Source organism: Cyrtonyx montezumae, unplaced genomic scaffold, assembly GCF_038088225.1.
Source record: "Cyrtonyx montezumae isolate F1298 unplaced genomic scaffold, pur_monq_1.0 scaffold_0, whole genome shotgun sequence".
Taxonomy (NCBI): Eukaryota; Metazoa; Chordata; class Aves; order Galliformes; family Odontophoridae; genus Cyrtonyx; species Cyrtonyx montezumae.
The window spans coordinates 27,436,604-27,724,961 of NW_027071824.1; the positions used below are offsets into that span (position 1 = coordinate 27,436,604).

The 288,358-nt window shown below is 38.5% G+C and overlaps 4 protein-coding genes across 4 annotated transcripts; 1 reads left to right on the forward strand and 3 right to left on the reverse strand.

Annotated features, from left to right (window-relative positions):
* Positions 1-19,673: 19,673 nt before the first annotated feature.
* SMOC2 (SPARC related modular calcium binding 2) lies at positions 19,674-153,214 on the reverse strand. The gene is made up of 13 exons (XM_065730871.1): positions 153,140-153,214; positions 110,489-110,660; positions 97,579-97,685; positions 96,397-96,496; positions 90,611-90,658; positions 86,346-86,429; positions 85,485-85,559; positions 59,194-59,380; positions 54,665-54,747; positions 25,847-25,949; positions 24,637-24,911; positions 23,985-24,028; positions 19,674-21,274 (listed from the first exon to the last, which is right to left on the reverse strand). Exons 1-13 carry the CDS (start codon positions 153,212-153,214, stop codon positions 21,251-21,253), a joined length of 1,377 nt encoding a protein of 458 aa, XP_065586943.1. The 3' UTR covers positions 19,674-21,250.
* Positions 153,215-170,057: 16,843 nt separating this feature from the next.
* LOC136048698 (uncharacterized) lies at positions 170,058-181,962 on the reverse strand. Its single transcript, XM_065736474.1, is given in 4 exon segments — positions 170,058-170,437; positions 178,742-178,898; positions 180,160-180,305; positions 181,761-181,962. Coding segments are annotated over 4 exon segments (615 nt in total). The 3' UTR covers positions 170,058-170,327.
* Positions 181,963-185,463: 3,501 nt separating this feature from the next.
* Positions 185,464-193,583, reverse strand: LOC136045265 (sulfotransferase 6B1-like). Its single transcript, XM_065731099.1, has 7 exons — positions 193,314-193,583; positions 191,798-191,937; positions 191,055-191,144; positions 190,340-190,466; positions 189,063-189,157; positions 187,362-187,518; positions 185,464-185,939 (listed from the first exon to the last, which is right to left on the reverse strand). Exons 1-7 carry the CDS (start codon positions 193,513-193,515, stop codon positions 185,809-185,811), a joined length of 942 nt encoding a protein of 313 aa, XP_065587171.1. The 5' UTR covers positions 193,516-193,583; the 3' UTR covers positions 185,464-185,808.
* A 29,025-nt stretch (positions 193,584-222,608) lies between these two features.
* On the forward strand, positions 222,609-235,753 carry DACT2 (dishevelled binding antagonist of beta catenin 2). The gene is made up of 4 exons (XM_065730883.1): positions 222,609-222,836; positions 227,999-228,131; positions 229,761-230,048; positions 233,143-235,753. The coding sequence occupies exons 1-4, from the start codon at positions 222,609-222,611 to the stop codon at positions 234,933-234,935; spliced, it is 2,442 nt and encodes an 813-aa protein (XP_065586955.1). The 3' UTR covers positions 234,936-235,753.
* Positions 235,754-288,358: the final 52,605 nt, after the last annotated feature.

A 288,358-nucleotide genomic window follows, 5' to 3' on the forward strand; every position in this document is an offset into this window, starting at 1 on the left:
AACATTTGTGTGCTACTTCTTCTAATTTTTATTCTGCCTTCCTACCTTTAAGATCACTCCAATGGGTTCCTCACAGGATGTCATAAATCTTGTTATGCCAGTCATTTTAGTTCCTGAGTAGTTAAATTATTAGTAGTAAAATTTATTTTAATTCATTTTAATAAAAATAAATCCCACTTTGATAAGGTAAAGCCACTAAAGTAAAACCAGACAGGCTGGAATAGGCACCATTATTTCGTTTTTCTCCTTATTCTTCTGTTGCTCAACATAGCCTCCAAGATATGTTGTTCAAGACTCTGGATACTAGACTGTACTTGTTAACATACCACTACTACCAACTGCTCGGTAGTTCACGTGGATGAGGTTTATTCAAGTTGGTATCAGCATATTTTTACTAGGTGGAAATGTTGTTTCCAGTTTTCTTTTACTGGATAAAAAGAAGAATAGAAGACACAATTGAAAAAAATGTAGTCAAAGAGCATTGCAAGTTGCCATCTCAAGACACTAGAAATTAACATATTAGCTTGTGTCTTGACTATGAGGGCGAACCATGTACTGTGCATTTGTGCACATATCATATTTTCACATGAGGACACACATATTACTTTTCAGAAATCTTTTTTTACCCACTGCACAAATACCAGGACAAAGGAGAATTTAATGGGGGAAAATGTATATTATAATCATAATATTTATCTTATTATTAATTTAAATTTTAAAGCACTGATCAAGGACTCAGAGGAATGGGATTCTCTTTCTGGAATTCCCACAAATCTTCTGTTCATCAATTTGTAATAATGCAAGTATTTGAGAATGTCAGAGTAGCAGGTTGCATACCAATCTCAACCACAGTACTTAATGGTTCTTGAAGCCTGTACATAGTACTAGTGTTTGACATATTTTCATTAATTAGAGGGGGAGGGAGTCAAGGGAAGAGGAGAAGACGACATTGAGAGATGGAGTTTTGCCAATACGTGTACAAACTCAAATTCAGGGAGGTAGAAATGAGAAGCCCCACATCCCACTGCAGCTCAGATGGGAATAAAACACATTTCTCTTAGTCATTCTATCCCTTTTTCTGTTTATGAAACAAATCTAAGTCTCACCTCTACCTGAATGCTCTGTCTATTTGAGAATATTAATTACTGTCAAAGTTTATGTTGGCTTAATGTGCTTTGGTTGCTCGTGTTGAAAGGAGTCCTTTTAAATAAGTCTCAGTAATTCTTCTCTTATTCATTCTGTCCTCCTTCAGCCTCTTTCCCAAGGTGATAATATTTGTAATAGAATAGTTGCCATTCTAAGCTATTCATTACTTCCCTTGAGATAGCTGTTAATCAAACAGCCCAAATCTTGTAGCAAGAAACTGCACTGCTATTCTCCAGGATATCCCAATTTAACATGTGGTTCTCATTTGGAAAGATTGAGGAGTAGTTTTCTAATAATAGCTCCAGACAAAAAACATTTACGTGAAACTAAAGAGTGCAGAGAAGAGGTGATGCCCATTTTATTTATTTTTTTTTAAGCCAATTGTGGTACATAAAGATTCATTCATTTACCAGCCTTATAACATTGCCAGTATATGTTGAGAGAACTCTCACCAGGATCTCTGTGAATTCAAGAAACACAAATGAGAGTGGGATCACTTGCATAAGTGCATCATAGGTACCGGTTTGAAGCCATATCTGGATTGAAAAGGAAGTACATTAATGACTAAGAAACATTAAAAGATTATTTAATATTTTCTAATCTGATGTCACATAGAGCAACATTAAAACTATATTCATCTTAATACAACCTTGCATAGTGTCTAAACATGTCTAGAAAATAATAATACGTTTTACCATTTAAATACGACTAGCCATTTCTATTTAAATTTAACTAGTTAGATGTGAAACACCAGGCACAATTCTGAAACTTTTCTAACACAGTAATATTTCTCTAATAGAAATATAAATTCTGTGAAGTATAGCTACTATGGCATATCACTCTTGTAGGGTTTGTGTGTCTAATCCTTTTCTAGAATAGCAATCATGCATGATCTGAGTTAAAGGAATGTTATGGTTTAATCTTGTAGGTGGCTCAGTGCCACACAGTCATTCACTCACTGCCCCCTCCCAGTGGGATGGGGGAGAGAATCAGAAAAGAAAAAAAGAAAGAACTCATGGGTTGAGAGAAATAACTAAGTCAGAAAGGAAAGACAAAGAAGTTAATAGCAATTATACATGTGTATATACATATATATACAAAACAAGTGATGCACAAAGCAATTGTTGGAAAAAAAGATGACAGTACAGATCCAAGACATCCCACATCACTGAGGCTGTCTCATCAACCTCCCAGAATTTAGCATACAGACATCAGACTTGTAGAGATTTACAGGGAGTTAGAGATAGATAATGGAGGCAAGGAAGGTGGTGCTAATTGGAGCATATCTGTAGGTACCCTTCCTATTCTGTACTTGAATTAATATTTGAATTAACTAAGACATACCTCTAAACACTTTGGAACAGCTGTGCAACAGGAAGTACCTTTGAACATGAGCACATCCAGAATCCGACCACTTATTTGAATTCAGTGCAGTTTTTCTTGATCTTTCAGGACATTTTGCTGTTTGGGATTGCTATAAATGGTGACAAGCATGCTTATAAAATGTTTTGGTTTCTTTTTTTCCTCTGTGTTTCAACACAATATGCATTCACAATTTAATTCTGTTCATGTATACATGCAGTTATTCCCATTGCATACAAGAACAAGCACAGAAGGCACCTTCAGACTAATAGGCAGGTACTCAGAGGAAAAATGAAGGCAGAAATAGGAAGAAGTGCACATACACAGTACACAATTACAGTAATGATTAAAAAAATCAACCCTTTGCATAGGGTACAGAGGGAGGTAGACTAGGATGGGATGGGAGTGGCAGCAGGGGTTTCTGCCAGATGTGGAAAGCAGAGAGAGGACAATGCTGGCTCACTACAGGATGCCTGTTTTCCTCCTACCAGTTTTGAATGACTGCCAGGGAAAGTGTATCCTCAAGAATATTTCTCCCTTGAGTGCCTCTGTTCCTGACAGTACTAAACACATGCAGAAGGAGGGCTTGGCTATACCATCAAAATGTGAAGTTGAACTACTCAGAAAGTTTGAGTGTCACCTTTCTTTCTGCTAGCAAGGGCGGGAAGGTGGGGAGGAGGGGGAGGGGGTGGGAAGGGGTTTGTCCAAAAGTTATTGTAAAAAAAAAAAATCCTGTTATTTTATTCTGAGGTTTACAGCAGAAAGACTAAATTTGGTTTCAAGGACTCCAGAAGTAAATCTTTTTTTCCTTTTTGAGGTATTTTTGTACCACCTTTAGCTTTTTTCTTTTTCCCCAGATACAATTCTTCCTTTCTGTTGTTCCAATAGTTAAAACAGCAAAAAGAGATGTAGTTCTAATGACAGTTGGAAAGGCTTTTTACAGTACCCCTACTACTAAAAAACTTCAGATTGGAAAATAATGCTTCATTTTAGTATTTGTAACTTTTCAAGCAGAGAAAAACTTCTTTCTGAGAAGAGATTGTTCTGAATAGAACGAGGAGCCAGGTTATCTTGCTAATATAAAGAGCCCACACAGGTTATTGATGCTGTTGTGCTATTGCCTTGGAAGGCCAAAGAAAGTTACTGCAACCTTTATCTTCTCTCACGTTCCTGTCATCCATAGTGCAAAGTTTAGCATCTTCAAAGAGTAAAGGTTCAGACAGAGGGAACACAAACTTACCTGAAGCAGCTCTTGTAGATTATTAGTTTGTTGACATGACACTGACTTTGGGTTTGTTTACCAATGTCATTCTGCAAAAATAAATTAGACCTTTAATTTAGATGCTTTATGCCTTCAATATGTCCTTTGCATATTTTAATCTAAGACATCCAAGTACCTTTTGGTTTGGGGTTTTTTACTGATCTTATAATCATATACTCATAACAACAATACCACCTGATCGTCTTTCTTTGGTTAGAGGATATTTCTATCACCCTGATTTTTATCATAAAATATGTTGACCATTGCACAAGAAAAGAATAAAGAACTTTAATAGTACAATTGAACTTTATTCCTACTTAGGTATGAAAATAATTATTCAGACACAAGTTTCTGAAATGGGAGTTCAGTGTCATCCCAGTCAGGCTAAAACAGCCGTATCTTTTGAACAGTCTTTGTAAGTTGCTGGCTTTTTCTATTTAGAGAGCAAAAATTGTTTCCCTGCACTCCAAGTCTGGATTCTCCACCCCATAGATTTAGTTTCAGTAATTCTTATATCAAATCTGAGTCTGACTGCGGTGAAAAACGTCAGGTTCTGTGCTACATGCAAATAATAGGGCTTCAAAGTAAGCTGAAACTCTGTTCCCCATGTAAGTGGATTGTATCTCCATAACAACCTAACAATAATAATCTAACAATAATAACCTAATACACTGTGTATGAATCCATTTCTAAACGTGTCCTGGGAGAAAGACCTGGTAGTTAAAAGAAAACACACAACAGGAAAAGATTACCATCAGTGTAATACCAACACAGTTGGCATCCCTTTTTTTGAGAAAATGCTATGCTCTTCACAGGACTGAAATGCAAACAAACTCATCATGAGTTAATGGCTTGTATTACCAAAAATATTTTCTTAGCAAAATCCAAGCAGAACAGGAATACAAGAATTAGAGTAACTGTTTAATAGAATGTATGTCAAGAAAGTATGAAGGTCTTTAAAAGAAGTACTTTGCTCATTTTCCTTCTGTCCCAATAGAAAAAAAAATGTGCTAGTATGAAGATTACTTTGGCCAAGAAAGCATAAATCTACTGTGTTCCCCATAGGTTGATTATGCTTTTAAATTGTATGGAGTACATGTTTGTACTCCACATGAAAATCTATATACAGGAATTAAGCAAATTTCATACAACATCTATTAATCAGAATTTGTCTGAAAATAAAGGCGATGCTTTCTAGCTCCAATCACATAATCACAGAATTGTAGGGGTTGGAAGGGATTTCTAGAGATCATTGAGTCTAACACCCATCAACAAAGTATTTAAATGTAGTAAACATAGAAAGGTGGGGAGGAGGTTAAAGCAAACAAGAGAAAGCCAGGTTTCCATTTGATGGTGCCAGACTTTTGTATAAATTCCATGTCTATCTGTCCCTTACTGCTGTACAGAACTTAGGTATTCTTTCCACTAAATTCTATTGAGGTGTTGCTGCAGGAGTAAATTTGCCTTCCAGTTCTCTGATGGTATTACAGAATGGGAGGTATTAAATTTGCTTTGGAAGTACAAATAAACTCAAGATTACATATGCTCAACTGATTTAAGATAGAGCCAGACTTCAGAGTGAGGTGTAGACTTTGTCATTTAAAACACTGGAAATTAAATGTTAGAGTGGATCCCAGCCCTAGGATGTATGCTCAGCATTGTCAAAGAGCTGACGTTTCTACTTCACAGATACAGAGGATTAACAGTAAATCAAATCTTAGCTTCTGTATTCCAGTGGGTAAAAGATTATTTCAGGTGAAAAAGTTCCTCTTTTCACTAGCTCGGTGTGTTAAATTAAAACTATGTAATAGTTTTAGCTCTTAGAACTGCTTAGAGTGAAGAGTAAATTCTCCTCACTCTAGTTTTACTCACATCTTGTTATCCTTCTGGAAAAAGTAATTGTGTTAGCAATGCTCTGGTAATGCTGTAGTAGTTTATGTTCCCATCGATTTTTCAAGTCTGTGAGATGGTAGGAAAAGAGTAATGTCCACTAGCCTAAGATGTGAAAAGAGACTGTTATCCAGACGTGTTTACAGATTAGCATACCAGAAGTACACATGGAAATTGCCTGTGAGGTGCTGTAGCTGAAGAACAAAAATGCTACACTCAGCCAACTCTCTTTTGAGTTAATTTCATAATTAACACAAGCAGGATGAGAGACTGGGCCTCACTCCCATTGAAACTGTTCATAAATCATTTTCTCTACTGAGCAATACACTTAGTACAAGATGAAGACATTCAGTTCACAAGCTGAAACTCAGTTTTCTACAGGGTGAGGCAGAAGATCTATTTGTAAATCTTCATTAAATCCTTATGGATTATTATGAGATCTAAGTTGTTTATATGACTCCCATCGGTCCTGAAATCCTCATCTCAGACAATCAGTCTGACTCTCCTGGGTGTAACAGCATAACTTTGTATGTGTGAATAGAAGACTTGGCTCCATGGAAGTTAGGAATGTTAATATCATCACATGCTCCTCTTAGATTTCTTTGTAGTATGGCAGTGACAAAATAATGCTGCTGAAATGGCTAACGGTCCTCCAAGGAAGAGTGCTGTGCAATGACTGTATTGCTGCCATGGGGTGGAAATGGGATATTCTATCAAACCTCTGGATATAAGGATGGTCCTTCAAGTGATGTATGTAGGGTGTACACACCTATTATAGACCTTCATTGGAATTTTAGCACAGAAGACACAAATAGTTGTGCCAGTTTCTTTATTTCAAGGGGGGGTGGGGAGGGGGAGAAACATGAAGGCTCCAAAATAATTGCAATGATTTTGCAGATGTTTCTTGAACAAAGTTTACTAAAATAACATTAAAAAAATTGTGTATCAGGTTATGGGAAAGAAAAAGAGAAGAGAAAATGAACTATTCATTTTTTCTTTTTTGGTAGAAAGGTAAGACATTGCATGTTTATATTGGTTAGGAAAATATGTAAACACTTTACATTGTACAAACAGTGTATAGCTTTTCCTAATCAAAGTTTGGTAAGAAAGTGACTTCACTTTTTCTTTAGAACGATACATTTCTTCTGGAAATTCAAAATAATTATAAACACCTTTGCAGTTCTGTTGTTTTAAACTAATATCCTAGACAGCTAGAAGAGAGACAAAATTTGAAGAACTATTATGTTCGTATCCCTCTACAGCACTAAAACCTGCAAGCTAGGACACAGTGCCTGGGCCAGCTCTTGTTTAATAGTCCTGTTTGAGAAATTATACTTAATATTAACAAATGAAACCATAATCTAAAATGCAACAGACTTCTGGTTTCATTTTAGGCAATAAAAGTCCTTTATGAGCTAGTGGTAGTGCATTTTATAGACACTGAGACAGCAGCAGGAGGACAGATGCTTCATCTGGAGGAAAGCTTTGAAAGATGCTATTATCAGCACTCTCTGGATAGCTGAGCTTTGATATTTTGCTATAAAATCAATCAGTGAATGTGTGCTCTGGGACAAGCGATTCATATTTGTGTAACTTGGCACCTCAAGAGGAGACCTGACTTTTTGAAGAATATTAAATCACGTATTTGGGAGAAATGGTTAGAAAACCTGAGTTTCAGAGCATGCCTTTACATAGTTGTTTTAAAACATATAAGTTTGAAAATCTTTGTTTCTTCTTATGGATTGTTAGCCAGGACCCCTAAGCAGGAATGATATGTCATGTATTCCTATAAGTTTTAAGTTCTATAAACAATTTCAGGACCAATGACTGAAGATCTTGAAGGTGCTGTTTCCACAAATCTCTTAAAAACTATGTCTTATTAAATACCAGGAAATTGAATCGCAGATGTGAAGCCATCAGAAATCAGGCCCTAGCCACTTTCCATTATATACTCATTTTTAACTTTACGAGTCTCCTTTCAGTACTTAGGGTTCTATGTCTTGTCTAATTTATATAATTAGCTTCATGAAACTTTTTAGACTTCCCTGTAAATGTCAAGACATTTTGCATTCCTGGGAAATGCATAAATGTTTAATGTGAGAAGTTGGGCAAGATTCCTAGCAGGTCACACACACATGAGTCCAGCTGTAGGACCTCAACTGTTTAATTCTCCAGGACTTGCTCTATGTCTTTCACTTAACAAGCACTTCAGTAAATTTCTGTTTGATTTGCTAAGTTGAAGCCATAGGTAGCCCCTGATGGGTACAGAGAAGCTTTGACTGTTTACATGCAGGAAACAAAGCTTCTTTGTTCAACTCCATCTCTGTACATAGGTCCCAGTCAGTCTCTCAAAGCTTTCACCCCTACACATTTTTGCATCTCTTAGCTCAGGGACAGACAAAATGAGAAAAAGCAATCCAACCTGTGGGGACAAAATGGGTAGTATTTTTTTTTCCCCTCTTCTGACTGTTAACCAGCGAGGAAAATGTGCCTACAAGTAATTCTCACCTCTTACTGAAAGTTATGTTAAAAGTTTATTTTAAACAACTGGTATCAAAGGCACTTCCCCTCTCTTCCTGTGTATCACATGTATATACCTATTTTGAAATTCACACGTGTGAAAACCAGCAAGTCATATAATCCACAATCTGCCCTGCTGCCATGTGAATATACATAGACCCTCATCCAGTTACTACTGCTCCAGGCCCAGGCTGAGTTAGCACATATCTTCAGGGAAACACCAACCTTGATTTAAGAAGTGAAATTCTGTCCCCACAGCAGCATATGGAAAGTTTTTCCACATCTTGCCTTTGTAATTAATGTCTAAACATTTGTTCCTGAGAAGCTTTCAGCAAATATGAAGAAATACAGAGGCAACTAGTGATATTTGTTTCACACAACTCCTTGTCAGGGTTCTTCAGTGATGTTATTTGATGAAGTAGTTGCTCACCAGAGGTCTGAATAACTCTTTAGAGGCTGATTTGAAATGACACATAAACTAGGGAATTGGCAGCACTAGTACCAAAGTACAAAATAGCAAGTTAACCAGGCTGCAGCATCAGATTATTTGCAAACAATGAGAAATCACATTTATCGATAGACCCGGTGTTAGAAACAATTATTTTCTAAAGTTTGAAAACATGTATTAATAGATTAAAATGAGTGAATTGTGGAATAATTAGTAGTATTATATGCACTACCAGTGTTCCTAGTTTACAAGGGTAGTTTCAAACTGAACTGCATCTGCTCATGTTCTGTTGACTATTTTTGAGGAATCCACACCAGGTAGCAAAGAAAGATAATTGTCAGCAGCACTGGAGAAAGCACCTTCTTCAAAATCCAAATGAATGAACTAACAAAATCAGGTTTCCAAATTAAAAAAGGTTAGAAACTGATAATGTAGCAGTATGTTGTTATCTTCCATGCATGATCAAATTAATAGGACAGCCATCTCCTGAAAGACCAGACAAGCTGAGACAAATTGAAGAGAAATAGTTGTAGATTTAAAGAAGTTGTTTTAAAATATATACATAAAAGGGTTATGAAAAAATAGCATCTTCCCTAAGAAATTTATACTTAAATTCCCCACCCCACCCCACTTTTTTTTTTTTTTTTTTATGTGAAGAATGGTACTACTTGAATCTGCATTAACAAGCTGGTGAGTTATTTGGAATTGCTTACTGTAGTCACATAAGTACAACATGCCTTCACACCTGCTGGCACAAGGATGCTAGACTTCAGCCAACCAAAATCCCACATGTAGAGTTCTCAGTGTTGGATATAACTATTCTTTGTCTCCTGCTTAACAGCTCTGTTGACTGTAGTAGGTAGGCTTCATGTTTGGAAATAGAGATCATTGCAGTAAGTAAATGTAATTAAATTAGGACTAAAGATGGCAGTCGGCTGTCCAAAGCAATGGAACTGGCAAATGTAACACTGCAAAGAAAATGCATTTTCACTGCAGTGTATCTTCTTCATTTATATTTTTCATATGTTGTTTACATTCATAATTCTGCTTGGAAAAAGAAATCCTTTTTTTTTTTTTTCACAATATGGAACTATAGAATGACTTGGTTTGGAAAGGAGTAAGTTCCAACATCTGAGTTTTCAGACCAGTTCATGACCTGGGAAGTTACCTATAACTCGCTGCTATACATATTGCATTTTAGTTGCTCAGAGACCACAAGAAGAAAATATAAACAAATATGAATCCCACTTATCAGATTGTCAAGCAGATGAACAAATAACACTTGCTTTTGAGTCAACTGACAAATAAGTTAATGATCCTTTATTTGAATTTTCTGGAAACAATCTTTTATGTTTTGATGGCAAACACTCTTTATTAAACCTGACCAGAACCCATGCATATCTTTTTTTGGGGTGAGTTAACTATTTATCAGAAACTTCACCCCAGCTTTACTCTAGACAAAAAGCTTTTTGGCAAGTCTTCAATCTCTCTACACTTTCTGAGAATTTCAGTATGGAACCTGTTTTCTGAGTAAAAAAGCAAAATGAAAGCTGAAAAACGTTACAAAGCAGCACATTAATATTTTCTTTCTTCAGAATCAGTGCCCAAGGCTTTCTACCACATGTGTAACATGGTTTTGTGATACAATCTGTAGATTTGCCATGCTTGTGGAGACAGATGTGTGTATAGCCTGGACTGTCAACTTTATTCTATTACTGGAAACAGGTTCTCAAAAGAATTGTACAAGGATGGTGCAACTCAGCTGAGATATAAGTGGTGATTATAATTTCTATGACTATTTGTCAGTACAGATTTTATTCACTATTAGAAACAAGTAATCTGTTGATTGACCCTAATATTTTAGGTTATGCAATTTCTTCTGATTCAACTTTCTTAATATCTCTCAATCTGAAACATACGATTTATTGACTTTTCACAATACATGGATCAACATTTTCCCCTTCTGATGATGGCTTACACATTACATCAGTACAGATGTGTGGATTACACATTAGATACTTTGATCCTAGCTTCACCCATGAGAAAAATATCAAATTAAACTTATAAAAATATATCTGGTCCATAAAACTAGCATTGCCTTGTTCTCAAAATCCCTTGGATTCACATATTCCTCATTACTCAGTCTCAGCCAATAAGCACAGCAGATACATTGCTTTGTATTTGAGTTCAACTATACCCAAGTCAAAGGTATTATTATGAGTAAAAGTTGAAGCTATGGTTGTCCTAATTTAGTGCTGGCAAACAACCATTTCTACTCACTGCTTCTGGAAGCCAGTCATTCCACACTTCTGCAATACAGAGCAGATATCATCTGCTTCATCTGTTTGTTCATGACTATATTTATTAAGCCTTAAGGAAGGGCTGCTGTGAGTCTGGCACTGTTTGTGAGGATGGCTCGTGCTGGAGCTTGTCTGGAGACTTGCTCAGCAGCTGAGACCACAAGGCCATGATATAACATGATGGCTCTGGAGTTCTGCTTTGAAATGGACCCAAGCACCACATTAAACCTGGTGTCTAGCCAGATTTGCATTTAGCACATCCAGCAGCACCCTCCTGAAAGGTTTTTAAGGCAAAGAGCATGAGTACTCCATGGTGTATGAAATACGACTGTAACACACTACTTGTACTGTAGGATGAAGTGTAAGAGAAAGTGGTTGCAGCAATTTGCAAATACATTAGATCAAAGATGGGACCCATCACACTGTCAGTCCCTGCCTTCAGGGAACTAGGCATATTTGTATTTCAGAGTACTTTAACTTACTACCTGTGCAACCATCTGAATGTTAACTGTCATAGGAAAACAGCATGATAATGCGATGCTTCCACATTCCCCTTCAGAACTTTCTTACTCCTTAAATACACTAACTGGAGTCCCACTGGAGTCTGATACTGAGCACCATCTAAGTGTTGCCAGGGAGCCAATGCATAGCTGGTCTGCACAGGGTTTAAAGTAAAGGTGGAGTTCTTTAAGTGGTAATAGAAATCCTCCTGTGAAAGCATGTTGTCTGCATAAACATGGGTTTTGCTATTGACGCCTGCACTGAGTGTTTATAGGCAATTCACATAGGATATTAGACAAAGGGCATTATTATTATATGAAGAAACATCTGTACACATCTTCCTGCAGCAAAAGCAGTATAGTTCTATTAAATGTTGCTCTTAAATAAAAAGAAAAATTGAGTTGAAAGTTCACCAGAAGGGAAGCTTAAAAATAGATGGCTTTTACTTGTTATTTTTACAAGCTTACAATTATTTAAATTTACAAAAAATTTGTGCAGGTTTATGAAATTTACAAAAAATTTTACAAGTTTCCACATGTAGCTTTGTCTTGGCACTTGCACCTGCATCCTTCATATTTCACTCCTTGGTATCTCCTAACAAAAGCTGTTAGCCACATCCAGTTATTTCATAGTTTTGTGATAATCTATAACCATTTCAGAGTTAGAATATAGTCAGCTCCCTTATACTTATGACAGGCACTCAAGGGATGGGAAACTCTTTGTGAAATCCTTTAGCATGCCAGAACAGCATAATAGATCAGTATAAGCTGAATTTTGATCCTGGAAATGTGTATAAAAGGTGATGAACATTGACAAAACTTGCAATACAATGGTTTCACTGGCATAATGCCGTTTTCTTTTTCCTAAAATAATGATTTTTTTTGTATTTCATTGTTTCTTATTTTTAAAAAAATGTCAGTTAATAGATTTATGTTGGGAACTAAACATTATCTAAGCATGTGAAGAGCAAAATGTGGAAACACCATCAGCAAATCACTGTCACCAATATATTTATGCTAGATGAGGTGACCTTTTAGGTCCTTCTCATCTGTGTATTTTACTGACTGGAAGTTTAACAACACTGTTCAATAAAGAAAGCAATTTGATCAAGTGATGTATTTAGTGGTATGGAAAACTCTTCAAATCCCACAAGCAAAAAAATAAAATGCAATATCACATTAAAATAAAATACACTAACAATTACAATTACTGACTACTACTCTGTGATGTGGCCTATATTTCCCATTTGTACATTAATACAAACTATGATAAGAATTATACCTAAAAATATTTTCAAATGGAGTCATCTCTGCTATTGCTTCATTTCTATGGCTTGGTTCATAAAGATAATTTTCTTAAGCAAAATCTATCAACTGTGATAATGGAAATTAAAAGAAAAAACAGAAATTGAAGAGAACGTCATGACTGAGTCTCTGCTCTGGCATTCATTTATGTGCTGGCATATTTAAAAAGTGATTTATATTGTCAGAAGACACCCTTTGCAATCCTAATTTTACGATGGGAGAAAAGCAGACCTCTTGGCTCTCAGCAATAGCAATTCTTTCACTTAAAAAAAAAAAAAAAAACATGAGAAAGATATGAAACTTCTGATGTATTATAAATGTTAGCATATTGACTGGCTGCAAAATGCCAAGAGATGTTTTCTCAGTGCTTCTGACTAAACAGCTATGGCATTTGGACCATCCCGTCACAGAGACTGGCTCACGCTATTGCCTTGATCCCTGTTTCTCATTGTGAATAGGACTCTGATCCCTGGGAAGCTGCATGCCATTGATTTCAGGAAATAAATGATCCTTTCTACCTATTTTGAAAATGTGACTTGCAGCAGAGACACTGGAATTTAAGACAGTTTTCCTTTCACACACACACTCACACCTCTGCATGCTCTGCAAGCAACTGGTAAATCTGCACCAGTTGTCATTTTCTTACATTTTATAGTCATACAGCCTGATTTTGTGTGAAAAACTTCAAGGAAGAATTTGTCTTGAAAAATCAATTTGAACAGGCTGTGTTTCTTGCTGCAAGGACATACATTCTGGATAGTCACATCATTGCAATGAACAGTCATTGCATTAAGCAATGAAGTAGACACTGGTTCTAAAACAGATTGGCTGGGTACCCTCATGGTCAGCCTCTTCCACTTCACCAGACCCCTTTTCTCCATCTACCTCTGAGCTGTGTGTTGGCATGTTAGCTGGCCCTCTCCTCTCTCACTACTACCCAAGCAGTGCCTGCTTTCTATTTGCATTAGGAAAGCATATGATGTACTTGTTCCTTTACCTTCTCTGAGGTGCCTCTGAAGATCTGACGTGTGAGGCATTGCTTGTCATAAGGTATTTTCCAAGCCATTTCTGGATGAGCATTCAAGTATAATGAGGTCAAACTGCTTGTCATCAGGTCATCACAACATTTGGTACCTTGAAAATAATTTCAGTTTGAACCTATGATATTTTCCGTAGACTCCAAAGTTCTCTTAAACATATTTCTTGCAGTCTGTTTCTCTGTCTTTTTCTTTCTCACACACGGATACAAACTTTCAGATTAAAGATTAAAGAATTCAGAAGTATTTATATAATTAGTTTTCAGCCACCCCATGAGCGAACATAAAGGCAACCACAAAAAAAGACAATAAGAAGCCAGTACTCCCTTGTAATCCTTTGCCATCAATGTGTTGATTAAAGAAAATGTTGAACTGTAGGACATCAGCCTGTAGAGAATCTAGTGGTACAATGAACAAAATAATAATAACAATAAAAAAATCCAATTACACTTTGCTTGCATCTTCAGCGAATAAGTAATACAAAAGGAAATTTATCTTTGTTGTGGTTCAGATTTCCTCATCCTGCTCAAATCTGCTAAATCTGCTCTTAATTTAGAAAGATGCTGGTTTCTGCTTTCACATTTTTGTTAAATGCTGTTTAGACTTCCTGGATCTAAAGAAAGCCATGGGATTGGTCATGAAAACAAATGTCTCTTGGAACAAAGCACCCGAGTCACTGGGCAAATTCAGACCTTATGTGTGGACAGAGAAGCTATCCAAGAGAAGACTGGACTTCTTTTATTAGCCAGAAGGTGGATGTGCATTGTTTGAGTGAGGTGCTATGTCCAGTAAGAGGAAAGTTGTGTCATTTTGACCCATGTCCCTTCTGTCCTTTGCATCTTCCTCGGTCTCTTTGTGTTTAACACAAAGAAATACACTACAGACTGAGAGAAGTACACCTCTCATCTGCAGAGCAGATGTTCTGGTTCTTGGTTCTATTGATGTTCCAGCCTGAGGTCTCCGAAGACTGAACCCAGGCTATAGGTTCAAGAAAACTACCTAGGGATCTGCATGCTGACAGAGCTCTTGTTGCTCCTCAGGTATTGGTCAAAGTGAGGATATACCAGATTCTGCTGGTATATGCACAAAGTGAGGATATACTAGCCAACAAAGTTAGGTGTAAGGTTGTTTCCATTCAGTCCCACAACAGGCTTATTTAGCAAGATAGAGTGGAGCCCTAAATATTTCTGCAGGTCACTGTTTGGCGCTGCTTCAACAATTGGCTTCACTGCTTTATCTGTGCTGTGTATATTAAACTAGTATAAATGGACTTACATATAATGCAGTTTTCTTCACGTTCTGTGTGCATACAGTGCTAAATCAACCAGTCCAGATAAATAAAAATGTAGCATTTCTTTGACACACACGGGCATAGAAAGATAATGAGAAACTGTAAAATGAGGTAAGCATAACAGACATAAAATAAGATGAAGAATAACAAATAATTGGTCAGAAATCTGACTCCTTCAGGAAGCTCCCTGGTCTAATGCAGACCTCTGATTGTTACCTATTTTTGTTGGTTCAGGTTAACAACAGTGAAGATGTGGAGAGAGCCTGAGGGCTGTCAAAAGGGGCCTTAGGGCACTGGGGTGATAAGAAGAAGCTGGAGCTTAGGTGGATTTTCCTCGATCCCTTCAGTAGCAGAGAAGGAAACAGAAAGGAACAGGAACACCCACCTGATCAAAACAGAGCTAAAAGGTGTCTGCCATTGGTAGATTTATTTTTTTTAATTAGTGGGCAATTGATACAGCATCAGGCCTGCTGACAACAGGTGGGATTCATAGAGAAGGGGAAGAGGGAAGGGGAAGGGGAAGGGTAGAATTCCAGGGTTAGGGATGAGACTGATAATCCAGCCATAGAGCATCCACACTGATGCACACTGCATGGACAACAAACAGGGGGAGATTGGATGACGTGGTATAGAAAGCAAGCTGTGATGTATCTGCTATCAACAAAACATAGTGGGATCATTCTTATTACTGGGGTCCTGTAATGGAGGGCTTTAATCTCTTTAGGAGGGATAGGCAAGGAAGGAGGGGTGGTAGGGTAACTCTGTATTTTAGGGGGTTGTTCTGATTCTATAGAGGTCAATTTTGGTAATTATAAAGTTGAGTCATTATGGGTATGGATTGAGGAAAACCATTGAGACTGACATCCTGGTGGGAGTCTGTTATAAACTGCCCAACCAGGATAAATAGGCAGATGAAGCATTCTACAAGCAACTGGCCCCATTTAATATCTCTGTTGATGATCTGGACAAAGAGATTGAGTGTATTTCCATTAAGTTTACAGATGACATCAAGTTACGAGGAAGAATTGATCTGTCTGGGCACAGGAAGACTTTGCAAAGGAGTCTAGATTGGTTGGATCAATGGGCCGAGGCCAGCTGTGTAATGATCAACAAGACCAAGTTCCAGATCCTGAACTTCAATCAGAACAACTGCATGTAATACTAAAGACTTGGACAATGAATCTGTAGGGGTCTGGAGCACAAGACTTATGAGGAGTGGCTGAATGAACTGGGATTGTCCTCTCTAGAGAAGAGGAAGCTCAGGGGAAACCTTATCACTCTATAGGACTGCCTGAAAGGAGATTGTAGTGAGGTGGGGGTTGGCTTCTTCTCCTGGGAAATTAGTGATAGGACTAGAGGGAATGACCTCAACTTGTGCCAGGGATGATTCAGGCTGGATATTAGGAAAAAATTCTCAGAAAGAGTAGTGAGGCATGGGAACAAGCTGCCCAGGGAGGTGGTTGAGCTTTCATCCCCAGAGTTCTTCCAGAAACATGTAGATGTGGCACTAGAAGACATGTTTTGTGGGCATGGTGAGGATGGGCAGATGGTTGGATTAAATTATTTTAGTGATCTTTTCCAACTTTAATGATTCTATGATTCTTTCAAACAATTTTTTTTAAATCTAAAATTGAGGGAAGAGCATAGCTGTTGCTACGCTATACAATATATAATTTTGAGATAAAATTCCTGTTAAAGTGCCTCTTTTGAAGTCCACGTCTCATGATTTTTAGTTAAATTGATTTTTCAGCATAAAAAGAAGTTTAAATCAAAGAATTCTTTTTAAAGCAAAATGTCATGTAATTCCATTTTCACATGAACTTGATCAGTCATGATTTAATTAAAATAAATTTTCTCAATGTAAACATCATTCAACACCTTTTCCTTTTTTCCCTGACTGACTATTTAGAATAGATATAAGTATCTTCACTGATGTTCACTGATGTTTTCCAGGCACTAAGTGAGCTTTATAAATGCTTACAAGTTGGTATTTCTGGTGTAATACAGTCTCAGCCTTTTGCCTACAATCTCTTGAACTGAACTAATATTTTATGAGTGATTCTTGTTGTTGTGTTTTTTTCTTATGAAGTACCCATTCCACTTGAAATGGATTCTTTTCTAAGTGACATATTTGATAAGAAGTAAGCTGTCCTATGCATTGAATTGATGTCAAGATTAGAGACTTTCTAGGAAAAATGGCTCTGTATTTTATAGAATAGATTGTTCATGTGCAAAGAACTGATTCTCATTTTGCTGTCTTCCCTTCCTACAGGCTTTGTACTCCAGCAGTGACATTAGTCAGAGGATAAAGTATATGACAAAATAAAGAAGGTGAACATAGAAAAGGCAGATTATTGTAAATATTTCTGTTGCTAACCCAGATGAAAAACAGACAGGCTTCTCCTTATGCCACACCTCACATTTGGCATTCTAGAGAAATGTGTTGTTCTGAATGCTTTCCACATAAGCTTTTGTTTAAAGAAAAATATAACAAGCAATATTTATGCTTTTTAAACAAAGAGCATATTTTCACTTATAAAACTTGAACTGAAATAATTAAATGGGACAAAGAGAACAGTTTGTATCAGTAATTTACTATAATTGTTCCAATGTTCCTAATGTTTGTTATTTAATGTCAAAGTAATTACTCTAAATGACATCAATTTGCCATCTCAAAGAAAACAAAAGTAATAAACCTTTCACTTTCTACATTAAAGACTCTTTCACACTGGTTTCTAATGTAAAATGTAGTTATATAATATGCTAGTGTAAATATTTGAAAGGGACAGTTAAAATATATTTACCAGGGAAGATTTCTTAACCCCTATTAATTCATCTTTTATTACCACTGTAAAAGGAAAACATTAAGTAAATCTATCAAACTTTGCACACACTTAAATGTCTTTAATGTGGTCTCTATTTAAATTCCTTCTTCCAGCTTTCTAGGAATGCTTGCTTTCTTCATTGGCTTAATGCATTTATTGTGGGTAAAAACTGTTCCCAATGAGAAAAGTACAAAGTGTAATGTTGGCCTTACTTGCAGAGAATATTTAGTTTGTCTTCTCCTCATGCTCATATGAATTTATGGTTGTTGCACTCTTCTTTTATTATCTCAAATGACATTATCAAGAAACACTGTCATTCCAAACAATCATACAGGGCTCAGTTCTGAAAAATGAATGTTTAAAAGCTAGGCATATTGTTAGACTGGGAGAAGAATGAGAATGATGTGCTCTGGTAAAATTGAAACTGTGAAGCTGGCCTAATTCTAGGGCTGGGAACAGAATGAGAAAGTTATCACAAGTGTTGACAAAATATGGAGTACTTCTCACTGTGTGGCCTGTTGACTAATGGCCATTGCAACAGACTGGACAAATCACTGAACACACAGACATTTTACAAAGTTATTAGTCTTCTACATACAACTAGATAAAAGCTCTAAATAAATGTGTTTAAGAACAATTGGAACTAGAACAAATAATGGTCAATAAGAACCAGAATGTACATTGAGCTTTCAGTAAAAGCAGAACTGAGATTGCATCTCAGTTGTTGCAACTCATCGAGTCGGGTAAATACTAGAACTAATTCATTATTGTGGAACTAAAGAAATACTGATACTCTGGAGTGACCTGGAGGGGAAATCCACATGGATTCCTTTTTGTTATCAAGGCTACGCTTCATTACAAATAGAAGGGCCAAGATTTCTCCAACTTTCACTATCCTGTGCATTTAAAGTAAATACAGGAAACAAAAGTGAATTTCCCAAGCTTTCAAGTGTGCTGTCAGAGATCTGAACTCTACTTAGGCCTATGAGAATTGGGTATTCCTTGTATGGTGGTGTAATGAAAATTAAAAACAATCATACATGTGACAATACAAATCTACGAAGTTAAATACCTTGAGTTTCTGTCATTGTTGAGTCATTTAATGAATCGGTGCTGTAGAAGTTTTTGGATACCCAAGAAAATGCCTATAAGAATTTATTTGCAATTTCATAAGCTCTTAAGCTACTGTTTAAATAATGAGGTGGTTAGTACATCTTTGCTTCTCAACACAAGTTTCCGGTTTAAATAGGCAGTTCCTTCAAATTTGTGGGCATGGCATTCATCTTCCATTCACAGACACACAAAAGACTCGATTACATGAATTTATACAGGAAGGCTCATTATGGAAGTAGATAATTATTACATAAATGTTCTATTAACCATCCTGGGTCCCATGAGTTGCTGAATATTCCTCATGTTTTGCCTCTTTCTCCTCATCACTTCCAGTCAGGTGGAAGTTTGCTCAGCACCCTACAATCTCACCGAGGGGAAAAGATGTAATACATATTCTTCATAAAAAGAACCAGCTGAAGCTATATAAAGGTGGCAATAACAAAGGATGAGGCCTCAAAAATCACTGTTATGAGAAATTAGTGGTGAAAATAAGGTATGAATTTTAGAAGTAAATAGGGTATAAAGCTAAGTATTAAAGGTCAAGGGAAGAGAGAAAGACAGATACAATGTGAGTTCATGAGGTTTCTCATAAACTTTTTGCAACTGTGAAGTAATTGTATGTGTATGCACCTGCTTTCAACACTGACTGTCACAGAAGAAAAACTGCTAAAAGAGTTTGATAGCATATTGAGCTTTAATCTGTAAAGAAGTTAAAATTCCAAGTTTAACATTATAAAAGAATAACAAATACTTTTTAAAACAAAAATACAAGATAACACACAATTGCATCTTTGTTCTTCCTGTTGCCACAGCTTAGAGTACACATTTTCTGGGGTATGCTTCCACAGCATACAATATTTCCTATCACTTCAGCATATATCCATATGTTGAACTAAAATTAAACATTTTTGTTTGTAACAAAGCTTTTTCTGGTACAAGCTCAAGCCAGGGTGCTATTATGATTAGCTAGTCTCATGTCAAATCTCACACATTATTTAAACAAGCCAGAATGAAATCATTGCTTGTTGCAACATTCCTGACTTTTCATGTCAGTTTCTAGATGCCAGCAGTCCATCTACCACCATATTGATCAACCCAGCTGCTTGTAACTTCCAACTGTTCAAGAGCTGAATCTTTATTCACATGAGTGTCCTGCTCTAAATTCACATCACAAGTTCTTATTCTACTCAAACACACATACAATAAATGTTGTGTGGAGGGAAATGACAGAGGTGGTATGAAAACTTACAAGAACTTCTTTCAGACTGCAAGGTGAAATTTCAGGCAGGGGTGATGTGAAAGCCCCTCCTTATAGGAACTGTTCATAATTTGTTCAGCTTTACCTCTGGTAGATCCCCAAGGCAAATCAAAGAGTTAATGGGAATAGCTTGATGTAGGAGAAGAAAAGGCTGACAAATCTGTTTAGCCTTTCCTGTCTCTTCATAGTTAGATTTACAATTATGACCCATACATACTCCTTTCCTGCTTTGTGCTGACTGTGGGATCATGTTTTTAGGCTCAGGTTAAACCAGGCTGGAGACACAGTACAATCCACCTTACTCCTATGGGGAAAACTCCTACCACAACATATAATAGAAGGCACCTCAGGCATGGATAGAAGGATACATTTTTCTAAAAGAATCCTAACCATAGACTAACTTTTGAATCCTTTAGTGGTTGTGTTCTCATTGCATGATCTTTGGAAAGCATAATAATAAAAACAAAATGAAAAAATATTGCCACTGGTGAATAATCTGTTCATTTAAAAATTGCAAGAATAAGCCAACAGTAATTTACATACTTCCATCAATCTTAGAAACCTGAACATCCAACATTTCTTGGACATAATTGAGAATACAGTAGATTTTTTCAGCATAACTCTACTTAAATGGCATTACTGGTAAGTAAAACAAGGCATACTATTGAAACCAAAATACATAGAAACAGGTTTCTTTGCTAATATTTGCCAAAGAGCTATTAAAAAAAAAAAGTTTAAATGCAAACTTTTACATCTCCAACATGTTTTACATATTTCAGACAACAAAAGAATGCACATACATTGTATGTGATAATTTTTCAAAACTAGCTATTCCATTTTCACAGATTATAAAAAGTCTGTTTAAATATTTCATTTCTACAAAGTGAATTTACATTTTTAAGTACAAAGTGCAAATACTACAGTTGTTTTTATTGCCTTTTGGTGAGGAAATCTCCCACATGTCAAAGAGTTCTGCTTTGGATCAGTTAGCTGCTCACCCTTGCTTCTTGGAAACTTGCTGAAAGACAATTGGAAATATTTGCATTATACATGATGTTTTCAAATAATCAAGCATAAACATGCACCTCTTTATATTTCAGCATTGTCCACATGCCACTTCAGGACAAGAGTTCTGAACACGTAAATATATAGGGAGTAGAATAATTCCTGGCCAGTAGTACATCAGGAATCTAAAAACAAGGGTATGAGCAATATCTTTATCATTTCTTACCTGTGGCCTCTTTAAATATATGTCTATCAAACACACAGTTTTTATAACTGCTCTGGCAAGTCCCTGATGCAGTATGCCTTTCTACGGTATGTGATGCATATGGAATGGGCTGCTGGCCAAAGTCTTATGAACTTTCTATAGTTTGCTTGTAAACTTTATGTCAGGCTGCAAAAGACCCTTTGGGTCTCATTGACAGCATGTAAGCATGCATGTGTGCACTGAACAGGATGGAGCTGAAAAAGGTAAATATACTCAGCCACTGTCCTAGTTGGGTCAGATTCATCATTTACTTGACCTCATTTAGAACAGCTACTGCTGATACTCTGTTGGAATCTTAGTGCATGTATCCATATTGGCTTTCTTTCTGTAAGCTTCTGTATATATAAAACTGTGAACATACATTCTAAAAACATATACATGCATAAGTACACATAGCCATATATATAACTTAACTACTACAATACACTAGTTGAAAATGAGCTTTTGAGTGCCCATCTCCTGAGTAGTAACAATCTGATCACTCCTTAGTTGGGTGGTTTCCTATAAGCAGCTACTCAGCCCAGCTCCTTTTTAATAACTTCCTTTCAAGGGAAAACTTTTGTGATGAAAGCCGCCTTCTGCATTTGCAGCCTTGTATTGTTAAGTATGAAACTGCCAACAGATGGTTTGCTGAGCCAGCCTTAATTCAAGGCTATCATTTGTCAGCTACAGCTTTTAAAATAATTGGTGCTGATTCAGCAAAATTATTGGACAAAATAATAAGAAAAAAAATAGAAGCTCTAGGACACTTTTATTACAGATTCAGCAAGTCGAGATCAGATTACGAGAAAGGAGAGAGGGCTTGTCATGCTTCAAGTGTAATGCACGTGTGCCAGTAATTGCCATTATATAATTAAAATAACCCCTTTGAATGTTCTTGAGTTCCGACAGGATAATTGTTTTCAGGCTTCTTTGTTTAAAGCATAAGTGATTTGTAGGAGGGGACTTGAAAAGTTAAGACCACAAACATTTGTTTAAACAAACAGAAACTTATCACATCCCTCTAGCTGTTAGAATATTTTATATTCCATCAAAGGTATATAGGAGGTCTCCAGTAAAGCCCACAACCAATGTTGAGCTTGCCTTAGGATGTGTGAATCTAACATCAAACAAATCAGAGATGAAGCAAATAACAAACTTGAAGGGAGATTTCTTTTGGCTTGTGGGGAGGTTCACTCTGGGTTCATTTTTTAACAAATTAATATAGCTTTCTGTTAGATGGGACATTGACCACACAGTGACAGAAATGAGATATTTTTAGCTAAATTCCTGGGTTTTTTAGATGCAAGGTTACCTTATTTGATGTTATAATACATGAATATCTTTTAAAACAAATCACCAATTACTGATGTTTTTGTAGGCAGTAACCATTTAATTAATTAATATGAAAGTGAGGCAAGACAGTAAGAATTTGATTTCTCTTAGTAGATCATTAAATAACTGACAGATTCACTTCCTTCATACTTTTTCTTCAGACACCTGCAAAAGTATCCAGAAGTTGTGCCCATGTTATCCATAAAAGTGAATACTTTGGATAAAAACAGAAACACATACAGAACAAGCCCTTTTATTAACCTTCCATTTGAATCTCTCCTTTTCAGTGTATTCTTTATTCAAAATTTCTACTTTTGTGCTTTCTTAGCTCTGAATGGCTTGTGTAGACAAAGCTCTATGACTGAGATATGCCAGTGTTACTCAGACAGGTGAGATAAATTCTTTGCAGGAAACTGATGCAAAAACAAATAATAGATTATGTTGTCAGGGTACTTGACATTTTAATTGTTAAAATCATTCTACAGACCAAACCGATCTTAGTTTTAACATACATCATCAGACTGCTGCAAATCCTACATTCTCCAGCATCATTTTGCCCAGCCTGCAAAGGCACTTAAAAGTGACAGCTCTTTTTTCTCTACTAAGATTTTAAAAGGTATCTAAAGCCATCATACAGTAATTCAGTGGCATACACAAAATGTATGGATTTTCATATGGCATGGGAAATTTTTGCACAAGGAGTAATTTCAATCAAAGTAACTTTGTGTCTGTAGTATGACTCACAGGAAAGTTAACAGTTAAAAAAAATAAAAAAGGAAATGAATATAAACCAATGCACATTTAAAAACATGTGGAAGAAGACTTATATGAGACCTCACTTACAGCCATCTAGTCCAAACTAGATATCACATTATACTTTACTAGGAACATCCACAGGCATGCCTAATTCACTTTGTATTTTTTTTTTTCTTTGCACGTTTACTCCACGTTTAGTTAACCAATTCAACTTTCCTTAGACAGAAATTAAGTCAAGATTTGTTAATCCATATGCTGACCTCTTTTCTTTGCAAGTGTGTGGAATGGCAGACTAATGCATTTTGAAGCTGCAATGATAATCCATAAAACCCCAAGAAATCCATGCGGGTAAAACAAGAATGGAAATGGTGCTCTCCTGAGTACTCACCTGCCTGCTGGATGAAGTGCTCTCAGTATTGGTTTTAGGGGCTGCTAAAGGGGGGGGGGGGGGGGGAGGGGGAGGGAAAACAATTATGAACATGGTTTGCAAGTTATATATAGCATCCCAAGAAATTAAACTTTCATTCTGAATTGGCAACTGCACAGCTTTAAAAAAAAATAGGTATTTTATATCTTTCACTGAATCATTTTTTTTATTTCATAAAACTATATGAAAGCTGAAAGACACTTCTTGCCAGTTATGTGGCATTTGCTTAGGACAGATTGTATTTAGTCAGTGTTGAGCATTTTGAAGTTATTAAATCTTTAGTAGTAAATCTAGTCTATTATGTCTGGTGAGAAACAAAGATGGAAAAGAGAATACATTGTATCACCTTTGGTTTCCTGCATGTAGGTTTCCTGCAATGCAAAAACGTATCTCCAAAAAGTAAACATTTACTGGGTTGAGTCAAAGGCACTTCTTGATTCTCTCAGAGCAAAGTAATAATCTGCATATACAGAAGCTGCTTACTTGTCATCTGCCTTAAACCAAAGCTCTATTAGCTACAGGCAAGTGTATTCCTTTATACTTCTGGTATATACAAATATCAGACTTTGCCATCTTTGAAGAATCTAGACAAAAAGATAGGAAAGGTTCTTACTATGGCGTTTCTTTGTTTCTGCTTTACCTTCTTCTTTTGTTACTCCCAGGCATCCCATTAATTCTTGAACTGACAAGGACTTATCATTGTTCACATCACAGTATTCCACAAATTTCTTCACACATTTTTTGGGCTTTGACTTCTTTCTTAGGAACCTTTTAAATGGCTTGATTTCCTTCTTTCCAATGTCACCACTGGAATTTTTATCTAGTTGTTTGAAATACCAGTGGACTACTCTTTCTTCCAGGGTGTGATTTGGATCAGGTTCTGAAACCCTGCAACAGAAAAATAAATAAATAAATAATAAATAAATAAATGATAATAATAATAAAAAAAACGCAACTCCTTTTTCTGATACGTGCACCTTAGTTTATATCTTTACTTCTGAAGGCATAAAGCACTATTAAATGTTTTGTTCCATGAACCTCTCTGGTTTTGGCTACTAGCTTCTTTGTAGTGAATCCTTATCTTTTCACTTTGGTGGTGCTGACTTATGACATATTTTACTTATGTACATTATGCGTTTTCAGGTTTCTGTTATGTCTGTCTTTCTCTCATTTATTTCTCTCTTCAGTTTTCTGTGTTTCAGGAAATGAAAGAGGAAGGCAACATGTTTGGGGTACTGTGCTCACCCCAATGCAATTAACTAAGATGATAGCCCTTTATGTAAAAATTAGGATGTAGTTGATCAAACACCTAGAGTCCAATTACAACCTATGCTGAATGCTCTCCGATATAGAACAAAAACATGTCTTGAATTACAGGGTAAATTATAATAATATTAGCCTCTTCAGTTCAGGTAGTAAACAGCTGACCTTCAGATGCTCAAAATTTGTCAGCATTTCTGTAGTTTTAATTCTGTCTGTATGTATTGATAGCATTGGATTGTTTTAGAATCAGCTAGGAAGACATAAATCAGAAAGTCTGATTCATTCATGAAGTTTGACAAGAAAACTAAGGAAGACTGAGACACAATTGTACCAACAGGTATAGATAAACTTTAAGCTGTGTGGTTGATGAGAATCCAGCCATGGAGTGCACCTCTCCTGAGTGGACATATTCCTCTCAGTAGTAACTTTGAAGTAAACTATCCTTGATAGCTTCTTGTAAATTTTGTGAAGACAGAAGAATTGCTTCTCAAAGACCTCACCAATTCATTCACAATTGCCAGAACGTTTCTAAAGACACATGAAAAAGATCTGAAACCCACCGGCTGGAAGACAATGATGGATCAGAGACTGCATGCACCATATCTGTGGACAATGCATCCAAAACACTCGTCAGGAACTCATTCTTCTTGGCCCCAGGACAACCTAGAAAAACAGTAGACTTTTTCTTGTCTCTTATTTTTATGACATTTAACTTCCAACAGTATTTCAAAGTTAGAGATAGATGTGACTCCTGTACCCTGACTCACATAAATGGTGGACAAACTTAGAACCTAATCCAAAGAAAAGCATCTGTGTTCAGAGGTATATCATAGAGCAGGAAGAGAAGAACATCCTTTTGAACTCAAGTGGGAATGTGGTTTGTATACCTTGGAGACTTGTCTTTCAATCTTTCTTTAAGATGTTGTGGTTGTTCTCCTTCCCCACAGGTGTCACATTTTGCAAAGAGTAGCTTTGAATCCACAGAAGTTTAAACATCACAAAGATAATCTGAAACACAGACTAGAAGCCCAAAACCCGGACACTTCTTCCAGAATTTCACCTCTGCTTCTCTGAACTGTCACTGGTTTTCTAAATGCACATTCTCATTCTTCTGATATGTTAAATGGCAGTCAAATGCTTTCCTCTTTCACTTTTCTCTGGGGATTAACTCCCACAATACAGTACTTAGCAAGATAGGATTCTGTTAGATGGTCCTCTGACTCATACATGTGAAATCCTATGGTGATGCTAGATCACCCTCATAATTACATTCCTTATACCACAAAACTCTTTTCCGAAAGAAACTGACAGCACATTTCATTCACATAATACGTTAGATAAGTATATAATGAAAGATCCACTCTTAGAGCAGTGCAGCTGGAGCAGATAAATTCATCTGATAAGCACATGGTTGTTGACACATGAAGGTTTGCCTATACAACACACCTGCTTCCTCTCTTCTTTCCTAGAGCCCAGAGCCAAACATCAGGTCTTTGCCCAGCCCTGTAATAACTGAGTTAAATTCTATGACAAACCACAGATAGTGACATAAACATTACAAACTTGAAGCTAGAAGCCACCATTCACAGATAATTCTGTGCTGGAAATTCAACTACCCACAATTCCTTTCCTAAGTGAAAGAGGAAAATGCTTATGGAAAAGGAAGACGAGTCCATTGGTAGGAATTTGTTATTTCATTACACTTTTCAGTTGCCTGTAGAGCAGGCAGTTATCTGCATCTGAAAAGCATCATCTAGCCCAGCAAATTATTTTTTAATACATCCCATGTTGATTCAAGGAAATGAACTTGTGTTATATTAGCCTTGAGCTGTGTTGCAGTAGGAATAGCTCAGTTATTACTTATAGCAGCAGCACCCACTACATGTTACTTCGCAATGCATTCATGAACTTATGAGTTCTCTCTTACAGGCTTGCCTTCAGCACCAGACATACTTTATTCCAGCAATTGTGAAAAGCATATAGTGAGTTTGAAGCAAGTTCCACTACACATCTGAAACCAGATGTCACTGAGCAATCCATTGAGTTCAGCACCACATCTTGACAGCATCGTTTTGGCCTGTGGACCTGGTTATCTTGAAGGGATAGGCAGAAATTGCTCTATCCAAAGCTGTCCTTGGAGACATGTCTTGAGCTTTATCGATAACTTACCAGGGTTGTTACTGTCATCAAACAGAAGCCTGAATCCTATTCCAATCATGATTTGTGCATTGATACAAGACTCTTGGAAAATGCAGACAGCAGTAACTCCAGATATAAAAACGCAGCACAATATTGAGACAAGATAATTTGACTTCTTTGTTTCTCTGTTCTCTTTTGGATACATGATAATGTTAACATTCAATTTGATTTAGAAGCTCCATCAGAATTTTTCATGTTAATTATTAGTGCATTTCTGAAACATCTGGAAGAAACAAAGAAGTATGCTTTGGGTAGTTCCTACTGCTGTCAAGGGAGCTGTTGAGTCTACATATACTACAGACGGAGAGATCAAAATCACTAGTTAGATTACTATTTATGAGATACAGCTAGGTGGGGTAAAGAATCAACTTCTAAATTCACAAGAAATCACAGGGAGGGGGTTGAAATCCACAGTTTAAAGTCAGTCTTTAACAGTATTCCCTAAGATTAAGAAAGGTTTCTAAATACACATTGCATGAAGTTGCAATCACAGCTGACAGTAACAGAAATCATAAAAAAGAAATCTTGCTGTTGAAACAAACAATCCGTTGCTGTGAAACATTCTAAATTGTAACTCTGCTACTTAATGTAAAATGACACCCTACAAAATCCTCATCAGTTAAATACAGAGAAAATATTCAGTTTCTTCCAATTTTAATTTTTGCTGATGTGTGAGCAATCACATGGCAATTTACCTCACAGTAAAATCTCTGTTCTTTGCAGGTGTTATTAACTCAGAATAATTCTCTGGAGGTTTCAAGCTGAGCTTTAATTTTCAACAAGCTTGTGGATAAAATGGCAAGACTAGGGGAGCTGTAGCTTGATTGTAATGAATAATTCACTCTTAGTGGACTAAATACAGAAAGAAAAGTGTAGTTTGTTATCGGAGCCTCATGCTTTTCACTATGGTTTATGTGTTTCATTTTTTTTCTTGAGCAGCTGCTTGTCCGGTCTGGATTTGACAGCTTACATAAATAATAATTTGTTGTCAAAGGGCTAAAGTTGAAACCACATGGAGTCACTCTACAGGTTCAGAGATGTAACTTAGAACTGAGTGTTTGTTTTAAGGATAGTTTTACCCAGAGCAAAGCTTAGACCAACAAATAAACACCACAGATGATGGGAATATACAAACACCTCATTTCAGCTACAGCATAAAGGCAATCAAAGAATCTTCACTGTATTACATATAATATTTTTTGGTTTTTTTGTAGTTTATCTGTCGGACAGGTATCTTTCTGAAGTATGCACCCAAGTGTCTTGGAGTTCCCTTCTTGGTTGATAATAGTCTACTGCTGTCAATCTTGGAAGAAAAGCTTTTGGTGCACATCTGAAGTCATGGCAAGAAAATTATTCTGTTCATTTCTACTAAAATGCTCATACATTAGACAAAATTATTCATTTCAAAAGGGATTTTATATTAATCTTCCTGAAAAGGAGAAAACTGTCATGAGTCAGCCGCTCAAGTAACTAAAAGATGCTTGACAACTTCTAATTACAAAATCTGAAGCTCCCTTTTTATTTCCTTTTTTTTTTTATTATTCATATGAAAATCAGGTTTAGAAGTGCACTGAGACACAGCGGCCACTGAAATATCTCTGTTTATCATAAATAAATTTTGATCTGCCCAAAACAGGAATGATCAGGTGGTTGCATTTCTTTTATTTTTTTAAGCTTGGATTTCCCTGTAGAACTGTTAGGAGTATAATAAGGTTTGTCATTGCTATTGGTTATGCTTGGACAGCAGAAAATGCAGGCAGGAAAAATATTTTCTCTTGGACATTTTTACTATACTGTGCGTGTGTGAATTTCATGTCTTCATATATAAATCATAATTTTGTTTTTCTCTACATATGGAACGGGTCCTCCTCATTTAATAGAGACTTTCAGAGCTACTCCTGAGCTCCATATAAGAAGGAAAAATATAAATCACAAAACAAACAAACAAAAACAAACAAACAAACAAGCAAACAAAAAACCTTCAAAAGATGACTTTTGGAACTGAAATTTGTAACTGTTGGAAACTAAAAATCATGTCCTCAACACTGTCAGTGGTTTCATGGCTCATTATAGTTTTTCCATCACTGTTCCTCAGCGTAACCTCTCATAAACAGTAATTATCTCTGTCTTTCTCTATCCTAGAGGGGCCAAAGGCATTTTCATCTCTTTGTTAACAGCCCTCGGTATTATCCTTTTTTTTTTTTCTCATATACTCTTACAAATTAAAAGAATTCAGTTAAATTCAGAGCTGCATTCTCCCATGACTATGCTTACAAAACTTCCAAGGTTCTTTTCTTCCAAATGTATTATTTGGCCTAATATAATGAGATACTACCTGTTCCAATGAATTCAGCTTCTCTTAACCATTCTTTTAATTTCTTCTTAAATAAATAGTTCAGAGCACCAAGCTTAGGCCATGCTTATAACCTTAAGATTGACCAGAGATCTTACTCATGGCAAGAGTTGAGGAAGAATTCAATAGGCCTTTCCCCGTAGCACTGTGGCCAGGGTTTCTGTGACCTGAACGAATCAACAAAGAAATAATAAAGTAGGATAGAGCGGATGTTAGCTGGAGTGGAGCTACAGATTCTACAGATTTGTAACACTGAGCCCTACATCTTTCAGGGAGAACTATTATATCTGGAGAAGAGCAGGAAGCACATTTCAGTTCTCTACTTTTATTTATTAACTTTATTTTTAATACTAGTCTAAAAGGATCTTTCTGTTCTAATTTCAGGGGCAAGGAAACAAAGAGCCAGATGCTCTTTCAGGGCCCTACCCTTCAATCCCAGACATTCATATCATACCAAAGTGCATTGAATGAGATTTGCTGAAAGGAGGTGTCTCATCCATAACAGTTAAAGCTCAGTATAAAGGAACACATTCAGAAGGCAGTCATCCCAACTATCTTAGATTTCTTCTTATAAAAGAACAATATCTCCCTCAAAATGTATCTCTCTCGTCTTTCCACTGCATATCAAGGAATCCCAGACCACTAACCTACTCCCATGTGGTGTAAAGCTGCTTGTGATTAATTCTATACGTGTCTGTTTTCTCAGTTAATTTAACCTCCTACTGCTCTTATTCTTCAGGTAAATGTTGTGGAAAGAAGAGATTATGTTCACAGCAGAAATATGTATGAGCCTATAAACAGTTGTCTACTCAGGCAACTGAATGACAAAGTTAGGCTAGGGAGTTTGTTGATAATGAAAAGCAGTTCATTTCATTTATTTCAGTACTTTTAATGTTATTGTTAAACACAAAATTCGGAACATCACACCACAGCACAGTTAATGTAAAATGACTCACTTTGGATTACACTTGTTAGTTTGATTATTCCTCCATTAGCATTTGAAAGGGTTTTGAGAAACAAATTTCTTGCTTCATAGTAACATCCCTGGATGTCACTATGAAAACAGGAAGATGTGAACTGGCTAGCACACCGTAATTCTCCCTAATGCCATACAAAACAAATCAGAAGAAAAAAAAATAACTTGAGAAGTTCTGTGGACTTTATTTGCCTTTTGAAACATTCATTTGTGGACTCTTACCTTCGATTGAGACCATGAAAAAGATCTGAAAAGTCAGGTGATAGGGAGTTCGTGCTTCCTTTGCTACCAATCTGGACACAAAGCAGCTGATGTTTTTATTAGGTAATCGCTGCCTAGACAGTATCTATGCCAGTTTGGGAGGCCAAAGATATTTCAGTATATTGAGGAGAATCTGAAATTCTGAACATTTATGTTCAGCCTGTGCCAATGTAAACTCCAAACCTTCAAACGCTTGTCACCTTGCCACAAGAACATGATCTGCAATATAGCTGTGTGGATCCAGTCCCAGTGAAAGCAACACAAAGCATTTGGCTGAAGTCAGAACAGTGAAACAAACCAGTAAACCCAGATCGGGACACAGAGAAAAGAGCTTCAGGATAAGAAATGGGACCCAAAAAAGTCCAGAAGCAAAAAGAAACTGGGTGCTATTTTCAAAAGGTAACACTTCTACTTTATGTATATCATACTTCATGATTACCTGTCCCTAACATATACAGCTGGTATTTCTGACTTCAGTAACACTTTCTACAATACATTATTAAATTGAACTGTTTTCAGAATCCAGATTTCTATAGCATGATAGGCATCTCCACATTACCACTGTGTGTCTTAACAAATAGGAATAAGGGAGTTAAAATACAGTCCTTTTTGACATAAACATACTACTTCTTATTCACTTGGATTTTTCGTCATGCTGTTATGCTACCTCTCTGGATATGGGTATAAATAACCACATCTAATTACTTCTCTTCAAATATCTATCAAAAAAAGCAAAAAATATTAAAAAAAACCCACCACCACCACCAACAAAAGTATGTTGTTGCAATTATGGAAGTGACCTCAGAAATAAGATGCATAATTCCTGTCTCTTGCTGGAAAAAATCTGAACTATAGGGACTTGCTTAGTGGGAATGTTTTTCTACATTACTTAATTAATCTAACCAGACTGCTCTGTGGACATGTGCATGAAATCATTCTTTTATATAAAGTGATGCTATTTTTAATATTTCTAGATATCTCTTACTGAGAATTTTCTCATGGGAGGCACCAGCTAAAAAATCCTGAAATCCATCTAAAAGCCACAAGAAAGCTCTCTATTCAGACATTAAGATCCATTGAAGCAAAAAGATTATGAAGATCGAGAGCTGAGTGAGAAATTGAGTTAGCCCAGCAGCACACATTTACTTGAGAGCTATTTCTAAAGAGCTCCTGCCCACAGTGGGGCTTTCTTTTCACAGCTAAAAGGGCAAAAAGCGCACTGTTGCATGGTGTACGATAAGCTGGAAAATAGGGAAAGAAGGAACAGAAAGGAAGCAAAAGATATAGCTAGATTGTAAGCAGTCAGATGAAGTATCAGAATCCTACATACACCTGGTTTTTCTTATACAGATACTTAAAAGTACTGAATTTAAACTAGTAATACATTTATCATTAATTTTATTTGATTGTATTTTCTCCCTCCGTAACTTGCAAATAAAAGGCTTAGAAACTGCAAAACAGAGCAGAGCTGGGAGCAAGGGGAGGCCAAGATGTCTATTTCTTGGAATGTGAATTATACACTAAATTTTAACACATAATGTGTTTTTAAAGCAGTGATTAAAAGAAGTTTTATAAAATGGAAATCCTGGAAGTAACTGGAGTGAAAAAGAGTCACTAAGAATGGCTAAAGTATTACTTGAGCACAATGGAATGAACTAGTCCTTGGAAACCTGGCAGCACAAAAGTCTATCTCTCTTTTTATGTAGTATTTAATTTGGGATTGGCAGTTACGTTACCTTCCTGGATGTTTTCCATTAGTCATGACAGACTTCCTCTGCAATTAACATTTCAACTCTCAATGGCTCATCTTTTACTAAATAAAAGATTGCAAAATTACTAATACAAAACTATAAAAGCATCCTTACAATTGCCCATTATGAAAATTTTTCAAGATATGATATTATGTGAGAATGAAACACACTTAATTCCTGATGAAGGAAGTGGAGATTTTACAACAAACAGCAGGCTCAGGACGTAACAGTGAAGAAGCACTCCTAATTAACCATTTCCCAGCTCACTTCCCCAGGACTGACAGAGGTCTCTATAGCTATAGTAGGACTGCAAATAAACCTTCTTTTCAAATTGGCATCTGTTTAGAATGGATCCCCAAGTCAAAAAACACTGTGCCCCTCATTAAACCACAATAAACAAATATCCATTTACTGATGAACTTGCTTGAACTAAAAGTATGATAATTCAGTTAAAACCAATGCCATCCATGATTTACAATTTACAGCAAACATTGAGGAATTTAACACATAGTGCTTGGTAGCAAAGATCCTTCAATGACAGAAGCACAATAGAGTAAATTAAAGATGGAGATGAATGTAATTATGGCTCTCAAGTGTCTGCCAGCAGGGATGCAATGCAGCTGACTTCACGTAAAAGAGTTTACAGCATGTGGTTTGATTACAAAGTGCCTTGAGTCATCTTACACCATGAAGATCCAATTACACTATAGCACTCCATTATGGATTATGATAACAATTTCCTCACTGGACAACTACACTGCATGCTAGTTTTGTTGTGTACAGCGTGTTCTGTTTTCCTCATGTGCTGCATGTCCTCCATTTGCTTAGGAACCTAGAGAAGAATATTCTGCAGCTATGCCAAGGCCTAGATTTCCTTATATTTTGTGCTGAAGCCCACCCTACAGCCTTTAGCAGACATAGTGGAGTTTAATGCTAAGCGGGTTGCCCTGTGTTAATCATTTGGTATTAACAGGTAATATCTGAGAAGGCTGAAGACAGAGGCTACTGAAAAGTAAAATATTTTTCCAGCAGGCAGACTTGATCTGCATAAAAAGATGACCTTGTTTTATACAGACTGACATGACACAGACTGTTTGGAACTGATTCAACACTGAGCATGGGCACGCAAGAGTAGGAGGGTATCTTATTTCTGGAACAGGCCATGAAATCTCAATTGTTGACAACACAGCAACACACATAGGAGGTTCTCTGGCAACTTGTTAACTGCGGCTGCATAAATGCAAAGAGATGAGAATGAGACAAACCAAATTGCAGGCACACATTTTGTAACAAGTGCTTACTTATGGGTGAATGGAACTGAAATAATGACTCTATGATTCGTGCACCTCACATTTCCATTCTGGCTCTCCTGAGCATACTTCTTTGGTACAAACATATGTACTCTCATGCTGATTTAGTAAGCAGTGGTCATTTATCATCTCAAACGAATGAATGTAAAGTACTCATTCAAAATTAGAGTTCTGTGCTCCATGCTTAGATATATACAACACTGCAAATTCCAGCTGACAAAAATGTTGAGTCTGAACTTTATACAGCCAGAATAGCTGAACCCTAATGCAGATGGCTTTAAAGGGGTTAACATGCTAGATTCTCAAAACTAAAGATGTTCTAAAGCTTGGTTAGAAACAGAAGACAGAAGAGAAGGCAGACAGTAAAGATGCTTTAAACCTTTAAAAATGCCTGGAATTAGATTAAGAAATTCAGTGTGTGTGTGGATTACAAGGACAAGATCAGCAGCTAAAACAAATGAATTTCTGCCAATTCATACAGCCATATTCACAGTGGGATTTGTGCCAGGGTTCTACTACCTTGCCATTACCAAACATGAAGTTTAAGCCAGAATGATTTCTTTGTGTGAGAAATTCAAAAGTTAAGGGAATCATAAGGATAGGAAAGGGTAGTGAAAGGAAAAGATGAGCATGAAAATTAGAGGTAACCAGGTAGAAAGCCAAGGGGAGAAGAAGCGCACAGAAACCAGTGGAGAAAATAGTTTTTTATAGCTTGAAGCAAACTCTCAGAAACATACTGTTCTCTGATACAGACATGCTGAGAGAGGAAAAATACTCCTCACCACATTTCTCCTCCAAACAAAACTGTAGGTCACTGAAACAGTTTTAGCTTCCCACCAGAATGCTTCTGGAGGGTTTTTTTCCCTGTACCTGCCAAAGCTATGTAGATAACATGGCTGAACCTCTCTATCTGCATTTGTAGAGACGGAGAGTTTTTCTATCTTCTATTGCTTCTGACTCCCTCACTATGTGATCATGAAGTATCTATCTCAAGGCCTAACCAAAAAACAGCTATTCCATTATGTGGAAAGTGTAAAGGTTAGGTAACCTAGATTTTATTCTGGTGCAGGATTAATTTTTTTTTTTTCTTTATGAACTAAACACCATCCCATTTTGGCCAAATAGATGAGGACAATGCAGCTGAAATGGGGGAGACTGAGGTTCAGCTCACTGATCCTAACCAGACAAATCAGGGGGTTGAACTTGGCTTGCTGTTATCCTGCAGAAGTATGCTGATCTCTGACACTGAAGACTCAGGTTCAGTTCCCTGCTCTGTCTGGTTTGGATTAGCAAGTTGAACCTGGATCCTCTCCTCAGCTGAGTGCTCTAATCATCAAGCTATTATGTGTCTACAGAAAGCTTCATTTTGCTGTGAGCAAACTCGGAACAAAGACTGTCAGAAACTAACTCTTACCAATACATAAAGACATTTACATCAGAAAAATAACAGTAACTTTAAACTGAACTGCACATTCTGTAAGTTATGGCTTCATCTTGCATGGTATAAAGAAATGCAAAAACATATTCAAATAAATTGGCAAACAGGTTAACAGAGCACTCTCACTAAATCAAATGAATGCATAAGCTAGAAGACAAAAATGTGTTTCAGTAGTTTACTGGATCGTGGCCACTGCACTTTGCACACTAAAGAGTTGAATTCTCAGAAAACTTTTTTTTTTGCCATGCATGTTCTGGACTCAGACTTTCCTCCTTACCAACCAAGAGAGGTGTGGGAACTGATACTTAAGCAGCACTTCAGCATTCTGTCATGCTATAAGGCACTCTTAAAATGTGGGGTTTTTTTCAGCAATGCTCATACACAAGAGAAGCCTGTTCTTTGATATAGGAATTCATTAAGTCTGAAGGATTTTCGTTTCTATCTATAAATCCATTCTATTTAAAACTGAATGCTTGACTTGTCCATTATTTAAGATAAATGTTTCATTTATGAGACATAAACTGGACAGAGAAAATATACAAATGTACCTTTCAGTGGGATAAAGGTGAACTCAGAGTGGAGCAGAAAAAGTAGGGCAGCTGGAGGGAATCAAACATTCAGATATTATGGAAAAGAATTAAAAATAAATTTAAAATTTTTTAAAAAAGAACATTCATATAGCCATAGTATAGCACAGGTTATTTCACTTGCTATATCTCAGTATGATAGGTATGTTTTAATGCAAAACTCAGAGTAGAGGCTTCATTTCATTTGCCTCTCCATTTTCTTGTCATGAAAATGGTTTCATTTTATTTACTGAATTGTAAATGGAGGCAGAACTTGGGGTTCTCACAGAGTACCTTCAATAATGTCACCAAATTTTATACTCAATGGCATGGCTTACTAAAGAACCCAGGATTATCTTGATTATTAAGTATATCTTAGGTTATTTTGATGTCTGGTCTGCCGGAGCAACTCTGAATAGCAATCTATGCAATTCACAGACATACAAGGAAACATTTACCAAGAAAAAAGGAGAAGCTGGGAGCTCCAAATTCAAGTTTTACTACAATTTCTTGTGACCTTTAAATTTTCTGTTTTACTGCATAAAACCAGATTATAGTTCATCTCTCAAATACTTGAGAGATGCCACTAGTGCTGGCGATATGTTCTAAAGAGGTTATCAGGAACCGCTGGACAAGAATATAACTACATAGCTCTCAAAACAGTTTTTAAGAAAAAATTGCTCTTATTTTAGGGCAGGCATTTATCTGTAGGCTCTACTGAGAATATAATGAGTATAGAATGTCCTCGTTTTATCTTTGCTATTTTAAAGTGTTCTGAGCTATCAGTAAGCAGAGTTAAAGCACAAAGAAGGCAACTGAGGGTAACAGGGGTGGGGAATGAATATGTTAATAAAGGAGTTCAAATTTTGGTTAAGTTACAGGCAAAGGCAATTAATTCTTACTTGTCTCCAGATTACAAATGTTACTAAGGGAAAAGAGGGAAAACAAATCTGTGATGGGAAACAACTCAAGTCTATGCACAGGAATATGAATCCTTAGTTAAATAAAAAATACATTTGCGAACAAACACTTCAGTAAATAAATGCATCCACAAATGTATTATGACTGAAAACAGGTCTACTCAAGAGTGTCATCTGAGACGCAAGTGATACAATGTGCCCTTGTCTTTCTGTGCATTTGGACAGCCCAGGTTTGACAGACTCATTTATTTAATAGTTTTATGATAAGAAATACATGTTTCTAATATAAACCGGAGTTTTCTGACCTGCTTCACGGGGTGACTTTCCTTGGACCAACTGCAAAGAATCAGAGCAGTGTGTATCTGCTCACATTCCTCATTCCCTCTCCAGCTTTCCTCACAAGGTGACTATCAAGTGAAGCCTGCCCACAAGATAACCCACAGCCAGAGATGAACGAGAACTAGCAACAATAAAGCATTCAGCGAGATGCTTGACTAGGTCTCCAAGCTTAAAGCATAAGCAGCTCAGGAATTTGACAAAACAAGGTTTCACTGTAGAATAAACCATACCATTTTTACTCTCCCAGAAGATTCCTGCTTTCCCAAATAACCCTAGCTTCACCAAGCCACCTGCCTGTGTCAGGGAAATTAATGAACTTCGAAACTAAAACCAACTCAAGATGAACAGTGAGTCCTGTTTATCCAAGCATCGGAAATGCCAGCACTACAGCAATATGACTTCTTTTTTTCATCAATCCATACAGGGAGCTGTAAATTAAAGCCTGATTTCTGTACCTTACATGTCCAGCCACTGCGCTGCACATTAATCTCTTTCCTTGATTCATTTGCCAAGTTTTCAATAAGGTTGTATGATGCGTGCCTTGAACCACAAGTTTGGCACCAAGAGAACTGTGCACTCTTTTAATACTGGGGTCAAAATATGGATCTCAAGAAACTGATTTTTTACAGGAACTTCAAATGTGTAGGTTTCTTCATAATCCCTACTGAAAAACACATTTAGTGAACAAAATCCTAGATATAAACTTGCACAGCTCATAGATATAATGAACCAGGCTTTTAAACATGTGGGACACAGATGTGGCTCAGTTTGCCTTGATTTTTTAATGATAAAGCAAGAATGGGGGAAAAAGAAGCACGACAGACAAAGGATGAAGTGAGCATTCTGTCAAGGAAAGTGGACCATTGAAACAGAGAACATGAATTTAAACAGTTCACAACAGGTTGGCATTTTTGTGTTTGTGAAGTAAAAAATGTAGTCCAGCTTGCAATAGGAGAACATGGGAATTTCATGAAAAAATAGAGTAAAAAGTAATAATTCTGGAAAAAAAAAAAAGTAATTTATCTTTACCTGAAGGACTAGATTTCTTTGATTCAGTAGGAACCAGACTAAGTTCAAACAGAGAAAAAAAATTTCCTTCAAAATCTGACACTGAGATTGTATATCTAATATAAATTATTTTTATCCATGACTCTGGTTCAGATCGACACAGCATTATCAATGACATTCAGAGCATGAACCCTCTGTAGGTACTGTTTACGTAGTTTAGATAATCTCAGCCTGTAGAGCTCAGCTGGTCTTCTAATTAAACTGCACAAGCATATCAAAAAACTTGGATTCCATTAAATGATTAAGGGGGAAGAGAGATGTTTACCCAAAATTCTTAGTCAGCTAAGTGTTTTGGCTTGTCAAGGGAAAAAAGAAAAAATCATACTGTATACAGAAAGCAGCCTTTTGAAATATATCCAGCACAAGAAGCACCAACTGTATTTTTCCAGAAGCAATCTTCTTGCTTTTCTAAGAGAAATGATGTTGAGTCTGTTAAGAAAATTTCTCTCATGCTAGAATAAACTCGTTTCTTAATAGGTCTGCATGAAAAATCTGAAAGGTAAGTATACAAAGCTGATACAAAAGGCTGAAAATTTGTGTCCCTAACAGCCATTTCGACCAGTAAACGATAAACCAGCACTCAATACCTCTGTGATGATTTGAAATCATTGATAAATGTAGATATTCTCAAGCTATATACTATATATGTAGTGAACGTGGCATCACCTGAAGATGCTGAGCTCACTGAGACAGCATAGTGTGACTGTCCCCACAAGAAGAGGAATGTGTCACACAAGATTTAGGGAAACAGTGTAGGCAAACAATGTGACTACAGGAAAGGTAGGCCGGCCCAAGCAGTTCATTTCTGGTAAGAGAATAGTTTAAAACCCCTATAAGTCTCATTGACAGGAAAAGATACTACAATTTAATTCATCTGATCTTCCCTCTCACCCAGATTCACAACTGAGCAAGCTGACATCTGACATGCTTGGAAGGAGTAGAACAACACATCTCAGCACATGCTGAGGTATTACTAAGTTCTTCAGATTCTGATGTCTGAGCCACTCTGCTACGCAGCAGGGGGAGCAGAAATGGAGGAATGCCCTCCACTTGGACTTCTCTTCAGAAATCATGACAATCATGTTCCAAGTCCCAGAAATACTCTCCAGGAAAAGTTAGCACTCATGCGAGACACATGGATTGTAACACAATTCTGGAAACCTCCTGACAGCCCTTGCCACTGAACCTCATTTATTTCTTCCCTTCTCTAAAGCAGAAGTCTATAAACATTGTAATGAAAATATCAGAGTTCTACACTTCATAACCAAGCCCTTTGTATGGACTTGCAGGTATACTGTCATGGTTAACAGATGTCATTTATACTACTTTAAACCCTGACTAATCAAACTGGCTACAGTGAGATTACTGTCAATTCAAAGCAAGGAATTGGAAGTAGATTCCATACTACGTATTTGTATTATAGATTAAGTAAAATATAAAGTTTCTTTACAGCAAGTAACTGCCAAACATACCAATAAACTCTTATTTACTATGTCAATTACAAACAATTTTCAAGCACCTATCATTATAATCATCTGGACGTTACCAACTAATGCTGGAGGATTTTTAGCACTATATTCATCTACTATTTTTTCTGATTTTTTAGTAAAATTGCACTTAACAAAGCTAAAAAATCCTGATAACAAAAACTACTAATCTCTTAAACTCAAACTGAATGAATCTAAAGAGAATTCTAATTTGTTTATCTGAAGTGTGTCAGAACTGTAAGTAACAGCAGAAGTAGCATGCAGCTTACAGAACCTTAAATTTGATTCAATACACAAGAATACTCTTCATTGAGAAAAGTTAAACCTATGTATATGTAGAGCCATTTCATAGGAGGATGAGTTGAGAGATATAGGAGAACCTGTGTGCATACACATGAAGATATTAGTACACATACAGATTTAAATTGAGTGCCATGTAAACTATCATATAATAGGTTTTAACCTGCATAAGTCAGAATCACATTACTACTGAGTGGTGAAATTACAAGCGCATATCACCCCAAAGAAATGCTGATGGGAATGTTATACCTCAATGTGACTTCACAAATGTTATACAAGCCACATGGGTTTGGTGAGGAAAAAGGAAAAAAAAATCCAGAACTCTCTTGCATAAATCTCTTAGAGAGTTTTATAACATCTTATTAGGAATATTTCTGTATCCTTCCTCTGTTTCTGTGAATTTGCCTATGCAGAGGCCAGAGGGAGAAAAAAAATCACTAATAAAATACCTCTCTAATTAACTTGACTTTCTTCATTCAAATGGATCAAGTACCAGATATTCTGAAAAATTTCCAAGGGTGGAAACGTGCTGAATATCTTAATGGAGTGCCACGAATCTTCTCTTTGCAGTGGTTCAAAGACCTTATTTCATGACTATTTAAAGGTAACCTCTCTGAACTTAAATTTTGGGGATGGGAATCACCACCATACATAGAATAGTAACTCCTTTTAGTCACTGGTGATTCTTTAAGTGCACACACATACACATACATGCATAACTAATGGAGTGTTCCTGTTTAAAATGTTGAAAATAAAGAGACACATAAGAATAATGGCAGAAGGTAAGTGAGATTATAGAAGTAAATATCAAAAGCAATTTGTCACTTAATTTCAAAATGTAGCATATTCTTATCACCACAATTTAGACAACATATATTATGCAGTTAAATGCACAATTGACTGAATCAGACAATAACTATACATAGATGTTACCTTCTTCAGTTAGCTATTTTTTTCAGACTGCAGGTTGTATTTTCTGTGAATAATTCTGCCCAGCTCTAGTAAACATTTTCTGTTATTAACTGTGGATAAGTACAGAACCTACAAACTCTTCTTATCGGTACTTTTCACTGTTTCAAACTTCACAGTATAGGAGGTTCTATAGTGATGAATAAATTGTAAATAAAAACTGATGAATATTCACTCTGATTTTTGAATCAACTTGATTCAATAACCTTTACTTTGCATTTGTTTTGCTGCTTTCAAAAGTTTTCAAGTTGCAACTCTAACCTGCAAATTTGAATTATATACTCAAAATTCTGATTTGTAAGGGTGGATTCTGTGAATCTTCAATTAGGGAATAGGAATGGTATCCAAGGACTGGAAAATGCTATCTTTCCACCAGCTTTAACTGCCTGCATCTCATTTAGCAATCAGAGACTACGGAGAATGCAAAATACCAAGGGTTATGGAACAAACATAAACCTTCTTCCTACAAACTCTTATGCCTAGGCTTAACATTATAACCACATGTAAAGGTTCCTTTGATTTTAACGGGACTAATCACAACAAGAATGTGACTAAGTGTTTGCAGGATCAGGGTTCGGCAGGTCATGAATTGTATTTTAGGAATATTTATAGTAAATTGCTTGTGGACGACTTACAGAGCAAGAGATTTTACGAAAAGGCATTTCTAGATAGCAAACAAATTCTAGAACTTCACAAGCATAAAGGGCAATATTCACGAATACTTCATTTCCCCAAATTATTCATGGATTTCTGCCAAATACCAACATCGGGAATCTATGAACAGTAGCACTCCTGCTGAGCTATAGAGAAGCAAATTTCTGAATCTTGGGAAGCGTTCTGAACCATTTGAAAGAATTCCCAGATGTTTGTATAGAGTAATTTTATTTCCTCCTCGGGGGTTCTGAGTTGCAGGATCCTAAAAGTTGTACTGAACACAAGGAATAACATTATATATTTGAAACCACTGAGAGTCTTGTATACACTTTGTGAACAGGAGTATTTGTTGTGCATCTCTTCACCAAATTCCAAGAAATGTATCTTCTGCTGTTTAAATACCTGATGCAAAAAGGGACTTGATGGAAAGCCAGATGGCTTAAGCTCAGCCAGCGTGAAACAGAGGTGACACATGTTGGCAGACTGAAGCACTTTGAGGAACTTTCTGGCAAGAACTTTCTTCAATTGATGGCATCTGTCCACCCATTGTCCAAGTGACCTTGCAATCAGCTACACTGTAAAATTTCTAAGGATCATCTTGTTGCTCCTTGTTTGTACAGTGCCCAGAACACTGGGAACCTAGACAACACAACAAGTCCCTATAAAATACTGTGATACAGATAAATAACCACTCTAAGCAGGCAGACTTTCCCAGCTCTTGACTGTTCCCAGGTTCAGTATTAGTGACAGGTATGCCTTCTTTTATCTGTGTCTGTGTCATGGCTTGCAGCAACTCCTTACCAAGATATAACATGTAGAGTCAATCATGTCTTTGTTCCTGTAAGACTTGGAGGACATAATTTTTGGACCTCAGCTGGAAACTCTACCTTAAGCCTGGTATTTTACTTTCTAGAATAAAGCCATCCTCAGTGAGAACACACAACACTTACATTATCCCTTGTACTCGTGACCAGTCCCACTTTCAGAAGAGCTTAGGATGTGAATTACCATTTATAAATTCATGTCTTGTCCATGCTAAAGGAACTTAGTGTGCTTTTTCTCAGTGGTCCATTGTGATACTCCTAATAGTTTCAGGGACATCTCCCATGAGGAAGGGGTAACTACAGCAGACTATTTCTGGACCAGTGAGATAGTAAATAATCTTCCATTGCTACCTAGATAGGTATATGGATAATCTCTATCAGACTATGTGCAGCTTACAGAGTTAGACTGTCAATAAACTTTGGAATTTATAGATATTCACATACTGTTTTATACTAAAGCTTGTCACTGGTCTTCACATCTAGAAAACATGAACATTGAAAATACTCTTTGTTACGATCAGCTTTCTCCACAAAAGCAAGTGAACAGAAATATTTGTGCAGCAGGCTAAAATCTAAATATTTTCTTCAGAAAATATACGTACTGATGTGAGATCAGAGTGTGAACAGTTTTTACTTCATCTTGTGCATTTTCCTTGTCACGCAAGCTGAACTCATTGCCTGACACTTTCAGTCAGTACTCAGCAGCCAAATCTGAGGTCATTTCTGTATTATACATTAAATTACACAGAATGTTAGCAATTGGGAAACCTTGCAATGGCTTGATATTTCACAAGCCCTAACCTCATAACTCTGCCTGGATTGCAAAAAGTCATTGTTTGATACAAAACAGAATTAATAGAGTGGTTTATTATCAATATAGGGTACTTGCAAAGTTTCTGGGAACTGAAAATCCCACCATACACACTGGAAACCAAACACTCATTTTGTTTCAAAACTGGAGCACTTTTCCAAGTGACTAAATGTGAGGAATGAATGGCTAATCTTTGCTGACCTTTCATGAAAATATAGCTGCAGTTATACATCCATTCAGAAATGGAAAAAATTATTTCTCCCTGTCTACAGATTAAGCATGAAAGTTATTTCTGCCAGGTAATCAAGGAGGTCTTGTATCCAAATATAAAAACAAAACAAGGCAAGATACTTATTTTTCAAGGAATGTCCTTAGAAATCAATGGCATGTTTTTATTCAATGTATACTCTATCAGATGGAAAAGGAGAAAGCCCATACCATGCTTCTTAAAGGAAACAATGTCTTATGTGACTCCCACTCACTGTGGTGATAAGGCTCAGGTGTTATCCTTCATTATGATTACAGTCTTGGCAGACTAAAAGGCTTTTGCCTTTTCCATTCAGTCCTATGAGGGTTTTTTTCCTGCCATCTCTCAGATTGCAGTATGATAAGAATTACAGGCATTCTGGCGGAAAACATTGAGATTATACTACATCAATCTTTCCCTCTTCTTGTGTTGTTGTTTTTTTTTTCCTACTTTTCACCTCAAAACTGCAATCCAGTTGCCCCTAATTTTAATGAGATATCTCTCCCATCTCTTCACTCTACCAGAAATTATTATTATTATTTCTAAATGTGTTTCTTAAAGCTTAATAGCTTTAGGAAGACAGTGTCAAAGTTTGTTCAGTCGTGGCAAATATTTTAATCCCTTTTAGGTTCCAGTGTGATCAAAGGTTTACTCTGCTTATGTCAGGATTTTACACAGGGCACTAACAATACCTCTGTATCTATGGTCATGTATTTACAAGCAGCTGTTTTAAAAGGGTCTGAGGTGTTTTTATTCTAAATTACAGACTTCTAAAAGACGAGAACTATCTTGACTTGGCTTATATTTTTTTTCTGCATAGCCCTTGTTAAAAGAAATAAAGCTGCTTAACATCACTGTTTTGCACCTCAGATATTAGACTGTAAGTGCTGCCTCAAAACATTTTGCAAAGCTACATACTTTTAACTACCTGATCACTGCGCAACAAACATCTCTTGGAGTATGGAGTATTTATCCATGCAGAGCAGTTTAGAATTTGTCATAAGGAAGCAGGACTGAGGAGTCTACATGCAGTCCTAATTTAAAGAGAACGAAATCCAAGACTTCATTAGAATAAATTAGTTTCAGTAGGACATTAGTCATTGTTCCCCCTCTCACAGCTTCATTAAGTGCAGGAGTCACTATATACCTACCTACAAGTTTACATCTTTGATGGATATAAACAAGCACAGCAGTGTGACTATTAGAGGAATTTTTCAGATGTACACCTGCATTTAGGGAAGGCATTTCTAGGGGAAAGCATTCTCTCAGGTATTATTTAGCCCATAAGACAATAATGACAATCAGAAATTCATGTGGAAAACGCTGATGCAAAGGCAGTGGCTGTACAGCAGCTGGGTGACAGCCTCCCAGGAGAACAGCCAGACGCAGAACACTCTCCCTCTCTGAACACACGGCCCCTGGCAGTGTCCTGCTCCAGGGACCTTCTCAGCTCCCACCAAAAGCAGAACAGAGTGGCACAGAGCAGCACAGAAGGCATGGCCACTGCACTTAACAAGGGATTTGGTTGGAAAGGGAGGATAGCAACAAGTGAGGTGAGAAAAAGAATTTGTATTCCTTGGCATAGCCTCCAGCATTTTTTTTAATGCTGAGAAGCAAATGCAGTCAGTGTTTATTAGTCCTAATGTAGCCCCTTAAAATAAACATTAAATTATAGGCTAATATTAAATACAGCAATGAATGAAATGCTATTGCTGAGCCAGTAGCATCACCTTTGATTAGCCAGCTTTTCTTTTTTGCTAGCTGTGACACAGCTGTGTCTTTCACTGCTGCTGTACTAGTAGCTCAAATGCTTTTGCTGTAATTTTTATGGACAAACATGAACATAACTGGAAACTAGAGCAGCTCTTGAGTTACGTGTTTGAGCCTTTTTTTCTCCCCAATCCTAGTATTTATTAATGTTTTTTAGGTTGAGGGGAAGATATTCTTCTGTTAAGAAATAAATATAAATTTAGGCAAGAATAAAGAAACGTAAAATACTGTGACCAGACCATTAGTAATTAAAGACAAGAGGAGGAGATGGACGAAGGGATTGTGCAGGAAATAAATGTGATTTGTAGAGCCTTGAAAAATAACTTACAGGCTTTCTTTCCACTTGAGGAAAGCCGTCTACTGGGAGACTGTACACTATAATCATGTAGTCCAACAAAAGGGTAATGACAATGAAGCTACTAAAAAGCCCAAGCAGACTGGTTAAAGTGACAGTCCCCTGTGTTCAGCTGCTCTTGTACTGCACTCTGGAAATACAGGGCTTACTTTTGTACACCTCTGTTTTGACAAGGAAGTTTGACCAATACAAGTGCATGGTTTTTAAAAACCCTACCTTAGCCTGACATCCTCCCCAAGCCACCATTGCTCACTACAAAATAGCTCTGTTACAATGTGGGCATCCTTACTAAGCCAGTGCTTGCAGTCTGTGCTTTGTGTACCCACCTCTTCCCATCCACTGGGTGACCTGGTGTTGCATGAAACTTACTGCTGTACAGAAATGCAAATTTCCTCTTTTACATCCTCCACAGCCATTGCCTCAGGCCTCCAGCACAGGATAAGATAGTTTAAAGGACCTGGATATATGGAAAGAGCCCTGCACTTCTCACTAACCTGTATGAAGCCAATGGTACTGGAAAGATATCCAGACATTCAAGATAGCAGATGGAAAGCTGGGCTTCCTCCTGGAGCTCCACGCCTTAGAGAAGAAAGCTGTTTTTGAAGAAGCAGTCATTGCTTTCCTTCCTCAGCATTAAAGAGATGAGGACAAGCAAGCCTGGCCCTACAACACCCATCTGCACCTCAAAGTCAAGCCTCATATCTCCCATCCTCATTGCAGGAATGGCTAAGACGAAGGCAGACTCTGTGCTTCGTCCATGTAACATGGTTACATGGTTCTACCTTTGCCACTGTGGAGATTTGCACCTGCTTTGTGTTAAGTAAAGGTTCCAGCACTTAACTGCATGGGTCTTTTCTCATTACAGAGCCTTTTTGGCAAGAATCTCTTGGTAAATAAAGCCATACAGGGCTCAGGATCGTTCAGTCAAAACTGCCAGCAACTTTAAATGTTTTTATTTTTACTTGTAGACTTCAGAAAAGGCAACTTAGAGCTTTAATACTCAATAACAGAAATGGATACTTTCAATATTAGCTCATCCAGCTAAAAAGCTGGTGACATCATAAAAATATAATCCCATTAAATCACAGCTCAGTGGAGACTGCGACGTGCCAACTGACTTAACATTATGAAACTCATAGAAGGCAGGTGTACATGTACATTCAGTATACATATTCATATACAGTACAGTCTGTATTATGATCAGAAAAACTCAATTATTTAATTGATACTTTTAAAGGCAAGCAATTTTTTAATTATTCATACATTCAAGAATGTGTGATAAGTTATTTTATCCTTGGTGTCAGTGTTGGTGCTATTTCCAAAGAGAAAGGAGAGAGCAGTCTGAAACAACAGTATACAACATAGGTAGGCCAGTGCTGGGAAACAGCCTAAGGTTCTGGTGATGAGAGGTAGAGCAACTGTAACAACTAGAGCAACTGTAAGTATAGTGGAATACAAGCTGTAAAGGAAAAGCAGTCGAACCTCTATTACTTTCTTTCTTTAAAGGCTGCCATTGAAGTAAGTCACTTCATATGATGGCTGTTTTGCAGGTCTTGCATCATCGTGGTTTGAACATTTCCAATTATTTCTCTTTAACTTTGGAAAAAGAAGATGTGGTGCCAACAACCAAAAGCAAACTGTACTTATCCACACACAAATCACCCATTACTTAAATCATGAGGTCTGCTCCACAAAGTATAAACTGTTCAAGTCAGTGCTGAATATCCCATCTGAACAGAAAATGAAGCCATTGCAACAGGAAGGAAGTTAGAATAATTGCCTTTCTCTCAAGTAAAACACAAATGCAAAATAAATGGTAGGAGTTATATCAGGAACTCTCATGAATGACTTTGGGAGAAAATACAAGCTGCTTGAATGCCAAATTTAAACTAAGTTTATGAAGATCTTTAGAAGTGAACAACTGAGAACTGAGCCACTAGAAGGCACTGAAACAAGAAAAACATTCTAAATTCAACAGAAATGTAGAGTTTTAAGGGATTCTTCCTTTTCATAAGTTGACTGATTGTGCAAGAGATGTGCATCAGGAAATCTAAATAAGTAAAATTACCGAGATTCTTAGTATGCCTTAAACTGTAGACCAGCACAGCACAAATACAGTGAGAGTCTCAGCCCCGGATGTAAAGCAGTTTGGGGTTTGGGTTGCAAGGAAGAAGGGCAGTGATCTTCTTTGTTCAGACTGAGACTTTGAAATCTGACTCATAGAGGCTAAGCAAACATGGCCATTTTGCTAATTTGAATCCTTGTGTCACTGAATAAACCCCAACTGCTGAAAATTGAAACCTTATAAACATTTAACTCGGTGTTTTAAAGCCCCCCAAGTAGTCAACTTTTTAGACAAATAATGTAGAATCAAAAAATATAATGAGATTCACCTGAAGTGAGACCTCTTCAAAAGCTTCAGGAATGCCAGGAAAAACAAAGTAAAAACAAATTGCTGATCTTATTTCACAAGCAGAAATCTGCAGATTCTTCAGTACAACTACTACATTTTATTGGATTCTGTCTGAGTTAATCACAGAATCGTAGAATCACTCAGGTTGGAAAAGACCTTGAAGATTGAGTCCAACCATGATCTAACCATACTACCCTAACTCTAACAACCTTCTGCTCAATCATGTCCTAAGCACCACATCTGAACAGTTTTTAAACACATACAGGGATGGTGATTCAATCACCTCCCTGGGGAGCCTATTCCAGTGCTTTAACAACCCTTTCTTGTAAAGAAGTGCTTCCTGATATCCAACCTAAACTTACCCTGTCACAACTTAAGGCCATTTCCCCTCATCCTGTTACTTGTCACCAGTGAGAAGAGACCAACTCCACTCTTGCTGTAAGCACCTTTCAGATATCAGAAAAGAGAAATATGGTCTCCCCTCAGCCTCTTTTTCCCTAGACTAACCAGCTTAACAAAACAGTTAATTGAGAACTGCTTCTTGGGAAAAGAAAATCTTTAGTGCTGAAGAATACTACTATACTACTATGTCCCTTAAAAGGGACACATTCAGGACTTTCAGTATATGGAGTTGCTGAGTCTGTATATTCACCTAAGTCAGTAGATTGTATTACATTTCAATTTTACAGTTTCCCTTCCCAAATTATCCTTTTGTAGGAGAGGAAGTATCACAACCATAGTAACTTTAAAAGACATGCTCTCTAAAAACAAAAACAAAAACAAAACAAAAGAAGAAATTTAAACAAACTGAAATGAAAGATAAATAAAATTAATAGTTTGACATAAAACCACAAAACCATGGAAACCCAATTAAGTCTGAAAAGCCAGCTTGACACTGAGTTCCTCTCTCAAGCTAGCATGTCTTTCACTCGTTTGGATTTCTTTATTTTTGTCTCACAAAAAAGATAATGGTACTTATAATTAAAGAAAGTTGTGCTGGCAAAATCACATTCCCCATAACATTCTTCCAATTCTTGATAACAATTGTACTACAGGGAAAAACTAAAAGTAGAAAACAAAAATTCTCAGGTCGAGTAACAATACAAAAGTCTTGAACTATACATAAGATTACCCAATGTTTCACACACAGTGGAGTTTAAAACAGGTCCCTCTTGAATTTGATGCATATTTTTTCAATAAGAAAAAGAATTGCCCTTGAGGCAAAATAGCTGAGTGGTCTGGCACTGTCCCAGTATGCTATCATGTCATGCTCTCTTACATATACAAGTCCCTTCCTTCCCGGTTGCTGAGAACACTCACCCCAGGGGTGAGTGTAGGAAAAAATAAAATTCTGTACCACTAATAGATAATTTACAAAAAAATTCAAGTGTTGTTTCATCGTTATCTTGTCCTTTTCTAGTTCTCCTTTTTGTCTACATTTTAATAATACATTTAATATACAAGTACAGGAGTACAATCTATAAATATAAATAATCTATACAGGTGATTTAAATGTAAATATACATATATATCTGTATATATATATATAGAATGTGCACACTCAAAAATGTTTTTACTGACATGTGCATATGTTCAACAAAATTTGAAGACCACTGATCTAAGGATCCTCTATGAGGCTTGGAAGATTTGAGAACTGCACTTCTTACAGCCTAGGTGACCTCATGAATCTCTCTTTGGTCTCTGGAACTGCCTTCTGCAAAGAAGTCAAGAGTGCTGCTGATCAGCTATGGAGCCTACGCTATCCTGAGAGACAGCAGTCATCAGCACAGACTCAAAGATTTGAAATTTCCCTGCTGGATACAGAAACATCCATAAGCTTACATGCAGTCTTTGGCATTTAGTGAAGAAAACCCTGAAATATGTTATGTATGCAACATATGCTGTATTATACTTCTGCCTAAATTGTTGTGTGCTTTGCTAATTTGAGACAAACTTTATTTTGGAGTAAGCAGCCTATACTAAGTTATGCGCCCAACAAATTCCAGGACATCGCAAAGTTTGATAGAATGACTAGGAAATGTATTGTTAAGAATTTAGAAATAAATAGCAACATGAAATATAACTTCCAACATACAGAATCCCCTTCTGTTTTCTAGGAGTGACAACCCCCGCACAAGGGGAAGTCTTCTCACAGGCAGTTTTACATGAAATTTGCATCAGGATTTTCCTTATTTTCTGGCAATATTCAATGTCTTCTCTCCAGCAAGTACAATGCATGTTACTGAATTAAGCAGAGAAATTAAATACCAGATGTTCTAAAGTAAATTTTTTAAATATTTTTTTTTTCTGAAAAAAATCATCATCTTCACAGTCACTAAACTGATGCTTCTCTGAGATTATTCTCACCGATTAAAAGTTACGTAATACGTATAATTCTTTCACCCAAGATATCGTTCCAGGAACTAATATTTTCTAACCTGTTACTAATTATTCCTGACCTATGGTTGCTTAATGACTTTGTGACAGACTCAGTGGCACCTATACCTCATTCAATCATTCTACAGGGTTGGCTTTAACTAGCCTTCATGCTATACCCTTTAAAATACTTGCAACTAGCTTGTGAAGAAAACTGAATTTCATTTTAACATACCAGTTATCCAAAGTCTGAAATAAAGCATTCAAGGGACTATGGAAGACTATGTCAGTTCATCACAGGGCTTCCATTTTAACATATAACACAGTAGAGAACAAAAGGTCAAAATAGGAATGTTTGAAAACTCTCCGTGAGAAAAGGAAAAAATATGGTTTCCCTAGTTTGCAAAATTCACTGGACTCCTTTCTGGGTTCATTTTCATTATCTCAGAATAACTAGTTTCTAAGCAGGACCAAAACCACAAGTAACCTCAGAAAAATGCTTTGGACTTTAAAAAAAAAAAAAAAAGAGGACTAGAAATCTTGTGGGAAGAATTATTATTATATAACTTCCAGTCCAATCTAACAGATACAGGTGGCTTGGATCATTCTTAAAAACATTAGATTAGTCTTCAATGTCAGATGCTTTATATTATGTTACCCTCGGGATGTGAGGATATACTCTTAGCTCAGTTTAAATCAGTGGGAATTTTGCCATGGACTATAATGGGCCGTTACTTTCTACAATTTTGCCTTAACAAGATATCAATGTTTGCCAAAAACTGCATTGTCATTTACTGCAAATTATTGCTAAAATATTTGGCTTAACATGTAGTAGGTTTGAGTTTTCAGGTGGTATAAATCAGTGTAGCTGCAGAACTATGCCAATTTAATCCACCTGAGGATGTACCACTGGAGCTTATCCTATTTAAGATCATCCATAGTAATAAAGTAATTGTTTCAAAATCTTCCTAGTGTACATGGCTAACAGTCATAGAAGTTTCACCTATGGCTACTGCATTTCTGTGGGTATAAGCTGCAAATCAAGCATCAAGCAAACTCATCCTTTCAAAAATGTTATTATTTCTGAAAGTCAGGGCACAGATTACCTACTTATTTTTATTCAATCCTGGCACCACTCAGCAATCAGATGTTCTACTTCAGACAACTCAAATGCAAACATGCCTTTACAGTGCTGCTTACACTAGAGGAACTTCAAGTAACAGTGGTTAATTTCTACCAAAAAGTGGAGTTGCATTAACCATGTGTATAACTTACTGTTACTTGCTAAGACTGAATCACATTTGTGTAAGATCCTTTTTCCACTAATATAAACTCAATTCATTTTTACTTAATGTAATGTTTGCATTTTTATGATGCTAAGAAAGATATTTTTCAAGTGAGTAATGATCTCTTGAGTATTTACTTGCCTAGCCAAGAGAACAGAGAAAACCTTAAAAAAGAGAGAGGACAATAAACGCCTCTAACACAGCTGTAAGTGTGAAGCAAAGTTCTCCATCCATTGCTTCTAAAGGTTTGCACTTACTCCATTCTGCTACATAGTAGAAGGAGGTTTTTCTAACTAGCTCATAACCTTTTATGAAATCTCAGGAAATTTTGGTATTTTAAAACAACATAAAGCATTTAAAAGCCAAAGATTATTTGAGGGTAAGCAACATGAAGTTGGGAGAGCAAATCTGTGTCATACATAATGTGATAATACTATGAGCTCACGTTGCTGCAGAGGTTTGCTAGACTAAAACTCATATAGCGCAAAATACCATAAGTGGTAAGAGAAAATCAAAAGACCATAGCCCAACTTAACAAAACTGAAATGATCAGGAAGGAACTTACAGCATGGAAAGTTCTTGGTAATTGTTTCACTGGGAAAATATCCTATCTTGGATAAATCTTTATTACTGCACTACCAGTTTGCATGAGAATTGAAATGTGAAAACTGGACAGTCCTCACCTCCTCATCATGGCTCTTAGAAATGAACCATCAAAAGCTTTTTCAGTTTTTGTTGTTGTTGTTTTGGGTTTTTGTTCTGTTTTGTTCTGTTTTATTTTTCAGGCAGAAGTGACCTACAAGTGATATCTTTTGCAGAACTAAGTGTAAATTTTTTTTTTTTTAATTTTCACTCTAGAGTTATACTCTCTTCTGAGTGTATGTTCTTCTCACTCAGAAAAATGCACAAATGAAATAAAATAATTATAGAAATCTCTAACTATGCAGGTGCTCTTTTGACAGAAAATGTTGGAGGCAAACAGACTTCATGTGGGCATAGGCTTGATCTAATTTCCACAGAAATTTGTGGCCAGCTTTCCAGTGGGTTTCATGGAGTACAGACTATAAAATATATCCCAAATTATCCCTGAACTACCTGCTAACTTCCTTTAAATTAAAGCAGCAGTAAATAACTTCAGTAAGCAAGTACTGACTGATGAAATGATGGATAAACATAATAAATCGGACCGTCAACAGAGGTGTATTTACCATTATATTTTACATACATAGAGATTTATGCAGTGCACATGGCTTTTGCTGAACTCTGTGAAGATCTAAACAGCACAATTGAAGCCAGGCATATTTAGCCCCATTTTTGCGCAGGAAATCAAAAGGAGGCAATTTGCAAAGAGTGGTAAAAGTCATGATCCAAGATCAATTTTTAGTGTAAATCAGTTTTTCATCTCTTAGTGTATATGTTCAGTATCTTATGTGCTAAGAGACAATTCAGAGTGAGTACCTCAGTCACGCCAACCTCTTTCCTACTATCTCTTCCATAAACTGATCACAATCTGCCTGAAACCTAACCACAGTTTCTGCCCCATTACTAGTGCTTTAAAAGACTGTTGTCTTACTGCTCTCACAGTTGGAAAACACAGTTTCCAAGCAAAATGTGTTCAGGGTAGTTTGCTTTTGTGACAAAGCTGTCACTGAGGAAAACAGTTCTGCTTCTCTTCCTTATTGTCTCAGAGGAACAGTATCTCCTCTAGCTCTTTTTTGTCTAAGTGAAGCAAATACTAATTACCTTCTCTTTTCCACAATATATAGTGCTGCATCTAGATAACTCATTTCACCTGTGTGCATCTATTTTCCCTGATGACCAGAATCATATCCATGGTTCTGGAAGAATCCAGAAAAAAATAGCCCATCTAAAATTGCATGAATGTTTCCTTGTCTGTCTTGAATGTGTTGTTCCTGTCTTTATGTCCCATCATACCCAGACAGGTATGTTTTTGGGTCACACTTGTCTTTTCTACTTCCACAGTAATTGTAAATGTTGCAACAATGTTTGCTTCAGAATTATTGTCTAGACAATTATCTTGGTGGTAAACTAAAATATTTCCTATGACATAGAACTACTCAAATCACTTGCTTATTTCTGATTCTTTACAACAGACAACAGCGATTCATAATTTCACCATAGCACGGACATTATCACTACAACAGGCTGTACCCTGTTATTTACATACCTTAAAAGACCAAATCAAAAATGAAACAAATCTGACTTCTATGTAGCTCAGCTACCCATAAATACAACCTCTCACTCATAAAAAGTCAGGGAAAAAATCTGATAAGCGCCAAACTTTGTCCCTACACCCTAGAGGAATAAATATTTTTCTAAGGTAAACTGAAGGTTACTCTTGGAAAACAATAAGTGGATACATTTTTTACACTGACTCGAAGATAAAGACCAATTTACCAAGGATTTTGCTCACTTCTTGGTATGATAAAAGTAAGAAATAATGCCAGTTTCAGTAATTGCATAATAACCACTGGAAAAATGTATCTTCTTTCTCTGACAACACACTACAATCCGTATTTATACACACTGTTCCAAAGCCAAACACTTCATTCAGTTGCAAATCAATGCAGCAATATCTAAGAGATTACTGTTTAGATACAAAGTAATGAATTGCTTTCTAAGTTATTGCAGTGACAAAACAAAGCGCTGAAATGCATGACACCAAGTTTATCTGTTTCACTGACCTTGAAGCTGTCGTCCTTTGTACAAATCCTTTGTTTTGGTTGGGTGAGCTCTGGCACTGTTATCACATTTAGGTTGTTCATACCTAAAGAACAAAAGTGAAGAAAATAAGACAGCCAAGGTTAACTTAATTTACAAGTAAATTTCCAATTTTGTATTCCAAATTAAACTTGTACATTGTTTTGCTCAAGGAATAAAACAGTTTCCCATTTGGAAGAGGGAATGCAAAATTATCTGCTTATTTTCTACTTACTTCAAAGAAGCTGAATAGTTATCTATTCCAGATTTTTTACAGGGAGGAAAACCAAAGAAAGAGAAAACTGTGGAGGGCTGCCATAAGACAATCCATAATGAAAAATATTATCTAAAAAATATTTTAAAAGTGAAGCTCTCCTCAATACCAGATCAAAATGCTATAAACAACATAACAAATTCTGGCATCTGACACAGTCCTCATGTTGTGAAACACTTACAAAAGCAACTTCAAAAATCACAGCAAGGCAGGTACTGTATTTAGTTAATACTGCAGCACTAAATGCATTTACTACTGTAACCTCTCCAAAGCAAATGTTAGTTTATGTACAAAGAGCTAACCATGAACAGCTAGCATTTCAAACAGGAGGGAAGTATTGCTAGAGATTCTGGAAGGATGGGAATTGGGCTGGAATAGCTCAGAATGAGTTGTGGAACAAATTCCATCTCTACCTGCTACATGAAAATTCTGGTTCTTCTTTCTGATAAAAATGTACTTAAAGCCAGATTGCTAGTCCAGTCTGTAACAAGAAGCCCCATGCTATTTGTGCCTTCAAAAAATAGTGACTAGTGCAACACCACTGCAATATCTTTTATGCAAGACTGGAAGCATGGGAACATCTGCTGCTAAACTCACATATTCATATTAATTGAATCTAGGTTATTTCATATTTTATTTTACTGCTCATCTTTGAAATGCTCTATTCTAGGTTCTGAAAAATCAGATTTACTGAACGACATACTAAAATATCTTATCTAAACATACTAAGTCAAATTTTCAGTACAAAATCTTCTTTTTAAAAACATTACATGGTGGCTGTATCTTGAGTTCAGGCTAGACCGCCCCAAGGAACAATACACAAGTAGTTCAGACTTTAGTTACCAGCTAGGATGGAAAAAAATATATATTCCTTTCTTCTTTTGAGCACATAATTTATTTTCACATCATCTGATGAAACTGCCTACTGGCCCATCTAATTTTGTCTGCTTCAAGAATGTACAGTGTTGTTTCACAGACATGGGAGAGGTACAGAAACTTTTTCCCCTAAAGAACAGCAAGAATAGAAGCTGCTTTGATAGCTTGGTTGGGATTTAGATACCTGATGGATGCTCACTTCAATCAGCCAAAAGGAGTGAAAGGGAAATCTCTGAGCAATATTCACTAATGCAGTGTCTGGCAACCAGCCTGGCCCCTACTTAATCTGATACCTGACTATGCATTCCCCTCATCTACTTGTTATTGTTACTGCCTACACTTTCTTCTTTCACCTTTTCTTCTACACCTTCACCTTATATTTTTGTTAAATACAGATGTAGCTCATCACATAGAAGCTAAATCTATTAAATGCCAACAGCTATTAAAATGCTGTAATATGAGAAGTACACTTTTAACTCTTTAAAGCAACTCAAGAAAGATAAAGTGAACTGTGAGAAATTTGCCATGATGACACGCTAGGAACTGATAAGTGAAAAACACTTGCTTCAGTTTTCATTGGGAAAGAGATAGCATGTCAGATTGGAGCACTGTCAGGTTAAAAAAAAATGTAGACAAAAGACCTCAATTTACTCTTCAAGAACTTTAAAAGAGAAAAACAAACAAAACAAAACAAAATAACAACAACAAAAAACACCTTACAATGAGTGTGTATCAAGATTCAGCAACGACTTCATAAAGGTTGCTTTATATCACTGAGCAGTGTGCTTGGAGGTTTAGAGGCATACATAGTTCTGGAGAATAAAGAGTTTTACAGAAATTCTCCACAGCGTGGGCAAACTAATACAGCAGCTGATCCTAGAGAATCTTGTTTGAATGGATTAAAGATTATTTTTCTTATGATCTTATCTGCTCAAAGTCACAGGTGATAACACAGACACAAAGTTCTGCTGAGTAAAAGGGCTGAGGATCATGCTGTATGTCCAGAAAGTGCTGGAAGCAAGCTGGCTGAGGCCATTCTGATTAGAGAGTATTTTCAGGGAGATTGTTCCTTGTACCCTTTACATGTATTATTTCTTTTTAGTCAAATGGATATCCTCTCTAGGCTTCCATACATGCCAGTTTTATATTACATTTTCATCTATTTCTTTTGCATTTTACTGCTTGGCTAACACAGCACCTTTCTTTAGAGTGGAGATGACATGCTCAGTGGATGAGGGGAGAGCAGTATGTATTGTAAATCTTGACTTCAGAGAGGCTTTTGACACTATCTCTGTAATGTTCTCATAGACAAACTGATGAAATGTCGGCTAGATTAATGAATAGGGGGGTGGACTGAAAACTGGATTAACTGCCAGGCTCAAAGCACTATGACCAGATGGATAAAATCCAGCTGGGAGCCAGTCACCAGTGGTGTGCTCCAGGGTTAAGTAACAGAGCCAGTTTTGTTTATCTCTTCAGTAATGACTAGAGTAGACCTTTAGCAAGTTTGCAGATTATACAAAACTGGGCTGGCACACCAGATGTGTTCTGCCATTCAGGGAAACCTCAACAAGCTACAGAAACTGGCTAACAGGAGCAGCATGAAGTTTAACAAAAGGAAATGCAAAACTCCATTACCTGAGAAGGAAAAATTCCATGACATAGCAAAGCCTAGGGGCAAAACACTTGAACTACAGCTCTGCAGAAAGGACCTGGTACTTCTGTTTCACGCTAAACTGAGTAGGCAGCAATGTGCCCTTGCATCAAAAAAGCCCATCAGCCTTCTGGGCTACCTTAGAAAAAGCATCATCAGCAAGCCAAGGGAGGTGACCCTTCCCTCTGCTAACTAATGGATCCAACTCTGGGCCTCACAACATGAGAGACAGAGACATTGGAGTGGGTCCAGAAAAGGGTAATGAAAATAATAGAGGAATGGAGCATTTGACATAATAAGGAGAGACTGAGTAAGCCTGTTCAAGGACTGTTCAGTTAGGAAAAGAGAAGGCTCAGAGACTAAACACTGGTACAGGTGCCCAGACAAGCTGTGGAGTCCATTGGAAATATTAAAAGCCCAATTGAACATGATTCTCAGCAACCTGCTCTAGCTGACCCCACTTTGGGCTTGGACAAGACAATCTCCAGATGTCCCTTCCAATCCCAGCTATTCTGCCATTCTGTAATAAAATGACAGTCACTTGGAGAAGTCTGAAGAAGTCAGAAGAAGTCCTATTGCTTCAGTGGAACAAGATGATTTGGACTTGATTTAGAGAATGAGAACTAAGGCTCCACAAAATGATTTAAGCCATAATTCAGTGAAGGATTATCACTAAATACAAGAAAGAGAAAATAAACCTACGGGTGGAGAACAAAGGAAGAGCAGAAAGAGAACCTTTAAAGGCTCTGTACTGATCCTGGATTTCAGGTCCAAATTTGTAATACTAAGTTTTGACAATCTATGGACCTCAGCTTGCCAGAACTAGATCTCTGGTAAAGTCATGTTCATTCCATCTTTTACTTTAATTTGTACAGACTATGGTATAAACAGCTATCAGTCAATCAGCACTTGGAGACTATGTGAAAACTGCATCACAAGAACACATACTGTAGAAAGGGGCTTATAACATGTTTCATAAATACTAGCTAATGATTAAAAATGGTTTCTGCTTAAGCTTCAGAAGGTTTATGACTGCATCAATATACCCATACTTCCTGCCAGCTTTGCATGGGCTTCTGTAACATTCCTTCAAGGGCCAAACCTCAATAACCAGCCTAAATAACATCCTTTGGAATCTGATATTTGCCTTGCCTACATCTGCTCTATGTGGCTTACAACACTACCATGCATCCGGCTCAGCTGAGATGACTGAACTCCTAAAGCTTCTATTAGTAACACACTAACATGATATTTCCGCTCCATGGGTTCCCAGGCAATTGTTCACCAAAGTAAGTCATATGAAATAGCTGAGGAAATTGCTGGAAAAATAACTGAACATTTCTGAGGTTGGACATAGTTTCTATCATAGACCATTTTACTTGGTGCTTCTATGTTGAGGCTAAGGACTGTGAGGTTTTCTCTGGGCTGCTTCAAGATCTGGCTTAATCACCATAGAATAGAAAGGACGGAAAGCAAAATAAATAAATAAATAAATAGGACTAGGGAAGCATACTGTCTGTAGTGTTGTAGTTAATCAGTCTTAGGCCATCTGGTCTTATGTTTGGTGGATCTTAGAATTATTTCACATCATTTTCCTATTGGAATAAATCTACATGACATAATTCCACTAGTAATAGAAATCTACATGCTAGGACGAGTACAGTAAGGCATCTTCTCACTGAAGGTTTAAGCACTGAACGTTTCCTTACCTTGTTGATGTACCAGGGATAGGACGTCCTGTGTCAACGAGAACACACCAGCAGTAGCCTGTGGAAGGATGGCACTGCACTGGTTTGTAAAGACCACCCTGTGCACATTCTGGAATGAACACGTTATCTTTTTGGGGTTGTTTAGCTTCCTCCAGGGCTGACTGCAGTTCTTGATCACACGATGATGCTTTTGGAAGGAAAAAAAAGATACTGAAGAAGCTTTATAGTAAGGACCTACCAGATTTCTTGAGCAGCTTTTATAATTTTCTTTGATCATATACAAGGATTGAAGAGGTTTGTTACAGTGTAAATATGAGGCATGCTTGTTTATGCTGTATACTGTTAAGACTTTAGTTTCCTTTTTATGCAGGTGCTTCATAATGAAGTCCAATACTACCTCCATACCTCAGCTCCTACACCAGATAAAATCTGCAAACAGTCAAATACTTTCTCTGCCACCTTAAGAATTCTCTCACATTCCACAGTCCCTTAACTACTGATTCTTTTCAGAGGGAAATATTCATCTAAATGTTTATTTTCAGCTTTTTCTTTCAAGTTTTGGAACAACTTCTTTGTACAATGAAAACTATTCCTCCTCCGTTCACGGTGATGTTGTTACTGGTGATAAATAATTTGCTCTGGAGACCAAACATGCAAAAGAAATAGTATATTTTTATCTCTGTCCTAACAGTATGTTTCATATCCTTCTGAACATGGGAAAATCTTACATGTCTACATATACCTAGCCTTTACATAAAACTGAACCAGGGGGCAAAGATCCAAAACTCCACAAGCTATGAGTGTCAGTCATTTCACACCAATAAGTAAAACACCAGTGTTGAAAAATTTTGATCACTGCTAAGCTGGTGTATGTGGCTCTGTAGGAGCTAATGAGATGACAGACTATTTAATCACACTATTTCTTTCTATAGGATTTTTAAAATCAGTCTCCTATCATGTGAAATTTAGTTGGCTAATAAAACAACTTCTGTTTAATACCCAAACTACTTCAGTGATTAAAAATCAATTTGAAAAACTAGAATGTTGACAACAATAGCAACTCTGCAAATACGCACATTAATAATATCTCAAGTTGATGGAATTTCAATCAATGAGAGAATCCCTCCAGTGAAAGAGAAGTTGTTTTAATGTTGCAAGAAAACATATCTGTGGAGAAACTTTGCCTGTCTCTTAAGTCCTTCAAAGACTAGCGACAAACAATTCTTTGAACCTCCATCAAGCTCTGCTTGACTTTTTCACTGTTCAACCCATAGAATAACAAGTTGAATATTGACTGGATTTTCTGGTGTATCTATACTGAGTTTCAGCTGCTGTCTAATCTCTAATCTCTACTCTTATCCATAAGGTTCAAAAAACTCTGTAAATTGTAAGAAAAAGTGTCATAAAATAACTATGTCCAGCTTCTTGTACATGAACAAGGTCAGTAAGATTTCTGGTGCAGCAGAAAAGAAGGCAGAAAGCCAGTCACCTAGCATCTGCACAATAGTGTGACTTCCACAATACTGTATTTTATTTCAATCTATGTAAAAAGTTTAAAAATCAAGCGTGCCACTTGCTAATTTCTTTTCAATACATTTATTTATTTATTTGTTAGTTCACTGATTTTTTAATTATTCACTTGTTTCATATAGTGGGACAGCTGGACAAACTGATAAAATTTGCATGTTTTTTTCTTGGTCTATTCAAGAGCATAATCACAGATTCAACAGTTCTCAAAACACTAGTGTTTCCATAATAAACTAATTAAGAAATCAGTAGAGTGAGGAGAGAAAGCTCCTTTAAAAAAGGCAAATTTTTACTTACTTACATGTTAATACTTTCACAGAAATAGCCATGGTTTCTCAAACTAGAAAACCATCACCAATACCCTCTTACAGCAGCTAAAATAAATCTTTTTGTCAGCAAATCTGGATAATGATTACTGACTTAAAATATGACAACCCTGGAAAGCACATCTCTTTCAGCTTGGTACTTCAATTTTGCATGTTGTATATAATCAAACAAAATGGAGTAAATACGGTAAAACAGCTGCAGTGGGAGGGAGGAAAATATTCATACTCTGTACACTCCAGTAAATTATTTTCTCATTCCTACCAATAAACCTTGGAATCATCCCATTGTCTACTGTGACCTCTTGTTTTACATTCTTGAAACCAGCAACAGAATCTGGCAGATGTACAGGTATTATAATCTCTTGCTAGCCCAGAGGAGCAATACATTTTCATGCTCTCTGTTTTGTTTAGGAAATGCAGAGACTACACAGGCAGGTCATCCAGATAGGCAAAATGTGATAGAAATCAGAAAGAAGTGTGATGGAAAATTCCCAGTTTAGATGCACATACAGACTGTGAGCCTACTCTGCACCATCATTCATGAGCAGTTCCGGATTCTATTGGTTGAAACAATCAGCAAAGGACTGCACTGATAATTCAAAACCACTAGTCATGAGCCACTGGGACAAACTTGCACTGTGTTAACTTAGCAGCAAGTATTAAAGCCCTTACTGACATTCCAAAGCAAAGTTTTCAACAAGGTACTACCCAACAGCCAGTGACAGTAACGAAAAGGAATTTTGAGTTTTAAAAGAAATGTTCTTAATGGCAGAAACCTCTGAAAAATAGACAGAAAGTCAGGATTCATAACAAATGCACCACAGCACCAGCACAGGCATTCAAGTCCATAAAAAGCATAAATAAAAGAAGTTATGATATTTCCAGGAAGCACTTGCCCTCAGAACCCTTCGTTTCTCATCCTTACACTACAGATGGGAAATCATAAAAAGAAGAGGAACTAAGCATTAATCCTAAATTATTTGTCAGATAAAGTGAACCAGATAAAATAGATTATTTTAGACAAACTGGAAACAATATAAATTAGTGTGATGGAAATTATACCTGTCAGTTTTGTATGTGCTAAATGGTAAATGTACTGAATATAAGTTTTTTTTATTTTTTTTATTTTTTTTTTAATTCACCAAAAGCGCATAATAGTTTGTTTTTTCTCTGCCTTACACAAAGGTAAACGATCTTCAGGTCAGCTATCAGGCAATGTTGTTATTGCACAAGAGAGTAATTCACTCAGATTAATTACTTTTGTATGCTATTTACATGACAATATGTGCTATCATTACTATTTTCCTGTTTATTTTCACTTTCAGAGCAATAGTTTTACTTTAAGATGTGTAAAACTGTATTTACCTATAATCCTGGTTGTTTTTTCCAGAAACAGAACCTTAGTACTCCATGTAATTTCCCCTCTAAGGAACCATTCATTCCCTTTCCAACTTTTCTTTAAATTATTTACAACAGGAGTGAAGATTCAGTTATAGCCTTGTGATATCTAAGAGCTCTTATCACAGAGCTACTATACTGCTGCAAATAATTGTCTCAGTGCTGTCAGAAGAATCATGGTCAAAAAACATTAATTTCCCAGGAGAACCAGTGATAAATGTCATTAACTTAGAAAATGCTTGACAGTTTGTCCAAACAATCTGACAACAACTATGATCTGGAATTGTAACAGATGGATGCCAGACATTCATAAAACAGTATGGAAAAAAAGATATATGCTTCAGTACAAAATAAAATAACATAAAATAACATAACATAATAAAATAAAATAAAATAATAATAAAATAATAATAAAATAAAATAAAAACCAAAGCCATTAAAACATATCAACTTTCTATGCAGTATTTTACTACAAAAACCTTCCTCTCAGAAGCAGCACAGCACTGGGATTTTTGTTGCAGGTTGATAAACTTTCCTAGAGTTTAGGCTTCTACCCAAATCTATATTTTATTCCTGGCTCATAAGCATTAGCCATTTAACACACAAATTGTAGTCATGTAAGAAAATAGGAATATTTTTCCTGGTTTTAAAACAAAAGCCTTGTAAAAGTATTTTTTGAAAGACGTGATTAAATTTGTTCACCAAAAAGAATGAGTTTTAAAATGTGCTTTAAATACAGTGTATGTCATACTGATACTTAATTTCTTCACTTTCTCCTTTAAATGTTTGTTACTAAATACACTTTTCCTGTTCTGGTTCAAGATGCCACAATAGTCCACCACAAATAACCAGAAGAAATGAATCATCTTCTATCAACAGGAAAAATACTCCAGCTAATGACAAAAAATATAGAGAAGTTTAATGTTTTGTATAAAATCTTGAGTCATTTCTTGTTGCTTGTGACTAATTCTCCCTGAGAATTAGCATCTTCATTTTAAAGAATCTTGTTAATTTCATGATAGGAAAATACCCCAACAGACATTGGATACAATGATGTGAGTAGTTATTTATGAGAGAATACACCTGCTAATCCCTAATGGGTTACTTAAAGTGTTTATTGTTGGTTACTAAGTTATGTTCTCAAGGGGAAAACAAAGAGTTTTCTGGGAACATCATCTCAAAAAAAAAAAAAAGTATATCTGTGCTATCTGTGCTTTTTGTCTGTAGCATACATGAAACACTGAGTACCATATTATATGAGTTATAATAATCATGTTAGTCTAGTAATGGGAGATGCTATAGCCCCTTGTTTCAGGGATTCTGGCAGTTATTGTGCTGTGTCATATCACAGCTTCTCACAGCATGTAGAATTTTCATGATTATAAATTATATATAAATATATATACATATATATTTGCTTAAACGTGTTTCTGCAGTACGTTCCAAGGAAACAAGCTGCCAAATCTGCAGAAAATTACAAAGGCGTTTGCTTGCTACTTTAACATTTCCTGCCCCTACATAAACATTTCCTTTCAATTTCCTTAACCTCACAATGTGTATATGACAAACAGAATTCATTCCAAATAGTTGTATTTTCATTTGATTCCTTCTCCCTCCTTTTCTCATTAACACAATTGACCATGAAAGGACAATTTAGATGGCCTGGTTTCCAGGTTTAAGGGGTCTTTTATTAGACCTCAAAGCTCAGTATCTTCTACAGAAAACATTCTCTGGAGGAGTACAACATAACATTAGCGACAGTTACTATGGCAGTTCTTCCATGACTATAAGAGGATGTCCAGACAAAATACATTCGTGTTTAAAACCCAGCATACAGAGATTTACCTTCTATGACAATTTCTACCAATCAAAATGTTATCAAAACCATCAGGCTGTCCTACTTAATTTAACCTAATTTAGGTACATTTTTAGAACACTTCAAATATTGCTTTTTACAACTTCTGTGCAAGTTTATTCCAAAATCATAACAGAATACCTGAATAATCCTTCAACTCACACCATGCAACCCCTTCAACCAGTTCACATCCCACGGGAATAAGAATTTGATTTCTTTGCTTAGGATGAACCCTTCCTGAACTACTGAAGTTAACAGGCACAGAGGAAACTGATTACAATGTGTTTTTATATTTCCAAATAGTTTTTATGGTCTTCAAGTTACTCTGAATGGATTTCCACTTAAACTACATCTAATTATACTTTCACATCTGAATAAAACATTCACCTTAAAAAAGGCAGTAGGAAGTGGGATAATTTCTATTCAAGCTACTTTCTCCCTGAAGAAGAATTTACATTGACTGGACACAGATCTGAGGAACAAAACAGTCTATAACAGCACTGGCCTTGTTATTCCTACCTCCAGCAAATATACACCCTCAAGTTAAACTAACAGGTTATTTACCTATAGCCAACCAATTGAGTCACTCATAATCCCTGACATCTGGTTCCACTATGAACACAGCATCCAAGGAAGTATGTTAGCTTACCTACTATAGATGAAGTGTTATAAGGGGGTTTAAGATGTCAGCTTCATACTCTTTATGTATATATTATTTTCTCATCCTTTATGGCCATATTGTGAACATCTCACACTAATCATTCTTAAAAAGCACTGTTGCTATGAGAATTTGTCTGCTTATCCTCTCTTAACTTTCAAGTAAATTCATATCTAACAAAAATTAAGTGTAACACTGTGATAGAAATGAAAGCAGGAACATGCTCTTGCTTCAAGCTTCTCATAGAGATTACTCAGAAAACCTGAATAAAATGGGAAACATTTCTTTGACCTACTAAATTTAGTGGACAATACATGTCTTAACTGAATATGTTCCCACATACGTATGTTTCTAGGTAAGTATTTATTCATAAATCAAGGACTGATTGGAAGTAATAGGTAACATAATATACACTCAGATATAGTCTCAAGACCAAATGGCAACCAAATCGTAAAACTAAAGTATGTGATGCCACATGTTTTGATTTATAGTAGGTTCAGATACTCATCAGCATGAGGGTTCTCGAGGCCTGATAAAAGCTGGTAACATTCCTACTCATGCTTATTCTTGTTTGCAAAAACTTGTGGGAACCAAATATTTCAGGTCCCTTGTGTGCACTTGAAGACTACTCTCAATTTACAACCGATCACTACTTTGCACTTTTGGAGTCTGAATGGATTATTGTGGCCAAAAAAAAAGCTGATGGCTTCAACAAAGCCCTGTATATTAATTTAAGCATTTTACTCCACTGAACAAAGCAAGATAAATCAACAGCAGATGCTCTCCTTTATTTATGTGGCTTCATAAACAAAGACACTGAAATACATAAGGAGGATCATCTGGAAATTCACTGAGCTGATTGAAACAAATAGCCAGAACACAGAAAGCACCAGCTCCCACTTATCTTTACCTAGAAAGAATAAAGTCACAATGACTCCAATCTTTTTGGAAGCACCTTTTACCCTAGGTTTGAGCAGTCAAGTGACATGGTGTCAAATCAAGATTACACAAATTCTGGTTCTAACAGTACACAAAAGTTGGGTGCCCATAAACCAAAGCTCATAGATGAGAACATGAGGACGTTCTCTTTAACTGAAGTTCTAAATAAATAGACCTATTGTGATTCTTAACATAACACCTCCGTTTCACACACACCCCTTCATTCTTTATTTTTCTCAGAATTTGAAATACTGAGAGCACTATGAGAATGGCCATAACTACAATATTGTAAGAGAAAAGGAAATGTTTTGCCACAGAAGTCTGCTGGTTTTGTGTTTAGTTTGCCTGTTTTAAATTTTAGTCCGACTTCTTAGTTAAAGAGAAGTATTTTATAAGTATTCACACTTTTTTTCAAAGAATTATATATTACTGAAATTATTCATTTTAATCATTCTTTTATACTAATTTTTCTCCTACACTCTATTATCCTGCTGCGCTGTATAAATTATATGGGAACAAACTAGCTACTTGTTTTCAAACAAAATTTAACTCTAAATTTTAGCATCCTTATTTACTTTAAATAAATTAGTAGAGTGAGATCTATCCACTGACTTGATGAAAACTTATAGAAAAATCAGTCTTCATCTACAAGTACAACAGAATCTGGCTTTAAATGTTTAAGTGTTAGCATTTAATTCTCCTGTCAATAAATGACAGAGAAACATGAAGTCAGTACATATTAGATTATAAATCTGAGTTCTTTCAGTGATGCATTTTTCATTAGAGTCAAACTGCATATCCTGAATATTCTTTATCAAACATCTATGAAATGTGAAAGCAGGGAACCGAGAGTAGAACCTTGTGGTTAAATCTTTAGCAGCAGAGTGTGAAAAGGATAGCAAACGTTTGCGAAGTGGAACTCTTTAGACAGATTTAAACCACAAATTGTTTATAACTTACACTCCACACTGGATTTTAGAGTGTAATCTTAACACAAATCAAAGAAACCTCTTATGCCAATGATCAATTATGCAACACCAGGTTTCACAAGAAGAATGAAAAATATTTGGTCTTTCTAAGGAGGTAAGTTCCCTGAATCCCTTTTGCTCAGAGAATTGAAGATATTCATTAAACTTCCACCATCTCGACATGTTCCTGCTTGACTTTGATGATTTGGAGAAGACATAAGAGAAGACACTACAAAAAAATGCTCCATTCTGCAAGAATAAAACATAATGAAGAATCTTCCAAATGGAGCGAATCCTGGTTTTCTCCTAAGCTCAGATATAGGAAAGAAACATTACTTCCTACTACTGCTCAGTATGACTGCATCACACTTCTAACGCAGAGCAGCACCAAAGCTTTCGAACTGCAAAATAAAACAAAAAAGCCACCACCCAAAATTACAGCAAATGAAAATTGTTGATGTTTCCCAAACACAGTGGCTAGCTGGCCAGTTTGCTATAGCAATCTGAAGGCTCATTCATTAAACAAAGTTGCGTAAAGCTGCCATTCTTGCTTTATGAGTATATTGACCAGTAAGCATTAGTCATCTGCCAGTGGAAAAAGTCTCTCAATTTTTAAGAAATACTTAAAGTGAAAACAAAGCTGGTTCACTTTTTCCACAGAGCTGTGAAAACAAAAGTCTTTGCCAGGTGAGCTGAGGGTAAGCACTTGTTTGAATAGCTCTATTAAAAATTACAACACAAAATGTGCAAAATAGGGTGCTTAAATTCAGTTTACAGGAAAGTTTATCAGCCAGCCACTTACATTCAGTGAAAAAGGAGTTGTTTCTATTCATCATCTGGGAAACTGAGACACTTACATTAGTGCTTGGATATGACTTTGATTACTAGACCTTAGGCACCTAAGCAATTTTGATTTCAGAGGTTTCCAGTGGCATAACTGGCTGCAGTTTATGTCACTTTCCTGCCATTGGTTTACACTGCTAACTCTGTTGGCATTGAGCAGTGTTTTCCATCCTTATTGCCTAACTCTAGCCTGAGGTGGCTGCACTCCATCTAGCTCTATTTTCTAAGCATCAGCTCATTTCATCACAGAGGCTTACCCTGGACATAGACTTACTCAAAATGTAAACAGGATTAAAATATGAAACAAGCAATCTTTCTAATCCTTTTTTTTTCTTTTTTTTTCCTTTTTGTTCTAATCATGTAGCTGTTCTGTAATTCATGAATTTGTTCCATTGCACCATTTCCTGTAGATGTAGTGTTTGTGAAGTAGGATGCACCATGAGTCCACAGAACAGTTTCCACTCCCAGTGTTCCATGTGGTACAGAAGTTGTCTCCTCCTGCACCTGATTCCTTAGGTGACTCTGGGAAGCCAGTATTGCCATGCTCTGCCAAATTTTCTCCACCTTTCAAAACTATCTGATTAAAAAAACACAAGTATTTTAAAATTGTACTAATGTTGCAAATACATTTGCACCTTTAAAAGCTAGTTAATGACAGATGATCCAAAAACAGGCCACTTGCATCCGGACTTGCTCTTCTTCACTTTGTCAAAGTGGTGCCAGGAAGCAGGTGGAAAATAAGAATGCATATTACTGCTCATGTCTCTAATTAAAGGAACTGTATTGTGCAATGAAAAGACACTGAAGAGAATCAGAAGAAATTTTTGTAAAGTGTTGAATCATCTGTTGAATCATGCTTCTCCTGGAATGCATTATCCCATCCTCCTTTTGAGACCTGACAAATAATGTGTACACAAACCCTACAGAAAAGGTAACTGCATTTCTTCAACCATTCACAAATCCAAAGGCCTATATTAGATTAAATCCTGTACAGGTCTTGCTTTTACATTCCAACAAGTTATATCCAAAACACACTATTTATATAGCACAATGAAAGTTAGAATTTGTAGCAGAAGAGGTACAAGATTCTGATAGAAGAATGTTTACTGATTTTGACCAAGTTTTGTGTGCAATAAAGAGGATGTGCCAAAAAAGAATAAAAGCCAATAAGAATATTTTAATACTATATCTTCTACCTCCAGAAACTTTTTAATATAGTTTTAGGTAGCTTTATTCTTTTTTTTTTTTTCTCATATGGTCATGGTTTAATGGCTCAGCTTGTGTTTTGGTTTCAAGAGCAAAGCCAAATCTTTGGCTTGGCTCTCCCTTCAAACTTTGGAGAAAAATATTCACATTGGGCAATGTGTATTAAAAATAAAAATCCCAACTCCACTCCACTTTCATCTCTGTTTTCAAAAAGAAATAGCCATCTGAAGTCTATATAATGCTAAATACAGCTTGATTGTGAAACACCCCTATGCTTTTGAAGGATAGAAAACCCTTTACCATATTGAAAATCCCACATCACAATGTCTGATCCTGTAAAACTGGAGTCATTCCACTGTACACAGATGGGATCAGCAACAGAAAGCTAGTCTCTACCATACACAGAGCAATTTTAAAGACACATAGTGGCAAAGTCTAAGTTTTTTTAATCACTAAAATTAGAATTTTCAAAGGGTGACTAATGATCCCTAATCCTTTACAAGCAGGGCCTTATGGTTACTAAGAAGGTGCTAAGAAGTTTAGTTTTAAACGCTCAGCCCTACTGCAAAAGTGATCAATGGAAAAAGCCTTCCACAAACACTTCTCAACAATTCACTGCATGTGAGAGTAAAAAAAAAAAAAAAAAAGACTTCAGAAAGAGTTATTTTTTGAAATGTTTTCTTAGCGTGTTTCCCACAAATATTGCCATCCCTTTCAGAGCTATTTCTCCCCCCTCCCATCCTCCCTCCATATACACATGCACAACTACCTCACGCCTTGTTTATTTTGGAGCTCTCCATGACAAACAGAGAAAATCCAAAGGACTGTTTTTGGCAGAACTGTTCAAATAAAACAGATTCTAAATATTTAACTTTTCCAGATAACCAGCATCACAGGAAACTGCAATGTTGGCATTCAGTCACCTAATAAGGAAACGTTTTTATTATAGCTTATGGGAGGATAGTTCTGTTATTCTTTATACATACTATGTATTGTATGCTTTGTTTTCTTTTTACTTTAGGAAGGTTAAAGGTTACTTGATGGCTTGAAAATAATGGCAAATGAAGCACAGTACATGACGCTCACAAGAGGCTGTGAAGCTCCTGCAGCTGGAGTTGTTGCTAATTAAATCTGTCCACTGTTATAAAGTATTCTTATAACACTGTTATAAAGACATTCTGGGACGAAGCAATCAACCATTGATATATATGGCCAATAGTGGTACTATTTTCATCAATCACTGAAAACAACCATAGGCAAACATGGAAGGGACAAGCCTGTGTATCTACAAACCTGTTTTCCTAGAGTAACTGTTGTGAATAATTACAGTACAGTCCCAGAGTAATTGACACATACTAGAAATTTTGGCACATACTTGTAAGCTCATTTACATGAGGATAATACAGGTAAGCTTTTACATGGGATCTCTTTTACTTCAGAGTCATGGGCATGCACTATTTGCTTGTCTGAGTTCTATGTTTATAGCAATGACACAATGGAAAGTGGAGTTTGAAGAAAGATAGGAGGAACTTTAAAAGTTGCTGATCAGATGCAAGGTAAAAAGGTGAAAACCCAGTGACATTTATTTAAATGACAGTATCATAGAAAACAACAGAAAAAAGGCAAGAAATCTAGATACAAAACTGAAACAGAGAGAAAGGGGTAGGTTTTCTGTTTTCTTTTACAGAAATGCTACTACTTCCACTGGTAGTGCAACACATTTTTATTCATTTCCACTTCCTATACTATATAAGTCTATAAAGCTCCTGACTGCATTTGTCTGATCTGCACTAGACATTATCTCAATCATTTCTCTGCTAAAAACTTTGCTTCTGCTGCACTGCTCTGTCCAGGCTGCTGCAGCCCCCTGAGAAACAGCCAGGGTTAGAGTCCCAGAGCTCCTGGCTAGCTGCCTTTAATGTAAGCAATCAAACCACATTGTCTCTCTGTAGTAGCTGACGTCAGATGCTTTCGCATACAATACTTCGTAGGCTGCTCAAGTCTCCACAGTGACATCCTGAGGAAATAAAATTGGCACAGAATATAGGCCAAGAATGCACTGGTCATTCAGACCAACAGTGTTGATGTTATGACACTCGCAGCATGCTTTATTTGAAAAATGGTAGATTCCTCCCACAAAAAACAAACCAACAAATAAAACAACAACATCATTAAAACCTCACAGCCTTAACTCTGGAAACTTAGAAAAGCACTGGATTAAAGCTAAGCACATACTCTACTAGCTTTAGTCTCTCTCCTTGTTTGGTGTCATTCAGGATCCTGCAGTATGGATACCACAACTGAATAAGGTATACCTGATGGAGTGTCTGAAATTTTGCACTGATTAGCAATGACACCTATGCTCATTCCTTCTAGGAGTCAAAGTAGCTCCTCTATCAGTTGAAATGTTCAGGTTGTTGCTGCCAGTTTATTTTTGGAGTTTTGTGTTTTCAGAATACAGATTGCAAATTCACAGTATGATCTACACCCTTTATTCCATGGTGTACAATCTTGTCTTTGGCAGTAACAGTCGAAAAGAGAAGGTGGAAGAATGGAAAGATAATAAATTTATGTTGCAGGAAAAAGCTAAAGCAGCAGCATTTGAGATAAAAGAATGATGCCTGGGCAAATAATGGAGAAACTCACAGTGAAGATCAGCTATTCACAGAAGAAAAAACAGACTCAAAATGAAGGACTGGAAACAGAATAGTGAATTCTGTTTGTGCAACCAACAGTGAGAAAAATTTATTATGCTAGTAAGATAACAAAGACTTTGCAAAATTGCACAACAATCCAATAAAGGCAGATATGAAAACAGATAAGCTTAGAGGCAGCATTCTGACTCAGAGGCATTCTCACTCAATTCTAATGGAAAAAAAAAATGTTCTAAGCAAGGGGGGGAAATTCCTTATAAAAGGCACATAAACTCATTTTGACAACCATATTGAATAAGTAATTGCACTATAACATCTTTGAGGCTAGCACTACTGTTACGTATGTGACATAATATATGCAGCCCTGTTAGCAGATGCAACAAATCATCAATATCACGAACCCTTCATACATGATTGTATGAATACATGTAGCTAATGTTAAGCACCATCCCCTGAGGATCAGAGGCACAGGAGCTATCGTGAGTCACAGTAGTGCACAATTAGGCACCTATATGGCTTCTTATCACAGCACTACCAGATTTGTGAGGTTTTTCTACATATCTCATGTGATGAGTAAATTACATACAACTACAATCATCCATTCTTGTTTGGCTCCTGGGTACCATGTTGAGAATTACTGACTGTTCTGAATCTTATGTCTCTCTAGAAATATGAAACTAGGCAGGCCACCATGAGTCTGATCTAGTTACCTCCACTCATGTTAGTGTTGGCAGCAACGAATCAGTGTTCTTTACCAGATTAAGACTTTTTTTTTTTTTAAAGAAAATCAGAATACCTTTAACAGAGCTTTCTCAAGCATGCATAAAGCTACTCTTGACTTGAACATACCAAAAAAACATCATCTTGAGGGAATAAATTTGTACAGAAAGGTAATAAAGAGAAAATACCAATGTTCACTCTTTCCGTTAGCAACAGAAGCGGACCATCTGAGCCCTTATGCTGACAACACATCCATTAAAGTAGAGAGGAATTCCAGCTACGCAATAGCAACAGGACTGGGGTGGACCATCCTTTTATCACTGATCCAGAAGACTGATATACCATATAATATCTACTTAAAGAAATGAGTAGGCACTACATTTCCAAAACATGGAATAATAGCATCACCAGACCCCTACCATTATGGTTGCAATTTCAAGGAAAAATAAAAGATAACTAAACAAATAAATTTAAAAAAAAAAATCTAGAGCTAATTCCTTTTTCTACCCACTATGCTTCTAGTATAATTGCCTTTCTGACTGCAGTGGAGTCACTCCTATGTGTATTTCTCTGAGTAAAAGGATACTTCATGCCTGCTAAAACTACACTGCCTCCTCCTACTGTAATTTGCTATTATTATATTGAACTATTTAGTTTAAGGGATGAACTACAGGATGTATGACTACATTAGAAGTCATCATTTTATCCTTAGAAAATTGGTAGGGAAAGGGAGAAAACTGACCTTTCAAACCACCAGCATTTATAATGTCATGTTTGGTTTTATGTTTCCCTGTTGAATCACCTTGAAAACACTGAAGATCTTTAAAAAATATATTAAACTGCTTTTTTAAACCTGATTAGAAACTGTATGAATGCTAAGATCGTAAGCCTCTTGATCTTGGAAGGGCTTAACCTGACAAATACGAGAGCAGTGAGAACAAAGATTCTTTCTTTACCTTGTTCAGGCCTGTAAGGGCTATCAAGATCATACTTTATGCACATGGTCAGAGATTTGGGGAACCAAGCGAGGAAATGTCCAGGATCAGAAGCTACTTGCATATCTTCTTGCAAACTAATTGTGTAAGTAAACAAGCAGAAAGGGCCTCCAGCTTATTCTCAGCCAGAATAACTACATATAGTGCTACTGTGAAAGCAAGGTGAACAACATGCTGACAATGTGTGATGGACACGAACCCCTACAACTAAACACACCCTTGCCTCTGTTAGGAGTCTCCATTTCAGTGGATTCTGTGGGTGGATTTACAAAATAACAGAGACATTATCAGACAAGATCAACCCCTGCCCCCTCCTATATCAATAGGAGTTTGCCTCATCACAGACCTGAAGATTTGGCCTAGTGATGGAGAGGGAGTACTGCAGACCCCTGACCTATTACTGAAACTGAACACATCTTGAAACCCTGAACTATTTCCTACTTTCTTGTCAAAACTGTATCTCAGCTTCTGAGGGCACAAGAGGATTTAATTTAACCTTACACTCCTCTGCTCCCAAGTCAAATACCAACCAGTCTTTTACCCTAACTATATGCACTGGGGAACAATTCAATGCCATTACAGGTCACTAGCAGTCTTGTACACACTGGAACACCCTACTGAATAAAATAAAATCATTTATGCACACCTCAGTGGTCTGGAATATTATAAGAGATGTGCGCTAAGAGAAGCTAACTATTTATAGTTATATGGCTGCCTCAGAGAAAATGGGGCCTAGGGCAAAAAACTGAGGAGGGATGAAACAGTTATTTCTTAACTAGGCATACTCAGTACAGTTCATTTCTTGAACTAAACCGCTCAGTGTTATAGCAAATGACCATAGGACAACCTGGTTTGGCTTCAGTGGGCACAAAAGCCTCTTTTCACTCTAAGAACACATAACTAAACCACTGCAGTCAGAGGGGGAATGCCACTGGAAGCTTGATGAAGTGAGTGGAAAGAGTAAGGAAGTCATCAGTTCAGTCACCTTATTTGCTTGCACAATAACAACAACTCTTCCAGAAAAGGCAACAGTCCGTGCAGTAGTGCTAGCAGGGAAAGAAAACCTCTTGGTTTTGTTTCCAAATGAGTGTTGCAATACAGGGCCATGTCCAGATGGACTCGGATAACACTTTGAAACTTAAAGATTAGAGGTACTTATAATGTGTTCTTATCAAACAAAAACACATTTAAGATCAAAACAGAGGACAGAAAAAGTCCTTCCATTTTGATGGAAGGTCTTTAGTAAATGTCAGACAGTAGAAATGATAAGTTTAAGTAACAGTGAGATCTCACTGCAAAACAGTGGAACAACACTGTTTAATCAGTGATAATATAATCTTTTCATAGCTTATTATGACTGTAATGGGGTTGGTTGAAAAATTTCATTGGGACTGCCTAGTGGAAAATGAGGTTTTAAATGAAAAAATGTTTTCCACTAGAAGTGTTTGCTTTTCATAACAAAGCAAAACAAACAAACAAACAAATAATTTTTAACGAGAACAAAAAACCATGACAAAACATTATTTCTTTGTGTGGGACTTCCCAGGGAACCACATGATCCAAAATGCCTATAACTTCTCTGAGATAAGTACATTTTTTTAAAAGGGAGCCCATTATGTTCTGAATGTGTAGCCAGCCTGGGGACACGAGTCCCCACCAAGAAAAAGGAAGTCATGAAATTTCAAAATTACAGCTGTCACAAGGCATTACAATGAACATTTAAAACATTTCAAAGTTTTGAGACAAAATTATTCAGATTCTTGAAGGCATGTTTTTGTTGTTTGAATTTTCACCTTGAAAATACATGGTTTTTTAGCTCAAAATGCAAATCTTTTTTGGAAAAGCTCCCTAAGAACTCACATTCTTTCTGTCTTCAACCAGTCTGATATTTAGCTTAGCCTCTCAGTATTTTCTCTTGTGTTTTGTAATGCACCAAGAGAATTTAAGATCTGAAATCTAATTTACAGCCTTAATCTTATTTAAACACAGTTTTATTTGTGGTTGAATGCAGATACTTGGCCTGCCATACTTAAATTAAAACAGGTATTAAAAATAGCTTTAATGAAAAACAGTGGTCTGTCCCTTGAACCACTGCTTCTCCTCCACTTACACAGAAATCCAGTGCATTATGACAATAATAGTTAATGTTATTTCTCAGCAGTGCAGAGTACAGCGAAAACATACTGCCCAGCATACATCTGGAACAGACTGTTATGAGAAAGGACAGAGCATGATGGACAGAGTGGAATGAAAAGGGAAACAGGCCAGTAGTAATACATACTTAGGGCATATATAGCATCTTACAGATGAAAAGATCTCAAAGTGATTTTGTTTACTTTAATAATGCATTTGGCTGGAATAAGTTACCTCATGCCAAATATGACTCCTGGTGTGGCTGCTCATGGAAAAGAGACTTTAAACTGGTCACAAACAGGAAAAACCAGTGCATTGCATTAAGGACAGGCTAGGGAAAGGAGCAGCGAATGATGACATCAACCAGGGACCTTAACAGTCCATAAGAACAGATGCTCCAGAAGAGGCTTGAATTGATGCAAAGCTGCACTGAAGATGCATGACCAGCACAAAGGTTTTGGGATGAATTCCACTCCTCACAATAATGTCCCTGTAGGAGCTGAATTTCTCTTGCTTTTGTACCGAAGATGCTAGAATTATTGATGATTACTCACAATACTATTTCAAACGTTGTAAAAGGAAAAAGCCTATAATTTATTTTGAAAATAATTAAGCAACTCATTGGGTGTATCATGAGCTATCAGATTTTTCAGGAATTCTGTTCAGAGTTGCTTGGCTCAGCAAAGAAAGTTGGAAGTTATATATGAAATAGTATCTCACCAAAAATCCATCCAAAGTTAAACCACTGTAACCGCTCATAAATTGTTCTACAAGGGAATATCTAGAAATGAATTCAGCCTTTTCAGAAATGTAGATGTAAGGAAACCTGGATTCCAACTAGCAGGGCTGGTTCAAGTTACATGGTGACCAGATCTCCAATTAACAGCAGTTAAGAGTTCTTTTGTATATAGCACGTAACAGAATTCTATATTCACATGAGTAATTAAAAAATGTGTATCTTGTCATGACTGTTTTGGGCATTTTAAAATATTTTTTACTCAATTTAATAGAAGGATGGGCAGTTGGTCATTTCACTGATCCTTGTGAAATAAAGAGAAAATTTCTTACCCCAGAACAATCTAATTTGCCCTTTAAAAGCAGAACAATATTGCCAGAACATTGAATCACTCTGATTAAATTTGAGTGAAACTTAAAATTTTGTTTTTCCAAAAGGTTAACATTTTTCATAATTTTTATCAGCTCACAGACGAAGACATGAGTTTGTAGCCTTGCAAAATGTGGCAGAGTTCCGTGAATATACTTGGAGTGATAACATTCTGTACTATCTCTATTTGAAACAGGATTTTTTATTCCTGTTCAAGAGTGTAACCACAAGTTTACTGACGTTTTGAGATTAGTCTCAAGGCCCTCTGACATTGCATATATCTCTTCCATTTGGTAACACTAATTTGATTTCCAGAGTAGTACTGGATTCTTCATATTTCAGAAGAAACAAGACAATTGTTTGGATGCCTAATTCTATGTGCTCAAACTTGGCCCAGGCCTCTTGCCCAAGTTGCATGGGAAACAAAAGCTTTGACTCCAGCATATTGAGAAAGGTTTCAGAACTGTCTACATTCATTGCTATGGGAAGGCAGCATCTTTATATTCAGCATTGACATTTTCTCTTAATTATCAGATTACTGGGACAGTGATGGAAATCTTGAAGCTTTTACTGTTGACTATTCTGGTCTTTTAGTTGCCTGCAAAGTTTGGAAGCCACTTGAAGGATTACCTTATATATATTTACCAGTTATCATAGCATAGCCAAAGACAAACCCAGACTCTCTAGCCTAAGAGATTTACCCATTTCTAGAAAGATTATATCTTTAGATATGACCTAACACCATGTGTTTCTCTGCATTAATATTATTTACATTATTTAATTTTTTAACCTTTTTTGTTAAAATACCAACTGTTAACCTAAGATCCAATTTTAGATTTATGAAGTTTATTAATGTTTTTTATGATTCTGCAGTTCAATGTTTGGTAAACCGTTGAAAGCTGTGGTTGGATGGGGGAGTGCATGTCTAAAAGGTAAAGGAGAATTTATTTTCTGCAGAAAGTAATATGATATAATTAAAAATAGGAAAGATTAGTATCTCTTGGCATCAAATTTTAACACAAGCAGTAAAATAAAAATTATCTTCCCCCCCCCCCCACAATGGGGGTCCAATAAAACCCTGGAACATCCTGAGCATAATGAACATCAACTGGATATAAAACAGAGCTCTATTTTTAATGTCTTAGGATGGGAGTATCTTCCACTGCAGTGGGAGGAAAAACTGAAAATGCCAGAACTTGATGTTTAAAAGGGTTTGAACTAATACGTAAAATTAAAATAAAGATAAATGAAAATGCTTGTAAAAAGGATTATTAAAGATAAGATAGTACTATTTCAAGTATAATCCAGCAGCTTGGAAATTAAGAATGTATCATTATATATTAAGCACTGTAGGGAGATCTGGAGAGGTTTATCTTTCTGGAACAGGCTGAAAGAGCAGAAACAAAATACTCATTTTCCTTTACCAATTTAGGAGTTAAAAAAAAAAGAAGAAAACAAACCAAAGCAAAGGAGGACCAAAAGAGGATGAAGAGTAATTTTCTTCACAGGTGAAGAGAATGAAGAATACTTTTTTCTCTTTGTGTAATAGTTAAATCAAGATGAGGATTTCATTAAAGGCTGTTTCTCAGAAATAAGTCAGTATTCACCATTAAGAACTATGTCAACCATTTACTGGTTGGCACTAATGGTGTAGACAATCATTAGTTCCCAAGACTAGGTGGGTTTTTTTTTCATTTTCAGGGAAGTATTCTGAGACTGTCTCTAAAAGAATGCTATTCTGAAGTTGGTTTGATTCTTGGCAGACAAAAATAACAAAAAAATGGGAAAAAAAAGAACTACTTCAATTACTTCAGAATATTTAAAAATGAAACAGGTAGAAATAAAATGAGAAGTGACTGTATCTCACTTCTCCATTTCCAACAGTTTCTTAATAATCCTGGTTTTAATGTAAAACATAAATCACAAATTATATTTCCCTGCAAATAATTGTGTTCATTCAGAAACTTTCAAGAGAACACTTAGTGAGTTAACAAAAAAAAAAAACAAAACAGGGAGTCTGAGGCCATAATACTGTTGACCTGAAAGCTTCCAGTACTCCTCGTCTGTATCATGATTTCTTACTCAACTACCTCAAATGGATTTTCTCTTTATCTTCCGTAAACAACTTTCTGAGATAACAGACCAAACAACAAATACTCTACCAGCAGACATCTTCCAACACCTACAGTTTTCAGAAAATGCAAAAGCTAGATGAGTAGCCTTTACAAAATATATAGACCAGTAAAAACTGCTAGTGTCTTTTCTTGTATAGGTAATGAACTTCCAGACAAGACAAAGCTAAAAAGTTCACATTAATATCTGGGTTTGAACTTGTTTAAAGCCTGGCAAAGACTGTCTGCAAAGATTGAGCCCATCTAAAATAGACTGAGCTTCCATTGCCAGAATTCATGGACTTACTAACAAAATGATATGTTTGAAAACTTATTTTAAATCAATGTTTCCTCCTTTTGCTTACCTCTCATGGTTTGAATTCAGGTACACAGGGTTCATTATACCATTCCAAACATAAGTGCCAGAAGAGCACAGACTTCTAGTAGACTGTTTTGCCTCTCATATCTCAGATACTGTAGGGCATATGAAAAGAAACTAGATGCATGTATTTCAGCATCTTATTTCCAGCTCTTCCTTTATCCAGCTACAGCTAATGTCTGTTTTCATAATGCTGCTTGGGAATGCAAATCCCATCTTTGGATGTGGCTGATACCTCACCAACTGTTGAAGGGAAATGCTTAAGTCTGAAATGAGGTGGTAACAGTGAAAAAAATGCTTTGTTTTCACAACGTAATCTGCGGTTTGCCATGAGGGAACCAGTTGTACTCAGGCTATTTTCTTAACACAAAACTACTTTACATATTGATTTAACTCAGTTTTTAAGTGTTCAGTACTAGTATAATGCATTCAGAGTGGGTATGATTATTTGGTCATAACTGTATATTCTGATTGAAAGTCCACACCTCCCCCTCTCTTCTGAACACAAACAAATTTGAGAATAGAATATTAGCCAGGCTTCTGCAGGGCAGCACACAACTTGCTAGGAAACCCAACTGGAAAAAGGGAGTAACCAGCTCTTCTCTCTCTTCCATGCACTCTTTTCTCAGCTTTTTATTATATCAATTTTTATTTTACTCTGCTAAAACTGGCTTCATATCTCAAATCTCTACATTGCAAAATGAATCTAATACAAAATAGTTCTAGAAAACTTCTAATTAATTTGTAATATATTTTTAACTGGGAATGCACAATGATCTTATTCTTTTCTTGCTAGCTCACACATCTTCAAATCCACATAATTCTGTTTGAGTCAATGCTAAGAGCAACATCTGGAAAATGCAACAATAAATGAGAATAAATACAAAGTCATTGAATGGTTACTCATTTTCCTGTCTGTAAGCTACTCATCTTCCTGTGCTTAAAGAGGAATGGCTATGAGAATTTACATGATTGGACAAACACACAAAATCTTATATTAATTTCCACTGCTACGTTTTTTGTTGTTTTTTTTTTTTAAACATATTGTTTAACTTCAGGGCTGAATTTTGGTTGGCTATACACAGCCCAAAGACATTAGCCAGGTTCAGTTTGGAATGAATGTGAGCACTGGAGTGTGGAACCTGGTTTGTCTTGGTCCTCTGTGATAACTTTCAGGGAAAGATCAGTGCACAGGGATCCCACTGGAACAATTGCCTCTGAGAAACAAAACAAAACAAGCTAGCAAAACAGAAACCTCACTGGCAACCAACATAGTTTCCATGTGAGAAAACTCATATGTACAAGTGCTTTAAAGCAGTCCAATGAGGCAGTAATAAAAACTGCATTCAACTGTGAGAATGTCCCTCTGTCACATTTGTCAGCTTCACCGGCAGACTTTGCCAACAGATTCAGACTGTATGGGCAGACGACGCAAGGAAGAGTTTGGTATACACAATGATAAATATTTGAAATTTACATTAAACAAGATCAGGATTTTCCAATTTCCTACTTTGCAATCTTTGCATACACATTATACTAATTGCAGTTATATTTTTGCAGTTAGTCTGTGCTACATTACTATATGTGCATTCTAGTGTTTTCCCAGGTGATGGTTTGAAAATGAAACTCTTGTTAGATAGAGCCCTCTGGGACTAATTGATTAAAACTTCCAGCAGATTTTTTAAGTCTTGAAACTGATGGTCTGTAGCAAAATGTAGTAGAATACTACTTACTCTATTGCTTCAGAAAATTAAACAAAAAGTTGCATGTTCCTTTCATGTGTGCACAGCCAAAGCCGTGAATGAAGACAAAAATTATTCTACGTTACTACAACATTCAGATACAGCAGCTGAAGTTTTGGCACTCCTGAATTCCATAAAGTCACAGTCCAAAGAGGTAATAAATTCTGATATTGAATTCATAGTTCTGGATCACAGATTTTATAATCGCATGAACTAATTTTTGTACAGATGTGTTAATTTTAACAGCATTCTCTCCTTCTGCAGGCTTTATGCAAGAACAGAGAGTTTCCTCTGTGCTGACTCTATTTGATGCTGGTGAATGTATGGCTTGTCCTCCAATACCTGCTTCAAGCATATAAGCATAAAGTTGGCAGAAGGCATACAGTTGGAAAGAACACCACATCATATGATCATGTATCTGTGCCTAATCCAGATTACACATGGACAAATGGGTGAACAAGCAGTATGCAGGTGGAGTCTGAAGTGCTGTGGAACCATGGTCTGTGAGTTCTGCTAGGGGTCCTAAATTACTACCCACTGATTTGATGTGTTTAAAATTCAGTACATGAATCAAAAACAAGTTTGGTGAAGTACAAAGAAATGTGACTGTTTTTTCTATTCTATTTTTCTAATCATGTTCTATTCTACTGGTCATTTCAGATTATCTACAAAACAAAATCCAAATTTATCAATCACTCCTTTTGATGTTCATTAAATAAACAACTAATGTGTTGTTGTGAACATGCAAACCATCAGTTATAATAAAACCATTCTGTTCCATCTTTGAGGAAACAATATATAAAATATTAATAAGGATAATCCAGAATCAAATAGTAAACAGCCAAGACTACACTGCATCTTTCAAGGATACATTATTGATCCTGGCTCTTTTATTTTGAATTATATTATCTGCTTGAGAAGATTCTGGTGATATGTAAGTATATTCCAGATTACGAATGAGCTTTTGTATTCTGTATTTGCAGATTAATGAAATTCTACAGTGTCATTATTTATTCTCATTTGTGTGGGAAACAGATTTGTACTTAGAAATGACCCAGAACTTTAAGATTTTTACACAATAATGTAACTGTCTATTAATCATTGCAGAGATACCACAACAAACTATTAGAAAAACGTCTCTCTTAAATTCAAGATAACAAAATGAACCTTAAGCTAACTGTCCATTTGGGCAAAAATGAATTTACACTTCCTTTGCCTGTATACTCAAAGAATGGCATACATCCTCTGAAAAATGGCAATCAGTTCCCAGAAATCAAACAGTGATTTAAACTATTGATAGGACAGATGTAGCAAGAAACTAAGAGCTACATAAGACAACCTGAGCTCTTGTCAGGCAACTGTATCTTCCTTGCAAGATGATGGAAAAAGTATCTGCACTGATGTGTAGTATTCACCCACATCCTGGCTGCTCCCAGCCCTGATGCTAAGGACATGGTCCAAAATATCCAGTTTCTTCAAGACAAAAGATCTTCTGTCCCTATGTTCTTTATACAACACAAAAGCTCTGAAAGAATACTACCTGAGTTTTCAACTGATATTGGAGTGGGATTCAGTTCATCTAAACTCAGATCTTGACATCACATGTCAAAAGTAAGCTCCACCTTATTTTGCAAAATGTTGCTACAGTTCTTTTTTTGTCATCTGATGTGGCAAAAGCACAAAAATTTTCTCTGAAAAGGGGAAAGAAATGAGGAGTGTAGGAGTAGAAGAAGCCTAAGAAAAAGAACTCTTCAGATACCCAACAAGGCACAGAGGCATACATACAAAACATATTCTCAGTAAACACTGTATTAATTTAGCATTTAGATTCTGGAAAGAAAAGACCAAAATATGCATACATCTTCAAAATGCAAAACTTGCTAAAATGGAGAGTCAGATGTTTCTAGCCAAATCCACCACTCTGAACAGAGCTATTGTTATGTAATCCAACAATTATTTTTTGTTTTTGCCAGGAATAAAGTTGTCAAAGGCTGATAGGTTAAATACCATTTTGCAAATGCCTTTATTGAGAAGCAAAGGCCTGTTTCTCTGAAACAGAAAACAGCATATGCACCAGAAATTATTATACAGTATGTATATATAATTCAGTAATTTCATAACCTGTAAGTCTCCCAAATATCATTTCTCTGTGCTAAATTATCTCAGGCTGATTTAAATCAAACAGAAGCAATGGATAACTAATATAAACTAGAATACTCTCAGGTATTTTTTTTTAATCTTCCAAAAACTAAAAGCTTACACTAGTTTTATTGGCTAATTATAAGTGACAGGTCATTCACATAGTAGCAAAAGCAAACTACTCCAGATGAGTATAATAAATGTGATGTAGTCACATGTAATTCTTAACTCATAAAAACATGCTAGTCAATCAATCTTATTAAATGAGACCTATTTCTCAGGTCTAGATGAATTTCTTCATGTCCATGCCTTATTGATAGCAACATATTAGCACAGTTTTTAGCATTATGATTTTACTTTGCCTACTTTTGCTTACTTCATACGGGCAGGCTGAGTCACTGTGTTATCAGCATCAGAAAAATATCTTGGAAAGCAGTTGGATTATTATGGAAGACAAAAGGAGAATTCAGCCCATTATCAGTAAACTGGGCTTCATCTTATAAGTACAATGCATACATAGAAAATTTGTCCACATTTTACTCAGATGGATACATTTCAAGTTGTATTTGTATGCCCAAGTCTGAATCAGTTTGCTAAGTAAACGGAGGAAAGAAGACATGTATTTTTCCCTTATATTGAAGCCTAGGTGTCCAAATGTAGTTTACAATCCACTGGATTCAGTCATGAGGTCCTTCCTATTCCATACATGAATCAGCCCAGAGTTATTCTCCTGAACATTCCCAAAGCTTTCGCACCACTCTGAGAGGTAATAAGGAGAGACTCTCACCTAGTTTTTTCAAGAGCTTGAAAGGCCTGGTTACTGATTATCAGTGAGGCTCAGCCATCAAAACAACTTATAAAAATATATTTACATGACATGCTGTATTTCCAGCATCCAGAAGAGAGACACTGTTATTAGCACCTACATTCATTTGGATTGATAATGCTGTATTACATAAGTAACAGCAGAAATAGCAGTGCCCTTCTGGCATATCAGGTACTAAAGCAATTCTGGCTGTGTCACATCTGCTGATTTCTGCCAGCCTTGCTGTGTTGCACATGCACATAAACCCTCCTGTGAGCAAGTCCTCTTGTTAGCAAATCCAGTACTGTTGTGCTTCAGATATCAATGCACCACAGGTCAGTAATCACAATACACACTATACTACCAGTCTCTTCTTTTTCAAATAATGTCCTTAGAAAAACTGTAGGAGACAAACTCCCAGTGACAAATACACCTTTACTTTGACATCTCCCTTGTTTTCCATGCATATGTTTAAGCTTTCACTTCCTGCAGCGGCACTGCAAACTCAAGAATTTTTGCTTTAGATGTCACTAGTAAATCTAGCACTGTAAAAATGAAATACACACTTCTGTAAGTGATATATTTCTATACAGATTTAACAGGAGAAACCCTGAAGCATTTCTATTCTTGCTGACATTTGGCTAAGGAAATGACAGATAAATCTTCAGCATGGAAAGCACTTGCTTCTCTTCTCTGTAAACTGCTTATGGTCCTTTCTCCCCGGGTGCCTACTTGTGCATCCAGGAGAGGAAAAAGCATTAATAACTTTTGCCTTGATGTTAAAAACCACTTAATAAAGGAGTCTGTAAAGCCTTTCCTATGATGATTGCTTGTCTTCTTAAATCCCCTTGGGCCTCAATTCAGTAAAATACTTAAGTGCAGTACTTAAGGTAATTCACAGCCTCAACTTCCACTGGATCTTAAATGTGCTTTTGTGTCATTTACTGAATAATGGTCTGTAACATTAATGATCCCTTTCTAACTAAAGTTTTTCTCCAGAGAAAAAGAAAACAAGAGACTCAGTAAGGTTCTCTAAAGATTATCCCACTGAAGGAGGGAATAGTGAGGTCAGCACCAATACTCCAAGCTTACCAAAGCAAAGATTGTGTCTGAATATTTCAGAGGTTTCAGTCTTAAGACATCCACTTCGACATTCCTTGAGCAGGTTTACACAGCTCAATTCCAAAAAGTGGTGGAAAATGTCAAACTAAAATTTGACAATTGTTTTATAAGGCTAAACAATCAATCCACACTAAATTGTCAAGCGCCTTACAAATAACAGATAGCTGATGTAACTAAAAGAAGAACTTTCTAATTTCCTGTTAATTGACAACTAGTTTCTGATGGGAGTTTTCTTCTTTTCAGGCTTGCCTTCTGAGTTTTAGTACCAAATACATGTAAATCCCACTGTTCTTTTCCAAATACCTTCTTCGTGCACATCACCAAAAAAGAAGACAAAATAGAAAAATACAGAAATAGGTGACAAAGAGATAGAGAATTAAAGAAGAAGATAAAAATGTATGCCAGATCCACTCACAAATGCACATTGGTGTGAGCCAGAGACTTAAGCTGAGTACTGGCAGTTCACACCTAGTAATACCCGGCCAAAACTCTTTCCATAAAAATCAACACATGCCATGAGGTAACAAAATCATCAGAATGCAAATCATTAATTCAATATCATATGAAGGTAGAAGCAAAATTATTATTAAAAAAAACTTTCTTAAGAAAGGTTCAATGCATGCCTTCACAGGACCTCTGCAAAATAAGGACACTACAGCTTCTTACCTGAGCTTTTATTGGTTTTGTTTTGTCTACTCTTTACTTGCTCAGTCCATAATGTAGGATAACGAGAAGCTATATCTAAGGGAAAAAAAAAGTTTGTAAATGTTACAGTTTTTTAAAAGTTACTAGCACCTAAATAACATGTTCCACTTTAAAGATATGTCGATGCCAAGAAGGAATGGGCTACACTGGTCTACCTATTAGAATAGGTAAAATCTTTAGGCACACAAAAGCACAAATAGTTTATTTCTTACTGCATCTATACATCAGGTTGAAATAAATATTTCTAGAATAAAATTATATTTAATCAGAAGAAAAATCTCCCAATGAAGATCCAAAATATGTAGTCACTTTAGATCAGGTTCTGTGAGACTTACACTAAGACAGCCACATTACACAACTACCACTGTTTACGGGCCTTGAGCTTTCCACTGACAGAGTAATGAATTTCCCCAGATGCCAATAAGCCTGTCAAAACACCAACCTCCAACCTCAAAATTGCTACAACTGTATGCTGAGGGTAGCATTCACACTTTTTACATCTTTATTTGGCCATTCAGTTTTAATCTGCACTGTGGCTCAAGTTTAAAACCTGTCTGTGCTCTATTGGTAATAAATTTGCTACTGTCAGGAGTTCATAGTTGAAGAGTTACCTCAGAACTTCAAATTCACTGTCTGTATTTTAAGTCTTTTAAGGCTTTACTGTGGTTTCTGAATTTATCCCGAAAATGTAGGTTTTTAATTTCTTGTAAATTCAGGAAGTCTCATCAGCTACTGCAGTTACCCTAGCTCTAAGGTAGTATTTGATGCTGTCCAAATTGCATTAGATAATATCACACTGTTAAAATTCCTACTGACGCTTACCTTCTTCATCACCTTGAGGCTGAGTCTCCAGCGCAGGCGCTGAGGCATCATCTGAATTCAGAATGGAAAAGATTTGCAAGGAGACTACAATTATGAGAGTAAGCTAAATAAGTGTACATACATGACTGATGCTAATGATTTGCACATAGCCCCGGCCGGTAAACAAACAGAAATTTAAGCATTATTAGCATGTACTGCACAGCACAGATATGTTACATCTGCAGACATATTATAAATGGGTGTATTTTAAGGTTATTGCTGATAAACTGATTGCAAGGTCTTTGATGAGGAAGGAAGTGATCAGGTTGCTTTGCAGATAGTAATTCTTCATTTTTAGTGACACACACAGAGTCCTATAAATTATAATTGAACAAATTAGCATTTCTGAGAAAGTAATTGGGTAAATGTATCAAAATGGTAAGCCCTGTGAAAGCAAATGTAGCTTGAGATGAATAAATGGTTGCAGACAAGTTGAAACCTTAAAATGAAGCAATATTACAAGCAAGATTCGTAGATTAAAGAAACAGAACATGGCTTGCATTATTCTTATCCTGAAGTCAGCTATCTCCATTACTCCACAACCAACCATTACTGTAAAACAAGAGGGATGAAAATTTACAGAAATAGTAGGTGTGTGTGGATAATCTTCATCTCAATAAAATACAGTAGAAGCAGGGCTGTAAAATAAAATTTCAGTACGAAAAAGCATAAATTAGCAATGTTTGAGAAAGACCCACCTTTACCATACCATCTTATTGTTATCTAAAATTATTTCAGATATTGAGTAAATATAAGTTAGTAGGCCTTCACAGTACATATTTTCTAGTTGTTGCTGTTCCTCATAAAAAATAGCTTATTTCAAAAGCAACGTAACCCACAGCAAATAGCATATTTCATGCAAGAGTTTTATAAGAATTTTGCACAGTTTCATAACTGGATCTCAGGCCAGCAGAATTTCCAGGTTGTTTTCCTGGAATTTTCAGGAAACCTAGAAATGAAGATAATTGTGGAACTTTCTTTTGATTGAATGTGTTTAGAAGCTCTCTGACCTTCTTGTTTGGTGTCTAGTTTGTAACAAATACAAATTCCAAGTAAATACTAATAATATGCATATAAAACCAAACTTAGAGACAGGAACACTAACCTCAATGCTTCTCACAAAAGCAAAACAGCAGCAATAGAAATTTATCTTCATTGCAAAATGTTTTAACTAAAGCAAAAGGAGACTTTATTAAAGAACATTCATCCTGTCCATGCAATGACAAGATACTTTACTCCAATGATATCACAGACCATAACTTTCCATTAATTTGGCTGGCATTTTTGTGGTGTCTCCTGGGGGGTGGAATAAGATCATTAATTAATTTCAGAGAGGCCATCAAACATTTCAGTGTCTTGAAAATAAAGACATGCATTTAGATCATCAATCAGCATGTGATTCAGAAAATCTCCAGATTTTGGGTGGGTAAATATTACCAAGAGCCCAACCACAAACTCTGCTTTGGGTTTAAGTAATATTTTTCTATTATCATCTTTCTGTATTTAGTTTTGATTTGTGATTCATTTGATCTTAAGGTACTACCTCAAGTTAAGATGTTCTTATAATATAATGCATATACTATAATATAATTATTATGCATATAATTATAATAATAATTATAATGCATATAATATAATATAAAACTTTATGATTTTGATTGGACTGATTATTATTACTCTTAGTAAAAAACTCCATTCATTTAAGCAGTATGTATTAAGCAGCATTTAAGGGAAAATTTATGAATATAAATACATGTTAAAAATCCCAACACTCAGATGTCTAACTGCAGTATTAATAGTCATAAAACTGGCCATAGGTCCTCCCCAAAAAAATGAAAGAACTTTTCTTTTGGTCTCGATCAAATTAAGTGTTTGGTATGGAACACTTGTGTCATCTAAAGAACAATAGCATCCCAAAACTGGAGGAGCTACGGCAGATACTGTAGTACACTTAACGTGAAGGAGAAGTTCATGTTCATTTTCTACTTGTGCTCTGTCAAAGTATCTCCTCTTTCATAAAAATATTTTCTTCTAAGAATGAAGAAACATGTACAGATTCCTTGTTGAAAACAAAATTCAATACACCATCACAATTACAGAGCAGTTCATCTTCATATTAATTAGATGTTTCAAATGTTAAGTTCATGGGATTTCCTGGCCAGCATTCTGCTACATATGTGCATAGATATAGACAAACCATTCTGTTATCAGTTCCCTTAATAAGAACAGGGTCCTGCAGCCAGCTAAGATTCAGAAGAAAAGAGACATGCTCTAACATTTCTAACATGTCCCCCATCTCTAACACATGTGCTTTTCAGATATTCTGAATATTTTCTCCAGCTAAAGGAAATAACTGTGGTGCAGGGGAAATGTACTTTAATCCTTAAAACTTTGTTCCTGTTTGATTAATGTGGAAATCTGCAAACATCCAAGCAGATTTCCTGACCTTTGAAATTTGCAGCTAGAGGTTTTTTTGTTCAGTACTGAAATACTCAAAGAAAGTGAGATACACAACTGCAACAGATATGGCCCTCTAAGAAATGTGCTCAGAGTTTGTGCATGGCATCTTGGAAGATCAGACTGTCTCAGGTTGAGCGTATACTCTTGAGTATAGTCATCAAGACCAAACAAGTTTGGGGCACATCTTCTACATCAGCATGAATGCTGTGGACCTTCCTAAATTTGCTGGGTTTGAATATCAGTTCCTCTACCTGGGAACTTCCAGGTAATCCACAGGAACATGATGAGGCACAATGGGTAGGAAGGGGAGCATTCTGAATTTAATTCCCGGTTGTGCCCTGACAAGCTGAACTATAAAATATTTTTACTACACTGACTGTGAAGCAAACTAAATCTAACTCAGGCAACAAACCCAGTTCATTACTCTGTGACGGTCCTAAAGGAGTTGTGATGTCTCTGACAACACTATTTCATTGAAAGCGTACAACAGTGACATGGTAGAAGGGTAGGGAGAAGAAGCTAGCTGTGTCTGAGAAGAGAAATGGACCACCTTAGAACGAGGACACTGGCCCTTTGTGCAGCAGGCTTGTGCTGGAGAATAAAAACAATGCATGAGTGAAATGCAACTGTGCTATTTTAAACAAGTACATGTGATGCAAAGGGAGGCATCATGAACTAATTTCCTTGTTCTATGACCATTCATTCATGCTTCAAGCAACTCTGCCTTCCAAGTCACAAACAAACAAACAAAAAACAAACACATTTTATAAATGGAATAGTTAATAAAGTTTGAAAGTGAAAATAAAAATACTGATTGGAAACAAATTTTCCCAGAAATTTATCTGGAAATACACAAAGGACCAATTTTTCACTGCCAATTCAAGTACCTCATCATTATTAGTCTTTAAAAAGGCACTGGGTTTCTTAACAGTATAGTAGCTTACTCAAATCTTGAATATGTTACAACGCTGCAAATAAATCCTGTAAACTTACTTCAGGTGTATTTACAGTGGACCTGTAAAATTTACTTCAGTTGTATTTACACTGGAACAAGGTGGATAGTCATTAGCATTAACACTAAGCATGAGAAACTTCTTCAAAATTAATTTATCCCATTCTAACTGGCAGCAATATTTAGAATGTTATTTTCAGCTGTATCTGAAATTAAAGTGTAAAACAATAAAATTAAAAAATAAAGTGTCTGGAGAGTGTGAGCTTTAATCTTGGTTAAAGAAATGATATCTCCTTCATTTAAATCTACCAGCTATGTTGGGGTTGATCAGATTTTGTCCCACCAACTAGATACACAGTGTGATCTGTCTCTAAGAACATCATCTGGCCATGAATGCTTAATCACTGCAACGATCACAGTGTAGAACAATGTGCTGGTCCAAGATGACATGAGTATTGATACAGAGATAAAGCAAGGACTCAATTCTCAAGACCTTGGGACTGCAGAATTCTGGCTTTATCAAACAGACAGAATAATCTGTCCTCCTGGGCAAGAGAACAGCATGAGAAAATAGCTCAGATTCTGGCTATCGGAAGTAAAGTTATTTTCCAAACAGCAGAGAATAGCAAATTCCATAGGGCTAAGACTAGAAAAATATGTCGCAGACACATATGCATGTGTACATATTATGTATGCAAATTATGTTATATTATAGCCAATGATTATTCACAGAAAATTCAAACCTATGGAAAATTAAGGTGGTATATGTCACAGCTATTTCAATCTCTATATAAAGGTAATTTAAGATATTTACCTGCTTTTCCTGCACCTTCTCTTTGTGGCACTTTCTCACTCACCGAGCCTGCAATTGGAGAAAGAAATTAACCAGAAAAAATATTTTATTTACTTTTTTTTTTTCTAAGAAACACAGTCGGCTTCAGCAATTTGTTTATTACAGCAAAAATATCATTAAATTCTTCCTTTGCAAATCAAGTGTTTTAGCTCTGCACTGTGTGTGCTGGAGAGGCTGGAGAAACCTTAAGAGCCTGAGCCTGGGTTGCCTGCAGGAGAGAGGATTCCATGGGGCTGGGGCTCTGGGAAGAGAGGCAGTGGCGGTGCGAAAGAAGTAATGAAGCCTGCAAGAGGTATGTTTTAACAGCTTTTCTACCAACCTGAATGCCAGCCCACCAGTCTTCATTTGAAGTCATCAAGAAATGGAGAATCCATTGGTTTTCTTAGTAGTTTTTACTAGAGCTAGTTGGCTTCAGTGTTGAATAAATAATGTTTTTTTTTTCACTTGTATGTCTCACTACTTCAGTAGTTTGTATGATCCTTACTGCTAAACACTTGTCTTTATATTCATCTCTGACACAATAAAAAAAGTTTAAAATGAAATTTGTGGGGCTTTTTTGTGTTGTTTTTTTTTAAATCACAGAAGGGAAAAATACAGAGATCAAAAGTTAAAATGCATAATATCTGTCAGTTTTTACCACATCAATTCTCCTGACATACACCAAGATTAAAGCAAAGAAATACTTCATAGACACAAGTGTATGAAATAATCTCGTTGCCTTAACTGACAAAAATTCACTCTGGATTACAAAAAGTAAAACCTTTCAGCACAAGGTTATAAAACTGTTATAAAAGAACAATTTAAATGAGTGAGTTTACTAAATCAAAGGCTTTGTTTACCACACTGAATGGAAGGTTACTTCAGCATGAAGTACAGACACAGGAGCCTAAAGAGGAAAGGCAACCACCATCACAGATCTGGCAAGTCAACTGGAAAGCCTCCACAAAAGAATACACAATAGTGCAGCCATGCTGGCATTATATTCTGAAAGATTCAGTTTCTAATACACCTGTTATAAATCCATATCGAAAACAGTCTAATGTGGAGTTGTTTTATTTTTGCATGATAGTGTGTTTTTATTGCATCTCATAGAAATTATTAGAAATTCAATGTACTTAGTAATGCATCAGTATTAATTCACACAAGAAAAAAAACGTGCTAGTATCTTCAAAGACAGTATGTCCAAGAGCATTTGGGATGGCTTGCTAATAAGTAGACTGCAATACTAATCCCTACTGTTCACCCTGAAGAGGAGGAAGATGCTTGCCTTTATGCTAACTGAAGAACTTTTCTGTACTTGGCCTGACTTTGCTGAGATGACAAGCTTGAACTCAGGTAAGATGATTCAGTTCTTGGAAGTACTATGCACAAAATCACAAGTGTTCCTAATTGCACTAAAGACCAGTGATCCAATCTTTCCTCAAATTTCATCCAGATGCAATTACCTTCATAGTTTCTCAATTTAATTTTGAGGTACAGGAGTATAACTATCAATTCTCTTGCAAATACAGAGATTTTAGTTCTCACTCTCATCCACACTAAAGTTATTTACACCAGTTTGTGAGTACAAATAGTCTTTATCAAAGGCATAAGTGTTGAAGCCCCATTGACGGTTCCTTTGTACTACAGCGTGATACATAAAGCCTCAATTTGTGAACAATATTGTCTGCTTCTGTGTACATTCAGCACCAGATTTGACATTCTTCTACACTTTGCTTTTATTCGTCCTAAATTTTGAAGGAAAGTTGATGGATAGATGGTAGAAGGTATTACCATTATTAAAGGCGAACTTTGCCATAGCAAAACTAATCTCACTATGAAAACAGATGAATGCTAGGAAATTTAAGTGGGCAAACATTAACTTTTGTCATTTTAAGAAATGAACAAAAATAATCTCATAACTTCCTAAAAAGGGAAATCAATACCCTTTACACTCTTCCATTCTGAATTTTCAACTATGCATCAGAAAGTTTTTTTTTCCTAAGTTGGAAGTGGAGAGGTAATCAAGATTTTTTTAACATGTTATGAATATATTTGAGCATTGGTAGTTTAAAATGGTGATCAGAAGACAGATTTCCAAATTTCTAGGAAATTGTGTCTTCAAAACTCACAACAAATATTCACATTTTCTCAGTCAGGCATGAAATGGGAATAGCAGCACATAACTTATGTAAAAGGCAATACAACCTGCTTCCCAGTTTTCCATGCATTGTAAGCAACCAAATCACCAGATAGGTATATTTATGGAAAGGGAGAGGGCAAGGAAGCCTATTAGATTCAACAGCATTATTTTATTAAGAACAATTGAGTACTATTTGGGCTTTTCTCCTGTTTTTGCTCATTAATTATTGTGAGGAATTAAGAAAAATAATAATAAATCAGATTACAGAATAATCCATGCTTTAGGTTATTGCAAAACTCACAATTCAGCCCCATATAATTTCCGAGGTACAATAAAACTTCCAGGAGATATAATGGATATTTTGTGGTTTGTGATTTTAGCACATACATTTTCTACATTTCTGATCATTATGTGGGTGTGCTTCAGAAGAGAAAAAGGGGAACTGAGAGCCACATCTCCTGCTAAACAATATTTGATATGTAAACAGTGCAAATATCGAGAAACAGGAAAGAAAATTTCCCATCCTGCTCTATATGTTGTATACACGTATGCATGACTGTGTATGTATAGAGAAAGTACCACATGTGGGGGCAGAAGAACTAGATAAATCAAGGATGGATAATTTTCCCAGCTGAACAAAAAATCAATACAATACAAACCAAAGACTTTGTTGCCTTACCAAATGCATTCATGTCCAGTATATTATCTGCTAACATTATACAGATTGGAAGAGTTTTAAACATTTAAAGATACTTGACTCTGGACTTAAAAAATGGTAGCAGCGTTTTAAATATGAGGTAGCAAAACTACATTGCAGAACAATAAAGCTTGTGGCCATATCTCTGCAATGCCACTGGCAGAAGCCCAGAAGAGTTAATATGACACAAAAACCCGAAAGTCAAACACAGTATTTTCCAATGATAATTTAACACTTGCTTCTCTATTTCTGCCCCATTTCCCAGGACTGCTTATGGAATTTCTGCAGCTCCCTTTAGTACTGATAAGAGATGAGGAGTTATAAAAATGTCTTTTTTATGTCTGGTGTTCTTTAGTGAAAGGACTGGGGAGACATTCATCATTTTTAAGAAGCTTTGCTTCCAATGCTGTCATGGGAATGTGTTTGATTTACTCTCCTTCTCACCACTGCTCCTATCGCAGCAGAGATTATTACCATGGGGTGGAATGGCATTCTGAGATTTATCAGGTGGTTTTTGGCAGTAACAAGTGTTGGGGCTGGAAGAAGTGAGAAGGATGGAAGAGGAGCTTCTTTCAGGTAAAGATTGAACAGACAAAGTGAAGCTTCTACATCAATCAGTTCTGCCTTTTTAATGCACCTTATAACCTGCAAACTTCCACATTTCTTGTCTCTAACTACGAAAACTACAACTTCAATAAGAGCAACCAAAACAGCAGAATGTGTACAAAAATACTCACAAGGCTACTGTAGATACAAAACAAAACAAAAAAACCCCACACATATGCACATGATACTTTCCCGTCCTAAGAGAGAAATTGTATTAAAAGAGTTGGAAGTAATGGCATTCCTGGAACACTAGTTAAGACAGGAGTGTATCTCCCCAACAGCAATATACCCAGTAATATATTGTCCATAATTTTTGTACATGGTAGAACTAAAGAGAATGTATAAGAAGGAATCATTGGTGACCTGGGAAGCTTCACCTTCTGGGAAAAAAAAAAAAAAAAAAAAGCTCTGTTATTCTATGCAGATGGCAATTCTGAACATACTGGGAAATGGGAGAGGGGTGTGCAGCTGTGCTTCAGGGTTTCAGTCTACAATATAATAGCAAAGTTTTGCCTTATTATATCACATAACTTTTTTTGGAAAATCTGTAGCTGCTTTCTCTGCTGAATGAGACAGTTTCTCCAGACTCTTGAAGACTGAACTCTTATTCACCACTACTGCAAAATCTCCTAGTATATCAAATCTATATCTGAGCTCTGCTGTAGCTGGACTTCTTTCCTGAGAGACAAAGGAGAAGCGGTGAGCAGTGAAATTTAAGAGCAGCGATATAAACAAGGTAGAAAATCTGCAGAAAGAGTCCCAAAGGATCTAATAACAACTACAACATTGCCCAAGATCTTCCACAGAGCATAAACAGATACTACATACTCACCTGGACACTGGAGCAGTCTACTTACTTCGGAGCTACTAAATTAAAATGAAATGCTACTATGACCTTCTCCATAACATTTCTGCAAAACTAATTTCCCTTCCCACTGCTCCCAAAATGAGTAAAGCAGTCTCGTAGTTTATCTGCTAGGTACTTGAATACCTTTGAGAGGAACTGGGATTTGGTTTCTCTCCAGATGGGACAGTTCTCACATCAGTCTAATTAACTAAACTGCTAGCCTTAATAATAATAAATACACAGAAAATAACTAACCAAAATTTTGAGTCAAAAGTAAACATCATAGAATCATCATAGAATGGATCGGACCTTAAAAATCTAGTTCCAACTCTTTGCTGTGGGCAGGGTCGCCACCCATCAAATGAGATTGCTCAGGGCCCCACCCAACCTGGCCTTGATGGCGCATCCACAGCTTCTCTGGAAAGCCTGTGCCCGTGCCTCACCCACTCTCTGAGTAAAGAATTTATTCCTATTATCTAACCTAAATATCCCTAACTGTAGCCCCATTAAAGGGTTAGCTTTTTTAAATTTTGTTTTTTCTTCCAATCTGACAGAGAATGGTGCTGTAGCACAAGAAGAAACTAAATACTGACAGTTCAAGCAATTTTAGAACTATTTGTTGAAAGGGTGCAATTATGTCAGATTCAAGCAAGGTGAATACCAGTTCTGGCAACTGCTCATACACTGTGGATTTTTCATATTTATCATCAGTGTCAATGAAATAAAGTCAAAAGCAAATTCCTGAAAAACAGTGAACCTGTTAATTGCCCCAGTGAAAGACAAAGGTCAGTACACACAGAAATTAGTTCAATTTGCTAACTAAATTTCTACAAATGATTTCATTATGGTCTTAGCACTTTTTAATTTTATTTCTCCATCTGGATTTGGCCATTCATACGATTTGCTGTGGGTGTCCTTTTCCTATATCACTACCTATAACTTTTCCTATATCACTACCTATAACTCAAGACATTCACAATCAATATCTTTCATTGAGAGTGTGGATTTTTTTTCATCAAAACACTTAAAATAAAAAGAAAAAAAATGAATCCCTCTAGTTATTTTTTTCTTGTCTTTTTTTTCTTTTTTTGCAATGACTTTACAAGCATGAGTTACAAAGTAAAACATAGTTTCATATACTTACATATAAACATCATACAAATAACCACTGCAGAAAAATCCCTCAGTAGCTAGATTATAAAACAAATGAATTAGATGCACTATAGAATCACAGAAAGATTTAAGCTGTTGTGACCTCAGAAGAACTCGAGCAGAGCTAGCTTAAAATCTAGCCCAATTTTCATGCAGTCGACTTCTGCAAAGACGGAGAGCCCAAACCTTCCACAAGCACTTGTTTCTGTGCTGAACAACTTCTCTGATGAAAAGTTTTCTTATTCAGTCTAATCAGATGGCACAACTAAACTCTATTATTCATAAGACAACTCACGAGACCCAGCCAACTGAACAAATCTTACCTGGGCACCGGGGAGTTTTGTGTGCCACAGCAGTACCACTGATTGGACGACCATTGGGAGTGACACACCAACAGTATCCTGTGTAACTGTGGCACTGAACCTGTCAGCAAAGACACAAATCACATGCAGCCTGTCAGACATGTCTATTATCCTGAAGTATTCACAACACGAGTAGTATGTCCAGCTATGTACATCAGCAAAATGTAGAATGGTAAACCTTAATGCACCATAACAGCCACTGTACGTATAATTCTTTAGCATAAAGAGCTTATTTCAAGAAACGTGAGGTAGGTCCCTCAGAATCTTAAATATTTGGTTGTTTATGCCCTATTTCAGGGAAGTGCAGGTGTTATGAAAACCTCACAACTAAGTTCCTCAAGAGACACATAAACTGTTCCTGATGTAAGCAATCTTGAATATTTTTTTTCCACATAGAGAACATATTGTTCACCACTGAAAGTGCAGGACAGAATGCTTCTGCCAGCATTATTCATATCCCAAGCTATCAGGAAGGAAACTCTTGGAATTCCTCTTAGAAATCAATTGCATTATTTGTCCTGAGGGCCGGTATAATTTCCTCACCATGTTTAAAACAAAAAAGATTGTCTTCTGCACAACTCTGCAATTGCAATGTAGCACAAAGGCAGCAGAAGGCAACCTGGATTGGAATGCATATCACAGTGTAAACAGCTAGGTGTGACCCTTCTGAATTCTATGATCTTACCTAAGTAAGCTTGTGCACAGCCAGTTGCCTGTGCTAAAATTCAGCTGAGGAAAGTGAAGAATCCTGTATGATTCATGCTAGTAGCACTGATATGGGCTCTGATCACATGATTTCTGGTTCAGATCAGAATCAGAAACTCTAACTATTTTACCATCTGAAGAGTATTCACAGGAATACAGGAATGACTCAGCTGTCTCAGCCTACAAGCATAGGAAGTGTATCATATGAATAACAGTACTGTTTGGCTCTTTTGTTGGGCAATGCTGGAAAAAAATCAACAAGACTCAGTTGGCACAAAATGTGAGGTTTCCCTCTATATTTTAACATCTCTGTTAGGGCAAATTGTACTTTATTTTTAAATTACATATCATTTTTACATTTGTTTCTTTTTCACCTTTTGCAGAAACACACATTCTTATTTTTTAGACATGCAAGATACTGAATAAAAAATTTTTAACCTGACTGTATGTGCCATCATCATTGCATTCTGGAATAAACACTTGTTGAAATTCTTTTCGAGCTTGTTCTTGGGTGTACTTCCTCTCAGCCACACATCTGGAAACATCTAGAGAAAGAGAGAAGACATCAATTATATGAAATGTTAAATAAATAAATAAATAAATAAATAACCTGGGGGGTAGGGGTCCAGGAACGAAGTCCCAAAGACCACATAAAGAGAATCAGAATTATAATCAGGGAAAATAAAAGACAATTTGCAATATACTTAGGAAACAAAACCAATGGAAGACAATAAATATGGGGCCATATTGTCCTAAATCACTTTCATGACATTAATGTTTTTTACTGAGGAGCATATGTCAATTGCTAATATAACCATCACTTTCCTCCAACACTTGACTGCTTGTCTAGCTTGTGAGACCTTTGGGTTTGCCCAAGTGTGTTCACACTGCTAAAGAGAATACGCAAAACTAATATTTTACCATCTCAAACACAAGAGGCCACAAAGTAAAGCACAAAGCAGAAGAACAGAACTGAGATATGAGATGAAGAGATACTTGGAGCGACAACTTTGCCATTCCCACTTCCAAAAGGGCAAAAGGCCAAGAACTACAATACTTCAACCAATTTAAGCAACAGCTGCCACTTCATGCCGCACAAGATTCCTCCAGTGCTGGTGGCAGCAGCAAAGAGATCAGTTTTGTAGCTTTTTGGAAAAGACAAATTAGGCAGCTGGAGTATAGCTTCCTTCTGTGAGTTTATACAGTGTTTACTTCTTCCAGGCAGTGAGCTGAATTGTGACTAGAGACATGCCTACCAGGCTATTAAAAAAGAAAGACATACATGCATTTTTCTTTGGATTATATACTATATAACACATGGGCAGGCAGATGGTTCAATAATAATTCTGGACTTAATTCACATCCTACTAAAGTTTAGTGTAACAATTTACAATTTAGAATTGGCACTAGTCAAGCATACCACATGGGCTTCATTCGTCCACTGCAGCATTGTACCTCTCCTTTATTACCTGGTACTGGTTTCCATCCAAGACAAAGTATCAAATTAGTAAGCTTTAACTGAGTAGCTTCTGTTGTCTGAAATATTTCTGAAGTCTAATACAGATACAATATTTCAATTAGGCAGTCAAAAGCTGAGAAAAGACACATAGCAAAAGCTTTAGTACCTTTTTTCTTTTTTTCTTTTCTAAAGCCACTGCAAATTTTAGCATGTTGTTGATACAGAATCAATACTTCAGGATCTGCTTAACTAGGCAATTTCAAGACAAACGAGAATACCAGGCAAGCTTAAGGAACTATTAATGATTTCAAGATGTGACTGTAACATCTGAATTAGAAAGATCTCAAACGTACAAACAGAAACGTGCTGCTTCTGATCTTCACTTTCTTGAAAGTTTAATTGACAGTAACTGGCCAGATCCTTTGTAAAACAGACACTATCCATCCATTATCTATGAGAAAGGGGCAATGTGTTAATTCATGAATGTTTGTACAGTTCTTAGAAAATGCAAGGGCAGATTTTCCAGTTCATCCAAGTTGCACATTGAACAGGATTTGGACAGTGAGGCAACACTTGCCTTACCACATTAGATACCTGAGTATCTGAATGTGGTTTTGTCATCTACCAGTCCACAGCAGTTACAATGTCACACACAGGTAAAAAATTTCCTAGTTCCTTTTCTTGTGGGCACCCTCCCTGTGCTAGCATCATCTAGCCATGCATGCAAATAGCCAACACAGAAGCCTGGTGCAACTGCAAAATTCCCTTGTACAGGGTGAATCCTTCACTAGTCATATCCACCAAGTGTCAAGTAACTCATCTGGCAACTTTAACCAAAAAGTTCCCTTCAGGTCCTAAGCAATCTGGTGTGGAAAGCACAGCATAATGACAATATAAACTAGTCCTCAGAATCTGTGCCCTCTGTACACAAAATTGGAGCCCTCTAATTCTAATCTCTACATTGATTTCCCTTCTGGTCTTGCACTTGCATGCATTACTTCTGTGCATTAGTTCTTTATTTTGTAAAATGAGATTTCATTTCTCTCAGGAGCATTACAAGAGTCAGACAATTCATGTTGGTAATGTGCCCAAAGAAAAGGTTGTTTCATTTTTAAAAATTGAATTTCAGTCTTACAACAATATCAATAGTATTATGCTGTTTCATGACAGAGATTCACAGGGATGTATTATCATCTACAGTGGACAGAAAAGTTCAGCGATACAGAAATTTCAGAAAAATAATAAGGAACTGAATTAATTTGTTCTCTGTTACTCTGACAACTTGTTTTCCCAAGGGAAAAATTATAGTCAATGTGCTGTGCAGCTAAGGTAAAGTCTGTAAAAGTATGCACTCCCAAAGTTTGGGGTTAAAAAAAAGAAATGAAATACTTCAGGCCAGCTTTGGTATCATAAGCCTTATTCTGAGCATGCTTTGGTTATACAGTACTTAATAACATGTGGTTTTAATGTAGCTAGTATTTTAACTGAAAATAAATCACTTCTTTGTTGGACCTCTGTCCTTGTTTTTCTAGAATGACATGTGGTTTAAATGTCTAAAAGGGAAAGTGATATAAATTCCATCACATAAGGTTTCTGCAATAGTACCATCAGGGTTGTAAATTATTTCCAATATATGAATTATCCTAAAAACATGTCAAGGCAAAAGAGAAGTTCTCCAAAACTGTCCACCACTTGTTCCTAAACAGCTTGATTTTCTATAAGCCTCCTATTTGTGGATGATCTAATATGCTTTAAAATCAACAGTGACCAAATTTAGTGAAATATAAAATTCAAGTCTGAAGTCTTGTTTTGTATTATATAACCATGGAAACATTTTAAAGCTGTTGGGCATTACTATGCTTCAGAATACCCATGAGGAAGCTCTCTTATCAAGCTGAGCATTTGAAACTGTGTATAGCCAAAACATTATTCCCAAATCTGCTTTTTTATTTCATTGATGTATTACCATAGGGGAATATATTTCAGACACAGAGATGCAATCCAAACCTTTTGGAAGAAATGCAACAGGGTTGTCAAGATAAAAAGACGACAGAAAATATTCTTCCTCAGAATATTAATGAACATTAGGTTATTAATTCAGAGGTGCTAACTCCCTCCCAAATAAAATATCACTGATGCCAAAAGAAGTAAGTATAGTTTTATTTGTGATATAACTTTGTAAAGATCATAACATCTGATAATCTCATTTTCTGCCCTGGTTGTAGTATCTTCTGAACCTACTGACTTGTTTCGACCAGATTTTCTAAAGGAAAGAACTGAGGACACTTAAGGGTAGAGGAGTTTTTTTGTGGTTTTTTTTTCTTGTTTTTTTTTTTTTTTTTTTCTGTGGCTGGAAGTAAGGATGATACATTAGCTCAAATTAAAATATCAGACAAAACAGATGTAGCTCCTAACAGGACAAAATCAGTGAGGAGTGAGATACTAATAGGAGAAGTAAATTTTCACTCAGCTCAGCCACTGTTCATGCCCATTAAGCAAAGTCAGTTCTGCAACCTACCAAGTAAAATCCTGAGTGCAACAAGCCAATCCTTACTGAAGGGCCCCTCTGTGCACCTGGCATAAGTGTAATGAATATGACTCATAAGCATCTCAAATTAGTAGGATGTGTCTAGGCAGAAGTGGCTTGTCAGACAGCTTATAGGAACACTGACATACATGAGGACCACAATACAGTCTCTCACATACAGCTTCAACTTTCCTCTTTATCTAGAATAGGAATATTTAGGCCAGATCTGTTTTGAAATAAAGACCAAGATGTCTGAAAAAATGTCTGAAATTAGACATTATTTACCTTATATTTAGACAATGGGAAAAACTAATCTTGCATTATATGTGCCCAACTGTAATTTTGAATTATGTTAATGGATGACTCAGAGAGAATATATTTTCTCATCTCCGGGTAAATGTGCTTTTACATCCCATAACAATGTTGGAAAAAAGTACTCCTCCTGGCATAGAAACTGAGCATGAAGATGCATGAGTTTACCTTAAATTACCTCATTTGGTCAGTGTTAGATGTCATACTAACACAGGGCTTGGTGATTTTTAGCACAGTACATTGGCCAATGTGTTAATGGTACCACTATGTCTTAGCATCAAGACTGGAGAGGCAAACAGAGGTTATTCAAAGACTTATACAGCCTGAGGTGTATAACTAAAGACAAGAGTACATGGGAGTGGACAAAATACACAAAACTGGAAATTGCAGTGTTGCAGCTGTTTAGACAGGTCTTTCTGAATTATCCAGAGGAGTCTAATGTCTGGAAGGAAGAGGTAAAATTTAAAGACATCTTAATTCTATGCTAAGCTTCAGTCTGCAACAGCAATAGCTTTCAGCTAGGAGGTAAGCAGCTGTGGCATCCAGAAACAGATTCTTTCAGACATGAGGGGGTAGGAGCAGAAGACTTCCTGGAATAACACTAAGGCTGATACAAAACTGTAGTACTAATGAAATTCTGAAAACAGAATTAGACTTACAAACACCATAACTTGGAACTTACTTAGTTTTATGTCTTACTTTCTACACTACAGAACCTAAAACACTAAGCTAAAAAAAAAATCCATCAACTTTAAATCTTGGTAATCAGAATAATATATCAGAGAGAGCAGTTTATTAATGGAAAGTCACAGTTTGTCTTTAAAATAATCACACAAACTCATCAAGGGTGTAAACACCATCTAGAAAGCAAAGCAACAGAATCTACAACAGAACTGAAGCTCCACAGGGAGATCTACCTCAGATTTTCTCATGGAAAAATAAATAGAATAAGTAGCTTGTCAAAGGGATAGATCATGTCCTTGAAAAGATTTTCATTTAGCTGATCCATTGTTTCTTGGTTTGCTATATTCCATTAAGAATAAAATTACCTTCCCCAATCCCCATACACTGATGCAGACTGCATTTGCTCTCAAAGAGATACTGTGTGTGATACGGACTTGTTATGCATTTATCATAAAATGCACTTCATAGTTTATTTATTTATTTTATTTTAGATGGAATATGCCACTGACCATTTCAGAAATATTTACAACTCAGTTAAAACTACATATAAAGTGGTTAATCACTTAAAGAAAATGTTCTTCTGAGGGCTTTCCACATATACTTAGTTCCTGTGGGACAGAAAAAGCATTTCTAAAGCCATAGATTTGAAAAAGCACATCTAGCATAGACACAGATAATACAAATATCTCTTGCTGTTTAATCACAGATTTCCCTTGCTGTTCCTCCAGTATGCTAGAATACCTATATACAATTACTTGCCCTTAAATTTAGAAATACACAGTCCATGAAGCTGCTTAAGGTTAGCTGTCCAGCTGAACACTTTACTGAATTGCTCTAACAATGAACCCGGTTTATTCCTACATCTGCACTTGTTTTCTAATTCTATAACCTTTTGCTAATCCAGTAACGATCTGGATGAAAGTCTAATGGCCTTCAATTTGTAGTTCATTTAGTATCTAAATGTTTCATTCAGAGCACAATTTGGTTTCCATGACACAAACTACTTGCAACATGAAGATTTTTTAAGAGATTGGGCCTAAGACAGCTCCTATTCAATACAAGAACTGATCGTGTCTGTATCAACAAAGTACATAAATAGCAGTAGCCTTTAGTAGTAGGAAACACCTAACAAGCTATATGTGCTCAACATTTCATTTTCAAAGATGCAGAGATTATTAGTTTTTTGTGTCAGAAAGAATGTCTGCACAGACATTCAGCCTGACATGGCCATTAAAAAAAGAAGACTTGCTTTGTGACAAGGGCTGGCTGACTCTTTCACTATTTATTTTTATTGCTGCATTCAGGATTCAAACAAAACAGCAAGTCTTAGCCTAAACTCCCCCACTAGCATCCAACAGTGGCAGGCAGTGTTGAGTTCTTTTCATTGTCTTCTCTTTTTTCACATTTTGCAACCACCCAGCAATGTAGATAGCTAAGCTTCAAGATAAAATAAGGAATGCTATGCTGGAATCCTTCCTGGCACAATAATATTTCCCCCAATTTGCTAACAGTCACATTTGGAAAGACATAATCTGACTAGAACTGAATCAAATATTTGCAATAAAAACTAAAGCTACAGCACTCTGATATTTCACATTCCAAATGCCAGACTAGGCTTTCTGAACAGAACACTGACTTGATAAATAGTTTGGATAAGCCTAATATGGGCCAATTTAAAATTCTTGCACTGAAAGTCTGAGAAGGCTTGCAATTGTTTCTAGTTTCAAGTCTTCTGTGCAGCATTATTGCTTTAGTACTACTAGTTTCTACTGCATCTACAATTTTCACACTGTATAAAACTTGAAAATAAAATTAAAATTACATGACCAGGAATAGAAAAAAAAATCCACCTCTGCTTTTTTTATTATTATTATTCTAAAAATATACCCTTTTTATGCCTAAGAATGTTCTTTTATGATTTGTTTCAATACAGTCTGGCTTTGGCACATTCCTCATTGAGAAATATGATCAAGAAAAATTGACTATTTTTCAAAGAGATAAATTCCATCTGCAGTAAATTTTGGATAATATTTCAGTGTTGTTTGTGTTGTTTTCCATGTGCCAGTAGACACACACACAAAAAGGATATTCCACACATACTTAACACTTTATCAACTCCAACTAAATACCTACTAGAAAGCAAATTCAGAAGCCAACTCCTCCTGTTTTCTGACACCACATAAATTGTAATTTCTTCATCAAACTGCCGAATATTTTGTCTTAAATTAACACTTTACTACAAGAGCTTGATACACAATGTAACTGAGGTTTCAGAAACAAAATATAAAGAGGCTGTAGTTGAACAAGGTTTGTGTCAGGTCTGCCAGCACTGCAGTCTGGAAACTTGCAGTCATCCTACAGATTAAATGCAGTGCTCACAGTGAGAAAGTGTACGGAAAAGGAGGAGGTGGCTTCTAGCTAGAAGCATTTTGAGATAAAAATCTGCTCTACAATAATAGTCCCAGGAAAAAATATATTTAAAAAAATCTGATACCTCTTCTCAATTACTACATTTTGGTATTTTTCCTAAAATACTTTAAAAATCTTGCACCCATTTTTTCCTCAAAACAAACAAACAACAACAACAACAAAAAAGAATATGTGGGAGTATTGCCACAAGATTAGAAAATGAAAGAGAAAAGAGAAGTAAGGAGGTCAAGTGAAAACTGATGTACCCTCAATCTTAGATCAAGCACGCTTTCTGTATGTATTGAGGTTTATTTTATAGATGGATACCTCAGTCCAAACCCTTTTTCACTCACCGCAGTCCGGAAAAGAACTAAGCTGACTCACTACGGCTTTCTCTCTCCAAACAAAATATCTCAGGAGCATGCTCTGCCTTCCCAATGTAGTTCACAGGCCTGCCTTCCAGGCAGCAGAAGGTCTGCCCTAGCCAAAGTTCCTGCCCATACACTGACCTGAGAGATGTGCTCAGGCACTGCAAGCATGCACTGGGCCCACTGGGCTCAGTCAACCCTGAGCTTAAGGGCACTCAGGAACTATGTCCAGCAGCCATAACCCTTTTCTTTAGGTATGAAGCAACAGCAACATTTCCTCAAAGGATGGCTAAATTCATGAATTATAGGACCAAGATTTATTTAGAAGCCAAAAAACACTGCAGCTCAGTTACATACTTCTTTCTCTTCAAAACAGGAACCACCATACCTGCAGTTTTAGCCAAAGACAGAAATATACCTTAACTCGTAATGAGTCATATCATTCAAACATATCCTCATTCATTCATTCAATCACTAATAATTTAAGTGACAGAAACTTCACACTATTGCTGAAAGCTCAATTTTAATGGAATAGAAATGCTAAGTGCCTCTCCTAAGGAAAGCAAATAGCAAACAGTAAAATACTTCTTTTATGGCAAGGCTGGATAAGGACCTGGGCAGCCTGATCTATCTGTGCATGTCTCTGTTCATTGCAGAGGAGTTGGGCTAGATAACCTTTAAAAATCCTTTCCAACTCTAAGGATTCTATGATTCTATGGGAAATTCCACTCATATTTTGATGCATTCCAGTTCTTTATGTGAATCTCAAGAATGAAGATACTACATTTTGTTATGTCTGTGATAGTCCATAAACGACTTTTTTTTAAACAGCTAGGCACTTTAGAATGCCATAAATGAGTTAAGCTAAATATGAGCTATCTAGAGTTTCCAATGGAGAAAGAGGGTCTCCATAGCTGTAGAATAATAAAAACACTGATCCCAACTCTTCCATTAACCTAGCCAGGACTAAAGCTTGCTGTCATATCAATCAATCATATAAATCAGACAATCAAATCTTTTTAGAAAGCATTTTCATTAAAAAAAAAAAAACTTCAAAGCCACTCAACTCTACCCAGCATCATCATTTCAGATTTAAATTATTTCAAGCATTCTCCTTTTTTGTATCCATAATACAAATTCTTCATTACTTAATAGAAAATATTCATTTCTACAATATGATGCGACTATATTTTACTGAACAGTTCTAAAGTGCTAGATGGAATATACAAGCTGCCCCATGAAACAAAGCAAACAAACAAATCTGTTATATATAAATTTGTCAGATGAAGAAGGAAGTCTTCACTCAGCAAAGCACACACTAAAGAGGTGTGTACTTAGGTTTCAGCACACACAGTAGTTACCAGGACTATATACTTGCTTATAGCCAGGTTTGTACTAGCTACTCGGTGGCTCAAGGACCTTAATTTGCCTGTGACAGTCCCTAAATATCTAATGTGATTAAAAATGTTAGAGTGGTTGATGGTCTGAACCACAAAGACTGCTTGTGCAAAACTTATCAAAGTCAGCATGCTCTAAAATCTCAGAATTTTTACAAGACAGAAAGGATTTTCATCCAAGTTTCTGTAAAGTTTCACAGAGTCATATAATAACTGTGCTTCAGGCTCACAAGAGACATAGCATAGACGAGTTCATGCTATCCACTTCAGAGCTGAGTTCAGGAAGGTCTGAATGCTTACAGACCCCCTATTTCCTGGTCTGGGTATTGCTACTTCTTTCAAAGAGAAAATAAGAATAAAACAAAGCCTGGACTGAATAGGACTCTCAAATTCTAGTTGAAGCACAGTATGTGTCTGAGCACCAGCTGAAAAGCCACAAAGCTTGGAAGACTGCAAGTAGGGCATTACTGCTCAATCTCGGGCCCTCAGGGATCTGCTAGTCCTCAGAAAACCTCAAAATAATATTGAATTAAAAGAATGATGAGGAAGATGAATCCTCCCCAAGCAGCATGAAAACAAGATAAAACTTGAACTTTTGATGCCCTTCAGCATCATAAGTGACTTTAATAGGAGAAACATATAATTCTGCTTTGTCATTATAATAAGGCAAAACACATTTACAGTATCTGTTTGTCATAGGCTTATTTGGTGCTGTACTTTTTCCAGTTTAAAAGACAAATACCAGGAAAAACAGTGTTGGTCGTGCATAGTAATGCAAACCTCAGCCTGGACATTTATGGAGACAAAATAATCTGGACTCCTCCTTTCTCCATCACATCCCATCTCTGGGTAAGTTTTCATGCCATGACAACCTCTCCTATGCATCCTACAGTGATAGGACATAGAGGCAATAACATTTTGTCTCTGGGGCCTCACTGCCTTCCTCCTCAAAGATCCAGTAGTATTTCTGCATGCTTGGCCCTGTTTTCAAGACTAAGAAATTTCGACTTGCACTTTTCACATTCACTGACAGAGAGTATCAAAGGCTTGGTTTTATAAGTTGCCAAGTCTTCCTGTGAGACACTGACAGTGCTCCAGTCCCATCCTCACCAGATGTAGTAGACAGAACACGTCTAACTGCTAAGGAACTCATATCCGAGGTTGTGCTAGCCATAGGAATAGATCTACCCTGATAGGTAAAAACAGCTAGGCTCAGTTCTCCAGCTGAATGGCCTTAAACCTGAACAAGAGGTTGGCTCTGCACACACTACCTACTGAGGACTGCTCCTGGCCCACACTAACTCCCAAGACACAAAGATAAAGTATTTGGGAAAATACTATCTGATCTGTGCTCAAGAGTATATAGGGATCACTCTGCCGACAAACCAGAGCAGTCAGAGTGTCTAGGCACTGTTTAATTTAGTAATTTAGAAATAGCCTCTTGTCTTTCTGACCTGTTTAAATGCAAGCACATTACTCTCATATTTCTTCTGTGTTTTGTCTTTTCAGAAACTCAGGGCAAGATTTACTGTGAAGCATTTGTGTAGTGGATCCTAGTCACAGGTGATACTTTAACAGTGCCCTAAAACAAATAATATTTCTCAACTGTCAACATGCATTTATTTATTAGATTCATAATCTTGTTGTACAGTAAACTTCTCTGTCAAGTAAGCAGTGAACTTCCAGAACTTCAGAGTTTAGATTCTGTTTGGAAAAGTATTCAGAACCATGGAAGTTCATCTACAGTTTGTGCAGATCATTTGAATCCTTTGAAACTGCAAAAGCAGGTTGGAAATTTGATAACATTATAACTTACTATAATTTTCCCAAGTTTAGCAAAAACATCCAGTGCTGTGAGCAAGTGGACTGGAAAAAATATATATATTTACTATAAAAAGAAGGAAGGGAAGGAAGGGAAGGAGAGGAAGGTAGGAAAGGAAAGGAACAAAGGAAGGGAAGGAAGGGAATGTAGGAAAGGAGTTATAACTTCCACATGCAAACACAGATGCTTCTTTCACTAACGTTAACTTCAAAATCTGACTCAAAACCAATATTTTAGAGTGCTATTCTTGTTAGTTTTAGGGAGACATGAACACTTTCAAAAGAATTTGTTTTCATTCCAACACAGAATGAAAACAAATGCTGAAACCTTGAAAGTTGCCCTGAAATTGAACCATCATCTTTGCTTAGTTTAATAAAAGAACTCTTCACTCCTTTGTCAAGCCTTACCTCTTGGTGAATTAAACTATTCAAAAGCAAATGGCCCCAGAGGGGTCTTAATCTGAGGATTTCCTCCACTCTCAGGAGAAAGACTGATGGACTACCAAAGCATAAATACTAACGCTGAAGCACCTGCTAGTGGATCATTTTTTTCCTCCTCTAACACTTGTTTTCACAGCTTGAAATATTTCTGGTGATCACAGCAATGGGTAGGAAAGAAGACAATGACCACTTGAAAATTTAGGACTATTTTGACTGAATTAGATGTATGAAGAAAACGTTAAATGTAAGGAGCACTAATCCCTAGCTGATTTGCTATATTATTGTATAATGTATTTAATATATTGTATGATTTTGGCAATCAAGATCTATTGCCCAACAAAGAAAAAATATTTCAACATTAGGCTGAGGCTTGCACTCATTTAATAAAATATTATAAAGCATCTAATTCACGAAGGCATGATATGCATTTTTTTTCTAGCAATATTTAAGCTGCCCAATGTACCTAATTCTAAGTCCACAATTTTACTGACATGCTGCACATTAATAAATACACACTGAATGAGTACTTCTCCAAATTCTGTCAGAAAAAAACTGCCAGTATTGCAGGATACACTTTGGGTAGGGCAATTAAAGGCACCTCCTATGGGGAAAAAAAAAAAAAAAAAAAAACAACTTACAGTTGGCATTATCAACCTGGTAAGAAAAAGACACTTAAGAAAAACACTTTGAAAAACTAATTTCTAACTAATTTCTTCTGAAGTGTGTAGTGCGCTAAACATATACACATTGAACAAAAACAAAGCTCACAATAATTCTCTCTGTTGTTCATACACACAACAAAAACTGTGGCTCAGATAGCTTCATTATGTTATCCTTGTTCCCATAAGTAAATAGATCCATCAGCTAAGACAATGGCTTATTATGAAAGGGCTGAAAACCGAGCACAGTGTTTCATCTAGGCAGAAGATGAGACTGAATGTCTCTTTGAAACAGCCTTGATGCTTCAGAGGCTTGCTAGAGCTAACGGAGAGAGACGATGGGGAAAATTGCCTCTTACAGGTTGAATCTGTGTGGTCCCTGGGATTTTCTTCTGTCCTCTATCTTTCCTTTGTGGACAGAGAGAAAAGGAAAGTAAAATCTTTATGAGTGCTGCTATTCTTACATTTTAAAAGAAGACCATTGTGTGCACTTCAGTAAGAAACTATTTCATGTATCTCTTAGTATGACAGCTGAGGTCTCTAGCACCAGCATACTCTAAAAGTGAAAAGGTTAACCTGTGAAAAGTGAAGAGCATTGGAACTGGAGCACTAGGATCATGTGTTGCACAGTTTCTCCAAAGAGAAGTCCGAAGAGTAGATATAGCTAGATACAACTTGTGCAGGCTCTAATCACTACACACCATTTAATTAATTTTTCAGAGTTGCAACATTTGAGGGTTCACACAACTTCCTGTTACCTAGGAAAAATCTTTCAATTTCTACTCACTTTCACTGGGGGGATTATATTTTGAAGCAAACCAAAACAACAGCAAACACTTGGACTTCATTTTACTTTTTCCTGGTCAAGCGATAACAGTTAGAAAAATGTACTGCTGAATTCAACTCTAACTCAAAACAGCAAACTGCAGCAGACAAGAAACTTCAGGAGGTAACAATCTTGAGAATTTCTCTGAGCTTGCCAACGAGACGATCCTTCAGGACAAGGACTTAACCATACAGTTTCTCTAATCATTTCTTATAGTGTAAAGAGGTGAGGAAATCATATTTTTGCTGAGAGATGAAGATTAATTTAAGATTTTATAGCACATTATTATTGAGTTAACAAGGCAAATTTCAGTCTACCTGCTTTCAGGCAACTCGAAGTACAGCACTATTAGTTCTCAATATTCATTAAATTTCAAAATCTACTTCAAGTCTACTATTTCACATTATGATCAAAGGAAAATATTGGAAAGTTTTGATTTGCTCACCTTTGCAGTTGCCCCGATAGGCAATTTCCAGCTGAGGATCTTTGCACTTTGCTCGCTGAAATTCACACCGGGACAAAAAAGTTCTTCCATCAGACGCACAAAGCGATTTCTGAGGAGAACCTGCACAGTCCAGGCTGCATTCTCTGTCTTTGTCTTGATCCACCCTCAGAAACTAGAATAAACATATTAATGTTGTAGGAATACTATCCTCATGTGAAAACTGTTCCATGATCCCCTCCCCCAGGGAATGCATGCAAATATTACTCAAAAATGAAATGAAAGCTTCATCTTTTTCACCTATTCAAATAATAGTTTATTTAATGTATGCGGGGTTGTTCAACTTCTGCTACAAGGTGGTAATGATCGCAATATTTCTGTAACATACTATAAAAACACTGTTAAAATTAGGAAACCTATGAATCCTCCTTTAACCATTGAGAAGATGAAAACAGTGTCTTCGAGTCTTTACAGCAAAAAATAAAGTGATGGGAAAAACATTTTTCAACAATAAAAAGTGAGACAGCATCATGTATCACCAGCTTTATTTGCTGTGGATTGACTAGCCTACAATAACAAGCTGAAGATCCTATTCTAAAGATCCAAATAAGATTTTTTCACCCAATTTTCATTTAAAAATAATGCCATAATATGTCCAATTGACTCATTTCTATAGGCCTGAGGAGAATATGAGCAAGGTATGAGAACTATGTGAAATGCAACTAATCACATTCAAAATGTGAAGAATCTTCAACAAATCAAAAATGGGTTGCCCATGGGTTGTAGTCTCTCAGAAGTGCTCCTGCTAAGTTTGGTTAACCCATGGACTACAGTATTATTTTTTTTTTGTACTGGTACAGAGAAGTTCGGTCTCTTCTCACACAGGAGAGCCCTGCAATACCTCTGCTACTCAAATTCTGACCTCTCTGCCCATTATACCACAGGCTTTCCCTTTCTCAGAAATCCAACCTTATTTTCTTTAGAAGACAGTGATTGAGTATGTGCTGATAGAAGTAATTAAAGTTGGCCACATTCCAAATTTCAGCAAACTTCCCCCCCCATATAGTTCTGCCACAAAGCCACACTAAAATCACCTGTATGCTCACTGGATTGGTCCCTGCAATGAAGCATGCTTCAGTTAGGCTAGATGATCTCAGTGATCTTTCCCTACCTTACACAATTCTGTGATTCTAAACCATGGACTCAGCCAACAGAGCTTGGTGCCTCCTGTGAGAAGGAGGAGCTGCTCACCCTGGAACATACTGTCAAAAGCCAAACGAGTTCTAACGCTGCTGCATGCAGTGCAGAAACAAAGACACTACTTTATCTTCTGAAAGGCTGGATGAGGACTGAGGTGAAACCACCAAGTCCTCAGATGTCATTTTGCTGCTTCTGAATAAACACAAAGTTTAGCCAGGTATATGGCTACCAGGAGATAATCATTTTCCCAAACATAATGAAGTACAAAGCAACAGATCTGAGAGAAAAAAAAAAAAAAAACAATTCAATGTGAACACTGGTCTCACCAGTGCTGTTTCACCATCCTAAACCTTAGGTATGGAAATTTTGGAATTTGGATTACAAACAAAGGCTACTAGGAGGAAAGTTCCAAACAGATGAATAAGAAAGATGACAAAAAGTAGTATTTGACAGCAAAGAGTAGTTCAAGCTAGTAAATTCACAAAATTGTTACTACATGTAGCATCTCTGTGTTTTATTACTAAAAAATGTACAAAGAGAGTCATAAATCTCGGTAGGTTTTTTTTTTTTTTTTTTACTTGTGATCTGTTTGCATTTCCTATCACTTTATGTGAGGAAATACAAATGGCTTTCTGAATAGAATACTTGAAAATGGAGAGACAATCTCAATGGTATCACTTTAAAATAATAATAACATTGTGAATTGAAATTTTTATCTTTTAGTGGCACAGTAATACAAAAAAGAAAGTTTCTTTTTCCTAATACTTTTTAGCAGCTCTTCATTTTTAACAATAATAACTTTCAGAAGGGAATTGCTCACAAATTACACAAATCTCAAATCTTTCTTCTTCAAATTTAGCTACAAAACTTCAGAAAGAGATGTTCCTATACCCCCAATTCAAAACTATTCTGCAGATTCATTTTGATGACAGGAATTAATAATTAGCTGAATAGAGTGGAAAGATGACTGAAGTCATCTCTCTTTATGTGCAAAATGAGCAACAGTGAAGGGTGTGTCCCTGCCCAATCTCCAAATGATGCTGCTCTCCATGGCCTGGACAGGTGCCCTGATAAGTTGCAGGGAGGCACAACCTCCAAGCTTCCCTCTCTTGCCTAAGTCAGGCTGTCAGAAGGGACAACCTTGGAGGCATCTGCAGGACTCTGGGGTTAGGCCTAGTCAGGACTACGAAAAGCACTTTTCAAGGAGAACATAAACTGTATGGGGCCTCTGTCTGAGGGACTGGATCCAGTTCACTGCTCTGCCTCAGACATCCCAGGTGGATTTAATCAAGCAATCTCACTTTTCCTATTTTGTGAAGTATAGAATAGAATATAGCCCTTCTCTGTTTCTAAGACTACTCCTTCCATCTCTGTAATGGCTAGGAACTTTACCACTGTTAATTTATCCTCAGCAACATCTCCGCTGGGCAGACAATTATTTTTCAAGAGCATAGGAAGACTTCATGACCCACAAAAAAAATCATGTGGTAAATAAGGGAACTGAACCCAGGCCTCAGGAAAAATAGAAATCATAGAGAGAAACAGTCTCATTTCTGTCCTATTTTCCTCCCAGACCTTCCTCATCTTTTCTGTTCTGAGCTGATGCAGAAGTTTAGATGGGCACGCCTGATGTGGACAAACCACAGTGACACAGTGGACAGAAAATTCCCCTAATTGTCTGAGGAACAAAATCCACTCCCTTGAGAACGTGACAGTTCACAGATAAAGTTATATTTTAAAGGGCGTTTATCCAAAGAGTTTTATTTAAGTATTTTATTATTTCAAAGCCTTAGAGGAGATTAGGGTAAATTATGGGTTCAAGGATATTCAAGCAACCTAGAAAAACAGAGGATGAAGACATACCCAGGAGACAAAACCACTTGAATAGCTTGTTAGTTAGCCAAACCTCACTGGAGAATTTGGATTGTACGTTTAAACTATTTCCACCAAGCTAGTATAACTGATGGATTTAAGAGCAGGAAGGACAAAAAGGCAAGTAACTGCTAGAAAATATAGCATATGAGAGAGCCTAGGAAATGTACTTTAAACAAAAAATTAAGGGAAAAAATATTAAAAAAAAATATATGATTGAATATTGGAAAATACTCCACTTATCTTTACTACAGCAGCATATGTAGCCAAAAGAATAAATACATCTAAGCTAATAGAAACACTGAAATACACAAGGAGATTTTCTATACACTTAGAAAGAAGCAGCCAGTGACATAGACACTGGAATCATGTATATCTTAGAGTTATTACATCGTTCCTTTTCCTTAAAGGAGAGATCAGAAAGAGAAAAAGATGATTTGAAACATGAGCCAATGGACCAGAATGTTGCTCATCCTAAATACTGGCTCTTCTATTATTATCTCTAAGTTCATTTACTAAACAAGTTTGTTACTGTAAGAAGACAAGATTCACAAGAACACTAGCTTAAAGCAGTACTTTTATTACTTGCTTGTAGCGACTAAGATGAAGCTAACAACAGTTGAACAACCTGAGGTGGAACTATTTTGAACACCCAGTAAGAAATAGACAATTATGACTAAACCCTATTAGAACACAAACTATTTTCAACAGAGGCATTCCTGCCCCTAATAGTGCAGAAACCAGCCTAATTAAGTTTCAGAAAATTATTTTCAACAACACATTTTAGCTTATGCTACAGACTACCAAGTGTGATTCCTTAACTGGAGTTGGAACTTACTTCTGCTTTACATTTTAATATCAAATATTTTTACAGTCTCCAATTTATGTAAGCCTATTCAATGCACTATATTCTACAATAACCAGTTTCCAGGCTCCAGCCAGCCTCCAGCTCTTCTATCACACAGATGAATGCCCTCACCTGTGCTCCAGGGCTGACTGGGTCTTTCCTTCAGGTGCTCAATCAGTGATTGAGGCCGTGACTCAGCTGTTCCCACACAGGGGGCTATTCTACAATGGTCACCCATTTAAATTCACACACTATTTCCAAGAAGAAAGGATAATAATGGGAATATATCATAAGATTTCCTGGTTATTAAATTTACCTCAGTTGACAAAACTTAAATTCACAATAAACTAGAAGTATCTACTTAACAGATACAAGCACAGACAAAATATGATAAGTCACATATTTCAGGCACCATGAAATTTCAGTATTCTCCTTCTCTGTCACAAACACCGAAGTAATATTAATGCTGTTAGAAATGAGTTCCCTCTGTAAAAGCAGCAGTCCCACTGAGATTTCATCCTTCGGATACTTCAGTTTGATAACTCTAATCAGATTATGAAGTTGTAGATACCTTAAACATGGCCTTTGTCAAGGAAAATTATTTATACCACTTTGTATTCTGCTTTACTTTACCTTTTAGCTTTGTTCTTGTCATTGGTCTCACAGCTGGGCTATAGACAGTCAGGATAATTTTTTCCTTAACTACAAGCAACATGCTACAGTCCATGAGATAGTTTTTCCAGTACTTCAAGTGTAGGCTAAGTGTAGTGATTGTTTCTTTATTGTGCCATTAAACAGTTTATCAAGATAACACATCCATAAAGTTGTTCACTACCACAGCATAACCTGTATCTTCTCTTTGTCTTGCACTATCCAATTTTATGCAGGGATTTGGTTTCATTCCCTCTGGTATACATTCTGACTCTTCACTGCTTTTATGGCAAAAAAAAAAAGTTCTTCAAATGAAAATGAACCACAGGCTGATTTCACATCTCCCATACCCAGAACTGGGATACCATCACCTACAGTGCAGAGCAGCTCTCTCCACTAAGCACATCACATAGCATGCCATGAGAAAAAAGGCACAAGGGTGGAAAAACAACTACAATAACCTACAGACCAAAAGGTCAGTGCAGGAAAGTAAAAGAATAAAGACCAACATTACCACTTCGGCACAGGATTTCAAGCATCTCTGTCCACCTGAGGAGAAGCTGATAGGAGATGCACATGGGCTGAAATACAAAAACTAATGCTTGGTTTGTAGCCTTTTAAATAGTAATGTGAAACACTGATCTACATATCATGATACAGTGCATAGCTGTGAACTGTCTTTGGTCAGATGGCATTGTCTGATTTTAATCTGAGTGGGACAAGGCAGTATACCCAACTTCTTTTTTCTTTTTAAATCCATTTATTTTTTAATTTGGAATGGTAACTCTAAGAAAGTTTATTCCCATTTTTGCAGTGAAGTCCTTAGCACAAAACAGGATGCATGTATCTACCTAGATCAAAGCAAGCCATGCTGAACCTATTTTTACTTTGCCTTAATGTAAATTTTCCTTCTACAATATTAGACTCAGACACTGCTTCTTTTCTGCTTGTGGAGAGAAACTCCATTCTCTTTTATGAGATTGGCTTGGAGTCTGTAGATTACGAGAAAGAAAGACCTAGAAGTTTATGGATACAGATGGTTGCTCAGCAGTTTTCAGCCTTTCTTCAATTTACAAACCCTTTCAATAGCCAGAGGACAGCTATAACCTCCACTGACAGGAGGTACTCAAACACAATGACAACAGGTTTTTATTGTTACTTTCTGTGGATTCCTTGTAACAGATCTACAAGACCTCCCCTCCAATCAGGTGGAAACTACTGCTTCACAACCTAAGACGAAGTTCAAATCAGCTTATAAAACAGAAGAGTATTTCATGTTGGGGGATTGGGGTTAAAAAACCCTGAAAAACAAGCAGAAGAAGAAAGACGGATACTAGACACTACCATTTTATTTGGAATAGGCTAGTGTTAGACTATTGCAATGAAAGGCAATTTCTTTATCCTGCATCTGCTTACTGTAAGATGTTGAACAGAATGATCTGACTTGCCTGCTGCTGGCACGGGAGGTCTATGAATAAACTATACAGCAGTGTGCTATGAAGTGGGTCTGCACTCAGGGCTTTGTGCTGTTGAAAAATGTGCTGATTTGCAGTGATTTATGTAGCCATGCTGTTTTAGTCTGATAGCTGTCTGAGAGGCAGATGTGGAAACCTCCAAGCTAGGAATATTTTGTTCCCTCTGGGCTCATCTACAGTGGGAAAATGAGTTAGACAATAGTAATAGATGTGTATATGTATATATGCATGTATGTGTACATACACACTTAATTTTGTGTATATATATCCACACATGCAGACTATAATATGTAAAGTGATATTGTTTTTGTTTGAAATGCACATGTGAATATTTAAATATAAACATGCTACAGTCTGCCTTAGAGAGCATTCTACCCAGATAGATTGCTTCAGTTAATCTGCTTTAACAAAGCACAACTCATTTTTCAAGATTATCTCATCACTTTTGTTAAGAATGAAGCAGAGGGTACACTTACAAAACAAGCCTTATTCTCACCTCAACATCATGCAAAAGCATGTCACCCTCATCCTGAAATCCACGGAAAGTCTAAATTCTCATTTTCTTTATTGTTGAAGACTTAAGACTGCGTACCAAACAACACATTCATAATGACAACTGTTTAACTGCTGTAGTCAACCCATCTTTAACAGATTAGCTTAACTCAAACTATCCCAATGACGCAAAACAGTCCTTTGGGACTGTCAGGACAAAGCCAAGAGCTGCCTACTGCAAACTGACCTCCTTCTTTGTCGAAACACCTAGGATATCACCATTAGGACTAAGCTTGCATGGAAGAATTTAAGCAGAAAGGCATCACATATATGACTAATAATATAATGTTCAGTTTGAATGTGCGCTTGTAACAGAGAACCTCATCAAAAATCATCATATGTCTTTTCTCAGTGGTAAAGGTTGGAGGAGGAGGGCTTAGGTTTCAAAAACAGCTTTTAGCATAAGACTCCAGGAGTATCTTGTGCATCTGCAGAGGGCACACAGAACAGACAACTCTCCCTGATGTCCACTGAGACATTGTTTTATTCAAAAGGAGTCTGTTAAACCTCTAAATGCAGATCCCTCAATATAATTCATTACATATTATGAACTTCTTCATGTGTAACTTACCACATCAGACCTCTTGCCATATAAACTGTAGCAAGCATGATTGAAAACAACAGCTAGAGTACGCAATTTCATTGAGTGGGAAGGTGGGGTTGGGTTTTTTTGAAAGGTTTCTTTTTTTTTGTAGTTAGTAGCAGTGGTGATGGTGGCTGTTTTGCAGAGCACTCATGGGTATGTGTCCAAATTCAGCTTCAAATTACCAACCATTTAGGTCAGTGTTTTGCTTTACTCTCAGTGCCTGGAGTGTAGTGGAGCTTTTGAGAGACTCACATCTGCTGAATATGAAAACACAATAAACTACGCTATCATTTTGTTACAAACAGCACAGAAAACTGGTTGTTAAACAGAACTGTGCTTTGATTGACATGCTTGGCTTTACTATATTATCTTTTACATGTTTACTGCTTTAACAAGTACTTTGTTAATACTTTTTGCTCTACTGTGCTGCATTGATGAATGGATGGTGAGTCTGAATGTTAGTATATCAATAAATTATTTTTGTTGTTTAACAAATGATCAAAAGAGGGAAAACATCTTAATTCTATATCCATGTAAAATAAACATGATTGAGCTGGAATTAAATCAGACTGACAGGTTTCTTTAAAGCAGAAAAGAAAGTCAGACATTAATTTATGCAAGCAAAATTTGCATTGCAGGAGACAAACCGCAGTAACACAGTGCAACTGCAATCTCAAAATTCACTTTTACCCTATCACCAGGAAAGCTCCTCCAAACAGCTTAAAGAGATTTTGGGTGATCTTGGTGGCCCTTTGGTTAATATTATTTCTTATCTACTACGAAGGAATAATTTTTGCAAGGTGGAGAAGGGAGTAGACTTTTCTTCTGTTTATCATACTTCTGATTTAAATTTAACTGAACTGCTTTGGTCTCTAGATACTTAGAGGAAGGTACTGAAAAACAGCTTTCTCTGCTGTGTAAGCTTTCTGAGTATAGTGTATCTGGAAACACTACAAGAAAGAGGGTTCAAACTTTTTTTCTCCCCTCCACTTGGTTTTGTTTTGAAAAGAAACTTTAAGATAGCACAATCATGCCCCTATTAAGCTATTCACATGAATAGCTTAATTCTGGGATCTGATTCCATCACTATTAAGGTAAATGCACAGACTTCAATAGGAGCAGGCTTGGGTTCAAGAGTAGCACTCAGTCCTGATGAACTATCCTTTCAGAAGGACCTTTCACCATGTCACTTGAACGCTCCTATAATACTGCCTTTGGAAACACAAAGCACTCCGTTCAAATGAACTGCACCAGAAGCTGCAAAGTCTAAGCAGCAGAACCAATGCTAAAAATAAACTAAGGGTCTTAATTTTCAAGGCATGATAAATATTGACAGTGACACTAAAACACCCATTGTCTGACTGCAGCCATTCACTACCAAGACTAGGAGTCTTTTCTGTTCCACTAAAACACTCACTTTTGCTAAGTGAGCCCAGAGTATTCACCATAGATTAAAATAGCCCATGCATTTAAAACTGATGACACTTCATAGTAAGACAAGGGCACCACAGCAAAGAAATGGACTGTATTATTATTTTTTTTTTCCAAAAACTGGTTTACTTGACTTTTCATAGATTTAAAAAAAAATCCTGTTTTTTTTTTTTTTTTTTTTAAGAATTACTTTTAGCTCCAGTTTAAGGTCAAGAGTTGGTTGCTTTCATACTGCAACATCAAAACAATTGAAAATCTTATGGAAACTTTGGTAGACCAGACACACATTAGCTTACTGTATGCATTACCTGAAAATTGAACTGTAAATTGGTATGGAAAGCATGACTGACTTGAGTATTGTGCTGAAAGCAGCATTAAAATATAGTAAAAAACATTTTTCTTTAAAAAAAATTCTTAGCAGAAAAGTGGCATTCTTTGAATATATATTCAACCTTTAACTGGAGAGATTACAGTCTTTCCATTTCTTCAGTGAATATACAGATTTTGTTTCTTTTTTCCAGTGGCATTGTTACCTTTGGTGTTGAAGTACTTTAAGTAAAAAATAGGGGTTCGACAGAGACACATAATATCTACAGGTAAACAGAACTTCAGCTACCAGAAACAAAACAACCTACCATTAAATTTATACTTAAATACGAACTGAAAGAGTTTCAGCTTTGAAAGTATCCTATTCTGCATATATAGCAAACCACTATTTTTACAATGTGTCATATGCCCTGTGTTCTGCATTTTTCTTAAGTCACTGGTAGGTTTATGTCCTTTATTCTTGTAGTATTGTTACTCAATCTTTTCTTTGTCGGGTTGTTGTCATTTAGTGTTTCTTGTCAGTTGCCAGAAGTCAAACAGGGAGAAAATAAACAGAGAAACAGTGGGATGTATTGTCTATGTATTGAATTACCCTCTAGTTTACTTAAGCTTTTCATGAGTACTGCTCCAACTTCCAGAATACAAGCGGACTAGCACACCATCCAGACAGTCAGTTTACTCACACACAGCTAATCTGCCTGGTTCATGTCTTCAATAACCACAGTTACACTTGGGGAAAAACTGGGACATTTTACTTCTTAACCTTGTTCAAAGACTGTTCATTTGAAAAATATTTTTGTTTCTGAAGTGTTGAAATGCTATTTTAAAATGCATATAAAATCAAAGCCAGATCAGGATTTCTATATTTGAGGATTTTATTTTAGGATTAAAGAATACATACATACACCTCTACAGTCTCTGAGGTAGCTTAAAACAATAAAACTATGAGTCATGATTCACAATTGAAAATGAGAAGCATTCATCTAAACCCCTTTCCTACCATTCAGAAATGCCCTCATCCACTGGTACAGCACACAGGATATGCGAAACCCTGAAAATCAGCTTTCAAGTGGTCTCAGACTGCATTTTCTAAGGTTGCCATTCTCATGCGATTATCCCTCTTATCCAGCTCACTTCTGCAACATTCTCACTACATGCCCAGGAAGACACCAGCTCTCCATACCAGTTCAGCAACAGTTTCAAAGGGGTGAGTGTCAGAAAGAAAAATATCATACAAATTCAGATAATCAGTGTTCAGAAGGGTTGGAAGATGCATACAAATTAGGTCTAATCAGTAGCCTCTCCTACTTAGAGAATTCCCCCCAATTAAAAATAATACACCTTCCTCACTTCAGATGATTTACACTTTTCTTCCTGACAGCAAGAAAGCAGCCTAAACACCCAATAAATAACTCCATTAGCTTTAGAAATGATTTATTAAAGAATTAAGGACATCCCTTCAACAGCTAAAGTGAAGCAGTACTGGAAGTTGTGCTACAGACTGGCAAAGAACAATTTGCCCTTTGTGGGGGGACAGAAAGGCACTGCTAAACAGGGCTTTTCTATATCTGAGTTTCTATGGAACTCTATTTAATGCCTATCATGATCAGCAGGCAACTGGCCACTCTCCATATGGCTGGTTGCCTTCCTTTCCTGGGGAACTAAAGAACACAGAAGGCATCTCAAATGACGAAGACACAGTATGAGACAATATCACAACAGAACATTTCTTTTTATAATTTAAATCAAGTAAGCAACTGATTCACACAGTGCAGAAACTTGGTAAGACATCAAAGGTCTAATCCTCAAGCTACAAAGCTAACTTGTTGACAGTAACTGCAGAGCTCCAATTCTCTTACATTTATCACTGCCACCAGCTTCTTCAGAGCAAAGTACTTTGCAGGCCAGCAGTTGAACCAGAGAGGTAGATCTTTCTTTTGTCAAACTGTTGATCTTAAAATAACGGGTTTCTATATTCAAATACTGTGATCTTCAAAAGGAGAAATCATAATAAAGCAAATAGTTAACTAGTACACATTTGGAATATACCAGAGTTTAACAAGAAAGCCTAATGAGAGAAAACAATTTCTTTAAGGACAGAAGAACCTGGCTGCAGTTTTCTCAAACCACTGGCAGTTCTACTTCCTCCCAACACTGGGGTTTTACAGAACTCTTGAACGTTCATTTATGCACTGGGCAAAAATATTTTTCCCTATAATTCAAAACACTGTTTTGCAAGGCAAGATGTCATTAGGAAGTCATTTATTTCTAATTGTTATGAGAACTTTTCTCATATATGAAAAACAAAATTTTGTGTGCCTCTAGAAGATGGGGGAGGCATCAACAAACCATGATCTGAAACAGGCAATTTGTCAGAATAGAAAAGATTTTTCTTCCAAGTTCTTTGTCACATTGTAAGTAGCCTCTGTTTTCTTGGCAGAAAGCATTTCCCTTGCTGTTCTTGGTCTTTACACATCAGCTGGCCAGTAGCATATAAATCTGCCTTAAAAGATTGCACAGCAATATCAGAGAACGTTAAAAAAATAAGATCAAGTCATCCTGAAGTCATACTGGCAGTTCATCAGTATCTTTCTCTTGCACACTCATATATGTGAGATTTCCTAATAGCAAAAGGAATTGTTACGGATGAGAAACCTGAGCAAGGAGAATTCTGCATTGCCTCCAATTAAGCTCAGTGAGCAAGGATCCACCATGTTACACACTGCAAAATCCCTGAAACTGAAAACAGCATTCACACATACTGTACTGTGGGTGAAGAAACAACAATAGTAGACTACTGCACTCCAGAAGTAAAGTATTGTTTCCAGATGCAGCAAAGGTGAGAAGAAACAGAAGAATACCTGTTAACTGAGTCTCTTTTCGAGACTTCTAGAAATAGGATGCAATGAGAACCAATTCTCACACATTCAAGGAAGCTTAGAGAGTACTTGTGTTTTAAAAAATCTTCCAAATGCTTCAAAAATACAACAGAAAAAAAAAAAAGAAATAGGGCTTTAAAGAACAGCTGTATCATTTTAATTAGGATTTCTCTCACTCTCCAAAATGGAAGAATCAATGGCCAGCAATATCCAACTCTTCCCAAGAACTTATCTAAAAATCATATTTCTCCAACACAAGGATAAAGATATCTAGAGTCTGAAGTCTTTGATGTGCTATGTCTTATTTGCAGCTTCCGGTCATACTGGAAAAAGTCACAGGAGCTTATCCTTTCAGATTATTTTTGTTGGGAGGATATAATTACTCCATGATACAGATATTGCTTCTCTGTCCAACAGATTTAAAAAATGTGCAGGGATGGCACCTATTAAATATTTCACCATTTCACAGTGGAAAATAGCTCCCGGATACTGTCTCATACAGATTATAGCATTCGGAATAATGCTTAACAGATCTCATACCCCTCTAACAGGCATACCGTATATTCTATTCCTCCTTTGTCTAGATGTTGTCAATATTGGAGTCTTGGATCTGGCTCTTGCAAGCTATATTTCGTATTCCGTTGTTGGTGAGATGAAGTATAAGCCACAGGTGTTTCTCCATAGTGTGTAGCGGCCCTGGAAATCCAGAAGCAGTATGGCTAATCTCAATCAAATTTCTTCAGCATGAGAGGGGGAAAAGAAATAGTGAAGCCTCTTTTTGGTTTTGTTTTGCTTTTTTAAAGTGCATTTTACACCACAGCTCCAGCCACAATTTATTTTGAACATTAGTTGACTCTATGACATTTGCCGTAGGTTTGGCAATGGCTTGAATTTTGTCTCCCAAGTAAAGAACTATGTTCAGATGTCAAGCTGTCTGAAAAGAAGGAGGCACCGAAGTACCACAGATAGATTACAAAAATGACTCAAATTACCCTTGCAGAATTTTCCCATTATTGAGAAAATCAGTAGAAAAGGATCACATTGTTAAATACTTCTTTAGTATAGATTTTCAGCCTTCTGAAATGTTTAAGTCCTATGCATCTCCAGTCGATATCTAAATATATGCTACTTTCATCATGAGAGTGTCCAATTTAATTAGTCACTATTCACAACCTAAGAAGAGAAATTCCAGCAGCATCTGTTTACAGACTAGAAACTAAGCCACAGAGATGCAGTGACTTGTTAAACATCACCAAGAAAGTCTGCAGCAACACTAGGAATTAAACTCAAGGCTCTAAAAACCCATTCTTGTTTTTTTTTAATTGCATTCATCATCTTTCCAAACTTTCCTTCCTACAAAAGGATTTAGTTATGCCTGAAAAGGCCTATGCCATTAACAAAGTAAGGGTGCAGCAAGAGAAACTGTATGAATCCTCCAAAACTGGTGAGTATATTTACTTGTTAAAAACACTTGAGGATGCTCTGTAAACAAAATTATAACTCTCTTTGTATTCATTAAAACAAAACACCTCTGTTGAAGGTCATTTTTAATGGATTTGGATGATGTTCCAAGCAAAAAGCATAAACCAAGCTGTTTGGTTTGCATGCCATTGAGTCTCTATGTTTTGAAAACCAGTGTGGCACTTTTTTTTTTTTGAAGCTTTCAAGATTGATCCTGAATTCAAGGTGAATTCAAAGTCTCACACAATTATCTTCTAGGACTTACTTATTGCTAAGCAAGTATGCAATAAGTTACTTGTTTTCTCTTCCTATGATAGCTTAGCACAGTGCTTATATGTGTTACAACTTCAGGAACAACTTTCAGTTGTTACACATGGGGGTAGCTATCACATATAGATGCTATGACAGCATTCTTAACATATCCATCAAAGCATAAAATAGATGTGACACACGAACATTTCCGTAGCAAACTGTTACTCTCAATACAGAGGTCTATTTTATACTGCCTTTCTCAGCAATGCTCCTGTCCTTGCATTTTGCTATTAATTGTAGACAATCTGTACCATACAATTCTCAACAGCAATACTGTAACCAAATTACAAGTTTACCTGACAAAAACAAGTACTCCAGCCAAGGAGAGTATGTTCCTTAGCATGGTTTCCACATCCAAATATTTTAATCCATTCTTCTCCCAGTTGGAAAGGCAGCGAGGATTATGACAGCACAGAGTTGAAATCATGGTTTATCCACTGCATACCACACATTTAGTATCAGCACATCTACCAGATAAACTAAAGAAGTGACAGCAGAAAATCTGAACATAGAATATTTAAAACATGTGCTTTTGTTAGTTGTTTTAATAGGGATGCAGCTGTAAATTAGCTAAACTCTTTGCCATTCATGCACCAAATGCTTTCTTAAGGAAACTAGACCCTGCTTGAAGTTGAGAATGTTTTGTTTCTATAAAATATTGTTGAACCACACAAGGATCCAAACTAACTAAATATGGAGCAAGAAATGTTTTTGTATCCCAGTCCAAAATATTCTGTTACTGATTCATTGGCAGTTTATGACTGGTTTGGATATAGTTTAACCATCATTGGTTTGGGGAGGTGAAATGACATGAGTCAGTTGAAATTAATATGATAAAGAACAGCTCATTCTTACTGCTTAAGTAAGACCAGTTGAAACTCTGGTTCTTGCAGTAGTGTTTCAACCCTAATTTTTGAGAAAAAGCAAATACAGAGTCATAGGAATTCTACAATAAATGAAATTTGCTATCTCCAAGTTCAGATACAGAATAGCCTTGTACAGATGGAAATGAAACATGTTCACATGTACAGAACAGCCAAAGAAATAACAGACCAATTAAGTACTTTTTCACATGGTAGTTTTATCTAATAAACTGCTTCATAAACTGTTACTGCCCATTAATAAACTTCCTTTTTTCCATGCTTTTCTACACCTAAAAATCTTGTCAGTCAAGAGATACTCTATGTTCGTCCACATAACACTGTATAAGAATCAAATTAAAATCTTGTTCTTTGGCCATAGTGCAGTCACAACCAGAAAACATTAAAACTTAAACATCTGGAAGTGACAGAACTATTTAAAAAAGAGAATGGTCCTATAAAAAAATAATCAATGAATTCTAAGAAGAAATACAGAAAAAAATGAGAGCTTTTAAAAGCTGAATTTTGAACTGCAGACAAAAAGGCACGTGATCTGATTCCTCTAGTATAAAGGGAATGGATTCCAGGAGTTATCTGTGCTTATGCATTCATAAAATTCCAGTAGAGAAATTAGAGATAAGAGTTGGGGAAACATGGTTCTCAGCAATGAGTAGCCTTTTCCTTTAAACCTTTAAGTCCTAACTAAGATTGCTTCAGTTATCAGTGTGGGGGAAAATACACCATTATCCAGCCACTGTAGAAGTGACTATCCTTAAAGCTTTAGGGACATAAGTATCCCATGATCACGATCACCCAATAGGTTTCCTTTCACCTTCAAATTTTCCCCAGTTTAGGTCTCATTTTGTTTAAGTTAACTGAACACTTCATTTCAGCTTGTGTTCCAAAAAACACAAACTGATAATCACTTGAATATGACCCATCCCTGATGGACTGTATGTGATGTATAACGAAAGCACTAGAAACAAAGCAGACTTGTTTTTCCTGTATCTTTTTAAGCCTCTTTAATCAACTGTACCTTCAATCTCATAACTGCTAGAAAGCTCACCCATGTTCTTAAAAGGCATTAACCAGTCTTGTATTTTATGGACACAGCAACAAATGTCTGGATTTTCCTTGCAGGATTCACTTCTGGTAAAGTTTAGAAATACTGCCAGTCTCAAGAGGAAACAGACTATGACTATTCATCCTTGCATGTTTCAAATTTACATACTTAATGGCAAATTATGAGGAGTTTATCAATATATGTATATTCCTTAGCTGAAGAAGGGTTTGTAGATCTAATAATATAGGTTTTTTCCACTATTTTATTACTGTGCCAGAGCTATCTGAATTACCAGTTTAATCTACGCTATGAGAGCATACAACATGAAGCTCCACAGGCCTCATTGTTTTCACTCTCTTCCTTGGTGGCTTACACTTCCACGTTAAGTGTTATTGAACACTCGGCAACTGTGCAGATCTTACCCTTGATTCACCCTGTTTTATATTGTTCTTGGCTAGAAGAGGCAAGAATGAACAACCCCTAATGAGAAGTCTGACCATCTTCCTCCAGGGGAATTGCAGCTGTGCAGAGACCACATACTGTCTTTGGAAAAATGAAAATCTGAGAGGCAGTTTCTCCTTGCTGGTATGATATGGTGAGAGTCAGACCACTTCTACTAGAACAGGTAACCAAGCACTCTCCTTTGACAAGAGACAAAAACAGCAATTACTTCTGTCTTTACTTGAATGCAAAGGAATGGTGATTTATTTCCATCCAGTGTGAATCTGAAAACACACAGAGATTAAGTTCAACAAGTCTGGAAAATTACAGAGGAACATTTGATAAAAGACAAGTTTTGCAACAACGCTTCCAGGAGTTCCTGCTTCTGGCCAGGACACAAAATACCACAGGGACAGTTACATTTCAATCCAGAAAGGGATATGGATACAAGAATAATGAAAGCAGGGACAAGGAGGGAAGGGAATAACAAAAACCACAAGACTTTTACAAGCTTTATCCAGCCTAAAGAAAGCTTGAGTTTATTCACAGCTCAAGTTCTGTTGAAACTTTTATATAATTCAATAGGAAAAACTGGATTCAGCTCTCTAACCTGAAACACTTGTCTAACACTGGTTCCTAATTGTTAATAAGTGGCAGTCTTAAAAGAGAAAAAAACAAGATAAACAGGGCAATCAATAAGGTGCACTGGGGCATGGTTATAGAAGTGCAAAGGCAAGGCATTGATAGTATGAGAGCATGGAAGAGACCATCTTGGTCCACAGAAGGTGTGGAAAAGATAGCAAGGAGAATAAAACAACAGCACTGAGACCTACACTTAAAAATATAAAAAATAAAAAAAGTTGTAAATGACTATTTTAGAAAGCTGCCATTCTTACTCCATAATGTTTTTTGTTGTTGGTTTGTTGTTTTTTTTTTACTTGCTAGGATATCTGTAAGATGCCTGTGTGCAAAGACTTGCAGACAAGCATCCCCTAAAGACGATGTAAATAATGCATGCTCCTTTTATACTACTAGCATAGAAAGACATAGTATAGAAAACCTAGATATTTTCTCACACATCTACTGGCATCGGTTGCACTGACTTCAGTTAAGTTACTCCTGAGTTACATCTGTGTAAAAACAAGTCCAACATGTTCATGAAAATACTCTGCACAGCTGGGACAGTTTAGACACATGAAATAGAGGTTAGCAACAGCATGTGATTAAAGAAAAAAACCAAACCACAGAGTTCAGATCTGAATCCAAATCTTCTTCATGCTTGGGGTGTTTTAGATCCAAAATTTTGATTCAGACTCCTGTCTATATAAATTGTAGCAATTCATAATTTGATGTGATTTAAACTAATGTATCATACTGAACAGATCAGTACCTGCTTTGAATTTTACAGACATCGTGGCAACTGGTAAATTAAGTTGTGGAACTTGAACAGCAATGAGTACTGGTCTAGAACAAAAGAGAAACATGGAAAATAAAAACATTAACAGGCAAGTCCCAATTTTATGTTCCATCGAAATAACTTCCATTGTCCATGACTCAGATATGAAGAGTAACTTGCTGTATCAGCAAATATATGATAATCGAAACTTAATCGAAAATTAAGCAGCAGGAACAGCTAAAACAGAAACCAACAATTTCCAGCATGGAAATAATAATGAAAATTATAGCTCCAAAATTGTTTTCTGCTTGAATTTAGAACTCTATTTGTGTATATGAAGATTATCCATCAATCCCTCAACTGCTCCCTTGCTCAAAATGCTTGGGGGAGGGTGTGTTGAATGACACTGAACTCTACTAACATTGATGACATTTCCAACCTCACTTCTTTCTATAGGATAAGTCAAGTTCTGCTTTCTAATGTTTAAGTGATCGTTATCTATTCTAGAAACACTTCAAATGCAAACAAACTTTGCATAAAATATTAAGCAAAAATAACTCTTCCATTCAACACAGCTGCCTTAACATCCAGCAAAGATAAACATTAATAACTTGAAACTAGAAAAACTACAAACCAGAAATTACTCAGCTTTTAAAAACAGAGTTAATCAGAAGGATTTACCCCTTGATGAATCACTGAAGTGTAGGGGTTGGAAGGGACCTTAGAGATCATCAAGTCCAACCACCCTGCCAAACCAGGCTCCCTACACCAGGTTGCACAGGTAGGCATCCAGGTGGATCTTGAATGTCGCCAGAGAAGGAGACTCCACCACCTCTCTGTGCAGCCTTTGCCAGTACTCCATCACCCTCACTGTGAAGAAGTTCCCACACACATTTGTGTGGAACTTCCTATGCATCAGTTTGTGGCCATCTGCCCTTGTCCTATCACCACACACTGCTGAGGTCAAGAGGTACCCATCTATGAATATGGACATATTTAATACTCTAATATCCTAAAACATTCCTGAATTTGAAAGTACCCATTTTTAAATGTGTGCACTGAAACCTGCTCTATAATATTTAACCCAGTAATAAAATTGACTTATCTTCCACTCTTGAGAATCAGTATCTAAACCAAAATATTTCAGCCATGCAGTTAGTTGTGGGAAAGATTTCTTTCCTACAGTCTAGAGTAGGAATCCCACATTTGAGAAAGCATTTTCCAATTAAGTTAAAGGCCCACTGACTCTAGATACAGATAATAAAATTCACAGATGTTTTCTCTCAGAGGTGGTATATGCTGCCAATCCAGTTGACAATTCAGAAATTTCAGGACCATGCAAAATACGCCTCCATTCCCCCTTTCACTGAGTCACGATAATCCAGTCATTCAAAGAGCCTTGATAGCACTGTAGTCATGCAACTTTGGATTCTGTTCTTCAGCAAAGAGTACAGAATAATCTCTGAATAGCTGAGGTTGGAAAAGACCTCTGGAGATCCACCCCTCCTGCTCAGGGCAAGGACATAAAGAGCAGGGTGCACAGGACCACATCCAGGTGGCTTTTGAAGATCTCCAAGGAGGAGACTGCACAGTCACCACGGCTGCCTACACTCACTAGTCACCACGGCTGCCTACACTCACTAGTCACCTTCACATTCAAGAAGTGCTTCCTGATGCTTTGACAACCTCTCATGTTCCAGTCTGTCCCCATAGCCTCTCATCCTGGAACACAGAAGCACTGGAAAGAGCCTGGCTCCAGCACTCTTCCTTTTCTCACAGAAGAGATGCTTTTGTCTCAATCATTTTCCTGGCATTTCATTGGACTCCTTCACTTATGTCCAGTCTCTCCCGTACTGAGAAGCTCAGAAAGCCCAGAACTGGACAGTGAAAGAATGGACATAATGCAAAATTTGAGCTCTATGATCAGAGGTAGCATTTACAAGTTACAAGATGCCAGCTTCTTCATCACACATTTTCAAAATTGCGTTTTTTCCCCAATTTAAGAATATCCTGCCCACCTGCTCCCACTCAACCACTTATACTACTCCCATAGGTCTTCCTCAACTGGCAAAAAAAAGCACTGCATTGAGTACAGCTACACGCCCAAGCAGATCTCCAGTCTATCCGCACATCAGCTGGAAAGACAGCAACATTCACTAGAATGTGAAGTGATTTCAGCAGACTGTGAAGGACAATATCCTGTGACAAAGCACCATATTTTGATCAAGGCCAAGTAGTACCCTGTTTCATATTCTCATCTGCACATTAAACATGAATAAAATGAGGCAAATATGATTTCTTGAGTCCCCACATCATCAATGGCATCATTCATTAGAAGAACTGATACTAGGAAAAATTTGTTAATTTATTCTCCAAAAGAGTGGTCAGGCACTGGAACAGGCTGCTCAGGAAGGTGACTGCATCACCAGCTCTGGTGGCAATTATGGTTCTATGGTTTAGTGGGGAAATGGTGTTGGTAGGTAGGCGGTTGGACTAGATGATCTTGGTGGCATTTTCCAACCTTGGTGACTCTACAATTCTGTGAAACCCACCAAAAATATGCATCCCCAAACATTCAAATCTGTTAGAAAACACCAGTACTTCACTGATCTACACTGCAACACTTGTCACATCCAGATGCTCTTTGCTCTTCCAGCAGTGAATGCAATGCTTTCACAAGCTGAGAAGTCTTTACTTAAATACAGAATTTTCATGCATCAATTTATGTATACCTGAATATCTTTCTACCTCTTCAGAATTACCATGAGCTGAGAAAGTATTTTTATACAACTCATATGCCCTTCTGCAACCTCCTTTAGTAGTTTACAAAAAAAAACTCCGAGACAGAAAGATTTGGTAATTGAATAAGTTTAGTTACAGGGTATCTGATTCAAGGTCAAATTAGCAAGGAAGTTCACAGGAAATTTGTTTTAGTATCTACTCACATGCTGATTCTCATATCAAAAGCAAGAAAAGTACACCATCAGATTTATAGGAAAAAAATAATCAAATTATTCTGGTGCCTCAAGTTTGCTGTTCTTCAGTTCCAGTGTAGAATAGATTTATTATGTGGGCAGGAACTGTAGGTATTGTTTTACCTGGATAATTCTGTTTAATGATTTGATTATTAATACCTTTTTCCAGGTGGTTAGAGTATTTGAAATAACTTTATTTCCATAAAAAGGAGTAGAAAAATTCATCTAGAATCCATTCAAAGCTTCAATTAACACTCAACTTGATTAAAAGCTTCACATCCAGACTGAAATAAATGGAAAAACATCAGCAGTTTACAAAAAGACCATTTAAGCCTTTGCCACCTCAGCTTTATCTTAATGGACAGACTTCTAGAGCTTCCAGAAGTAGTTCATTAGTGGCAGTACTTTTATTTAGCTGTACCAAAAGTAACACTGTCAATCTGAACATTTTACCCTAGTAAGTTGACAACCTTTCCTAACTGTGCTATTATTTCAGTGGAAATAATTACCTAGCAGATACAGGTAGAGAGATTTGTAGCTTGAAGTTTAAATTCATTTGACTCACTAAAGTCAATGAACTGTTAGCTACATTGATCACATGTACTTATGAGACACATTTGCCATGATAAACATCCCTTTTTCAGGGCTGAATAACTCAAAAATATTTCCTTCCAAAAATCAGAACCTTGAAGCATACAGGCAAGATCAGTATCCCAGTTTCTTTCTGACCCAACCAATAGCTGCAGGTTATACTTTACAGGGAAAAGCATTAGCAACACACACTGCACCCACTGAAAACCAGAGGAGAGTACAATGAATTACACATCAGCTCACTTCATGACTGAAGCCTTCTGTGAAATGTAAATTCAACACTCAAACATCTAGTAGGTGAGGATGCCTGTGTCCATATTTTTTGCATGTAAATCATTGTTTTTACGTTGCAGTTTTCTATAGCTACAAGTCAGGCATCACTACAAATTTTCATTTATTTTATGAACTGTAAGCTTACCCAGTGAAGTTGCTAACTATTTATATTATGTCATACCAGTTAGTATGGTTCAGGACACGTTAAAGAAACTGCACTGAAAAATTCAGCTTCAGGAATTTTTCTATCAAAGAGACTATGAAACAATTTACTACTTTATCCTGTGTTTTATCCTTTTTAAAGTCTATTAATAGAAAAGCTCCATGGACACAGTCTTAGTGTTTTTCTGAACTAATGAACTCAGTTCAAGATTCAGTAAAGCGCTGCTAACAATAGTGCCTTTGTTCTCAACCAGGTAGGAGCTTCATACGTTCAGGGGCCAGTTGGATGTGGATATTATCTGTTACTAGCAGACAAGAAACCTTAAGAGGTTGATGAACGTTTCCAAGGCTTTAATAAAGCCTTCAGAAGCATATACTCTTGTAATCCTAAAATAAGCAAGTTAGAAAGTGTTATCTTTCTTGAAGACACCTACCTTTCAGGAGATGTACAATATTCTGAGGAGTCTGAGGATGAAACGTACATTCTTCTTACAGTTAAGATCCCTAATCAATACAAGATTTTCTAGGGTGCTTATAATAGTTCACCTACTGTTGTATGGTGTGGGCACAAAGAATCACTGAGGAAATTCTGCCTGTCATCCCTGAAAAAAGCAGCATCTCACAGAAAGCAAAGTAAACTGAAGTCAAAGCCATCACTGTGAGCCCATCTGTGAATATTATAGGTCAAATTATTTTGAGTTGCATCAGTGCAGCTCCTTCAGTTTGAATGAAGATTCACTGCTATATAAGGGAATGATCTTCCCAGTATTATCTAATGTACATACATAGCAGCTTTTAATTACAAGAGACACAAAACAGGGCAGAAGGAAAAACAAACACAGAATTACTCAGTTTCATTTTGGAAAAAGTGTGCTGTAAATTCATTGATACAGAACACTACAGGATGAACAAGGACTACGTGACTTAAGTACACAGCAGCAGCTATTTCTAGGAACCTCAGGTGAATGCAAGTAAACATACACAGTGGATACAACAGCCCAAGATGTAGCCCCTCCCTTCTTAACTGTTTTCAGGAGCTCGTTTCACTGCCTCATAACTAAATTCTTATCTCACACACATCAGAGCAAAGACCTTGGTGAAGATGTTAGATACGAATAAGGCAGGGCATAAAGGTGATAGCAACAGGACAGAAGAGAGCTTTGCCCAATGGCTCACCCCTCACATCTCATTAAAAGCACAGGTGGGATGGTGGTTTAGTATCCCTACCTCAAAACAAACTTCACTGCAGGTGAGGCCTTCAAACAGAATAAAGGTAGCACCTTCAGAAGACACACAATATACAGTAACAATAAGAGATCACTTCTATCTCAAGAGCAGAAAGATGGGCTCCTTTCCTAGAAGTAATAAAGCCATCAACACTCAGTACAGCAAGCCTCATGCCTTCCTTAAAAGATATACTTTCACAGTCTTCCAGAAAGGCAAAATAAAGCATGCATCAACCTGGTTCACAACAAACAAATAACTAGAGCAATAACATACTTGCAGAACACATACCAGGAGGAAGAGCTACATTTTAGCATTTGCAACACCAAAGCTTCTCCAGCATAGAACAGACATTACAAGCTACCACCAGGAGCCCTAGTGACTTTCGATAGAACCTCGGAAATCAAAGAAGGTATCAGGACACCAAGAGGAGCCACACAAAAAAAAAATGCTTCTCACCTCATGAGCTGACAGCCTGAGCAGCCTCTGCCAGCAGTAACTGAAAATCAAGACTCAACTCCATATTTAAGCAAATGTACACAAAAAAAAAAAAACAGCCTCTCCCCATACATCATCTCTACTATTAGCACTCCTACCTCAATCCCAGCACCACCTGTTATAAAGAAGCCAAGGAGAGGGCTGGCCTGTTGCACAGCTGCAGCAGATCTCCTTCAATTGGAACTGCTGTGAATGGGGACAAGTTTAATTCCCTTCTTCCTTCTGGAAATCCATATTATCACTCCATTCAGTGTGCTACCCAAAAAAAAGTGCTGATAAAAAGACATACCTCTATGTAGACTATGTTAAAAAGCAAGACTGTTGAAATGAGATGAAAAATTCTGTACTCAAGAGAATCTCAGAGAGGAACTGGATGGATCACTTAAGTCTAATCCATTTATTGTGAAGGCAGATAGGACTTACTGATGTGTTTTTTCCTCCCTGTAGATAATTACCCTAGTAGCTCTTGTTTGAAGGTTTTAATCATTTCATGAGCTGATGTCTATCCCAGAGAAATGCATCCATAGAAATCAATTGGATCTTATACATTAAAAAAAAAAAAAATTGGTAGCTAGCTATGACAATTCCTATGACAATTGTGAGATTTTTTCCCATTATTTTAAACTGACTTTAAGTCATACAAAACATGAAGTAGGAATAGAAAATTTTCATTAAATCCTAAAACCGAGACCCTTTGCTTCATATGTAGCTCCAAATCAGACACCATTTTGTCAGACTGCCCCTCTACTGGTGGGAAGGTTTAACCTCCACTGCCATACCACCAACAGCTGCCTCTGATGTTGTGGGCCAACATAATAAAATAGCAGGCATTACTTTCAGAGCAGCCCTCAACATCAGTTATTGCATATAACCAATAAAATTTTTCACATTTTTTATTGAAACACATAAAAAGAAAGAAAAAAGAAAAATGAAAAAAGAAGAAGAAAAAAGAAAAAAGAAAAAAGAAAAAAGAAAGGAAGAAGAAAAAAGGAAAAAGAAAGATCAACAAAACCCTAAAACTAACAGGATATGAGACCTTGTTTTTGTGAAACTAACACATCAGACAGGTTTGATGGAAGTGACTGCAATTCTCAGTGAGTTCTCAATGTATTCATCAGAGATTTTTGATGAAATTTTATTTTTCCTGTGTTTTGTCCTTGAAAAAATTTCTTCACAAATGTATGTACTGACAAAAAGTGGTGACATGAATGGGGTGTGACTGTGAAGTGAGGAATTTCACTCATAAGACAGGTCTTACAGAAGTCTGGTAGAGAGACATGATCACATTTTTGAGTTGAATGTCCAATTGCATCCATACATTCTATGTGAAAATTTGCACGTCGTGTATTTATGCTGCCTGACAATGGAGTTGTAAACATAACAAAAAAATGATTATTTTTTCAGCAATTTTGAAACCTGTTCTCAAGTTCCTTTATCAAACTCGAAAGCACAGCTGCTTCTTTTTCACTGTTCACAGGACTGTGTTTTGCCAGTGTATCAAAATGCATAAAACCATTTGCCATAACTTCAGTCAGCACTGCACTGCTCCATCCCTGTGCTCTGACTTCAGCCCAGATGGAGTTTATCACACACTGATGTCTGGTTGTTGCTGAGTGGTGTGCGCATAGGGCTGAGCCAGGCTGCTTAGCAGAGAGGAGCTGCTTCCACGATAATGTAGGGGCAGGGAGAGGCCTCATGCAGCCAGTGGGCCACAGATTGGACATTCATGGTCTGCAGTCATACCACCACCACCCACCTCTGATGCTGTAAGCCAACATAATACAATAGGAGGCATTACTTTTGGAGCAGCCTTCATCAAAACTGATCTCACTAAGGCATTTCTGGGCTGAACATCAGAAGTTGGGTCATGTCTGCTAGTCACCTGCAATTTGCTTATTCCATTTAGTCTTCTGAAAATTGAAAACATTGAAAAGGCTATCTGATGATTATCAGCATGGTAACCTATGCCATCTCTGCACTGCCCCGTGGGGAACTGTACTGCCACATTATTGATTATGTAGGCAGGTATCTTTACTCAGTGTTGCATGGCTCTGAAAATCATAGCAGATTGGGCACTGAGCCATGGTAGCACACTTATTTGGTTGCCTACCAGGCAGGAGTGTTTGCACAATACTCAGCTCTGCAGTGTGGAAACACTCACAAATCAACCACCCTGCTTCCTTCGTATTCAAACACGTACTCAGGCATGCACACAAACCCTTCTATGCTTTCGCAGGCTTGCACTTCACATGCTTACACTTTACAGTTTATATGGTGTGGAGAGCAGGGAAAGCAACGTGGAAAGCAATTTATTAATTTCCTGTTGTAGCTTACTCCAGCACACACCAGAGGAAAGCGTGGATGAGGAAACTGTGTCTGCATGCTATCATGTCACATACATTAACGTGAGCACTCAATAGTCTAGTAATTGCTGTCTTGAAGTCAATATGATGTGGGAACCTAGTAAGACTAGATCTCTCTAGACATCCTGATGGATTAGTTGTAAAACCGCTGGATACACATTGTTTCCACGGTCTCTCCAAGACAGTCCTCTATGCAGAAGATTGCCTTTTTTTACAGCTTCTTATGCTCACACTGAAGGGATCAATTTCTCCACGTTCTCCCCTCATCCTGGACTCTATTTTCATGACCTGTGAGGTGCTGAGATCCTTAGGACTGTATTTTGCTATCTTATTTGTGATTCTCTTCAACTTTGTTCTTCACTCATGAATAACAAAGCAACTTCAGCACAACATATATAATAAAATCAAAGGTTTACTGTCTCAGTTGCTTGTGTATTTCATAGTGATTTAAAGCTACAAAGCTTGAAATGTACAGTGCTATACAACACCAACTAGAATGCTGAGGTGGTTTATTGGGGTCTTTATGCTGCCACTGACCAACTTCTGCCAGTGCTTAGCTTCTGTCCTGCAAAATTGCAAACAGCTTGGCCTCCACTTGCCCTAATCTGGCTTCTGTCACCTACTCCAGTTCAGAAACCCAGTTGCTGGGATTTTTCATTGAAAGAGCAACTTCAGATATGGCAGTTATTTTTTAGGGCACCTCCTCCATTGCAGCACCTAAGTGCTACATTGGATGTCAGCGAGAGAGCCCTGAGTGCATGCTCCTCATTAAGGCTGGTCTGCTTGGCTTCATAAGACTTCCCATCAGCCCATCCCCAGGGAAGTACTTGTTCCTGCAGCTTGGGTGTCCTGGTACCCCCAGCTCTCTGCTTCTGGACAGTGCAGTGGAAAAGGCTCTGGCTGCCCGTAGGGAGCCCCCATTGCTCCTGCTCTCCGGTCCTCACAATGCTTCACACTTGAAGACTGCTTGCCTTTTAAGTCACATTTTTTTTACCATATTAAGAGATTTTTGGCAGCTGTACTGGTGCAAATAGAAAGGAATTAGTCCTCTGAGAGTGAAGTGTAATGATTTGTTTGTGAAAGGGGAATCATTTTTAATTGAATGATATGAGAAAAAAACCTTGCATGTGTTAATTTTTTGGACTCAAATATGTTTAGACTGGGCTATAGGGATGTTCTGACACTATTTAATTAGGACAGTTAGAAAAGACAGTTGTAAAATTTTACCATTTTGACTCTTAACGATTTTTATATTGGTAAGGTCACTGTGACACTAAGATGGTGCAAGTGCTATAAATTCTAAGTAAACTGTTTTTTAACCAATGAAACAAGTAACCTACAAAATAATTTTCAGTAATTAATAAAATGATTTTCAATAATTTTAAATAATTTTCTACAAAATAATTACAAAATAATATAATACTGAACTGTAAAAATGCATATATGAAATAGCTTGGGATTTTTCAAAGGCAAGTTTGAAGAATGGATATTTGGAGGCATCGCCAAAATCACATCCTTAAACACATACAGATGATCTTATCTGCCATGCAAAGAAGACTGTGAGTATGGAACAGATTAAAAAAGCAAAACAAAGCAACAACAACAACAAAAAACAACTGTGAGCATGATTTTAATCCATAGGGATTGTCTCTGATGATTGTTACACAACAGTAATTTTTTTTCTTCCTTATTGCTGCAGAAGTAAATCTATAGCTCTGTGACTATTTTAATATGCCTGGTTAGAAAAAAAGTTGGTGAAATAAACAACATCTTGATCTATCTGTCCTCAGTCTTGTCATGCTGAACAATACCAAATTCAAGTGTCAGCTTGCCCAAATGTCAGATATGCTTGAGATATCTTCCCACATGGGCCCTTACAACAATATTTTGTCGTACATTAGCTACCATAATTAAGCAATATTTATTATACCTGTAAATGATCATGAAACTTTTAAAACATCATTAACTGTGGTCACTGAGACACCTCAAAACTACACACTTAACTACATTAACCTGTAACCAACCCATGTGAATGCTACACACAACAGTACAACAGCTACCCAATTTTCTTTTGGACTAAAATTGTCTTCTACTTCTAAATGACTATATTTCCTACATTTTTGTCTTCTGGCATCTTCTTCAATACTTCCTTGCATTACTATACATTTCTAGACCACATTACAATGACTGCTTCTGCAACTATTTAAGAATGCCATAAACCCATTATTTTATTAACACCCACAAAGTTTATAGAAAACTTTCAAACAGAAGAGATGTTTGTTAAGAAACATTCTCTTTAGAAATGCAGTGCTTCAAAGGCAAACTGTCTTATAAAAAAACTTTAAAAAATTGCCCAAATTTTTCTGATCAGTCTTTTTCTGTGCTAATATTATTTTTAATCACTTGTAGATTTGCTTATGCAAGTCTTATCGTGAAAGAAAACATTTAGCCATTCAGCTTATCAGATTGGCTAGCAGAGGTTTCACTTGTTTTATTACTGACAACAATTACTTTTAAATCTCAGATGACAAAAAGCCAGCTATTCATAAAAGAAAGAAAACAGTGGGTTCTTGGGTTTTGTTTGTTTTTTGTTGTTGTATTGTGGTTTGTTTGTTTTTTTAAAGAGAGAGATTGTGCATGCATATATATGACATGGGACAGAGAGGAGCATTTTTTCCAGAATGCCTAGAGCTAGACATCCATCTTGTACACAATGTTTACTAAAATGTTCTTCTCCTGTGCTTTATTTTTTTGATCCTTGGAATATTAACGCACCTATATTTGAATGTATGTGACTTTTCCTCCTTTCTCAACCCATCTTATAGCTGATGTCTTTTAGGCCTTTGATGGGCTTCTTACAAATTATACATTGCAAAGATCATAGAATCGCCAAGGTTGGAAAAGACCTCTAAGATCATCCAGTCCAACCATCTACCTATCACCAATATTCTCACTAAACAACCTCTCTTAGTACAACATCTAAATATTTCCTGAACACATTCAGGGATGGTGACTCTACCAGCTCTCTGAGCAGCCTGTGCCAGTGCCTGACCACTCTCTCAGAGAAGAAGTATTTCCTAACTTCAAACCTGAATCTCCCCTGGCACAACTTGAGGCCGCTCCTCAATGGATAATAAATTTTTCAAGATAATTGTAAATGAATAGAAACAAGTGGACAACTCATGTCAGCTTGTTCTTACACTCAGAGATCAAATAGAAATGCACCAGTGACTTATCAGTCACTAAGAAACAGAGCAGAAATATTTGCCTGTATGTTTCAGAACCAAACCTGTCTTCTTCAGTTTTGAGGTACACCGTAAGCACACTGTCACCAATGTATCTATTATCAGACCTTTAGAAGTAGCCTCCAAGATCTAATATACACTTCCTTGTAGAAATAGTCTCCAGAGAAATTCCTAAATGACCTACTATATACTGTGGAACTTCACTGGAAAGATCAAAAATTCACCTCAGGGTAGGGAAGAGACTATAATGAAGCTGATAAATTATCCCCAGGGTAACAAAGTCCTGGATACGTATTTTATTGGGTGATGAGCAGGAGAAAAATAACATCTGGATTCACAGCCCATCAAGCTAAATCTGCCAACTGTTTAATTCAAGTTACCGTGGATATGAACAACACCATAATGGTTAAATGATTCCCATAGCACAGGTCATAATGCAATTTAGAAAATAGCAACAGTGCACTGGTGTTCACCTTTGACACAAGAAGTGTGATGAAGAAAAAAGCCTATTTGGGAGACAGCACACAGACAACAGCTGTTTGAGAAAGCAAAATAGTGAGCAGCAAAGATCTCTGAGCTTGAGAAAGCCTAAAATCTTGATCAATGTACTATAACAGCAGTGCAAGTGACCCGCATACTGAAAGACCATCCCTTCATTTTACAGCACCATTCACAGCTTCAAGTTAATGGACATGGGGGAATATTGGTTGCATTAACTGAAAGAACAGCATTAACCAGCTTCACACATCATACAGTTACTAAGACAGTGTCTGTCCATTTAAAATACAAACTCCTATGTTGCATGCTATCATATACAATCTACAATAGTTGTTTTACCACAATGCACAAACACTTCCGGATAATAAGGCAGATTCTAAGCTAAGGTAGAGTCACCCTTGCTTGAAAGAAGCCTCATTTTTGTACCTTAATCAAGCTCAGATAGGATTTCATGCCATGAGACAGAAGGACTCAGGGCTAAGAGATGTGAAAACAAAGTGCATTGTGAAATCATTACATCCCAAATCTGTTTGCCAGTATAATGTAGTCAGATTTAACAGTAGGTACCTTAGCACTGCAAACTTTCCCTGGTCTTTCATTATTGATTGTGTTGATGAACAATAAACACACATTGCCTCAGCTCTAGTGTAACAGAGTTTCATGAGCAGATAATACATGTGACTCTGAGGTAATAGGAAACCATTAGAGATAACCTTCAATTGTTAGGCAAGAGCTTTATAAACATGAATCCACTTGATTTAGGAACAAGCATCAAGGTCTGAATTTTTTTCTTCCCACACTTCTGGAATGAGTACAGCTTCCCATTCTTCTGACCCCAATTACTATCCCTTCCATGTTCTGCTCACTTATTCCACTTCACCTGAACTGCTGCCAGCACCACCTTCAGGTATTTCCAAACTTTGACCCTGAGAACAGTTTTTGGAGCAGGGATACAGCATGTCATACTAAAATTTAAGAATCATCATGCCTCCAGAAAGATTCTCCCCTTGCTGCCAAGATCAAAAACGTGATTTTCACCAAAAACATTGGACAGGCATTTTAACAACGGTTTTGTTGGATGTGGGATTTAGCTCTGCCTTATCAACTCCTTATCAAGAGATTTGCACTGCAGTGGAAAGTAGACAATACTGTAAGAAGCTGCATTCAAAAATTAGTGTCTTTTTAACTGCTTCAGCATTAAGTTCTACAGTCAAGTGCAGTTGTCAAAATGTAAAAAACATAGTTATTACAACAAAACTGAGCCCAAGGATTAAACGCCAGTAGCTGGATACCAGCAACACAGAGTCAGGAGAGGTGATTTTGTGCCACCTCTCTGTGCAGTTTATGTCCAGTTGTATCCTTCCACTGATCACTTTTCTACCTGTACACAGAAAGCTGAAAACATGTTCCTGTTTTCTTCAAGAGATGTGGGTATGAACAGCCCCACTACCCAGACATGTACTGACACAGATTTTATCACACCTCTGAGGCTTCACATCCAAACATGCTCATTGATAGTATCAGTTTCAGGTATTGCAACCATCTCCACTTTCCTTTGTCCTTGTATGGGAGACCCATAGTCAAGTTTATTCTCTGTCATTCCTTTCAGGAGTTTCCCTTCTTACAGAGTTTTACAAGTCCAACTCTGCCCAGCTCAAACTCCCATTGGACTTGGAAGGATCTACTGGAGAAATCTGGCCATGTCCTCTCTTAGGATCTTGGAATACTTAAATTGTTATCATACAAATTCTCTGTCACTCATGTACAGCTGCACCTGCAGCTCCTCTATCTATGACAACATATGACATGATCAGAGAACTCCTAATTTCTATTAAGAGCATGTCTCAGATACTGCTGCTTTTCAAGTCATGTGAGAGTGTACGAGAGCAAACTGAGACTCCTGAGGGTCAGAACAGAAGCTGCAACTGAGACCCCCTCTTAATTGTGAAGCGATGCAGCATGATGAGGCAGAATCATTTCTGTTCTCTCAAAATGGCATACTAGGGGCAAACAATCTAATTTCCCTTCATCCAAACTTCTCCACTCTTTGAACTGTTTTGCAGACACCTGGCACACATCCCACCACATTTTTAAACAAAGCTTGGTAAAAAGGGTAGGACTCAGACTGTGTGTATGTAACACACATTGTCCTCGGGCTATTTTACATTCACAAAGGACTGATATGAAATTAAGTAATCAGTTGCAATTCTACTTTGCTAACAGCTTCTAAATGGCACTCCCCTAAATTCCAGAATTCTACCAAAACAAGAACTGGTTAAAAATAAAAATAAAAAAAGAAATGCAAAGTTTTAAAAGGTGTTGATGTATATTCCAAAAAAAAAAAAAAAAAAAAAAGATCAGGCATGCAAAACAGAAAGCATCTATTTCTGCCTCTCAGACACACGTGCACACCTGCTTCACTGTTGATGATAGTGGAGAGCTGCAGGGCTTTTCTTGAGAGACATCCTGCATACCACAGAATAGCTGTAGAATATGAACTGTGACCCCCTTCAGCTTTGATTGACTTGTCATTTCTCTCAAGCTTTTCCATCTGTCATACACACTCTTTCTAATGCTTAACTGTCTCATTTATACAAAGCTCCCTTGAGGGAATTTCATTCCATCTCTGACACTGGTTTAATTGCTGTCAGCTGGAAATAATGAGTTTTTACATGCGAATAGTCTTATTTGTAACCACCTAATTTCAGTGAATACTTCTGGGTGCTTCTTACTTGTCTTACTTGTGTGATTTCCTTATACGGTTCTAAAATGAATCTCACTTTGGAGTTTCCTCAGACCCAGATGTGAGGAAAGATTCAGGATGGCATTTTTAAAGAAATTATTTACTTAGGTGTCAAGAAGAAAAACAGTACAGTTTTTTATTGCTCCTGTAATAATTAGAAATTCAAGCAGAAAAAAAAATTCTCTCTGTTCTCACATAATCCAGTATGATAGTCAAGAGAGCTAGTAAAATAAAACCAGTGGTTGTCTGAGGCAAACCCTGAAGTGGACTTGATATAAAATTTGAAGGCAGATGGTGTGCCTTTCAGTTTTCAGATAACTCCACAAATTTATCAGCTGCCAAACACACGTGAACTTCAGTATCTCCAACACGGTTAAAACCTAACAAGTAAGAAGTCTTGTCAAATTAAAGCTAACCCTAGACTTCTAAACATCTTCCCCTTTCTTAGATCAAAACAAACAAAAAAGTTTCAGAAGAAACTGTTCAGATCAAACTAATATACTTCAGGAAAAAAGTCTGAATTTCTGGCTTTTTACCCCACTACAACTTTAGGTCCCTACTGGGGCTTTCCAGTCACCCTTGGAAAACAAAATGAAAAAAAAAACCATTTCATGGGAGTATATGCAGGGCACACCTCCATATACATATATGACTGGCATGGATAGTCTTAAGATAGGAGATCACAATCTAGGGAATTTATTGCAGTGGACGGAAAATGTTTTGAAGCCCCAGGTATCCTACAAAAGAAGATCTGTGCTCCTTGATAATACTTGACACTTCTCTGGGGTTTCCCACCGAGAATTCTTGATTCTCATGCCTATAGAAGAGAACAGTGACTAGTCAGAGTGGCAGCAAGAAGGAGCAATCAGCTCTTCGTTCTGGGTGCACAGAATGGAAGCATTTTGTGCCAGCCCCATCTTCTTTCTCAAGAAAAGGTAGAAAGAGGCAATAAAACCCAACTCCACACTGAGCTAATTGTGCAAATATGAAGAGGAACCCAAATGCTCCCTTTATATTCTTTGCAGGAAAGAATAGGCTGCATTGGTTAGGGCCTTTTTCCCCTTTAGGGGAGGAAGAGCTTTGCACCATGAAAGGAAATACATATCACAGCTTGAGAACCCCAGCTTTAGGGCAATGATAAGGTCGAAACACTAAGCTCTCCCAAGTCAGGAAATACCATGCAGATGATACTTGGCCCTTTGCACACTGCAGATCCCCTTTGGCCATTAACAATTTAACAAACCAGCACTGCTGTCTGCTGTACTTCTGCAGGTTTCTCACCAGCCATCTGGATGCATAAAGCAATCTCTATCAATAACATTAATGACATTTCATCTCAGTGTCAGACCTGACCTGGGCATCTAGTAGGAAATACTCAGATTTGGCTCTCTCATTGCCTTGTAGTTTTCCTGTTTTTGTGTTTAGTGAACATAAAACACGGACATTTCAAAACTGCAGCACTGTATACCCACTTTGCAATGGAGAAAATCACAGCAATAAGTGCATAGAAATAAATATTTGACTCCTTTGATTTTTACCCTCTTCCCTTCACAAATTAATCAATTATCAGTGCATGAATATTGTCCTGTAATTTTATTGCAAACTAATGAAATTCCATTACCAAGCAGTGACAAAACTGATGCTCTGGGAGTTGTTTAGCACCTGGAAAGGGTAAAACCTTAACAGAAGAGCAATTCGCCAAATGACTACCCCTCTCCAAAGTTCTTCCCCTTTCTCTCAGAAACGTAATTTATGAAGCCTTTCAAGGAGGAAACAAGATAGAAAGATAAAAGCTCCTGTACAAAGTTCAGATTTGCAACTAAATCCACTCAGTCTGAAATCTATCAAAAATCTGACATGCTTGAAATCTGCTTTCCCAGGAGGATGGACTCTGAAACTTAACCTTACTAAATACAGTGTGGAAAATAAGTTTTCCACTTTATTTTATCTTGCATATCAGAACTCTAAAAGGTAAACGCTGCAAGAAGAAATCATATAGGTACATGCAATGAAATGAACAGAGTATACATTTTCTGCAGGCTGAAACCTTCCTGGAGTTGAGAACAGCATGTATATTAGGCCACATTTCCCGTTTTGTTCACACCTGCCTATTTTGAGCTCCCACCAATGCTAATGAGTAACTTAACATCAAGGCAAGGCATGACACTAAAGACACTTTCTTTTCATAGATCTGAATTCTATCTTTTAATATCTTTTGTTGAGATTTTTCTCATTTGAGGTCCTGCCTGATGGGTTACAGAGTGACAGGTGCTGACAAAAATGAATGTTATCTAATTGTAAGCCCTTTCCAGACATAGGCAGCTGGCTCGAAAAGTGTTTCTACTTCCATCCCTTCCCAGTGGGGACAGAGGGGCCCATGCTGTTCTTGCACTCCCTCCGGTGGTGGATCTCGAAAGTGACATAGAAAGAGATAGGTGACCTCCCTGCCCTTGACGAATGCTGCAAAAGCAATGCCACTGGGCTGTATTTGCAATGGAATGGACCGGAGAAGAAATTGAGAAAGACGTGTATAAACTCGTTTTCTCCTTTCTGTCTAAAGTCTCTTATATCTTTGATGTCTGCTTCCATCCAACAGACCAGAGACAATTTACTAAATTAATCAACATAAGTGAAATCAGCCTTCTGTTCTTCTTTGCTGGCAGTCTTTTTCTTACTTGTACCCTAACATGGGGATAAAAGCATCTTTACAATCTGTGCTATCCTCAGCTACAAGGTAGCATACTTAGTACCACGTTTAACTTATTTGGTTCAATAGCAGTTGTGACTTTGAAAAATAATGTCACAGCGATTTTTCACTCTAATCATCAGTCTATGTGATAGCTCCCCCTGAGTAGTGCTATACAGCACTACTGGTGTTAAAAAGTGGCCCATAACCACAGCAGTACTTGACAAGTTCAACTCTGCTGAACTAAGTGGCATTTCTGTGGATGCTAAAGGGAATAAGAAATGTTTAAAACACTGTGACTAAATGCATTGAGTAATTCCTCACCTAAGCAGATAGCCATGAAGATGCACACACTAACTGAGACAGCTGATCCAGTCACTGTAGCAGCTGTGTTTTTCATGTCCTTACAATTCCTATCTCTTATGGTTACTCTCTTTTTAAGATCACCAAGTCCACCTCCCAGTTCCAAATACAAATCTAGCATGACGTATGCCTGTACAAAGTTGGGAGAAAGACAAGTGCATGGCAAGCAGCACTTCATGTGTCCAACAGCCTCAATTAAAGGAGATTCTCTCACTTTAATAGTACTACATTTCTGGTGTGCTGCCACCTCCGTATCTTCCCCCAGCATTCTCCAAAAAGGAGTCCCTGAGTATAACCTCTTCCATCAGCAGGAAGACACAGCCAACAGCAATACCTCCTGCCATTGTAAATAGCATCACCCAGCAAAGAGAAAAGTTTGGGAATTAGCTCTCTAGATCACTTGATCTGGAACCCAGGCAGATCACACACTTTCTGCTCTCTAATACTGTACATCACATGGTCTGGTTTAATAGCATTTCTATTCATGCAGTCAAATTATGGTTAAAATATGATTAAATAGCTTGTGTATATACCAGAATGTCACCTTTCCTTCTCCCACTCCTTCAAAAAACTAATGAGACTCAATGGCAGACTCTTTTACTCAGATTAAACTCCACCACTCCTTTGCTTTACTCTGGATAAGAACAGGAGAAAGATAATGAAACTGAGTCACTGCCTTCCCTCCCTGACAACCACACATGCCCACAATCTGTAGGCTTTCTCTGCACCACAGCTTGCTATGTGGATCACAGTGAGTCCATCCTGCTTATCGTTAAAATGATTTTTTATCTGCCATTACTTTCATTTTGAAAAATATACCAACCTCCCCTGACTATTTAATGTGCTTATTCACTGGCAGTATCTTGCTTGAATACTGAACACAAGTCAGAATAATGACAGATGTATGAGAAATGTAGCCCCAACAAAAGACTCTGAACTCTTTATACTAGTAATTGTATCCTAAGAATCTGTAAAATACAGCATGCAGGCTTGACATAAATAAAGAGCATTCCAGAGCAGTGGAATTCTTCTTTGTTTTCACATAAGTACTCTTTAGGTGCTCTAGGATAAAGTTGAAGATTTATGGCATATGTATGACAGATAATTTGTATGCAGTTTGAAAATGAACACCTAAATACAGGCAAGTATATTATTACATCCCCAGAACAAATTTAAGGTAACACAAAAGAATAAAGGATCTTTACTTGGTATCTCAGAAGATGACAGAATAAGCAGTCTGAAATTAAAAAAGGCAAGGATTGGATAGGTTTGAGGTAAACATTCTTGAGCAAGTTTTCTAGAAGCATATTGAGCAAGCCAAGGAGAGAGCTGGAATGGATTGCCTTCAGGAAATGTTTTTTCTCTCTGTCCTGACATGAAGTCTAGGATGTATTCTCTATTAGCCTGAATTTTCAGCAGCTGATGAAATGCTTACTGGTCATCTCTGAAAGCTAGTAAATTAGAAAGGGGAAAAAATATCACTGAAGGGCAGTTACTAACTCATCAAGGCAACTTCTTCTGCCAAGACTGGCTAAAACTTCGGTTTGCAAAACTGACTCCACGTAAACTTATTTCCCTGGGTTCGTGTTAAGGCATGATACTGTGTTAATGTTGCATTTTTGAAGACAATTCATAATTTAATACAGTAATATTAAGAAACCATCTGCTACCAAATGTTACCTCATCAGCTGAAGTCCCAGTCAATATACTCTTCGGTAGCTTTCACCTTCCAATAACCAAATTTCTTGCTTTCTATGCACACCACTGCACTGCACCAATGGCTGTAATTCAGAACAATTCCCTGAATAGATAGGACAACTAGACAAAAATAAAAAAAGTATAGGAAGAACTGTACAATTATTTATGCTACACCGGCTCTTCTCTGCTCGGTCAACCTTCTTTTCCTGAAGGCAATTACCAACATTGCCTACAGCCTATTTTTTTTTCTACATCTTAAATTACCCTTCCTTTTCCTCTAGTATAAATTATTCTGTGTAACATCAGCACACAGTAAACTGCATTTTTTTTCCTGATGCGATTCCTCCTTTTAAGTTTCCAGGGAGAGTTACACTGGAAAGTGTCTTAGCTACCACAGTAGATAAAAGTGAAGGCAGTGTGTATTGATTAATAACCACAATTTGATAGAGAAATGTCAACAGAAGTATGCCCCATGAGAATACATGGGACCACCAAGATGAAAACAACCACTGCCACCTGAATTTGACTGAACATAGAGAGGAAGAAGAGAGGAGAACAGTACTCATACAGTCAAAATTGATTATGATATTCTTTCTGGAGAAAGCTTTCCAGCTTTGCACTGTGACATGACCAGCACTGTCAATCTGGTATCTGAATTTTCTAAAACTCAACCTCGAAACATAAGATTGAATCAACCTGAAGTATTTCCTTCACAGACAATTTAGAAACACTTGGGGTTTGATCCTGAAGTAAACAATAAATATTTGGAAATCTCTGGGTCCTTAGCAAAATCTAACTCCTCTACACAGCTTCCCAAAGATTGTAGGAATTTGTTCAGATAAAAAATACCACTCCTGAACCAAACTCAAACTTTCATTACTCAGTTTTTAATTTTCAGGCGCCTATGCACTTCCTGGTCTCAGGCCCGACAGGAAATGGAAGTACCAAAATACTGTGAAAATGGCTGTGCCTGTGGTAAGTCTGGTCTGGCTGAAGAAGTGGAAATGCTAGCAAAGTCCTGAGCAAGCCAGATCTTGAGAAGTCTTGTAGCCTGGTTTCCAAACCAACTCAGTTCAGATAGGTTTTGGATAACAGCTAAAGCTTCGGAGGCTTCTCAAAGTGAACCAAACCCTGGGATTTACCAACTTTCAAGGAATAGTCACGGCTGTTCTTCAAGGTATTCAGTGGCCCACAGTTGAAGGATGAAAATATCAAGACTAGACATGTGTTATTTACCTTGTTCTGTTTTCTATGTCCTGCTCTTCCTTCCCCATTGATATTCACTTCCACTCCGCGCTTATAGCTTTAAAATCTTACAGGTGTGAGGTTGACATGCCATCTCCATTATATATTTCATATAGAAAGGTATATTTTGTGTTGGCTGCATGCAGAGATGTTACTTTTAACTTCCAATCAAAGGTTTTGCTGACCCTTTCAATAATAAATCCTAACGGATTTTGGTTTTGTTTCTTTAATGATAAGTGTCTTGAGAGAGAATTTATAGCGAGGGGGCATTCTTGAAAGTGTTTTATTTTGAGAGCTGATGTACTCTTGATTGTACCAATGCCTACTTGCAGTAACAATGCTATTAGGATCTGGAGCCACTTACAGTCTCATTTATGGTCTTGGTTTTTGAGTCAAAATTAGAGTAATTTTTCCAAATGTTTGGGTTTACAGGCGCCATCCAAATGGGTCCTAAACTTGGAAAGCTTTGATTGTGTTTAGCTTCCCTTTACTGAACTACCTTAGTGGTCCATCCTGTACTGGTGACTGCTGTGGAAGCTATCCAGGGCATTAAATAGTATTGAATCACAAAGCATGTGCCAAGGGAGAAAAAGAAAACAATTATTCCCTGAAATATTCAGCCTCTGATGAAAGAAACTTTTAACAGGCAGAGGTGTTCATTTCGAGAAGTGATTTCAAGCAAACTTTATTCCTTTGTAATATCTAAGATCAGTATATATAAAGACACATGGTTCAGCAAGGCTTTGAAAGCATAAAATTAAATAGTTTGTGGTATGTTACAAGTCATCAAGATTTTAGAACAAGAAACACTTGTGCCCTATTGTTTGTACAAGCACATGCACACACACAACACTGCAACTGAGATAAAAGCTAAGCCAGTGGTTACAAAAATACAGCAAAACAATGCCAAACTAAGTGCGGAGATCAGCATATTGATCTTCAACTTACTTATTCTAGGAACAGACTGAGCTTTCTTCAAAATAGTGTGTTTCGAAACAAAAGGACCTATAACCTCAAGATATGGCAATTCCCCTGATATAATATGCCAGTAAGGCTCAGCTATCACCAGTTTTCTACACCCAGAAAAAAATAGGTGCATATCATAGAGCAGAATGAAAACACAGCATCAAAAAAGCATTCCAACAATGTGCTACAAGAATTTCAGACTATTACCTGACTTGCCATAAACAAGGTGACACTGAAGATATTTTGTGGAAATTCAGAATGTTTTACATTATTATTTGACACAAGGGGAGGAAGAAACAGAAGCAGCCAAATTGGCTGCAGTCCCTCCAAGCCTCACAGTTTCTTATGAGACAGCTCTCAGACTACCTTCCCAAAATGAAAGCCATTGTTCTGTTGCCAATGTTTGTTTATTTGAAATAATAGTAAGTAGAATACTAAATAATGGTCTCCTCCACCATCCATCCCTGTGGCTCAGTTAGTAATTCAGAACTGGAATATCATGTTTCCCCCCACTGTGCCTATTTCTGCAGTATGCTTCTACATAGTAGACAAGTCCAGGAGCAACTTTAGCAAAGAGTAATTTTTGACCACAAGAGGCCAAGATTGCTAAAAGTTTAAAGTAGCTTTGGGCTATGTCTAAGCCAGTGAACCCACAAAAACTTAAATAAAACTCTCAGACCCTGGTGCATATCTTGGCTTCCCGCTTCTCCTCGGCTCCTGCACACTGATGGGGATTCAAACATATTGTTTGGGTTCACAATTAGGACAGAGAGGAAGAAGTTACAACACTCATTCACTTATTTTACACGTAGCCATGAGGACCTGAGGCACATATTCTAGACTGACTGATGCATCTCAGCTACCTGCTGGCTACTTGGATACATCCATCTACCAAACACCGACCTGATAGCTGTTATCGAAGCTGTAGGAAGCCATATGCTTATCATTCTCTGTGGACCTGCACTCACATGTAACCATTTTTTCTGCATGAGTGAAATCTAATACAAAAACATTATTCCTAATTAAACAAGGATACAGGTCTATAAACAGCTGGAATTATTGTCTGAAAGTAATACTCGCTCCGCTTCTGGAGCTAGAAAGAACATCAAGCTAAAAGAGAGAGATGTTTTGCCAGATTAAAAAGATAAAGACAGGCACTGGTGCCCTCTCCCTGCCCAGCCACTGCCCAGTTCATCTCTCAGGTCCCAGAGCTGTTCAAAATATATGCAACGACAACAAAATCTGATTCATGCAGCCAGCTTCTGACACTGATGCCAGAAGCCTCATTACTTGCTAGAGGAAATATGAACTATACTATCACAAGTTTGCTATGGTTCATCTTATGGCAGATTTACCACTGTGGTTAAGGAGACTGTGCCTCTGCTGTTATTGCCACCACCTAGCAAACCGCATATTCCTGACAGCATGCTATCACTGGGGAAAGGCACAACCTTCCCTATAATCATCTTGCAGTTTTCATGAAACTCTCATCCAGAGGGAGTGGACAAGACACGGGAAGTGTTCTGTCCCTATGGCATCTGGTTATTTTTCTTTGTTATTCTTCTAACCACAAATAAGGGGGAAAATTTCATCTGATGCTCTGAAAAGAACGGTAGTTCTCTGTCATTACATAAGGGCACAGCAGGTGAAAAGGAAGTCATACATTTCCCTGTTGTTCCTACACAGCCTGAGTTTGGCTTTCGTTATAACTGTGCAGATATCACTCATGAATATCTGAAAAACGTGTGGGAAGAGGTTACACAGTCTGTGAGCTATAAGCAAAATGACTGTGGGAGCGAAGAATGATTTAGTGTGATGGCATTTGTTGCTGTTACAGTGTTGTTGGTCTGGTTTTGTTTAAATAGGGAAGTATACACATAGCAGAAAGTAAACCTGCCTCATGCCACCAGAACTCAAAGTTTAGTCTTGCAAGAAGTGCAGTGTGTGTGCATGAGCGTGTGTGTACTGTTTTCTTACCACGGGTGTCTGACAGCTCATTACCCATTTTATGAAAGGATTCGTAACGTAAGCTCCTACTCATATTTGCTGACCATCTCTGTAAGGAGAGCACAGGCAGCGGGAAGATCAGCATGGGCTCACTGTAGCTCAGTAGCATCCAGATACTCCTACCAAACGTTTGGGTTTTGCTCAGAGTGAAAGCTTAAAGCCTCCAGCATCAATGCCTCTTTGGTAGCAGAGGGTGAGGGTTCCACCAGTACTGACTTCTCTGATCACACTACTGTAAGGTGCAGAAATGAACAATGCACGCTCTGGCTGGGTGAGAGAGGGGAACAAAGAGGATGCAGACATCTCTGCATCAGCTGAAGTCAGACACATCCACTCAAGTTTATGCCATTTAATTTTTAAAGGGCTTTCCTAAGTACCCTCATCCAGATTTTTATTCCTTCAGCTTTAGGGAGGCAGGCAGTGACCCACTGAACAACAGTTACATTCAGCAGAGACTTACAGACACACATAGAGAGATTTTGGTGTCATTTGATTCAGGGATCATTTAAAAATGATGTAACAGCCACCATCACTCCTATTTTACATTTAGAAAAGGATCAGCATTTCTAGTTTACTTCTATGCTAACATTCAGAACTTTTAAAATGTATTTTAGAAATAATATATCATGTAGTCTCTTGTAACCTCCTTCTACATATTTGTGAAAGTGAACTTGGACTTAAATTACAGCATTACCCTGTTAACGGGAATACGGTGCCACCTGAGGGCCCATGGGTACTTCAGATCAGGTTCTTTAAAAGAGAAGAAGATCACTGTCCCACACTTGGAAACGCCACACACTATAAAAACCACAGAGCAAACTTGTTCCTTTAAAGTTTTCAACTGTCAGGTTCTAATCTGCAAATCGTTTAAAATACTACTACTATTACTAATAATAATAAAATAATTCAATGCACCGAGAAGGCAAAACTTCTGAAGAATTTCAGGTATGAGCAGCTCAGCCCCCCCACCCCCAACTTCTCCGTGAGCTTTCCCTGTCTGCCCCCTCCCCAGTGAAAAGAAAGATAAAAAGAAAGCAGCTCTCAGTATTTTACGGGTTTTTTTTCCCGAAAGACTGAGACAAAAATAGGGTCTATTTCACATTGCAACTGCCTGTGACTTCAGCATAATGAACTCCAAGGGGCACAGCCCTCACCAAAACACTTAAAAAACAGCTTCCAAGGGATACTCCTTGGCCGTTATGTTTACTCAAGCACTTGTTTAAAAACATTTAAGGAAAATGTTTTTATTTCTACAGATTGCATTAATTATAGCTTTGCAAACACTGTGAGCCCTACAAGAAGGCTGCACTGAGCTATTAGCTGCAAACCTCAGGTCTTGGCTGGAGAAGTGGTTATGGCTTATTTAGCAAGCCTAATGAATTGGCTCACCCATCTCCACGCAAAGTTCCATGTTTAGCATCATGGAGTCTGGAATAGCCAACGAGGGCTGTTTCAAGCCTCTTTATAAGTAAAAATAAAAATGAAATCGGTCAACCAAAGCCGGTCTGCAAGCAGACCTCGCTGCAGCACTCTTCCCCTCTGGGGAAAGAAAAGTGGCACCACGGGCATCAACTTTGGCCCGAAGCTCTGCGGAGACCCACAGGAAACTTCCACGCGGCTCCCACGGGCCGCGCTCCTCCGACAGAAGCGCGGTGCCCGCTGCAAAGTGCGGGGTCGTGCGGAGCGGATGGGTCCCTCCCGGCCGGGGCAGCGGCGGCAGCCGGCTCAGGTGCGCCCCGGGGCCGGAGCGGCGGGCGGCCTTACCGTGAGGGCGGAGAGCTTCTGGGCCGGCACGGCGGGGAGCAGCTCGGGCAACAGCAACAGCAGCGGCACCCACATCCTGGGGCGGCGGTAGGCAGAGGCTCCGGGAAACGGAGGAGGATGAGGAGTGCGCTCTCTGGGATGTCGCACCCCTCGACGGCCGCTCTCCGGATGGGAGGTCCCCGCTCGGGTTCTCTTTTAGCTTGTAACCCTTACCCCTTGAAGCTCGGGGCCAGGAGCGCAGCGCGGAGCCGACAGTTTTTCCCTCTCCCCGCGTCTGCCAGGCAGGGATCGGCGGCTCGGAGATGCTCCCCTGCCTCCTCCTCCCCCGGGGCTCCGCGCCTGCCCCGCCTCGGCCTGACCCGGCCGCTGCCTATAGCCCTGGGGTCGCCCTTTCTCCCCTCCGGCCGCGTCCACCCAGCGGTAGAGGAAGAGGAGGTAAAGTTGGGGTCTGTTAGGGGGGAAGGCTGGACCCTCCCACACCTCCCCACCGCTGTCCGCCGCCCGCGAGGGGAAGGCACTGCCGCTGAGGCAGTGCTGGCGGTGTGCGACCTCGCCGAAACGCTCGTTCCCTTTTCCTCTTATCCTCCCCCTACCCAGCCCGGCCTCCGCTTTCTCCTCCCAGACCTCGCGGGTTAACCCTCCCCGATGCTCCGGGGGGGGGCGCCGGCTTGCACCCCCCCCCCCCCTCTCAGAGGGACTCGTTCTCCCCCGCCTCCTCCGGCAGCACCACGCACAAATCCGGGCAGCGCGGTGCGAGGAGCTGAGCCCCGACCCTTGCACGGGGCACGCGGCAGCTGCTCGCACGGAGCGGAGCACCCCGAGGAGCTGCAGGTTGTTCTGCTTGCAGTCCATACCAGGTGGAAGCTCCCTCCTGGCAGTTTTGCGCTTTTCTCCCTTGTCTTGGGAAGCACGTAGAGAGGTTTTCTTACTTCCCTACTTTGATCAGACAGAGGATCTCCTCTCCCCTGGCTTCCTAAAACAAACCGTTTTTACTGCGTTTTTGTAGATGAAGGAGTCCCCCGTTACTCCCCTGAGACCTGCGGCTCTCCACCAGCCCGCAGCAATCCCAGTGGCTCAGTGGTTCCTTATTCTTAGGGTGCGCTCATCTTTGCAAGGCTGCACGCAGCTCACGAGTGACAAGTCCCCAAAGCGTTCAGACCTGACCTCGCCGTCTTGTCATGCCTCCTGGGGATGGAGCAGCAGCACAGCAAACCAAGGCAGAGATGTGGAAATTAATTGAAGGCAGATTTGGGTGCCCTGCTTGAGGCAGCCCCTGCTGGCACTTCCAGATCCTGTGATATTCAGAGCGTGCATCCAGTAATGCAGTCATTGTCTCAGCAGGCACCTGGAGAAGCAAAAATTCGGAGTTTTCATAAGCTCCGTTTTAAACAACATGATAACATAAAGTCTGTGCGTGCCTATGTGTGATCATAATACCTCCTGGACTTCTTAAATGGATAAAAGGAAAGATAAGGATATGGCATTGCTGGCTTAGGACCCTTCCCTCCACCATGCAGACCCCCATCAGTCACCCTCTAGCAGCACCTCGCAGATGCTAGCAGGGATAGCAGATTGCCATTTGCTGCAGTAAGCAGAGCAGGATCTTTTATACCAGCTGTTTCCTCTGAGCTGGGTGGTAAAACCTTGTGATATTGTTTCCATCAAAGCCAGGAGTCTTTATTCTTGTGACCATGCTTCTAACCATCCGTGTTCATGTCCCCTCCAGCTAGGCCCTGTCCAAGTATTCACAGAATCACACAGAATTAGAGAACCATAGGAGCTGGAAGGGACCTCTGGAGATCATGCAGTCCAACCCCCTGCTAAAGCAGGTTCCCTACAATAGTGCAGGAAAGCGTCCAGGTGGGTTTTGAATACCTCCACAGAAAGAGACTCTACAACTTCTCTGAACCACTTCCTTGTGATACCTCTCTCATATATGTTACCCTTCACGTGAACCTAGCCCCACTCTCCTATAATTAAGCCCGTCATTCCCACTGCCTTGTCATCATCATTGCAGTCCTCTTCTTTCTCTACCAGTCCATCTCAGTCTGTCTCCTTGTCCCATTCCAGGCCTCCTCATCACCATTTAGCCCTGCAGCCCCCTGGCTGCTTTCCCATCTGCCACATTCTTTGTAGCTCGCTAACCTCATGGCCCTTTTGCCATCAGCACAGTGTTCTGAGCACTGGTGCCACTCAGCTGGGCAAATGCGACGCACAGCAGACCGTCCCTCTACTAAATGGCATGGCAGTTTGGGTTTGATATTGCAGGATGAATTCAAGCTCGGAATAGATGAGAAATTAGTATCTAATAAAAACAAGCTGCAGGTTTTTGAGGGTTTATAACTTCATCAAATTTCAGTGAATTTCCAGAGTTGGCAATAGCCAAAAGGCCGAAGTGGGAAGTCTGGAGTCCAGAAACTGGTGGCATTATGGTTTCAAAATAAAAACCCACTGCCAAAATATACATTATTATTTTGTCTACTGTCATTTTCCCAGCTTCTTTCTCAAGAGTGATTTGACTATTCTACCTAAAATTTCTTCTTCCCTTTCTTTGCTTTCCATCCCAGAAGATAGCTCAGCCTAAAGAAAATATTTTTAAATAAAAATGTGAGACCAAGTGATAAAAATACTGGCAAGGACTAAGCAAATGAAAATAGTGTTTTGTACTGTAAAAGGCCAAGAGTTACCAGTCACCACTGTGGTGGTAAGAAAACTACCTACCTCCAAGAATTTACAGCCTGATTAGATAAGGGTATAATAAGGGAAAGAAATGTTATTTGTGTTCATAGGTGGGGGAAGGACTATGAGAGAGTCAGTCGTGTCGCGATTATTCACATGTGTTGATCTCTCAGTTAAGTGGGCAAATTTCCAAAAGGTCCCCTCTGCACAGATGCCTCTTAAGGAAAACTTTGTTTTCTCTTTCTTGCACAAGTTTCTGTGGTGGTTTTATCCAGAGAGAGCACAGCCCTCTCCCACAGCCTAATGTCTTCTGAGTCATGTCAGGGTGAATTTTGACCCAGCCACCTCCTCATCCATGCCAGGACCATGTCCAGACTTGATCTGTGCTGCATTAGGAATTGTATGTAAGCTTTCTGAGGTCCTATGTGGGTTCTTGCACAATGAGACCCACATTATCTCCTTTTCTCCAAGTCTTACCAGAACTGTGTGCTCAGGAAGTTGTAGAAAGCAACTCAAGTTGCTTAAATGAATGGCCTTCACAGAGCATCCCTTTATAGTTTAAAAGCAATGGATCCAAATATACAGGAAATACTTGGTGCAATTTACTGGAGCATGACAACCTCCCTTTCCTATCTTTAATTAGGTCAGAAAATGGAAATTTTATCTTGTCTGTAGAGTTGTTTGGGCAGCTTTAAAATCCCACAGACAGTTGACCATTCTGTATTAAATTCATAAGGATTGTTCCAGTAAGAATGTTGGAAATTCTAACTGAGAAAGGAAGAACTGTCTGGTTCCTAAGTATCAAGACTACAGAAAGTAAATCCTCTTTAAGTATCAGTGCAGCACTGTATGTACAGGGATGGACCACCGGGTCCAAGCAGAGCTGTGTTGCTTGGCTGACGTACATAAGGATTCAGGAGTCTGCTTCTCATTGCAGGATCAGTTGGTTGGCAGAAGATAATACAATTCTTAGGAAGAGATTCTTTTTCTCCTATGGTTTCCTGACACAAAATTTGAAAGAATTACTAGGTAAAGCCTTGGAATATTAATGGAGAAAAATAACAAAATTCAAAGAAGTTGTTACTGTAATACTTAGAGAATATACATGCACCTATTGACATACAAGCAAGCACAGAACAATTATTTGTATGTCATATGCCTAGGATGTAACTTTCTCTCCTAAGTTTCTACATTGTTGAGCATTGCTGAGTGACAGAGACTGACAGGATCAGCGGAAGCAGAAACTAAAAATAAATAAATAAATAATTTTAAAAAGGAGAAAATAATGCTTGAAAAATAATTAAAACATTATCAGCATAGCTTCTTATTAATAAATAATTAAATAAATAAAGAAAAGAAAACTATTAAATCAAAACCAACTTACATCAATAGAAAGTCTTCCATGGCTTTTATATGCATTTGAATGAAAAGCCCAGATGGCAACCCTAGACTCGAGCCCTACTGTACCTCTGGCTCCATTACATTGTATACACAGTGCTATTTACAGTAGTTGACATATGATTGTTCAAAAACAATAGAGACAGGTGTTTTTAATTTAAAGGAATAATAAAATTCTCCGCTGCCTTAGTTATTTGCGTGTAGTATGGAAGATGGCATCCCAGAGATAAGTATGAGGTAGAAAGTCTTCTTAATCAAAAATAAAAATGACTTATTCATTTAATTTCTTTCTTTTTTTTTCTTCTTTTTTTTTTTTTTAAGTAGAAAGTAGTCTTTGAAAACTTCTCAAATGTGCAGTTTGTTATAACACAGCCATGAGCAAACAGCTGATGACCGAGCCACACTCTGTGCCACATGAAATGTAGAGTGGAATTTTTGAAAGTGTTTATAGGAACCAGGAGCTGAGATCCTGTTTTTGAGAGCTACAAAGGTGAGCCAAATCCTAGTCCCAAAACACCAAGGCCCACATATTATTTGATCATTAAAAATAAAGCCATCAAACCAGCCTTTTAGAATGTAGGAATAAAGCAAAAGTCATTACTGCTTAGGAGGGACAGACCCATGTGTTCCTTGGGAAGCACAGATAGCTTCGAAAAATGTCATCCTTGGGTGAGATCTTCCAGTATTAGTATGTTGCATTACAGCTCACAATTTGGAGTTTTATCAAACTTTAGTGAACAGTCAGCATGATGGAAAGGACTTAATCCTTCGGGTCAATTTCAACATCACCTAACACACTGTACTGCATCTTTTACGGTGAGCGCTAGTACATTCCCCATCAGTCAGAGCCACAGTTCTGTTGTAATGCAATGTATTCTGGTTGTTGTAATGCAAGGAGAGGCATTGCTGCTGACTCTCTCACCTTACATAAACCATCTCTCACTGTTTTGTGACCCCTTCCACCCAAACGTAGACCTTGGAACAGTGCAGTTGGGAATCAGGAGCAACCCTGAAAAACCAGCTCACTCCTGCTAGATGAATACCTGGAATGACAAAAAGGATATAAGCACTGACAGAGGGAAGAAGGAAAAAATAGCTTATTGGAAATGTTACTGAGAAACTTAGTCTGCTCTCTGATCATCTGGAAAATAAGACGGGACTCGGTATGATTCTCAGAGCTATGGAAACAAACCTTAGTTTGGAGACAGCCAGTGGGAGGAGCCCAATCTGGGGAAGGATGTATTTATCCCCAACGCTATATTTACTAGATTTACACCAAAACTGAAAATCTTACAGAAAACTGGCTATTACATGATGTGAAATATTGACTGTAGCATGCTTTCCCGAGTGCTTAGCAGAGTAGCTGAAGCAAAAGAGGATGCAGAGAAAATCAGAATATAAAGTAATAGCAGAATGTTTAAGTCATAAAATAGCTCTGAAATCATTGGGCACACAAGTAAATTGTGCTTGCCTCATATTTTCCCCCTTCCTTGACTAGATTTATTCTGCTCTCATTACCTGTTTTTTGTATGGCTCATCCCTTTGCTTAACACTTTGCAGAGGAAGATCTTTCTGTCTGCAGACAGAAAATGAAGGAGTGAGTGGTTTGAATGAGATCTTCCTATCAGGAAGATCCCAAAGAGCTGTCAGAGACATGCTGCCTCACCATCCCAAATGCACTACTTCTCAGAAGAGGAGGAAGAAGTTTCTGGTGGGGTTGGATGAAAATACTTTCATAGGAAAAATGTGGCATTCTAGTAGAAATTTCACATGGCTGCAATTGTGGAATAAAAAGCTAGGTTAAGTGAATGAATATTTATTATTTCCAGTCCCCAGCAATGACAGTTGCATTGTCTACCACCTTGCTATTTCAGATTTGTAAACCCATAGTAATGAATAAATAGTTATGTTCTCATACTTCTCCTTCAGCCCAGCAGAAAGTAAGCTTGTGGTGCCAGGCCAGCCTCCTGTGGGCACAAGGTGTTTGTGAAGGTGTTTGGCTCCCAGGCTCAGTGTTCACCACACCGAGCAGCCTCAGCCCAGCAGCCAAAGCCTAAATGGGCCTGGTGCCCAGATCCACACCATCACCACTAGCAGAGAGCAGCCCAGGACAGGAGGGAGGTGAAGCTGCCTGAGAGCACTGAGAAGCTTCCCTTGGCCTTCCTGCACCCTCCTGTCTGTACATAAATACAGGCTTTAGTCTCCAGGGCTGCTACTGTGGAAACTTGCTCAATGAATAATGCTTTTTAAACAGATAGGAAGTAGGAGGCAAAGAGGCTGAGGCTAGTTGCTCCTCTACCCATCTCCCCCTTTCCTATCCCAGTAGGCCTCAGCCTTCAGGTTGCCTTCGGAGAGCAGGCAGAGAGGCAGGCACTTCTGATGAGAAAATGGCATTATTAGCAAAAGCGGCCATCCTTCACCTCACCAGGCTCTGCTTTGCAGTGGAATAGCAGTGGCTTTTAGTATATTGAGAGCCATCTTTTTCTCTTACCTTCAGAAGGAGGAAAAAACTGACAAGCAATGAGAGAAGCTTAGTTAAACTTTCAAGAAAAATACTACAATTTTACAGATACAATTTTACAGATTTTTTCCCTTTTTTTTTTTTTTTAATGATTTTCATCAGCTGTTTTTTCCCAGCTGGTAAAAACAGGTATATTTCCACAGATTTAGTGGATTAGAGTGGAACACGGCTCCATTTCTGCTTTTAACCAGTTCTTTCCTTGTGGATTTACTCAGTATGCAGAGGCCGTGATTTTCATGGGCTTCCCATTTGCCATACCAAAAGCTACTGGCTGCACCTCCTACCACCAGTTTTGTTACTTTTGCTGACTACTAAACTAATTAACAGTCACACATTTTGGAGAACATGTTGGTAACTGCCAAGGTTGTTTCAAAATCCTTAAAAAATCCTGTAGCGTAATGTCAAGAACTCAGTTGGGCATGTATTGCTTTACCACTTTAGAGAAAGGACAATATTATTTTTTTGTTTTAAAGCAAGGCAAAAAGCAGAACGTTTTATGGGTTTTGGCAGACTGGTCTTTGTTGCTAGCATTTCCCCTTAGGCTGAATTAGTGGTAAGCTGCCGGCTGCCTGTATCTCTGAGGCACATGGAAGTAAAGCATAAAGGAGGTGGCAAAGAGACAAATTTACAGCATGCATTAAGTAGAAAGACATCAGGAACAACTGAATAAGGGCTGTCTGCTTAGACAAACAACCTGCCCTCAGTTTTTCAGTGTGGGGCTGACGTGAGGCAAAAAGTTCATTTCTCAGAGCTGAAGAAACCTTTTCTTTCTCGCTGTGGTTTTAAATCTCTGACAGGCTCCATAAACATTAATCTATAAGGTGTTTAAAATTTTGTGCCTTAGCAAAGATCTGTGCGGGTTCTGTGGTTTGTATTTATTTCTGCAGAGTGACTGTGGAATGAAAAGAAAGATTCTTGCTTTTGAAGTGTAAACACTGACCCACTTGAGAGACAGAGATATGAATTACACTAAATATTTAGTAAATGATTGGTTTCAACTGGGAGAATAAAGTACTTTGCATTGGAAGAGATACAGAAAAAAGCAGGAAAAATATCCCATTTCATAACTGTTTTTCCAAGAAAGAATGTGAAACATTATCTGTAACTGGCACCTTGTAACCTTTAGGTCGTATGGCTTTTCCTGAGCTCATGACAACAGCTGATCAGAAATTCTTGTGTGAAATACAGCTTTGCAAGTGCTCCTGTCAGAAAATAACTAGTATGCAAAAGCTGTGTTCTACATAGAGGCGTATCAGCTGCAACTTCATCTTCCTCAGGAAAGACTTGTTGCACTGAAAAGTGCTTCTGCTGAAAATCAGGTGAAGTTCTGCCTCTGGTGCTAGCAAAAAGGCTGCTTTCTGAGCACAGGACAGCCTGCTTCCAGTTCCTGCTTTGCCTGACTGAAACCCAGCTCTTCCACCTTCCGTCCTAACCACCAGTTTATTGAACTGTCCTGAAGCAGCTTTGATGGATGAGCATAGAGGGACAGAGAGAGCTTTTGCCAGGCAGTGGTGCCAGGACTGGGGAAATGTTTATTCCAGGTGAATGTCCCAAGCAGCAGGCTAATGGGAAGGCTCCACTTGATTTCTGAGGAGAAGCTTTTTTCTGGTATTCTATCTCAACAACAACAACAAAAGCCTTGCAGAAAAACCACTTGTGTTGCCAGAATGTGGTGTTTTATCCTTGGAAACAGTACACTGCTGGGAGTTGCACCACTCCTCTGGGGATTTTTGATATAAAAATTCCAGCACAGACATAAATTCTTCCTCGTATACAGTATGCCTTTGAGAAATTAAATTAAATTAAAATAAAATAAAATAAAATAAAATAAAATAAAATAAAATAAAATAAAATAAAATAAAATAATAAAGAAGTATTTGAGAATTTGTCATTAACAATTTTGTTTTTTTCACATTTTTACAGAAATGGTAAAAATAAGTTGGCTAACTTCTGTGCCTAAGCAAATATTGTAAGGTGCTTTGTTAGAATGGAGCTGACACTAGAATTAGAGAAGAAAAGCAAACAAACAGCAGTGTTACTTTTGTTTGAGATTTGTTGGTGGCCAGCTCTATTAACTCAATAAAAACCCAACCAACCAACCAACCAAACAAACAAAAAAAACAACAAAGAAGTGTTGACCCTAATTCCTTTAAGTTGCACTGAAAAGAATTTGGCCAACAAATATTATCACTGCTCTTTTACTCACAGATTTTTACATATTCCATATGGAGATGTCTAACTAAATATCAGATAGCTGATCAGCTGCCACCATGGCAGTCAGCATAGATCCCAAGGCCAGACTTGTTGCGATTTATTTCAGGACTGAAAATAAGAAAAGATGTGCAGAGCAACAGAAAGTAGGTCTGCCATTCCAGGGGAACATTACAATATGTCTGGACTCTGCAAATGTTCCCTGTGCAGCTTGCCTCCAGTAGAGTGCCTGAAAAAACACGTTTGGCCCATGGTTTGGTACACCAGTGCCTAATCCACAACATTAGGACAGCTCCAGAAAGCAGGTTTCTGAACACAGCCAGGGCAGCGCCTAGGAATATCAGCAGTCCTTGAGTCATCATTTGTGCCCCACTATGAAGCTGTTCCTGTTCCTTTCCTACACAGCTCTGAGTTAGTGCCTTTTCTTTACTGTGCCTTCCACTAGTGGTAAGGCAGGATTTGGCTTTTCTCTCCAAGATGCCTCACTGCTACAGGTGCCATTAAAAATATTTTATTAGTTCAGAAACTCAAAGAGTGAAAGAATTTTAAATACAGCTGAACATTGCTTTACAAATGCCCTGAAAAATATGCCCAGCCTGGAACTGAGCTTAGTCGTCCCAGCCAGCAGGAATGAGGATAGTCCTTTTCTCTCTCAAAGATGAAATTTGTATGTCTGCCAACTCCCTGCAATTACAACCCCCAAAGAGGGTCTACTCCAGTGTAACTAGAGATCTATGGGTTTTGGCATTTCATGTATCAATTACCACTTAGTTCTACATCACCAGGCCAAGATGGGAATTTCCTTTGTGGGGAGACCTCTTTTATTAATAAAAGACAAATCACATTCATTCTCCAACATTGAGCTCAGCTGGCTCATTTCTTTTCTGTCCCCCAATACAGAACTCCAGTTGAATGCTCCTGGGGAGTATCCATTCTCTCTTGCTGGTCTCTTTGCTCTCATTTAATTCTGCCTTCAATACACACAGTCGGATTTTTTTCTCAGTGCAGCTAATTCCCATTCCGAAAAAATAAAGACTGTTTCTGAAGAGCCTGCTAAGGTTGCTGTCGGCTGAGTCAAGCAAAGTTCAGTCTCCTGGGCTTTTCCATGCTTGCCCACAGGCAGCAGAGTCGTGTCATACCCACAGCATGTGGCAGTCAGATTTCAGGCTCCTGATTTCTGACTGGATGTATACTGCCAGTAAATATGAAATAAATATATACATATATATAGATAGCAAAAAATTAGGAAAACCTGCCAACAAACTGTTCAGCACTCATCTGGCTATCCAGAGCTGAATGCTGTCTTGTCCGTGCCATACAGGAGGTGGAAATTAAAATAGCTTTGATCTGGAGTGTCAGTGATATAGATGTGCAAGTTGGGTCTCCAGGTATTACAAGAGAATTTGGCCATTCACTAGCTCTTAAGGAATAGTTCTTTGCTTTGAGGCTCATATAATGCAGATGATTACTTCTCCTCATGCATCCAGCTCTCTTCATTCCTGCCACTGCCAAGTATGGATTCACTGCTGGAAGATAAATCTTTTCCTACCTGTGACTGAAATGTTATCATGGAAGACTAGGAAAGAGGAAAATTATGAAGAGCATTTTCTCAGGATGCTTATGGTCCTCAGGAGGAACCCGACTCTTGTGCTGGAGTTCAGTCTGACAAGAGCTTCACACAATACTGTTGGAGCAGTGAGTGCTAGAGAAATTAGGAGTACATTTAATTTTATACTTAGTGGGTGCAAACTGTGGAATAAAGAATTTCTGAAGGATGAAGGAGGAGATAGATCAGGTATTAGAAAGCAAGCTGGCTTCCCCAATCCCTGTGTACTCAGGGGCCTTTGTTCAGCACTTGTTCTTTAACTTTTCTCTCAGTATGAAGCTTAAAAGTCAGCAAAGTTATAAAATCAGTAAAAGAGAACTGAGTCAGGGTGGAGGTTCTTTCCCCAGACACTGCCACTGGCAAGACACTGAAGCTGTTCATTGAGCAGCAGAACTTGTTTCCTTATGGCCCCAGTTATGTAGCTGAAATACCCAATGGCTGTGAGCTTGAACCACAGCTGTCCCTGCTGTCACCACTGGTCTCACCTCATTACAGTCTCTGGTGTTTGCTGAGGCAGCTGAACTCCTGCCACAGCTCTTTTGTGCCTCCCTTTGAACCTCTCTTGAGTACCTGTCTGGTGACATGGTGTCTTAAAAGGACCACAGTCACTTCAAGCCTCTAGCTTTTGTTCAGTTTGGGCTGGAGTTAGCCAGCAGGGCTCAGAAGAGGTTGAAAGGACTGAGAAATACAGTGGTAGTAGATAAATCTTGTTTCCATACGAACAGACTAAAAAAACTGTATTCACATAAGCCATAAGTATGGAGAAACAGCCTTCATGTGTTTGCCACTTGCCAGTTAGAAACCTCTTCGTACAGTGATTTACAGTTTGTTGCTAACCACACTCTCATCGAGACTCAACATTATTTCACACCAGAAGGTTTTTGCAGATTTTGAAAACATTTGGTTTTGGTCTGATGGGACTTCTGAATCTTTTAGGGGGTTACTTGCTTTGAGTTTTGTTCCTTCAGTTTAGAATTACAAGCTGTATCCCTTCCCTCAACCTCTCTCACCACTTGTTCTCATTATTTATGAAAATATGGATATTATTTTTGATGCTTATAAACTTTTTTCTCTTTGTGTACCATAATCAGAAAGTATTTATCTGGAATTTGAAGAGTCAACCTAGGTGGGGTCTGGGGCTCTGTTTAAACTGGAACCTGAGGTCCACAGCTAATTTTGAACAGTTGAAAATTAGAAGGAAAGTGCAGCTAAAGTTTCAGTTGGTTTATTTTTTGAAGCAATCGTAGATAGGCTCAAAGCCCTGGTATGACAAAGCTTTTTCTTCCCTTGACTCCTCAGAGCACTCAAACTTAGCTTTGTTCACTCATAGCTACAGTGCCTTTCCATGAGGCTACCTTTGTGGATTTGCCCAGGAAAAGAAAATCTATGGAAAGTTTATGTTAACAGCCTAGAATGTTGCAGGATATAGAGCTATGAGCATCTGTATAATTCTGTTTGAATTGTGCATTGCGAATCAAGATAATTTGTACCTTCATGGGGTTTTGTTAGGATATGATTGTATATGAAAATGGTAACATTTGCCTAAATGCAATTATCCTTTGCCTGCTAAGCTCCTGATCACATAACCCCTAAGCCAAAATAATATCACAAGATAATAAATTCTATTACGAAAGCAAGGACATTTTCTAGATGTTAAACACTGAATATAAGAAGGAGGCTTCTTTTCAGGGTCTTTCATCACTGAATTAATCCTTGGATGAAGTACTTTCATGTCACTACTTTAACACAGGGAAGAGTATAATTTTCTTTACTGTGTTTGTTGCCCAGTCCATCACTTGTGATAATCCACAACAAAGCTTCTCCTAGCAAGAGCGGGAAAAAAATAACAATTCTTGTCAGCAGTATAAGCATATATTTTCTATAAAGTATATCTCATATTTAGTGATAAAACTAAAAAATATAAATGTTTTGAAATAACTTTTGTTGCTGCTGTTTCAAACCAAGAATCCCCCAGGAAATTTCAGTGGAGTAGAAAAATTCCCAGCAAAATGTTTGATTTGGTCAAAAAGCCTCATCAAGATTAGATGAAAGTATTTCAAGCAGTTCTACTGGAGACTCCAGATTGTGTCTTTAATCCAATAAAAACTCCATTTAATGAAAGCCATCTGCAAGTCATATCATTGTTACTCCTCACTTCATTCTTATTGCTGCTTGAAGCGTCTTTCTTCTGGCAATTTCTGTCAGTGGCCACTCGTTTGTTCCACACAAATGTGTGTGGGAACTTCTTCCCAGTGCAGTGATGGAGCAGTGGCACAGCTGCACAGAGAGGTGGTGGAGTCTCCTTCTCTGGAGACGTTCAAGACCACCTGGACGCCTACCTGTGCAACCTTGGCTAGGGAGCTGCTTTGGATTAGATGATCTCTAGAGGTCCCTTCCCCTACAGTTCTGTGATGCTGTGATTCTGTTTTCAGCAGAAGCCTGGGAGTTAAAGCACCAGTCCAACAATTAAGATGTTCTGGTTCTCACAGCCTCTTGCATTAGCTCCTGCTGCATGGCTACGCCAGTAGTGATCACTGTGCAGCTCATTTTGCTCATCTGATAATAGGATAGTGTATCTGCCTGCCAGGTGTGTTGTATGAATACAGAGCATAATGTCTGTGAAAAGCTGCTGTGGTACTTTAATAGAAATCCTGCAGAAGGGCAGCATTTCATAATAGAGTTACAGCAGACACTCATATAACCATACTCAGTGTTTACTCAGACTGCAATGAAATTAAATGCTCACTAAACTGGCTTGAGAAATCTCAAAGTGTTTGTTCTCACCCCTGTACTATGTCCCACAGCCTGCTCGCCTGTGCTAGGATCTGTTGATGGGACCACACTGTACTTATCAGTACACTGACCTAAATGAGAAACAATGTTGGTCAGGCAAGACTTCATTTTAGCTAGATAAGTTTCCTGCTCTGGTTTCAGCATCTCCCAGAAAAAATTTTGCAGTGGCATGACTGACAGAGCAGTGCATTGCAGTACAGAGACAGTGACAAGCAGATGGGTTGGGCAGTAGTCCTTAAACTAATGTCACCAAACTAAACTGCATCTCAAACAAGCCTCCTCTCTGTTTTAAGTGGTTCACAGAAGTAGCTCCCTGCATGCTAAGAAAATGCCGGACTGCAAAGAAATGTATGAAAGATGGGAGAAAAGAATCATTGTGATTTCCCTCAGCAGGGCTGGGGACCCAGAGAAACTCAGTGCGAATGACTCACCAGAAGTGGATCAGACAGAAGTTTGAGAGCAGATCTAATTACAAGTGCCTTCTATCTCTAATAGAAAAACCCATTTTTCTTCCTAACCAGCAGTATGCATTTGAGATAGCTTTCCAACTATTTTCACTCTTTCTACATCTAAAACATACCTTTGACACAGTTCTGATTGAAATTTCCTTTGACTGAGGTATCCTAGTGAGGACTGGGAAGCAATCTGTAATTCTTCGAAGATCAGTGGGTTGCATATGGCACAGGAGTTCAGAAACTAAACCAGAACAGTTTGCTTGGAAATTAATTCATTTTTGTATGCACTTAAAGTCCCATGAGGAAAAGAAGGAGCTTTTGAAATAATTATCTCCATATATGCTGCCACTACTATAAAACACTCCTGTTAAAAAAAAAAACTGTGAGAATTGTTTAGAGTAGGCTCCTGGTGAGAATGTTGCTGCACCAGTCTTGTGAAGGAAGCTTCAGATGTGTCTCTGGATGAGTGGGAATCTGGCTGTCATCGTACTTTTTAAAGCTATTCCTCCAAACATGTAGAAAATGTGATTCAGTTGCTGTATAGCTAAACGAATGGACCTTATCTTTCAATTTCTTTCTTTATTTTTCTTTCTGAATAATTTTTATTTTTGAATATATATTTTAAATTTTCTTTAAATTCAGCTAGATGTCCACATTTTTGAAGAAGTGACCCTAGGGTCACTTATGTGTGTTTTTGTGGTTATGAGTGGTTGTCTAACTTTCAGCAGCATTTTCCAAGAATTTTAGAAACAGAGAAGGACTGGCATGATAGCGGCATAAGGCAATTCTTCTCTTTTTCCTTTATCTCATCCTCCAAAGAGAAAAAAAATACAAAGTGGAATTTCAAATTCTTCATCACCACTACAAGACACTGTTGAGCAAAAGACATACCTCTTCTTGGGGAGTGTTTTCTCCCAACGTCAGTATGACATCTCTAGCTTCCCCATGCTTTGTGATTTTCTTTGTGATTTTCTTTGGAAACTTATTTTCACACATGCAGAGCTAGAAATTGGAACAGCTTAAGGGAGAAAGGAAACTTGTCATAGATGTAAGTGGCAGAGCAAGAACAAAAGGTTGTGAGTTTCCTCTCTGCCACCACAGACCTCTGGGTCAACATCTTTTTTTCAGAGCAAACTAGGAAAGAAAAATTCCTGAAAGTGAATTTTTGTCTTATCAAGTGTGATAACATCTGACAAACTGTACAGACTTCCCCATCTCCCTTCCTCTCTCTTTTACAAAGGCTGGGGCTAGGCTAGCGACAGAGTAACAGGTCATTGACCTATTAGCCTCTGTGATCATTTTACCTCAGGACCTGAATGATGTCTGCAGACAAGTCCATTGGGAAAGAGAGGCAGTAAGGTCACCACCTCCCCACTTCCTTTTCTCTGCTATCTCTGCAGCAGCAGCTTCTCCAGGCTTGACTTGAGTAATTGATATGCTTAAGTGCTTTACTGGAGTGGGGCCAGCATGTGCAGCACCTGGAAAAGGTCTAGTCCTGGGCAAAGGAGAGTCCAGAACAAAGCAGATCTCTGTGTCTTCCCACAGGGCTACTAAGGATGCTTCCACAAGCTTGAAAACCCCTGTTCAAGTTGGGCATCTGCCTGCCAGTCAAGCCTATCTTGGGGAGCTGTATGCTACCCATAAGAAACCTGCAGAAATCCAAACCATTTTAGAATATAAAATGATGATATCTGATTTCCATTCTGATTTCCTAAAGAAATGAGACATTTTTAACGATCTGCATATATCTGAATTGTGTCTCACCACTTCTGCCTCTCCCTTCTGAATTCACTGGTAAATTTGATAGAGGAATGGCCATCTCCAAGAAAATTAAGACCCTCCAAATTTCTTTAAAGTAGATAGCTAGGAGGACACGCTAAAAAAGAGAAAGATCCAAAGGATCTTCCTGCAATCTCTGAAGCATCTTTAGTCATGAGACATGTAATTAGACAGCCAGGCAGCCATAGTGTTTCCAAACTGATTTCTAGGTCTTGTATACCTTTAATTTTGGCGTCTCTTATATTGACCTGATTCTAAGAAATGAGACTTGTGGAAAAAAGCTGAAAAAAATGTTACCTTCTCAGTATCATAAGTTTTCAAGAAAAGACCAAGATCTATGAAAGGGATGCAGCAATATGTCTGAGCCCAAGGCTGAGGCTATACATGCTTGTTCCTTTAACATCTCAGAGTGAAAAGACAAATAATGGTATGGCCCAAGACAGCAGGGAGAATAATGGTCTGAGAGGGATGTGCTTTGGGGTTAGTAAGGTTATACATATCCAGTGTCCTACAATTGTTGTATATAGGCCATGTGGAACTACATAGCAAGCAAAGGAAAAAACCCAGAGGAACATTCCAAAAAGCACTCCATACAGCCCCTCATAAAAGGTATCATTATACCTAAAATCATGGCTGTAGAATGGTTAAGCGAGTAATCAAGCCAAAAAACCTAGTCAGAGATTTTTGGAAGGTACTGCTGGCATCAAAGCAAAATCAAAAGAATATAAAGGGTGAAATTCTTTTTGTTGCATCAGCAGCCCACAGAAATACTGAGTAAACTGGGGCAACTCTTTGCATTGTTCTAATTGAACAGATTTTCTCAGTTTGAAATATACATATTTTGTTTAAGAGAAACAAACTAACTGAAAGGCTTATTGAAGTGCCAATTTAAAATATTGAATGTATCCAAAAATATGTTCAAGTGCTCTCCTAGCAAGGTGAAAAACACAAAAAATAATAACAGAAAAATTCAAATTACTTCTGTAGAGTAGACTTGAAAGTAGCATCACTGACTTTTAAATTATAGAAACTAATACACAATACAAACCCCTCCTGTTTCTTGAAGAAAAAAAAATGTACAGTCTAGTACTTAATACCATTCTTTTGTCATTCACTCTTAGGGAGAAGGATAGTTCTGCCCACTTCACAGCTTATATGTAGGATCTCTGTGGAAGTACAACCACCACAAATACTGCAAATGGCAACTGAAGTGTCTCAAAAGAGGAGCTTTAGCAACTTTAAGAGACAGCACAGTGATTTTTATGCCTCTCCTGTCTCACATGGATCAGCATGTTAGAAGCACCCTTCTTGATACAGCAAACAGTAGCATCACAATGTTTAGTTATATTTATCTGGAAGGCCAAGTGCAAAATTTTGGAGACCGTGGAAGATTCCAAGTGTTTCTGAAGATGCCAGTGCAGTCCAGGATTCATTACTGAGCTTCAAAAACATCTGTGCAACATTATCAAACAACTGGGATTCACTCAGACACTTGGTCTGTGAGAAGACTCTTTTCCATTGGCTTTCCAATTTCTATGTTTTATTGAGGACAAAGCATGTTTGAAATAAAATAACCTGTAGTTGATTTTACCTTTAATTGTGGATGCACTGAAATTAGCAGCTATCTCACTTCAAAGTGAGGCAGAAGTGGAAGCAAATGCAATCGTGATTTGGGTTTTTTTTTTTTTAATTTACTTTTAAATTCCTTAACTGTGCATAAGCCAGGTTCAGTCTCTGGTTTCATGGCTAGGAGCCAAGGAAGACAGAGTTCAAAGGTAGATGCAGACTTGATTCAAAGTCCACGGAAGTCAATGGCAGCACTTTCACCATGGAGAATTTGAGATCAGGTTGCATACCTATAAATGTGAAGATTCACTTGACATTTAAGTATAGAAAATCATGTGAAGTTAGTAAATTAAAAAGGAGAAGGTGAAACTAAATCATGTTGTTATTGTTGCAAGAAATATTAACTGGAACTTGTATTAACTAACCTTTTTTTTTCCTTTTTTTTCCTTCTGCACTGTGCTGCTCTGCAGAGCACACATGGCACACACTGCTGTGATTATGTGTCTTAAGCCTCTGGTACCACTCACTGACTGATAAAGAGGTCAGAGGGGGAGTCAGGGTGGTGATAGTAGAGAGAAATGTTCCAGAAGAAGTCTTACAAAGGGCTGTGAACTGTGGAAATTCACTCTCTCACTGTCACCAGCTATTAGCAGGACAATTAATAACACAACGTCCAATGTATAGCGCGTTAGCTGATGTCTTGCTCTAGTAATGGACCATCTACAAGAAGGAGAGCTGGATGACTTTATACTAAAGGATTCTAACTTTCCTCTTTCCTTCAATTTGATTTGCAAGAAAGAGACATCTCCCACACACTTTTCTGAATTAATCATGCATGAGAGATTTTTTTAACTCTTTTATGCAACAGCCTTCCATGCTTATGGCATCTGCTCTACCCAGAGATTTTAACACTTCTGCTTTCAAAGCTAACATACCAAATATATTCTATTTAGGAATTTGTAAATGCTCGTTATTGGGTTGCTTTGGTCCAAAACTGAGTCATCTGATACCACTTTCACTCTCAAGTGGGTGATTTGTCTCCCTGAAGAAATTGTATAGTTTGGTCTCATGCGCATAGAGGACACTTCCCAACATTATGGTGATATTTTACCCTTAGAACTACAAACAGGCTAACTTCAAGCTTCAAAGCAGAGTACCTACTTTAGAAACCTTACAGCTTAAATCTTGTGGACTGACAACACTAGAAGAGTTTAGAATGTAAAACTGCTGTCAAATTTCAGTGAACCTTTAACATATACTTTTATTATCATTGTAATTCTTTCTATAGATGGCCTTGAAAAGGTTGCAATGAGAAGCATGATTCTCTTAAAGCCATTTGAATGGAAAGAAAATGGTCATTTGGCCTATACAATGAAAAGGATATAAGAAAATCGGAGTGATGCAATGATATTAATGCAAAATTGTGGTTAAAATGCAGCAGTATATCTAGTGAACTGTCTTTTTAGAAGTCATGATGTTACTGTTTCTTTCACACAGATTCTAGTGCTCTGACAACCTAAGTTAAATTATGAATCTCAAATGAAATATTTGAGGATAAATTACATTTCTGTGAGCTATTAAAATGAAACCTTGTTCTTTATAGGCATACTTAAATCCACAAATCTAGTTTAATTTCTAGAAGATCAGAATTAGAAAAATAATACTAGAATCTTCTATGACTTCAAGGAAATATATATGCTTATGCTACTGCCTATTATAATTCAATGTTTCAGTCTTTAAATATTGAAGAGATCATATTTCAATGGCATGAATGCCCAGGGAGAAAGAATTAGTACAGTTGGCTGAATATTCTCCCTCAAGCCTATTACAAAAAATACATGTGTGGCAATTATTGCAGGAAATGCTTTCCTGTTTATCAAGCACAGACAGAAGAAATGATAGCATATGATGCCACAAGTCAGTTAAAGACAAGCTCAAATTCTGCAGGAAGGTGATTTATGAAATAAAAAAAAATCTAATTATATTCCGGGGAAAGTATCAGTGTGAAAACTTTGATTTTTTCTTTTGCATGCATGTGTGTGTGGATTAACATAGATTTGATGATGTTCATAGCAATAGATACTTTATATCTTGAATTGTTAGCAAGGATTTTAAAACACTGGCAAAGGAAGCAGTGGATTTTTTTTCTGAGCCCTCCCACCATGCATACATATGCATGTCTGGGGCACATGTGCAAACCTTACTGTCACTGTAGTTTCAATATATTGTGAACACTGGGAATATCAAGTTCAGCCCTGTCAGAGGCTTGGAGTTGCTGTACATTCTTAACCTCTTTCTGCAGCTGTCCTCACAAAGCAAGACAGAAAACAAAATTTGAATGACCAGAAGCAGAGGAAGCCTAATGGCACGTAGAACAAATAAAGCCTTGGTGGCTCTCAGGAAGAACCAGGATTTGATGAAGATGGTGGAGCTAAATGCTTCCTGTCATATTTTTATTAGATGAGCCTTATTTGGTCTTCCTCTATTGACCAGGCTCCTCAGAATAAATCGGCCATGTGTTGCTGAAAATTGTTCCAAATAAGCAATACAAAGATATAGGTCTGGTGACCTAATGGGTAGAGAACAAAGAGTCCGGGATGTGTCTGAAAGGAGACGTCTCCTGTCAGGCTGTTAGTATAGACATGGTACATACGTGTGCAAGAGTTTTATGGCTTTTTTATCTCATTGGGCTCTCAAGTACCTCCCCATTACAGAAAGCCACAGAAAAAAGATGTGTAGAGTTTGCCATTTTAGTGCCCTTGAATGTAGGCTCAAGTGGATGATAATGATGATAGCCTCTTTTATTCTTGGGAAAATTTGCATGACAGGTTCTGCTCATTTCTTCTTTTAGAGGAGAAGCCAGCAGAGAACCTTGTCCATATCATTTCACTTCAGCTATGTCTTTTCCTAGCTGCTGCACTACATGTTGCTGAAAAGGCATTAAGTAAAATACCCTATTGTATACAATGCATAACAGTGCTCAAGTGACTTCTGGCTGAGGGCTAGAAAGTGCTCTTTTAGAAATAACATCTAGATTACTACTTTATGGCCAAAACCAAGCACCAAATTTTGATTTGCCACGTGATTCCTCTACCTAATATAAAAGAGAAAATTCTGTTGAACTCCATGCTCAAGGAAAGAAGGCAAATATTTTCCCTCTTATCCTGGAAGAGATGTAGGCATTGTCTTTCCATATGCTCTCTTTAGCCTTTGCTATCCACCCTTTGGTTACTAAACATACATAAAATCTCAGTTCCTCTTGGGAAATCACTTTTGTATGTCCTCTGTTTGTCTGGACCTTTAACATAATAGACGTCTTTTGACACTGACTTGCAAGCTGGCTGGGTGGAAAGCAAACCACAGCTTCTGCCTTTCTAAAGCTGCTCGCTCAGACTCTCAGGTTTGTATAGCTGCTATTAAATAAATGTTTCTTGTGAAGTTGCTATTCTAGTATCAGCGGGGAAAACCAGGAGAAAATTACAGCAAGTCCTGTGGTTATGGAATTACGTCACATGTTGATGTTTTGCTGGGCATGTTGAGTGATGGTTGTATTTCTCCTTGAGCTCTTTCTTAGGCTGTCATGATGTGCTGCTGTACTATTGGAAATACATTTGTTTGAGACATGATGATGTCAAGGAGAAATTCAGAAAGACTTAGACATTTACAGAGTTGGCACTGGTGAAGGAGAATTTGTGTTTTAGGACAGAAGAAAAATCAAAAAAAAGCCTGTTAAATTTATGGAAAATACATGAATGTGACCAGAAGATAGAGCATAAGCTGAGGAGAGAAGAAGTACAGGACAGAAACCAGAAGAAGAAAGATGATGGGATGATTGCAAGTGTACTAAGAAACAGTAAACCTTGCTATCAGAGGGTCTGACAGAGGAAAGCAGTGTATCCATATTGTATGGTAATGATATCAGGAGAATTCAACAAAATTCTTTCTTTTATATTGATTGTGAAACATTCAGCTTACTCAGGGACCCTGAATGTAGTCCCAACATATAACAGCACAACTGATTTTCCCAAATTTATTTTAAGCTAAGTTTCAGTCCCAAACTATACAATTCACCTCAGCTCACCTTTAAAAACACTTTTTTTTTTCCACAACATCAAGAAAAAGACAACATCTGACATTAACTACTTGTCAAACATCTTTTTATTTGTCACTTATGAATAATTTCCAGTCATCTACCAGCTTCCCTCAGTTATGATCTGGACACCTACAGTGTTGGTAGATTGTCCTGCTGGCAGCCCATGTGACATGTGACTGCCTCTCATCAGGTTTGACTGAGATCTAAATTTCTCAGCCTGCAGCTCTTTAACATGCTAACACCCATTCTTAGTAGAATAACACTGCACTTGAACTAACTGGGTGAAAATGGCAGATGTTTCTAAACTGAGCCAGAGCATATTTAGAAGACCATCATGAGGTCACATTCTTGTCTTAGAGTGCTTTGACCCTACTACAACATTTCTAAACTCACAATTTTCTCTCCTCTGCAAGAGTATAAAGCATAATCACAACTTCTCTGTCTTTTCCCTGTAACATAACCCACGAACCTGGAAGTTAGAAGTGGAAAATGCTTTCTGTATCATAGCATTGCTGTGATGCAAAGAGACCTCTAGATATCTCTAGTCAAGCCCCCTGCTCAAAGCACAGTCAAGAACAGCTTTCTCAAGTCCTAAAATCTGTATCCTTTCCCTGGATCTGCAAAATCTAAAGCCCAGTCCTTTGAGCTTCACCTCTGCAAGTAACCTTTGTGGATGTATATAATCCACGCATTTCTGGGAAAAGTACTCCTGTCAGTGGGTAATTAAACTCAGCTTTGAGCCCACTGCTGGTGGAAGGCATAGTAAAGAGCCAATTATCTCCAGAGCTACTTCTCTCTCTTTGCAGGAAGACAGCAGATATATTCTTTCACTTGTCATTCTTAGCAGCAGTATTTCACCATGAGTGTCAGAAATTCAATGGTAGGAACTCTGTCTACCTGCGGATTTCATTTCCTTGATTGGTTTGCCAGTATCCCAGACTGTTGATTTTTTGGGCAGGATGTGTGGCTCATCTGTTTTCTCAGGCTCTTGCCTGAAGACGTGGTGGTGAACATGTCTAGTTTATCCTGGAGGGGACTCTGCACTTGGTTGACACAGATCAACAAGACCTCTGTTTTATCTGCAAATTTCTAATGGTAGCCAGAGGCTGTCTGGACGTACTTAATAAATAAAAAGTAAATAAAAAGCCACAACATTTCATTGGAACTTAATTGGCATAGGAAGAACTCACAAGGGAGGTATGTAAGTTTTTATGGGAGGTTATTTTGACAGAAGTCATCATTTGTCAAAAGACAGGAAAAAAAAGATTAAAAATAAAAAACAGCACACTGCCAGTATTTTGTTTCTCATTCATACTATTCTTCTATCTTAAAAATCAACAAATGATGAAATCCAGACATGAAGAGACACAAGAACTAACTGGCTCTCAGTATAAATTCCTATTTCTTACTTGACACTTATTTTTCTAATTCTCAACATCTTCAGTTATTTCAGAGATATTCAGATGGAAGAATTAGAAGGTATTTAGGATACAGAGAGAAAAGAATAAGAAAAGCAAATGAACCAGTAAATATGAGATACATGGTTGATTTCTCAGCACATCAGTACGCTGTACACTTACATATCAGTGCACCTTACTCCACTATTCCCCACTGATCTTGAATTGTGTGAGAAGCGCACATCAGATATCTAAAACTGGGGCTAAGTAGGGAAATAGCAGTGAACAGTTTCAGTACAGCAAAACTTTTCAAGATGAGGGTCTTCAGCTTAAACAAGATGGGGCTCTGTTCCTATGTGCTAAAAAGATCATCCTATAATACAATTTGTAGTTTGCATCATTTCCTTTCTAATAAAATATGCTGTCCACATACAATTTCTAGGTTTATGTTTACATTTATACATACACCTATACGTTTATAACATTGTCTTTTCCTTTAAGTTCTCTGAAACCATCAAAAAACTATTTTTTCTCCAATGAAAAAAAGAAAAAAAAACAGAACCAAGTAAAATTGACATTTTCCTGGTAATTCCTGTGGCCCTTGTAATGCCTTTCCCTTGATCTGCACTGACACCTAGTGTTCATATCCTAGACAGATTAGCTTGTGGCTTTGAGGATTTTCTTACTATTACACGATACCAAATCATGATGCCAAGATCATTAATCTAGTTGCATCACAGTATTCATAGTTTTTGGAGTTCCTTTAATGCTAACCTTTGTGTAAAGGTCTCTTTCTGGCAGTCCCGGCCTTGGGGGCAGGGTGGACCATCTAAGGAGCTGGTCTACTCTTGTACCTCTGTAACAGGCAAGCACTGCTGACATTGCAACACGTGCTTCTGCAGTTTCCATTCTGCAGCATCCATGGTGTCACCTCACAATGATGTGCAAGTCCACCAGGAATCTGCTCAGAGCGTATGAAAACTGGCTATGTCTTTTCTTCCAAGCACTGCCACAAACAAGACAACAAAGCTCCTCACAGCTTGACACATTCATGTCCTGGTGTACACAGACATCTGGTATCCTGAAGACAGGTAAGGCTGGAGAACTGTAGCCTGTATGCAAAATCATATGGTCACAGAGATCCTATGGCAAGTTTTTGTTTTGCTGTTTTGTTTTGCTTGAGATGAGCAAGTCACTTTTCAGGGCACTGTCTTTTCCCAATAGGACTGCAAGCATTCACATCACCAAGCTGTGCTCATCCCTCACAATTTCAGTGGAATGTTATCTACAATGTGTAGATGCCATTTCCTCCAATTCTGTTGGGTTTTGAAATGACATCCCATTCAAATTTCTGCAACTCAGAATTCCCCCTAAAGAAATATGTACTGGAGTAACTAATAGCATATTTGATTAATATCTTTCTTTCAATAACAGTATAGTATATAGAAATTAGATAGTGCCCCTTCAAAATTATGAAACTAGAACCTGGATCTGGATTGCAGGATTCCCTGCTATCAAGAATACAAGATGAGGTGGAAAGATAGGGCACAGCCCTGCCAAAAAGGACCTGGGGGTACTGGTAGATGGCAAGCTGGACAGGAGCCCAGCATTGTTCACAGAAAGTGCAGATTCCATCTGCAACACTCCTGCATCACTTGCAGAAGAAAGTTATTATCTGTGCACTCCAGGAACCTCTTGAATCTCTTGCCCAGGAGGCTCTGTTGTCCCTTCAACAGCAGGTGTTTGCTCATGGTAATCACTTTGCTGCACTAGCACTGCAAATATAAAATTTCCATTTGGGGTTGTATTTTCCTCTTCTTTTCAAAGCTTCCTTTAGATACCTGCCACCTTCCTAACTCTGCATCTAACAATATCATTTGTTCCAGCACTCATAACCTAACACAGAGGTTGTCTCAGTGAACTAAAAGGGATGTCACAGTCCTGTAAAACAGTTTTCCTGTAGAAGAGATGTCTGAGAAGGCAGGTAACTCCTTTTGACATGCTGAGCAGCAAGGACAGAGGTGCTGCTGAGCAACAAAGGATTTCAGGCCTACCAGGTATTTCAGTATCAATACAGCTGAAATGCATGAGAGAGCCTATGGGTTTTGAAAGTCAATCTGACAAAGAGCCTGTACCATACGGAGTCACCTCTTTGGCTTCTGCCTGTGGCCATAGCCTTATGGCTTTAGACCATCTTCCTGCCTGCAGCCCCAAACACAGGCACACTTTAAGTGGCATGTGCTTTCTGTTTCAGGCCATGAGAAAGCCACAAGGACACCACCTTGAGTCTTACAATGCCTGCGCTCCAACCTCTGTTCTAGAAGGATGTCAGGTGCTTGCTGAAAGAATGCAAACATCGTATTTGTTTACATCTAGCAAGGCCCCAGTCCCAGAACAAATCTAAGAATCACAGCCCACTTAGAGACACAAGGCCAATATCTGCAGGATTTCTCTTTTCTCACGGGGACTGGCTGTCCTTGGTGAACTATCTCTGGGAAACAACTCGCTCATATCCTCTGCTCATTTTCAGGTCTTGTAGTATACACCATATTTAATCTTCGTTGCCAGAATTGTTCCCTCTGTGCATTCTTCAATTTTTTGGTCCATTGCTTCATTCTGAACTTCAGAGGTCTCTCCAGCTCCCAACAACCCCTGTGTGCAACAAGAAGTAACAAGGACTGAAGATGACTACTCCTGAGAGAGGACAGTGTAGGCAGCAGTGAGGCAGACTCACAGCACACATGAGGTTGGATGAGTCTGATGTATGTCCTTGAGAACCCTGATTGCCAAGGAGAGGCAAAGTAGCAAAGATAAGAAATAAAGGATGCAGCCGGTTCACAGAGAGCATTGGTGCCAGACTGACAGAGGGGATTTCCAAGGTGGTTTCACACAGTGTTTACACTGAAGAAAGAGGAACCTGTTTTTGTCACAAAGGGAGATCTAATTTGCAAACGCCTCCCTCTGAAGGGGCAAGTTATTTGGGGCAGTAGGGTAGATGGTGAAGGAAAGGGGCTAAAGCAAGCCCATGCCCACAGCAGTCAGAAATCAGAGACTCTTGAGCAGTGGGAAGTGGCTAGGCTGCCAGAGCTCCAGCAAAGACTTACCCTCGCTGAAGAGGATGTCCCCAAATTTACCATGGTTTTCCATGAATTTCTCCTTTGTAGGTTGAAAACTGGTCTTCTTGGCAATTCTGGAAAACTGTACCTCTCTCAGCAAGAATCCAAAGAAAGCAGCGACCATCTTCATTCCAAGTACTGGGTTCTAGATAAAGGAACATTGCAAAGAGATGAACTCACAAGACTTTGTCTCCACAACTAGGTTATAAAACCAGCAGAGAAGGACTTCCTCCCACAGCATCACCATGTTCTGAAAGCTCTCACAAAAGGAAAACCCTCTCACAGCGGCCTTAGGTTCAAGGCCTTTTCTTCTCTCCCAGAAGCAGCTGATTGAGATGTGATTACTTCCACATGTAAGCCTTTCATGGGCCTTCTCGGGGGCGTAAGTAGCTCAGAAAACTCTGCTCTTCTACAGGTTAAGACAGGATTGATTCAATAATTTCTTCTTCCCCATAATCCCTACACATTTCAGGAAAGTTGCACAGCATGTGCAGCAAGGAGAGTTGGCTTAGGTGCCACACGTCTTTCAGTTCTTTGTAGCTAATCAACTTCATCCTCTCCTGGTCAGTGTATCAGTTCCATTCCATTAAGTGGTCAAAGCAGGACCCCCAAACCACTGCAGATAAATTAAAAAGAGGCCTATTTGTACAGGACATCTACTAAAACTGAGTCAGCCTAGACAGCTACCTAAGCATGGCACCGGGATGGTGAAATGAGGAGTGGGTAACATCTGTTCTTTCAGTTGAGGTCAGTGTAGCATTCTCCAGCTACGGCCACTAGAGAGCACTGAACCTCCAGCTTTATTGCAAGAACGGAAAGAACAGGCCCAGTCTTTGTCACAATCGTTGCATTCTGAATCAGACACAAAAGAAACTCATATTCTCTGGTGTACTCCTGAGAATGTCTTGGGAAAGTATGTTGGAAGAGGATTCCCAAGCCCAGGGATCTATGTATGCCCCTCAGGTGGAGAGAAATTCCAGAGGATGCAGGGCAAAGTAAATTTGCCATTCGTGAAAGCTGCAAAGTAATCATCTCAGATGACAAAGAAGGATCTCTTCCCTTGGGAAATCCCAGGGATATGCTGATGGTGTCAGCTTCTGCTCTCCTCTGCCAAAGAGCACCATTTCACATGAGACAGGCCTGAAGGTACGACATCTGTGAGAAAGATCTTACTGATTAAACCTACTGGTTCCAAGGTATGATCCCCCCATGTTTTCTCAGCACATGCTGGTCCTCTGAAGCCTATACACTGGGAGACCAGGGGCAATCAGGCATGCTGGTTGTACCAGCCTTAACACTTGTTACTGCTCTAAAGCTGTCCATTGCTTCTAAGATAAGGCCATTGTTTTTCAGCTATTACTACCTGTAGAAAGAATACTGTCACTATTTTTTCAGTAACTGCTCACCTCTAGTACTCCAGGATCTCCAAACTCTAGATGTGGAAACATCTGCAGCTTCTTTTCAGCATTTATTCTGTTTTTCATTTCTTCTTTTGTATATTTTGCATCTTTTGGTTCCATCTCTCTCACCATTTGTTCAAACCAGTTGGTTCCTGAAACAATAAAAACTCCAATATCATATCCATTATGGGCTGCACATCTGCACTTTTTCCTGTCAACTAGGTGGCAGGATATACTGTCAAACTGGTTCACATGTGTGAACCTTATCCTTTCAACTTATGGACAGTAATAATCAGGACATGACAAGATCTAACAGGAACAGAATGACAGCCAAATGCATTGTGCTACCCTGCTCACTTCAGAAACACACCCCATCCCTCAGAGGTAACAGAAGCATACCTCTATTGCTACTTCCAGATCTGACACTCTTTTGTCATCTCAGAATACTCCTAGGAAAATAACAGCAGTGTTACTTCCAGCATAGAGTCAACTGATTCATCCCTTGACTGTTTCTGTTCTCCTTCCACAGCATTGCCTTTGGGAGCACCCTGTTCCCTCCTCCTGACTAGCTTCAGATTTCATTTTCTTCACAGCCAACAAATTTTGGCCTCATTCCCAGTCTCCAGATAGGAGGAGAAGGTAGGAGAAGGATTCATCGACCAAATCAAAAGACCATCAAGGTCTGTCATTGTCTTTGCACTAGGCTCAGCTACCTTGAATTCTACAGTCTGGCACAGGTGGTACATGAAGCAGGCACCATGCTTGAAGATCCAAGTCTCTGTTTTCTTTTAACTTCTGGGATTCATAGCTGGACTTTTTTGCTTGTACACAGCTCTACAAGCTGCACACAAAGAGAATGTTATGAACATCACCAACTCCTCTTTTTGCATTTGACCTGTTAAGATATTCTATGAAGTGATTAAGGACAAACAGAAAGGAATCTAATCCTGTGTGAAAGGCAGAGGAAAAAATTCAAGTATCCTAGTAGCATTTATGCCTTTCCATTCAGTTAGATACATGGGAATCACTGGCATTCTGTAATGCAGTACGTCTATGGAAACAACAGTTCTTCTACCTTCGTTACTAGAAAACAGTCCCTGTTTTGCCTTTGTAGCAAGTATGGTACAACATACTTCCCTATATTAGCAAGACTGTCAAGCAAGATTGTATTAGCAAGTTAGAAAATTAAGAAATGTGATTATTCTGCCTTAATCCAACACTGGTAATTTCACCACTTGCAGACAATGTGCAGTCATGCACTGAAGTATAAGAGTTTTTAACTCTCTGGGGAGGAGCCTGCTTAAAGCTGCTGAAATCACTGGGACCTGAAGTGGATGAAACACATCTCACTACAGTCTTCCTCTACTGGAGGTAATAGCGAATATTGAGCTAACTCATGAATTTGGAGGCTAGGTCTTTCCCCAGCTTTGCACAGGTGGTTAGATTAGATGACCTCCAAAGATGCTTTACAACTTAATCTCATGACCGTATGGAAACTGATGTAACCATAAGCTTTTCTCAGGTATTATTGCTGTGTTAAATGATGGTACACACTCCAGGATTACAGCACTGTGCATTTGACTATTTATCAAGCAAAAAACACTCACCAGTTTTAGGACAGCCTGCTAGAATTGCGTTGTTGCTCCTGGTTTCAAAGGATTTCAAAGCTTCCTAAGTTTCTGGGCTGCTAAGTGCAGCAGGGTACAGAATACCACCATAGAAAAACAGCAAATCTTCTAGGGAAGTCTTTTCATTCTCTGAAAAATGATTTTCTACAACTTCAATGACTCTTTCCCTATTTGTGTTCATGTTTATAACCTTGTGAAACTCAAGCAGAGATACAAGCTGTCTTTTCATGGTGCAGAACTTTATAAGTGCGTTAGGAAATCTGAAAGGGCACTCACTCAGAAAAGATACATGTCACTGATTAACTCAATTTGAACTCCTTTCAAAATTACAGGACAGGAGAGAAATAGTAGTGACATGCCTGAAAATACCAAGAGTAATCTGTTCTCTACAAAGCATTGCTACCAGGGAAGCAACAGCAATATTGGTAGCATACAAAACACAGAATGAAATGAGGGAAAGACCTACAAAGGTTGTAAAATACTGCTTAAAATATTTTTAACGGCTGAGCTATGCAATGTGATTTGCAAACAGGATGACCAGCATATAGCGGTTATAATCTCATTTGCTATTGACTCCACTCATGAGTGCAACTTTCTTACAAATGCTGGCTCTATCTTCAGTCAGTTATTATAACATCATCACTTTCTGTGATACATTCAGAGCTAAGGACAAGTGCCACCTAAGTCATACTTCTCGTGATTAAATAATCACATTTGAGACCTTTTACTTCACCTCTTCTTACAGGAGGATTGTTTTCATATGAAACTCAAATACTTAGGTTCTACATTTACATTAATCAAGTTCACCTGTATGAAATCAAGTCTATTTCTTTCTACACCTGTCCATAATTTAATATTCGTGTGAAATTACTCTTACTTGGCAGGTAGTTATTTGAATTCTAGCTGGTGCCTCTTCAGAATGTAAGAAGTAATAAAATGGAGAAATACGAACCTCCACAGGTTCTTATGAATTGTTCCTCTGGTACTTTAAGTTCTCTGCACTGGTCTCCAGATTCAGAATTGAAACAATTTGAAATCATATATTATACACATACTAATTTGTCCACTAGAAAATAATGGTAAAAATAATGTTGAATGCAAACAGGAATTTCCAATAAAGGATATTTCTTTAATTGTCCTCTCAACTTTGCAGTGATCCAGTACATGTAGCTGGACCTTGAACATACTGTTGCAACTAATTTCATAACAGCCATGTAAACAAGTGGATATACCTGCAAATATTGCTGCTGATACCCTGGTTCTGGATGCTTATTGCTGTTTCTAGGAACCCAAATCTTCTCTCAGTACTTCAATTCTATAACCCCACTTGTAAATTACTATCTGTGATGAATGCACTCAACTTCTGCACTTGATGTAAGTTTTGCTCAGGCTTACGAGCACAGTAGGCCTTGTGGTCATTCCTTGAATGGGACAACTCCTTAATAATAAAGCACCAGGTGGTAGCACAGCCATGACTGCAAACAAAAGGGAGCACAGCACAGTAGGTGACCATTGAAATACCTCAGGGGAGATAAGAAATTACATTAGAGGTCAAGAGAGATTAAATAATAATTCTAACTTTGATTACAAGTTAATCACTTTGTAGCAGTCAGAGAAATCCTAATTTGAACCCTCTTTGCTAAAGCAGCAGGCTGCATGATAGTGACTTCACTTTTGATAGGGTCACCTCTTAAGTACATTCTTTTAGGCCAAGAGATATTTACTGACTACTTGTCCATGAGTTAAACTTAAATTTTTATATGTATCAAATTTGATTCCTCTTTCTCCTCTTTGAAACACAGATATGTCTTCCTTCAGATGTCTGGAACCTTTTACGAATCTTACAGGCAATTTCTAATTGTTCAGAGATGGTTTGTGTCAGGGCTTTCAGATGCTGTGCTTTTGAATCTGTGTTTTATCTGAATATTTTAAAAGTATTATTTCTAGCATTCCTGTGCCTTTGAAAAACTCTGCATTACTACTTGTGTGAGTGGACTTGGCTGTCATTAGAAGACTAAAGCAAAAAGCCATTGAACATTTTATTCACAACTTTGGCAGCTCTAATTTTAACTTCTTCTTAGGTGATGAATCTATAAATTGCTTGGGTTCCCACCCCCCACCCTCCCCCTTTTTTTTTCTTAATTTAAAGTATTCTTAAATAACCTTTTGCTTTTGTTTTCTCTTCACACAACAAGTGGCTGAAGTGCAATTTTACCTTGAACAGATCTGAAATACTTTGTTGACTGTGTGAAATATCAGTGCTGACACAAAGGAAGTGAATATTGTAATATCTTCTACCATCAACGGGAACAGTCCCATATGCGTATTAGAGCCACTTCCAAAGTATTTTGGCATTTTCAGAGAATTTACAGTTATTAAAATTAATCTATTTCAATATATAGGTATTAATTTAAATTAAAGCTTAAATGTAGACCCATTGCTAAATCAAGAACAAACAGCAGTGTACCCTGGTGGCCAAGGCCAATGGGATCCTGGCATGCATTAAGAGGAGCTTGGCCAGCAGGTTGAGGGATGTGATCCTCCCCCTCTGCTCTACCCCTGGTGAGGCCTCATCTGGAGTACTGTGTCCAGTTCTGGACTCCCCAGTCCAAAGAATACCAGGATCTCCTCAAAAGAGTCCAGTGCAGTGGGGGGATACATATATGATAAAGGGTGTGGAACACCTCTCTTATGAGGAAAGGCTGAGAGATCAGCCTTGAAAAAAGAAGACTCAGAGAAGATCTGATCCATGTCTATAGCTACCTAAGGTGCGGGAGGCAAAGGGATGAGGCTGGACTCTTCTCCAGCAGTGTGTGATGATAGGACAAGGGCAAATGGCCACAAACTGAAGCATAGGAAGTTCTGCAAAAATATTTGTGGGAACTTCTTCACAGCGAGGGTGACAGAGCACTGGCACAGGCTGCACAGAGAGGTGGTGGAGTCTCCTTCTCTGGAGATATTCAAGACCCAACTGGACGCCTACCTGTGCAACCTGGAGCTGCTTTGGCAGGGGGTTGGACTCCATGATCTCTAGAGGTTCCTTCCAACCCCTGCAATTCTGTGATTCTGCGATTCTGAAAGAGAATGTCAAGTATAGTTCTGTAGTAAGAGCACTCCACTGGCATTCAAGGCAGGAAACATAATCTTCAGGTCTATATTCTCTACCTATATTCTCTTTTATTGTATTGTCTGTAGCAGGGAAAGCAACAGCAGTTCTTAGAAGAAGCATAAGTGTATAGATTACAGAGTATCTTCAAACAAAAGAAAAAAACATTGGCTCCATGATTTTCCTTTTTACTAACTTTTATGCAGGTAGAAATGTTGTTTTCAGAGGAGCAAGAGAAAATTTATACGATATTAGAAAGAAAATTAATTGGGTATTTTTTGTGTGTTACACAAAGAGAATTATTATTCATCAACATGGTGCTTCCATTGGATCTTGGCTGTTAATACCAATCTGTAACCTGAATTTCAGTTTGAAATTTTACATTTGGAGTTATTAAAGTTCTTAAAAATGTTGGTTTCCATTCCCTTTCATTTTCCTCCTTCTAGCTTTTATCCAGTTTGTTCTGAAGTCACAGGAAAGATATTCTTTGTCATTAATTAAGGCTGTGTCAGATCCATGTTTTGATAATGATCTTAATTGTGGAGATGTCACTTGATCTGAAAAAAAAAAAATCTACACATGCTAAATAACATTATGTAAATTGTCCAGAATGACTGAGTTTACCTGAAAGGAGAAAAGGGCCATTTCCTTCCAGGTTGTAGCTACTGAAACAAGCCTGTCAAATTTACTTGAATATGGTTAGTTACCATCATATTCAGCAAATAAATGTAGACAAAACAAGATCTCACATTTAAGACAAAAGCCAACAATTTTCATTGTCACTGTAAAGGTTCCTGCAGTAGGACTTTTACAATGATTCCAAGATGCTTTGATTGTTTCATCGAGCTTCATACTGTATAGCATCCAGATGGCTGAAGAGCACAGTGGAAAGCTATTGGTCTAACCACATTTTATTACCCTTCAGGCTTTGCAGTACACTTCATACTTTAACTTTGTTCCTAGTTTCGTTCTTGCTATACGTTCTTCAAATACTTTGTCCATTTTCTCATTCTGCTCTTCATTGAAAAGATTCTTCCAGTCACTTACACCACCTTCAAAGAAGCAAATAAACTCTTAGAAAACAAGAAATCGTATTTTTCAGTTATATACATATGCATAAATATATTATCTTATTCATATTTTCAAGATAAAACTTAATTCCTTTCTTCACCAGTGTAATTTTGTGGTCACTGGAGTTACATTTCTGTGAAACTGCTAAAATAGAAAATAACAAGAAGTCTTATTTCCCTGCAGCTCTTTACTCCAATGTCAACTATGACTGACAAGATGGAAGTTCATGAAGTTTCGATTAAGGATCATCTGTCTGGTACCAGAACTGGGTTTCTCCTCTCTTGTCAACTTGTGTTTTTATATGGTGATTTCTTTAATGTAAAATGCAGAAATAGATTTTGACAAGCACATTAGCCCTCTCATATTTGTGTCACCTACACTATACTTCAGATGTAGCACTCTGTTTTTTTCCTTCTTTGTGTATCTGATTCTCAAGTACTTTGCTTTCCTCTAACTCATTAGAGTGAACAAGGGATTGATAGTGGCCCATTCAGAAGACACTACATACCTTAGAAATGTGCTAAAGCCACTTGGGCTGAGTTCAGCCCAGTTTTTCCTGCTCGTAAAAAGCTAACCCTCCTCAGGTAAGCGTCTAATGGCTGAAGACACTATGGTCTTGTCCCAGAGAAGGAGAGTAATTCAAAAACAAGACTATTCCTTCCTGTCAGTCATCTGTAGTTTTCAAATTTTATTTTGTGCTGTTGCTTTCCCTGTGATAACTGCAGCTTGTTGAAAGAGCCTCACTAGGTCTCAAGTTTGCAGATGACACCATGTTGGGAGGAAGTGTCCATCTGCCTGGGGGTAGGATGGCCCTACCAAGGGATCTAGACAGGCTGGATTGATTGGATTAGGCCAATGGGATGAAGTTCAACGAGACCAAGTGCTAAGTGCTGCACTTTTACCACAAAACCCCCCAGCAATACTACAGGCTTGGAACAGAGTGGCTGGAAAGCTGCATGAAGGAAAAGTATCTGGGAGTGTTAGCTGACACTCAGCTAAACTCAAGTTGTGCCAGGTGAAGTTCAGTTTGGGTGTTAGGAAAAATTTCTTCTCAGAAAGAGTGGTCAGATGTTGGAACAGGCTGTCTATGGAAGTGGTGGAGTCACTCCCTGGAGGTGTTTAAGGAAAGTGTAGAAGCTGTAGTGAGGGATATGATTTAGTGGGGAAATACTGGGGATAGGTGAACAGATGGGCTTGATGGTCTTGGTGGTCTTTTCCAAACTTAACGATTCTACGGTTCCTCACCAGTGCTCCTTTACTAGTCTTCTCAAGCAGAGCAGTGATAACATGCTTGATACTAATGTGTAACACTATAAAATATGTGCAAAAAAAAGTCAGTGACGAATGACTTAGGTTCTTGAGAGCATCATGCTTCTGCCTCTGTACCTCCAGAAGCTCCATACCTTTGCGAAAGAGCATGCTGCCCAGAGCCCCATGGGTCTTCTGTGAGTTCTTTTTCATGGCCTGGAAACTGCTCCTCTCTACAACGCCTTGAAGCTCTTCCCCAGTCAGGGAAATCCCAAAGAAGGAGGCAATATTTTTCACTCCCACGGCTTGATTCTGAAAAGAGAAATGTAACATATCACATGACATTTAATCAAATTACACTGGTTTCTTACCAAGGTCCTCAAGGCCCAGCATCTTTCAGTTGGCTGCATATTTTGAGTTTTCAGAGTTCAGCAGGACTGGAGAAGTATGTACTGATTCTCTTTGTTATTGTTCCAAAGAAGACATCACCTGTCCTCCTGCATATCACAGAAAATTGTATATGATTTACAGCTGAGCCAAATTTATGCTGTTGAAAGCTCAAAAAAAAATACTGGGGATTTTGATTTAAAATTACTTGGGCTTATACTGTAGCTGGAGAGATAGCAAGAATCATTTTCACACACAAACACAGACACATACACGCAAAGGCAAGAAGCTGGAATTTCACCTTGCTGTCTTCTAAGCCAAGAATCTGACTCATGCATATGTAATGCAGTTTTAAACGCTATGTGAATATAGCAATTTTTTGGTTTAGAAACAATTGCTCTTTGAAGTGTAAAATGTGGAAGCATAAAATATGGTGAATGGAGTTAAATCTAGCTGGTGATCAGTCACAAGTGATGTTGCCGGGGATCAGTATTAGGGCCCATCCTGTTAGATATTTTTTTTTGATGATGCGGATAAAAGAGTTGAGTGCAACCCCAGTAAGTTTGCAGACGACACCAAGTTGGGAGGAGGGGTCCATCTGCTTGGGGGTAGGATGGCCCTACCAAAGGATCTAGACAGGCTGGATTGATTGGATGAGGCCAATGGGATGAAGTTCAACAAGACCAAGTACCAAGTGCTGCACTTTTACCACAAAAATCCCCAGCAATACTACAGGCTTGGAACAGAGTGGCTGGAAAGCTGCATGAAGGAAAACTATCTGGGAGTGTTAGCTGATACTCAGCTAAACATGAGCCAGCAGTGTGCCCAGGGAGCCAAGAAGGCCAACGGCATCCTGGCTTGTATCACAAATAGCGTTGCAAGAAAGGAGCAAGGAGGTGATCGTCAATCGGTACTCAGCTCTGGGAGGCTGCACTTCTAGTACTGTGTTCAGTTTTGGGTCCCTCACTACAAGAAAGGCATCAAGGCCTTGGAGCATGTCCAGAGAAGGGCAACAAAGCTTTGAAGGGTCTGGAGAACAAGTCTTACGAGGAGTGGCTGAGGGAACTGGGATTGCTCAGTCTGGAGAAGAGGAAGGCTCAGGGGAGACCTTATTATTCTTTACAGTTTCCTGAAAAGAGGTGTGGGTTGGCCTCTTTTCCCGTGTAACTAGTGATAGAGCTAGAGGGAATGGCCTCAAATTGTGCCAGGAGAAGTTCAGTTTGGGTGTTAGGAAAAATTTCTTCTCAGGAAGAGTGGTCAGATGTTGGAACAGGCTGTCCATAGAGGTGGTGGAGTCACTCCCCCTGGTGGTGTTTAAGGAAAGTGTAGAAGTTCTAGTGAGGATTGTGTGGGGAATTCTAGTGAGGATTCTAGTGATGATTTAGTGGGGAAATACTGGTGATAGGTGAACAGATGGACTTGATGTAATTATTCTATGACTCTATATTTCTTACCCTTGGTAACCTTACCTCTTTTAGTTCTTCATAAGTTATTGTCATAACATTTTCATCAGCAGCATACTTGTTCCATTCAGAAAGGTAATTGAAGTAGGATCCCCAGGGCACTAAATAAAATAGAATAATGCTAAGATGAAGAATAAATGAACATAGGAAATGGTCCTTTTTATATTATTCAATTTCTACTCTGGAAGTTGATCCATAAGCAATGGCCGTTATTCATCATGGCTCTGCCAGAGTTTAACCCATTCTGGAGGATTTACGGGGCTTTGCAATACATATAGTCTTGAGCCAGCAGGGTAAGTTCTCTTACCTACTTAATGTGGCTCTGAAGGATCTGCCTGCTACCTCCAATTGTTCTGCAAAAACTATGGGGTCCAATCCCTGTACCACCTGTATTGCAGGACCTTTTTTTAGGCCAGATCAGCTCCCTAGCTGGCCCACTACACACCCTCACAAACAGTTGTGCTTGAACAAGCTGAGGGCAACAGTGGGGCAGAAGCACATTACTGCATCAGAGGCTGGCTATGGCCAGCATCCACAGCTATAAAAATAAAGAAGCCAAGGAAAAGTGAAGAAGCCCACAGAAGCCCAGCCTAGCTGCCTCTGCACAAACACATCTTGGGGACATGATGCAATTTGTATGTCAATATTGTGAAACTAGTCAGTATTTCAAGTTAGATGTGCATCTGCTGAAGTGCTATCAACACTCAATCCATCATAGAAACTCCCTTAATACTATAACCTTAATCCTAAAGCCTTGTTTAACTCTTCCTTCTGTCGGCCATGTGACATGGCAACCTGGAGAATATATGCAACTTTAAATATATGCAACTTTAAACTAGTGAGATTTGTTTTCTGTTGTTTTGTTGTTTTTTGTAATGCACTTAGACACAACCCTAAACTCTTTTCCAGTCCAATTTGGTATGTAGATATTCAAATGTCTGTGTGGGCACAAGATGATGGATAGTGGAGGGGAGGGGTGAAAGGGATCCATGAAGAAGATAAGGAAGAGCTGCTTCTTCCAGTGAAAATATCACTTTGTGCAAATGAAAGCAGCTTATGGAAGAACAGTTCGGATGAACATCTAACTTCAGTCAGTAAGACAAATACTGTAAAATTTACTTCAGCTTTCTATCTTTGTCTTCAATCCCTGCTTTTCTTGTTGTTTTTTTGTTTTGTTTTGTTTTGTTTTGCTGTAAACCAAAAAAATCCTAGTGAATCTGATTTACAAAATCAAAATTTTTAGACAAAGAATAGAATAAGTAACATAGAAGAATATACTGTACTTTTCTCTGTCATGAAAGCTACGAAGAAATCATCCCAGGTCTCATAGGAGGGTATAGCAGACAAGGCATTGGAAAAATGGAAAAATGATGTAGCTACATCTTTCGGGTTGCGAATCAGCAGCAATATCTAAAAAATTGAAATATTTTATTTCTACAGGAGAAAATAACAAACCATAACCTGAAAAAAACATAATAATCTTCAGATATTCAAGTTGAGCAATTTCTAGTATGTCATCTACTACTTGCAGAAGTAACATTTTTTTTCTAAATCCAGAAAGAGAAGTATTTCACTTCAGTACCTTGTGAAGGTGATTTCATATAGTTATTAAAATATAATTTCCAGATTAATCAAATTAATCATGCAGAATACAAACAGTATCATTTAGATGCATACATGCAAATGCAAATTCTTTCTGAAACTTAGCACCAGTGACAACATTGTAGAAACCCACTCGTAGGAAATTTTATAAACATAATGTTTTCCTGCTTGAAGGTTTGTTTTCCACCATGTTTGCCTTGCTGAGACTGACACAAAGATATCAATAACAATGAACTGAGATTTACTGGGATGAATGGCAGTTACTAGTCACTTAAAACAGGAAGCATGATACCTAGGTATAAAAATACTCCTGAAATTTTGCAGAAATGTATTAAATTGGCTTTCTAAGACATCTTTTTGTGTGCTTCCTTACATGAGATTCAAATCAGCACTCACCTTGGCTTTATTTTTGAAGACAGACTTTGGAAGATTGCCAGGAGCAAGATGAGTAAGTATAACTCTTCGAGTGGGTATTTTCTTCATTCGCTACATTAAAAATTGAAAGGAGGAAAATAGACAACGAAATTATTACAAGTATTCTTCTCCATTGGCCTGTGATAAAACATTACTTTGCTAAATTTGTCACCAGTTTTTGGCAGATCAGAAGCACTTATGCTTCATGATTGTTATCCTGGGATTTTAGTGGACTTCTCTGAGCAATAACATTCAAAAGACTATGAGGATGAAAGATTATCCATTTCTCATTCTCTGTAGTGTTAAGGAATTTAATACTTTTTGTTAGACAAGGTATAAAACCTAAAGATAATACACAGAATCTAGCTGGAGACATGATAGAGCTGAATGATCCTAAGAAGAGAGAATTAATAAAGAAGAGCTAGAAGAGACAAAACCCATTATTTCAAGATTAAACTTTTCATGAAATTCTTCTGAAGTACAGAAAATGCTACACTGAATTTCTGTAGTGATTGCATTTCTAATGAGTATGTGCTCCTCTCAAGCCCTCTAGACTGACTATTTATCCTTCAGTATTTGACAATGCAGATGAGATTCAGTCTGGTCAGATGCATCCTACATAGAAATGGGATGGTTCCCATCAAAGAGTAGAGTATTTCACAAGCCATATATTCAGTGCCTGAAGAACCACATTCTCACATCTTTAATAATTATTCTGTGCGTACCTCATATTTCTCAGTATCTCCAATTTCAAGATACGGAAATTCTTCTAGCTCTTCATCATTAAAACTTTTTCCTTCACCAAGCCTTTTTGTTTCAAATGTGGCAACCAGATCATTTAAGATCTGGCCTACCCAGTTTGTACCTGAAAGGGGAGAAAATACAGAATTGCATATAAAGCCTTGAAACAAAACAAAACAAAACAAAACAAAACAAAACAAACAGAAATGAAGTTGCCAGGACAGCCAAGAGGTAGCTGGTACCTTCTCATGAATTGTCTTATCTTCTTTAATGTGCCAGCTGACTATGTGGACAATCACCCTTCAGGGCCCTGCCTTTGCCGTTATGTAACAATACATTTCTTACTCCAACTTAAGTGGCTAAATACATCATGAAGTATATATTGTAAAATAAGTATGAAAGGAGAAGAACTGTTGATTCAAGTAACAAATAGAGGAGCTGGTAGGGGTGTAAACCTGTACCTCAAAACCCAGTCCCTCATACATATGTTTCCTGATGTGCTGTATGGTTTTATCTTGGGCAGAAGGAAGGGTCACAGAACTTCTGCACATGTGCAGTACCAGATCTGAAACTGTGCTGTGTATACTCATCTTCTTTACCAATCCACAGTGTTTTATCCAAAAATAAACTCTCTGCATTATTTCATATATATATATATTGTTCTTATTCATAACATAAAATAGAGAACTTGTATAATTAGTTAACGATTTCCAGTCCTGTGGACACTGGTTTCTACATCTTTGTCATTACAGTCCTAATAAGTGCATTTTGATGTATATCATTTCTTCAAAAAGAAAATATGCTTAAAAAAGTACAAAATCTTTACCAACCTGTAAACTGTGACTATCTGCTGAAAGATATTGTGAATTCTATTGCTGAAGGACAAAAATAACTATATAAAAATGGATGTGTGACACTTCCAAGAACCTGGGTAGGGTATTTTCAGGCAGAAGCAGCAACTCTATCAAAGATCTCTTGATCTCTCAATAAAGATCAGTGTGACCAATTCAAGTGTTTACAAAAATATATATTTTATATAACAATGGATTTCAGAAATTCTTGACATGTATATGAAAATTTAGAAGAATATATATATATATATATGCACCTTAGCATGTGAAGGCACCAGTAAGTCCATTATAAGAAGAAAAAAAAAGCTATTAGCTAAGATATTACATAACTGCAAGAGTAGACCCTGCAATATCAAGATATCTAGTTAGCTCTGGCTTGAGAATTGCATTTTGATTCTTTCTAATTTGTGCATTTACATTCATAACTATAAAAATTAAAGATAACAAAAATATATCATGCTATAGCTAAGAAAAGCAGATAATTTTCTCAGTCATTTGCAAAACTTCTTATATAATGTTCTCATAATTAGCTTTGTTGTATATATTTGAGGAAAAAATTAGTTCTAGAAATTTTTCAGAAAATTGTAAATACAATCTACTTACTTATCATTACATAAATTAATTTATGAAGAAAGCAAATAATATTCACCAGATTTAGGGTATCCTGCCAAAATGACATCATCACTTCTGGCTTCAAAGGACTCCATTGCTTTGAACACTTCAAGACTGCAAAGAGCAGCAGGGTAGAGAATTCCCTTGTAAGAAAAAAGCAGTTCATCACGATCCATTTTATTACCAGCAACTATTGCTTTATCTATCACATCAATAAATTTCTTCCTAGATTTTTCCATTCTCTCTCACACACAGTCTCTGCCACAATGTGAAATGCTACACAGACAGACACTGGTTGCCACATTACAGGGTTTTTTCTTTTCTTTTTATTTTCTTTGTGGAGGGGGCGGAGAGGGGGTGGGACACTGTAAGCAATAATTTACTACTCTTTCTGAAATTGTCAAAAACACACGTAACTCCCCACAAAGACCTTTAGTCATTTGAAATTCTCAGTATTAATAGAAATTGGTCATAATTGAATGAGTAAAACAGGAAAAAATATGCATATAGTTACAGCACAGAGTTTATAAACAAAATGCATCAAAATTCAAGAACATGAGTTACAGACTTCAGTTTCAATGGCACAAGCATATCCTTTATATCTGTTCTGCTCTTTTCAGTATTGACTCTGGGATGTTTTCTTACATCAGTGTTTGTTTTTTTTTTCCCACAGAAATTGGACTAAATGTATTAAGATTTGGAGAGAAAATGTTTGTTATATTAGTGAATGCTTTAGCAGTTGGTCTTATTTTTTTTCTTTCCTTTGTCATGAAATTACCATGAACTAAGGAAATGTGCTTAACCGGGATATTCACTTTCCGGCTAGAGAAGGGCTGGGAGAGTAGGCATTTCCTATGAAAGGAAAAAAAGGGTATAAAAAATATTCATCCACTCAAGCCAATAGCACTGTTGGACTAGGGTTTCCATGATAGAAACGCTGATCAGTCACTCTCCGAAGAATTGCCTGGAGAAATTTTGAAAGAAAGAATGCTTTGGATCTCCAATGTATTTTTGCCAGAGAAAGCAGTTAGGACAATTTTTCCCTGGAGACATGCATTATCCTTAGTAACCAGAAAAACAGTGTTACTGAAGGAAAATTAAATAGAAGAAATAAGTCATGTGGGGGGATTTTGAGCATAATTGAATTTCTTGGCATAAAAAATAAATCAGGCTTAAGATTTAGTAATGTGAGCTTTTGATATAGCCACCAGCCATGACACCGTAGCTGAGAAAGGAGGAATGAACTTTGCACTGTATGTGTTGCATAAGAAAGACTCTCTGATCTTGCCAAATGCTGAATCAGGAGAATGATGGAAAACATCAGTTGCTTTAAAGTTTCAAAGAAGCAGATTTAAAAATATAGAGATTAAAAACAGATTAATGGGTTTGGTAATCTCCAGATTAATGGTGTTTTTTGTTCAAGCTACCAATGTGCCTCTAAAGGTTCCTGACTTCCCATACTTATCAGACCTGGTCTTTCCTGGTTGTGGAGCTTTGAAGAAAGAGGCTGGTGACTTTGCCAACTTTGCCACACGACACTGCCAGCTGTCAATTACCTGATGAGCTGATCTGCTTATGAAGAGCCATTCCCAGTTAAATGAAACAACAAAACAATCCCAAACATGCTCTCAGAATTTAGAGATTGTGCCCTCAGAAGGTATATGAGAAAAGATAGGTTTACATAACTATCTCTGTGATCTGCATATATATCTCATTAAGAATCTGGAAAAAGCTTCAATAAATCAGCTTTCCAAAGTTATCTAATACACATCTTATCCATTCATTATGGTACTCTAAAAATATATGTAACATTGACAGAGAGATAAAAAAAAATCCTCAGTACAGGATCCAGGTTCATATTCTTCACTGTTTTAAAAGTTGTTTGAGCTGGGGCATGATCCTCTGTAAAATTATCTATGATCCTCCTTCATCCTTTGCTTTCTTCCTGAACTGTATTTTTCATGACAGTCACCTCCCCTGACCAGAACAAAGCTGGTACCACCATCACGTTAGATGACCATCGCTAGTCTGTAAATTAATTACCAGCTCTCTCTTTCCTGTGTGCCCCCTCTAAACTTTTACAGCTTTTTTTCAGCCTCAGTTTTGTTGCCTCTGAAGAATTTCCAGTCTCATAATCCCCTCACTGGAACAAGGTAGGAAATAAGTAATTTTCTACATCTGTCACCATCCCTATTGATGCACTGGCTACTTGTCAGAGTACAGATGTAAAATTTAACCTGCCCTCTCCCTCCTGTTAATGCTTCACTAAGTAATGAGAAAGAACATGCCAGCAAATACAGAGAATTGCATGACACACTGTCTAGAGAAACAGTCTTATACTATCTAAGCACATAAGCTGTATGTTAACAGACTTCTCAAATCATCACCAAAAGAGACTTATTTTGTTTGTTTTGTCTGATCTTCTCTACAAACATTGGTGAAATGAACTTAAAAAAAAAATAGGAGAACATTAACTAGAACTTTGTTACCACATGAATGTGTAGAAGTGGGAGTGAAGGTAAATGACCCAATTCGAAGTGTTGATCAAAAAGTAACTTGTTGCATCATAATACATCTGTAAAACCTGACCTTAAAAGTAAAAGAGGAAGGGGAAGAAATGGGCAAAGAAGAATGTTAAAGCCTTTCAAAGCATTTCATGATGTTTGGGAGGATTTTCTGATTTTTGCTAACGTGCTAAATGTCCTGTTTCCTGCAAATGTTTCATTAATCCCACTATAGTCCACACCTCTGGAATAGTCAGCCTTCTGGGGTCTTTCGTATAGAAGTAATTATGTCATACAATGTGTAATGCATCAATACAAATGAGGCTGAATGTATAACACAAATGTGACACATGTTGAGAAAAGCTGATTAAGGATGTATCTTGAAAAAGGATACTCAGATGCACACACAAAAAATAGAACTGCCACATTCTTTGGAAAAAAAAAGAAAAAGAAAAAGAAACTCTGATACACAGATCAGGATATTAAAGCAAACATAACAAGCTTAGTGGAGCATATGAGACTTAAATATATATATCCCTATGGGAGCTGGAAGTATGTAGTTTGGGACTTAAACATGAGGTCAATATTTTATGTATTCACAGAGATAATTCTTCATCTAAATACCATATTTAACTGTTCTGGTGTGTTGTTTTCTTCTTCACTTAACTTATCAAAGACATTTCGTTTTCTTCAAATATTGTAGCATTAGAACTGAAAAGTAAAGCAAAATGAGCTATAGAGCATTTTTCTGTGATTTTTCAGAGATACGTTTCAGAACACATTTCACCATGGATTTTGCTGAGTCCCAGTCATGATTCTGTAAATTAATCCTTCAGACAGTTTTGATACTGTAAGTTATTCTTCAGAAATTTTAAGATGAACTGCAAGTCTGTAAGCTAATCCAGACACTGAATATCTTGCTACCAGGACAACTTGGACATTGCTGATAGTTCATTCTATTTACTCTTGGCCCACACTCTACACTTTCTTTATCCTTTCTTTGCCCTCAAAGGACTGAGCTGACTGTACTCCATGTTGTGTGTTCTGGAGGAGCATGAGGTCTATGGTATAGTACTGGAAGAGAGGTTGGAAAGTGGAGGGTTATTTATATGCAGTCATAGCTTCCTATCCTCATAGAGATAAGGATACAGGCATGAGAAGCTGATGTAAGGGAAACAGTAATTTGAGTATCGCTTCTCTAGAAATACTCTCTTCAAAATTATCTGTATCATTTTAGCCAGACCAATGGTTGAGGAGATTAATGGTAGTTAGTACAGGAATAACAGTTAAAAGCTCAAATACACTGTTTAGTGATAAATACTTTTTTGCTGCTACCAGAGTGATCTTACCAGTAAAACTCTTTTTGGAAGTGTCACACCTAACAAATCCTTAGAAAACATGAGATGTCTACAAGCAGGGCTTCTTCAGATGTTTGTGCTGCATTTCTTAGTACCCAAAGCTCCAGAGTCTAATATTCTGACAGTATAAAGATAACTATGCATTAAAAAAAAATAGAACCTTCTTCTTTCCTGATCAGAAATCAGAGGGAAAAAAAATCTATTGATTTGAATCATATTTGGATGAGAATTATGGCTGACAACATTCCACTAAGAAGTGGTCTGAATTGATACAGTCCTCATAATGGTTTCCAGGTGTCAAATGCCTCTTAGCCTCCTAGAGACATGCAAGAGAATTTGACAATAGCAGAAGAAACAGAATATTTCTTCAACAGGGAATGTAATGAAGCACAGCCATTAGAATCTTCTGTATGTAATTAATTAATATACTGCCCAGAAAAAGAACAGACTGTTTAGTATTATGTTTAGTGTTAAAATCTGCTACACACTGTAAACACTGTTACAACAGGTGTAGTCTGAATATTATTACACTTGTCTGCAATATTGACTTTTCATTGAAGTACCATGGAACAGCAATCCTGATCAGAGTTCAAGAATTGATTGCTTTAATGGCTCTGTTTGTCTTTCAGGCTTTGCAATACACATCATACTGCAAAAGTGGTTGCTGCAAATAGTTCATTAAACATCTGTCAATTTACCATCTATGCTTTTCCTTTAAAAGATTCCTGTAGTCACTAGCACCATGTAAAAGGAGCAGTACTGACACAGGTTTTACTATTCAATATAGATATTTTTGTAGGAAATATTATTTATATCCCTCCACATGACAAGTGAGGTGAGGGGTTTTTGTTTTTTGTTGTCATTTTGCCTTTTTTTTTTACAAGACATGTTTTTTCCTTGTTTTAAATTATTAGTGAATGTAATTTCTTTTCAAGCTAGAGCGATTCTGCCAGACTGCAGGGGGCCTCCTGGTGAGGTGAGTATCATCAGCTTTCTGCTTCACTTACCCAGCAGTTGGTCCCAGGCTTGGGGCACGGATGAGTGAGGAGCCACAGACTAACTACTGGGTTGTCACACAGGAGAAATAAAGTTGACTAGCCTGCTTTTTTGATCACCTTAATACATGAGTTGAATAGTACCTGTATTTCAGGAACTCTAGCTAGTTTTTCCTGCCATGAAGTCTGTATCTCTAGATTTACTTCAGTATAAGATGGCAATGGTACTTTGGAGAAAAAGGTTTGCAGATGTCATAGTACATGGGTACATGCACTAATGCAATGTGCCATTTTTTCTGCATGGAGGAATTCAACGACATACCTTTCTTACATCATCACTTCCATGCCAGACACTTTTTTGTCAGACTGCCCCTCTGCTGCCATCTGTCACAAAGCAACAACAAGTAATGGGATATGGGTGGGAAGGTTCAGCCTCTACTGCCATACCACCAACACCTGCCTTTGACACCATGGGCCTACATAATAAAATAGCAGGCCTTATAAAATGTATAATCTTGTTAAGGTATATAAGTAACAAAACTTATTTTAATATTTAATATTTTTATTTTAAAAAAAATAGAGAGAGAGCAACAAAACCACAGAACTAGAGGGATATGTGACTGTTTCTGTCAAACTACCACATCACTCTGGTTTGCAGTGGCTGCAATTCTTACTGAGTTCTCAACGTGTTCCATCAGAAATTTTTGATGAAATGTTACTCCTCCTGTACTTCTTCCATGAAAATATTTGTTCAAAAATGTATGTTCTGCCAAAAAGCGGTGACATGAATGAGGCAGGACTGTGAAGTGAGGGATATTTCTCTCCGCTAAGGTACAGCTTACGAAAAATAAAGAGAGGTAATCAGAATTTTGAGTTGAATATCTGATTGCAACTCTAAACACTCCACTTGAAAAATCGCTGGTCACATATTTATGTTGACTGAAAATGGATTTGCAAATTTACAAAAATTAAAAAAAGAAGATTTTTTGGCAATCTTGAAACCTGTTTTCAAATTCCTTTATCAAAATGAAAAGCACGGCTGCATATGCTTTGCTGTTCACAGGACTTTGTTTATTCAACAAACCAAAATGAATACAATTATTTGCTATAACTTGACTCAGCACTGCACTATGCTCTCCTCATGTCCTGGTTGCAGCTCAGACAGTGATAATAGCACACAAAAATTTGGCTGCTGCTGTTGTTGCTACAGTAGGATGAGATCCCATTTCCTCTTAGCTGCAGAGGATGAAAGGAATCACTGTCCTATCTCCAACTCTCTGGTTCTCTCTATCTCAGGTTAGCTGAGTGGTGAATCTGATGCACAGTTTCAAAAGAGCAAAGGTGTCCAGAACACTGTGTGCTAAGCCAGCTGCAAGACAGTTGTGAACTAACTCTTAAAGTCAGAAAGTCTATTGGATTTTTCATCATTGTGAATATGCAGCTAATATTTATGAAACAAAAATTAAATTTCTCCTTCCTTGTCTTTGATAGGAATGCTGAGAATAGTGACTTTAAAATGGCTGGAAAATTCACCTTTATGTAAGAGAATACCACCAAATGCTTCATGGTTGCCTCACGCTTCTTCATTGATTAGAAGCTCTGTACAACAGCAAGAAGGTGATTCTTGCAGGTCCTTTCCAACTCAGAATATTCTGTGATTATCCTCAAACATGCTATTACTAAATGTCAGTATTGCTTTCACATTTGAAAACAATGAGTGCATACCCTTAGATAGCCAAAAGCTATGGTGAGTAGTGAGGGATTTCTTACAAAATCCATTTTTCCCAGAAGTACACTTTCACTACCCAGCTGAACTGAAGGAACTGCAAGAGCTCCTCAGAATTGGGATTAGCTCAACTGATCCGAGAGCAACTTCATTTGATGGCAGATAGCCTGGACATACTTTGCAGTGTCACTGATGGTCAGACCAATGGGCTCAGTGTGATGGATGAACCAGATCAATGGGCTCTAGGAAGAGTGTACATCCGTGCTCTTTCAGACATGTTCTTTTCCATGAAAAATAAAATGAGCAAGAACAACTAGTCAGTATTTTATTGCCAGTTAGGGTCACGACAAGGCATGGAAACATACTGGCAGGTTTGACATACAAGGATGGGCTAAGTACATCAGCAGTACTTTGATCCCAAAGGTAAAAGAAAATGTTTACTTTGTGTAAACAATAGTATGTAAATAACTTTTAAAATAGTGAGCTAATAATTCTACTGTTCCAGCTGTTACACCAAGGAAGATGTTCCTTGCTAGAAGCAAGAGTAGATTAATTCCAGCTTCATCTTAGAAGTCTTTCACCTGCTGAAGCAAATCCCTGCTGTATGATGCTGTGGTACTGAAAGCTGAGGAGCTTTCAGGGGGTAGAAACAAGTTTTATGCAAGAGAAATTACCAGGGGACTGTTAAATACAAGTACTTCCAGATTCAAGATGTTGGGGACATGGGAACTCTTTTGAGGAATTATTTTTATACATTGGATATTCCCTCTTGTTCTTTTGTCTGCTTCTGTACCTAACACACAGTTAAATGTACCTTTGATCTGTTCTGGGATGGAACACTGGGATCTCATATTCTTTAAAGTATTAATTTTAACTTGGACTCTTGTCACAGGAGTCTGGCCAGAGTCAATATTTATCATAAAATAGACAAATTCAATATCTGATCTAAAACATGTCTAGAACTTCAGTATATGTTACATTAGGCAATGTTTCTTTAAAGTGCATAGTTAAGCACTTTCTCAGGGTACAGTTTGTAAAACGATTGATTTTCAGCTTTTATTTCATGGTTCTGTTTGCTTAGCTGACAGTTATACTTAAAAATAAAGGATTTTATCCATACATATTGATGAATGTACTTGTAGGGTCTGTGAGTATGGTTTCATATTATTTTATGGAGAATGAACCATGTCAATACTGTCAATCACCTCAAAGACTTCCAGGTTAAGAATGTGACTTGCTGCCAAAGGCTATATTTTTATGAGAATTTATGTGAAAGAAAATCTTGCTGCTTTTGAGTATGGAAAAAATGGTTAGTAAAATAGCTTCCTCCCTGCTTAATATGGCCATTGTGATTAGGTATTCAGTACTGTAGCCATCACTCAAGACTTGCTCTAGTTAGGGCTTTAACAGGTGTAATATAAACCACAGGAGTTGCGTTTTCTTCTTGATACTCAAAAGCATAAGATAATAAAAAAGTTTTTCTCTACAATAAATAGCATTATTTTATTTTATTATATTATTTTACTTGTTGTATAATTATTATTTTACTTGTTGTATAAATGATAAAAAATTACCAGAATTGAAACTGTAGTAGCCTCCAGTCTGCTACTGTTTTACTTGTATATGTAGATGAGATCAAGTACACTAATGGGATGAGGAGTAAAAACTTCATTGTTTACCATTATAAAAGTACAGACCACTACAGAGCATGGAAGCAGACAGGAGCAGAAGAGCTAAGCCCTGCCTACTGATAATTCTGGGCAGAGTTGCAATCCATTCAGAAGTAAAATCTCACATCACAAGCCATTCTTAAATAATGGGCGTGACTTATACAGGAAAAATTTTCATCAGCTGTACTATGAACACCTGAAAGAAAAACAAAAAAGAAAAAAAAAGGCTATGGATCACATATGAGTTCTGAAAGAGCAGATCTATTTGCCCCTGTCTTTCATAGGGAATACTATGAAGCTGGAGAAAGTTTCAGGCACTTTGGCTTTAAAAACTGACCCATCATTAACATTAAAATAAAAATAAAATAAAATAAAATAAAATAAAATAAAATAAAATAAAATAAAATAAAATAAAATAAAATAAAATAAAATAAAATAAAATAAAATAAAATAAAATAAAATAAAATAAAATAAAATAAAATAAAATAAAATCTGTAGAAAGCTTAGCCCTGGCTAACACCACATTTCTGCATCTGCTGCTGCCACTGGTGGAGAACTGTACCTGGTTCTTCTCCCTTTAGACAAGCCTTGCTAAAGCAGGTTCAGATGCAGCACTGTGGTACTCTGGAAGAGCAGGATCTTCAAATGTAAAAAATATTTTTAAAAACAACCACTCAAAATGGAAACAGTAAGACAGATTTCCAGTAACATGTTTGTATGTTCTGTGCTCTTATCTGAGTATTACAGTACAAGCTGCCAATCACTAAGTGTCTCTGAAAGATCTAAGACTGACTTTTACATTTATATTATCTGCCAACTCCTGCCTTTTATATCTCAAAGCTCCCATTAAAGCCTGGAATACAAAGCCTTTTTTTTTTTTTTAATTCAACTTCACCTACAGACACCAGCCAAATCTCTGTGGGCTGTTATTTTGATGTTCAGATGTACATTGTGCTTTAAGAGAACTGCTGTGGGTTTTTTTTCATAATGAGTACACTCAACATTTTCTCTCGACGTGGTAATGGGAAAAACCCTAAAACCACTGTTATTAGTTTCCTCATTTATCATTCATTTTGGAAGACATTTATCAAGCCAAGAGGTCTGAAAACATTAGACCTGAAAACGAGGACTTGATCCTTAGGTACTGAAACTATTAAATGAAGAACCTCAGCAAAGAAGATTTTTGAAAAGACCAAAGTACAGTGGAAAACCTCTGTGAAGTGTGTGTGAAAAACACTTGGATCCCTCATTTTTTGTACTATGTAACAGTCTTCACTTATGCAAATGTCATATAATGAGAGTTAATTTACTATTTTTATTGTTGGACTCTCCTATTCTTCCCTCAACCCCTTTAGGTGCACAAATTCATAATCACAGCATTATACTACTAAAGCTTTTTTTTTCTCTTGTAAGGGCAGGAAGGAGAAAAAAATATATAAAAAAGCATATCTGATTAGCTACACAGATTTCTCTCTGTTTTGTTTTATAATTCTTGGTCTTCCCAGTTTTATGGCAAACTGAATACCTGGCTACTTGATATTAGTTTTTAACAAGGAAGAAGACAATTCGTGTTTGTGCTGTACCTAACAATCTGTGCATGTTAATTTTTAATATTCATTTTAAAGTTGTGTTAATATTCATTCTTAAGTTGCATTACCATTAAATGATAGAATCACACACACACACGTATACATATATATATACAAAAAAGTGATACACAAAGCAATTTTTCACCACCAACAAATGATGCTAAGCCAGAGCCTGAGCAGCATCACCCAGCCTGGCTAACTACCCTTTTTTTTTTCCACATACAGTCATATATTATGAATATCCCTTTGGCCACTTTAGGTCAGTTATCCTAGTTCTGTCCTCTCCTGGATCCTTGTGCCCTCCCCCAGCCCCTTGCAGGCTGCACAGCATGAGAAGCTGAAGAACTGAAATATCCTTGGCTCTCTACAGCACTGCTCAGCAACAGCTAAAACATCAGTGTGTTATCCACATTTTTTTTCTCCTAAAGCCATAACATAGCATCATACCAAACACCATTGTTGGGAAATGGCTGCAGGAGCAAGGAGGCCACGGTGATACGTACGAGCATAGTTTGCACTGCAGCACAAACTATATACTCATGGAAAAGTATTAGATGTTGATAGCAGGTCATGATGTCCCTGGACCTTGACAAACAACTCAAGGTGGACATGAACTGCTTCAGCTGAGCAGCCCAAGTTGCCAAGATGTCTATGGGAAACTTCTGTGATTATGTTGTTCAGCCTGCCTTCAGCAAAGAGGGCCTCACAGGACTGCTGATAATTGTAACTATAGGTATTTTTTAGAGTAAGCTGTCCTTGATAGTCTATTCTGTTTAGCTGGCAGGTGTTCCCTTTGGGCTCTGTGTTATGCACTGGCCACGCTGATACGGTGCTCAAAGGAAACTACACTGTTTGAACCTTGAGAAAAGTAAAAGCAGGAGATGGTCTGTGGCGAGTGGGAGAGGAAAAGTGCATTTTGAAACAGGGGACACTCAGCCAGCACTGCCTTTCACATCCGCCGCCAACGCATTCCTGCTTGATTTTTTTTTTAGGATTAGGATGATCTCAAGAGTTACCTCCCTCAGGATGGTTTCTCACTGCTGTTGATTGTTGGGAATTGCTTAAAGTTGTTTTTCTCTAAGGCTCTCAGCCAATGATTGTGTGCTATTCTCTGTACGCCCCTGTCTTAAACACTACAAGAATAAAGCTGTCCGGGTAATAAATTGAAGCTTGATCACTCATATTGAGTTTCTGTCATGCTTCCGCGCTCGAGAGCAATCAGTCTGGACCCGGGATTCCGCAGTACACCATGAAGAAAATCAGCTCTGTCCCTGCTGAAAACAGGACACCACTGTACTCCAAAGCTGCACAGGAGTCAGCTGAATCATACCTAAAATTATTCAAATATTTTAGTAGACTATGCCTTTACCACAGGAAATCTAGCAGGGGTCAGTGAGTAGGAAAATGCTGGGACATTCTTCAAGTGAAAGTCTTCAGTGCAGATCACAGGGCTGACAAACTTGCATCCATGGAGTTAAAGACTTTAGGTCCACAATTCAAAATTTGATTGTAATGTTCATCCATATGTATGGGAACATAAATCACCCAGTAAATTTCATCATCCTGGCTGCATTTAGTGTCCCCACACCTTTAATTTCCTTACAAACACATTATTTTTCCTAGTGAAGATTCTCTTAGTCTGGAATCAAGCAATGGGTTATTGTGGGTATGGTAAGAAGGAGCATAAAAAACCTGAAGGAATCTGGATAGCAGTATTGTCAGACAGCCTCAGCTTCCAGAAATTTGAGTTTACCTCCAAGTAGGCTAGAAAGGAGTCACCTGAATTTATCAGAAGTTTGTTGAAGCCAACACATCAATAGAAAATATTTCCTTTTAAAAAGTGACTTTCAAACGAAATTTCTTTCATCTAACAATCTCTGATTGCTTCCAACAGTTGCCAAGCTCCTATCCCAATGCACCACAGGCACCTGTTTCTTCAAGTCCATCTCTGTTCCATGCCTGTCCAAAGTCCATTGTATGCAAGGTCCGCAAAACTTGTTTTCTCACGCCCAGCCTGATCCTTATAGACACTCCAGTAGTGACTCTCACTGGCTCTCTGCTTTTAAGTCAGACACCCACCTTTGAAAGGCACCTACAATGTACAAACAATATCCAAGCACATCCAGTCATTCTTACACAACTATTTCCTGCCAAGATCCCATCTTCCCCTGTAGGAAACCTCTCTTTCCAGTTCTTTCAAGCTATATCTTTGTCAGCTCCCATCTTGTCCAATGCTGAGCACTCCATTCTCTGTAGGTGTCTTTTCTGGAAGCACTTCTCTCCATCTCTGAGACACTGTCTGCTCTTGGATCTCTAAATCAAGCAAACCTTTTCTCCTCTGCTGGTCCCATGCACTGAGGTAGAACTTTGTCCCTGATTTCCAACACTCATCATCCCTTTCCCTAACCCTTTTCTGAACCCCAGAAATGCCCTAGACAGAGAACAGTTACCCCCCTTAGCTTTGCTGACAACCTCTTGCTCTGGAGCAGGAGCTGCTGCCAACCTTTCAAACAGAGTAGAGGATGCAAGAGAGCTGGGGCTCTTCAGCCTAGAGAAGAGAAGGCTCCAAGGAGACCTTAAAGCAGCCTCCTAGTACCTGAAGAAGGCCTACAGGAAAGCTGGAGAGGGACTTTTTATAAGGGCAGGAAGCAGCAGGATGAGGGGAAATGGCTTTAAATTGGAAGAGGGCAGATTGAGACTAGATATTAGGAGAAAATTAGTTATTGCAAGGATGGTGAGATAACGAAACAGGTTGCCCAGAGAGGCTGTGGATTTCCCCTCCCTGGAAGCATTCAAGGCCAGGCTGGATGGGGCTTTGAGCAACCTGGTCATAACGGGAAGTTTTCACTGCCTGTAGCAGCGGGTTGAAACTAGATGATATTGGAGGTCCCTTCCAGCCCAAGCCATTATATGATTCTAAGACATTACAAAGCACAAAAAATAAAGTGATAGTATCAGTTTGGAGACAGTATTTTCTCTTACAGCAGAAAAATTCTAACTTTTTTTTACCTCCAGCAGAAAAATAATCTATTAATTGTAATTAATAATCTTTTCACTTGAGCTGTTTTACCCACAGCTCCATGATGATAGTGCCAGGAGCTGGAGTTGAGCTGGAATGCCAACTGCCACATCCCACAAAAGCAGGGCAATACCACTTTGCTCTGAAAACCTGTCAGAAGAGATTTTGTTGCCAAACACTGGATTGACATCAGTTTTCATAAGGAGTCACTTGCTCCAGTAAAATGTTCACACATACTTTTTATTTGGAAAAGTTTTTCAGCCCCAAAATGAATAGAGAGACAGAAAGAGACCAGCCTACCTTGAACAGGATAATGACAAGAACATTCCAGACAGTGGAATAAGGATGGAGGGGAAATTAGAAACAAACGTGCTAAGAATACCCTTTTCTATAGCCCAGGTGTGAGGTAGCACTGCACGGTGATTTACTGATTGTTCTGGAAGGCTCTGATGGCTTTGCTTCATCCCAGAGTAAAGTGGCAAAAGCGCAAACTTGAAGGACACAACAGATAAAAAAAAAAACACTGGAAAAAAACTACAAAGATCTAGTTGGAAATGGACTCTAAGCAAAGCATTTTAGAAGATTGCCTTTGAAGACAACTCACTTCAGTGCCGCTATGTGTGGCACCAGCATAGACTGCACTTCTTTCATTTCTTCCCACACACAATCCTTGGTGGATTTTGAGTTAGCAAATCTGACACACACCTATTAGAATCTTCTGCTCTTGAAATGCTCACCCTAAAATTATTTAATATATCTCTAACCTGAAAGAAAATCCAAGGTGTTTCCTTACACCTTTGCGCCATCTACTGTCTTCTACAGATCTTAGCAGCTTGCTGCTGATGAGATGTTTTTATAGAAATGATCATAATTGCATGGCCTTGTTTCTGAAAGGTAACAGTCTGCTAAGATTCCCAACTCGAACATCTTGCTGTTGTTTTTTTGTTTTTTTTCCTCGTTCAGCTGATAGAAGGGATTGTTACCGCAGTCAGCCTGACCTCCAATAAGTCACAGACTATTCAGAATTATCTTCTGTCCTTTATTGTCACCTCCCATTGGTTTTAAAATGCTCCAATACCTAATTGTCCTGGTTTCAAAAAGTATGCCTTGTTTCTAATGTCTTGTATCCCCAAATAGCATTCTGTTTTTTCTCTGAGATGGAAAGTGCTCTTCAGGAATAAAATACAATGAAAAAAATAACACTTCGTCTTTCCACAAAGAGAGCCTACAAAGTAGGCTTTGTAGAATTCCCAGGCTACTTCCTCTGCATGAAATTATGTATAATTAAACACCTTCCCCAGAGCTGAAGAAAGAACCAGTGTCTAAAACTATAGGCCTCCAGCAGCTGGATACCAAATGCTTTGTGAAAGAAAGGTTCCTTGCCTGAAGGCTGGAGGTGTTCAGCTCAAAGTCCATTCTGGGCACAATGAATACACTGCAAAGGGAAGCCTGAGGCTGCCAAAAACATTATATTTCCAGATTTGACTGTTTAATTATCATCTAAGAGACTGAATGTGAGGTTAAAGTGCTGTGCATGCACACAGAGGTACCTCACTTAACTTTATAACTTAAAACTTGAGCCCTTTTGCACTTAGTTTAAGATTTTTTTTAAAAAAAAGTGCTATTCCAATTTGAATTAATGTACATGATACTTCAACAAAAAGTACCTTTTTGGAGAGAAAAAAAAGCCATTATAACAGCCATATGTTTAGACAGCAACAATGCAACTATCTAAAATGCATTCCTGATCATTACTAACTCTCTCTATATATATACTAACTCTATATACTAAAAAGCATGAAATAATGCAGTCAGAGATCAATGTACTACGACAAGCATGAGAGTATTTCAACCCCCTTCTGAAGTCTTCCAGGCAGAAAGGTAGCTAGAAACTCAACTTCCTAACACTGAAACTCAAAGAAAAGGATAGTCTGAAAATAATATATATGCTTTTTAGTGCCAAGGCAAAAGGCAAAACTTCATTCTTTTATTTTGAATTCACAAGTCTAAAGCAATACATGAGTAACATTACCAGCATGTTGTGATTAAATAGATGCAAAACTCACTAAGACCACCTTCTCTCATATGCTGCTCAGCTTTTTCAAGGATGGAACCAAAGTGAATAGCTATGCAACTATCTTAAGTACTTGTAGGTGAGGCTTTGTTTTATGGATTCATGCCAGAGTTGAAAACTTGCCTTTAAAATGTGTGTCCTCTAATGCCTTTAAGTCATACTTTTAAAGCGTACTATGCACAAACTACTTTGTTTTATATATAAATAGACACACTTATAAGCATAGATCTATCATAGAATTCTTAGAGCTGGAAGAGACCTTTAAGGGTTATCTAGTCCAACTCCCCTGCAGTGAACAGGGACACCTACAGCTAGATCAGGTTGCTCAGAGCCCGCTTCAATCTAACCTTGAACATCTCCAGGGACGGGGCATCCACCAACTCTCTGGGCAACCTGTTCCTGTACCTCACCACTCTCACTGAAAAAAGACTTCCTTATACTCAACCTAAATCTTCCCTCTTAAGTCGGAAACCAGTTCCCCTTGTTTTATTAACCCATTCCCTGCTAAAGCGTCTGTCCCCTTCTTTCCTGTAGCACCCCTTTAAATACTGAGAGGCTGCTATCAGATCATCTGTTGATTTTTATAAAAGTTCATCTATATGAAAGATTTACTCCAAATATTTGAGATTGAATCATTTCTGGAGTATTGCCCTTACTTATTCCTTTCATGTTGTTTAAACTCACTGATAGTTCATTAAGCTAACACATGAAATACATTTTTACAGGCAAATTAATTTTGCCTCTTTCTAACTTTAGACGATGGATTTATTAAGGTAACATATATTGAAATATAGTTTCAAATGGAACATTATATTTTATTTTAATACAAACTAGTTTTTTTAACCCCTCCCTAAATTTATCTCACCCTTGTCACTAAATAAATTATTAGCAACTATTTGTTGTTCTCTTACCTCTCCTCATATGTGCTGCTATCTGTTGCTGTGCCATTAGATGTCACTCTGGACCACACAATAAAAAGGTCAATGCATGAACTAGCTCCATCAGGAAAAATAACACCAGTTTCAGAATAGGATATACACCTTCTAAGGCTGCACCTTACCCATGTACTCTCTCCAGTACATACACCTTCAGCTCCATCTTCATATTCCTCTACAGATACTGGCTGCGTTGAGAGAACAGCATTTACTGGAAAGCCAGTTAGGCCTCACCTAGCACAGGCTTGGTCCTGCGCTCCTTTAGTGTCAAAAATGAGCCACTTCTAATGGCCATAGTTGTCAATCCCATACAGGTAAAGAATTATGAAAAAAAAAAACACAGCTGTGTGGTGCCTCTGAGAGGCAATGCCAAGCACGGTGTCTGAGCAAATAGTCTAGTAAATGGGATGTTTGCTAGATTAGATCTGAAACTCACTGATTAACTGCTCTGATCTTACACTACTTCTCATGAGATCATCTTCCTTTAGTCTTTTTGGTTAGTTTGTTTGCTGTTTTGTCCTGATTGAATTGTTCCCAGCTAAGTGGTTCATCAGTTTGTTGCTAATCCCTCAGGGGAAGCGAGGAGTTGCTATAACTTTGATCTCAGAGGAGAGATAGTGATGGCAAAGTAAAGCACTCCCACGTGTGGGGTAGATTCTGCTGAAGCTGAAATCCAGAGAAACCCACACATGCACACTTTGACTTCTTGTGCCAGAAGGGTCGGAGTCTTACTTCCCTAATGGTATTTATTACCTTCCCAGCTCTCTTGTCTAAGGGCATCATAGCATTTTATGCAGCACATCAAAACAGGACAAATCCAAACACTTCTCAGACTTCCTGCTGACATGACTGTGTTGCACGCAACAGCTGTGATATTTCTGACCCATCCTGGAATTTAAGCCAAAGGGAGAAGATCTGCTTGGGATGGGACTTTTGCCCATTGCCACATACTTCCACTAAAGATAGGCAACTCACAAACACTGAGTACTGCATAGTATAAAAACATATCTTCTTAGGCAGATCACCTCTTCTGTCTAAGCAATACAGGTTGGATTAATTTAAAATGAAGAGAGAATTATAAAAATCAAGAGGCTCTTCTTTCTGATAGCAGAAGCATTGTAACCTCTAAGAAACCACACTACGCACGCAGGTGGCAAGACCAAAGAACATGGGTTTTGGGTATGAGCACTGATGGCTGAGTAAGTAAGCAAGAAGCATAGCACTGTCAAGCTGAGAGCTCACACATCAGAAATTGCAGCCTTCATTTGAGAACTTAGTTCAGAAACCACAGGGAAGTAACCATTCTTATACTTCTTCCAGAGGTCCATACGCAGATCACAAGCTCCTGTGTGTCATATCACATGGTTGTTCTAGGAGGCTTCCAATACATCTTAGAAAGATGAAAGTGTCGAACACTTGACCACACACACCAAGGATACAGCAGAGCTGAGAAGAATACTTAAGTGTTGCAAGGTCCAGTCTGGCATGTATATACTGACCTGAAACCAGCATCACATGAGAAGTGCTCTCTGGAGTTAGGAATAAAACTGTGGGATTTCAAACTGAGGGGGCCTACTTTTCAATGGGATACTGGTACCTTTCAATTTCTGACTATTATCACCACTTTCACCATTACAGGGGGCAAATTGCTGCTCTGCATTCTGGAAGAAGGATGGCTGAAGTTACACCATAACTGTTTTCCAGAAAAACTGCTAAATTATTCAGCTATCGTTCTTGAAAGCTCTGAGAGTTTATTTGAAACATCTGTCATCTCAGCCTGCAAAAAAAGGTTGTCTTTTTGTCCTACCTTTCCTCTCTTCAGCAAGGTTAGAAAGATGAGTATCTCTTTCTCCATTATATCCTCGTTGGTCTCATCTTCTTTCCTCAGTTTCCCACATTTATCCAAAGAACAACCAGAACTTGGTCCCAGTCTCTGTCATAGCACTGCAAAATAACAGCTAATATATCTGCATATCTATTAACATGGTTGAGAGCACAGTCAATGCCATTTGTTTCAACATTACTTTCAGACAAATATAAAGACAAAAACTGTCTGTTGCTACCTTAATTTGATGTCCTGGGAGAGGTGGATTACCATTTCCTAGCCAGGATGGATTTTCAATGGAATATGTTTATTAGCAAATAGAAAATGAACACAAAGCAAATCTAGTCTTCCAAATTTTCTCTGGGTACAGCTTTACAGTATTTGCACAAGAATTTGCTAGCAGGGAAGGAGATTTAAGCATCTAATTTAAAACATCCTGTTCTGCAAAACTGAAATATATCTCTGGGTGCCCACACGTGGGGATGCTTTGTTTTTTTGCAAATGTTTCTGTGTTTGTCCTTAATCTGTGCTGCAGCTGGTAGATCAGTGTTATTTTACACGTATTAAAAACATCCAGCAGGGTAGCTGCCAGCTAAGGTTTCAGACTCCTGATAAGAGATGACAGGTGTTCTTCACTGCAACAATGAGGACAGCAGCTGCCTCAGTTTTGGAAGACCGTAGAAAAAACTTGCTCCTCACAGATTCTTGGACAGAGGGTTTGTCTTAAGGCTTCAAGCTTTTCTAGTAAGGGTTTGATTTTTTAAAAGAGCTCTAGTATTTCTCACTTAAGGTCAGAGGAATAGGGCAAAAGAGAAATCAACCCATGCTGTTAATGTGGGTCTGGGCACTAACCTTTCCACTTTTGCAAGGCAAATTCTGGATAAGAAGATCATTTTCCCCTGCTCTGCCGAGAGTTTTTTAAAAATCATCTTTACAGAAAAGAGAGGAAACTTGTCAGTGCTGCAGGGAAGAGATATCTGAGAAACAGGAATGGAAACAATCAGATGGATAATTTCAGCTCAGGAAATGTGATGAAAAAGAGTCTGTACCTCCTAGTCCTCCTTATCTAAAGTTGCAGCATTCATAGAAGTGAGAAAGCTATAGTGTCTGCGAGACAACCTTGCACAATGAATTCAGGGGATCCCCAAGCCATGGTGTGAGGACACAAGCTATCACCACAATTACAAACAACATGGTTGTGCCAGAATTGTGCTGAGGCACAAAAGAGCTTGGGAACACCACCACAATGGTATTTATACAGTCCTGCCAGAACCAGAGAAAGCATGCCTGCACTTAATGGCATTGAGTGGCACCTCACTCCAGATCTCTAAAATGGAACAATATCTCTCTATGGTCAAACAGACCAGAGGCTCACCCAAGAGAGAAAAGCATCAGATCTGAAAGACAAAGAGGAAACACATACAGATAGAAAGACAAGACATTAAATCCAGACAGGATGCAAATAATTTCTGAGGTTCCATTAATCCCTTAAGTGACTTCTGATTTTCTCTTCTCTCTATGACGGTCAAAGCTCCTGATGGTGTTGTTGAATTTCTTCTGCAATTCTTCTCAAACATCAAGCTGTGGAAATACTTTCAGGTACTGTATCTTCAAACCCTTCCTCAAGTTCAGGTTTAATTAATGTAATGGGGCAAACACTGAGGTAGAGCTTTGACCAAGATCCAGAAATGCTCCCCCCCCCACCCCGCATATTTACCTTGTGGCAGAGTCATTTTTTCTGGCTCTTATGCCAATACTCAGTGCTGTGCATATGCATGGCCAAAAAAAAAAATCACATAAACATAACAAAAGCCCCTGAGTAAGGGGTAGGTGCCCCTCTGAAATTCCTTTGCTATGCCTTTGGCACTGACTTTTTAGAAAACACCAGTATCCACTCACTGAATGGAAGAAGAGCTGTAGGAACTCCATCAATTGTGCTCATCTCTCCCAGTGTCAGTATGTCTGTTGCCCAAAAAAACTGTTATCAGTCAGAGGAAACAATTTGACAGGCAATAGGGCACGTTCAGAGGTACTTAATTACCTGGACACTTCACAAGAAAGATTCAGCTATGCTCACAGTCTACCTGGATAATAGCTTGAATAGACAGGTAGCTCATATGTACGAAGTACTGAGTCCTTACCTTGCAAAATTGTCTAATATTGCTATGACTGGAATGCACTCAAGCATTACTTATGCTTCTCCAGGATTTAGAGAGTGGCATCGTTTGGGAAAATTTCTCTTCCTTCTTAATCTTTATGTAGGTTTAGCCTGGCACCTCTTTCACAAAGGCCCCCATCAGTTTCTGTAAGCTCTTCAGCACCTGTCCACTCGAGCAAGTCCTTCACAACACCTCTTAAACTGACTATAAGAATATCCAGCAGGAGGTAAAACTCAAGGTGCTTGTTTGGAGCTTGACACAGGTAGTTAGAAAGTATCTGGTATCACTGCAGCCAAAATAACAGTAAGAGAAATAAGAGATAACATGTATGCTCACGTTCTCACATCAGAAAGGCACATGGAAAGATCACGAGTCTCCTGTGTTAAAGGGATAGCATGCTAAGTACTGTAGTGTGTATTTTGTATAATACCTAATAATCACAATTAACTGGTACTACGTCATACATCTCTGCAAGCAAATGACTTAATTGAGGATGATTTGAACATGAGTTGTTGATATTCACACATACAAGTGATTTTAACCACCTAGCATTTTATAAAATGTTCTAATTATAATTTCCTGCCTCCTATCTTTCCCAGCTATTCACTCTGCAACGTATGTTGTAGTCAACCAAGTCTAATAAAAATAGAATTTCATAATTATATGATATGAGGAATCTTCTTAGGCACAATAAGTGACAATAGATGTAAATTTGCTGAAAGGAATAAGTTGTTTGACACAGCAAAGTCAAAAGGCATAGATAATGTATGCATGCGTGTGTGTTTGTTCACTGCCTATTCACACAAAAATTTGTGAGCAGCAGTGTTAAACAAAGTGCAAACTCCATGGCCTCAGTAGCAGAGGAACTGGAGATCAGCTATGTGTCTCCCATTCTTCTTCCCCATCCTGGAATGTGCAATATGTGTTTTAGCCCATTCTTTTGCTGAGCACAAAGCTGCTATCTCAGCATACATGTAAGTTTTCAATTTGTTTTTCACAGTTCACTAGTGACTTAAAACTTCCCCTAATCGCCATCCTGCTGCAAATACTGAACTTAGCAGACTCTACATGCAAACAGCAAAGCATGAAAGATACTGCCAGTACTGACACGTCCAAGCAGCTTTACAAACCTGCTTGTGTTGCAGGGCATGCTGAAAAAAATAGTTTTGCACAATACAAACCATTTTCCTGCCAGCACAACTATTCTTTAAATGACAGGAGCTGCAATATGTCTGAGAGCAAAGAACCATTGTCTGTAAAGTAATTCAATTTTATTAGGTAGTTAGGTTTAGTTAACCTTCATAGGAAATTAAAAAAAAAAAAGAGCAATAAATACCATTACTTTAGTTTGCCACTGTTCTTTTTAGAGATGAAAAGTGAAGCAAAGTCTTTCTTTGTTGATGTGGAAGGTTTGCCATTATCATTCCACTGATGTGTTCAGCAATACTGCAGTGGTGTGATGTACACCAGTAACCAATTTACAATGCTGAGGCAATTTCTGCTATGGTTTTACCTACTGGAAAATGGATAAACAGTAGGAGCTCTGTGAGTAACTCTTTCAGCGTAGACTTCACAGGCAAACATGCTCCGCAATGCATCTTTTGCGCCAGGTTGTGCTTCTCATACAGGGAGGTAAGGTAACAGTTGAAACACAGAACTGAGTACACGGGTTTCCATAACAGTTCTATCCTAGTGGAATTAGGTTTTAACACTATTAGAATGAAACAAAGAATTTGATAAGGTCTTTTCTCCCTTCTCAAATGTTGCTGACATTGATGCCCTTGTACAGGCATTTTCTAAGATAAGTCATTTAAGTGAAAACATTACCCAGTCACCACAGTGCTCAGCATGACTTTTAACACACAATCATATAGATCTTATTAGCTCATAAAACTCACAATATTCCCACTATCTATATGTGTCAGTGAAGCAAACTGTATCTGCCCCATTTTATCTCTACTGAAAAAGAGAAAGCATTTCAAAGCATGCCAAATAAAATCTGGGAGTGGTGGTGGGTGACTTTTAGTGAAAGAATCCAAGAGTAACAGTCTTCTTAGTGCACCTTTAGCTTGCTGGACACTATCTGAATACATTCAGTGCCTGTTAGTCAATAAATGTCATCCTCTGCATTGCAGTCTAACCCCCATTACCTGCACAGATCTCCAATGCAAATAGACAGGAATGTCAGCTGAATCAGTATTCTGTAAGACTCTAAAAGAAATTCCTCTTTCTTTCTACGTTCCTCCCGAATATCTTTAAGGTAACAGATCAGTTTTTAACAAAAAGACATTGCATTCTGAATGCTCTTATCAAGAATGTACAGAAGTATTTTGCAGGATTAAAATAAATGGGCCCCAGGCTTCAGTTTAGCAAAATATTAAAGTGTATGCCTGACTTTAAGCACAGGAGTAGCAATACTGAATTCAGCAGGACAACTCACCTATTTTGAAGTAGGCAAGTGTTTAAATATGCTGCTGAATAGGTGCCTTGGGGCTTTCTAACCATGTCTTGAATTTTTCATTTGCTGTCTTTAACTAAGTTTGTTACTCTGTTGCTATGAAAGAACACAGTATTAATTTTCCCACCAAGAATAAAACGTATTTGGCATTATTTTGCAATAACTAAACTTTAAATGTCATCTGTCCTGAAAAAAGTTTGTGCTTTTCCTTTGTAGGACTTCAGAATTAACTAGAGGAATCTTGAAGTAGAGCAGAAGGAAAACTTTATGCTGAATAATCACACACTGATGTTTAGTTTTTCCTGTTGCAAATACATCCCTTTTTCAAAGAAGTGGGCTTAAGATATTGTACACAGTTGCTTTTGCTTTGTTTTTCAGAGAAGTATGGAATTTTGAAAATATCAAGATCATAGATCACACACACACAAAACAGTGAAAAGAGATCCAGATGCAAATGCTAGTTAGGACTCTGACATGATGAACTCTGACATCATGAAATATGAAGTAATGGGACACCATCCTCCAATTGGTGTAACTTTAAGAGCAAATGGAACTATCACAGCTTCTAATGCTGAACTAGTGAAAGGAGAAAACTGGGATTCCTTGGACTAGAAGAAAATCAGATGATAAATGATTAAATCTACATATCAGCACAGGCCGTGATTCCAAGTATTTTTAGAAGTCAGGTTATCAAACCAGAGGTACTTCAAATATTAACAAAATAGCTACAAAGTAAAAATAGATTAAGTGTATAAGAATGAGAGCAGATCCTCAAATGATAAACCACTAGTCACTTGGAATAATCTGGTGTGCAAACTGAAGAGATGGCAGCTTGGATATGCAAACAATAATATTGAAAAGCTGTTTGATGGGTAATGAAGTAAAAGAAAAGCAATAATTAAGAGCAAGGACTGAACTAGAAGTGCCTGGAACTATACTACTAATAGCTGGAATTATCAGTTAACATTAATGATCAGGAAGAGATTTTAAACAATAATTTTATGAAACAGCTGGTGATAGGAAAATGCTAGGCATTATGATTGCTAAGGAGGTCATAAAAATAGTGCTGCAGGACCTACCAAAATTTGGAAGAAAAAATAAAAGCTATAGTTGTTGGTAGAAAACGTGGAAAAGAGGAAAACTGGGAAACAGAATAGGCAATGTCAGGACTGACTCGCAGCCAGTTCTGAATTCTCACTGAGATAACAATGAGAGAGAGAAATTGGTGTAAAAGAAGTTATCCTCCTTGCAGAAGCCAAATCCTTTACTTCTTCCAGAGATCCTTAATAACCATTTTGTGTTCAGTCACATGAGCAGGTGGAGGTGCAGTGACTGTCTGAGAGGTGGCCTCAGAATGACTGCACTCACACCATGTTCTCCCTGAGCACCTATGGTCACAATCTGTTATAATCTTAGATCTTTGCAGTTTGAATTCTTTGCACTTCAGCTTCTTCCCAGTCCAATGAGGATGGCAATGCTTTCAAGATCCCTGTCAAGAAGCCATTAAAGCCACACAGTTATGCCCCTTCTTTTCTAGTTTAATTCTCAAGCTTCTGTCTTTAGGTTTATGCCAGTTATTCCACACCACTCTTTTTGCCTCCCTGGATTTCTAGCACCCACTATTTTCTCTTTTCTCCTGCATATTCTGCACTGAGTCACTATCTATGCAAAAGTTGTTCCTGTTCTGCAGTTTGCTCATCTATCCACAGGTTTATGAATAGGTACACATTCTCATACAGTCCAAAACAAGGCCTTTCAGGCAGGAAGGTTTCAGTTGGAAGGCACAAACTGGAAAGAGGTGAGAATGAACACTTCAGTGGTAACTTGTGACAGTCTTGAGGGAAACTTCATCCCTCCTCCCAGCCCTACAGCTCCCACCATCCTGCTGGGAGGGACACAAGAGAGAATCAATCTGGAGACTTGAAAAAGAAAAAAAAAAAAAAAATCACAAAAACAGATGGACACCTCCTAATCCCTAGTAGCTGTTTTTAGAAGATTCCTCTTTCTAAAGATCACCATCAACTCTGTTTTTGTAGCAGAAGCTGCGAGAATGCAGCTGACATACTTTTTCCCTATCAATTACCATGTAAACTATAGTTCAAAAAGTCATTGTTTCAATTCAAATTGAAGTCTCTGACCTCTAGAAAGAGACCAGCTCACCAGTGATTTGTTACTTTCTAATTAAATAAAGTAATCCTTGAGACACCGTTCCTTAAGAAGAATGTTTCCAAAAGCAGCTGCTCTGCTAATTAGGCACAGTGCCTGAATGAACCCAATTTGTTTACAGTCACCTCTCAGAGGGACACAATAGCGTGCATTCTCTGGCAAACCGTGCTAGCACAGAACTGTGGGCAACTGCATAGTGTGGGCAACATAAGGGTTTAATCAACATTCAGAATACTCTTCATTGCCAAACTTTACATTTCCTGAAAATAACAAAAGGCTCCATCCCACTTCCTAGGCAAACTCTCCACCTCTGAGTGGTGCCTCATCCTTCTCCATTAAATGATAGGTTCCGCACAGGCCTTCTTGGACATGAATTGAACAACAATAACAGGTACAATAAGTGCACTTCAGATTATCACAAGTAGGATAATGGTTAGTGTTAGGCTTGTCTCAATCCACATCTGACTGTTCAGCACCCTCCATAAAACCTTCTACACACCTGCCAGACACTAACAGCTCAGAAGACTCCTTTAGGCATATCTCTGCATGAGACCTTCAGCAGGATCGATGGCAAGGGGCTCACAGAGCTCTCGAGAGCAACAGGAAAGTTCAGGGAACAGGGAGGCAGGACGGCAAAGTGAGGATGACGATGTACCCAAGGAGTTCCTGTCATGCTGAGACACAGTCCTGAACAGCATGGGAAGAGTTTGTCCTTCAGCTAATGCTATTCATGTTAATGTGAGTACATGCTAAAACTACAGCTAAGAGATACAAAGGATGAAGCATATGTAGGAGAGACTTACCTCTCCACAAGGTGGTAATACTGAAAAGATTCTGAATGATTTTTCACAACAAAACATAAGCAAACATGGAAAACAAACTATAGCTTCACTCTTGAAGCCGTCTGATATTACCACTGCATTTTCTGTATACTGGACTTTATCCAAAGAAAACATTCAACTATTTTCCTTTTAAACATATCTGGAGGTCAATACAAATTGTCCTCCCATTAACATCAGTCCCACACAAAATGGCTAATATGTATCTACAAAACAAGGAGTTAAGTCATTTCTGTAGTCAAATTAATCACATGGCTTCACTTTCAAGTCCTACCACAGGTAAAACGGTTAACATCTTTGTACATCTCCACTTGCAAAAGAGAGTAAATAACACCTGCATCATTTCTGGTAACTGATGAAGCTTTGAGGGCATTTCTATGCCACAGGTGTGGGCACACCCAAGTTGACATTGTAAGAGCAGCACTAATTGTATTCCTCCTTTTTCCAGGGATTCAAATAAAAATACTCCGTATTCAATTTACCAAAGTGCTGAGTGTTCAAAACTACAACCGATTTCAACAGCAACTCTGATTGAAACAGTTAAACAGACATGTATTAGCAATATAATACTAAGTTCTCTGAAAAAAAATCAGGCCAAAGGCATCTCCAACAGGCACCAAAATGAGTGAGCATCTCTGAAATGAAACACAGTGCCTCAGGACCCCTCCTAGAAAACAGCAACAAAAAATTGCATGCCTTTTGGGATTTGTAAAGACAGTATGAATTCCTACTGTAAGGTACTTTCAAGCTAGAATGCTAAGCAGCTTTCAGTACTCTGTGGTAAATAAAGCATGAGGCTGGAGCATGAGGAAACAGGATGTGGAATAGTCACCCACTCACTACATAACTTTCATTCTATACACAGTATGAGAAATAGACTGGCAGAATAACACTGAGCAATCATGTCATATAAACCAGGGCACTGAGTAAGGTTATGCAGATAAATTGTGTTATTTCTAATTGTTTTGGTGCTTGATTTTATAACCATTTAAATAAACGTTTACTACAGTTTTCTCTTAAAATTTATGTAATGACCTCAGAATCCACATATGGAAGACTATCATGGAATTCACTGTTATCATAGAACCACATAATGGCTTGGGTTGGAAGGAGCCCTAAAGCCTATCCATTTCCTACCCCTTGCCATGGGTAGGGCTGCCACCCACCAGCTCAGGCTGTCCCATGCAACCCAGCCACCTCCAAGGATGGGGCATCCAAAGCTTCTCTGGACAGCCTGTGCCAGTGCCTCACCACTCTCTGAGTAGAGCTTTTACCTTTGTGACTACCATTGCCCCCATAATTTCATCATTCGGTGTCAGTTCACACCTTTTACTCTTTCCCCCCTTAAATCAGATAGCACAAACTATTTGTGGAGTTATCTAAGAAGATTAGGTGACATCAGAAGAGTTGTGGTGAAGTAATCAGTACAACACAGGGGATAGTTAGGAATCTAATCAGAATTAAAGATACTGCTGTGATATAACTCACTTGTGATTTAAAGTATGAAGAGATAATTAAAAAAAGAAAAAGAAAATGAAGAACAAAACGAAAGGGATAATAGCTCTTAGCAAGTAAAGGAAAAAAAGATGTCTGACCTCATCTCATAAAATTCACCTAGCAAGTATACACTAATCCTGGTATGTCTAATTCATGTCCCACATGCAGCCTAGCACAGCTTGCTATGCAGTCATTCCCTGCCACCACAACAGCATTTAATAGTACTAACTAAAGTTACAGAAAATAGTTCTAAGCATTTTGATACACTGGATAAACACAGTCCTGTGAACAGAAAAAAATATGCATCTGTGCTTTCCATTTTGATAAAGGAATTTGAGAACAGGTTTCAAGACTGCAATTTTCTTGTATATTTGCAACTCCATTTTTAGTCAACAAAAAAAACACAACCTGCACATTTTTAAATGGAATGCATAGAGTTGCCAGACATTCAACCCCTCTAAAATCTGATCATGTCTCCCCTACCAAACTTTTGTCAGCCCTACCTTTGCAGAAACAAGTATCCCTCACTTCACCCTCAAAGGCATCTCAGTTTTGCAGTCAGTTTTTCTTCCCATCTTGTAGATTGAATCCATTGAGGTTTTCCTCTACATGAGGGATTTCAGTGAGATAGACTGGGAGGGAAAAAACAAAAAACACTTAGATTACATCATTCATATTGTGCTCCTTATAAAACCTTAACTAAGCAGAGCAGAGCTGTGACCATCAGTCACACCTCCTCATTCTTTCCATTTAAAATTTGTCAGAATAGGATCTCTCTGAACACCTTCTGATGTAGATCAACTCTGTAGGGCAAAAGCAGTTCCTAGACCATTAAGCTCCACGAAACCTGTAAAAAGCAATATAGAAAAGGCAAGGCTTGTTCTTACTGACACTGCCAAACATCACGTTTTGCAGGATTCAGTAAACAAACTTATCAATAATTTGGCCTCGTAGCAGGAGATGGTTTTCCACTAGTGCTTCTGGCACACCTACAGCTAGGGTCTGCTGCCAGGAAAGCTAGGCTGGCTGCGGACTTGGAGAAGGAAATGGCCACCCACACACAGTATTCAAAGAAGGCTACTTGGAGAATAGCTGACAGAGCAACAGACTCAAATCATATATTCTAGTACAAAGTCAAGTGGCATTCAAATTAGCGTACACTAGCTTTTAAGGATACATCAAAGGTCCAAAAGGAGATAACCACAGGCAGATAGGTTACATGCATGGCATTCACTGCTTTGCAGAGAACCATATACCTTCCTGAAATTATTAGAATCTCCTTGAATGTAACATAGTTATCTGAGGTTCTGTGAAATTCAAATGCTTCCTATTTCAGTGTAGTCTCCACTACGTTCACCAGACTCCTGGCATCAGGGCTTTTTCTCTCCTTTGCTTTACAATAAACAACCTACACAGGCTTTGGTGCCTCCAAACCTATTGCCTCCCGAGAAACCACAGCTGCCTGTCTCTGGAAGTTTAAACAGCAGCATCTCTTGGTAGAAACAGCACCACAGACTTGGATTTCTGTGCCCAAATGTTTTTCAGAACCCATTTAAAATAAATTCTGAGCCCTGGACGTAACTATCTGGGAGGCTGAGAGACACACTGAACCCACAAAATAGATGTTATGCTTCCAAAGAGATGACTGAATATTCAGTACTAGATAGTAAGTGTCTGTGATAAGATAACACAGTTAGGTTGATTTCTAGAGAGTGAGGAGACGTGCCAATCCTCTGTGCATGTGCCTGACATGAAAGCATTAACAGGGAAAGGAATGGAGTTACAAGTACCGCATGTTTTGTGAGGGAAATTTTATACGAGAGCTCTCACCGCATCGACATCCTCCTCACCCTATTTTCATACGGACAATGTCAGGCTAGGGCACACCTTGCAGAGCCGCCGAGAGGCAAACGAGTCCAGCACTTGAGCCACAGGCTTCAGCCGGGAACCGAAGAGCCTGAAGGGAGGCGGTAAACATCCGCATTTTCAGTGATGCTCTGTGCAGGAAACGTCCCCAAACAGCGCGCACATTCTTCCAGGACATAGGGAGACACTGCTACACAGCAGCTCAGCAGGCTCGTGCTGTACTTTCGGCGGGGGCCCTCTCCCAGTGGGAAAGGGCACTCCCCAGCTCGTCGGGAGGGAGGACGAAGGGAGGACGCCCTGCCCTTCCCCGCCACAGGGAGGGGGCCGAGATACAGGCTGCCCCCGAGCAGGGGTAGGAGCAGGCAGGAGCCGCCCCGCGCGGGGAGGAGGCAGCGCACGAGCACTGGCTGCTCTCCAGGCGTATCCACCCCGAGAGATAGCCCGGGCGCTGCAGCCCTCCTCCCTCCCCTTTTCCCCACCTCTCCTCCAAAACCTCAGGAACCGCCGCGGCCCCGCCGCACTCGCTCCGCCGCCAGCCGCGGAGCGGAGCGGAGCTGCGCGGGCTGCCCTGGCCGCAGGCACGGCCCGAAGCGGGAGCAGCCCCGCCGCCTCCCCGCCGCCCCAGTGCCATGGCCGCGGCCCAGCGCTGAGGATGCTGCTGGGCGCCCCGCGGGCGGGCGGCTGGGATCGCGGCCGGGTGGGCGAGAGGCTGCAGGCGGCCCTGGCCGGCCTCCAGGAGCTCCAGGTGCTGCGGGAGCAGCAGCGGGAGCTGGTGCGGGCCGCCCTGGCTATGCCGGCGGGCGACGGCGAGCAGCCCCCGCGCGCGCACAGCAAGGAGCTCCGGCTGGAAGCCACGCTCACCGCCCTCAAGGAGCAGCTGGTAAGAGACGGGACGCGCGGGGGAGAAGAGCACCGACTTATAACGGGCGCACCTGGGCGCGGTGTCGACTGCGGCTCCGTGCGGGGAGGGCGATGCTGCCGGCCGCGGTGCTGAGGGGAGATCTCAGAGATGAGGGCGCGGAGCGATGCTGCAGCGTGTTTGAAGGATTACCCTTGCTGCCTGCACGCTGTCGGGAGAGAAAAAAAAACCCACTGGGTTGTGTATGAAACGAGTTGCCAAAGTGAGACAACGGTCAGAGCTTTAAGATCCGATGCGGGCAATTGCACAGCTCTGTAATCTCCGGTCTCTCCTTCTCAGTGTTGGTGCTAGGCTTGCTGTCAGCTATCACCCGGCTGTGAACACGGTGGAGACGCGTGCTGCTATCACAGCTCTTATCAGGCTGCAGCTCGGGAGAAGGTTGGCTCAAACCTTTGGAGCCGCCAGATGCGAGATCACGGTAGAGGCCCTGCCGTGATTAAAGTGAAAAACCGCAGAATGAGTGGGCTGCCGCCGCCTGATTACCTGTCACCCATTATGTTAACTAATGACTCCACTTCATACACGTTTAACGAAAAGAAAAAAGAACTGGAAGTATTTATTGCCCGTCCGGGGCCACTGGGTTAACAGAAACACCCAGTGACCTCTGACCGGAGTGGCTGTTTGTTGTTGTTGTTGTTTTTAATGTCAGCCGTTGTGCTTTTATTACTCATTTGTTAAGTATTTTTCATATAAGAACTGAAACTAGATTATCTTGTCAGGTTTAGGTGATCTCGGAGGTCTGTTTCTAACCTTAACGATTCTATGATGCTGTTAACTTCACTGATACTTGAGAAGGCTTTCAAGGGCATGGGAGAAAGTAGACGATAAAATGGAAGAAATGGTCCCTTGGGTCTGCATGATTCAGAGGGTGAGAGCACTTCAGTACTGGGGAGGGATGGTTTCAGAAGTACGTACCAGTGCAATATGGGAAACACCTTCTGGGGGTGCTTGGGAGGGAACTGTTGGTAAAGTCTGAGTGGGGCAATTCAGAACTGCATCAAACCAGGGGCAGGTTCTTCCACAAAACTGCGGTTGTGTGTGAATGCCTGAGGTTGTTGTACAAAGCACTTCCGATTGACCCGTGGCTCTGGAAGCCTTCCAGTCTGGCATCTCGGTAGCCTTCTAGTGTTGCTTTTCTCTCTGCAAATTGCAGACGTATTTAAATGGAGGTGCAGACCTCAACTTTGCATTATACTAAAACATGCGTAAGTGAGCATGCGGTCTTCAGAGAACTGTTACTTGTCCACAGGTCCTAGGAACTGAGACAACAGGCTGAAAGAAGTTCCTTGGTGCCTTGTGGGCAGCATATTGCAGTCAAAACCTTTGAAAATTTTGTTCACGATCACAGGAAATTAAGTTAAAACTAAAAACAACAGGGAATGCAAAGCACAGTATTGCTCGAGGAGTGTTATGTCTTCATCGTTGTTGTTCTTGGCCCAGGGACAGTGAAGTATGTGATCATAGCTCTATAAGTAAGCTTTCAGATTGAGAAACTCATTAACAGTGTAAACATGGTTTTGCCTTGCAGTGTATCTTGATCCAAGTTTCAAGTAGGGTTGTAGCCCTGGGCTTTTGTATGGTGGTAGTTGAATTCATAAGAGGTTTGGTCTGTGCAACATAAAATGGGGAAATTTTATCAGCTGGAGCTGGCTCAAGGCTTACAAGGAGCAGATACAAGATCAGTAAGGGTCAGTCCAGGCTTCTGCTGTGATGGGAAGTTGAGAAGCTGAAGCACAGAGGCTTCCTGATGGGTTGAGTGCTACCAGCACTGCACGAGGAGCAGATGGAGCAGAGCCATCAAATGCTTAAGGAGCCATTTGTGGATGTCACTCTGGCATCCCAGTCTCCTCCACAGCAGCAAGCCTATCCAGATGTGTGCCCTAGGCTGCAAAGCCACAAGCTTTCTGTAGCCCCAGCAATCAAAATTTTGCCCTAGCTAATGGCTCTTTTTGGTGGCCGGGGGATCTTCTAATAGCTCCAAGATATTGTGGTTACCTGTAGTAGACGGGGAAAAGAAGCAGATGTGATGCCACCAATGATCACAAAGGTGCTAAGCAAGTCTATTGGCCAAACTTTATCATGGTGACCCACAGGAGAGAGATGTGAATTCAGACAGTACAAAGAAATGAGACTTTGATCATTTCATTTTCACAGAGAATATATTTATAAAACTTTGTTGATTTGATTAGAATCCAACGATTTTGTTTCACAAGCCTGTGGTGTTGTGAAAATGTACAGAAAGGACAGAAATTAGACTGAAAAGAAAATAAAACACTTGGTACCTTGCATTTTGCACTTTTTTTTTTCTCCTTTAAATAGTTTTCAATGGGAGAAAACATCTTGTACATTCTGGAAATGTATATTTTGAATAGTAAACTAACTGAAAGTTATTGTCAGCTGAGAAAAATAGGTGCTTCCAGAGGGATTCATTTCTCACCAAAATAAGGCTCTGAGATGGGTGAGATTAATCGTCCTCTGGAACTGGCTGCTTTGCAGTATCAGTTAGAAGAGACCCAAGGGTGAATAGATTTATAGATGTACAGACCGAGGTAAGATCAATGCTATATTTTTTTTCATTCTAAAATGTAATTGGATTAATAAAATCAGCGGGTGCTAGTCTACAACTATAGCTGTATATATCAAACCCTCCTGCTGAACTGAGCTGATGAATAGAAGAGCAGAATAGTCAAACACAACCAGTGCTTTTTGGTGCCTTGATTTTGAGTGCCGATTCCTTTGACTCAAAGGAACCTGCTTTGCGAAGAGTGTTCTTCCTTTTGTAAAATGATGATATCCCAGTTTTGGCTCCCCAGAACTGTAGTCTATCAACAGCACAAGCTCATTTGAAAAGACTGGTCCTGCACTGTACAGTGTGCAGAAGTTTTCACAGCTGTGTTGCCCAAAGCAAATAGATGGTTTCACCCACCAGGTTTTGTCTCATATAAAATTCATGTTGTGAATTGAGAAAGCACATTTAGGGTTTGTTGTTCTGAGTGCTGCTTAGTGTAGTTATTAGAACATCAACAACCTCAAGCAACACACTCTTGTCCTTATCCAACCAGTGTGAGAAGTGCTTCTTGTCTTGGAGCGCAGAAGGAGTTAGCTGAAAGATCAAAGCTATGAAGTCTGCAAGAAACATGAAAACCCAGTGGTGTGAGACACAATAAAAGGGTTAAAGATGATGATGTAAATCATGTGTGTTGGTTAAAATGCTGTGAAAGCTCAGACAGAACCTGGAGGTATAATAAATAATCTTTGAATACCTGAGAGCCTTGTGGCCTCTCCGTCATTAATCAGAAACCACAGACTGAGGGTTTGGCTGGCAAAACATTAATCATTAAGCAATTAATTCCAGCCATGATTTCCTGAGTAGGTGGGATTGAAGGAGGCATGGCATGTTTTTTGCTTTTTCACCATTAAGGAAATAAAGAAGTATTGAGGAGGTCATACATTCATCATGTAGATGGGATAGAAAATCTCCTTTATTATCCCAGTCTTCCTTCTGTTTATATGAAACAGGAAGTGTGAAAATCACCACCTGTTTTTCTACAAAGCAGTAACGAACTTGTTGAGCTTAAACATTTCTAGATGTGCAACACTAGCAAAACGGAGCTCTATTTCTTGTGTCTTATATACGCAAAAAATACTTAGCTTTTTTGTCAGCATCAGCAACCTTGTGAAACCCAGGGCATCTGTCATTTGCCTTTTGTTTGAGTCTCAGTTTCTAATCATTTACTGATTGCTGCAGGATCTTCTCTTTCTTCGTGTTTTGTATTTATAGCTGAGGAGAAATCTAATAATGCAACTCTCAAAAGCTGAATAGTCATAACATATGGAAAGTGGAGGTGAAAATATATACATACTGATTTTCATTTTCTGCATGTTCTTTAATTTTGTAGATACTTTCAGGGGTCTACATATTTATCTATTTATAAGGGGTTGGAAATGCTGCTAGAACTGTCATTTACACTTTTAAATGTGAAATGTACTCATAAAGAAGAATCCTTTTCAAGAGTGTTTCAGGAAGAATGTTTTTCTTGCCATTACTGAATGGAAACCTGGCCTCACAAAGGTTACGAGCACAACTTTACGACCAACTTCAAGAGACTACCTTTCTTTAGAGTTCTGTAGGGTGCATGGCTAGGCATGATGTAATTATAAGCTGCCTAAATAGCATCTGGGCTTAGATAATTTGCCAGGTGCCATGTGAGAAGTTTGACAGAAACTTACTGCGGTTCTTTGGCTGGTACCCTAATGATTGGCCATCTGCCCCACTAAGCTGACTGCATAACTGTCAGGGAAGCAACTGCAGGAGCTGTTACCTCAGATCAAGCCTGGTCAGGGACTGTAGTAGGCAAAGGGCCATGTTTCTGATGGAAATGAAGGATTATTTGCAAGCTTGAGACATCACTTGTTTTAAGTACAGTCACTTTCATGGCAGAATTAAAAATGCCAACTTCTTGCATAAAATGTGTGGAAGTAGCCAGCCACAAGATGTGCAAGGGAATTTTTCAGCAACATAGATGGCACAATTTGTGTAATGTGCCCTTTCTATTATAAAGAGATGTCATCAGAATAAATGTTTTGCAGAATTCAGTATGCTGAGTGTACTTTGTGTGCCAGTAGGATATCACTGTGTACCTATGCTTAGTAATTTCCATTCATCAGAAAGTATCCGATAGAGTTCATTCAGGCAATTCATAATGTTTATCTCATCCTCTGCCCAGAGGCAGTGTATGGAAAAGTGCAGTACATATATCAATCTGTTAAATAGTGGAAAGATTGCCATCCTCCTTAGTGCCACAGTCCCTGCCGTAAGTATAACAACAACAACTAAAACCAAACAAGGAAACAAAGGTTAAAATAGTATATTCAGAATGACACATCTTGAGAAAATGTTTTGCTGGGAAGAAGGCAATATATGCTGTGAAAAAAATTCATTGTACTTGTCTGTTATGTCATGCTCATTACAAAGAGCCAATTGCAACAGTCCCTAGCTAAGCAAAATACTTTGTGAGTGCAGAATCTGTCCAACACAGATGGCCTGAATTCACATTTTTTCTGCTGAGATTCTAACTGTGATTATTCTTCATTTTCCCCTTCTTTTCTTGATTTATAAACAGTCTCGTTTGAGGAGACAGGATGTTGGCTTGAAAAGCCACCTGGATCAGCTTGATCAGCGAATAAGTGAGCTGAAACTGGATGTCAGTAAGACCTCCAGTGAATACTTGGACAGTGACAGCCGCCCCAGCTCAGGTAATGTGCACTTGGTCGTTTATTCCCAGGGATATGGTATGGGCAGAACTGAAGATGTCAACTGCTGAGCAGAACTCTTTTTGTTCTGATCTGAAACAGTGACCTGGGGCTGAGGTGGAGAGTAGTGATCTTGCATAGACTGCAAACACAGAGGTGATGGGAAATTTCCTGGAAAGTGAATTTACTTGGAAAATGCTGTATGACTCAACTATTTTTTTTAATAGAAACTTTTGATTGAAAAATGATATTTTAGCCATGAATGGAAAGAGAAGGAGGGTACAGGTTTATTAATTCATTAATTTGTCCAGTGGGGAATGGCAAAGTGGCTGGAGTACTTGGCAGAAAAGGAGAGCAACTACCAAGTCAGTACTTTGCTTGAATCTACAACATCTTGAACCTAACTAAAGCCTTGAAGATCGTTACCACTATGGATATTTCATCATTTATAGAAAAATGAAACAGTTTTATTAAAAGACACCGAGAAAAATACAACCCAGCAGTCTGATGACTCAAGTTCTCTCAGATAGAGAAACAGGCAGTTTCAGGTTTCTGCTCTGATTTGCATAGAGTGCTAATCCTCAATCTTTTATAACTGGACTATCTATTAATAGCTATAAACAGCTGAGTAGAAATGGAGAATCTTACCACTAACTACTTCTTCCAATAGTTTTTAATCATGCATTTTATTTTATATGGATATGCATACGGATTTGCAGAATCATACTTGGGGTAGCTGTTAAACGTGCAAGTTCATAGGTTCATAGGTTCATAAGGTTGGAAAGGACCTACAAGATCATCTAGTCCAACCATCCTCCTATCACTATCCCTACCCAACTACTAAATCAAATCCTTTAACACCTCATCTAAACGCTCTTGAACAGCGCTAGGGATGGTGCCTCAACCACCTCCCTAGGCAGGCCATTCCAGTGCCTGACCACTCTTTCAGAAAAAAAATGTTTCCTCAGGTCTAATCTAAAGTTGCTGTGTCAGGAGTGTTCAGGAGTTGAACACTTAGGCATAAACACAGTTGGAAAGCAAAGTGCATCCTTTGCTGTTTGTTTTACCCACTGAGGAATAATTAAAATTCTCATCTTGAACTTATAAATGTTTTATTTAAAACTTTTGGGTTTAGTTGGTAGTGATTGTAAGACCTGAGGAGGGAAGATAATCTCCATTCTGTACCCTTAGATAGTCCAGCTGTAACAGACTGGCATCTCTGAGCACAGGCTAGTTTTCACCTACTTTCCCAAACAAACTCTGTTTATATGTACCTGCCACAAGTTTCAACAGTATATGATGGTCCTGTTTTACATCAGTTACATAGTAGACACCAAAGACATTCTCCAATGAAGAACAGAGCATGATGGAGCTACACTTAGCCCCATCTCACCCTCAGAACTGTATGTGCATGTCTGTGCTGAGGTGGCTCAAGGCCTAAGTAAATACGCAGAAGCCCAGTAAAGCATAGCTGATCTGGAGTATGCCTTTGCAAAATTTAACCAAATAAATTATCACAAATTTAGATTTTTGGCTAGTAGCAAATGGAAATTTATCTTCTCTCTTTATTCTTCTGAGTACGTTTAGTTACTGTAAATCAGTAATATTTTCTTATTTGTTTAAACTCTGCAGGCTTCTACGACCTGAGCGATGGTGGTTCTTGCTCACTCTCCAATTCTTGTACCTCTGTGTACAGTGAATCCATTTCCTCCTCCCACACCAGTCTCTTGCCCAACTCTCAACACCCTAAGGCAAGGCTCAGCGTGTTTGATTACCGACCCAAGTCTGCAGATGAAACTACTGTTCACAACACCAGCTTCCAGCAGCAGGGAACCTATGTCAGTGATGGATGTCGGATTACAGCTAGCACAGACGTTTCTGGGACTCCTGCCAGGTCCAGACCAAGGCCGGTTTCTACAGGTAATCAATTGCAGAACTGGTACTCATTCAGGAGAAGGTCAGAGTCCTGGTTATTACTTTGAGAGCAATATACAACCACTAGTGTAATCAATATAAAGTACTCTTTTTAAATACGCAAAGTAAGAATTGAAACCACAGAGCCAAACCATTTACTGTACCTCTTTCACTTGTCTCGTACTTGGATACTTTTAAACAGTAACAAATACGAAGTCGTATGCAGTTAGTGACAGAAAAGTATTTCAGTGCATGAGGTAAAATTGTAATGAATTCCTAGATAACTTTTTAATTTACCTGCTTCTGAAATTTAAAAAATTGCATATTTGAAATGCTTCGTGTGAAAGTGCAGGGATATCTGAAAAATATGAAGTGAATTCAGTATTAGAGTTGTCAAGTTTTACAACAAATCTTGAGAGAAAAAGCCACTTCTAGTCTTACTGTCTGTGTTCTCAATCTGTTGTAAAATGAGTATGATAAGACTCTTTTTCCAAGCCACATTAATTGAAATTAACATGGATATTCAGTGTTCTTTTTCGTAATTTTCATAACCAAAGGTTAATCAACTTATCTAGAAACCAGACTTGGCCCTAATACTGGATCAATTATGAATTTATGTCACACCTTTACATGTAATGGATGAACCTGGTAATATTTTGAGTCTCTTGTTTACTGATCTGTTAAGTAGCACCATATTACTTTTCACTCCGAGTCCTTCTATGGCCTCAGAACAGCCTCATGTTAGAGAAGTTCTTAGAGTGACCCAACCAGATGCGAGGCAGTTCAATATAGATATTTATAGAAATAGTGAAGTCATAGACAATGTCAATGACTGTCTCTTTGGAGTGATTTCTGCAGCTTCTTACCCTAGCCTAGCTTACCTCTGGCTTGCTTAGAGCAGAAGACCACCTATGATGTACCTGCCTGTGCAGACACACTTGAAGCGACTGTGGTAAATTGAAGCATGAAAGCACAATCTTCTCATGTCTTCTCAGATGCTAGTGAGCAGAGCTGGTCTTAGTGGTCTATGTCTTCCAAGTTCAGATTACAGAGTTGCTGTTGTATCAGAAGCTTCTGTTTCTTCCAACATTTTATTCTTAGCAATTGGGGTATTTTATGGGTTTTGGGTATGGAGGTAGACCAGTAGATAAAGGGATAGCTAATGTTAGTGAGGGCAGGGTGAGGGTACACACCTGTAGTTCTCCTTCCTCTTTCCTACCTCTTGCTCCCTTCTTCCTAGCCACAACCTCTTACTTCCTTCAACATGAGAACCATAAGTAAAGGGATTGTTACTTCAGTGTAGTCTTGGAAAAACAATTCCTGCAAAGTTGACAGTGTTTCAGAGAAGTGAGTCAAAGTGTTATTCTTGTGAAAGGCTTGTGATCTTGGTGCTTTCTCATCTCACTGTAATAAGTCTGCACTTCTGTTACAGGAAGGCATGCTTTGTTTGAGCTAAAACATGTTTGAGTTTTGTCTTCCTCTTTAATATAATGCTGAGGAAAAATCAGTTTGTGGTAGAACAAACCACCTCTTTTGTGGCACTTCTATGCTGCACGGAATGTAAAAATAAAACAAAAAAGAGCATCACTGCACACTGCCATTAATTTCCTAAATTTTGCCTATAATTATGTAATTATATTGTGATAGACGTCATCATCCTGATCTTTGCTATAGCAGGTTTGTAAGCTCCTTAGGAAGGGCATTGCAGACTACTCCAGATTTTAATTCTTCCAAAAGCTTCCTCTAACAGGACAGAAGTAGTCACTGCAACTGAAGTATCTGTTTGGAAGTAATTCCCAGGTTTCATGGCTGCAAGAGTCAACAGCCAGGAAATTAGCTAGCTGAGAATGTTTGCAGTGCAATCTGTGCTGTCATACCAAGAAATCCAAGCTAACTGCAGATAGTTCCTGCACGCTTGGTACCAGAGGTAACACAGCACCATAGCATTCTACTGGCAGACTTCTCTAGATGTAGCAGTCCTGCTCCTGAAACACAGCTTGGTTCTCACAGAGTAGAAAATGTTCCTGAGAGGGAAGTGCAGCAGTCAAATTAACTTGCCCTTAGATATCTTTTTTCGTTGTCAAAATAAGAAAGTTTCTTAGTCCATTTTTCTGTATGCTTAAGGTAGACTTACTAAAAATGTACTCACAGAATTACAGCCAACCCAATTTTCTGCCTGTTAGTAAAGCCTCTGAATATTTATTTCTGGAATTAAATGTCACAAGAAGTTTGAGTATAAAACAAGTTACTTGAGAAAGGTGCGAGGCTGGCAATTATAGCAAATTAAATTAGAGATCTGGTTAGGAAGTTTCACTGGATTTTAGGCTGAAGAAAAGTAGAATCACATCACTGTGGTCTATAGGATGATACAGCTTCCAGACACAAAGAGACTAAGAAACCATAAGCTTGTGTCTGTTAAAGTCCTCCTAAAGCAGCTGGTTCAGTACTTTAGATTTTTCTAAAATGTGTGATAGAAGGGTTGGAGGAGAAGCTGGAATTAAAATGTAACCACTTTTTTATTTATATATATATACACAGACACACACCATTAACACTTCGTATGCTGGAAATATCAGGAATTTCTTCCTGAGTTTAAAAAATCATTTAGTCATGGGAAGTCTTTCTCCTATCCTGGGGAAAAAGAATGAAAAATCTGTATGTGTTGCATTGAATAATTTTACCTGACATTTAGCATCAGGGTGTATAGTTGTTGAATTCACTTCTCACCTCTACTAAGAAATAAAAAAACCTTTTCTTTTTCTTTTTTTTTTTTTTGTGTTGTGTGTGTTCCTGTTGGACTGTAAAATTCTAGATCATTTTTTTATATATATACAGATTTACTTTCATCTAAGTAGGACAAATAAAATTTCCTGCAAAGTTATGAGTTTTATCACTGGCAATAAAATGCATTTTAATCTTTGTTTTACCAAAGCCTTGAGATAATTCGATATTCTTAGAGGACTGAAACTATTTTCTGCATTGATTATACTAATTTTAGTAAAAGTTGGCACATCCTCTGAAACAGTGTTTTTAACATAAGCCAGTTTGAGTGTAATCGTTTGTGATTTAATTAGGTTATTTATTTTCATCCACTCTGTAGGTGACTTGGAAAGACTCATTCCAGCAGATGCTAGATTCCAGAAAGAGACAGACCCCAAATCCTCATTGCCTCTGCGCCATGCAGACTCACACTTGCTCAGCATAGACCCCAAGTTCCAGAATGACTTGGTCTCCAAGAATGGTATTGATGTGTACCCTTACCCAAGCCCCCTTCATGCAGTGGCTTTACAAAGTCCCCTTTTCTCCCTGATGGGGACATCCACAGAAGCAGACCTCCAGGCTTCCCCCAGCAAACCCATGCCTGGTGTGACAGGTCCCACCTTGATTAGGACTAGGCCAACCCCTGAAACCAAGCCAGGGGGTTACATCAATAAATTACTGCAGCTGACAAGATGCAAAGGGAACAATCGAGCTGATGCCAGTGAGCGGGTTTCAACAAAGAGCCAGCCAGCCACAATGCACCAGAGACTCATTATAACCCCCAGTGCCGGAGGAGTGAAAATTAACAGCAGCAGTAGCCAGCTGGAAAAACAAGCAAGCTCTCTGGAAAGTAACAAAGCTGAAGGAAAGCTGCAGAGAGAACTGCCGGAGGGGGAATGTGCCAAGCTGCAGGAGGCCATGCACTGTGTGAATGAAGAACAGCCGTCCGGTTTCCCTGACACAGAACCATCAGCTGTGAATAGTTGTTATCCTGCCAAGTCTGCAGCAAGGGGCTCTCCCCTGGCAGAAGCAACGGATAGCAGTTTGGAGCACAGTTCGTCGTGCTCGCAGCTGTGCCAGGAGGACTCCAGCCTTTGTACCTGGAATGCTAAAGCCATCCCACCTAAAAAGTTGTCCCTCAAAAAATGCAGCAGTGCCAAATTGGCTAATGCTGGAGGCCACGAGAGAGCAGCGCGGGGTGAGTTCGTCCACGCTCAGTTTGTCCCTGCGGAATCCCACCAAGTCCGAGTCAAGTTTGCAAGCTCCAAAACAAAGGCAGTGAAGATAAAGAGGAGAAACAGTGAAAAGGTACTACGTCCTGGGAAGCAAGCCTTTTACTTAGAAAAGGTGAGAGGGACCCATGGAGCTGCCAGGCCGCCTGCTGACTGGAATCAGCCCCACAGACCACACGGAGTGAAGAACCTTGCCCGGAGACCTTCATACTCTGGTGATGTGACTGGTAGGTCATGCTCAGAGTCTAGCCTGTTCCCCGTGCAGGTCAAGCTCCCCACTGTGCCATCCAGGCCAGAGCTCTACAGAGCTTCTGCCAACGCGCTCTATTCCCTTGAAGCAACTTGTGAAGACACAGCCAACAAGAAGAAGCAGCGCAAGTGGCAGTCCACGGTGGAGATCTCTGCCAAAGGCCATGGGGCCAGCCTCGCTGGTGGCTTTGGAGTAGGTGCACCAAGGCAGCCAGCAAGGAGAGCTGGTGTCCTGCGCACTGTCAGTATGAGGGCTCGTTCCAAGAGTCACCATGGAGCTTACGCCAAAAGCGAGTCAGACCATTCTGAGTACTCGGCAGAGTGTGCTTCCCTCTTCCACTCCACCATCGCAGAGACAAGCGAAGGGGAGGTCAGCGATTTCACAGCTAACCGTTTTGGGGACAGTGAGTCCAGTGAAAGTGATTCAGATGACAGCAGTAACAGTAGCAGCCTTGCGCTTGACTACGATGAGGGGGATGAAAGCGAGCTGATTTGGCCAGAAGGATCAGTCAGACAACTGGGGACTGTCCAAGCCTCTTCCAAGCCTCTTCCTCCAGTGCCCAAAATCTGCCGCATCAAAGCTTCAAAGGCACTAAAGAAAAAGATTAGGAGATTCCAACCTGCCTCGCTGAAGGTTATGACCATGGTTTAAAGGAGAGCATCTGTTTCTTGCCTTGAGACATCCTGCTGGCTCTCATTTGCAAAACAAGAGAACCGATGTGCAGAGAAAAGGACTTGCTTAACGAACTTTGAACAACCCCTGAGTCGGCACAAGGGATCTTTTTGTTCGTTAATGATTGGACATAATTGTCACTGTATCTAATTTCCTCTTTTGCCATTTATTCTGTAAATACGTATCCGTATATATTGTGTGATGCCTTTTTTTAACTATGCAGAAGGGTCGTTGTGATAAAAATTAAAGTGTCAGTAAGCAACAACGTGTCCAAACAACCTCTGCCATGACATTTTGCAGGGAGGCTCTTGTCCATACACACTCACAGAAAAAGCCTCAGACACAAAGGCCTCCTAAGAGGCTCTTTCCAGTTGGAGATTTGGGAATGTCCCTCCCTCTTATGAGTAACTCTTTCTAGTCTAAAACATTAATCACTCACCTTTCACTCTGCTAATATGGAAAAGCTCTCAGTGCTCTCCACTTCTTTCTTTCAGGACAACTATTCACGTACCATCTCCAGAACTTCAGGAGAATTATTTTATCCTTCAGCATACTATGGTTATTGCTAAAAGCAGTGTGTTTGCAAGTGAGAACAAGACTTGTCTGTTTTCAAAACTGAGAGTATAGGGTTGGTTTTTTTCAATATCACCTCCTATCACTAATAAATGTTCCATGTTAATGCTCATTTATTGAGTGAATGAAAGAATATGAGAGCACACAACAGTGTGTGGGTAACGGGGACTGAGATTATAGCTCTGTCCCTGAAATTGCAGACTCAATAAAAATTATTTAATGTACTTCAGAAAACTGTGCTTGTCTGGCATTCACATGTAAAATAAAAGGTTCTGGGAAAAAGTGAGATGCTAACATTGCATGAGGCACACGGGAGCATTCTCTGGTGGAACAGATGAGGTTTTTCGTAATCACTGTGCAGAGGCTTCTTTAATTTTTAGGTGCTCACCTAACAGCTTTGTAGGAACCAGGGTCCTTTTCAGCATCCATGTAAAAAAACCTACACGTCAGCAGCTGCTTCTAGAATTTGAAAACTGTTTATATTGAAGACAGTAGTGTCTTGCTTAAACTGATGCAATTTTACTGTAAGACACTCTTAAAAGATTATATTTGTATACACAACATGTTTTGAGTGGACTTGAGGGCACATACGTGAAGCTTTAAATTAGTTAACAAACTGATTATTTTGTGTTACAACAAGCAGTCCTAATTCTTTCCTCTGAGCACAGGAATCTGGAAGCTGAGCTGAAATTCACCCTGTGTTTACCAAGAATCAGGTATTATCCTCCTGCCCTTTTTCAGTACCCAATCTGAATACATTCCTGGCCTAAGAGATGTAGGCATTACCTCAGTCAAGAATGTACTGGGTCTGAAACAAAAGACAAGTGCTTAGCTGAAACTGTGGGTAAAAGAGTGCTTGTTAATGAATCCTTGGAGTAAACAAACAGAAGTATTGAAAGACTAAACTTTCAGACAATGTCTTCTATTCTATGGAAGACAAATTATGTTTTTAAACCACTCTTTCTCATACTATTTTTGGAAAATGAGATAGAAATAAGAGTTAAAAAGTAATTCAGATATTTGGAGCTAATGCCTAGCAACATCCTTACTGTAACTAGTGAAGTGTTACACTTTAGTCAGTGGAATATGTTCAAGTGTTTTTTCATGATCCAAAGGATACTTGGACATACCTACTCCAGTAGGATTAATGGGAGAATTTCACAAGTGTGGTGCTGTCTTCTTGTTCAACATGTCTCGCAACAGAACAAACAAAATAATGATTTATGCTATGTTGACTTTCTACACTTCAGAAGGATTCTTTTTCTCATTTACACAAAAGGTTTGGTTTGGGGGAGTGTGTCAAAAGTTACATACGAACCTTAATCCATGAGTTTTCTGGGGTGGGGTTTTCTGGATGGATGGGAACTTTGAAGGTTTTACCACCAGGGAGGAAGTACTGTTCCTAACTAGAAAACTGTCGTGGGTAGGAGCATTCCAAAACCTGATAAACACCACCACCCACTAGCTCCCTACCTTCTTATCAAAGTAAACTAAAACAGTAAGTTTGTGATCACACAACTCAGTAAATCCCACTTTAGGGCTATTAATGCTCTGTCAGAAATGCTGCCAGACACATGATGAAAGTGCTGATCCAGAATGAACTTACACTGCCAATTCAAATAAAGAAAAATGATGACTTAATTTTGTACTGACAGGTTTTGTGCCAGATGAGGTATCGCTGCCTCTACTGCTCAGACCTTCTGCCAGGTCAGATAATATCTCTCCTCCCAAAGCAAGCATAAAGCCAACATAAAAGCGCAAAGCTGACACAATCTTCATCATCCTATGCCCTAGCTAATTTGACAGAAATATGATTGTGTGCCCACACTTGATCCAGGGCAAACCTGTAGTCCTGGAGAATCACAGCTGTGCAGAAGACATGCTATTAAGTGTTGAGGTATCACCATTTCACCATGCATAATGATACCATTGGGCCATGACATTCTGGGAAGGACATGTGGATTTTGGGACAGTGCAGGCAATATTTTCCACCTCCCTTTGCCCTTTTTTTTTTTTTTGTAATTTATTTTTATTTATATTTTTTTGTGGAATGGAGAACTGATGGTTGTCTCTGGGGAGCTTCATCCCACAGTGGTAGACATGGTAGGACAAAGTCCCTTGAAAAACACTCAGCTCTACTTCAGTGCAATTACTTTAGGAGAATAGATTTTTTCCCTAGCACTTCCCTTTGGAAACATTGCTTTCTTCAGCTGGAGAAAATCTGTACTGGGACCTAAGGCTTGGAGGAATGATGCAAGACAATGCAAATACTTAGATGGTCAATACTCCAGGAAGAGTGGAACCAAAAATATGACTGGTTCACTACACTGATAAAAATTAGTATGTTCTGGTGACACATACACAGAATAACAACCAGAAACAAGGGTGAGGCCTACCAGTACTCAGTCCACCAAAGACTGGGGGCTGACTCTGCTGGCAGCACTGAGGAATACACACCACTAAAACAGAGATCTGAAACATAATCATGAAGTATCTATAAAATAACATTACATCAAGTTGTTTATATGTGTATGATGAACATCATACAGCTTTTTGCTCCATATGCAGCCTTATAGCAAGAATCAGCAGTGCTCAGCTTTACTGACTGCTGTAGCAGTGAACAGTAGAAATATTCACCATCTTCTTTCCCCATCAGAAGCAATCTGCGAAATCCATCTACTTCACAGTGACTAGTACTACAAAGGCCTAAAAGAATGCAAAAAATGTCAGACAGTCATTCAATTAAGTCTAGCACCAAACCTGGCACACTTTAGGAGTGAGAAGCACTTTCCCTGTGACTTACTTAACAAATGCATAGTTCTGACAGCTATCGGAGAAACAGCTTTATGTAGCATCTCCATTGCAGGAGCTAACATCTGTAGTCATTGCTCCAAGCTCTAGTGAATCAAAGTCATCCACTGCTGAAATGGATGCACCACATCAGTAGTTTCCTTCTGAATATGAATGGTATTTACACTGTTGTAGAAGCAAATTGCTCCTTAACCATTCTTAACCACAAAGGAAAGAAGGGGGGAAAGAAGGATGTGCTGAGAGAGAGAACAGAAGGGGAATTAAGGAAGCCTCAAGAACACTTTGCTGAGTAGACCAATTTTATGATTTTTAAAATTTCATTAATCCTTTTATTACTCTTAATACTTTTGGAAGTGGATAATTATCAGCATTCTTGGCTTTGACACAGTCTTAGCTATTTTGTCCGTATCTATTAAGCAAACCATGAGCCAACCTCTCCTAAGCTACAAGGTGAGGGAGAGCCCAAGGTTCCTTCTAGACCAAGTGCAAAATCCCTGGAGGAGCAAAGATTGCACAGTATAGGCATGCAGATAAACAAGGTATCTGTGGCCTTTGCTTCAGGCAGGGGACAAAGCAGCAGCATGCCAGGGACAGACTAACCAGCCACTACTCTGATGCAGCAGTGGCAGCCTCCATTTTCAAGCTCCTCTGAGCCCTCCTCAACCGTCTAGAGGTTGAAGGGATCACCCTGCCTAAGTCCTATTTCTGAAGCTTCCAGTGAGGATGTAAACATACAAAGACCAAATATTTCAGGTACAGCATTTAGCTTCCTTCTGTCTATGCATACGAGGGAAATGTGGTATGCCAGCATTAGCTCTGTTCCTTCACTACAGTTGAAGTGAAATCAACTGGAAATTGTTCAGCTAAGGGCTGTTTTCTGATGCTTGCACTTTTCAGATTTAAAACCATTGTGGTATGTCTCATGATACTGCAATGCACAACATGAGCAGAACAGCAGCTGAAATGATACCAAGTTCAGCCACTATCATTCTTTCATTTGTGTGTGTTATCGCTATAACAAAGCCTGGAGATGATTGTTAGCTAATATTGATTTATTTTTTTTCCAAGCCTTCCAATGTTTTTCCTTTCCTGGCTCATCATTTGTAACTAGCATCAAATTTACCCATGGCATAATTCCAGGGAGCCACCCCACAGATTCCTTTATCCCTCACACAGTTCTCAAGATGTCAGCAAGTGGGATGATGGGAACAACAGATGGAAAGTAAGAAGAGTTTCAGACCTTCAGCTTTTGATTGGGCTGTGTGCTATGGAAATAACTTTTGCTGTAGTATCACATCTGTATTATCACGGGATCAGGGGATGTGGGTAGGACTGTGCACAGTGATGGATTTTCATGCTTACTCTGGTTTTCTAAAAACAATTTGAAATGAGTATCAGCAATCTAGTGATCTCTGTCCCCATAAAGCTACAAACAGAAAATGCACAGATCATACCGACCAAGCAATATTGAAACCAATTACAGATTTACTTGCCCCAAATTAAGAATTTCAATTTCCGCAGGAGACTTGAGCAGATGGATGTGCTCAAAAAGCTCTGACAAATCACTTTGGATGCCACTCTTCAGCATCTGAGATAGAGATTAGAGGCCAACAGGCTGCTTTGAGAAATGTATACTGCAGCAACCTTTGCTTCTGCATTCACATATAATACTTTCTCTCCATTCGTATTGCCCCAGAAATGCATAAAAATCCAAAGGTTCACATAAAACCAAAAGTTCACTCAATTAGCTACTACATTCACAATTCTGTATGAAATACCTTTACAAGAATGGAGCTCCAAGATGGACCAACACGGATACATTTACTCTCCAGACTGCTGGATAATCCCTTCAGCAAAAATCCAGAAACAAAACTTCTACCTAAACAAGATGTTGCACCAACAGGAGCTTTACTATTCAATATATAAACATCTAAGATTTTCCACTGCAATGATCCAGAATAAAACACACAAAAAAACTTAAATATTATAAGATCCGTAGCTCAGCCACTGATGTAAGACAAAAAGTTCAATCACGAAAACAGCCTTTGAGTCTGGTAACTCTGGGAATACATAATTTGGCAGCAGGATAATTTTATACACAATTCTTCAGTTTTCTTCTTAATATTCTCAAAGGAAAAAAAAAAGGCATGAACCTTAAAAAGATAAAAATATTAAATATTCAAAAAGTCTTTGCCTAGGCTTGGCTTTAAAGTTGTGGCTGAAAAATATTTTATCAGAATGTGGTTCTCCATCCTTCTGTGCAGTTATTTGGAAGTCTGTTCTCATAGTCTGTTTTTAAAAAAGAGAATTAAACCTTTAGGAAAAGGGCAGAAGATGAATATATATATATATTATTCCACCTCCTTAATAGGCAAAAGCATTACCTCCCCAGTTGTTGCAGGCTGCAGCCTGTAGTGCTGGGTCACTTTTAAGAGAAATCAAGACATTGCAAAATCTGTTCAGTTCTGATGTTTCCAGCATAGTTTGTACCCTCAGAGATTAATTTGTTTCCTGTCTTTGCTATTAAAAAACAGAATTGTAAAATTACATTCTTACATTCCTCATTAGAAAGGTCACATGACTCAATGCTGTATTGACGCACCATGCTCTGAGTCTCTTTGCCCCTGATATGGCTATTACACTGTGGCATAAGAGGAAAAACAGAGAGCTCATCAGCTACAGTGTGGTCTCTGACTGCTGGGTACCTCACCTTGGCATAGAAATCCATATATCCTAAAGGAGCGAGGCTTATGACATTATTTCTTGAAGCGGAAATTTGCCATCCAACTGCATAGCATTAGATGTATATATAGATTTGGATAGAGGCAGTTCAGTGGATGAGTGGATATAGTTAAGTCCACAGACATTGCCTTGGAAGTAGAGCAGAAAAGGGCTTTGGGCTACACATAACTGTGTCTGTGTCTTGTCACAGACTGAATTTTCCAAAGAAAGTAAGTCATAGTAGTGAACAAGTATTGAGAATGAAATACTGCTGATTAAAATTAGTACTGCGAGCATCTTTCTATTTTAAACACATCTGCAAAAGCTAATGAGTTTGGCAATAGTTCTATCCAATCTGACATCGGAGTGGGCTGAATTCCTTGAAAATCATTCCATGATGTATTTCGTTAAATCCAGATGTAAGGGAAGTTTTGTATGTGCCTGCTCAATTTGCACCTGAATTCTGTATCATCTGAAGCACATTCATAAGCACCTACCAGAAAACTGCCTCATTTTCACCATCATTCAAAAAAGAGAAGGCACATGTTGCTGAAGTATGAAGTATTCTAATAAAGTGAGTATGACTGTAGAAGGGATTTTGTAGTTTTTCACCCTACATTTTTATTCTGTGGGTTTACTGATATGTTTTTGTCCTGAGTCTCCTTTGTTGTCACTGTGGCATTAGAAATGATATAATACTTGTACACCAACAGTCACAGCTTTATAACTAGTATTTATAGAGCATGGGCAGCTACTAGGAGGTCAGAGAGAGGTAAGAGGAACAAGCCAGCAGGCTTAACTTCACTGTATCAAATTTTTCAGATTTCACAAATAAAAGAAGCCTGAAAACCACCAATTGTGTCTCAAGTACCTGTGATGAAGAAGACCTCCGAGCAAAGGATCCATATAGCCAGGACGAGGAAGAGTACCAGGAAAGCTGAGAAAACCAATTTCACTGTTTGGTGATAAGCTACAGCAAACCAAAGGGAAAAAGCCCTCCTCCGATGGTGTTAAATATATAGAGGAAGACTGAAAAGCTGCAAAGTAGATAGGATAGCGACAAAAGGGGGTGCTTTAAAGCCTAGTTATTACAGAAGGGTTAATAGTTCTCCAGCCCTGTGGTTAGCACATCCCCAAACCAGCATCCTACATGAGGCACCACTGCTGTGCATGTCAGGAGGTACACATGCCACAGAAACAAGTGAGGTTGGGATCTGAGTGCCAGGTACTGTAGAGTGACAAATATATTTCCCTCAGCCACAGCTCAAAGCATGTTGGAGCCTCCACAGGCATTCACAATTAAAAACAGAAACAAAACATGGCTATTTTCATAGAATCATAGAATCCTTAGAGTTGGAAGGGAACTTTAAAAGTCATCTTGTTCAACTCACCTGCAGAGAACAGGGACACCTACAGCTAGATCAGTTTGCCTAGGGCCCAAACTAGCCTCACCCAGATTTTTAATCTTCAGTGATGGATCATCTATCACACCTCTGGGCAACCTGTTCCAGTGCCTCACCACCCTCACTGTGAAATACTTATTCCTCATATCTAACTTAAATCTACCCTCTTTAAACCATTTCCCCTTGTTCTATCACCACAGACGCTGCTAAAGAATCTGTCCCCTTCTTTCCTGTAGCTCACCTTTAGATACTGAAAGGCTGCTATCAGGTCATCTCAGAACCTTCTCTTCTCCAGGTTGAACAGCCCCAGCTCTCTTGGCCTGTCCTTGTAGGAGAAGTGTTCCATCCCTTGGATCATTTCTGTGGCTCTCTGGATGCACCCCGGTAGATTTATGTCTCTCCCACACTGAAGACTCCACATGTGGACACAGTATTACAGGTGAGGCCTCAGCAGTGTGAAATAGAGGGGCGAGATCACCTCCTTCACCCTAGAGGCCATGCTTCTTTTGATGCAGTTGGATACATTTGGCTTTCTGAGCTGTGAGGTCACATTGCTAGCTCATGCCCAGCTTCCCATCCACCAGAACTCCCAAGTCTTTTTCAGCAAAGCTGCACTCAGTCCTTTCATCTCCCAGCTTGTATTTGCAGTGAGTGTTGCCTAGGCCCAGGTGCAAGACTTTGCATTTGGATTTATTGAACCTCACGAGGTTCACCTGGGCCCACTTCTCAAGCCTGTCTTGGTTCCACAGCATGGCATCCCTTACCTGAGGCATGTTAACAATGCTCTACAGCTTGGTGTCATCAGCAAATTTGCTGAGGGTGTACTCAATCCAAGTGTTTTTATAAATGATAAATAATGCTATTAAAGATTATTGGTCCAAGCACTGACCCCTGGGGGATGCCACTTGCCACTGATAGCCATCCAGAAACTGAGCCATTGACCACCACTCTCTGGTCTCAATCCTGCAGCCAGTTCTTTGTACACTGAACAGTTCATCCATCAAATCCATATCTTTCCAACTTGGAGAAGAAGATGTTGTGGGGTACCATGTCAAAGGCCTTACTGAAGTCAAGTGGCTCTTCCCTTTGTGCATTGATACAGTGACACCATCATAAAAAACCACCAGGTTTGTCAAACAAGACTTGCCCTTTGTGAAGCCATGCTAGTTCTTCCGAATCAATTTCCTGTTTTCCATGTGCTTCCATGAGGATCTGCTCTTTACTAGCACAGAGGTGAAACTGACAGGTTGGTAGTTCCTGGGGTCACTCTTTTTACGCTAGTTAAAAATGGGTATGATGTTGCCTTTTATACCAGGGACTCTACCTCATTGTCATGACTTTTCAAATATCAGTGAGAGTGGCTTGGTGACTACAACAGCCAATATCCTCAGGACTCTGCGATACAAACTTTTCTCTGCACCATCACCTATAATTAGATACTGCAATGACAGAGCTAACTTCCTTCACTCTTACATCTACTTGATGCTTTCCATTATTTTTTTCAAGATAGCCACACCAGCCTGGCGGTGTACAAGTGTGTCCTGGGACAGTCAGGCTTTAGGCCCTTTGTGGTGCATTTGTCAACAGTTCACAACTTGCAGTCTCCTTTATTTCAATAGACTTCTTGGGCTGCCCAGGGAGATGGCTGAGTCACCATCCCTACGTGTGTTCAAGAAACATTTAAATGTACTACAGGACATGATTTAGTGAGGAAATATTGATGGTAGGTGGACTGTTAAACTGGATGATCTTGGAGGTCTTTTCTAACCTTGATTATTCTATGATTCTTACTGATTTGCTGACAGAGCTGGTTATTTTTTTTTTATATTCCAGAAGTAATTTGAGTGCAAATTTGCATTAATAAAACTGGATTCCATAAAAGAACGCATGGTAGTGATGTGATTTGCAACAAAGAGCGACTGTTTATGTTTCCTTGTTGTTCAGTTTACATCAACTTTCCAGGTATTAGAAGACTAAGTTTGTATCCAGACTAGAAGGATTATACTATATACATAAGCATTCAATATAGGTATACAGGCTTATGTAAGACTATCAGGAAGGCAGCAAGGATAATTACTAGTCACATATTGTTAAGGCAAATGCAACAAACAAAGCATCTCCTTTAATAAATAATACAGCCATGCTATGTCATACCTGCTTGGCTGCATAATGCTACATCATTTTAATTGCTCTCCTTTACTCATACCCTTATAGAAAAGTACCTTTATTCTGTGAAGTTGAAGGTCTTATTCTGAAACACGGAGCCTACCGTCTGTGGCTTACCTGGCTGCCTGAATTAGCAGACATTCTGTTCTTCCTTTAAATAAAAGAAAACTGGATAATGATTCCAGTTTTCTTTGAATATTTATCTATGATGTTGCAAAATTATGTTCAAAGAAACAAATAATTAAATTTTCCTTAAAACAAACCTCATTTTAAAAAGCCTCAGAGCCAAAACTGTCTCTGCATTGTAAGGTCACCTCCAGCATTTGTGAGTTCAAGTCATACCCAAACAGTTCTCTAGAGAGATAACTTTAGTTAAAAATGAGGAAGAATTTCTGTCTCATCATTAAATTGTATTCAATGGAAATTATTCCTTTAGTCCAATAAAACCCCCTTTTTGTAATAGAAGTAATATTTACATGTTGTCAGTCTGAATAAAAATAATAATAATAATCTTTATAATCTCTTTTATTGTCTGGCTTGTAATGTACAGGAGATCAGACAAAATTCCCCTGTAACTCTTCTGAACTTTAAAGTCCATTATCTTTTATTCTGTTTCCTGTGTTATATTTCTCTTTTGAGAGGAGAATGTTTCTTAGATCATGAGGTGTTTCAGAATTTCTCAGCAAGCTAGAGAAAAAAAAAAGTCTCTTCCAGTGTCTCAGAGACAAATATCTATGGCTTTAGGATGGAATTTGCCACGTCCGTTTTGAGGCATCTAGAATTTAGGAATTTGGGCTAAACCAGTCGTGTAGGCACCTCATTGCCAGTGGCGAGAGTGAGCAGCACCTCCAGCAGCGAAATTATCTCCTTCCAAGGAAGGTGTCTCAGACAGGGTGCTGAATTGCTTTCGGGAAGTGCAGACTCCAAAGGAGCCGAAATGACTCACTTCAGTAGATGCCTGTCTTTCAAATACGTAACACTAGATGAGATTCATTTGATTACTGAGGGTGTGGAGCTGCTGCTGACTGATATTTGTCATTGCAGTAATCTAAGGAATTGTTGGAAAAAATGGAAGGGGATTTCTACATTTCGGTTTTCATGGAAGAGTTATTTTAGACAGCCCTGGCAATGCTAGTAACAAGGTTCAAGGTAGGCAGAGCTCTTAAATATACAGAAGGTACGAGTAAGGGCAAGCCATAGCAAACACACAGCATACAGCTGTGACATTGTTGCAAATGATATCCAAATCCTGGATTCATCTGAGAATAAAGAAATAAAACAGGAATCTATCAGTCAAAAATTGCTACATTATAAATCCCTTAAACTTTTCTTTCTTCTTGTTCTGAAGAGATGATGGATTAGTTTTACTCCAGAGGACAGCAAAGCTAGAACAGACTTGTAAAAAAAAAACGGTAACATCCAACAGTGCCTGGAAAGTTGCAGTCTGCCTTTGGCATCAGCCAGCAACACTGTGCTCCCCTTTCTTTAGGGTTTTAGTTGCCGTTCTATTGAGTCTCTTTAAGAATTGTTTTATTGGTTCTGTTTAAAAATGAAGGAGCCACATTACTGCTCCTGTTCTCCTTATGTAGTCCCTTAAATCTAATCAAAAGGAAATCACATATATCTGGTTTTCCACAGGCTTTGAGAAGTGCGGATGATTTTTAAAATGAGTATTTTTCATATAAGTTTCCACGATTCCAAAGACAAAGGTGTGAAAACTTCCATTCTTCCCACAGAGAAAAGAGGTAAAAGAGACTTTCTGAATCTGAAGTGAGAAATCAACATAAATTCTTCATGAAAGAACATGTCTCAAGGTTGCCCACAACCAAAACCAAAGACTTGATTAAAATTTCATTCTCTGCTGAGAATGGCTGAGCGGAAGCCAAGTGGCTTTGGTAGCCTTGCTGTTGCTGCTCTCCTACATATACTCTCTCAGCAGAAATATGCCTGTTTCATAGAGATCACTCCAAAACTAGACCTATTCTGATTCCTTCATGTTTTTGCTGTGTTTCATGTTCCGTTTGCATTAGTCTGAATTGCCAGGTGCAGGGTAAGAGGGAACAGAATCACTAGGACTCTGCAGATTCACCTAAACACAAGGAGTCTCAGGCAATGAAGCCAGATCTCCCATTACAGACATACATGTGAAAAAGAGACTATAACATGAAGTACTGCATCTCATTTCCTTTGCCGACACTAGTTAGTAAATAAGTTGCATTGACTTAGACATGCACACATGGTCAGTTTTTGAAGCCCTGGATCTTTTCTAGGAAATATAGTAAAAACAACAACAAAAAGCAAACTTTGAAGAAAAGAAGTTTAAAGGGAAAAGCGTAGGCCCCAGAGATGGGGATTTTCCCAGCAGGATACTGCATTGGGTGGACTGGATAAAGGTAACGTGCATTCTTTTTCCTTTAGTAAGAGGTGTGCTTTCGTAACTCCCATAAGGGAAATTGCTGAATAGTTTTGGCAGTTGCTGTGCTGTGTTTGTCTCAGCTCTGGAATGTAATTCATATATTGTTTGGGAGTTAAAAAAGAAAAATAACAGCAAACTTCAGAGCAAGTTCCCGCAAGCTCCATGAGCAGTTAGTGTACATATGAATGGGAAAGGACAATTTTCCTGCATGCCAGAGGAGGAGGGCAGCTTTTGATGGCAGGTCATTCAGCTATAGGGTGCCACTGGACTTAACTGTATCTTATGCAAAAGATAGCTCCCTCTGGTCTTAACTGAAAGCTTCCTGCCCAGGGGGTCTGGCAGGAATCTCAGCAGCATTTCCATTTTGTTCAGCAGTCTGTATTTGGTTGACCAGTTCAAATGCACCTGTTTTCATAGAAACTGCTCCCTTTGTTTGATTTACATTCCAACACAGTGCTAAAAACTACCAAACATGGTCAAGAGGTCACTGCTCATGGCTCAGCTCAGCTCAGTTCTGCTCTAACGATTGCACCACTCGGACTGAGACCCGCTGTTTCTGGAGCACCTTGCATGGCAAGGAAGCTGCATGTGCTGCTGTGTGTTGTCCAGGGAGGAGCAACTGCTCAGCTTTGCCATCTCACCAGATGCAGGCTGTCTGGTATAAGCAAGCCTTAGCCAGTCATTTATCGTGTTATTTTTCCTCATATGGCTTTCAGCTATCTGTTGGGCTAGCCCATGTTCTCAGGTTTTCCCAGCTGGTCTGATTTCATGCCAAGGGCTGACCAGGTTTGTTTCCCCACATGCACACTTCCGCATGTCTGGGCAAGCCTACCCAGAGTTTCACTGCAAGCTGTTAGCTTACCTTTCCCCATTTCAGTGCTCCATTCTGCACTAACTGCATGGTGCTTCAATAATGTAGGCATCAAGGGTGGGAGCAGCTCTTGCAAAACACATAACTGTGCACAGATTTTATATGAGTGCTATCCATCTCTTCCTGTGCTATACAGCTACAGATAACAACAAAAGGCAAATATCTTTGTACTAACCTCAGTGCTCACTGAAACAGCAGCGTTCATAGAGACAGGAGTAACATTCAAAGAGAAAGACCTAGTAAAACTAATGGCAGCAATTAAACTGTTGTGCATTATCAGCGCTGATGTTACAGCTCTGCCCTAACTCTCACTTCTCAGCACTGCAAACAAATGAGCTCCTGCTCTGAAATAAATTTAGACTGCAGTCTCCCTCAACTATTTGCTATATTTTTGGAATCCTTGGCTGTTGTCATATATTTCCCTGGCTTCTGCCTGGGCCATTCTGCCTCACACTGAAGGTGCTGTGGGAGAGAGACCTAGAGACCCCTTTTTGCATCTACCTCTGTGGCTCACAACCGCAGCTGGCATGTTTACCCCAAGGAACATACATTTAAAAATAATAAGAAGAAAAAGATGAATAACTGGCCTCTGGGAAACTTCAGAAAATATGTCATGTGCCTCATCTCTTAATTTCTCTGGTAGCTTTACTTGCAATCACACTCCCATTTGGAGGCAGTAGATGGCTGAAATCCTTGATAGTCCAGTTTTGACAAGCAGAAGGACAGAAAATCTTTTAAAATAACTTTGAATCTCAAGGTGGACACAGTTCTCCTCCAGGCTGTTGCAGATTTACTGTGCAAACACTAGACAGTCCCACCCAAGCCAGAAAAGAAAGGTTTGGGACTTTTAATAAGAGGCATGGTCATTCCTTCATTATTTGCCCACTCACAGACTTTTCACCAACTTTTCCCCTCGTGAGAAGGGGAGCTTCTGCTGAGCCCATTGTATGGCTATATGGCACAGAGTCTTTCCCAGTACATAATGGTATTGCTAAATGGATGCCTGATTGTTGTTCATAAATTAAATGTCTTTTGTTTTTCCACCAGGAATCTTGGAGTGTTGCACCGATTGTCTGTTATCTGTCAAGGCATCAGTCAGCAACCAAGCAACTCGCAGCTGGAGACTGCCCTGCTTTTGCAATTAGCAATAAAAAGCTTTTGTCAATGCACAATGATGCCTCTGAGGTCTGGTGCAGGGTTTTAGGAGGGTTTTCTTAATCAACAATAAGATCAAAAACATACATATTCTGTTTGCTTTAACAGTGAGTTGGAAAAAAAATATTTAGCCCCCCAAAAAAGAAACATTTCTACATACTGGAGTAATTATTCCAATGCATGTAAATAAGGTTTCAGAACCTTATTTCCTACTCCTTTACGTTGCCTTTTTTTTTTTCTCTATTAGTTGTAATATGAAATGTTTTGCAGTACAGTTCTGCAGAAGGAATGAATAACAAAAATTAAAATTTACAGTATGTTTAAAAGCAACTTTACTTGCAAGATCAACTGCTGCAAGATCAGCATCACTTCACTGAGATGTGTTAGTTACACAAGCAGCTCTTAAAATCATGCATTTAAATGGGTGAGCTGGATACATTCACAATCATAGAATCCTTTGAGTTGGAAGGGACCTTTAAAAGTCATCTAGTCCAGCTCCCCTGCAATGAACAAGGATGTAGCACAGCTAGCTGAGGTTGCTCAGATGCCCATCCAGCCTGACCTTGAGCTTCCCCATGGACAGGGTAGAGTGTCCACCTCCTCTCTGGGCAACCTGTGCAAGGGCCTCACCAATCAATGCCACTTGATCCTTCTCTTAAGTGAGACTAAAACACACACCCGCTAACCATGAATCAGTCAGGACTATGGGGATAGCATTGTTAATCCTCATTATGCGTAGCTCATTTCAGTACATTAAAAATTGCAATTTACAGTGACACCTGCCAGAACAGTGCTACCTACATTGCTAATTTATATGTAGCTTTACTACCTCGCATTTCTGTCAGCTCTTGATACACCAGATTTTGTGTATGGCAAAATATAGATTACAGAAACTGGAATTCCACCTTTACAGAGCTTCTAATTTCATGAAAACTTAAATCTGTACCAGATGTCTGGGGCTGACTGGGATTAGGGAGGAATTTGTTACTGAGAGAGTAGTAGGCTTCATCTTTTCTGCTCACCACATTGCATTTCTGTCATGACAAAAGTGTGAGCAGTCTATGAGGTGGGGGGCAAATAAAGGGAAAAGGCATAACAAGAAGGCAGGGTAAGAAGTAACAGGAAGATACAGTGAAAATATCAATTGCTATATTAAACCTGATTTAAAAGAAAAAACATGTACAGTAGGAAAGCAGTAAGAAAACAGTGGAAGAGGAGAAACATCTCTTAATACAGAAAATATTAGAACTTGACAAAGTAAAAAAAAAAAATGAACATACCATTTTTTCTTTCATAATGAAGCAGAAGGAATAGCTACAAAATTTTCATAAAATAACCTTTTCAAATCTGGACCAGGGTTTATACTCATCTAAAACTCTACAGAGGCCACTAGAATATCTGGCTGTCATGGGTGTACTGCACAGAAATACAGAAAATCAAGGAAATTAAACAGCATTCTGCATACATACTGCATCATGTGCGCAACAAACATTTTATAATGCAATACTGTTGCTTCAATATAAAACATTCAGTTGGGATTATAATGAGTTTACAAGAAATACATCAGCTTTAAACAGCAGCCACAGTTTTTAAATCAACTTGACAGAGGAAAGCTTTTATTAAATATGGAAACTCTCTTTTAGATATACTGCCCATCTTGGGCCAGAGCCAGCATTCATTTTTTAGCTTGCAAAAATTATGTGTACATATATATACATCTATGAGTTCTGGACTTTAAGACTTGCTATTAAGTGATCACAAAATTATTCACAGTTTCCCAAGTATTTGTATGTGTAAGGCAACCTTATGAACAGAAACGAAATACTGTTTATTCACACAAAGATTGTTCTCCCCATGTGGTTGATGCAGAGGAAGAACTGACTGATGTAATTATGAACTAAAATGGAATGTTTGGAGCATGCAAACTGTATATTTCATACTAAAAGAAAAGTTTGGTCTCATGTATTATGATTTTCATTTACTATTTAAATGCATAAATAACATAAATAAGATTTTTTCCCACATAATCTCCAGTTAGTGGTCTTTTAGCATTGCAGAGCAAATGATATTAGTTGTGAGGCTTCTCACAATGAAGAACCCTTTGTGACTACATTTCAGTAAAACTTACTCGCATCACCAATTCTAATATTAAATGAAAATTAATTGTGGAAAAACACACTTGATCTGCCTCAGGAAAAGACATGCAAACAAATAGCTAAATCAGTATGAGCATGCTAATTTCATACAGTTGTTTGGGTTTTTTTGTTTTGTTTTGTTTTGTTTTGTTTTTTCAGAATAAACAATGCACTTTGCCTTTCTAAGTTATTTCTGTACTTACAAGTCTGCTGAACAGTCCTGCTTTGGTTTTTGTGGAAGAAGTGAGAGATGTTAGGTAGAAAACAGAATCACTAAAAGGAAGAACCCATACACAATGTTTCAAAAGCCCTGCAGGTCAAGATTTTTAAATATCTTGAGATGATCCAGCAAGAGAAACTGTGTTCTGAGGCCTTGGGAAAAATGAGCCCTTCCATCTGGTACCACCTGAGACCTTCCAAATAATTCAGCAAACACACATCTACTTCAGTAGCTGAGATTGACCCCCCTGCCCAAAGACATCTCCACTTTGACAGATGCTTTGGCAGTTGTTTTATTTTGTATGAAATAAACTTTGGCATGAGGTAGTCAACCTTAGTTTTGAAAAAAAAACCACTCGTCTCTCTTGAGAAGTTTCTGCAGAAGTAGGCAATCAGGAATCCCTTGTGACAGTGATGGTCTCTCCCCAGTGACAAACAAAAGGGTAGATAACAAAGAGGCTGGTCGCTCATCTTTTAGATAGCTAAAATCTTGTCAGTGAGCTTGGACTTGTCTGCAGTTGCCGCCCATTCTGGATCACTGGCATAGAGATGAAGAATGGAGGAGTGGGTGGAAATCAAACTGAGATCCCTCAGCCTGAGGTTTGATCACCCTCACTGCAGTAGTACTACATGTTCAGATGGAAAGCCTGTACTCTGTTCATAAGAGTCCACTTGTGTGACTAATACTTAAATTTTGGAGTGCTACCAAGAAGACTTTGTGGGTTTTATATATATTTTTCTATGGGAAATCATTTCTGTGAGTTCCCATAGCGATTTAAGCTCATTGGGGTACACCTGCACTGTCAGGTAAGTATGTCTACAGACCAACTCTTCAGATTAGATTGTGAAGACCTTGAAGCCCTCACTCAGTGGGATGCCTTACCTGTGTCAGCCCTCCCTCCTGAATATATGATACAGCAGGGTCTGTGTGATAGAACAGTAAAACCCTACCTCTCATCCACATGGCCTGGCAAGAGAATGTCCGTATGTATTCCCATATGCTTCAGTGGTAAATATGAGGTCTACTTTTCCTTCAAATGGTGTGGATACTTCAGACAGGAGCTGCAAAGCAGAGAGGCTCCAAGAATTTTAGACCTTATCCCTCTGCCTTGGTGCAAAAGTAGCACTAGAGTTTCAGACCCTCTAGAATGCTTCCAGATTTTTTAATAACAAATTGTACAGAGTACTGATGAAGCAGGAGTGCAGTGGCCAGGCTCCTGTATAGAAGAATATACCTTGTATAGAATGGTTAGGATAATTTAACGAGGATGTAGAGGTGTAAATATGCCAGGGGTGCCCTTGCAGCTGGGATTACCCAGGCATTTTTTACAAAGAGAAACTATCTAAGGCTGCTAGGAAATTATTAACTAATAAACAAAAAGCAGTTTTTGAAGTGGGAAAGTAAAATGTGTCACACCTTTCCAGAGGAAGCCATTAGGCCATTGAAAGGAAATAGGTTAGGAGCAGAAAGGCAGAATAAGGACTGTGACCAAGCCTAGTAAGAGATCATTATGATTTTTATGCTAGATAGGGCTCCTGAGCTTTAGAAAAGACTGTTTTCATTGATTAATATATATTTTTAATTCACACTGCTCTCTTTTTCTTATCTTTTTCTTTTTAATCTATTATTACAAGTGTTCTTTAGAGTTCTCAAGAGACTTGTGCTTGTCTCCACTTTCTGAAATACCTGTTACAGATCAATCAGATGATGTCCTTATCTTAACTAATAATCTCACTTATTTTGCATCCCTTGGCTGCAGTCCTCCTGGAATTCAAGTGTCTTAGGTTCCACCTGGAGCCAAATGTTTTGGAGAAGGCTGCACAAAGCAGCTTTTGTTTGCTGGTGTGATACTGACTGTAAGAAATGTTATCTGAGAAAGCCTCAGATCAGACACAGCACTGCTGGCTCTATGCCTTTCTCTAGCACCTCTTTCCATGGCATGGGCTGCTGCTTTTCAGTTTTATTTTGTCCCTGTCCCTGTCCCCTGAAATAAATTCATTAATGAGGTTTGGTTGATAAAACACATAAATAATATACACTCTCATGCAATACCATCTCAAGGTAGGTGAAATAGAAGTAGTTAATTATTTAATTATATTTTTAAAGACTGTTGGTGTGAGGGTTTGTTTTTTTCTTTTCTTTTCTTTTCTTTTCTTTTCTTTTCTTTTCTTTTCTTTTCTTTTCTTTTCTTTTCTTTTCTTTTCTTTTCTTTTCTTTCTTTCCTTTCCTTTCCTTTCCTTTCCTTTCCTTTCCTTTCCTTTCCTTTCCTTTCCTTTCCTTTCCTTTCCTTTCCTTTCCTTTCCTTTCCTTTCCTTTCCTTTCCTTTCCTTTCCTTTCCTTTCCTTTCCTTTCCTTTTCTTCTTTTCTTCTTTTCTTTTCTTTTCTTTTCTTTTCTTTTCTTTTCTTTTCTTTTCTTTTCTTTTCTTTTCTTTTCTTTTCTTTTCTTTTCTTTTCTTTTCTTTTCTTTTCTTTTCTTTTCTTTTCTTTTCTTTTCTTTTCTTTTCTTCTTTTCTTTTCTTTTTTTCTTTTCTTTTCTTTTCTTTTCTTTTCTTTTCTTTTCTTTTCTTTTCTTTTCTTTTCTTTTCTTTTCTTTTCTTTTCTTTTCTTTTCTTTTCTTTTCTTTTCTTTTCTTTTCTTTTCTTTTCTTTTCTTTTCTTTTCTTTTCTTTTCTTTTCTTTTCTTTTCTTTTCTTTTCTTTTCTTTTCTTTTCTTTTCTTTTCTTTTCTTTTCTTTTCTTTTCTTTTCTTTTCTTTTCTTTTCTTTTCTTTTCTTTTTGTAGCCTAATTGTATTTGCTCTTTAATTGTGTCTGGCTTTTGGCTTTTTCAGGTAAGGCAGGGATGAGAAGATTGTCTGATTAACTGATGTCAAAGGCACTCCCATGCAACAGTAAGGACTCAGATTCAGGATCCAGCTCTGAAATAGGCCGATAAAGAGCCTGACTGAGTCTGGCCCTGTGCTGTTTGTGTATCACTTCTCCTAGCTCATCCCATCTAGCCACATCCTGCTGCTTTGGTTATCAAAGCCCAGGGCAAAATCCAGTAATTGCTGGTTTCTGTTGATTCATCCTGCCCTTGGCCAAGGTGAGCACCGTCACTCCGTGGCTATGTCCTGGTGTGACACGTTTCTCCTCCCATCATCAGTGTAAGCTGGAAGTGCTTTGCTGACCCTGATGTCTCAAAGCAATTTAGCTTAAAGGAAAACTCACTTCTCTGCTCTTTCATTTGTACCATCCCCTGACCCTGACTGCAAACTCATGGCTGTGCCAAAGTCCATGCAAATTCTCGTCTCTGAGTAGACCATAGCTTTCTTGCCTTAAAGCTGTGATTGTCTTTGGACAGATGATTGCTGTTACTGTATTTAAAATGGGGCTAGACTAAATTGCTTTCAGCCAGGCTGGTCACTCAAGAGGGAATGCTAGTACATTTTGTGGCAGTACTGTGCTTCTTTTGCATCCTATCTCATTAATGGATTTGTCTGTAGCTTTTACCCTCAGGAACACCTACAATTAAAATGACAAATTTTATGCCTGTTTTTAATAATGCTTTCTAAATTGACCCACATAGATGAAAATAATTTTGTCCTCACTGAGCATGGATGGCTCTCATGTTCCTCTTTGGGAGAAAACATCCATGCAATTCCTGCAATTCATAGCAGAAATTAATGTCCCTGGTATCCCCTACGATAGTGTAGCCCGTAGTTAGGGGATTATAAAAAAGAGAAATGTTCCTGATATATTCAGGCAATCTTCAGTAATGGTCTCAAACCTGGAGAAATCTGTGATCTGCTCCCAGAGATCTTGCTGTGATGCAGCACAGCAGCCATGTCCTATGAAGACTCTTCTTTGATTTTACTTCTTCTGAATTATGTATTTTATATTGTCTTAATCTATGTTCTTTTTTTTTTCTTTCCGCTACCAGTGTTAACCAGCAGAAATTCAATTGCCTTCTGGCTATTGTAGGCACCACCAACCTATAATCCCCAACAAAAACAAAAAAATAGGTTCCCTATTCAGTTCATTGCAGCATTTCCCCCCACTACTTCAGGAATCTAATTGCAGGCATAGACCTAGAAGTTGCAAACCAATTTGCAGAGGTCACACTGCAGTGTATTGCCATTTTGTCCTACGTAAACCGGCAAAAAAGCAAGAGCAGTCCATGTAACAGGCTGCAGTGATGGACAGATCGTCTAGAGGCAAGTTTAAAACAGCAGTGGCTACATAACATACAGTCAAAATTAATCTTCACATTACTGTAGGCAGTATAAAATCACTCTTCATTCTGCTTTTTCCACATAACAATTCATGCTTCTTTAAAGTACATACATATTAAAAGGAACTCATCTTAAATATGATTGCAGAATTTTGTTCTTCTACTCCTTTTTATTTAGAACCACTCAAGGTTTATCAAATTATGGCTGAAATTTTCAGCTGACTACTCATCGTATCACATATTGCATGGATTTGCAACACACAGCCAGGGTGATCTAGATTTTATCTGCTTTATATCCATGTCTTCTCTCATTGATCTCTTCATAGTGCTGAATTTTACTGCCACATTCATGAAGCGATAGCTTGTGCTTGTATTGGTGAAATCAATCATTCTACAATTTCTACTGCTGTAACAAGACAGATCTTTATCTCAGAGATGAGTATTTTCTCAAACCTTTGGCAAAAAAGCTCTGTAATTCTCCTCATTTAGAAAGTAGTGTAAGTAAGCAAGAAATTCACAAAGTTACTTAGTAACCTACCTACCTGAAATGTATGTGCTGTTATTTATGTAGTCTCCAGTCATAAATGCATCTGAGAGTCTTGCAAAGTTTGCTGTGCAAAAGCTCAGCTATCTGGGAGCTGTTATCCTTCCTATCTTAGAAACAACATTAGGAAGCATCCAGGAGGGGATCTGTGCCATCACCCAGCTTGGACACACATAGCAGCCTACTGACTCACTTGCTGGGAGCAGAGCACAGCTCTGATGCTGGAAGACACCTGACGTGCTCACTGCTGTGGTGAAGCCCACCTTGCCTGAACAGATGCTGTAGCCAGTGCCCTGACAATATAAGAGTCAGTCTGTAAAATGAATGTGTTTTATTGACTATTGTTTTCAGGCAGAAACACTTTATTGCAGATTTTATACCCCAAACTATTCGCTGTTGGATTTCTATACTGAAAAATTCTCACTGAAAATTGCTCACTTAGATCTGACCAGCTCAGCCTCTCTGCAGCCCTCCAAGACACAGCCACATAGACTGCTTTGGGTTGCTGCTGGTAAGGCAGCAAAATTATTGACTCTGCAGCAGCTGTTCATGGCATGGGCTTGGCATCCTGTACATGCTCTTCCCAACTTGATTTTAAAAATGTGAGAGGTAGTGACTGCTGCTGCAGGGGTTTATGAACTGCACTCATCAGGACTTATGACAGTGCAAGCTGGAATTTCAAAGGGCAGTGAGAGGTGAGGTGGCAGTTCTTGGACATCTCTCCCTCAGCCCAGGAATCAGACCTTGAGCAATGGCTGGTAGACATTTTTGGAGTCCTCTTTGTATGTTGTGTCCCCAGTTATCAGAATAGACAAAATGTAACTTTCAGTTTCCAGTTCTTTACAGAGAATCAGCTGAGACAAAGGGAGGGGGGAAATTAAAACCAAGCTAAGAGAATACATATATTTTTAATCACTAGAATAGTCTCTGTTTATGGCGCAACTTTGCTTTCTATGTTCTCTGTGAGATACATTTCCCCCAGCAAGAGAATCTGAATCAACCCATTCAAAAACTCATCCAGGAAAAAATAGAAGTGCCAGGCCCAACTGCATCTGCACAGTACTGTTATTAATTATAAATGAGGTCTAGGGAATGCAACATTAAACATTTGAAAGATCTCCTTGTTAGAAAGCACTCAGATTTTCAATAGGAGGTACTGTCTCCTTCCTACTTTTGCTGAAGTGGTGTTTACTTCAGCTAATGGAAACAGTCTAGCTATGCAGCCTTTTCTTTTGTTGGGTGGCGAGTGTGCAGAGCAACAAGGTCAGGGTGTGCCTCATGCCTTTTCCATGAAGTATGTCATTTTTTTAATATTGTGTTGCCAAATGATGTCAGGGAAGCTGAGTTTGTGTGTCTGACATCAATTCGGACAGCCCCATCCCAGAGTGATCCTCTGCCATTAAAAAGTAATTCTCTCAGGCATCAGACTACAGAGCAGCCTAGCAACTCAGAACAGCTCTGGAGGTGAGTATTTTTCCCCTCATTTTACACTAACTGAATCATCCTGATTTAAGAATATCTGCTGACATCACTGCTAACAAGGCTGGTATTTCCAAAGCCAGGAGCCTTTGAGGCATGCAGGATTTGCATGGTAGGATTTTTCAGGGGGCTACAAAGCGTGATCAACTCAACTCTGCTAAACATCAAAAACATTCCCAAGTGTGTTAACTGATAGTGGTGCTTGTTGGTAGTCACCATCTTACACATGGAAAGTGAAATGTCCATAGAGCTATGCCATGAAATTAATGCCAGACTTGTGATCAGATTGATTATCATGCTCAGTCACTCTACAAACAAGTGGGCATCTGCATACTCTCTCCTGAGGCAACTTGTACTCATTGCATCTGCAAACCCTGTGTGATTGTTGCAATGACTGTGTAAAGAGCAGCCTTCTTTGATGGTATTTCAATCCTCAGCTTTTAGTCTGTGCTGGAGCAGAAAGGAGGGTGGAGTGCAGGGAGTTGCCTCACCTCTCCTGAGACCAGGAGAGTTGTTCTCCATGAGGGCTCATGATGACGTTTGGGATGAGAGTGGGGAGGAAGGAATTTCTTATCAGCACCTAAAGAGATAACTTAGATGAAGAAACCTCTTTGCACATCTTTAGTGTGTTACTTCCGAGGTAATTTGTCTTTCACTTTTACAACTTCTTCAAGCAGATACAATGACAGCCCTAAATTTTTGACAGAATACTGCAAGCTCCCTTCAGAATGAGACTGTAAGCTTTCCTATAAAAACTCTAAGGATTCTATGATTCTATGAAAAACCTTCAGAACCATAACTCTTGCACCACTCTGTAGAGTTCCAGGATGCTACTCCTGCCATGTGGTTCTTCAGCAGCTGCCTTCCATAGGCTCCTCCAAGGCTCTAAAGGGTGCCCACACCCACTCAGGCTTCATGCTTGCACATTCACTATTTTCCCCAAATGTCCAGAGGGAACTCAGTCATGCAAGCTGCAATGGGTTGTAGCACACTCCAGCCAGACCAAGATCTAGATGACAAAGAACAATCCATCCACAGAGTAGATGTAGATAAGTTAAGGCATGTCTCCATTTCAACTGAAAATGAGAAGAGTGGGGCCTCATTATCAGCAAACAGGATAGAACTTTCCCCCTCTAGTCTCAGGAGCTATGTTAATGTGAGACAAAATCTATTGGTGGACACTTATCCTCACTCAGTGCACAGTCTGTCTAATATTAACACGTTGAGTATCTCTCTTGGGATTTGAAGTTCTACATTTGTGTCTCATTCTGTCACTCATGCGGATACTGCTGAGATTCATCTTCTCTTTTCCAGTGATTAATTTTGTCAGTACAGCATGCTAGCCATAAACTTTTGCATGCTATAGAAGTTTTAAAATGCCAACTTTTCTATTTTCAGGATTATAACAACACATCTAACCTACAAAACACATAGTTCTTAATGTACTTGTGGGGTCAGTTAATGTAATAAGGTAGGATACTTTAAGAAAAACGGTAATTGAGGGGATAACTTAATCAGCAAAGACAACTGATGAGCATAGGTATGGGTGTATTAAACTCTGTGAAGAAATATTCCCTGCAAAATGGCTATGCTGACTCCTGCCACAATAACTGTGCCAATTTGTATGGCCATATATGCAAAAATATGAGACCTTGTCCATGAAAACAAGTTTATGAAAATACCCAATTAAGCCACGGTAAACTATGACATTTGGTTATAGTTCAAGAGTCTTCAGCCTAGCTTGCCTTGATCCCTGCATTCAGGTCTGCTCTTTCCAAATAAATGAATATCAATCGTATCAGAAAATTGTGACTTCATAATGTACCAATTAAAGCACTTAGCAGAAACGAAACAGATGAAGCCAGTTAGCTTCCCTGCACCTTAAATTGCCCAATCAGGTCAGAATATCCAGCAATGAGAAAGTGAGGGTACACTCTGTAGACATGAGAAATCTAGATTCAAGGTTCTAATTAAAACTGAATAGAATGAGATTTGTTGCACAGGCTTACTTCTTTGCAAAAGGGAGCACTCACCCTGCAATGGGAATGCCCATTTTCCTGCTGAATCCTTCACTGTGGCTGCATGTTGAGGAACTGCAGATATAGCTTCTTCTGATGAGATCTATCCTTCTCCCTAGCTTCTTGGCAAAGAGGAAAGGAACACTTGAACAATTGTTATACTGATTCAGACAATGTCTCACCCTGTACTTCCAATGAGCACAGGCCCTGATGTGCTGGGGAGCAGGTGACTGGGCAACACTCATGTCTGCTGTCTCTCACACCAGCTCTTGCACACTCAAGATTGGGAATGCCTCCAAACCCAGTACACAAATCATGAATAAAGTGGCTTCAGAGAGAATTAGATCAACTTTCCTGCACAGATATACAGGAGATAAACTAAAACTGCTCCCCAGCTACAACAGTCTAGAGTCAAGAGCTTCTGTCAGCCTTCTGCCAGAGGAGGCTGCAGCATCTTGGGGATGGCCTTGCCCTAGTCCACCCTCTCTGCCTGGGGGCCAGAAGGCATTCCAGATGCTTTTCAGTTCAAAGATTAGCTTGGAAACTTAGGTTTTGTGAGCCAGGTTATTTTCCTGGCCCACAATTCTCTGCCAACAAGTGTGAACAGCAGATTCTTTCCCCTCCAGCCCCAGCCGAGACCCCCACGTGGGCTGTTCAGGTGAGCATCTGGTGTATTTCAGTCCTTTTGACCCAAGTTGGCTTTCCTCAAGCTGGATCTTAACTTAGTCCTTGGAGACAAATGTAAAGGATAAGAGAAGAAAAGAAAAAAAGCCTCTCCAGATTTAATCATCCCCAAGGGTAAAGCAGTGTGCAATTGGTAAGAAAGGTCACTGAGGGTCAAGAGGATTCAGGGAGGAAAGTGCCTTTCATGAGGAATTGCAAATGTTTACTTTAAACAAGTATTTAAAAAGTCAAGATCCTGAAAGAAGCCATATGTTTTGATTTTGAGACCAATTAGTCTGCCTCATCTGCAGCTTACTCTGTGGACTTTTGGCCTTTCACTTCTTCTGAAGGCAAGGAGGCTAATGTGTCCACACAGCCCCTGAGAGGCAAAAAGAAGCCAGGGCAGCCGCCTGAAATGATCTTTAGAGATGCACTTGAGAATGCGTTTCAGAAATGATGCTAAGACTTACTGAGCTAAGAAAAGAGGAGTTGGACTGTGCCTCTGGTGGAGAGCTCTGGCAGTCAGCACACCACCATGCTGATGCGTTCACTTTGGGTTATGCTCTCTGGTAACAAGAGTCTTTAAGAATTCATTAGGATTTTGCATAACTAATTGTTTTGCTCTCACCTTTGCCTCCACGAGGATTGTCTGGATTTTTGTTAACTTTGGGAAGGTGAATATAAACACACACAGTCTCAAAAGAAAATTAAAACGTTGTCATGAATAACTGATGTCACTCAAATTAATCCCACTACCAACATTTTATTTGATATTTAGCCAGGTACCACAGCTGAGAGGGTACTTTTACTGCTCATCTGCTCTGGAGTACTTTACCATCTTTACACAGATGCCTACAGTTAATAATACTGTCAGCTCTTACACAGTGCTCTCTTAGTACATAGTTCAAAATGCTTCACAATTATCACATTTCACTGAATGAAGCATGTAAGGAATGAAGAGTTGAAGCAAACTATTCCTATCACGGGCAGCAAGGAAATCTGCCCTTCTGAACTGTAAGCCTGCCGCTTTCTATGCTAGAAACCCCTGCCTCATCTGTCCTTCTCATAGCACTGCAGTGCTCAGGTTCCAGCTACAAAGCAGTAATGCATCGCAAATGGATGAAAGCTAATGTGACCCCTTCACAAATGACTGCTGAAGCTACTAATTAATTAGGGTCACTATCTACAAGATCTAGGGTAAGTGATGGGTTTTCAGTGCACATATCTGCTATTAATGGCGCATGAGTGATTTATTGTGCACTATTTAGCTTTGAATTACTGTAGCATCTAGAGGACATAAATGTATTGCTGCTGCTCTTTAATCTGTTCCAAAGCTTAGATATAGTACTATACTGGTTTCCATCTTATTTTGTTTTCAGTTTCCTTGTCACTGCAGTACTCTTAACAGACCTGATCTTCTACTTCTCTTGCACTGCTCTGGGCAAATCCATCAGTGGTTCTTTTCCTCCAGTGAGAAAATGTGCACAGGTTTCCTCCAGACTGTGAGAATGTGCACAGATCACTCTTGCTTCTTCACCCTGCAGTGCATGGACTTGACCATCATGGTCACCCTCCAGTCGCCAATTGCTCCCCCAAACACTTTTGAATGATGGACCCACTTTCCCTGTTTTCCCCAATTCCATGAAGATCAGCCACTTGAAGCGGTAAAGCTGTTTCACTGCTTCTGCTCCTGACCCTCCCCCAGCCCCCAGGCACTTCATCACTTTTTCCTCTGTTCTGTGAGCTACATCTTCCCCAGCTCGGTGTTATTTATACAATAAACTTGCAGCCAAGGGTTTCCTTGGCAACGCACATGCCTTCCTGTTATCTGTTTTACAAGCAGGCTTGAATTGTCCCGCAATAGCTCAGAGGCAGCAATTTAACACAGCTGGTGGCACAATACTTCTATTCTGAGTACATGCTTCCTTCACCAGAGGTAACTCTTGTGCTGATAACTGAGCTTTCATTCATCTGAAATGGCAAGTAAAGGGACTGTATTATGGTGAACGTAGAAGTAAAGTGAAAGCATGATGAGAGCAGTCAGAACAAAGCATTCCAGGAGCTGCACTTATTTTATAAAATACTGCAAACAAATTAGTTACTGAACAGCAATAACTGTGGTACTAAAGAATTTTACTTCTCTTCATGAATGGAAGAAGGCGTTGTGATAACTCAGCTTTGACAAGGCTCTCTATCCTGTACATACACTACAGCATCCATGATAGTCTTTGTAATTCTCACAATTTCTTTTTCCCTGAGTACATTTCTTTTTATAAACAAGGAAATGCTTACAGGGAGAAATTATATATATTTTAAGATGTTTAATTTACTCTGCACAATAGTGAACTCTTGAGCATATGCTCATACACATCATGGCAAGCAGGCAGAAACATGTTGCTGCAGACTCTCGTTGGTCTCCAGTTAATCAATCCCAGGAATAAACACTACTAAAGCCTACATACAATTATGCATTGTATATATCTTATGACCTCTGAAGCAGAGAATAAATGTAAGCTTTCAGAGATCATGAGTGCTGATGCAAGCTCTATACTACATATTTCTGTACTGCAGTGTACTCTTTTCCTAAGGAGGAGAGAGTTTTTTGGCTATAAGAAAGTCATACATCTTTATCTTTAGCAACTCCCCAAATTAGCTATCATTCTATTCTTTCTCAATTTATCTTGACTTTGTGAGTTCTAAAATGATCAAGGAAGCTTTATTTTACTCCTAACACTGTTTTTGCAATAACTGATTTAACAAATGTAACTTTTTCCTCTAACAAATTGTCTGAAAACAGCCTATATTGCTTGTGTGTGGAAATCCATAAAGCATTGCTCAAGTAACTTTCCACGCAGGAGCAACTTCAGTCAATAACTTGCAAGCAAGCTTTTCAGTGATTGTCACTGTTTTATGCAATTAAGTACTGCTGGGTCACTGAAGCTGAGTAAATTTTGCTACCAACATTTATTTAGGCTATTTTCTACAGTATTTCCTGCAGCCAGAAGTGAGTCAGGGATGCCAGCATTCCCAGATGAGCAGGAGCTGTGGAACTCCAATAGTTAGGGCTGGGAAGCCTTGCCATAGGAAGGGACATCTCTAGACAGGCTCAGCTAATGTGCCAAGTTGAAGCCTGGGCAGAGGAAGCCGATATTTTGCCACAGAGTACCCCGCACTTTCATAGAAAGTCTTAAATTACTCGGCTTCTGTGCAAGTGTGTAATTGAAAGTTCTTGCTGTGAAGATGTGGTAGCATTTTCTGTGAGCAGATGTGTCCTTGTCTGCTGTCCTCCAGGACTCTGAAACTTAGGATTTCTACTTGTTTTCTTGAATGAAGACTTAGCACTAGTCCTATAAACAAGTACTTAGCATTTTGGCTTTTTGGTGTCTGTCTGCTCTTGTAATGAACATAACACTCCTGTAAGTGGAAAGCACACCCTCGGAGCACTAAATACCATCACTCACTTCTAAAAATATTCCCTAAAAGGCAGATTCTGACTTGTGCACAACAAGTATTCCCACTGAAACCAATTTCACAACAGAAAAAAAGCCAGGTATAATTCAGCGTGAGGCAGAATAACGTGCCTAAATTCATTACCCATAAATAACACCTCCGTGTTCTTAAGGAAAAAAAATCCAACACTAAAAGAAACTATGATATGTTATAATACAGAATCAATTTACAGAAGAAATCCAAATAATGTGTAAAGAGATGAAAGATGTGTTATTTCCAACATACCCCTTTCAGATGCATTGAATTTATAATACATTCCCACCTCGAGGGCAGAAGTGCATGGAGATTTATTGGATCGGTTAAAGTCCATAATTTTTTCATTTTTTTTCCAGACCTATAGGACATTCAGGCCGAGGCCTGTTTACTTAAAGAACGTGTGCATTTTGTAGCAGCATATTCAGTTGGTTTCCCCCCCTTAGAATGATAAACGTGCTGAATGATGGAGTCATCTCTCACTGGTATCAGACCACGCTTACAAGCAACAGATGCATTGTTCTTAGCTCCAAAGGTGGGACACTAATAGCTTTCAGATGAGCTTTTGTGCTGGGGAAGAGATGGATAAAAGTGAGAGCTGAATGTTAATAAGAAACTAGCATAGTGGTTTAAGAACTTGGATCTGCTTAAAAGCCAGGAAAAAAAGTTTTCTTCAGCCTAGTTAGTTCAAAAAGTCATTCCTTACAGATTTTTTCTTTTAGATCAGGAAAAGAAAAAAGAAAAAAAAAAGATGGTTTGTCAGGAAATGGAGAACATACAAGTATTTGAGACCGTTCTTACCTCAGGGCAGTAGGAATTAAGAACATACAATAAATCTACAGTGGCCTGTAGAAATTCACTCACATAAATGGGAATTTTGCCATTACCATCATCCAGAATAAAAGGAGTCTCAGACGTATCTCAGACATCTCTATGAGTCATTCTGGATAGAGCTATCAGCTCCAGGAAAGGCTTGTAGTTACAAAGGAGGAAAATGAAAGGAGGGGAGATGGATCACAAGGTGTGACATCTTACGCATGTTTCTAGAGTAGAAATAATCATTAGACTAGTAACACATCAGCCCAATATCCCCGTCACCCACAGATTCTGAACTACTTCATCCTGCTCAGAGCTCACCTCTTACAGCTGTGCTATCTTTCAAAGTCTGTCCTTTCAAGGACTTAGACTTTGCCTATGCTAGTAAATTAAATGGGCACACCTGGCTAGCACAGCTCAGCTGTTCATTGTTTAAGAGCAGTCCCCAGGCTCTGTGTGAAATGAAAAGAGCAGTAGGGCTCTACTTTCAGTGTTTCTTAGAACAAAACAGTGAAACTCCTCCATGCTGAGCAAAGAGAAAGCACACAACAGTTTAACAAAATTACCCAGCCACTCTGGTTGTTTATTTATTGCTATAGTTGTGCTGTTTTCACATCAACACACCTTTCTCTACTGGTCATGACACAATCCAATACCACCATCGTGCTGATGTTTGAAAGCGTTAGTGGTGAGTGCTAATGTGTTTCATGAGCTCTCAAGAGGTGAATACTCAGATCATGCAAAGGTTACCCCTTTCTTCAATAAGTGCTGCTACAGAAATTGTTCTATCCCAGTTGCCCAAGGCTGGAGAGGTTGTTTTCACCTTAAAGTTGCGTGGTCAAAATTATTACGTTGCTTGGTGGCTCTTCACCCATGGTTGCCTTGAGGTGCATATATGCAGCTGGTGCAAATATCCAATGTAGGGGCCAAGAGGCTCAAATATGGCCTAACTCTTACCTGCAAAGTGTCTAAGAAGAGGCTGTGCTCACGCAGCCCTGTAACCTTGAGCACAGAGTGGTTTCATGCCCATGCAGTCAGGAAGCAGTCCCTCCATGCACAGTCCCATCCTCAGTCCCTGCATGCTGTGAAGCTACAAAAGGGAAAGTCTGGCTGGATGGTCAACGTGGGCCAGGATCAAGAGGACAGGATTGATTCCTGCCTCTACTGTACACTTTGTTTTTGCATGAAATGGAAGTGCACATACTGACCTATTTCAGAATAAGGCTAGACTGTTTTCTTATTGCCATATACATTCAGAAGCATGTATCCTGAGGCTATAGCCTCAGTTTGTAGCTTAAACATTTCTTCATGTAAGAATAAATTTAACAAATGGACACAGGGAGAAAATCATAAATTTGCACAGGTAATTGGAGACCAATAGCCCTTCTGTTTTCATGGGATTGCGTGTCAAACTTAACATGGCTTACCACTTTCTTTTCTTATTTTGATCAGTTATGTCATATAAACATCTGATTCACCCTGTTTTCAGAATAAAAACTTGCTTCTGAAAGTTCCTAATTGTGAATCATGGATAGACTCTAAAAATAAATTCACTCTAGCTGCCAGCAGTTGATTCTTCATACAGCATATACACCAAACTCTGGGCAGGAACTGAGGAATTGTCAGCTATCAAGGAAGTTGTTTAGAAATCAATACATCTGCAATCAAAAAGAAACAGATATACTATTTCCCAGCATCCTATCAGCAGACTGTGATGGTAAACAGAAAATACAAAAAAAAAAGTGTGATAATCACCCAGCAAATAAACGTTCTGATAGTTGAACTGGCAATGAAACATCATTGACTGATACCTAGATCACATGGAAAAGTATTCAGTATGTATCAATAACATTTTTATTCCAGACCAGCTGCAAATTTTAAGTCTGCATTGCAGGATGATTTATTTATATTTAACACTGCAATTTTCATGCACTGAAGTCTGCCTGATTTCTGGGAAATGTTTCCTGGTTTGTAGTGATCAAGATTCATTTGAGCTTTCCCAGAGAGGTACCTGAGAGCATTACAGTAAACTATCCCTCGCATTTTTTGCTTGCAGAAAATATAAAAGAGAATCCTCATAGGGAGTAATGAATGAAGTGTTGCCAAATACACCTGTCTGGAATTTACAGAACATGGTGCTGTATTTTTAATGTCAAAGATTAGAATTTTTTTATTAGATTTTTCATTGACAGGCTGTATCCCTCAGGATTAAACAAGCATATTAAACAAAAGATAAAGGCTCGTAACAAGTAACGTTCTTCTCTAAAATTTCTTCACTGACTGTGTGAGTTCTACCTAGTACTATTGGCAATGAGTAAGAATCTAACTTTGGGACAGGTTTACTCAGACCCATCCTGACCTGGTGGAGACACAAGCTTGGCCTCATCTTCAGAAAAAAAAAATAAAAAGATTTCTTGCCTATTTTTGTATGACTATATAGTTCTTGATATAGAGTAATGAACTATTAACCTTTGTTCAGTGTAATAAAGGTGCAGAGGGATTCTGTTTCATAGTTATGAATATTTTTAAATGACTCTGTAAAAAAAAAAAGTCTCAAGGTCTGAGGGCTTAGAGTATTCTTTTTATGAAAGATTCTGGACTGGTAGTCTTAAAAAGAGTTTTACTTCTCTCTTCTCAACATGGGAGGTGTGAGGACTCAGATGAGCTGTGGACTTGCACAGCTGATGCAGCCTTGTTCTGGGAGTGCTATTCCTTCAGACAGAGTAGATCATGGCAGACTGGCTGGAGGACTTGCTAGCATTATAACTGACCTCAGCCTGTTTCATACCATTTGGTTGTGCTACAGCTAAGGATTGGAAGGTAGCTGCAGACCTGCACAGCCTTCTCATATACACTGAACAACAAAGGCAGCTATATTGGCCTAACTGATTTGCCAGAAGTCACTTCAGAAATTAGGCAGAGCAAAAAGTTCTGATCTCTCCATAGTGAAGTGTTTTTAGCTTGGATCCTTCCTCTTAAAACCTGTGGTTGGAGGTTCTTACAACCCTTTGCAAATACTAAACCCCTCTAGCCCACCTCTGTGCCTGAGTGTTCAGTTTGCTGCTGGGTCTGAGGCAGGTTTCCAAGATGACTCTGGGTAGGTTATTTTGATAATATATGCACTAGGGATAAAATCAGTGAAGGTTTTACTTTGAGGAAGAAATGTTAATTATATGTTTTGAGGAAGTGTCACTGCAGAATAGGAAGTGGACGCTTAGATCAGCTCAGGAACAAAAGGAGGAAATGTTAATGAAGTAAGATAATGGTGGGATTGAAAACTCTCCAAACTGGCAAACTTCCTCAACTCTCAAGTACTCGTTGAATGTGCAAAGTACATAGCTACATAAAAAGGCAAATTATCAGGTGTAAAAGAGTGATAAAGTTGTTACCGGGGTTGTAAGCCTATAGGCCAGCTAAGCCCTTGGTTCAAGGTATTGTGTGAGAAGGAAAACCTCACTCTCAGTTTGTAACCCTAATTTTTCATCCCTGTTTTCATCAGGACATTCCATACAGTCTGAATACTTCCCCTTTTACATAAAATTTTGGATGAGAGATGAATTTTTCCCAAGGCTACAAAGGCACCAAACCTTCTTACAACTTCGTTGTTTTTTTCTGTTCTTTGAGCATCAGTGAGTCAACTTTGTTGTCTATGTTACCTTAAAAATAGTAAAGCAGCTGCCTTGCTGATCTCCTGCCTTCTAAATACACCACAAATGTCTTGTTGGTTTTGTCTCTCTGCTGTTAGTACCACACTGTATTTCGTTAGGCTGACTGCTCCTTTGAGTAGGTGCTGCCTCTGTCTGCAGGTTACAGCAGGTAGCACAAAGGTGAACTCCCTCAGAATTTTTAAGTCACTTTTGCAATAAAAAGGAGTATTCAGCCATGAAAAGGCCCTTACAGGCCCTGAGAAAGGGTTAAACAACAGTTGTGAGACATCCATTTGCACCTGGCTAGCACCACACCAAAAACCTTAAAATGTTAAAACTAGTGCCCTGCAACTGTCTGAGGCACAGCTATAACTCATTAGGATAAAAACGTGTTTCCAAACATCTGCTCCACTTCTGCCTGTGTTACTATTTCAGTTTTGTTCTGATTAAGTGGCAGTTGGAGTGGATTATAAAAAATAAAGTGTTAGACAAGAGAGGATGCATTGCCTGCTGAGAAGTTTCTGACTGCCATGAAAGCCCATTACTCTCCTGCACTAGAGGAACACAAGGAGGAGAAAATCAGAGGTGATGCACATTTCCAGCACTTGCAGTGCTGTCATGGATCAGCATTACCTGGTTTGCATCCTCCTCCTGTCTTCTTGACGTTACATGTGTCTCAGGTTTTCATCTGAACAGAATGGAAGGCTTCACCTGGAACACAACTGTGAACTGACAGAGGCCAAAACCATCCTTGGACCCTTTTAAGCATGAGTCAGCTGAGATGATCAAGTCCAGGGACTGAAGGCTCCTGGCAACCACTGCCATTGTCCCAAGCCGTGTATCTGTCCATAGGTCAACCAATAAAGCAATAAACTTTTAGAGATGAATTTTGCTCTTGGGCTGGGTTCAGGATGCCAGGAACGGCTGCATGGTTGATCAGGGCTGTTACACTACTGTCATGTGTTTATACAGCCACTTAAATGAACACAACAGCAGCTATAACTTTGTCGTAGGTAACACATCTTCCAGCAAAGTTCACAACTGAACTCTACTGAAATACTTGCAGAGGAAGTATTTATAATTATTTATTCCTTTGGAAACATGGCTACAAATTCAAGAAAGAAACTGACTGCACAGATGCTTTGACACACCACAAATGAATTCCAGCACCGGACACAGATCTGATAAAACTACAGATGTCTACAGAGGGTTTTAGGTGAAGTAGTTCCAGATGTTTTAGAGTACTGAATAATCTTTTCATGGAGAAGCAAATTCCTTTCAACAGTAAAAATATTTTGTTTCCAGTTCTCTGTTTTTATCCTCAGATCTCAGAGATGCTCGCAGATAGGAAATACTTGTGTGTTCACAGGTCATGTGTGCTATGTTTGAAGGGGAACAAATCCATTTCTATTCTAGTACTTGTGATGTAGAAGGTGCAGAAATAATCTTTTATTTCTAAATAGGGAAGAAAAATTATGTGATAAGAAGTGTTCAAATAATGTCCTTAACACATTATAACTTCTCCTGTTTGGCACTTAAATTTTTAATAAATATCAGTAAGAGCTTCATCTTGATTTAATTAGGCACTTGGTCTGGTTTGGCATGTACACGATGTAAGGATACTTGCTGCCAGTTTTATGTGCAGAAATATAATGTATACACAATGTCAGCCCTTGTCTTTGCAGAGTATAAGATAGCCTCTCCTCAAAACTTCCCTATTAACTTGGTTTGATAAATTCAAACTTAGGAAATGTGCTGCAAAGATTACTTTGTTGATACCCTTGGCCCAGTCAGAGTCCAGTAATCTAACTGGGTCTAGTTGTGTTAAGAAAGCGAGAAATGACTTAATGTCTGGAAAATATCCACTTGTTATCACACTCTACACTGTAACAGGGTGCTGCATCTAAAAGTTGATGAGTATGGTTTGGGAAATGACAACCTGAGAGGGAATAAAATCGCTTTGATGAAGGAAACAAATAATTTGTTGACATGAAGTTATCAGCAGGACTTCTAAGACTTTTCAGATGTCTTTTAACAGAACATGAACGTTTCAGGTGTCTGCCAAATCTAATTCGGAAGGAATTTCGTCAGAGAAACAAGTAACCCAGTTCCAGATAAGAAAATCAAAAAATGGTCTGATATTTACAACACACAAACTGCATAGTTTATTTCATCACTGGTTACTCAATTTGACTTTATTAATTCCACGTATATTTGTACTTAGCTGTCTCTATCCAAGGTTTCTCTGTCAACCTCTGATGTGTGAGAACTTCAAGGGTTGTTCATAGGCTTGGGAAGCATCAATCAATTGATTAGGAAAGCAATGCAAAAATTTTACTCCTCAAAAGCTAGAAAAAGCTCTGATGCTGTCTCAGAAGGATATGCCACAGTGGTAAGATTACTTCAAAAAGATTCCTTAAAGTTGTTGAACTCATTTCAGAAGCAGGATTGCTTCTGCAACAGGGATATGAACTCCAGTAACCTCTGCTGTAAATGAATCATGAAATTCAAAAATGAATCGTGAAACTCAAAAATGAATGTCTTGGAAAAGCTGTTTTTGCTTTTTCCTAGCAAATGTGACTTTTTTTTTTTTGTTTTTTTATTTCAACAATGAGAGTACTGTCTAAATTTGGAAACTGAACTGCGCAAAGCCAGTCCTATTCTACTGTTTAATTTCCAGAGCCATCATTTCTCTGAAACACCTCTGAAATTATCTGCAGTTCTGAAACTACATTTCCTTTTTTTTTTCAGTTGACTGCAGGGATGAAGTGACCAAAATACAGCATAACTGAGTGAATTGTTTCTCATCCTACTGTAAATAAGAAATGAAATAACTACTAGCCATGTTCTTTAAGATATGGCCTACTTTCTCTAAAGAGTTTAACAGCACCCAAAGTATTGCACGACTCTATTAATTTTATTGCACTAGATGACTCAGTGTTTCTTCCCAAAACACCCATTAAAAAAAAAAAAAAACCCACAGCCATGATGATCTAAAGATAGCAGTCAAAGTCTTAGGTTAGGGGCAAATCCTTTGGTCTAGATGTTGCCTCCCTGCAGACTTCACATTGCTTAAAATTACTGCTCTCTTTTCAAAACACCTGCACCCTTCTTTTCATCATTTCCCGTCAGAAGTTGTTACAATCCTGGGATACCATCGCCATCAATTCTGTCTTTCTAAAAAGTGTACTGTGGTGTTAAGCGAAAACACGGCACTCTCACGGCAGTTTGCTAAGGGTTTGAAGCTTTGCTTTTTTGTGGATTTAAAAAGTACTCACAAATCCCCCGGCTAATTGTCCATTAGTATGCTCTTTTAAACATTAAACAAAACTCTTTATTTACCTTCTCTGCTGCCTGATAGTCCTCAAGAGGCAAAGCTGCTTCTGCCTTTGCGATTTGAACCTGTGTGACCCGAACAGTCATTTGAGATGTTAATTTACTGAAGAATGAAGCTGAACAATGATGGATCGAAGAATTTTCCCCACCCAGAAGAATACATGGTTGCATAAGCTTTGTGTATTGATCAACTAGGTTCAGTTTAATTCTCTCCAGAGCCTCAGTGTGAGCCAGTTTCTGACACAAAGAAATTGTTATCTCTGGTATTTTAGGAAAGACCTCTGATTTGCTCTGACAGCAGTCCAGTCAACAGTCTTCTCCCTGGAAAGTTTACTAGAAGGGCATACCTATTTTCCCGGTGCCTTTAGCTAAAGTAAGTGATTTAGTTTCTTTCTGATGTGCAGAACTGTATTAATTTTCCCTTCAGTGTCTTTTCTGTTATCATAATGAGGTCAAAATGTACCAAACTCCAAAATATCAGTTCTTCTGCTACCTGCAGTTTTCTTACTTTCAAATACTGCAAACAGAATTTAAAGAAACAAGAAGTTTCTTTAATGTGCTTTGAAATGAATTCTGTGCTGCTTGACTGCTTTTGAGTTTGAAGGTGGGATCTCATGGAGTTCAACAGCAAAATTCAAGTAATTTATACTGAACTACAGTCTTACCTTACACACTCAGCTAGTATAAAACCAGGTGGATGATATAAATCATCAGAATACAACACTATCTTCTTTAATGGTTAACATTAAAATCCTGTTGAAGTTTGAGACTCTACTCCTCCTCACACTCAGATTACTTAGGGACTTGAACTCCATTGACTCTCTTGCATCTAGGTGCAATGAGGAATGAGAAGACTTGAAAAACACAATTAAACTGTAGGTAGGCATTACTGGATATTGACATTATCCTGTGCCTTCAAAGGGCCTTACAGACTCATAGTTTGTCAATAAGTCTTCAAAGAAAAACATTTTGCTTTTAAAAGCAACTGATGACTGCACGGTGGATAGCATTATCTTACTCACTGAGGGAAGTCTTACTTCTCTCTGGAGCTGAAATCCAGGAGGTGCTGGGAGCCAGTGTCCAGAACAGTCTTGCTTCCACTGATGCAAGTACACAAAACCACAAACATTCAAAGTCAAATTCCTTCAGGAATCCCACTGCCTATTCCCCATTTGAGTTCCAGAAAGACAGAAAACAGCATTAATTAATGGAAAATGAGTCCAGGATTGAAGCAAATTAGTTGTCGAGGACAAGGGTCTTGAGTTAATGGCCATTGATGTCTGTGGATGGAGCATGCAGCTGTCTCTTGCACCCCAGGCACAGGTGAGTTCCTCCACATGGGGAACGTGGAAGAGGAGCTGGGACATGCTTTGACCTGCTCTTGCAGGGGAGGGGGATGCATCCAGTTGTGATCACCTGTATCTAGTCACTAGGAACGTTCCCTTATTTGTCAGTCTATTCAGTCAGAGCTGTTTGTCTCTGTGTAAAACTCCTTGTCTTCCCCCACCTGCCTCATTACTGTATATTCTGAGCACAGTAGCATGCACCAGTTTATAAATCCCTCTGGTTCAGTTTATAAGTGCCCAACGCAGTTTATGGATAACTTAAAATGGGACAAATATTGCATTGCATTAATTAAAAAATGTAATAAAAAACCACAAGGTTGTAAAATCTCACAGTCCCAACTTGAAATCCCTCGATTTCTGTAATGGATACTCAAAGGCTCCTCTTCCCCTGCTCCAAATGCAGAGGTGTGAGGGGGGTAGCACAGCTTTGAGTCAGCAGCAAGAGCCCAAAGTCCATCCACTTCTGGCTTGTGATCCCAAGTAAAGGGTGGCAGGGTGGGAAGCATGTTGTCCGTGTCAAACAGTGCTGAGTCCCCCATAATAACTTATGTCCCCATGCTATGGTTAGCACTGTGCATGGACTTCTGCAGTCTGCAAAGGGGGCACAGCCTTGAGTGGTGGAGGCGGAAAAGCCACAATGAGAATGAGCCAGATTGCAGGGCTGGTACCCACAGGGCAGCCAGTAATTAATGGGTAGGGTTGAACTGATTTTTCACACTGACGGTCTCTTTGAGTCTGTCAGTGTTCAGTCCACTGGGCTATGACATTTGAAAAGGGGAAGGAGAGGAAAAGGAGCCTGGGTCACCAGAGCTCGGGTTCCATCATGTCAGGGTGGGACAAAGTCCCAGGGGCCCTTGATCTGCCCCACCTCACATCAGGTGAGATTCGTGTCCAGTAACAAGTGCCACTTCACTTTTAAATCTCTCCATACATGCTAATAAAAGTATATCCTTAAGGTAATTCTGTTATAATAAGAAAATGGTAGTTTAGATTCAGCTTCTGTATGATGTTCAAAGGGAAATAATGGGCAGATCAGTACATCAGAGTGCGACAACGACATTTATTTTATACTCAACATCTACAAAAATATGATTGACATCTTAATGTGCACATAAAAGCCAGGCAGCAAGAAAGAAGGGGAAGGAGGGTGGAAAGGGCAGCTTGCTGGATTGTCAATGGTAGTTTGCTATAACCCATTATTAGAAGGCATTTCTTAATTTCCAAATGTCTCTTCTTTATCCTGTTGACATTTATATTTATTTAGTGTCTTCAAAATTCACCCGCTCCATTCCATTTCACTCTGAAGTTTCTCTATACTTCTCTTCCCTCTCGTTTAATTCAAAGTTTCTGGTGCTAATAACACAGTAGAAACAATGGTCTCATGTTAAGTACCGTCCAGTTTTTCTAAAATTACCTCTGCCAAGGAAGCAGATGACAGCTTGACTACTATTCAGACAACATATTTACTGCAGAGCTTTTCTTCACGATGGGGGTCAATTGCTGCCTTGTATTGTTTCCTAAATAATTAAATGAAAATATAATCCCAGAGGTTGAAGGGTACCACAGATCTCTGATTCTTTTAATGGAGGAGGAAAAAGTACCATAAAGGTGTATGACAGAATGTGTACCTCACTGCAGTGATAACTGTGTGTAATACAAGGATATGAGAAAGTCTGGCAATGGAAATCATTTTTCCAACCCCGAACAGGGTATATCGTGGCTCTTAGCTCATGTCTCAGAGTCAGCACTCTTGTAAAAATGCAGTTCTTTCCAAGTTTTCATCCAGCTATTATGGTTATTGATGGTACTCTTATTATTCAGCTTGACAGTCTTCCTAAACTATTTTCCTTAACAATATTAGAAAGAAAATATAATATAATTATATAATAAAATATAAATGATAGATAGCATAATAATATATATAGCAATAATAAGCAATAATATATAGCATAATAGAAAATATTAGCAGAAAATTCTGTGAGTTCATTATATACTGTACACAAATAGCTATTTTTCTACTTCAAAACTGTTTCACTTTAAACACTACCAAATTCATCTCTTTCTTGTTATGAAAAGCTGTATTAAAAACTGATGAGCATTCCTTTCTTTCTCATGAGCCTCTCAGCTTCTGTTCCCTCTTATTAATGTCTTCATTGATCTTTCTCAGTATCTGGAAAGATTTCCATGTTGGAGATCGTATCTGTTGCTCTTTAGGAGGAACTGATTTTCTTCCCTGGCTACATTTTGATGAGGGCTGGCTGACTACAGCTGTAAACATTATTAAAAGTGAAGAGGTGATGGGATCTGAGATATGGCAGTCTTAGAGCATTCTGTCCTGTTCTTGCTGCCTCTTTCTTAATACCATCAAAACCCTTTTGCTTTCATTGGCATTAAGCAGAGGTTTTTTCTGGGCCATCTGTAATAACATCCCTTGAACCTGTTGTCCCTTTGTTTAGAATACTGTCCAATGCTTTCCCAAATTTCTTTCAATACTTATGATTTTGCCCGTTTCTAGTTAAAAAAAATAAAAGTAAAAAAGGCGAGAATCAGACTCTTGATACATTGCCCAGTAGCTTTAGTTTTGTCATGTCTGCATGTCTTAATCCCTGACTGATCTAAATCACTTCGCACCATCTGCAAATTTTGTTACTTTACCCTGCCATCAGATTATTAACAAACAGCCTCAGTCCCAGCAGATACATTGCAAACACTTCACTATTAACCTCATTTCTAGATGAAAGCTCTTTCTATCCTTTGTATTGCTGTCTCCAAGCCAGTTTCCATGGCATTACCTTTCACCTTGAGGGTGCCTGGTTTTCCTCAGTAGCCTCTTCGAGGCAGTTTAACAAAAATCTGAATAATTATGTCTTCCAGTGCTTCTTTACCCACTGATTTGTTGACACTTCAATGAATCTGTGTAGTTATGGTTGGAAAGAAGGTTTTCTATTGGCATAAGTCAGCACAGTTACCCTAATCATCTAATTTTCATCTATGTGCTTTTATAACAGTTACTTAAAATAGCACACCTCCTGCTGAAGGCTCATCAGTCTGTTTCTGCTCCCACTACAGCTCAAAGTTCAATTTTAAATTCACTGCTTTCCAGGCATGAAATGTAGCAATTGATTTTAATATTCAGCATTTTCAGAAATGAAACTACTTATTTTACATGATCCTCTACATTTGTAGGTGATTATATTTCTAGTCACGTTCATTTCAGCTTGTCAGTATAAGAATTTAACTCCCACCCTACCTGATGACCTTCTGTGATGTATGCACTGATGTATGGAAATCCCCAGAAAAATGTGCATTCAACGTAACATTCATGCAGTTAACTGTACTGGAAGCTGAAAAAATATCCTCAACAACAAGTTGAACACCTTCCTTTACTGCAGGCTTTGTCTTTCTGGTTCCATTACTTAATCTGTTATTGAGAATTTTTCTTCAGTATCATGAGAGCTCTGGCAGAAATACATTCCCCAAATACTGGATCACAACCTGCTGTTGGTCCATATGTTTCCACAAGGACAGTTCTATCTAGCATCTTCTTTTGTACTGATCTCTCTTTCCATTGCCTCTAAGCACAGCTCAGCTGATTTCAAATTACATATAAAAAACAAAAAATCCAAATCAGTATAAAACCTCCTTTGGTGCACATGTAAATACGATTATTTTTCATGTCTGACTGTGATAGAAGGAGAACGAGAACTGATGAATGAAGATATTTATTCCAGTTTGATGTTCAAAGTTTCTGCACCCTTAAAGGACACACTGTCATATCCTGCTTACAACAGCACATCCAGTCAGCACATCCACAGGCTTCAGGTGGCTTTGGTTCAGGCCCTGAATTGTGACCTTCTCTTTGGGTCTTAGACAGATCCAGTTGTGAAAACACTGACTTTTTCTGAGTAAGAATTTGCAGATTTGGCTCAAAAGAGTGAACTCACATATGCTTACTGTCTTTTCCCTACTTTATACCTTTGCAGTGATCAGTCAAGAAGCAAAGCCAGCAGTCTAGACAGGTACTCCCCTGGGCTTTTCACCTCAAAACTCTTCTGTAGGGTCTCTTGTAACAGCCAACAATAATTTTTTAACACACATCTGTGTGGCACAGCCTTGAGCAGAGTTTATTCCTGAGGACCATCTCTTTTTCCTGGCATTATTTCCCTGTCACAGCACATTCCTCCATCCTCAGTCACCTTCACTGCTGGCTGCACACACATGCACTGTGGGCTTTGCTTGCAGGGGCACCTGATGCAACTTTCAGGATGCTTTAGTACTCAGTGCTCTCACGGGTGCTTGTATATTCCAGCAAGATTCCTTTTACATGGCTGGGCAAGATGTAACCTCAAAGCCATTAGTACATTCCCTTTTATCTTTACATACCATTATTGCCTACATCTGGACATCTTCCAAAACCAAGGGCTATAGAAGCTGGGGTGAGGAAAGACAGCATCCATACTTATATTTTAATGAAGGCCAAGGGGCTTCATGCATTATAAATGAGTCATTCTTTCTTTAGTTCAGCTAAGCCTTCCCCAGCTGATCACTTCAACAGTTTTCAAGCCTGCTTTTCTTTTTGTAATGTGAGGTTAACATTGTTTCTCCAAGAGTTGAATGCAGTCTCATATTCTGTGGACCCAACAGCTTTCAGGTTATAATTTAATCGCTGTCTGAAGATGCCACAGAATTTTGATTTGCTGTGTTCATCTCAGCATTCTGTTATGTTCTGTGCACAGGAAAAAAATGATCCTCTTGTCTAGAAAGAATATAAAAATTTAAATATATTTTCTAATCACTTTTATTTGCCTAAACAGAGCTTCTGTAAAATGGCACTGAATTTAGTTCATAGTTATACTGTAGCAGAGAGATTTTTCTTATACCACTATCTATATTAGTACACATTGAACCCAGAGATAATATTACGGTTTTGTTTCTTGATGCCACTTCTTGGCCTATTCTTGTGCAAATCCACTGCAATCTCTTTCTGCCAGGTCAATTTGCTGAAATTTTTCTCATTGAAATTACATTTCTTCCAAATGCCATCAAGCACCCTTGGAAACATTGTATTCCTAAGAAAAGAGTCTTAGAGCTCAGATGCCCTGTTACATCACAAACATATTGAAGCACCTAGGAAGCAGGCACTTTGAACTGAAGCATCTATTTTCTCAGATGAGATATGTTACATTTAAGTTTAATCCGTGATGTTCATATTTTATTCACTGATGAGAATGTGGAGAGAAATAGACTTAAAACTATTTCAAGTCCTCCTGACATACAGAAAAGAGTAAATCGGTGTAAGAAAAAAGATATGCCAAGACATTTCTTGATAGAGGCAAAGAAAACTGGAAAATCAATGTATTCATCCTCCTAAGGAAATTAAAATCCTCTCTAATTCAGGACTGTGTTGCTGGATATTATTGAACTTAACTTGATTACTTCCATTCTGTAACAACAGCAATCATCTGTAATGTAAATGTATTCAATATTGCATTATACAAATAGCAATTATTTCAGTTAGCATTCTTTAAGTCACTCCAGCTGTACACTCTCAGAGAAGCATATGTTCAAGGAAATATTACAAGTTTTTACATTTAGGCTGTGGTTAATTTGAATCTTGATATTAATATTATTCTTCTGTATTATCCTATTTTTTAAAACTCATTAACAGCCTGCTCAAGTAAATTAACATAATAGGATACTTTTTAAAAATTTCATGACATATATGTTTATATGAATAATTAAATATGTATACATATATCTGTCTTGTGGTAGCTGTAGACATGGAAGAAATATAAAAATGCAGAATCTGACCATCATATAAGCCTCATTTTAAACAATGACTGTGATAATAACTTAAGGAAGACCAATAATTATGAAGAACTAGTGGAAGGTATGCCTCAGATTGGCATACTCGTATGTCCTTGGCTCTTGGATCCCTGTGGGATGAACACCTTTGGAAGATGCCCAGAATCAAACCTGGGAAGTCCCTGAGCTAGGAGTATCTGGAGGCTGGGGAATAGTAGGGAGCAAATCACAGATGCTTGTTATCTCCTTATTTGTTTCATGGCTCTTGTTGGCCGCAAAAGACATATGGACATCTGATCTGGCCCGATATAACTTTTAATGTGATTTTACAATACCATAACAATAGCATGCCCTACACTCTTCATTCCTTTGGAGCATTTCCTTAACCACATTCTGGTTCTGCTTGTTACTTTCAGTACCATTCTTCTTCCCTGCTATCTACTTAAGCTCCATTGTCAATTTTGTTCCCCCTCTTCACAAACATATAGGAACTTGGGGCTGGGTCAGTCATACTCTATAGTTCCCTGGTGGATACTGTGGCATGTGCTTCATTTCAGCTTTCTTAATTTCCAGCTTTTCTAGTGAAAACAACTTGGCAAGCTTGGATGTTTAAATTATAATACCAGTAACATGGTTAGTTCTCACTTCGTTACTAGACACCCTGTGCATGTACATGCTTTTTTTGAACATAAACCTGTTACAGAAGTCCCTTCCTGTGATGCTAGAGAAAACAATAGCCTATTCTATCATATTTTGCCATTCCTGCCTACTTCAGTCCTAACTGCTAAATTCTTTGTTGATTAGTCCTTTCCAGCATTTTCAGTGTTGCTGGGAAATATGGCTGAGTATAAATTTTCTGCCAGGCTGATCAGGAGAAAGCACTCTCAAGTTGTTTAATTCATAGGTGAATTGGCCAGGCGCCTGCACAGTAAATGCAAGAGGCATCAGAACCACTTGAACCTCTTAAGGTTATGAGTTTCAGATTCACTATTAATTCCTCTCTCAATGAAAAGTACTTAGTGTAGTTCTTCAGTTATTAATAAAATGGTCTTTTTAAAATAATAGATAAAATACTATGCAGTAAGGGGAAGAACCTTATACATGAAGGTAGAGAAATCTTCGTGTTTCTGTCAGAGTGCTTTCCTCCAGAGCTTCTCTGAGTAGGAGGGGACGTCTCTTGGGGGACAGAAGAATCTTCTACGGCTCTTTTTGCAAATTACAGGGTTCAGATGCATTACTTTTTATTTCAGTCATCTGAACTAAATCTTTCTTCTTTACTGAAGAAAGAGGAAAATTGGGAAGATTTTCTGGGTAGAATATGAAGTACAAACAGACACTCAGATCAGTGAAATAAATAACTAGAGGACCAAAATCCTGGAACTGAGAGATTTTGCACTGTTACATCAGTGACAAGAGAGTGCACCTTCAACATCCATGCAATGCACTTGAGCAGCCCTGATGGAAGCACTGTTCAGTATCTGCATGTGCTTCTGGTGGCTCCTGGAGCTGCAAACCACCAGGTAGGTAGCTCTCTGGTAATTTCCAAGGAGCTGGCTGAGAGTGCAGCAGTAGCTATGTTAGTGTAAGAAGCACATTTTCAGGAGAGTTTTCCACTTTTGTCTTCCCTGAAAGGCAGCTGCCGTCTGATCTTAATCTTCAGTGACAGACCTTGAGTATATTGTCAGCCCTTAGCTCTTAGTTCATGGTGCTGGCCAGGAGCTCAACTGCTATGGCAACCTGTTGAAACACGATTTTCGTAGCCATAATGAATGAAAGCTCTCCCTCTTGTTGACAAGACTCTTAGGAAATGCTGGAGCTCCCTGTCTGTTTGCTCTTCTTCCATTCTAAAGAGGTTATCCATGTACACTGGGTCAAGTTCTGCTCTCCACTGTATACCCAGGAACTCTCCCTAAAGAAGACACACTTATTTAGGCAGATCCAAATACCCTCTGTCATTAACAACAATACTTCTTAAAGATCGCTGATCTGCCAACCTTTTGTGCTGTCCCAAAACCTAGAACCAAATCCTAGCTTAACCCAGAAAGAAAACAACAGTGGAAACCTGCTATTATTGCTGTGAAACAATATGCTTGATCTCAAACAAAAAGGGTTCATTACAAACTATAAATCTTCTTACAACTGTCTGAAGGAGGTATTGGCATATGTGTGTACATAATGGAATACTTTGAATTTGCTAACCACTGTTCTAACAAGCCTTGGAAATACAGGCAAGACCCGAGATGCAAAAGATATTATTGATGGCATGTGAAGAGACAATCAGTTATATTTCTTTCATATAGATGGATAAAGTACTCATTTTAACACTAGCTGCATAGCAAAATCTCAACTAGCCCTGCTAAAATCTAGTTAAAGTGGGAGTATGCAGATCATGAAAATCTGTTCCAGTACTCACAGGAACACTGTCTCTGTTCAGGCTTTAACTGCAATCCGGTTAATAAATAAAACACTGTGTTGCCAGAGTACAATACTGGAAATATGCTACTGTTGTGAGATCACAAGCTCTCACTGTGAGCATCTTGTTCACTGTCTCAGAAGAGCTATGGGGAGCTATTGGTGAAGACCTGTCTTGAATCAAGGGAGGTTTGGACAAGTCATTGTTATAAAAAACATTTTACTCCTCATCTCGTAAATCTTGCAAAAAACAAGATGCCCTGAATTTCAGTTTAGTCCAAATATCAGAAGTGTTGTGCAGGCAGAAACATCATGCTCCTAAGCAATCTTTTGCATCTTAGCATCACTATCCACAGGAACAGTGTGACATTCATATTAGAGAACAAACTTTAGGAATCTGTTTCCAAAGCAAAGCTATGTTTTAGCTTTCCTAATGTTTTGGAAATTTTAACAGGCATTTCATAATGAAGCAATAAAAGATGTTCTCCTTACAGAGTATGGTACTTTTAAAATCAACTTCTTTATTCCCACTTCGGAGATATTTTAAGAAGTGCCTGCATATTTAACGTATTGAATCTACTTAGATCAAAATTTGATAGTAAATTGATAACATTTTTAAACAATCAGTTGTTGGAAATTGGATTGGTGGCCTTGTGACAGCGATGCATGCATTGACCACAGGATCTTCTTTAATTAGATTCATAATTAAAGCATTATAAGAATATAATAGAATAAATTTACAACCTAATTATACTTCCGTATTTTGGAAGGAATGTCATGATTTCAAGTGGCTATGGCTAAATAACAGGAAAAAAATGCTAGGAAACAGATGCCTATTTGTTCTTTGGCTGGTTTAATAAATCTAACATAATATGGAAAATAATTATTGCTTTGAATTTTGTTTTCATTATGTAAGAAGTATAGGAAGCTGGAACTGCTGTCTGGGCGTATATAAATAGGCTCTATATAACCAGACTGTTTTCACAAAGACTTAAGGAGCTGATTTTAAAATGTTTGGAACTCCAAATGTTTTAAAATGTTTAGAACCCTCAGCTTTGCACAGGACAAATAAAAGCAGAATATAATGAAAGGGAACAAAACAGTTCTGAAGCTGATTTAACTTTAATTTTAGTGGAAAAAAAAATCAAAGCATTTAAAATTTCAACAAGATGTATCTTCTGCTAGATAGCACTGTCATCCAGTAAACCATAATTTAAAAGGAGGTTACCCCAGGTTTTCAGTGTTACTCAGAAAATCATTTGTCCCCTTGACTCTGCTGAGTTAAGCACATGCTCCCTGGAATATCCTATGCATTGTTTTTTCTTTCTGTTTAAAGCAAACCAAAAACCCTTGTTCCTAAGTGTGATGTTCATTAAGGCCTGAAATGGTTAGAAATGGTATCCTTGCAGTCATGTTAAACAGAGCCTTTATGGCCCCATCTCTTCAAATGGATTCAGGCAAACATGAACTCACTTTATCTTCTCTCCAGGCTGCTTGGCCATGGTCCAGCACTGATTTGAAAGCCACACAAGTGTATGAGCTTCTCAGCAAGGCAAGTCAACTTATGTGCAACATAAGTACAGCTTCATGCTTTCTGAACAAGACCTAGTCAGAGCAAAGGAGCTTCAACCTGTTTTCACCCATCCACGCAGACCAATGAGTCACCTTTTCTTGTGAATTGTTTCATCTTCCACTCCCTCTGAAAGTACAAAGGACCACCTCAATTTTTTGAGCTCTGTGCTCTGTCTTTTGACTTCTCTTTGTGCAAATGCACAATGAAATACAAAGACCACCATTTACAACAACTCACATCTTTGCAGGGCCACCATGGTACCAAAAGGGAAACTGAAAGGCATATTGAAAAGCAGCTGGTAGACAAGATTAAATAGATATTTGGAGAAACAAGCCCAATTTCTTCCTTTTTTCAACTCATACTAAAATAATGCAATATATATACATGCATGTGTATAGAGAAACTCACGCAGGTTGGAGAGAAACATCTATTGCTTGGTTTCCTGCATGTGCTTATGAGGTGAGCACTGCTGATAATCACAACTTGGCTTCCTTCCTTAAGGTACACTTCCACTCTAAATCACACTGCTACTCTTATCTAGAGTAACAGCTGTCCAAAGGCCCCCTCAGAATAAGAATCACATCACAAAAAAAAAAAAAGCATATCATAGTTCTGCAGGGCTTAAACCACCAAGGGAGGATAGATGCCAGTTGATTGGCTCCCCACAGAAGTGATTGAATCACTATTCCTGAATGTGTTTAAAATCCATTTGCATGTGGTTCTCAGGGACATGACTTAGCCGTGGGTTGTTGGAGTTAGGGTAGTATGTTTAGGTTGTGGTTGGACTTGATGAACTTGAAGGTCTTTTCCAACCTGAGCAATTCTATCATTCTCTGATTGGAAAACCTAACATGAAAAAAAAGAAAAGGAAATGGAAGAATAACAGTAGTACTTGCAGATATGGGATCTTCTGAGAGGTAACACTTGGCTGCATGTGAAAGGTTCGTTGTACCCTCATCACAACTTGAACCCAGGGTTGTAATTAACATATCCCTTGCTCTTAGAAACCTTTTTCTACATGAGGTGCCAATGTATTGTTGAGGTGGCAGGGGGGAGAGAGAAGGGGATAAATAAGTTCTTCTGCAACAAACCAACACTAAAGATTTCTTACATAAAGCCATCTCCCTTTTTCAGATCCTAGTGTCTACCCAAGTGCCTCAGGCCGTCAAGCAGCAGAAAGCTCATCTTGTCAAAAACAGCAACATCACCCAGATTTCACGCCTGGGAAAGTCATGACCTTCAAATCCAGGCTCTGTGGCAAAAGTCCGGCTGATAAAACACCCGGAGACTGCAAACACTGGTTAAATATAGCCAAGGGCAGGGCAGCATCACAGAGTGGCTCAGTTTGCACAGTTAGATGGGTCATTCGAGCATGTGCTGAGTATAGCTTAATGCAGAAAAAATACCTCAGAGCAAAGGACATAAGTTGACTAGAGTCCTCCAACCTACTTTTTTGAAGGCGCTGACTTGGAAAGGGAGGTGAGGGTGAGAATAAACTTGAAAGGGAGCTCTCCCATGGCTCCCAAATGGAGAGTTAACCATTTGCACAATAAGTGCTGTTGGTGCACATCCCTCGGAGAGGAGTGCTAATAGGTGGCTCACTGCCTCAGGTAAATGACAGCAAATGAGTGCTGACAGGTGGAATCCTGGTTCCCGTCCTCATCACAGGAATAACATCATTAGCAGCCTCAGAAACAGAGACTCCAGCCATGACAGATTTAATCTCAGGGCTCTGATGAACAAGGCGTGTTGAAATAATTGTCACTTACTGCATGTTATATGTAGAATTCCTCTTTCAAAGATTTTAATTTTGAAATTGGTGAGAAACTGGCTGGTGTAGCTTTTCTATTAAAAACATATTTACAGAATTAGAATTAAAGACACACCATGAAACACTGAGTCTGAGAGCTGATAAATCCAGTGTGTATTGCACAATGGATGCACAGATACCGAGTACTCAGTGTGCCTCAGTACTTTTGTGAAAATATGTCTGGTGTAGAATGTGCTAAAGAGACAGGACAGTGAGTGAGCTTTCACAATCCTTTTGTTTCCAAAGTGCAGGTAAATGGAAAAAATCCTTAATTGAACAAACACTCTGAGGAATCCACTGCTAACAACTGCTCAGTCCATACAGCTGTAAGGAACATGGATACTATCTAAAAAGAGGACATGGTCTTTGCAGATAAACTGTTTTGATACCCTGCAACTCACCATGGCATTCATTCTTGCCTCTTGATTGAGAATTGTGTTAGGAGCAGTTAGTGGGAATCAGTTTTCTCTGTTTTTGTTTTTGTTTTGTTTTGTTTTAAATTGATTTCTCTTCAAGGACCAACAAATATAGGGCTCTGGTCTCCTACTGCTACTGTAACACAAAGAAGAGACATCAAGAAATTTCAAAGGCTGTTTAGGACCCACTTTCTATACTTATGAGTGACTGAGCAAACACATCAATATTTGTACTGCTCTATGGTTTTTTTTCATGAGAGTTTAAGATTGTCCTACCAGATAAAAATCAAATAGAACAGAAACTTAGCTTTTACTACCTTTAGTTTTGACTTTGTTCTGTTGATTTTGGTTAGGTGACAAGGTGAAAGAAAGGCAGAGTGGAAGAGTATCGGGAAAAAACTGTTAACATCCTCTGAAATCCAGAGTAGGTGTGTCAATGATGAATGCTATTATATAGATCTCTTTTATCACATACATCAAACACCCATCAGTGCACTCTGTGAACAACTGACATAAACTCAATAATACTACTAACAACAACAAATAGTGTTTGAAGAGTATCAGTTGTGCAGTTGGGATTCATTTAACTAATGTATTCAGACACAGCAAGGTAGGTTATTATACTTTAAGCAGTACAATTGTTAGACAATCTTTTAAAAAGGAAAATAGGTTGGATGAAAATGCCAAGGACTTGCGTGCTGACATTTTAAAAACATTTTATCTGCATCCAGTTACCACACCTCTGATTACTAGTTAGGCACCATCCCTTCTTTTATGGCTTGCTTTGTTCTCAATGGTTTTTGCTGTTTGTCTTCCTGTACCAACAAAGGTTAAGCAAATGAACCCCCAAAAAGCAATGGTTAGGCTGTAAAGCTCCTGTATTGCCAGCTTCGTCTTTACACTGACCTGACCCTACATATTCCCAGGATGAGGGACAGGCAGGTACAAAAAGTGCCATTGCCTTGCCATATTCCACTGAAATTGAACACGGGGAGCCTCGATATTCCTCAGCTCCAACCTCACATGGGATCACTATTCTGTGCCTCCACTCTATCTGGCAAGCCTCCAATGTTCACTGGCATCTCTTCACTGACAAAGGCCTCCTGGACTCCCCATGCCATGTCATACCCTAACTAATGTGTCATGTGTACCACACACCTCCCAAGACTTAGGCAGGCATAGTTTGGGTATTTGCTCTGAGCAACCTCCCACATAGTAAAGGCCATTCATTTTTACCCAGTTGCCAGATGTAAAATAAAATAAATGCAACCTGTCCTAGCTAACTGTGGACAGATATACGTAATACATATCATGGGTGTTATTTCATCAACACTATCTGTTATGTGCTGGATCCTATTCCAGAGGCTGTGAAAGTTAACAGCACTCTTTCCAGATTTCAGATTGCTTGCTTAACAATGGCTTTCAACAATAGATTAATGAAATTAAAACAAAAAGAAATATGACTAATTATTTATATACAGCATTGCTGTTTCAAAGGTTCTCAATCAGTATATTTTAATTTAAATAACAGAAATTCCTTTGATGTCTAATTGAAGAACAGATGGAAAATCTATGATTCAGCAGAAAATTAAGAAATTTCCTATTGGCACATATTTTTTTGGCAGTAAATGCATTTTCCTTTGGGAATCTTTAGAAACAACAACTCTTGGCCAAGTGTACTTTCTGCACCACTTAAATTCCACATGTTAAATAGAGCATAAGTGGATGTCAGCATAGGGGATAGTTGTGTCCTTCCTGAACTGTGAGCTTTTGTTGCTCTGTGTGCTCTGTTTATGAAATAAAAGGCAGAAATTTAACAGTACTGTTCAATCATTAATTTTTTTGATACTTCGTTCTCACTTTGACTCTAAGACCAGAGACATTCTCCCCTTCTTTCTAGTGTAAATGATAAGTTACTGATATTTTGTACACATTTGTAATAAATAGGCATTGCCAATTGTCTGTGGCAGAGGACTGTTAGCTGGCTACCTCCTTACTTATTAAAATGTTCCAATCAAAGAGTGCAGATATTAGAATAATTAGGATTCTTCTGACTCCAGAGTTGGCACTATTTCTCAGAATAAAGTATCTCTCTGGGGTTTGACACCTTAATCTTCATGTCCAGCAGCCAGCTACAGGATAAAGCCATCTCCTCTTCCTCAAACTTTTCACTGAAGCTGTTGAACAGTTCTGATGCTAACTGCCCTTCTGATGTCTTTTTGCCCAAATCTGATGCTTCTGGTAGCAAAGGTATTTGGGATAAAAAGGTAGTGCTTTCAAGGGCATAAGGAGCCAGCCCTCCTCTAAAATCACCTGGCTCATTAAGACTTCACAGCATTGAAATGACAGGAGTAGAGCAGGGATTTCTCAGTCCCAGTGACACCTGGAATCATGCGCATATGGCTGAGTGATGCAAAGGTTCCCCAGTACTGAACCTGTCAGCAAGCCTAATCTAGCCCCTTTGGGATTTAAGGACCAACATGACTTAAACTGCCCATTTTCTGCCCTGATGTAAGTTACTTATATGACTAAATAAGTGTTTGCAGCCAGATAACCTCAATATTTGAGATACTGAAGGTATTTCCTACAGTAAATATAGGGAAGTGCTGAACAAGGGCATACTGAAGATACTGAGGAAACCCTATCTATTTATCTTAAGTTCAAACACCTGAATGACACCATTTCGCTTAAGTCACTTCCGCTCGGCACTTTCCTTTAAAGATAGGGCATAATTGTTTCTCCAGCAGAATTATGCTACCCTCACATCACTTCGACAATCAAACACTTTTCCTGCTCTCATGGGCATTTTGACCTCTCTTTCTTTTAGATCCATTCGCCCTTTCCCTTATCGCAGCCCAGAGGACGAGTCTGACCCGCTTCCCGCCCATGTGGTGGGCTTTGGGCACTCCTCAGAACCTGGGCCATGGCTCTGGCTGTGGCTGCAGAGCAGTCTTTCCTTCTCGTTCTGACCCCTGAGCAACCAGAGATTCACTTCCTGAGCAGGAGTATCCCCACACCACTCCTGATAGGCCTCCTGAGATGGGCGGCCTTGCCTCTGCTCCCATGCGTTGTCAGCAAGGACCATCACTAATTTAAAGAAGCTGTTCCATCCAGAGGATACAAACTGGCAAGGACACAAACATAATGCTTGACACGGTGTGTTACGTTTAGTAGCACTGAACTGTGACCCCTGACACATCACCTTTGCACCAAAGCCTTCCTGCAGGCTGCCCTGTGCTGACAGACTCCCTCCAGCCTGCTCTCCTGGAGGGCACCCTGTCCTGCGAATCACAAAGTTAGGCAATGTGCGGCCAAAGGCAGGGCACACCCGGCTGCCTGCCCCTTTAATTCAACCTCTGCCTTGGGGAGGGTCG

Coding starts and splice junctions, on each gene's coding strand:
- DACT2 (XM_065730883.1), top strand. CDS start 222,609: ATGCTGCTGGGCGCCCCGCGGGCGGGCGGCTGGGATCGCGGCCGGGTG. Junction 228,132..229,760: donor TGACAGCCGCCCCAGCTCAG/GTAATGTGCACT, acceptor TAAACTCTGCAG/GCTTCTACGACCTGAGCGAT. Junction 230,049..233,142: donor ACCAAGGCCGGTTTCTACAG/GTAATCAATTGC, acceptor TCCACTCTGTAG/GTGACTTGGAAAGACTCATT.
- SMOC2 (XM_065730871.1), bottom strand. CDS start 153,214: ATGTGGGTGCCGCTGCTGTTGCTGTTGCCCGAGCTGCTCCCCGCCGTG. Junction 85,560..86,345: donor GCCTCAAGGTGATGAAGAAG/GTAAGCGTCAGT, acceptor TTTTTCCCTTAG/ATATAGCTTCTCGTTATCCT. Junction 24,029..24,636: donor AGAAACAAAGAAACGCCATA/GTAAGAACCTTT, acceptor CCCCCCCTTTAG/CAGCCCCTAAAACCAATACT.
- LOC136045265 (XM_065731099.1), bottom strand. CDS start 193,515: ATGGAAAAATCTAGGAAGAAATTTATTGATGTGATAGATAAAGCAATA. Junction 190,467..191,054: donor TCTTCAAAAATAAAGCCAAG/GTGAGTGCTGAT, acceptor TCAATTTTTTAG/ATATTGCTGCTGATTCGCAA. Junction 185,940..187,361: donor CAGCATGCTCTTTCGCAAAG/GTATGGAGCTTC, acceptor GCTTCTTTGAAG/GTGGTGTAAGTGACTGGAAG.